The 202,078-nt window shown below is 38.7% G+C and overlaps 2 protein-coding genes and 1 long non-coding RNA gene across 9 annotated transcripts; 1 reads left to right on the forward strand and 2 right to left on the reverse strand.

Moving 5' to 3' along the window:
- Positions 1 to 24,640: 24,640 nt before the first annotated feature.
- On the reverse strand, positions 24,641 to 137,389 carry AUH (AU RNA binding methylglutaconyl-CoA hydratase). Its single transcript, XM_033008913.2, has 10 exons — positions 137,105 to 137,389; positions 128,642 to 128,709; positions 128,457 to 128,544; positions 104,333 to 104,419; positions 87,957 to 88,049; positions 86,954 to 87,010; positions 30,472 to 30,659; positions 28,753 to 28,803; positions 26,976 to 27,023; positions 24,641 to 26,141 (listed from the first exon to the last, which is right to left on the reverse strand). The coding sequence occupies exons 1-10, from the start codon at positions 137,310 to 137,312 to the stop codon at positions 26,064 to 26,066; spliced, it is 966 nt and encodes a 321-aa protein (XP_032864804.2). The 5' UTR covers positions 137,313 to 137,389; the 3' UTR covers positions 24,641 to 26,063.
- A 110-nt stretch (positions 137,390 to 137,499) lies between these two features.
- On the forward strand, positions 137,500 to 142,778 carry LOC116965496. Its single transcript, XR_004409398.2, has 3 exons — positions 137,500 to 137,837; positions 139,409 to 139,470; positions 142,253 to 142,778. It is a non-coding gene; the product is annotated as an uncharacterized LOC116965496 (long non-coding RNA).
- A 24,476-nt stretch (positions 142,779 to 167,254) lies between these two features.
- On the reverse strand, positions 167,255 to 182,227 carry NFIL3 (nuclear factor, interleukin 3 regulated). Of its 7 annotated transcripts, none has more exons than XM_042787950.1 (3): positions 182,020 to 182,227; positions 173,951 to 174,017; positions 167,255 to 171,268 (listed from the first exon to the last, which is right to left on the reverse strand). In XM_042787950.1, exon 3 carries the CDS (start codon positions 171,080 to 171,082, stop codon positions 169,706 to 169,708), a length of 1,377 nt encoding a protein of 458 aa, XP_042643884.1. In that variant the 5' UTR covers positions 171,083 to 171,268; positions 173,951 to 174,017; positions 182,020 to 182,227; the 3' UTR covers positions 167,255 to 169,705. The 7 variants fall into 7 exon arrangements, with proteins under 7 accessions (XP_042643884.1, XP_042643883.1, XP_032864824.1 ...); XM_042787949.1 differs by lacking the exon at positions 173,951 to 174,017 and adding an exon at positions 180,912 to 181,033; XM_033008933.2 differs by lacking the exons at positions 173,951 to 174,017; positions 182,020 to 182,227 and adding exons at positions 180,912 to 181,033; positions 181,168 to 181,997.
- Positions 182,228 to 202,078: the final 19,851 nt, after the last annotated feature.

A 202,078-nucleotide genomic window follows, 5' to 3' on the forward strand; every position in this document is an offset into this window, starting at 1 on the left:
GATATTCTCCTTCTGGTAAGACATTCTAAACTCCTGATACACTTCCAGTATGTGGTACATTGAGGTGACTGGCTTGTATTATTGACTTCTATGGATGATATATGTAATAGACTTCTGCAGCATAAGCATAACAATGGGCACAAGGATAATGCCCATTAGGGACAGAGGGCTGCTTAGAAACAGAAGGCTTCAAGGACTATCTCGGGCAGGGATTTAGCAAATTTAAGTCATCATATTTGAAGCACAAGGATGAATGTTTAAAAATTTGCTGTGTGATTTTGTTGTTAAGAGGCTCCCATTTCTCACTTCCCACATTTGAGGTCATGATTAATACAAAGATGTAAGAAACTCAAGTTATTTGCCCACTCACACAAGGGGCCATTTGGCACAATCAAACAATGGTGAGAATAACTACTATGCCCATGCAGATACTGCCCACAGGTGTATGCAAAGGGAAAACATCTCTTTAAGAGGATTAAATATGAAGAATTACTCTCAGTTGTAGCTTTTGTGTGTGTGAGTAGGAAATTTTCCTTATTTGTAAAGAGTTCCACAAGTTCAGAGATTTTTCTTACCTCCAGATGTCATGACAATTATTATCTGCTGAGTGAAGGAGCTGCCTCATTGTCAACAGTTGCTGGAGGAAACAGTTACATCTATGTAACTCCTACTCAGTATTTTTGTCTCTGGGTATGTTAATTGCACTTAAAGCCTAAACCAGTAGAGCTACTCTTCTGAACATGAATCCAGCAAGGAATCTAAGTGTATGCTTAATTTTACACATGCAAGTACATTCATTAAAATTGCTCATATTTTTGAAGCTAGACAGGGACTACAATTCCTTATATGAATCCAATTTCTTAATGATGAATTAAAGTCTTATTCTTGTGTGTAACATCCACTTGAGTACACTACCATAGACAGATAAAACCAGTACCTGAATGTTTCATGGCACTTCTGCAGACCCCAGCTACTGCTAATCTGCTAATTAGGCAGTAGATGAACACTGCCTTATCTTGCAACTGCAAACATCTGTTCTGTATTGGACAGGAAACACAGTGATTACCACAGTCATCAAAATGTTGCCACAGGAATGAACAAGGAAGAGGATGGACAGTGCTACATGCAAAAAACAGAATGCCACTGAAATAAAATGAAAACTGTGATGTTCTTTAATGGAAATAAAAATTGGGTTATAGAAAGGAAGAGGCCCTGGATCTGATTTGGTAAGACCCAGAGCTGTAGAGCAGAGTGGAGGGATTTCTGCATGTTCATGGAAGTAATCAGTATGAAACTGTTGTGGGGAACTTTCCATGCTGGGAGGGATTTGTAGCATGGCCAGATAGGATATACATCAGATCAGAAAACACAATGATACAGCAGAAAGCTGGAGAGAAATGAAGTGGCAAGCCTCAGAACAGCCACAGGCCAAGAAGAAGACCTGTGTGCCCATCTCTGCACCATGAACCACACTCCCCCTTTCTGGAAAAAACAACAGTAAGCTCCCTGCCACTGTTACATACCACCATCCATCGGACGTAAAGAAAAACACATCTGAAACATATAAACATAAACCAAAATGGCAATTCTAGCACTTAAACTGTACTGACACTTAATACCTGTAATTACATGCAAAACAATAAACTACAAGCAGCTGGATGTTCACAGTATATTTGATCACACAGAGTTATGTAGTGTCAAAAAAGATGAGGCCTTCTAGAGGACTTCTTTATAAGTGTGCCTGATGGAGGATGACTGCCACCTGTGTCTGGTAACTGTGTGAAGGATTTAGGCCCCAAATTTCTTCCAACAATGCACAGAGGTACTCTGGACTAAAAGCTCCACTCTTCCCTTGATGGTAGAAAGTAATGTGATAAAGCGGAAGCTATACTATGCTGAAACACACATTTGAAACCCGTATCCATCTATCATCTATCTATCTATCTATCTATCTATCTATCTATCTATCTATCTATCTATCTATCTATCTATCTATCTATCTATCTATCTATCTATCTATCTATCTATCTATCTATCTATCTATGTAACTATCTATCTATCTATAAAATCAACGTTATCATGTGGAGTTACCCACGGATCTGATCATGAAGGGGAAAGGATAGAGCTACATGGCCTTCCCCTTACACCTTCATATATCAGCATAAACTTTGCCACTGAAGAACCAGAGACTTAAGAAGAATCACCAGAATGCCTTCTTGAAGAACAGCATCTGTGAGAAGACATCTGCCTAATAGGCACATTTCTTTTTTGTTTTACAGGGAAAATATATTCTTAGCATTCACAGTAGTACTTTTCAAAGAAAGGTTATATAAAGCGATACAACACACACACACAGACACATGCAAAAAAGAAATGTGAATGACTCACTGCACTTATGCAAACTAAGTTGCGTAAGCCTGTTTTTCTCAGTTCTTAAAAAAAACCAAAACAGCACATACACAACCCTAAAAAATGAGCTGAAATTCTCAGTTATGAAAGTTAAAGTTGTTGAATAAAAGCAGAACTCCCTCAGCTTCTCAGGGTCCTTCACGCCCACATCTGGTGTAGTGTTTACCAATGGATAAAAATAGAAAGTTGAAACTTAATAGACCCTAACATTTATCACAGTATTTAAGAATCAAAACAGAAAACATCAGAGAAGTGGAATTTACTTGAGACAAAATAACCCTGAAAACAGAGAGATCAACAGCTACATTTTGAAGGGAATTTAGTTAATCCTCACTGAAATACTACCCTCTAGGTACTGAGCAAGGGCAGGCTAGAAAATAATCAACTGTACTTCAATTCAACAGGTAGGTAACTATAATAAGGCAACCTGAAAATAATTTAATCTTTTTTAAAAATCTTGCAAACTTTCCTCTAAGTGATGACATTCATGACATATTAATTGTTGGCAAATGACATCACAGGAGTTGGTTTCTTTAGACATGCCCAAAATCCATCTTTCTTGCTAAAGGGCAGGGGTATTTTCTTATCTGCCAGAGCCAGCAGTTGACAGCATGTATGCTAGAGGTGGGACACGAGCAGATGGGAAGCTCCATACGTCACTGTTTAAGGGGTCAAGAACCATTTTCTGTCCCAGGCACAAGGCATCACTGATCAGCCCACCAGCAGTATTTGTTTGACTTCAGTTTTGGAAAAGACTGTTTGGCACACCAATCTTGAAAGCTGCCAAGCCATGCCTTTGAACAGATAGGCCACAAAATTTAGATAAATTAAGCCCTGAATTAAGGAAGGCGTAACACAAAATGAACCTTCTAATGTATTCTCAGAAGTGTGATCCACAATAATTTAAGAGAGCGTTTGCAAATAATCCTTCTTTTAATTGCAGTAGTAACATTACTTTGGTGAATTATTCAAATCTACTGCTGATGAGATAATATCAGGCCAGAAAATTGTATGAGTCAGCTAACCTACTCTCGAAGGATCCTTTTTTTTCTCTCTTGTTCACAACACACGGGCACATACCACACATGCAGCATGCGATTGATTAGCAATTGGATCCTACGAGAGCCTGAATGTCAAGTCTGGGGGACTGCTGACAGGCTGAGGCACTGCTTGGTGGGAGTGAAGGTGGCAGACATGGGTGTATCCCTGCCCATGCCTACATCTCTGACACCAAGCATGGTGGTAACACCAGGACAGCCAGGAGGACCCTGGCCATGACGGGGTGGAGCAGAACGGCAAGAAAAGCTGCACTGGTAAACGACAGCAAAAAGGGGAACAGAGGAGGGAGGCTGGGGGATGGCTCAGAGAGAATCTGAGGCAGGGCAACAAGAAATTTGAAAGGTGAGGCTGTTTTACAGACAACACCAAGTAGGCACTGGAATAGTACATGCTAGAAAACCCTGAGCATATTTTGAGTTAGAGACTGCAACTCTACCTTGGGAATCTGGCACCTTCATTCCAGCTTTGTGACTGCAGAAGAAGCCCCTGATGGCATTCTAGCCCCACAATTAAGAGCTGCCTGTTTTGTTTTACTTGATACGTGGGATATGAGTCCTGGTCCTATGACCACTGCCTGTTACTTTTCAACATGACAGACACACAGAAAACAGAAGAGAGTATATTTAGAGGAAATAAAAGCCTGGGCTTTAAGGCCACAAGCCATAGCTCAATGGTTCTGTAAGATATCTTCAGAAAAATGCCATTTTCTGTGTTGCGGTAAATTAAAATTTTCTATTGGAATAAAATTGAGTTTTGAGCTACAGAGTGGGTCCTACAGATGATTAAAAAAAAAAAAATCTTGCTCTCTGTCACAAGAGCAATCGAAGTGGCACTTATTTTCACAGAGCTCATGGATAACCAGATTCAGTTCTAAACTTGCCAGTACACCAGCTTTGAAGTAACCCAACAATCTGCCTGCAGTCCTGCTTCAGACACAGAGATGGACAGCATTCAGGAACCAGTTCTGTTCTGGCAGACCGCCCAAGGCAGAATCAGCAGTCACACTGCCTTCAAGTTAATCTCAGTTAACACCAATGATGCCAAGAAGAGTTACATTCATGGACTCCAAGCAACAGTCTCCACTTTTCCTAAGATGGTATTAAATTGAAAAGTCCTTCAAAACTGAAAACTAGCCTAGGTTTAGTTTCAGAAAAGATCTCCAGGTATCACACACAGTCAACTGCTGCATGGCTCCCCCCTCCACTTCATCACACTTCATGTCAGTGCAGGAGAAAGGGCTGAGCTGGGACAAAGTACACCGTGCTGGAAAGCAGCAATGCCATGACAACACGTTTGCTAAAGATCTATCAGTAAAACACTGATGAAATAGAAATTTCAATAATAAAAACACTGCAAAATGTTCCATTCTGAGAAACCTGATGAAGGGCAGTTTGTGCTGCTGACTGCTTTAATGTGTTTTAGAAGCAAGTTGCTGCAGGTAGCAGAAACATCTAGCACATCAACACAGAGCTTTGTGTGGGTCATTTGTGCTGCACCGTGACACAAAGACCAGGTCCACAAACAATGTAATTTAGCTGACGATTGTCAGCTAAAACAAACAAAAAAATATTTGTGCATTAATTAAACTTCAGTGCATAATCACAGATAAATTCAGTTTGACCAGTATGAACAATACTATGGTTCAGAAAGTCACAGGAGGTGCTGAAAGAAAACATGTGACACAAATCTAAGATCTATCCTTTAATCTTAACTCTATCAACTCTGCCCCATTAGAAGTCATATACATTAACTTCAAGATGTGAAGATGCTTTTTTATTCTCAAGACTAAAATAAAGCAGAAGAAACTCCCAGTCTTGCCAAATTTTATGTGGGTAGTTAACTTTATTTACACAGTTAGTCAAGTCACATAAAGTCAAACCATGTATAAGTCTTGGCATCATGCAAACTTTTCCTTGTCAGCTTTTTCAGAGGAGGAATCGTTCTGAATGAGTAATACAAGCCAGTATATAGTGCATGTACAGTTAATACTATTTCAGTATATCTGGATTTCCATTTGACTTTTGTCATTCATTAGAGCCCCAAACAAACAAAGCAGTTTTTTTTTCTGCATTTTGTCCTTCAAACAACATGACAGAGGACAAAGACAAAACACTCTGTCAGATGGGGCAAAATTCACTTTAGCAAGAATTCAATTTACTGAAAGCTGTCAAAAATATGTAATTGGGTTTCACGGCCTCGTCGTGACCAATAACCAGGAGCTCTGAATTCCTCTGAAGATGGAGAAGATTACATGCTTGTACTTCAAAGTGCTTACACTGATAAATTAACTTGATTTTAGGAAGTACAGACTCTACTTTCAGAAAGTACCACCACCACACCCAGCTTCTGTTTTAAGGGACAGTCAAGAATCTATGAATTTAAGCTGAATTAGTTACACCAATGATTCAAGGCAAAGGTAGGGATTTTTCCTTTGTGTTCATTGATTCTCCACAACTTCCTGATCCTCCTTCCATCTGAGTGGGAGGATAAAGAACAAGAGTATCACTTTATTCGTAAAGAGACTATATGAGTGCAAAGGAGCAATGATGACTGAAAAAGGAAACAGAATGAGTCCAAAGTTTTGTGTTACATATTTACAGTGGACAAAAGCATACTTTCACTGAAAATGACAGTCCAGCTGCCATATTATGCACTAGAGTTTTGCTGAGGCCATAATTTATAGACTGACATTGCAGTTACAAGTGCTGAATGTTGACTGGTTGACCAAAGTCAGAAGACAGATACCATGGCCCCACAAAATGCCAGTCTGACTGAGTGAAGCTGGATAGCTGCAACTTGGTAACTCACACACACAAGGTTTCTGACCAAGAACCTGTGTGCTGACCATATGAAATACTCTGCTGCTCAAATCCAGTCAGATGAGGTAAATCAGTTTCTGACCAAAAAGCATTGCTGCTAGGCACCCTTCTCCTGCACACAAGCCTGAGAGGATAATGACGGGAATTAAACTGTTCTTTCAGCCCCAAAGGCAGGGCTGTGCCACACTGGCAGAGCTGCTCAGGAAAGCCCGAATGACTACTGTGCTGTCAGCCTTGACACTGATGGAAAATGCTCAGCGATTATACTAGACAAGTCACACCTGACGTCCAAATTCACTTCCTGGTCCTGAGAAGATAGCTGAAAAGCCACACACAGAGGCTGCTTTCTTTCCATAAAGATTGTTCAAAACATGCTTCATGTATCAGGTTATAATGAGCATACTGGTGACTAGTCACGTATGTGAATATAGTAATTAGATATTAATTTATAAATTAGTGTCTATATTTAATAGATACATATTAAAGATAAATAACTGTATGTAGTACTTTCATGTGCATTTCACAGAATTACACAACTTTCCTTCCTGGAATCATTGCTTCAGCCACACACACAGTTATTGCTCACCTGAAGAGTACTTGTGCCAGTTCTTCTAAATTTACTTGAAAAATATTAGAGCTAAATTTAAGACATACTGCATTTTTAATGTTAATTATGCCATTCCAGACATTAAAGCCACCAATATCTGCTAAAACTACTAAACACGGTGTCTCATGCAATATTTACTGTTTAAACAGACCCTTTACTTAATGGGGAAGAGGCATAAATGAGGGCAAGAGTTCTGCACAAGGTACTCTTCAAGCAATGCTATACCACCTGGAGCTGCTTCTGGTGGGGAGAGGTTGTGTGCTGACTAGAGCACCAATAGCAACAGAGAAGTAATCTGTAGTTTAATAAAACTTTTCCATGAAAAAGTGTTCCCTTTGCTTGGACTCCAAGAACCAGCATTCGTTAATTTTAGCATACAACATGAGCACAGATGGATCTGCTTTTTGCTGCGCTAGCCTAAACCACTAATAGAAATCTAGTAGCATACAGCTACAAACCAGCACATGAACAATTTGACCCATTTTGTAATCTTTGGATTCAACTTCAGCTGTGAGTTCATTATAATTCTAATATAAAATGACTCAAAGAACAAGAGAATGGCAACAGTCTGTGCAATTTTCTACTTTACATACTTATTAAGTAGACATAGGCATACGTGCATTGCCTCTGCAGATAACTGGTATATGCAATTATGTGACAATTTTTAGTATATACACCTCTTTTATTCTCATTTTCAAGGATGAAAACTCTGATAATATAATTAGTTGGTAGCAGAAGGTGTCGTCTATTTGACTACTGAAATAATTGACAAGTGCAGCCCTACAAGTCAGTTTAAAGAATACTGTAAGAAAAGCCTACTCAGAGAAGTAGTAATGATGGGATGTGCTGGCACATCGTATACGCTGTAAAAGCAAAACCTCTCTCAGCTGCTGCATCTCTAACTCCCTTCAGTCACTCACTAAGTCCAGCTGATTGTCAGCTGCAATTGTAAGCCAGTTCTTTACAAAAACTTCTCTATTAGTAGCTATGGGTAACCTGACCAACTTTGGAGCTCTGCCTTCTTTCCCACCTGCAGAGGTAAGCTTGTGTTGAGGGAGAGAAAGAAAGAAAAATGTGATATACTGGGCCTGAAAAACAAACAGGTCAGGCATGATATACCAAGTTACCATACTGATCTACCGCTGACAAATGAAAATATGTCCTGCATGGTCAAACAGCTGGAAACCCATGTCTTCTGAGTGGTCAGTCATCTACTGTCTTACAGGCAGCTGAGAGACAGAGGCTCCTGGAAGAGAACGCAGGAAGAAGGAGGGAGCATGGGGACTCACAAACTAGCAGTGGTTGCAGGAGATGGATCAGAGACATTGGAAGTATTGGAATGGTGTTAGCTGACTCACAATTTAAGTCTGTCAAAATCATAGAGAAATTTCAGTTGTGCATTTCTATAATATCATATCTGCTGATGCATTTCACAAGAAGCCTGTATTATGTGGAAACAGGTGAGTGAGCACAAACACAGACTATCATTTCTCAGCCCTGCCTTGCAAAAGTAGTATTTACTGCTTTTCCTAGAATTAGAAAGCCTCAAGATGACATACAGGAATTAAGTCCTGTCATCCTTTTGCAAGTGAAGAACTAGAATTCTTTGCATATGCAACACAACAGCCAACTCAGAAGCATCTTGTGTATCCTGATTGCTAGTGTCACTTGTCAGGCTCTAGGCCACATCTGTGCACCATAAAGACCCCTTTCTCAGCTGACACAGTTGAGCTGGAGGAGAAAGATGGCAGCAGAGCACACGTTTGCTCCCAAGCCCACTTACTACACCTGCCCAAGAAGGGATTTCCTGTCATGTGAGGGGAATTCCTACCACTAATACTGAAGTTTCCACTCCATCAAGCTAACACCCCAGTTCCGGATCAGCAGGCGAGAATTTAGGACAGTGGAACCATTAAGAAAGAGACTGTGGACAGTGTTGCCTCACCCATTGCCCAGGGCCTGCTTTGCCCTCTGAGAACACTTCCTCCTGGAGGTGCTCCACGAGAGGGAGAGAAGATGATGTGGTCCCTGGTACTGCCTGTAGGGAATTTTTTTTTTTTTTTTCTAGTTTCACCGGGTTAATTTAGAATTCTGGAGAGATAAATACAAAGCCCTAAAATGTACTTTGAAAAATACATTTCACATCAGATGCATATTTTAACTTAAAAGTCTTGAGGGCCTATTGCCACAATGTGCTACATCTCCCACCAGACATTACTGTTGTCCTCTAGTGGAGTTCCATGTACTTTGCAGGCAGTCTCTTGTACCTCATATTTCATCACTCACTAGGATACTGAGGAAAAAATTCCTATTCCATGAAAGAATTAGGCCTAAGTATGTATCAAAACCCATATTTCTCAAATCCTAAACTTAAGCAAATTCTGACTCTGAGAGACAAAAAAAGGACTATGCACCCACATTACAATCCTCAGAACAAAAATCACTCAGCCCTTGTCTGTCCATGAAGGCATCTGAACCCTTACAGCATTGTGTTGAATGTTGCAGTCCAGAATCACATAAAACTTTCTTGATCTACCTGGTCAGACACCTTGTCCAGGCCTAGGCCCCAGTCTTAATACAGAGAAGCCAGGTGCTTCTCCTATCTACCCTTGAAGGGGCTAAGTCTACAACATATACATCAGTGTACATCTATGCTGCTCAAAAAATAATAGCCACCACTTTCTTATTCAGCATAGCTGGATATGGGTTTTACTGTGGATATGGGACAATCAAAAGTCACCGTCCCTTTTCCTGAAGAGATGCAACTCTTCATTTCACAGGAAAGCATCCTGGATGCCTCAACCTAGAGGGGTGAATCCTCAAAACCACTGGAATTCCACTTCTGACCAACAAATTACTGATGTGGACATAAGGCATGCATGAATGCACATAGAAAAGAGTGAGCCTCCATGGGCAGGAAATTGGGGCACCCACCTGAGGGTGGGGAGACCTCTGTTTTGTTACCAGATGAAGTACAGAAGTGATCATATGAGTGTGAACAAGAACCCGCGTCTTTTCCTTACCAGTCATGAAAAACAAAACAAAGCAAAACAAAACTTTACAGAGTGAAAAAAATCTCTAACACAGAAGGGCGTAGACAGTAGCCCAGCAATTGTACTATTACCTCACAGCAAGAAACAAATGTGGATTTGAATGGAGGAGATAGATAACTGAATTAATTTGTCTCAGAAGTCAGAAATCCACTCGCTGTCTAGAGAATGTCAAAGTTCAACACCAGTGTCTGAATTCCACTTGGAGACTCAAGCATCTCCTGTCTACCAAAGCCACCTTCTAGATGCGACCTGTCCTCTGACCAGGCCTATAACAGTTCACACAGATGCTTCCCTTTCAAAAGAGTTGCTTTCCTCTCAAGTTAAGTGGTCCACGTCAGCCCAGTAAGCTCATTATAATCAACCATGATGGTATTTTCTGCTTAGCTTTTGATGTTCTTGTCTGTTGAAACTCCTCTGACCTTAGGGCTGTATCCCACAAATCCTGCTTTAATCCGCCCCTACATTTTTCCATAATGAGGCTCATATACCCCTATACACCGTATACAAACACACACAGAGACAATATTTTAAATAATTAGTAATTTTCGCTTAAGGGTAAAAATGTTCTGTAATAGTATTTCTTTTTGTTATGAAATAATGTAAACGAACTTCGTGTGGTAATATTTTGTAATACAGCTGTGTTAAGCAATTAAGGCTGTAGGGTTCAGATGGCTTACATGCATCTGGAGATACTGACACATGCTAGAGACTCGGAGCTGTTGAAAAGCACCTACTTGTCCCTATGCATGTATAAACACATGTTCATAAATAAACAAAATGACATACTTATCATCTCCCTACATCTTTTTTGAACAAAATACCAGGCACAGTAAGGTCTGTGTAGTTTAATTTCTGCTCATTTGCTATTATCTTCAAATGATTATCCCTTTGTAAACCTTAAAAAAAAAGAAAATCTGTGTTTCTTTTTAGGGATGCAGATCTCATCTTCTGCCTCCTCTTCTGGTAAGACATGTAAGCCTTGTTGACTTCAGCTAGAGTATGTTTGGATCAGTGCAACTCAATATCCTCAACTTTGATTTTGATTCTTTTCATCAGCTTTCAGTTCAGTTTTGATGGGGAAAACATAGAAACTTGCCAAATGTTAGTGTTTGCAAAGCAAGTCCTACTGCCAAGAACGTAAGAATTTATTTGTTTAGTGACTTTTTGCCTTATTCTCCTTTAAGGTCATCATTGGGTTAAGGTGATGTGAATGACATAACATTCTCATGAAAAACAGTTTCTCACTTCATCTTCCTCTTTCTTTAATTCCAACAAAGACAGTGGCTGACTTTGCATAATCAAAAGTTTATCTCAAAATCACTATGGACCGTGGTTGTGCCTAGAGAAGTTAACCATCAGTGGAGTTAAGTATCAGACTGCTGGCTGCCTCAGCACAAGCACCAAAATAAATCACATGCCTGTTCTGGCAGGAGCAGGCATTTTTTCACACTTTCCATCGTCCTGCAGATTTTTTTATCTCAGGATTGTGGGATAGCAAAACTGTGAAGGAAAGGTAAGCCTTTAATAGTCACCAAAATGTTTGTGTGAGATGGAAAGTAATTTGTTACTGAAAGAAAAAGACAACAGAAAGATCAATGTCTGGGGAATAAGGAAGATGACAGGAAGGTTCAGGACCGGTCTTACTTAGAAGATAATACTGGGATAATGGGACCTGCAGTCAAAAAAGTCAAGCCTACGCAAGGCTAAAAGGTAGAAGAGGAAAAAGGCTTTTTTGAAATAAAAAACTTTAAATTGTTTCCATGTGGTTTCCTTTTTTCCCTCCAACTCACCGTATGTTCCACCCAGTCCTGGGGTGCTGTATAGGGCCAGACCTAGGACAGGCCACAGTGTGGTTCCACTACATGAACACATACACAGATGTGGCTGGCACTGATCACATCTGAAACATGGAATGACAAACTGACAGCAAAGTATCCAAATGTATACCACACCAGATATGACCATTCCTTGAAATGGGCTGTAATCTGAAGCACTTCATGACCGTGGCACACTTTACACACACAATGTGCATAAAATCTACCTGTCCTTGCAGCAAGAAACATCAGGCTCCTGTAGGAAGGATCTCATACTACGTTGTACGCTCAGTGCTGGACATCATGAGATGGATCTGACAGCTAAAGCTGCAGGTCTAGGCACAGAGTTCAGGGTCTTTGGCACACAGGAGGTAAGTGTACTCTTCAGTACACTACACCAGATGAATCCACATTTCCTCTCCCACCTTTCCTTTGCATGACAGCTTGCATGATCTTGAGCTCATCTCCTGGTGTACTTCAGTCAATTTGGTTTCAAGCCTGACTGATTCTACCTCACAGTGCAACGGCTGCCAACATTACTGACAATGTATTTATAGAGAGACAGTTTTCAAACTGAGTTCTGTAAGTGAAGTTCAGGGGGTTTGAAGGAAGGACTGCTCTGGAGCATATGCTGAACTCTCCGATAAGAAGTGCCACGCTGCTTGCTGTAAGCATGTAACTTACGTGTGAATTGAAAGACCAAACTGTGGAGTCTAAGTTACTTCTAGAGTCAATGGAAAGGGGTTGATGCTGCCAGCAGGCATGATTTAGCACACTTAAATCTATCTAGGCATCTCCAGAGAGGAACTGAGTATTCACTTCACTTAGTAAAATAAAGCCTTGATTTGGGGAATTATTGATCTTTCCAATCTCCAACAACAATGAGGATTCTTAATACTGATTTGATGCTAAGCTGTACCTCAGATACACAAATACTGCCAGACAAAATATTTTGCACTGACATCATTAAAATGAAATCCCTGCCTTAGAGATCTGTTTCTGGTTCAGCTTTCTGCATCCATCATTCCAGAATAAGTACATGCTATATGCTATATACAAATACATAAATACCACCTTCTTTTACCTGTACTCTTACATATAGTCCTTATGCCAACAGTTATACCAAAATGAGCCAATACTGAAAATACTTCTGAAAAAACTGGACTGTCAGTCTGCTGTTACATCAATCACCTCTAGGTGCACAGGAAACACAAAAGACTTCTTCCTTTCTCATTCAGTAACTCTGTCAAACCACTTTTGATCCAAGAAATGATTTTAAAGCAAACATAAGAACCCTATTTGACTAAGACGCATTACCAGTGCTTTTTTTTTCCACATGAATAACTATCACTCTCATTTTCGTTTTCATAATTACAGAAAATGGGTTGGTTTTTAATGTCTGTTCCAGCAGAGCTGAAGATGTTGATTTCAGACTCATTCAGACTTTAAAGTCTAATTCATGCAGTTGATCCACAACATTAACCGGAGTGCAGGTCTCATCAATTTGATAAAGTGTCTTTGTAACAACAGATGGTAATTTGTTGATACTTAAAGCTTTAAATGGACTCTGTTACAAAACCACTAAAAATGCTTTCTTAAAAAAAAAAAAAAAAAGAAAAAAAAAACCAAAAAATACCAAACCCCACACAAGTGTTCTGATACTTTAACCCAGAGAAATTGCTGACAGATTTGTTTTCAGCCCAGCAGAGTAAAGAGCTGACAACATATTTTTGCTGGATATGGTAACTTGGGTTTATTTTTAGGACTTCTTTTTTTTTTTTTTTTTTAAAGTACACCAAAATAGCAGTGGGCTTAAAAATCACCATCTGCTTCTAGCAATGAAATAATTCTCTGAAGAACAGATAATAGGCATAAAAATCTCACCCCCAACTCTTACATTCTCCACAGCAAGACTGAAAGTCACAAATATATATTTCTTGTAAGCACTCTTTATTTCATAAAACAATACTGCAGGGTCATAACACCCCTGTGTGTTTAATAAACCTATTTATCAGTAATTAATCCACCAGTGTAAACTGTTTACAATTCAGTTGAGAATGACTGACTGGCAAGTGCTATTGCTATTATGACTTAGAATAGCCTAAAGCTGCTGATATTTAGGACACAATACAGATTCTCCCCCTTTCTTACTTTAACTTGGATTTAGTTAAGGTGGGAAAGAATTCTGATATGTAGGGAATTATTTATTTTATTTAAAATTCCCATTACAACTATTTTGCAATTAGATTTGCAAATCAGAAATAGTGTGGCCAGCAGGACTCTGATCATCCCCCTGGACTTGGCACTGGTGGGGCTGCACCTCGAATACTGTGTTGTTTTGGGCCCCTCACTACAAGAAAGATATCAAGGTGCTGAAGCACGTCCCGTGAAGAGCAATGAAGCTGGTGAAGGGTCTAGAGATCAAGTCTTATGAGAACCGGTTGAGGGAATTGGGGTTGTTTAGTCTGGAGAAAAGGAGGCTGAGGGGAGATCTTATCGCTCTCTCCAACTACCTGACAGGAGGTTGCAGCAAAGCGGGTGTCAATCTCTTCTCCCAAGTAACACATGACAGGACAGGAGGAAAAGGCCTCAAGCTGTGTCAGGGGAGGTTTAGATCAGATATTAGGAAAAATTTCTTCACCAAAAGGGTTCTCAAGCATTGGAACAGGCTGCCTAGGGAAGTGGTTGAGTCATCATCCCTGAAGGTATTTAAAAGATGTGTAGATGTGGCGTTAGGGACGTGGTTTAGTGGTGGACTTGGCAGTGCTAGGTTAATGGCTGGACTTTATGATCTTAAAGGTCTTTTCCAACCTAAACAACTCTATGATTCTATGAAATGCATGTAAAGAAATCTGAGCTGGTTCGCATCCAGCTAGTTTGGATTCTGATAACAATGAATCACTATGTCAGTTCAGGGTGGGCCAGGACCTAGATGCTTGCTTGACTGCTGAAGTCTATCACTATAGTTTCTCAATCCTCAGCAGAGTTTATGCCTCCAACAGCTAGAACAACTGACTGCACAACAAGATAAAACCTGGCCCCACAGATATCCCCTATGCTCTACCCATGCATGAATAGCCTTAGGAAACAAAGTGATATTATTACTATTTATTACTTCTATCTTCTGAACCCTTGCACAGCGTAAATTGTGCTTGAAAGAGGTAGAGGAGGATGATCCATTAGTTTTCTGGAAGTTGCCTGATAGAAGACAAAGGCTCAAGCTCCCATCCCCTTCCTACCTCCCTCCTAGAGAAAAACTTGTGTAACTTGGTCACCACACTTTCTCTTCATGGGCTCCAGCCAAAACCAGCACATACCCGTAAGATGGCCCACACACCCTCTCCTAGCAGGGGATGTCGTAGGCGGTAGGAGCAGGGATTGCATGGAAGGATGGGCAGAAGGTGACAAAAGCCAAAGTGGGGAACAAAACAGGTTTCACTAGTATGAGTGCTGGTGGACTGTGTTTGCTGGTTCTGTGACTTCAGCAAAGATGACACATTTTGAATTGCAGCAATTTCAGTTTAAAACATTTCGTGGTTTTGAACCATAGGACAGAACTTATCTTTTTAGTACAGTTTTCAAGAAAGGTACTATGTTGGGTTTTTTTCCCCATGATACTCCATGGAAAAACAATGTCTTTTTCAGATATGAAGATTGAATCTTCTAAAGATAGAAAATAAGAGAAACCACACCAAGATGCTTTAAACAACATGTGAGATGACTGAAATGACCAGTTTTACAAAATTAAGAAGCTTTGGAAGTAGTAGTATTTAACAAGTACCATTCCTAACAAACTTGTCATCACGGTATTTGTGAAAATTAATTGTGTAACATTTAAAAGACCTGCTAGTGACCACTGCAGCAACAATATTTAGGCTGACTATAACATTTTGGCAAAAGAGAGAAGAGGCATGGAAAAACACAGGCTTGTTGGTCTATCCTATTCTGGCAAGGATAGGACTTCTTCATAGTAATGTGCAAGAATCATCTACCTCTAGTAAACAATTATGAAGTAATTTATTCATGAGGGAAATTTGTTCTTAGTTTTTTCTGACTCAGTAGTCAATAACTACCTAAAGGAAGGAAGGGGAAAGAAAAAAAAGTAATTAAGGGAAGTGGTGGGCTTGACAATTCTAGTGTTCTCTGGACCTTTTCAAAGGGAACCCTCTTCACTGACGAACAGTTGCAGAAAAAAAGAAAAAACAGACTATGAATAGCCAAGATTCCTAGTGATCTCACAGGGAATTACACATTTATTTGGAAAGTATTAAAGGAATAAGGTTACAGACTTAAGACCCAATCCAAATTCCATTATGTAAATGGAAAAAGAAAATTTTGTTGTCTTAAAAGGAAATTGAATTTAGCTTTTAGTTCCCAGTTAATGAGATACAAGTAAATGTAGAGAACTGCAGGCGAAGTGATCAAGGAGGGATGCCATTTTGGGTTGGGTGGGTTTTTTTCATATTAAATACTTATCTGGGCTGTGATTTACTCAGATTTGTCATCATAAGACTCTCCCATCCTACTGACTACATCTATCTAAAGAGGCATGCAGATCCAATGAAAAGGCAAGCTGCAACTGACTTAATATCATCCTTAATGAATGAATGGAAATGGGCTATATCACAGATTCTAAATGCGTAATTAATGTCTAAGGATGAGCAAAGAAAGCTATGCAACCTTCATGTGATCTGGTTGTTATTCCAGGCAAAATATTCCTTTCTTCACAATAATATATGGTTATTGCTGTTACTAAGGATATTACTCGGTTTGAAACAAACATTTCATAGATGTCTCTTTCTTTTACAGTCTGGATGCCTCTGTGATTTGTTTGATCCCCCTTAAGTTGCTTTTGTTAGTGCATGCAATCACCTAAGCAGGCCCCAAATCTGCAAAACGATCTCAGAAACAGGCCCTCCCACCACTGCTAAGCAATACTTAGGTCAACTATGCTCGTACTTTGCACACGTCCTAGCACCTGAACTCAACCCTAGGATAAAGGATTAAACTTTTGTGCTGCAAGGTCCTGCTCTCAGCTTTTGCTGTACCCAGAATGAGTTCAAGGCACTCACCAACTGAGTTTGCACAGCAGGACCTTCCTAGCAGCATATCACAGACGTGAGATTTTTGTTTTTTCTATCAAGCTACAGGTACACATAGGGGACTACAAAAAATGTGAACTTGAAGAAAGGAACAGATCTATTTTGATCTGATAATTTTATTTAAAATTAATAAATTCAGGCCATGTATAAACTATCCAGTCATATCCTGTAATGGTTTAAACAGTGAAACCACAAGGGAAAATAAACTAACATCTCTTCCCTTTTTATCTTAAAAGTGTCTGAAATGAATTGGTTGCTAAAGAAACCTGATATAATTGTGACAGAGTGTTTTGAAACCCTTAGCGGAGTTCATCTGAAACCTCAGCATAACAAGTGGCCTCTTATCTGCGTACTATTCCAGGAAGAAATGCATGGCATTTCGTCATCGCAGCTGAAAGACTAGCTGGCTCTGCACGTAGGCTAAGTGAGAATAAGAGCCCTCAGCTATAATGAGGGCATGCTGGTAGCTAATGCTTAGTCAGAGGCCATTTCCTTTAGTCTTTGCTACTGCTTGTAAGAGTGGGAATGCAGGAAAAGGCAAAATTAAAGAGAACATATTGAAGGTCAATGTTTACCTTCTCTAGTTGTTCTTAATGAAGATTATTTCTGAAGAAATGGCACACATGGTGACATCCTAAACCATGTATTAAAAGAACTTTATAGCTTTATTTAATGTGACTGTTTGTGAGCAGGATTACTTACAGGAGAAAGAATCATAAAAAGCAGACGTCATTTTTTTTAGTCTGACATTTAAAGGCAAATTAAGTGAGTGGAAGTTTAATATAGTTATTTCCTTGTGAAAACTGATCTTAAATCTCCAAACAGGCAAACCAACTTTCTTCTTAACAAAGCTGTTGATACACAGGTAACTGGTAGCAACTGATACTACTTCAAAACCAAGGATGAATCTTCATATGTGAAGGAATGTGGTGAGGCACATTTCTTTTTATAGGCTTTTCCTCTTTTCTACATCCTTAAGATGACAACATCTGTGATGCACTGTCATCATACCTGTTAACATAAGAATCTGCAAAATTTGAACACAGAATGTTCAATCAACAGAATAAAAAAATCTTAAATGTGAATGTGTAGCAATGTTCAGACTGTAAGTTTGTAAGCCACTTCATTCAGGACCACATTTTGCTTTTCTACTCTGCAGAAAAATTGGCAATTATTGGGAATTTACTCTGCCATAACCACTCTGATTTAAGCACACAACTCTATGGACTATAACACTGAACATGCTGGACTGAGTCATTTTACACACACGCAGTTGCTGGTCTAAATAAGGGCTAGATTTGACTTGTTCTGTTTAACTCACTGGCTGAACACTGAAAATAGTTGGCACAGATTTTTCTCAGGAAATTCAAACTTACACAAGCAGAGGAAAAACATTGCGAATGAGATGCTGCTGTGTGCAAAAATTCATCTTGGGTAAAACTTTAAACCCTAAAAATAAATCTTGTTTTCAGTTCTCACAAATAGGCTTTTCTATTCAACTCTGAAGGTTTAAAGCAGTTGTTAATCATGTACTGTACACAGTACTAAGCAGGAAAGTGTTCAGTTATTTCTGAAACACGTTATTTTGAGGCTATATTTGAATCTTCCATATTTATGTGATGAGAGTTATGTCACAAAGTTAATCATTCCCAGGATGCTAGCATTCAGGGTAATGAAAAACTTCTTGTGCAAGCAGTCATTAATCAGTGAGTATAACATTGCATAATGCTTTCTGAAGCATGTGTTATGTGATCAGAGTACAAGGCTGCATAATACAGCAAAGTGTTTATGCCATATGCTGACCTTTTCTAAAGCAGAAATGGAGCCATGTGATGCGCTGCTCCTGCCAGCAGTTGCTTATTGCCAATAATTAAGTTTGATGATATGAAGAAACACAAACTTGTATTGCTTTAGAGTTCTAAAAGGAAGAAGCTTTGAAGTTTCTGGCACTGCAAAGCGCAAAGATGGCCAAGTTGGCTTGCATACACTACCGTTGTCCATTATAGGTACCGCCCATCAAAACTGGAATCAAGTGCCCTGCTCAAGTGCTTACTGGTATTTGTGTAAAGGAAAACATGTGCATCGTTACAAGAGTGTTGTATTATCCAGAAGAACATAAAGGTCACAAGAACAAAGCAGCCAAAAGCATGCTTGGTACCTCAAATCTCAGAACATCACAATAACATTTGATGTTCTTGTGCAATAGTGCTAGTAAGCGGCTATTACTTAATCTCCTACCAGTATTACACAAAAGTATACTTGCGAAATGCTTTAGATAAATATGCTGTAATTATATGAAATATAAAAACATGTATAGGACAAAATGTTTTTGTAACTCTAGACACACATACCTGTGGAGAGGTGGTTTTAATGAACTATTTTAACAATGGAAACAATGCTTTAAAAGCTTCTATGAACAACCTTAAAACTATGTGCTGGAAGCAGAGTGGACATATGGACATACATTTTGTATATTATGAATATACACACTGTGATCAAAAGTTCACCCTGTACACAGCTACTCTGTGCTTCTCTGTTGGCAGAATCAGGCTACAGAGCTGGAATAACCAGCTTCATAAAACTGCTTTAGCACAGCCAACTCTTCTGGTAGCATAGCTACGCCACTGCTGCTCCTACACCATCTCCTCCCTGGCTTGCTAGGGTTTCATTCTACCTCACTGATGACAGCCTGACTACTCTGGGGGAGCTGGTACAGAAAGGTGTAGCGAGGCTCCATAGGTATTACCACTTGTTAACAGCAATTCAGTTCTATCATGGGATCTATGGTATGTCACCAGTAGCTAAAATGATTTCTGATATCCCTCGTTTACTTTAAGGAAGTATTTTCAAGCTTAACTAATAATCCTTAAGGGTAAAGCAGACTCCAAGTGCAATTACAAATGCACACAATTAAGACTACATCTAAGCAGAGACTTACATGCCCATGTCCAAAATTTAGATACTCAAAATTCCTGCTGAGATTTTGCTTCAGGAAGTCACAGGCCTGATGATATCAGGCAATGGCAATTAGACAGAGCTGCATCTAAGGCCTTTCAGGATTTATGAATTAAACCTTCCACACCTAAGGAGTCTGACTCAATAGTCATCTTCACACTTGGCAGACAGGACTCCACACAGTACAAAGCAATGCTGGGGAAAGTGAGCAGGACTCTCATTCTTGTTACAGCACCTATTAAAAAAACAGTGTGATACTTGGTCCATGAGAGACTGCAAGACAGACCTTCCCTCTCTAAACTAACAGGTGAATGGTCATTATCTCTACATCTCAATAAATCAACTTGTAGAATAAGTAATTAAAGTAGAAAAGTTTCATCAGGAGTGACTGAGAGTATCCAGTGACCATGTCACTCCTGCAGGAGGGTTCAGTTCAGGTCAATTAAGTGAAAGGAGAGAGCAGAAACTCAGTTGCTCTGGTGTTTCACGAGTCCTTCAGCTACTGAGGAATTAGACAGATCAAGGGACTGCAGCATATCCTCTTCACTTTTTCAGAAAAGGACTGATTTCAGCTAAGATTTGGAATAAAGGGTAAGAATCCAAAATGAAGAAAGGAATTTTGTTCCACACAAAGTGGAAAAAAAACATGACCATGTCTTCATTTACGAACTGGTAACTTAGGCAGAACCCTTCTCATTATGCCATTTTTGTGGCTCCTATCTCCTTTCATATGTTAGATAGTCTAGGAATCATGTTTGGATGTTATGATGTCTACTAGTTATTAGGGTATAGAACTCAGGTGCTGTAACCAACAAACACAGAAAAATCCACTTTGTGGAGCTGCTCATAAAGGTACTAGAAATGACTGTGCTGAAGTGGACTGCGACTTAAACATGCAGCCTGAACACACCCTACAAACCATCCCTCCTATCCACCCTTCCTAGACCCACTGCTTCTTAGAAGTGTGCTCCCTGGCTTCCTCCTCCTTTCACTACCACTTGGAAGAGGAGGCTGGCCAAAAGATGACAACTACAGGACAACATGAATCACAGATTGAATCCTGAGTGGTCACTAGTTCGGGACACTTACATATATTTACAAAAATAGTTCAGCTACAGACAAGCTTTGAAAGCAACAGCCCAGCAGTACAGCCTTATTACACAAAAGATGCAGACAAACTCTTTCCACAAAAGCATACAGACGTATTATTAACATTTATATGTAATGAAAACACAACCTTCACAACTCTATCCTCACGATTAAAATTTTAAACTTTGTCTTTCTGAGCTGCAAGAGAGAGACATTTTTAAGAGTTTGTACAACTGGCATCAGATTTTTTAACATGCTAGAAAGAATTGAGCCAAAGATGATATCACAAAGTCCCTTATGCTTAAGGGAAAATGTTAAATCAATTAGCAGTTGCTAGAATAAAGAAGCAACAATTTGATGTAGAAGTTGCTTAAAAAAAATAACAAACTTTTCATGTTCATCTGAAAGTGGTTATATTATGCAACAAGAAAACTGAAACATACTCTCATCTCTTTAATGTTACAAAAGCTTTATTAGCATATGCTTCAGAAATTATAATCAAAGAGTAGTAGTCACTAGCCAGAACTTTGAAGAGTTCATAAACATACGTGTACAGACTGTGCCTTAGAGGGTTAATGTACTATTTTGAATTCAAGTATTGCAGTAGGACTTAGCTTTGACACAGAATGTTCACACCTTCTGTAATAAATTCTTCTAACATACTTCATATTTCTTCCCATGTGAATGAGTGTCCTTGAAAGAATTATCTACTAGATAAAATTTAAAGATGAAATCTAAGTCTAGACTTATTTAAGGGGGGTGGAGACTGATCTTATAATCTGCAACAGTTGTTGATTAATGAGCTGCTCATGATTGCTGTAGGCCTGTCCAAACTGCAGAAACAAACAATACTATAGGACTGGGAGGAATGTGTTATCTGGATGCCACACCTTTCTTGAAACTTAGAACTCACTCCGACTTCTGCTACGTTTATTCTAGCCTCGAACTACTAGATGTGCAAAATTGAATTGTACAGTAACATATGTGTGTCCCCTCGCTACCCGTCTGCTGTTTCTGTGACAGAATTTCTGTGCTACAGAACCTCCACACTGTAGGTATGGCCACTTGTAGCAGTCATGGTGCATGCTATGTGGGGGTCAAGGTAGTGCTCTTGTACAAACAAATTCCAAACTTTCTGGAGTAGAACAGTACTATCACATCCCGAGGGGGTTTGGTCTTGTCTGACAGTCAGAAGAATTTTGTTTATATGTACACATATGCATATGCACATACACATACATATGCATGCATATGACATGTCACTATACACACATATATAACGCATAATGAATACATTGCATAAAACCAGTACATTCCCATAACTAAGGAAACTTCTATTCAACTCTGTTCCAAGGTTTAAACTGAACATGATTTAAATCTATAATAAAAAAGGTATGTTACCAAATCTTTGGTAATAACATGCTCATTTCTGATTATATCTTTCAAAAAACTTTTAGGAAAATTTTAAAAACTTTCCTGACTTTGCTTATAAAATACCAATGTTCTTAAAGTGAAAACAATCCATACAAATTCTTAAAAGTGTTGCCTGAATGCTGGTGTCTGAGCTCCAGACTCAGAGAAAACAAAAGCCAGAAGAAAAAAAAAGGCACAAACAGAAAAACTAGTCTTCGTAATCCCTCAAAATACACAAGAGAAATTTCATTACCTTTGGCTGAACACATCTCTCCTTTTGGTTTATCTGTTTGCAATTATTCTCCTTTTTCTCACTTTTGGAGATAGTTGTCTTTCTAAAAGTGTGCAGAAAAAGAACATCTTAAAATAACCACATCATCATGACCATTCTCACAACTTGACTGTATCAGCCTCATTAGACAATGAAGCCCTATGGCTATTCAGCAGTGTCATTAGGTGGAAGAACAAGGCAAAAATTCCACAAATGAGACAGGAAAGCACATCTTGTTCAATGCACACCACACAAAATACCAATGTTTTCCAATTACAATTTTTTAAAATTGTAAATAAATCCTCTCTCTAATCGCATTAGACACCTTTCCAGGGACTTCCTTGCATGGAAAAGCAATGAAAGAAAAACTAAGGTGGTGATCAATTAAGATGTTTCAATTACTGTTTTCACTTTGCATCTATGAGTTGGTTTTGGTATGTGAAGTGACACTAGTACCAAACGCCTTACTCTACTTGCTAAGCCTCCAGTTTCCAAGCAGCAGATTCCAAGTAGCATGATATTCTGTCCTCTCCTGTGTTGGAGAAACCTGTTATTTTTTGTTCTGTTCCACAAATCTGATTATGGTTAAATGCCTCAAAAGGCAATAACTGAGAAAAACACGAAACAGCTGCAAATGACACATCCTGATGTTTACTGTTCTGAATGCAGCTAGTTAAAAGCAGTTCTAGAAAAGCATTAATATGAACCTCAGTGTAGGACTATGAGTAATTGCACGTAGACTGATAGAATTTCAACAACAATTTGGCAGAAATGGCTCTGCAAATCTCATAGAAATACTCCACAGAACAACATCCTCCAAGTGCTCTTAACTGTATCATTACACAACCTTAGACTAAATAAAACACCGTATTTCTTCATAGCAGGTGAGATACTCAAAAGCACTGAGCTGACTTAAGCCATTCAGACAATTCTGAAAATGTTATCCAGAAATGTAGTAAAACCAGTAAAAATGTGATTTACTTCAGTAATATTGAAAACACAAATGTTTTCACAGATTAAAGGCTAAACTGATATGTGTTATATAAGGTCACACATTAATTCAGAGCAGGAAACTGAGAATTTCTAGGCAATTTAGTAAGTTGAACTTACACTTACACTATTGAGAGGTACTCAGCTGAAGGCAAGAGACCTACCTGTATTATAACCTCTCAATATCCAACCCAGTGGAGAAGTGTACAAGAACTCACTATTCACTTCAGCTCAGCAAGAGCAGAAGAAAAAGCTGCTTATGCCTAGGGACCATGGAGATACCCTTTCAGGAAACCTGCGGGGACCAGGGCTCACTCATCCATGAGATACTGTGGAAAAAGCATGGCTTTACCAGGAACTGAAATAACTGAGCCTAAGCACGTGAAGGAGGATTTGCCAGACCATAACTTTTGTAAGGAAAACTCAGCCTTTGTCAAAGCATTTCTGTTACAAATCACCCTCTTGTGGAAGCAGAACTCTAATATTTCTATTAATAACAAGCACTGCAGCCGTTACAACATGTCACTTAATAACAGAGACAGTAAGTGATTAACACATCTTTTGCTAAAATATCGTTCCTTTAGAACTATTTCAACATCAGTATCTTTAAAATGTAAAAGTATCTTTAAAAATGTCCTACTGGTACTCACTTTGTAATAATATTCAAACTGTTGACTTCAAAGAAGGGACTCAAATTGCTACGATATGACAATATCTTCTCCTGAGGAAAGGAATGGAGAGACCACTGTGACAGCAAAATTATGTTCTGAGATCAAAACTACTAGTTAAAGGCACGAATCTACACAGTCTTATGCCACGGTATTTAAAGTCATTAGATTTTTTTAAATAGACATTCACAGAAGCTACTTAATCAGTGCTTGTTAGAAAAACAGAGGCAGCTCAATAACCAGACTGTATATCAAAGTTATGAAACAGAAACCCATCAGCATAGACTAATATTTTTTTCTCCTATTAACATAATTATTTCCTACTCAGTAAAAATAAAAATCACATGTTAGCATTTCAAAAACTTGAGAAAATGACCCTCTAGGCTTTATATGACTATCAAAACAAGCACCGGTACTTTATTTGCAAATTATCATGCATGAAATGATCGACTCAGCAAGTTTACCAGTCAACAAAGTGTGTGTTCTACCAGTTATAATCAATTTACATGTAATGATATGTCTAAATATGAATTTAAATGAGTTCTTGTCATTTCATGTTGATCAGCTGCTTCATCATCACAGATATGGATAGTGACCATAGTTAATGTTGCAGAAACAGCAGAGCATGCACAAGTTTCGTGAGCCAGTGGTAACCAAACGTGAAGAAATTTGTTTTCATATAAAAAGACAGCCTTTGACTGCTAAGCCATGTTTATTTTCCAGTCAGGTTAACAAAATTACTTTCTAAGAGGCTACTTCCAGGCATTTGCTGTATATGTCATGTCCACAGCAACTATGCAGTATGAATCACAACAGTTCTCTCACCTTGTAACCTACTGGATTTTTCCTTCAATGTACGAAAAGAACCCTGAGGCTGCCACAGAATAAAGAACATTTCAGTATCACCTCTGTTGTATATAAATATACATTATTAGGACCTGCAAAAGGACTATTCTGGAGATTAAGAGAATTCTAATTTCTTTAACAGCACATTAGTCACATTGCTGCGCAACAATCTTTAATACAATCAGCAAAAATTTAAAATAACTGGGGCATGTGAAATAAAGTTCCTTCACAGCAGACAATGCTGATCATATGACATGTTAGAATAATGCAAGACAAAGCCAGGTTTAACATACAAAAATGCATAATTATAGACTGGCCTCAAAAATGTCTTCATTTAATACATTTAAATGAATATAATGGCAAAGATTTCATCAAAAGGACGCCATTATGTGCTAAAGTTAATTTCATTTCACTCAGAATAGTGTCAGATAAATAAACTTTAACATTTTCCAAACAATAATCCTTTTTATTTCCCTTAGCTTTATTAATAATGCACATATTCAGGTAGAATACGCAAATATAATTTTTACTGGGATACAGAATCATTTCAATGCATATTTGGTACAATTTCTTATTTTTGGTGTTCAGTAGTTGCTTTTGTTTTGATAAAATGATACAGCAGATTTATACTTAACATTACATATAGGTTTTGTCTATATAAAGAATTTACAGAGCTTCTTCAGTTGTGGAATGGTATGTTTCATACATATGAAATTTTAAAAATGCTGCATGAACCTGTGACCTTGCCAATACACAGATCAGCCTTCAGAAACTGTAATGAGCATGAGCTGAAACACATTTCTATCTGGGCCCAGTACAAGTAGGGACACATTCAAAATGTTGTAACATCAGTATGATTTGCTTTTACTTTGGTGGTTGTGATATTCCTGGTGCGGATGCAAAGTGCACCTTAATGGTCCTCATAGCAGTACTTTTATCCCACTGTATTTTAAAGGCATCAGCTTCTTTCATTCTCCCTTGTAGCGAGGAGGTCTCTTCTCCTTAAATGCAAGAAGACCTTCAATTCTATCCTTTGTTGGAATAGTCTGCAATGAGCAGAGTAACAACTGATTATTTACACCAAAAACAATACCAAGAAAAATATTGTCATACAAATCCTAGTTCTTCAATTCATCCAACATGCAACTTATAATACAACAGAAAAATAAAAACTAAAATGTCCAGGCAGATACAGGAAAGTACCAGACATTTCAAAGACATGATATAGGGCTGATAAACAATTTTGGAGAAGAAGATCTTTTCTCCAAACAGATGACTGTGGGAAGCTCTTCAGGATTTGTTTTTGTGGTTTTGGTGGTTTTGTTTCAGGTTGTTTTTTTGGAGGGAGGGGGTAGGTATTAATCAGACCACCATATGTTTTAGCTAAGTGTCTAATGCTGATCCTTCGATTTCCATGATCAAAAACCTGTCTCAAAGTCCAAGAACACATAAACTCAAATACATCATTTCTGTGTTTTGATGCCAAAGATGTTTGTCTCGATTTTCTGTTGGTTAGCATATATGCCATTAGTGGTACACATTACTGAAGTGCCCTTTGTGTTGTTTCATGTTAAAACAAAACAAAGCAAAACCAAGGCACTAGATGCATGGCAGTGTATGACCAGCTAGGTATACAGCTGGTTGCGCTTCACTACCTTTACCCTAACTGTCTTGGCAGGGAGATGCTTTTGTCCTAAACTACACCTCATTCCTTAAAGTCCTTACAAAAATAGAGTAAGTAGAAGGAAGGTCCAAATACAATGCCAAAATATTTGTAGAAGAAATTACAGAGCAATTTCTACTTGAATTTCTGCATGTTTCATAACAGGCACTGACAAAGACCGTTTTCTGTGTTTTTTCATGTAATTGTAGTTACATACCTGAGCGTAACAAGCTTCTTCAATTGCTAAACCTGTTACTAAGTCGACCTGAGGAAAAGAATACAATGGCTTTTTAAAAGCATACTTTTATATATTCATTATATATTACTTCCTGACAGCTAACTTAAATACTGTGTTTCTGCGTGCCACATACTGAAACACTTTGGCAAAGTTCTTCTACACTACTTTAACACAGAAATGCTACACTGCCGTGTCGTTTTAGCTATATAATCAGCTGTCAAAACAATGTAAGTTCTTCACTACAAATCATCTGGACTAAAAACCATTAGCTACTTGCACATTTGTAATAATTTCATTTACTACAAGGGGAAAAGATTTAATGTACTGCATGATTATTTAAAAATTGTTCTGAAACAAGTTATCTTCAAAATGTTATATAAGAACATGATGCCACAAAATAAACGTAAGTTCAAGCTTAAAGGGATTTAAAATTAAAAAGAGGCCAATGGCAATCCTGCATCATCACCTAGTTTTAATAACATCCTTTTCTTTGTGAGCTGGTCTGAGCAGCTGAAAAGGCTAAATTTTCTCCTTACTGCTTCTCTGCCTGTCTTAAGCATCAGCTGCTGCAGAACTTACCAGCTCTCCACATGGCCACTGAAAGCACCGGGGCTATGCAGCACAAGCAATTTGCCAAGGGGATATAAGCTATAGGATAGATTACCAAAGGAAGCCATGAAATCTCTATTATGGAAGGTTTGTAACAGCTTGAATAAACATTTGGCTTGATTGGTTTTGACAGAGTAGGTCTTGTCTTGGGGCCTCAAGACTGAACTAGATGATCATTCAGAATCCTTCTAACTTTATTGTCCCTAATTCTATAAATATAATGATTTTGACCTTTCAGTCCACTATACCTGGTAGCCAGGTAATTTCGCTTGTAGCATTTTGAACCTTGGGTACCACTGAAATAAATCTTGAATTCCATCATTACTTGCTGTGGAAACGTATCTCTTTGCACAACAACACAACAGCATCTGAGTTTGGTTCTCGGGTCAAAACTTACTGGCAGGACCCTTTGCTGAACTTAATCATATTACTGGTTTCTTTTGAGACTTCAAGGAAAAAAGGACCATTCTTAAATTTGTCTTCTTGCATTCAGATGCTGCATGCAGTGTGATGCCCCTTCTCTTCTCCCAGGTTGAGCTATAAGGTGTCCTGGTGCAGGGCTTATGCATGTACTTAACTTTAAACATGAATAGTCCTGCTGAGCTCAGCAAGATGATTCACAAGCCTAAAGTAAAACACATGTCCAGATGTGTTCAGGGCTGGATTTTAATGAGCTTTAAGAGCTAGGTCAATAGTGTTCAAGGAGTGGCAATCAGAATCAAATATGGAATCAGACTCCAGATATAATTTTAACACTAACCTCTATTAAACTAATAAAAATAAATAACACGCCTTTCCGCCTTTAATGTTATTAGTTGCTGAACACTGAGAGCATTGACAGACTTGATGGAATAAGACTTTGAGAGCTTTTTTCCAATCAGCATTTGAAATTAATAATTAGCAGAGTACATTACTCCTAGACAGACATGAAGTTACTAAGCCTCATTACAGAATCAGCATCAACTCTAGTTTCAAGAGTATAAGACATAAAGAAAATTGTATTTAATCTTTTAAAAAGTTTTGACCAAATAGATTTTGAAAGCCTATACACCGAGAAACTAGAAACAGTTCTAGAACAAAAATCACCATGTTAGACCTGTTGCCAGCCTGACTTCTGCTTACTCTTATGGAAAGTACAGATCCATACCTCCATTCCCTGATTGATGGCCAGTTTTGCAACTCTCATTGCTACTGGTCCCTAAAATGAAAGAAAAAACTTGTTTACACATCATCAAAATCAACAAGGTTGTGCCGTGAAGAGCCTGCACATTGATGTTCTTACATTGGGACATTCTAGACCTGTGACTTTTATTAAATTTGTAGTAAACAGGTTAAACACCCTAAATTACATCACTATAGTAGTAGACATTTGCTTCCAAACAGATAGATTCGATATTGAGAAAAAGTTAAAGTATATTGTTTTCAAAAGAACCTAATTAAAACAATGTGTTTGGTTTATGTTTCAAAGGTGCTGAACATGTCCACTTTTGTCAAGCTTGCTCAATTCCCTTCAAAAGAAGGCTCAGAATGGCTACCTTAAAAGAAGTCATTACAGGCCTTTCCCAAGGTCAGACTTATGTTCCTATTATCACACAATGGAGACACATGAAAGATGGGATAATGAAATAAAATTAATTGATGCAGCTTCAAACCTAAAATACACTACTGCAAAGCCTGCACTGGTCAAGTGACAACACTCTTTTGTGAGCAACTGAGGTCCCCAGTGAGGTCCACCCTCCTCCAGCAATGTGTGACAAAGCAGCTAGACATCTTTGGGAATTGTCTCAGTTCTGTGCCTATCCATCAACATTGGCTTCTGAATGTTCAGACATTGCTTCAGAAAAGTGGCCTGCTGCTTTGAGAAAAGCCAAATGTTTCTGAGCTGGTTCCAATGCAAAGTTTTAACTATAAATCAACCTCCCAGAATCACTGTACATTAAATTTTTTGCTGTATTTTTCATGTCTTTCTGTGAGGGTGTTCAAGACACAAATAACCAATGCTAAACAATATATCTAATCTGTAACATTTTCCACTTTCAATGAAAAATATTAGCTGTTACACTTGTGATCCAATAAAGTGGATTAGTATTTTCTTCTTCTGCCTCCTATGAATTTGCTACTAGGGACCCTTCACTTGAAAAGCAGGTTTATCAAAATCTCCAAACTCACATTCCTACTCTGAACAAGCAGCTTGCAGTCTACGACAACAGGAACAGGTAGCAATCAGTTAACACAAAGCCTCCTGTAAGGATCATACTTAAACTTCTTACTAAAATTTTCAAGTTCTAAAGCACAGGAATTCAGCAAATCTCATTTCAAGTCTTTTGTGAAAGACAGAGATAGAACATCACTTAAGAATGAATGATAATAAGAGCATGATTCCTTCACCAAGCTGATACACAAAGGACAGAAAGTAAACTTTCCACTAGTAAATGGGTTTTGCTTTAATACTGAAATTACATTCAGCTTTATGTTTTCAAAACAGGAGTTACACTGAGATATGTCCACTTCATATGGAATTTTTCAACTCTTTCCTGAAGTGTTCAACAGCAAAAGAATAACCTATTAACTGTGTTACTAAAAATCCCCCATACCCTACTTTTTTGTTTAAAACTTGAAAGCCAAAATATGTGATACACAGAACATTTCGTGATGATATAAGGACTGACAGAGGGTTTTTTGCTTCATTATAAAATAATTACCAAATACCACCACTCAATACACGAGAGAGAAAACTTCTGATTGCTCTCTACATAACCAGAATAGCTTTTTAATACATAACTTCATGACATTTTTTCTTAATACAGCTAGTTCTTCTTTAGTTTTAATGTTTGGTAAAAATTAAAATCAAAATAATTTGCCTCACCTGAGGTAAAAATTCTCTTGCCAGAGCTAATGCTCTTCTGTATGCAGCATCCCCTGCTTCATTCTGTTCTACCACATGGCTAATCAACCCTATTGATTTTGCTTCCTCACCATCTACAATACGTGCAGAGAATATTAGTTCTTTTGCCAAAGACACTCCAATTGTGCGAGGTAACCTCTGTGTCCCCCCTAAAATTTGGAAAAAGAGAAAAAGCCAGTGTTAGTTTCCCATGCATTTATACCACAAATGTAGATGTCTTGTTCAGTTCATTTTTAATTCCATATACAATTATATGACACACATACAAAAAATAAACTATCATACAAAGGCATTCTTAAATGCCTTCTTCTGTTTTGAAACTACATCTAAAATGAAATTAATTGTCCTGTTTCTTAGAAAGACATGTAAATAATTGAAAAGAGGCTAATATTAATAGGGATTCTACTCAATTACAGACAAGTTACCTTATTCTTATCAGCCAAAAGCTGAAGGAAAACTGCTTGCCGGTAATTACCATATCCAAAAACACAGCTTCTTTTTAACAATCTGTATATTTTTATGATATTAATCACCACAATATGAACACTATTGAAGAACTATACTCAAAAAGAATACATAATCTAACAAGACTGTAGTCCATGCTAAAACTTGTATATGTTAGGGACAGTATTTATATCTAAACTAAACTAAAACATCTAGACAAGGTCTTTAAAAAGCCATGGTTTTATGTCTTCTTAGTTCCATATTAATGCTGAAATCTTAAAGCTTGATTACAAAAATTAGGGAATTACAATAGCAGGTATGGATCAGCAGAGAAAGGCACCTAATTTTAGTTAGCTTTTCTTACTGTTAAAAGCTTCGTTGGCAAATCAGCATTTTCAGAAGGTCAGTAAGCAGTAATTACTTTAAACAGAAATGTGAAGATTGCTTAGTTGGACTAACAATTAACTTTCCAGAACTGGCAAATAACAAGAATATGAGAGTAATCATTATCAAAACTGAAGTAGTAGACTCAAATCACAGAAGTGGATGTTTGTTTGAATTAAAATGGTGGAAATGGCCTTTATCCAGGAGAAAGGATTTTGAAAATATACAAGGTCTACCACTTTGACATGGATCTGAAACAAATACTCGATTTATATAGACAGTCTGTAAGTAAAAATTTCTTTCCAAATAGCTAATACATTAAAATATAGGTACAAGAGGAATATTAATAGGAGGTGTCCAAAGGGAGGTGGTACAACACTGGATAAATGTCTGTTCAACTAATATAAAATATATTAATTTCTACTAGATAGTGGTGGACTAAGCCACTATTTTATTGAAGCCATTCAGTTATGTTTCCTGAAAATACTTTAAATACATCTCTGAGACAAATTGACTGGAAACAAATAAAAAGTTTTTGTGATTCAATGATTCCATTTTCAACTACTGCTTTTTATGAATCACAAGCTTCAGTACTACTGTATTTCCTTCCATAAAAACAGACCTGCCTTTGAACACACTGCATCATACAAAAATGCAGAAGGTGTGGGGGATTTCTACCTTACGCCATTCTAGAATATTACAAAATCATGATGTATAGCAAAAACTGCGATATACCTTCTGGGCTGAAACGGAAGAACTAAAAAAACACTTGCACTCGTAACAGCTAAATAAAATTTGTAGAACAACAATAGTAAACACAAATAATGTGATATTCTCTGTGGTTTTAGCACTCTGAGAGGATTTTAGCAAGACAGTCCTAATGGTCAAGGTAACAGGCAACAGCATGAGGAACTTCTGTTCAATAAATTCTAATTCTGCTCGTTTTACAGCTAAGCCAGTGATAGTGGTAGGGGGAAAATTTTGCTAACAGCATAATTCAAAGAAAGCCACTACTTTAGAGCATTTTTATGAAAGGGATGGGTGTGTGGGGGAAACTAAACCAAAACCCTTTGTAAAATATTACAAACCCTGAAGCCTAAGCCTTCCTATTAGCCTTGGCTGTCTCACTGGTGAGATTCACAGAGAATGACTAAAACTGTAGCTGTCAACTTTTATATCAGAACTACATGCCATAAAAATGTGAGCTGTGTTTTCAAGAAACTTGCTGCTTCTGATACTGAGCTGTACCACCATCGCCACATACATTTACTGGCTTTTTTGTTTTAAATATTGAACATGTCTTTTAATTTCTTACCCAAAGAAGCTATCTCACCCTAATCAACATCTATCCTTATACACAATTCAAGTGTACATCAGAACACAGCAAATGTCTACTCTGATTCTCTTTAAGAATAATTTAGTCATAAATTACCGCTTTCACCATAGTACTGGAATCTAGAAAAGCATCAGGTTTGGCTTCTGATTAAAGAAAACTACTTGTCCAAATCATTAGACCTGAAACCATATGAGGCTGATCTCCTGACTCCACATCTTCTGCTTCTTTCTTGCTTGCTATGCCTAGTATTTTTTCTACTTAATTATCTCCCCTTCTTTTACTGTTTTATGTCTTCTATTACTGCTTTTACCAGGAAATGTTGAAAACAAAATTTAATTGAGCAACAATATTTCATAACTTTGACCAAACAATGGATATGTTTAAGCATGAAATAGTGTTTATAGATGAAAAAAAGTGTTCTTGCCAGAGTCTTACACAATAAGGATTAAAGAGCAAAAAAAAGCAGACTATAGTCTATGTTGTTTGGCTGCCTCCTGCACTGCAAAGCCATTAAGCAGAGGAGCATATTCTTTGATTAATATTCACAGAACAGAAGCCAACAGTTCAGTACATCAATCACATATATTCAGTAGTAGGAATAAGATATATGCACACACAAAAGCAGTAAGACCCAATTAATCAAATGCACACAACGCACCAAAATATGTCTAACACACCAAAGTTACATCCATTTATGAAGAAAAGACAGAGCGTACGCTGCAGATAGATGTTCTGTTTTGGTAATACACAAAGAACATATAATGCCTGCCAACTACAATCAGAGCTAAAGGAAGTAACACCCAGTCTTCAAAGACATTACTTAACCAAGGCATTTCATCTAAATGTAGAGCAGAATTTGATGGAAGAATAGTTGTTTCATCTTCACAAATTTAATGACATGTTATTTCAAGGACTAGTGATCTGGTATTACTCACTGTGTTGATAAAAGTATTTGACATGCAGTTGCAATGTAAATGCCTCCTTATCCAAGATGGTATATATTCAATGATGTAATAATTGTAAACAGCAGCTTTAGATGACACTCTAGTTCATGTGAAAAGACACACTAAATACAAGACTGCTAAGTTCTGGTACAAAAATTGTTAAAACTGTGGGTTTTTTCTTTAACAAATAGTTGATTCTGTATGAATATTTATTTACTGTCAGTAATTCATCAATTACAAAATATGTACACAACTGGTTTGGATTAAGGGAATTACGTGATAAATTCCCAAGAGTATATCCAACAAGATGAAGCAACTAGCTTACTGGAAATAGATTCATCATTCTGGCAGAGAATATCTACAGTCAGTAGTTTCTCACAGCTGAAGGCTCTGTCAAAACATATTGGAAAAAATCCTGTTCTGACAAAAAATCCAAACCTTAATTCAGTAATAATCCTGTTTATTAAGCCAAGTAAAAATAAGTCTTTCTATCCTAGCCTTTCTATCATGAGCTTGTTTGATTCATGTGATATTAACTGACAGGTTTCTAGATTTCTTTTTTTAAAGACTACTGTGCATTTCTAATGTTTTACTAATAATAAATGGTGAAAACAAAGTTGGCCACAAACTTTCTAATTATCCAAGTCAGTCAAGAAATGGCTCAAACATATCGTGATTCCTTTGCAGAAAGCTGTAAGGAGCATATTTTTCTCCTTTCCACTGAAACTTATGGAGATATGGAAAGCAGAAACCTGCTGTTCATAACACCAAATCCTTAACAATATGAGCCCATAAATAAACTAACATGGATAAAATTATTATTCTAATGCAATGGTTTTCAGTCATGTAAGTCGTATTTTGAAAGTCTGTGTAACAAATATATTCTCCACTTTTAAAGTACCTGCCATCCATTGCTAAGCTAAGTAATTTTCAAAATATTAAACATCCAAAAAGCCTAAACAGTCTATAAACACAATATTTAACACCAAGTTTCATGAGGCTGGGGCCTGAGGCTGACTCAGAGGTTGCCCCAGGGTCTGTGATGACTTAGAAGAGGAGTTGTCTGAGTGATATTTCATAGCAGGTTGCCAGAAGGGCTCGTGGAAGTCTGGCTTGTCAGTCAAGATGAAGAAAGCCCTGCAGGAACGTCAGACACAACCTTACCTGAGGTTGAAGAGGTAGGATGACCTGTCAGCCTGGCAGTGGCAAACCCCAGCTTCAAAACTGCCAACTTAATTTGCAAATCAGTCTTTAATTTTCACAATCTGTTTTATTCATCTGCGTCTGTGGATTGGTTTATTTAAAAAACCTATCTGAGAAATGCCTAGAATATACCAAACCATCATGCGTGGGTGGCTTGAAGGTGGCAGCTTGAATTAGAAGAATGTAGTATTTGGCTTGAAGATGTACGAACACTTACGATGCATGAGAGAAAGTGTAAATACACTTTCAGAATTCACTAGCAGTTAAATAATCACAGCTTTTGTACAGAAAGATTAAATTGTTGGGTAATTTAGAAAAACTGATTTATTTTCAAAATAAGTAATCATCTTGTAGATTGAGAAAGACAGAAGATGGTTTCCCAGCAGACGACTGCATACATCAAATGAATCGAACCAAAAAATGCATCTGGAACCTGATCTTTATAAAATGGACTCCACTTCAAAAGGGACTCTGCATCTGGTGTAAGGAGCTTACTCTACGTTTCCCTCAAAAGCACAGTATAACCAACTGCACAGACACCACAGTTAGACTAAACACCACTGCTTGACAAGCACAGATCTGCTTTACCCGTGGACTCCCAGGACTCACTGTATTAGCAATGCACACTCTGAAAATCTACCTTTTTTAAAAAAAAAAACCCTGAAATTATTTGAGGAAGAAAAGAGAAACACCTAAGGCCATTAATCTACTTGTTAACTCTTCCTTAAATGAAAATGAATGCAACAAGCATGAGCACACACAGACATTCAGTAAGGCCACGTGCCTTCCTATTACTCCAGATAGGAACTTGGTCTTATTGTCGTTTGGGAATGCAATGACGGAAAGTGAACTTAAACAAAATTCAAAAGTACATACACATTAAAACATAACTCATCTTGCTGCAGATGGAAATTAATGGCCCAAGAGAAGGCACTTTCCAGTTTCAAAATTACACCCACACATTTATGAAGTCATTACTCAGCTGTAACAACAGGTAGGAGGTTTAGAACACTGCTGCTCTGCATGATCATACTTTACAAATCATGTGGGCTTTATGAGTAATATTAGGTAAAAACTTTTATTTAACTTGTATTTTAAGTAAATAATTTTATAGTCCATGTTCTTACAGTTTTGGATTGACTATGACAGCTAAAATTTTATTCATGTGAAAATCAGGAGAAAAAAACCCCAGATGAGATAAAAACTATCATCATTACTTAGATCAAGTGAAATACAGAAAAATTAATTACCACAGTAGTATCCTATTTTTATTTACATTTTTAATGAGTTCACCGTCCCAAACTGGGACAATTACTTTAGTTTTTAATGGATAGAATTGAAATAAAGAAACAACGAGCAAAGCAAAAATCATACTATTAAATCTGAAGTCTTCACTGCTTATGAGCAAGTGACTTGAATGTTTTCCTCATTGCAGTGCTCTCCTTACAGAAATCTAACATTTCATTCTTCCACACAGCACAGAAATCTATCACTCTGCTAAACTCCCAGTAATTTTAAAGATTTTTAAGAATTATTCATCCCTGAAATTATCTGACTTGAACAGCACTAAGGAAAGGAGAATCAGTGGCTAACAGAATGGGAACGCAAGGGAAACAGTAAAGCCAGTGAGACTGTAGGAAGACACAACCCCACCTGGTTCGGCTGTCAAATCCCAAGAAGGCAGAGCACACTCTCTACTGATAAGTATATGTAAAATGAACTCGCACATATGAAGCATATTTTTCATCTGAAGTACAATGTCCTCCCAGATGAGACAGCCATAGACTACAGCGACACTGCACCTGGCCTAGTACCTAGCCTATAACATAATGTCAGCAACATTTTACAGTGCTTTCAAAACACAGACTCTACGAAAAAACTGCCCAAATCGTTCTAAGTTGGCATGCACTAATCTAACAATCTGTTATGCAAAAATCAAACTCTTCAGTAAATCAGAACTTCTTTTTGAGACATCAAGTCTGATATTCAGAAATAATACGAACTTTTTCAGCTTGATCTGTTAGGTTCTGTAGTGGTATCTAGGAGCATCAGAATGGCATTCTATTCTTTTTACTTCCCCGACTGATCCTTCTATTTGTTATATTACAGTAGTAGCTGATATGTGAAGAAATAATCACTGCTGTTATTAAGAATTCTGTAAGTCACATGAATAATTGAAATGTTTTTATTTGTGCATATTAATTTGTATTCTGAATGTTACATTATTTGCTATTCCTTGTAAGTGTATTACCCATCTGCAAGAATAATTAAAACCTATATTAGAAATTAATAATTAAAATAAATTCATCACAAGTGTAAATATAAACATGCATTCAGTCTATGTTATAAGATATTCTCCATGTGCTAACTTTGATCACTTGGATATATGAATGCCTAGCCTGAAACAATGACTCATTTTTTTTCAGAGACACAAGCAGCTTTAGTAACTCCAGTGTGTGGTTTTCATGCTCAATACCTCCAGACCGGCTTTCAAAACTCTAAAATCAGGGAACTGACACCTGAGAAATTGCCCAGGTTAGAAGCCTATGACATGGACTGAGAGAGAAGCTACTTTTACAAAGCCAGGATCATCCCTTACAGACTCTACAGAAAATTTCTTTATTCACTATACAAATATGATTCAATCACTACTCAGCTATATTGAGAGCTGCAGGTACCCTCCCAACTATACAAAGGACTAAGTATTCAAAGACTGAAAGTTTACAAATTCAACACAAACAAAAGCAGTTGGAAGAAGATTCAAATTGCTTATTTGTTCATGTCCTTATCACACCTCTCTACTACCTTCAACTGACCCTTGGTTCCACACACTACTGTTCAGAATCAACTGAGAGAGGGTAGGTAGAAGTAGCATATTGTTTTGAGTTACACTACTATTAAAAGTCCAGACAACAGATGGTACATTTAAAATTTCTTCCCTTGCTGATAAATACTATGTAGTTTAATTCATACTGTTAACATTCTGAAAATCAGAGTTTTTAAAAACACTACAGTCCAAATTAATGAAAAATTCTGACTTTAATATGCATATAACTTTGTGTAAAAATATATAACAACTTTAAATGCAGATGGGATAGATCTTCTATTAGGGCAGTTGCTGTGTAACAGTGGACCTACCCCAATAGATGCAAACCAGCATTTTAACACTTTATTGTTTGGGATTACTCAGATGTTTTTCCTTAACAGAAAAGTATAGCTTCACCTGCTAGTCAATTTGTAATTCCTCAGAAAAATCCCAAAGCCAATAACTAACAGGAAATAAACAAAGAAAGAGATTAAATAAGTGATTATTCTCAGGGTGTAGCTGTCAGACTGTTACAACACCAAGGAAAGGAATCACATATAAGAAAATACCTTTTATATTCCTCACACCTGTTGCTGTGACATAACAATACAAAAGTCATTGTTTATAGCATGCAATGCACAACAGCTGTATTAAATGGCAAGTCTGTCCTTATAGATGGAGAAGCTACTGCTAATTAGATTCTTCTGTCATCTAATCATGCACAGATGAGTTGTCTTTCATCGAACTATACAGATTTAAGGATCAAAGAAATTAGATAATAATTTTATTTTCCTTACATCCTACACCCAAATTCCAGGAAGAAACACTTTTGAGGCTATATATGCAGGAGGTAGTGAAGAAATGTATCTATATCAGCAGCAAGAGCTAGGATAGTTGACGGAAACACTGCAGTTACTAAAAAAAAAAAAAAAAAAAAGTATCTTTTAATTAACATAAGTCATTAAGAACAGTTTATAACAAATACTAAGGATCAACAAGACAGTGTGATCCACTCACTTCTCACTAGCTAGCCTCTTCCCGCTCTTCAAGCAGGACCATTCTGATATGAGCAGACCTAGCTGCTCAACCCTTTGTGCTTCTAGGTGCAGCCACTGCCTGGTTGCTGCTCCTCATTCTGATCTCTCAAGGCACTCCTACATGTAGATCCTTTGAGCCTTCTCTGGGAGCAATCCACCTGCTTGATTAAAGAGTAATTGCTAGAGCTCTCCCAAATCCACAGCATTTCAGGAACATTTTATCAGAGCCTGGAGACTTCATACGCTCTCTTTCTGCATAAGTCCTTCACAGAATACATGGTGTATGGGAAGAAACTAAAAAAAAAAAAAATTCTTTAATAAAGGACACTTTACCCTTTAAATCTGAAGAGAATCATGGAATCTTTAGAAAAGGAGTAGACATGTTGAAGGAAATCTCTTGTAGACTCCATTTGCCTGCAAGGCTAGGAATTTGATGAGCAAGCATAAACCCACATCACCTTCTTGGCCTCAGCCTCTTTTCTTTCTTTCTCAGAAAAAATGGTATTTTTAAAGAGAATCTCCATCTCTCTTTCATTTTAAGCTGAAATGCGTTTCACCCTAACAACTGGCAGCCCTCTTCCCCGCCCAGCCTCGGTTGTAACATTTATTCTTCTTGCAAGTGGACCACAGAAACAGCTCAGAAATTGAAAGCCTTTATCACACACCTCTGTTGCTAACCCTAACCAAACAGGGTTGTATCCTACCATGCATGTATAATTTAAGACCACACAGCAAGCTGTAGGTATTCTGTGGAGATATCTAATGAAATACCAAAACCAGGATAAGCTTGCAATGTATCAGCATGGCCCTTATGCTTTTTGTATTGTAAAACCTAAATATTACTTGAGACAGTCTACATTACTGTCTCAGTCACTCTCATTTGGTTGCTCATTCGTGCATCTCTATTTCCTTGGGGTCTTTTAAGAGCCTAAAACATAGTTTCTGGTGAAACAAAATATTCTATTTAACCCAAAACAAAACATTTTGGTTTTGCCACTTGATTTGCTTGGTAATTTAGTTCAGCCACTAAACTGAACATTCCATTTTTTTTTATAGTCCCACCTACACCTAAAAATGTCTTATTAAAGAAGACAATTTATCCTTCTTCTCCAGTCTGCTGCTTGTACTCAAACCATGCACTACTTCATACCAGTGAGAATTTGTGGCAAAGGAACCCCCGGTTGGTTGAACTGATAAAAATAAAATACAATCAATAAAAATTAGACCATTAATGTGATGGTGATCTTACATGCTACTCGCACTGTACATGTGGAGTACCCTAGAGCGGCAGCAATGTTAAATGTTTTGCACTGATCATCTCCCAGCCCCAGCAATATGTACATCCTCTCCTTACTGGTTCATAATGGGACAGAGGTCTGGTTGCACACCTCTGTGTTCAAGCTGGCAGGTTCAAATCTCACTGACAACCCCCCCCCACACACACACCTATTACACTAAACACAGTCATGATTCCCTGCAATCTTCTGTTAGATCGTTTTAGCTCCCTAAATATGAAATTTCATACAAACATACTGGATGGGAAAGAGACAACTACTCCCCTCGCAAAAGAATAAAGAAACATTCTCTGCAAGTATGAACTACATCTAGCTGATGTTCAAGGCACATATAAAAGAAGACAGGGTGTAGGGAGAAAGAACTCTTTTAAGGAAAGAACACTGAGAAATTCAGTGTAGGGAGTAAGCCTGCAGTTGCAGGGAGATGGAACAGATGACTGTAATTGGAAGCAGAATTTCCAGTGACCCTGTGTAAAGTTCCTGAATTTCTTCTTTTTGTGGCAAGATCATGACAGTATTTCCTAGAAATGGGGTAAATGAAGGCTTCCTTTAGCTTTTTTATTTTCTGGAAACACCTAGGAAAAATCTTGGGACCATCCAAATTCTGTCAGGCCAATAAATATGTTTTATCCTTCTCCATAATCAAGAAAGCCAAGAAGCTTATTAAGAGGACTTCATAGTCCCACACTAAAAGGAGACTTTCGTTTGATTTGTAATGAACTAACAAACAGCCATTCCTTCTGGAAGGTATTAATGATATTGGCATATTGAGCTAAAAGGTCAAAAACTAAATTCCTTCATCCTCTTTCAGTTTGGGTAATTTAAATTTCAGCATAGTCATCCATGTTTATTGATGCCCAGATGCAAAATAATGTTAAAAATGCACCAGGGTAGGCCTCAGAGAGACTGAGTTCTGTATTTTTTTGCTTAAAACACTCATGTCTGTGTCAAGTACATTGCACCCTGTGTTACTGTTTTCTTTACAGCTTCTCTCAAAACTTCTACAGTAAGAATTAACTGTCAAGACGAAACTCAGATTAATTTAGTTATCTGATTAACACCGGTTTCTCAGATCTCAAATTCATATTCAAATAAAAAGATCATTGAGTTGTTAGTATAAAGCTATGAAAGATTAATAGCTTTCAGGGAAATTTTTCCTATAAGCTTGTTTTCAGTTGTGTCCAAGAATCAGGGGAAAAAAGGTCCTTGGTCATAAATTGAAAATACATGATGAAAAATGAAGGTAAAGATGGAAGGACAGGAATCTACTATTTCTGAAATTCAGATATTTGTAATAGTTGGCTCAAATAAGTCTCCAGAGCCAGAGAGGTACTGTGAAATAATTAAGGAAACAGTACTTCATAAATCATTTTGTCCAATTTGTTTTGTGGTGAACTAACTTGTGCAGCTGTTCTTTTAAGGTAGACAACACAATTGCCATTTCATTTGTTGAATTTTCTGGAAATTGAAGAAAAATACAAGACATACAGAGAATTCATTAAGAGTTTGGAAGCTATTTTTCTTTCTTACATAATACAGGCATCAATGAATATGAAATGGAAATAATTAGACTCTGCACTATTATTCAGTAATGATGGGTCTCAAAATAGGTAAACTATTCAATTAAAAACTGAGTTACACTATTCATACCCATATGAAGGATATATTTTTCATTTGCTTCAAATCTGATGTTGACCATCGGTAGAATGGATTTAGTTTTTTGTATACCTTGGCCTGATACACAAATCCTACTTACTTCAAGGTCTTCAATCCTGTGGCAGCTGAAAATGAAGCCACAGTAAATTAGAAATCTGTGCTTCAATTTCAGACAAGTGTTTGATGTTTCATGCATCCTTTACGCTATCCTTATTGAGAGTTCGGGAGTTGCATTAGTTGTGTTTTCCAAGAAACCCACTGGTGTTCTATACTGCCATGATGGCAACCATAAAATACAACTCAAAGATTGTCTTTTATATAATACAGTATAAGTGACCCATGGCTGTATTTTACATGAGTATCCTAAATGCAATTACTGAATCCGTGGAATAAATAAGTTTGATTATCTTTCTGTCATAATCAATTGGGTTTGCTTATTCTTTTTAGTAGAAACAAGACTAATATTTTTGATCTTCTGTGCCTCAAAATCCTTGAGTAATTAAATTTAATCTTGTAGTAGAAACAAAAGCTAAGTCTAATATTTTTGATCTTCTATGCTTCAAAAGTCTTAAGCAATAATACTTCTTAAACACAGAAAGTGTCCACTTGTAATATTCATAACTTAGTATTTTGGGGTGGAGGTAGGGTGTGGTGTTGCTAGTTCAGTTTATTTATTGACACGAAAAAGGCAAAAACTTGCATCCACTAACAAAAGCATTCCTTCTACCTGTTTCTTCCCCCTCAGTAACAGGTAATACTCTTACAGCTTCTCATATGCAAAGACAAAGATTCCTTCTGATCAAACATGAGCATTTTCAAATTCAAACCAACTGCTCCAGCAGTACAAAATATTTTTTTATAGTATTTTAGTATTTTCAGTTAGTTCTAACATATTACATTCATATCTGAGAACGAGGGAAGTAAGATACATCGGAAACTGTTTTGCAACTTCTGTAGGCACTACTAGTCCAAGTCTGGTAACCACTGTGTAACAGGCTAAATTGGCTTTTCTAGTAGCAGAGGGGTGGAACCCAAGATGATGCATTATGGCAGATGTGGAAATTTCTGTTTACAAGCCTGATTACACCTGTTACAATTTACAAACTACACAGGAAAAACTGCTCAGTGTATCACGACCAGATTGTGATTTTATTTAGAAAAGGAAAAAAGGGAAGGGTAGATATTAATATTTTTGTTAACCACTTAACATTTTCTCTAAAAATGGACAATCATGAGATGGAGGAAGCCGTTGTTTGCTGGGTTTCTACCTTGGTGATAAAACAAAGCTATTTCTACTCAATCACTTCACATGATTTTTGGAAAAAACCAAACTTATTAACATCACCACAGCATGGGTGTCTCATAGATACTACTGAAATTTATTTCCGTAACACTCCTGTAAGATTATCACCTTCATGTACTTCTATATGGAAGAATGAATAATCATGTCCACAGAACAAGGCTGAAAAATGTACATGAAATAGGGAATGATGTTCATGTTACACAACGGGGAAACAAAATATACAAAACGTTGAGTACTAGCTAATTAAAGATCATCTATTCTATGCAGGAGGGTATCCATGAAAAAGTGTGATGATGCAATTTATCATGTTTCATAATGCATATGCACAGAAAATACAATTTTAGTTATAGGGCATTACAGTGACAGTCAAATTTGTTACAGTTTTTCTGATAACTGGAAAATGTGAATTCATCAGTAAGTGAAGCATTCCGTATAAACACACTTGTTTTCATTGAGTGGAACACAGGTGGGTTTCCTCTTAAAGCAGCTTTGTTTCCTGTTGGCTAACATGCATAACTCATTTAAGTCCACTAGGTTCTTCTGTCTGAGGAAGCTTAGCCATGAGGAGTGTCCAGTCCCATAGACTGCAGGATTGGCGCGTTTATAGCTCTGTGGTAGACTGACCAAGTAAAATACGTTAGGTCTAAAACTTAAGAAGCACTGGGCTACCTGACCAGCTGGCTAAAGTATACCAAGCTCTGGACAAAGTGGATGCCCAAGGCCCTAAGCCAGAGGGAAAAGCTAGCCAATAAGCCTGTTAGCTCTTCAAGGTTCTCCCAACAGAGGCCTCACAATCCCTGGCTGCTAGATCAGAAGCTCCAAGGCCTCACGTAAGATGATTATTAGGCTTTAGATGTGAAGTGGGAAACCTATGTATGATGTAGGCAGGTTGGGTAAATAGCTGGCCACGAGTCTGGAAACCCACAGACTTCATACAATTGATTTAATTTTCCTTCATTTGCTTCTTACTCATTACTGCCTCAGCTTTATATGTCAAAAAACTTCCTATTCTTTTTAGCCATACCAGCTACCACTAAATTATCTGGTTTTTCAGCTGCCTTTATCATTTGCCACAAAAGAAAACTGGTTCAGTATATTATATGGCTTTGTTTGCCTCCTGAAATTCTTGTCCATTTTGTCTCTCCAATCTGATCTCATGATGAGATTAAGCTTCCCTTGTAGGTTCAGCAGTTAAAAGTTGAACGTTAATAACTTTCCTGAGTTCTAGCGATTTATAAGAAATGGACTCAGGCAGCATTTCACACCATACTACTCAAACTCTAGCAGTCAATATAAAAACTGTGTATGGGGATCAGGTAACACTAAGAGAGTCTGCAAAAGAGTGGATGTTAATTATCTCATGGCAGGAGGAGAAATAGCTAAATGCTACTTGGTTCAATTTTCTAGTACCCCCTGCAGGTTAATACAAAGGACTAGCATTTGGCTTCAAAGTGAATGGCATATATATCCTGCCTAATTAGAATGAAAATAAGACCAAAGGTCTTTTATGTTGTTATTAATATTTAATAAAATATTTCTAAGCTTCTGTGTGAAGAGAATACCAAAGGGACTTCTGACTGTATTTCACCTATCTCTTTAATTTCAGGAAATTATAGTATCTTGTTCACATTACCATAGTACCTACTATTATTATTGAAAGACTACTTAGTAGTCTTCCTTGGTTTCACGCTTCCTCACATCCATATCAGGTTATCCTGACACTCACACTCCTCTGGTCAAGAAGATAAAATGGACTGTTCACCTCATTTAGCTCCTTAAAGTACAAAGTAATCTTTTAAATGTAAATTAGGGATTCAAAAACAAATACGGAATTTTGTGAATTCTCTGAATTATGGTATTATATTTTTCATTTACTACTGCATCATCTAACAATCGTGTACTTTACACTACTGAGTAATCAATTTTCATTTCACACCCATATTAATTTACAGTTGGGTAAGCAGATTATTACAGGCCTACTTTTTCTTAAATAAAATGCTAAAAAAGTTAAAATACACCTAAAAATTAATCCTTAAAGAGTCTTAGCAATATGATGCATATATATTTTTTTATTTACAACCAGTGCTGGTAGTAAAACTTTTATTAATATCACACAAAATTTCCCAATATAAAGTGTTAGTTTTAATTGGGTATACTCGCTCAAGTTTTTTAATTGCTCTTCTCTTTTTAAGTATTAACCAGCAAGCAGTTCATATTGCTAGGCTGTTCACGTGGTGTTTTTTTAATTCAGCCAAAACACTTCAGCTGTACCTAAGAATGAAACTTGTGGAAAAATGTGTTCTGCTCATATTGGAGAAAAAAAAAAAAAAAGACCTTATTTTGAGCCTCTCTAATATCTCTGCTTTGGAACAAAGTTAAATTTGGCTTGACAATGGTAGCAATGTCTACAGAACATGTCATCTGCAATCCACACAACATATTTGGACAAGCTTCAGTCTTCAAAAAAAATCTCATTATAAACAGCACCAGTATACATGCCCATGAAATGAAAGAATATACATAATAATACATAAAGAGCTGGCTTAGAACTTTGCAAGCTATACTGTGCAGTTTTGGGCAAGATTGCATGTAAGAGTAGCTAATATTTGAGTGCTTTGCTTTTCAGTCATGTTCTTCCAAAACACATTTGACATATGTCTGTATGTCCTAGGTCTTGTCCCTGTTTCTTTTTTTTTGAGGATCCATATAAGGTATACTTTTTGAGGAACCATATAAGGTATATTAACTTCAGCTGCAAGATACTGGATCTCCCTGCTGCTAAAAGATAACAATACAATTTTCCTACAGTAGCATCAAATACCATGTAGAACACAGCGCATGCTGCAGTTGGGACTTCTGTCAACAGAAGAGTAATGCAACTTGCAGGATGCCTGTACAGGAGCATTCTGAAATATCAGACTGACTTATATTAAAGAAAGTTAAATTTCAAAATTAATTAAAATAAATCAAGTTAAGTCCATTTTAACTTAGAACTATCTGTGCGCACATAGGAATTAATACAGTTTAAATAATACTTTAAACAAATACATTTTAAAATTACGCCCTCTTCCACCATAGATAAGCCTTTAAAGAACACTGGCTCCATTTCCAAGTCTGTAAGGGACTGTGTTTTAGCAGGCACAGTCATTTCTGATATGTCCCCACTCAAACATCATTTTTTTATGTTCCATCTGTCCATTTGGACACTCAAACTCTGCCCTGCCCTTTTTCCCATTTACTTGTCCACTGGTAAGCCCCAGTCACCTCCCCAGCATTATGGCTCTTCAGCAGGCTTTTCTCACCTCCTCCTTAGCTGCTGGTTCCATAACACCTTGTCCTTTCAGTACCATGATCACCTACTAATATTTTCCACCTAAAAAACTGACGCAACTCCCCCCAGGTTCCCATTTATTCTCTGGTTATGCCTCCTTCTGAAGTCCAGTTTCCTACTAAACAAGTTCTGAGCTGTATATTCCTTCCTCAAGCTCCCTATGAGCTGTGACTCTACACAAGGTACTAGGTGCTCCACTGTGGTGTCGCTGACACCGCAGCAGGGCCACCAAGAGTGCAGAAAAAAGCCTAAGATTTCTGCCCCAGAGACTGATTTCAGCCTCTCAATACAAGGAAAATACTATTCAGGCCTGAACAGAAACAAACAAATGTCATTAAGAAGCTCCAGGAAAATCTATTAACAGCATGTGGAAGACTCAACAACTTTTTTGCCTCAGTCTTCACTGGCAAACTCTTCCCACACCTCTCAAGTGGATGGGCCACAGGACAGGGACTGGGGGAGCAAAGTCCCTCCCATTGTAAGAGAAGATCAGGTTTGTGACCAGTGAGGAACCTGAACATGCGTAAGTCTATGGGACCTGACAAGATGCATCCCAGAGTCCTGAGGGAATTGGCTGATGTAGCTGCCAAGCCACTCTCTGGGATATCTGAAAAGTCATGGCAGTCAGGTGAAGTCTCTGGTGACTGGAAAAAGGGAAACATTGCACCCATTTTTAAAAAGGGTAGAAAGGAGGACCCTGTGAACTACTGACCTGTCAGCCTCACCTCTGTGCCTTGGAAGATCATGGTACAGATCCTCCTAGAAGCTACGCTAAGGCACATGGAGGACAGGGAGGTGATGCAACACCAGCCAGCGTGGCTCCTGCCTGACCAACCTAGTGGCCCTCCACGATGGAGTGACTACACCACTGGACAGGGAAAAGCTACAGTTGTCATCTATCTGCACTTCTGCAAGGCCTTTGACGTGGTCCCCCACAACATCTTTCTCTCTAAATTGGAGAGATATGGATTTGATGGATGGACTGCTTAGTGAATGAGGAACTGGTTGGATGGTCAAATCCAGAGGGTAGTGATCTATGGCTCAAGATCCAGATGGAGATTGGTGACAAGTGGTGTCCCTCAGGTGTCCATATTGAGACCAGTACTGTCTAATATTTTCATCAGTGACATAACGGGATCAAGTGCACCCTCAGCAAGTTTGTGGATGACACCAAGCTGTGTGGTGCAGGTGACACACCTGAGGCACGGGATACCATCCAGAGGGGTCTGGACAAGCTTGAGAAGTGGGCCCATGCAAACTTCATGAGGTTCAACAGGGCCAAGTACAAGATCCTGCACATGGGTCAGGACAAACACTAGTATCAATACAGGCTGTGGCCTGAAGGGATTGAGAGCAGCTCTGCAGAGAAGGGCTTGGGGTACTGGTGGATGAAGATCTGGACATGAGCCAACAATGTGTGCTCACAGCCCAGAAACCCAACGGTATCCTGGGCTGCATCAAGAGAAGTGTGGCCAGCAGGTCGAGGGAGGTGATTCTGTTGCTCTACTCCACTTTGGTGAAACCCCACCTGGAGTACTTTGTCCAGCTCTGGGGTCCCCAGTACAGGTAAAACATGGACCTGCTGGAGCGGGTCCACAGAAAGGCCACAAAAATGATCAGAGGAATGGAACACCTCTCCTGTGAGGACAGGCTGAGAGTTGCCATTCAGCCTGGAGAAGAGAAGGCTCCACGGAGACCTTACTGCAGCCTTTCAGTACTTAAAAGGAACTTATACGAAAGATGGGGACAAACTTTTTAGTGGACCATGCTGCAATTAGACAACGGGTAATGTTTTCAAACTAAAAGAGTGTAGCTTTAGAAAGGGAGAAATTTTTTATGATGAGTGTGGTGAGATATTGGAACAGGGTGTCCAGAGCGGTTGTAGATGACCTATCATTGGAAGTATTCAAGAACATGTTGGATGAAGCTCTGAGCAACCTGATCTATTTGAAGATGTCCCTGCACATAGCAGGGGGTTGGACTGGATGACCTTTAAAGGTCTCTTCTAACCCAAAATATTCTATGGTTCTCCGATTTGAAGGGTAACGCTCAGTCAAATTTTTGATACCAAAAGGTATCTCCTTAACCATAGGGTCCTCTGTAAAACTCTGCAACCTTTCCAGATCAAATAGTTGCTGGAGGTTTGGGGTTTTTTTTCTGTTTTTGTCGTGGCTTGAGACTGGTCAGCAGCCAACCACCCTCCCTTCTCTTCCAGCAATAAGAAGGGACAGAGAGCCAGGCTTGCGGTCCAAGATAGGACTGAGATGGGGAAAAAAAAATCACCCTTTATGGGCACGAGCAAAAGGCAGACTCGTTAGGGGAAGAAAAAAAGAACATACATTTATTACAGACACTAACAACAGCACTTAACAGAGTAGGACAGTGAGAAGCATTGCCACATCTTGAGAACACCTTCCCCCCACCCCTCCCTTCTTCCCGGGCTCAGCTCTGCTCCCGATATCTCTACCTCCTCCCCACAGTGGCGCAGGGGCAGGGAATGGGGGGGGTGCAGTCAGTGCTGCCGCTTCTTTCATCTTCAGTGGGGGGAACTTCTAGAACTTGTTCCCCCTGCTCCATTGTGGTCCCCCTCTCACAGGAGACAGTCCTCCACAAACTTTTTCCAACTTGATTCCCTCCCACGGCTGCAGCCCTTCCCGAGCTGCTCCGGCGTGGGACACCCCCGCATGCTGCAATCCTCCCAGCGCTGAATTACAGCAGCGGGGCTGCCTTTTCCCACAAGACCCCAGCCTTCTTCGGGCACAGCACCTTGATCACCCAGGCAAAAAACACAGGCCCTAAATCAATGTCTGCTCCACCGTAGATCTCCATGGGTGGCAGGGGGGGGCCGCCCTGCCGTCTCACCACAGGATACAGGGGGGTCTCTGCTCCAGCACACCTCCCCCCTCCTTTCTTCCTCCGTTCCTCCACTGACCTTGGTGTTCACGCAGCTGCAGCAACTCTTCCTCACAAGTCCAACTGCTCCTCACCACATCCCTCCTTAAATATGTTATCACAGAGGCGCAGCTGATGGGCTCAGTTTCCAAACAGAGGTGGAGCTGACTTGGAGCTGGGGGAGCTTCAAGAAGCTTCTCACAGGGGGCCGCCCTTACAGCCCTCTCCCCTGTCACCAAAAAAAACCCCACCACTCACTCAACCCAGGACAGTTTTTTTTTTCTTTTGGTTTGTTTTTTTTTTTTTTTGTTTGTTTGTGGGGTTTTTTTGTTTGTTTTGACTTTTTTTTTTTTTTTTTTTTTTTTTTTTTAAATTCCCACTAAAATTATCCTGAGAAAGTCACTTAGCATTAAAAATTTCTGCTCAAATGACTGGAACTTGTCTGTCTATAAACCCATCCTGAGACCCATGACTAAGGAATTCTTAAGCAATATACATCTTCTTGGGAACCTTCAAAGAAACGAGCTTTCTGAAGCAGGTACTGGCAATATACACTGAACAGACATGGTCATATATATATGTACATATGAAGATGTGTATGTATAGACACTCACAGCACTAGTTCTCTGTATTTACTTAACAGAAATACTAATCATCACAAGTCTTCCTGTAATGTTATTTACATCTTTCCAGGCATCAACATGTAACAGCCTGCACAACATACGCTACTTAGGAATACCACTTCATGTGTTTAAAAGTGTTAAAGTGATTGAAGACAAGATGACTAATTCAGTACAGTGCTGTTCTTTAAAAATATTCAATAGATGTTATAAACACAACACACAGGTATAACTTTCAGACGAACAGAAGTAGTAGAAACAGACAAAGATCTAAGAGCACATCTTTCATTAAGAATAAAAAGCAGCTACCTAGCAGTTTGGTAGGCAACATGAAATCTACCTCACTGCAGAGGACCTGCTGCAAGGATTCTTTTCCCATGAGACTACACTGAAGCCCTTAAGCCATTTTTAAGCACAACACTGACTGAAGCCCTGGATAAATTTAGCCCTGGCAGATTTTAAATTCTGAAATCTGTAAAAATCCTGGTCAGATCAATCATACATGTACAGTTTTGCACATGTGCAGCAAAGCCAGTGCCTCAGAATCAGTGCACTCTCATAGTAGAGTTAGTTTGGTGTTGTGGTTTGAGCCTGGGTGGCAGCCAACCACCATGTAGCCACTCACTCCCCCTCCTCTTCTGTGAATGAGAAGAGACAGATGAATCAGGTTTGGGATTCGAGATAGGACCAAGAGGGGCAGATCACTCTTTATGGTCATGAGCAAAAGGCAGACTCATTAGGGGAAAAAACAAAAAGAACATACATTTATTACAGACACTAACAACAATACTTAACAGAGTAGGACAGTGAGAAGCATTGCCACATCTTGAGAACACCTTCCCCCCACCCTTCCCTTCTTCCCGGGCTCAGCTCTGCTCCCGATATCTCTACCTCCTCCCCCAGTGGCACAGGGGCAGGGAATGGGGGGTGCAGTCAGTGCTGCCGCTTCTTCCATCTTCAGTGGGAGGAGCTTCTGGAACTTGTTCCCCCTCCTCCATCATGGTCCCCCTCTCACAGGAGACAGTCCTCCACAGGCTTTCTCTGACATGAGTCCCTCCCACAGGTTGCAGCATTTCCTTACACTCCTCCGTCGTAGGTCACCAACTTTCTCCGACTGGATTCCCTCCCACGGCTACAGCCCTTCCCGAGCTGCTACAGCGTGGGACACCCCCACATGCTGCAATCCTCCCAGCACTGAAATACAACAGTGAGGTCTACCTTTTCCCACAAGACCCCGGCCTTCTTCAGGCACAGCACCTCGATAAAGCAGGTGGAAACAACAGGCCATAAATCAATGTTTGCTCCACCGTGGACATCCATGGGTGGCAGAGGCGGCTTCCCTGCCGTCTCACCACAGGATACAGGGGGGTCTCTGCTTCGGCACACCTCCCCCCTCCTTTCTTCCTCCGTTCCTCCACTGACCTTGGTGTTCACGCAGCTGCAGCAACTCCTCCTCACAAGTCCCACTGCTCGTCACCACGTCCCTTCTTAAATACGTTACTGCAGAGGCGCAGCTGATGGGCTCAGTTTTGGTGCAGAGGTGGAGCTGACTTGGAGCCCAGGGAGCTTCAAAAAGCTTCTCACAGTGGGCCACCTCTACAGCCCCCTCACCTGCTACAAAAAAAACCCACCACTCACTCAAACCGAGGACATTTGGTCATGCCCAATGAATCCAGCACAGCTGCTGCTGCACTGAATATTCATGTACAGTTTAGCCACATGTACTCAGCAGCCACTTTTCTATTACTTGAACAACCTGAATTATCAAGCCTCTGAAAACTATTCAGATGACAGAAAAAGAAAGGAAAAGCCATGCTCCATATGCTTTTGTGTAAGGTCAGGCTCTGCATCCTGCAATACATAACATTCTCTACAGAAAATACCTGTTAATCCTATTTGTACTATAATGAAAGCCACTCCAGAGCTTCAAGCAATGCCAAAACACTCACATCATTGTTTGTGCTGAAGTGAAGCTCACTCATGCTGAATGTCACTATACCTGTTAGTGAAAGAGGTATTCTGAACAGTCCACTGTCTCGCTTGGACTCTATTTTTTTGCCTCAAATCAGGTTACACATGCTAACCTGTAAGGCCACAGAGACACAAAGAAATCTTACATAAACAAAATCAAAAGAGGATGTCTAAAAGTTAAGATCTTTATACTTACACCATTGATTACTGCACTGTGTGAACTACAATGCAAGTTTACCTTGAACACCACATTCTCTGCTGGAGTTTATTTTTACTTAACTAAAATCTATTTGAAATGTTAGAACATAAATCCCAAACTGCATAAAAGAAATACAATGTTTACATTAAATGGTGTGTGAAATATGATCATATAGTTTTCCTTCTAACTCAGAATAGCTCCATGTTTTTATTCCTAAATAGATAGCAATCACATTACTTTTGTAAACAATAACTAGTAAAACAATGCCCTCATCTCTTGTATCTTGCATCTCAAGACAGTTAACAAAAAAGAGACTTTATTTCAATGAAACCACAACAATGAAATCTAGATGAAATGAACTGAGAGCTTATTAGCTATTAACTCAGCGTGCTCTGCTGAAACTTAGTGCTGCTTCTCAGTATTTTATTCAGGTTCTTTGGTCATTGCTATTGCTTTTTTTATTATTATTAGGTCACCATTTTTTCTGTGGTTTGTTTTTTTTTTTTTTTTTTACCTTCTTATTTGCTGCGCATTATGATGTGGCAGGACATTGTTTTGAACAAGCCCTGCCTGAGGACTGTTTTTTAGGCTTACTACCCGAATTCTTAAAACACTCTATCAGATTACTGCTTTCTTCTGGAACTTTTAAATTAAACCGCTAAGTTCTATATGTATTGATCACAGATTTATAGTAAGATTATTTCATATTTATTTTTAGTTTTAAAAAATGCTTGGGCAGAAACCCTAACCTACAAATGCTTAGTTCATAATGGAAGGTATATTAAATATTTAAAAGAATGGCATTGATTCCCAGTAGATGGGCTTACACTGATTAAAAGCCACTACAGTGATGTTATCAGCCTTATTATCTGGAATAAATTTTGTCATAATTTCCATTACAATCTGGTACTTTCAAGGGTACAGGAACTAATCAGTAAATATTTACTTATACTATATTTTCATGTAAAACATTAAAACTAATTTCTATTCTACTGCAGAATTTTATAGTTAATACAGCTAATTTTCTCAATACACATTGGAGCAAAAGATATTCAAGCTTATGTCTCAGAAATTAATTCTGACAAGTAATCAGTCCATAACATGCATGATCACTTTTAAGATTTTTTGGGGAAAAACTTAACTGAGTCCTCTTCTGCTTTAGGAAAAGAAATTGCAGGATGGGAAAATTCTGGAAGATAGAACATGATACAGAAGGTTCTGAATGACATTAATTTGTAGTTGAAGGCAAGCAAATGCAAATCTTCCCAAGGAATCTCATGTATTACTCCGAATATTTTAAAGTACCCAGAGAGAGGCAAAGTCCACCCAAACTGCTCCTTCTGGTTTCGTTTCCATATATAGTGGTCCTCTATCATACTGTTACCCACACTATTGCTTCTTGCAATATTCTGCCTTCTTTTTCATAGAGGAGAAACTGAACTACACCACACTCTTTTCACCACACACAAGCTGCAAGCAGAAACAATGTCATGGCCTATTCTGTGAAACACCTCAACTCAAATATAATTATTCCATTATATCATTTTAATGCCTTCAGATAGAGAAAGTTAAAACAGAGTAAATAATAGCCATTTCTTTAATTCATTAAAAGTGAAACAAGATTACTTCACTTGCAGTGTACTTTTCAAAATGTCTTTTGAAACACAAGCACAACCTAAACATTAGAAAAATATACTTTGTTCTCTAACTACATGGGGTTGTATTTCCAAACTTAGAAAACCACAGCAGTGACAAATATATGATATATACACACATTATGCATATACACATATTTAAGTAACCTGAACACAGTATTATGATAGGTTTGTACAGAGCTCTTTCCGGCTTTCTGAAGCTCTTTGTGCCAAGAGGAAATTATAATTTTTGTTATTATCCATACACAAACAATGGCTTATATTTAAAGCAAATTAGTGAACATTACACAGAGAAATGTAACATCATGGCTGTACTTGCTAAGGGCTATTATCCCTTGAATCTGCAAAGTACCTCAGTGTATGACATGAGAAGTAAGAGATGTATGGATCTACATCTCAAGGAAATAAGTGGTACCTTATATTCAAAGCAATTATTTGCCTTAGCGATTTGCTGAATTGAAGCTTTACATTACAAAAATAAAGACCAAGTTTTCATCATGTCCTCTCCTTACAACACTGCAGGTCTTACTGAAAGAATACTGACAGTCTACTTCAAAATGTGAACTTCATAGATCACAGATAACACAGAAGTCCTCAAATGGAAAACAAAGACATTACAACTAAAAAACTGAAAATATGTCCACAAATCCTGACTGTAATCGGCAATCCCTTCTCCTGAGTGGAGTACTCCCTTAGAGAGTTTCCTCAAAAACCTTAACGTAGAAAGGTTCACACTTTGACGTATATAGATTTATGTCCATCTAAGTGTTTCGCTTTCATTTCTGAAGCTGAGATGTAACAATATGCTCCAAAACTTTGAACTCTCATTCAAGACAAAAATAGGTAACGTCATACTTAAATGTATCAAGCCACTAGTACAATCTTGTCATATATTTATGTTAAAAACATGTATCTACTGGTTATGATGACCTTTCATGCTTAAATTCTGTATGTGTCATAGAATTTGCCAGCACTGGGGGCTTTCCAGTTATTTTATTATTAAAGTGAATGGAAACAGAAACTTAAAAGGGCAAGCTCAAGATAACTTTGGGCATAGTGATACATGTTAACAGGAGATACTAAATATCTTCCAGAACAAGTTATAGAAAGTGCATTTTCCTATTCAGTACAATCTGCAGTAGCAGAGTTTGATGATAAAATGTCATCCATCTGCATGCTTCTAAACGCTCCAATACCCTCCTGCATGTCAAACACCTTCTCCTCAAACTTTTAGCTTCTGTTGACACTTCATTAGAGAACATTTTGAAAATTCCTGTTTTGAAATATAGGCATTTTGAAACACAGAGTCTCTGGAACCCTTTTCACAATTCTCTCTTGGTCTGGATATGAAGTTTACCTTGTGTCTTCTAAGTCTAGTTCCATACACTTGAGTAACACAAAAGCTCCCAATGACAATTCAGTGAGCACCCTGGAGCCTTCCTAGACTCCTATCAAGTCATACATTGATGACTGGGCTAAACTAAGGACTTTAAGGCCTCCAAAATCCATTCCTCTGCAAAGCCTTGGCATATGATTTTTAGGTTTGTCATGGCTGAGGTGCCAGATTCATACAAGCTCCCTGCTGCAGAGCTAAGAAAACTTACAGGCTCTGCTATGAAATTAAGAAGCATGTAGACTCTAGAGGGGGAAGTCTTAGTCAAGCAGCTGGAGCACCAAAACAAATAATGATGGGTATTAGCGCTCACCGGGGGGGGGAAAACAAAACAAAACAACCCCCCCCAACCCATCTCTGGACCAGCATCACAATATGCTAAATTTCAATCCAATTCTGCTTAGGAATTCATTACTTTTACTCACAGCAGCCTTGTATGTTATTGCTCCTCTCGGAGCTGGGCACTGGTGGCAGAGGAGGGAGTCCCTCAGAGGCACAGCATCAGTCAGGATGCTCAGGCCACACAACTGCTGAGAGCCTGTTTGAGCCGTGTGTAGGTCAGGAGACTTGAGGACCCTGAACTGAGAATTGTGCTGAGAAGTCTAAAAGCTTGATGCAGTACCAGTTTTCAATTCCCTGGTAAACCTGCTACAGTTTTTCCACTCCCACAGATAACTTCTGAAATCCTAATTTTAATTATGAAACATCATGACTCTCCTCACAATCATCCAACTTTGAAATTCTTTCACTGAAGAAATAATCTTCTGTGATACTTAAGAAATCAGTTTTCCTCCTAGCTGGTTATACAGAACTTTCTACTTTTGACAGTGCTATCTCACAGTATATTGAATTAGGTAATTTTAATTAAAATATGTCAAACTCATTTATGAACTTCTGATAATTTATGTAACTGCAATGGCTTCTTTTAAATACCAACAGTATCAATTTCATCAGAGATACTGCACATAGCTCCAAGATTTATAACAGACATACTGCATATATTCATGTACTACATATGTAAAAGTAGTTTATAGAGAAAATCAACAACTGAGAGGATGTTTTAGATAGCTGTATATTATTTGCATCCTCTACCTGTCCAAGATTTTTCTCCTGGTCATTACAATCCTTGCTGCAATATATTTTATATCTCTGAATGTGACTCCTAAAATTATTCTTATAACTCACAGATGAAACTGTATTAAAAGTTGACAGGTTTTCAAAAGTGCCAGGACTGCCAATGCTGAAACACCAATTAGCATTTCGTAGAGGCAGATGTCAGTATTCTATCATTCATTTACCTCCTAATTCACAAGTCACTGACAGGGCAACTGAATAGTAAAATTTTGGCCACCCATCTCTGTTACTTAATCTCTAAAGTTAACTTGCCAAAAAGAGATTCTTGCAAGTGCTTCAAAAAAAAATCTAGTAAAAGAGGCTTCTGACTGGCATACGAGTAATTATATTTTAGGTTCAACCAGAAGCCACAGAATGATAACACCATACTGAGGTTGTTCTTTTTTTCTTAGTACATGTCAAATGCAGTTTTGCTATAATAATTATGTGACTATGTTTTGTTCCTTTACTGCCTAAAGATCATCAGGAAGGGATTTCAATAATTAGTCTAACACACATATGCTTTAACTGGATTACAGAAAGAATGTATATTTTAAAAGCCTCAAAACATAATGCAGTTGCTTTTAACACTAAATATAATATTTATCAATTTGGGCTGATTATAAGGGTAAGGATAGCAATTAAAACATGAATTACCTGAACTGCAGTTATAACACAAAATTTGTTTCACTTATTCCTACAGACTTCTCAACATGTAGCACCATCCAACAAGTTACTAAAACCGTCCCACTCTGAACCACAACTGAGTCATCATACGTCTTAAGTTCCATCCCTGAACATCAAAGCTAAAATTTCACTTTGTTCAACATGAAGTCATCAGTGTTTAAAACTCATTTTACTTCATCACATAAAGCCTGAAACTGTCATCGAACATCCTACATGTCTGTAAACTATTATATAAAGTCATTTGAAAGCTAATATCTGTGCCTTCTAAACTGCTTTACACCAAGAGAGCATTTTGCCTTTACAGGCAAGTCATCATCTCATAAGACAATATTAGGAAAAGAGTTCTTTTTAGGAAGGGTATGATTAAATGGCTTTGGATGCAGTTAAACTTCTCATTTAAAAACCACTAGAGTTGCCTAATTTAAGACACTGGCAAAAAAAGCTCCGTATTTTTCATATACCATACAAAATGGAAAGTACATGATAAGTGCTGCAAACACAATAACATTATGAGAGAATTTTGATCAGCCCATTAAACTGGTTAGTGAGGCCTGAACTGTATTAAACACATACCCATTACATCTACAGACTGCTGTAATTAAGCTTTCTGCATTTTATTGACATAACTCTTCATGAACAGTGCAACATTTTATAAATTTCTTTCAGTGAAATAAAATTAAATATACATTTGCTAATAAAGCCACTCTAATGAGGATATTAACTGCAACCTTTATAATTCTCTGGATTGATGTTAAAAATAGATTTATGAATCACAGAATGACTGATTTTTTTTTTTCTAGTTAGCTATAAACCAGGTATTCAGAGCTGCCTATTTTTAATGGAATGTCTAAAATCCCCCGCCAAAAAAGAAAAGTGAATGAAAACTGCTTAAATATACACCTAAAACACTTGAACGCCACTCATACTGTTTGAACAATTGGACTTGCCTTAACAATTGCCTTTGTGCATTTTATGAACAGACTAAACAGAAATAACCACCTTAAAATCGGAAAAAAGTTAATCTCATTCCACTGTACACTGTTCTATAGGGTTTTGGACTGTACTCTAGCTGTAGTATTTTACAACATAACAGATAAAACGTATTTCTAGTATCACATTCCTACCTGAGACAGAGGGAGCTGCAGTTACAGAACATACTCAATTACTCATAAGCAGAGACTTCAGGTTATTGAACTATTTGCTTAAACCCAGGTATTTCTCCAACTGAAAGCAGATGAAATTCCAGGAGCAGTCATCGAAGAAAAACAATTGGGCATGCAGAAAGCCTCATGACAAATTCCCTCTGCAAATATCAAGGCAGTAAATACAACTTTTCAAAGGAAAATGAGAAAAAACCCCAGAATGTTAGAAAGTGTATGTAAGGTGGAAGTGGGGACAGGCCACTTAAAAGGAATACAGAACGTCACCCACACAAGCAAAAATGGAGGTAGGAGCTGGGGCTGGAGGGGAACAAGAAGACCTTCTGTAATTATGTTAGCACCAAAAAACAACCAAGGTAAGTGTGGATCCCTGGTGAATAAGTCATAAGACTGAGATATGACAAAGGACATAGATTAAAGTATTATTCAATGCCTTCTTTGACTTGCTCTTTAAATGTCAAGGTCTGCTTTCAGGCCCACCAGGGCTCCTGAGCCTCATGGTATTGTTTGCAGGACTGAAGTACTGCCCCCAGCAGAGGATGACTGGGTCAGGGACCAGATGAGCAAACTGGACATTGCCTCAAGGGACAAGATGGGATGCACCTCAGCGTGCTAAGGAAGCTGGCTAACATCACTGTGGTACAGGTCTCTTCTTTGGAAAGTCACAGCGATCAAGTAAAGTATCTGATGTGAAGACTAGAAGGCGGCAAATGCCATAGGGCAAACCCCTCTTCAAGAAAGAGGATCCAGGGAACTACAAGCCACCCAGCCTAACCTAACTCTATGGGAAGACTACAACGCAAATCTTCCTGGAAGTCATTTGTATTCACAGGAGAAGCAGTGCCTGACCAACCTGATGGTGAGATGACTCAACAGATGATGAGAGAGCAAAAACTGTAATTTACCACAAATTTAGGAAGTCTTTGACAGTGTCCTTGCTGTTGTCCTCAACTAGTTATAGAAGAGACAGTGACCAACTCATCTTGGAGATTGCACAGCAAAAGACTCAGAAGCAAAAGGCACAAGTTGCAGCAAGTGAAATGCTAATAAAATAAAAGGAAACTATCTTCAAAAGGAGGGTGGTCAAACAACTGAAGAAGTTGGTCAGAGAGGCTGAGGAATAACTAACCTTGAAGACACAAAACTTGGCAGAACAAGGACCTGAGCAACCTGATCCAACTCCAGCAGGGGATTTGAGCGTATGACCTCAAAAGCAACTGTCCTACCTAAATTGTTCTACCATTCTAGAATACACAAGGGAAGTTCATCTTGTATGACAGTAGCTTTAGTCAATCAGACAGGTCCAGCTGTTCCAGTAAAAGCCGCTATTGCTTCTCTTTAAACAGCACTGACGTTGCTTCTACAATTGATCCCTGGACTGAGATTCTGAGATTCCCTGAGTCTGCTTTAGTCAAAATCAGCCTGGATAGTTTAAACCGTAGGTCTTTGATAGCCCTTTATTCTGATTATAATAAAGAAGAGTTTGCACAAGCTGTCCTGCAAGCAGATCTAAATGAGTGATGACTTCTGGCAGGAGGGCAAGACAGGCAGCTGAGGGTAGGATAGTAAGCACTAACCTCTTCTCTCAGCACAGCTGCTTCTAATATGCTGACACTCATCCAAGTAACTATTTAAATTGTTTAACCAACCACATCAGGAAAAAGTGCATCATGGCTAGATCACCAGAAATTGTATTCAATGAAGCAACTGTTCTTTGTCAGGTAACACAGAGACTCAAATTAGCTAGTGTGATGAGGTAAGGAACAAGGACTGAGGGAGCAGAAAATCTAGAAAATGCATGAGTTTTGTCAGCATTTCCAGACACCCTCACTGCTCAGAGAATCCACAGTTGCAGACACTGGTAATGATGTAATGGTCATTTTTAAAAAAATGGTACTTAGATCATGCAAACATCCCTTAACTATCAGGTCACTGTTACATTAGAATCTACAGATTCCTCTGTGCAAAATCACAAGTACTGAACAAAGATTGGAACAAAGCAGGGGCTTAAGGGGATGAAAGATCAGACAAATTCATGGAAGGAAAATCCACTGAGGATAATTAAAAATATATAAACTACATTCAGCTCAGAAAATCCCTAATCAAAAACCCAGACACTGGAAAAGTAATAAGGTGAGGTATCATTTATACAAAATTGCCCTGTGGGAGACAAAACATGGGGATAGACAGACCTTTGGGGTAGGCAATACAAGCTCTTTGTAAAACCCCACCTGTATGATGGAGAATCACATGTGAAAAACTACAGCCACTACTTACCCTTGTACTTGAAAGTTTAAATTTGAGCTTACAGACTTAACCCAATTCTTAAACTTTGTGGTCCAATCAACTGTTGAGGATTTTTAGACTGTGTGAACATATGAGATAAAATAATTAACAAATTCACAAGTTTAGCCTATTTCAGATTCAGTAAGAATGCATTTTTTATTTTTGGTGTATAATTAAATTAAATTAATTAAATTAATAAATTAAATTAAATTGGTGTACAATTTTCTTCTTGTTTCAGTACTGAGAAAACAAGACCAGCCTATAAAATTGTGAACCTAAGACTGTGTCAGGAACAACAGAGTTCTAATAACACCTCCATCTGTGGCTTAAGGGAATCATTAAGGGATGAGAGAAAAACAAGGATGGCCTGAAATGGTTTGTACAATCATCTGAACCGGTAGAAACTATACATGAGAGATCCACTATTCAAGCTGCATTTACTCAATCAAGTGTACTCTTATTTCCTCCATGAGCTTCCTACAATTCCTCTGACAGTTCAAAACCTTGTTTATTTCCATAGTGTATCCCCGCTCAGCTTCATTTGCAGCATCAATCAACTATTCTTCAAATCAAATAATGTTTGTCATAAAGGTCAGAAGCAAAGTATGAGTATTGAAGACGTATTTTTTTTTCCACCTAGAATACAGTGGGAATGCCAACGGCAGTCTTTGTTAGTCCTCCTGAAAGATACAACGGGCTTGGATTAGAGTGTGTATCACTAGCCTTCACACCTTTGTTGGTCAGAGTATAAGGATGGAATTTCAGCAAAGACTTAATTCTCTAAATGTCAAAGACAGTGTCTCTACACTGTGTTTCTGATCGTCACCACTCTCCCTGCATCTTTTGCTGACTTCACTGTGCTTCTGTTGAGTAAAAATATCACTGTAATGCTTTAAGTTTTTTGTTTCATCCTATCCATGAAGTTTCATTCAGTACTGGAAGATTGGTCTTTGAACTACAGCAGTAATGCCAGCCTCCAGCATTCACTCCTCATGTTGTAAAATAAGCACCTTTGTGCCTTCTTCCCAGATACACCTCATGCTGGAAAGCAGTCTTGTGGAAACATTCACTATCCTCTTCAAATCCAGCCTTAAATTCTCCTTTAATCTGATGCATAATGAAAACTCAAGAGATTTTGTTACAGGTATACTAAAATCATTACCTATCACACCAAATAATGTGGTCTTGCGTTTCCTTATATTTTTAAACCGTATGTTGCATCTTTCCCACATCTGTACTTATATTGTAAGTATTTTCCATAAGGGACAATCACTTTGCTCCTATTTACACCTTGCCTTAAAAAACAGACTCCTTGTCCATAACCAGAGTTTTTACGTGCTACGACAGTACAAATGAATGATACCAAATATTTTTAAAAGGACCTTTTTGTTATCACAGATTCTAGCAAATCCTCTCAGTAACTTAGTTCTATTCTTAGTGGGTTAGCTTCACAGTTATCAGAAGAAAGCCTGGGGTGGGAGCTTTTTTTTTTTTTTTTTTTAAATCTCATTCAAATTGGAGTGAGTTAATGAACTTAAAACTGGCAAATTAACAGAATGCCTTCCATTACGTCATTGCAGACCAATTGTCCAGGTACAAATAAGCGTTTTTTTTCCAACATGTAACATAACAGCCTAATTCTACTGTACTAGCTTCATGTTATGAATAATATAATACCCAAACACTGATTCATATGACTATAAAACAAGAGACTGATGTGGACCACAGTTCAACCAGTTTTTATTCCACTGAGACAATGTGATTCAGATAATAGACATTTTCTAAACATCTGAGAAAATATTCCACATGTACTCCTCCATAAAAGAAGGATTCAAGTATGATACAAATCCTTAACTGGCCAGAAGGCTTGACATACAGAGGCATGCTATGGTCAAAGAAGAAGTGCTGTAACACAAAAGGTATTTAGTAGAAATCTAAATCGAATTCCTGAAATGACCACCTAATTTGTACACTTAAGTGGTGAAGTAGCTTCCTAAAAGATGTGCTATTTTGATAAATTATGCAGGTATGATACATTGTAATTTCACAGTTTATTTACGAATTCAGCTGTTTTCCAGCCACAGTGCACTTTACTTCTGTATTTCTGTTTAAATTCTGAATTTAATGGTGCAAAACAAAACCAGTTTGGCTATTTCTACCCTACTCCAGCTTTCGTAAAAAGATTCTAGTCATTCTAAGGAGTGTCAGATGTTAAATTAACATGTCATCTCATTACAACCTAAAAAATTGCTCATTGCTTTGTGTAACCCGCACAGTGGAATGGAAGACTGCTGGAAAGGCTGGATCCTGCATGGAGGCACCAAACTCAAAAGAAAGGTTCCTTTTACATTCACCTCTTCACATTTGTGTGCACATGGCTTCTGATAATATGGTCTGGCCTCTTCTGCAGAAAAAAAAGTCATGCTACAGCTGAGTAATACTTTGTATAAGTGAATGCAAAACCAAATGCAACATTTAAAATATTTTAATGTAAATGGGGTTTCTCTCTGATTTATACTAATTCTTTATTATTTATAGCTACAGTTAATCCTTCTCAATTTTCTAATGCTTGACAATTGCAAACAACCCAACACAATCCATGCCCACGATGGCTTTTTTCCTGATCTTTCCTACAGGTTTTTACTTATGGGTTAAACAGGCCTATATACAGAAAGTTAAATGTACCTGGAAGAATATCCCAGCACAGTAATTAATAACATCTTCATACTGCTTTAGCACATACAGTGCTGAGGACCATCTCACTATCATACAAGAAGTTCCTCTTGCTAACTAAAGTCTGTGTTTTCACTTCTCATTCTGACAGTCACTGTAAGACCTTTGCCTTTTTTTTTTTAATGTGAAGATAAAAGGAAACAGGGCTTGAAGTACGAGCTACTCATGCTACACAATCACACTGGCTGTGTTCCACTGATGACCACGACACTGAACAGCATTTCATTTTTCAGAAGCATTACAGTATTTTCAGCTCCTCCATCTCAATAAACAAGTTTTCACCTGTTAGATCTTCTGGAATGTGAGAAAACACTTTATATCGTTTCTCAGATGACTATAAATCCCTTTGAACTTCTTCACTGATGCTCTTCAAGAATTTGTATTTTATCTTTTCAATGTGATAACTGTTGTGAGCCAACTATGGTGTTATCTGTTGGGACCAGCCAACTGTATCTCCCTCATATCCTCAAACATTGAATAAAACTCAATCCTGAAGTTAGTGTGAAATAGTAACATCATCGGCTTAGAGTAGAGATCAACTGTATGAATATTTATTACAGCTCAGATGAAAATCAACAACCTGCATGCCACAGCAATAGGAAATACCACTAGCTAACATCCTACATGCAACGAGAGCAAGTATTTTTACTGTACTTGGTAGTCCTAAAAAAATGAAATATAAAAAAGATAAAGAAGGATGTTTAACAAACATCAGTAGTAGTTTTGCATCTATTTTTGTTTTGAAATTTTAACAGGTAAATGTTTAAAGAAATACAAATATCACTGAGCACTAGTCAAACCACAGGTACTTTGTTAATATTCCAGAATGTTTATCCAGAATTGAGAAAAATCATTATTTCAGTTTCTTCATTGTCAAACAGAAGCTGGTTGTAGCAGGTACAGGTCTTCGTTCACTAAATTCTACATTCTTTCTTAGCAAACAGATACTTCATGTAACTTACTGTTTTCCAAAACACTTAAGAAGAATTTTGGTGTCATCATTTTTTAGATTTTTCAAAACACAACTTCATAAACTGTTTCTAAAGTAAAAAATTCAAGTTGGAATTGTGTTAAATTCATCCAGAAAAACAGAATTTAAAAAATAAAATATAAAACCAAAATTGGTCTTAAAGCACCTAGCGAATTATCACTCACCTGAAAACGTGAGTGTATGCATGCATGCGTATGTATATAACACTCTGCACAAGCTTAAAATAAAATTTACTGTAAAGTGTTAATTATCACATTTACAATTAATAAAAAATGTTTTGGGTATAGTACCAATCCCTTCAACTTAATCTTTTTTTTCACACTTAGAATATTAGATGAGCTGTTGCAGAATACCAAGTCCAAGGGAGTAGCAAGACCTATGCAGAGGCCTTATAAATTTAAACTTTTACACATCAAAGTATCTAAGATTTTGCAACATACTGCAGTCATCTGTCCTTCAAAGTGAATATTATCTCTAACTAAATCTGCACAAAACATCTTTATACAGTTCAAGCAATTCCATTTCTCCTATCCTTTCACTATGCACTCACTGAACTACTGTTCATTGTTTCTACTTAAAGTAATTCAAAGCAGCAAGTACAGTAAGCAACAGTCTGTAGAGAGAGCCATGCATCTTAGAGCATGACTGTAAGTTAGGGAACAGCTGATGCTACAGTAGACATAAGTATCAAACCATTAAAACTATTTGATTCACCATAGTATTATGTGTTTTCCTTATTAAGTTATCTAGTAAGTTTAAATTTGGTTGAATTAATGAAAATATTCACAACTGTGGTATCAGCTTCTACAAATTTAACCTAGGTTACATACTTCACCAAAATCTCAGTTCCAGGTAAATGGCAGAGTCCTTAGTTGTATGAAATTCCAATCATTCATACTTGCCTACCATCACAGAGCAAGTTTAAGCAATCAAAATTTCAGTGATACAAAGGACAGATAAACAATATGGACTTTCTATTAGGGGTATTTATCCTTGATTACCTTATCTACAGAGTTCTGCTGACAAATTATAATGAAGCTTAAGATGGCTGCTTTCTAAGAAGACTGAAAGTAGAACACTAAAAGTGCACTTCTGTTATCTGTTTTTTAATATTGTAAAAGTGAACTTGAGCTAGAATAACTAAATAAGCACAGGGCTTCTAATAAGCTTCTGCATTTCCCTCAAAGTATAGGATTTTCAAACTGATGTACTACTTCATTGCTTACTTTCTGCTTCTCTACTGTTAAACTACAGGTATGATGGCAAAGCATTATGAAATAGCCTTCGCAACAACACTACATTAAGTTTACCGACTGTATCAAGCCAGATTTCACCTAGTTTCATATTCAACAACTGATTTCCCCAGAAAAGATACACAGGGGAGAATGTGATGCGTTATTGAATCAATCTGGATTTTCCTTAACCACAGGTTGTAGAAGATTGACTTACTGAAGTAGAGAGGTCTGTATCTTTTTCAAATTATTCTGAGTCTTCAATGCAATAAATCAGTCATTTTTAAAAAATAATAAAAAAATCTTCCTAACACCCTAAGAAAATTATTTTGTAGAAACGAGTACCTTGTTTAATTCTGACTTGTGTTTAAGAGTAGTAAATTTTAAGGTTTTGCTTTTTCACTTAGTTATTATATTAAATCAGCCACATACTTGATTGGGAGGCAAAGAAATGTGCAAACTAGCCCTTTTCACAGTTAAAAGAGCTTAATAAATCACAGTGAAAGATGATGATGAGATAACTGCCAGACTGACCATGAAAACAACTGACAAACAAGTGCTGAAAATATTTGACTCATCATAGGACATAATGAAAAGCAGAATACGGCATATTATTTTTACATTTTTGTGTACAGAAATAAAACTTAGCAGGCCAATATTCAAAAGACAGAATCACAAGCAACTTCTGACAAAGAATGTCAATGATTACTAAAACTGAAAATATCAGTCATATGGAGGTGTGTTCTATTTTGATGAAATGATATTCAAATGTAGTTAGTTCTTGGAAAACATTTTCCTCCTACACACATTCTTAAAGTTGACTTTTTTCATTATGGAAATGATTACTACTATTACACCGTTTCCATATTTCTACATTGCCATGTAATTTACTTTAATAAGACACTCAAAAATCAATGAGCTACACTGTGGATAGTTTATGTCCCAACATCCCACTTTTGCAGTAGCGCAGATTAGTCTGGAGTTATTTTATATTTGCAAAACAGGCAAAATATATCCCTACTCATACTATACCTCATGCATATCGGAAGACTGAAAATAAATCAATAACACCTTTTATGCAAAACAAGTTTTCAAATTCTTTACCAGTACAACTCACTTTTCATAAGCTATATTAAAAAAAAAAAAAAAACAAAACAAAACAACACCTATGTTGCTATACTTTGCTGAAGCTAACTTCTCATGGCTGAAATCTTTCAAAGATACTATGTTTGCCTACTTAAATCTCTAAATATCAGGGAAGTACTAGGAAATAAAATCAACATCATCTCAACTTTTCTCCAGGAATTACTTTACGTTTAGTGGGCATCACTATTTTGCAGATGAAAGGGACAGTAAAGACCATGTATACAGCAGATGAAACTGCCAGACCTCTCTTTCAAAAAAAGTAAAAAGTCATGTTTGATCATGTAGAGTCAGACAACCAAACTGTACACTTGGTCTGTACTCAATGATTCTATTATCTACCTACTAAAAATATATCATTAGTGTCAAATGTTACCATCTATTGAGCTGTGCGCGAAAGATTCCCTGTAAAATATTATCTACATTTACCCTTTCAGAAACCTGTAATCCGATAAAGATGCTACAGGAATACTAGAAATTCTTATTATAATAACAAGCATTCATTTATCTCTGTGAGAAAAACCCACACAACCAAACAGTGAAATGATGGCTCTATGATTTTTCAAATGCCCTTCCCCTAAACTAAGTGCTTATCAATGTGTTTATGTAAATCCCTAAGAGTAACACTGTCCCTGACAGAATTAGACTGTGTGCATCTAAATAAGAGGACAGAGTTCCTTTAAGCAAAGAAAATTTGACACTTGCATTATTATTTTTTTTTCATATTTGTTTACTTAGGCATTCTGGATGGACTAAGGCACTGTCCAGCCAATACAGAACCTTACCTCTATGAATGGCTGCTTCAGAGAATGATGAAAACTCTGAAACAGTTAAACTATACCCTCTACAAAAGTAAAGAAATAAAACCAAAAAAGCCTCCAAATTTTTTACCGAATCTCTAAACAAAGCAATTATCTCAATAATATTTTTCAAATATAATCCTGTAGTCAAGATCATTCCATATATTCTTTGCATCTATAGAGACACTAGCCCTATGCATAAGCCTGCTGAAAGCAAGGTTCCTACTCAGTGTTCAGTCCTATTTATGAACAAAACCTAGAATAAACAACCCAACGTGAGCCAGCAAACTTGGAACAAACATCCCAATGCAACCCAGTCACTGACGTCAGACATGCTAGAATATACTAATGCTCAGCTCAGGAAAACATTTCCTCAGTCACACACAAAATCTGTGACTCTAGAAATACGCCACCAATCTCAGAATGCTTCTTAGCATTACTTAAGTCTTTCTACAGTTTGGTGATACACTTTGAAATTAACCACTGGAACAATTTGATCCTTAAATGTATATCCTCACGCATCCCCAAATCAGAACTGGGTATCGTACTAGGGCATCTCCCTATTCCTTTTGCATCTTCTGTCCTGCCACCCTCTGGGACAAGAATCCATGTAGCTTGTGAAACTCTTGCTTGATAACTGTGACTGTTCACAATAATCCCATTTTCAATAAGAAACAGCCACTTTTAAAATAACCTCAGAAACAAATTTTGCTTTTAGAACACAGAAAAAATCCGCAACTGAGCAGGCAAAGTAATCTCAACTTTAGCCATGGCAGTGCTATAATTTTACTAATATTCTACACTTATTCATAAGGATGAAGCCACTTTACTTTCTGTTAGTCAAGGTGGCTTCCTGATGTGACAGCCTGAGGCTAACTCCCTTTGGCACCAACTCAGTAACTGCACACTTAGCTGACATACCTTACTCTTGTTTAAGCAGCAGTACAGCTAATTCTGAACAAAGCCTATTACCTTCAGTAAAAGAATCTGAAAGTGAGTTTACTATCCACACCACAAAAAGTAAGAAGAAGGAATGTAAAAACCATAGAACACCCCTCTTTCAAAGACTAAACCACCTTTCTTTAAAAGGCTGAACTACAACTCATACGTGCAATGAAACTTGTGAAGTAGAGGTTTTGTCAGAGGTAATAATCTGAAGTCCTATAACATCAAGAAACAAGAGAACAAAAAAGATAACAAATTAGAAAAATACTATGAGACTATCATAATATTTTGTTCTACAAGCAGTGTTTTCAGGGAAGTCAACGATTTTTCCATTTAACCATCATACCTCACCAGCTGTCATTTTGTTGGTCTGCTTTGCAAGTACTACTTCCTTTTTCTATACAGGGGGGCAGGGGGGAAGGTAAAAAAACCAAACCTGATTTAGACTCATACACATTTAACATGTTTCTTCATGTTGTGCTAGTACTTGTGCTTTTAACATGCAAGCTTACTTTACTGTGATTCTGAGAAGTTAAAAAAAAAAAAGAAGAAGATGGTTTTCACTGTCTTTTGATACTTCATCCAACTGCCAAAATCATAGCTACTGAAAGAAGTTAGAAGGGACCTCTGGAGACCATCTTGTCAAACATCCCTGCTCAAGAAGGGTCACCTAGAAAAGGTTGTCCAGAACCATGTCCAGATCAAGGAATTCTGAAGACAAGATTTTTCTTATGCAGTAGCTGGCTCCTGGATGACAGGATGAGCAAATGAACATCTATACAAACCTCCTAAGATGCATGTCACCTGACAAACCTGAAACAGATAAAAGTCTAACAATTCTTTTATTTTGACCATCAATCAGAAAGAGAAACGTCTCTTCAACTGCAAAACATAGCTTTCACTAATTTTTCTTTCTCCCTGTTTTTAAACAAATACACATTTTCTTAAAGGTAGAATTTTTTTTTGGGGGGGGGGGGGGGGGCAGAAAACAGGGGGTTTAAAAGGAAACAATAGAGAATTTTTGTGACTATCATTTGTTCCATTATCTATAATCATCTCTTCTCTGGGTGCAGAAAAGCATATAAAGCATTGTCTTTACAGACACTGAGGCATACCAAACTAAATTTAGGTTTCCAGTAATTAAGGTATTGTAAAGATAAACTTATATTAAAGGCCAAAGTAAAGAGTAGAGTCATCTCACCAGGAACAAAAGAAAACAGTCTTTCCTAGAGACATTACATATGTATTGCAGGGAATTAAAGAGAACCAAAAAATCTGTAGTTACAGTATGTTACAGTCCATACTCTAATTTAGGACATATCTTTTCTAGAGTATGGAAAGAATTTACTTGGGTTTTAATTCATTTTTAAAATAGAGAATTGTGTTGAGCTCAGAACAGACAACGTATCAGCCTTTTTTCCACTATTTGAACCTTCAACACTTCCAAGACTACAGCAGTAGTTCTTAATTCACATGGGCTTATTTTTTTCCATATGAACAATGAGGAAGAACAACAGTGGCTTCCTATGCTGCATGTACTATTATTTTTGTACTCCCAGTGTTACTTTCTTCCTCTCTATTTCTCACTTCAAGATTGAAGAAAGTAAAGTTTTTTTATGGTCAATGCTATGCTCTAGGTGACCACCTATTCTGTTGCAGAGATGATATCCAGAAAGATAGCTGGAACTTCTAAGTGTTGAACATGAAGACTTTTGATCACCTCTGGTAGTTATAAAGCTGGCTAGGCATAACATTCTTATGAACAACTAAAATAGCAATATTCAGTCACTCTATTTCTGCCTCTAATAACAAGTCTTGAAGAAATCTTTCACTACTATGGGTCCAATCCCATAGGAATTGGTAGCCCAATATATATCTAGGTTAAAACTCTATGACTTCCCTCAGTTGAAAGAAATTTAACATACAAGCTATATATGGCCTTGCTCATTGTCAAACTCATGTCTATTAGTACATTAATCTAGTGTCAAACTTCAGGAATTTCAATAAAAGATCAATAGCTATCAGCTACTATTTCAGGCAGAATTATTATAGCAAAGAGCATTTGGTCTTCAAATTATCATATTTCTCTTCCATACTGACAACAGTCAATTCTATATCAACTTTTTTCTTCTGATTTTTTTTTTTTTGGGGGGTATAAAATTAAGACTGACCTGGGAGGCAAAGTTTATACTCAAAAAAATAGTAAGAAAAATATGAACATTTATTCTGATTTTATGACTTATGAAAGAGTTGTTCTGATCTTTTCTGTGAGCTTTTATATATCAAAATTCAATGGAAATTACTGGCTAAGCCCATCAACTTACACTTACTAAATTTTATTTCTGAAGCATGTTTTTTCTCTCAAGATATTTTTGGCCATGTTTATCTGACAGACGTAAAAACAGCAATTTGCACTATGCTCTTATGGTCCATACTTTACAGAAAATTGCCCTTGAAACTTTCTGTGCTTGAAGCCTCAAACACTGACATTACGCACAGGAGTCAAGTTACTACACCTAGGTATCAAAAGCATTTTGGACATCACAGCGTATCTACAACTCCTGCACTGAGAGCAAGAACACAGAAGTAACCAGAGCTCCCGGGCACAGGACACGGCGTTTAGGGAACTGAAGCCCGCATGTCACCTTCTGATTGCAGAACAGCCTTCTAGGAACTCTCTGAAGAGAAAGGTTGGCTCCTGCTTCAAGATATGACAACTCAGAAACACTTGTGCTACTGTGTGCCTGTTTGGACGACTAAGATGAATACCTAGTGCCTGAATGCCTGAATTCAGATTTGTCCTATCAGTTCACAGGGTACACAGAGAGAGGCTGGAATTTAAGCTTGCCTGTGTTTGAATCCAGGTGAGGTAGCATTCTAAGACTCTTTCAGAAACAGGGTGGTAGAAAATGTACAAACAATATCAGTGTGCTAATTAAAGTAGATACCCTTCACTGATCATTCCTAAGAAGACAACAACTCTTCCCGAGTTTATTGCTACACTGAGGCTTCCGCTACAAGAAAAATGGTGGATGAGTCTGTACTGTAAGATGAATTTACCACGACAATTTGTCTGACTCAGCTAATATCCACCTAGCACCTCTCCATCCATATAGGCTAGAAGTGACCTGAGAGATGTTTTAATTGTTCCTCTGTTTAGCAGACATATGCACTCACTGAAATTTTAGCTGTATTTGTGATTAAGAACCCGAGATGATTTTGGAGGTGAGACAAAATGTTCAAAGTTATGAACGTTTTCAGGATTTTTAATTGGTTATCATTCAACTTTCTACATGACCTACTTTTACTTCAGCTCTGCTGGGAGAAGTATCACCCGCTGACCCTTTACAAGAAAACTGAATGCCGAGAGAGGTATTTTCCAAAGAACTTTCCCCAGTAAAAATGGGAAAGAAGTGACTTAATGACAGAAGAGGGAAACTGCACTTAGCTTATGCTCTCGGTGAGTGCAAACCTTTGGCAAAAGTGTCATAGAAATTCATTGGAAACAGTCAATAAAGCAGATGTTAAACTCAGCAAAATGAAAAGAACTGCAACAGTAATGACAAAAAACAGTGAACCCTTAAACACCGAAATTTTCAATAAAAACATGATGGTCAAACTGCTCTATTTTAGATGATTAAACTGCTCTATTTTAAGCTTCCTACAATATAGATGAACTAGTGATTCACGCTGCAGGATCTTCCAAGCATGTCAGTTTCAATGTCCCAAAACAACAATGAGTTTAGAAAGGCAGCAAACATTAACACATTTCTTTATTTCATGCTGAAACATAAAAATGGGACCAAAAAAAACCTCCCCAAAACAACCATCTTAATCATGATCACACTATGTACTAATAATAGAATAGCATAAGAGAACTATAAAATATTAATGGGATTTCCTTATAAGTAATTTAGAAATGAATGCAACTAAGACTTCAATAGTACATTTTAAAGAAAAACACTCATGTGTCTGCAACACTTGAAGATGTATCCAAATAATTTTCATTTGGTTTGCCTGGCATGAAAAAGCAAGCAAGTATGTTCTATGTAATTTAGTTGATCAAAATGTTGTTCTACATTGTTCATCCTCGGTTTTGGTTTTCTGTTTTATCACATACTAGAAAATGACTCACCAGGAATTTACTTTGTTTTTATTCTCTTTTTTATTACAAAGACTTTGGGGGACAGTCAGCAGATGTAGTGAACAGAGAACAGCTTAATTTACTGTGTCACTTGAAAGAATTCAAAAACAAAGGAGACATCAAAAGATGCAATGGGCCAAGTCATCAAAATTTGCTAGCATTCCATACGCTGAAAGACTGGATATTATACAAAGCAGACAGACCTTTTCATGTTCGATACAGGGGAAACATACAGCAGGCAGGCTGGTAAGGTAAATATCACTAAACAGAGGAGTATGCAGTAGCTACCACCCTTTATACAAGTCTCCATTAAAAAATACTGGTTTTAGCAAGACTCAGTGATAAAGCTGCTATTGTCTGTCCTATTTTGTCTTTTTTTGATTAAAAAAATGCATTTTCCTATTATATTTTAAACCAAAAAACAACAAGCCTTAGAATTTAATTTCATAAATTATCTTCTAGCACTAAAGAGGTGCAGGATGATACCTCTATGAACAGCACAATTTCACACCAAAATAGTGTTTGGTTCCCCTAAAGAGTTCAGATACATTGTATAAAGCTGGAATATTTAAAAACAATATTCAGTTTCAACCTACAAGTTACCTCTAAAAAGATTTATAGTGTTTTTCCTCCCTCAAATACTGGAAAACCTCTCAGCAAGACTCCCAAAAATCAGATTAGAAATAAATGTAGCCATCCACTTACAATGACTTTCAGAACCATTAAGAAGAAGGGACATGATTTCAATTACCATTGCTCAGACATGGAAGTCCAAGCCACAAGTTGTCTTCTGAAACTAAAGCGTCAAGAAAAACACTACTAATCATGCAACCTGGGACCAAAAACAGTGCCAATTCTTTCCATGATTGCAATGGCAGTGATAGCAGATCAGCACTGAGCTCTGCTGAAGGCTCCATCATAATTAATATCTCTAATATCACATAAAGTACCCTAACTCAGAAGCTCCTAAAGTGTATTGACTTAGACCACAAAAAAAACCCAACACCACTAAAAACAAAACAAAACACCTTTCTCATTATTAAGCTTTAATCTGTGCCCAAAGACCAGTTTTGTAGAAGTCCAGAAAAGCCTTTTCCCATATACACCCAAGAGTAGAGTTTACTACATGCAGTGATGGTGCCTGATATTTTAATCAGACCGAGACTACTGCTATAGGCAAAATTTCATTTTAATTTAATTTAATTTAATAACAGGATGCTGTGCAGTTTGTACCACAGGGAATAGTGAATGAGGAAAAGAACCACCATTCAGATGTAGAGGAAGGTAAAAGGCTCAGAGCTAGGATGCAGAACAGGGTAGGGATCACTTTAAAGCTAGGTTTGCTGCTTCTCTACAGCTGAAACAGAAACACTGAAAATAGCCACAGCATCGTTAGGAACAGACAGCTGTAACACTGTACCGTAAGGACTGTTTTCTGACCCCTGAACCCTTCCCCAATGGCAGCAGCAAGCTTGACTCTCCAGGGCTCTGGCACATGCAAAGTAGGAAAGGACTATCGGCTATTTTGCTATCCAGAGCAAGCTACTGCCTGAGCAACTGCCTGCCATGCCTGTAGCAAAAGCCAATCTTAACAAAAACATTTGTAGGGGGGTGTGTGTGTGCATGCATGTGAGCATAAACCTGGAACACCAGTAAATCTGAGTTACTGGTTTTCCTTTTACTTAACAAGTACAACAGTAATACCATAATGTGCTTTTTCAAACATTTTTGTATCATCTACACATGCTGGATTCCTATACTATTTCAAAGGGTAACCGGAATGTTTCTCAAATATATTACAGTATCAAGTACTGTAAAACCATCACTTCAGTTATCTGTCTCCAATATTTACTAATTACAAGAATTTTCCTTCCGATTAAGTTTTTGTTTTCATTAACAGTCAGACTCTTCTACATGATCAAAACCAAAAAAAATGTTACATTGAACAGAAATCCTGTAACTAATCACCTGGTAGGGTGACCATGACTATTTCCAGACACTTCCTCTGCCTCTGCAAGCCAATGACAGATTGCAGTTATTAACAGGTCAGTGAATAAATTAATTCCAGGACACTGGAAATTATGTTCATGAAATGAAAAGTGGCCTTGCTGACATTGCATCACTATTTCTAGACAGTGTGCTTGAACACCAAATAAATCTCACAACTTGGATGAGTGCCAAAAACTAGTGACCTAGTTTCATTAGGGTGGGAAAAGACTGGCAATTGGTCCTATGGGAGCAGATTACCAAAATAACTTCACACAAAAACATTCCATAGAGAATTTTCTTTAAATCAGACATTTTCCAATCTAACAGGCCACTGAAAACCCTCTCCCCCCAAAATATGCTACAGATCCATTAAAGTTTAAAGCTAAAATGCACTTACATTATTAACACTGACATTCTATGGAATACTCTGATTAAACAGAATAAATATTATCTTCTTTCCATCTCATTATCTGTTTCCATCTCATTCATAATAATTTAATACTGTTTTAAAACAAAACAGCTTTTGCATTTTCTGTGAAAAATGTAACACTTCAGGCTTAAACAATGAGTTTTTACTAATAAAAGTAAGTCTATTTTTAAATATTCAGCACGCAGTAATCTGCTCAGTAATCTTCCTTGATTAAAAATTCCTTGGCTTCTCTTCAAAAAGCACACTGAGTATGTATGAGCTCAACAGCTGTTGACATAATTTTTAGGAACCTACCAAGCATTGTTGCGTCTATACTACCCCCCACTTACACACTCCAGCTGGTACTCCAGAGCCCCACTCCCAATTCTTCACCGCCAGTAACATCTATATTGAGATGGAGGCATATCGAGGAGGGGAATCTTAATAACAATACACAGTAGAAGGTATCTCGACTTCTTTTCATCTTCCTAAAGGCTGTTGTTTCCTGTAAATCTCTTCCATTCACTAACCAAGCAAAGTGCAGAATGTGAACTGAAATACTGTAAGAAAACAATTCTTCCACTGCTAAAAATCCCACATTATTTTATAAACCAGACCTGAGCATGACCTAAGTAATGCAATGCATTAACTTCACCCAGCAACCCCTGCTTACACAAGTCCTTACTAACACATGCCAATGACTAAACTGCAACTCTGTGTCCTATGCGCAATAAGGGTCACTTGCGCAATGATTAACACAAAAGGGCTACAATTTAAAAGACAGAAACATACTGCTCATTTAGTTTCCTTAAAATATTTTATTTTCTTTTTTCCTCTATATTCCCTCTGGATTCATTACTACTGAAACAAATTCTAAAGGATGATCATAGGTTTTGTAGTCTTTACTGTGGCAAACACTGAGGTCAGTGGAAATTTTAACCAAATAATGACATAAAGAATTGTAGCTAAGTTTTGGAACGACATAGCCATCATTTAAATTTCAAAAATGCTGTGGGAATATCTGGGAAAAAACAAACAGAACAAAAAACTAGATACATGGATATGTTTCTAAAACCCGTATTGATTACTTTCTTGTTAATAAACCACTCTTCAAGAGAATTAATAGGGAACTTTTAGCATCTTATTTCTTTCTCCTCATTTACTAAAAACTTCTTAAGTCCTCAGGTTTGTACCCTTAACCTGTCTTGTTTCTGTCAGTAACTCTTGATCAGCACACACATCCTTTCTCCTGTCTCTTGCAGCTTCTGTCTCTGCTTCTTTGCACTATCTCTTTGTAGAGATCTAAGGTTTCTTGCAGAGTCCATCCCAAATATACAGACAGACTGTGGCAGTATCATAGCTATGTTCTGTCAAACTGCAGACTTAAGAAAAATAAAGGGCAGGGGTGTGGAGAGGAGATATGCCACACAAGCTGAGTCACTTAAAACCACTTAAAGAGTGGCTTATGAGCTGTTTGATTCCTATGTATTAATGTTGCTTTTCTCACCTGTGAGAATCATGCAATGCTTCTACACATACTTTTTATCTCAGCTTCTGGAACTAAAAAACACATTTGGTCATCACTCCTGCAGAGCTACTGAAAACTACCAAGTGATACATAATATGATCAGCTACATACATTCGCATCCAATGTCTCATCTTCATCATCTTGCATTAAATTGTCTTCATCACTATGCAGATTAACAAGCTTCTTGACACAAGGAACTCCCTAAGGAGTTCTTTCTCCTTACCACTTGTGTTACTATAGAGATAGGAAGAGTAGACAAAAAGTTGTATTAGTTTGCCAAATAGAGAGCGTAAGTGAAGCTACAGGAAAAAAGGACCCTATTGAGACAATACCTGATCTCTGGCAATAAACTGAAGTAGCAGTGAGTCTCCTCAATAGAGGAACTTGGAAAGGTAAGACAATAAGGTGGAGAACCTTAAAATTCAGAGATGCTGACTACAGAAGCAGCTGAGCCTAGAACTGTGAAATTCAGGATTGTTTTAGCTCCTAGTCCATCAGAAGACGTAAGACAAATCAGTAAATCCTGCGTTTAATTAGTCCAATACTTATTTCCAAAATGTAATTTTTTTAAAATTAAAAAAACAAAACAAACAAAACAAAAAAACAACAACAACAACAAAACAACATCAAAACAGAACCCAACGTTTGGTAAGCCTATTTTTAAAATAAAATTTTATGCAACTGTGTTTTCTATATCCAGAAAATTCTTACTTCCCTCATGTCCCACCTTTCCTCAGAAACATGTTATTTTTACTTAGTCTTGCTTTTGTTTTTGAATAATCTTAAAAATGAGAAACACAAAAACTTTACACTAATATATCCAATTGGAATGAAGTGTGCAGTTACCAATGGCACAGAAACGGTCAGGTAAAAAGATACAAATGATAGTACAACCCACACTCTCTGAAACAGCACATGAACAGGGCTTATATCTACATGATTTAAGGAGGACGAAAGAAACTAAATCATTTGCTACATTTTTTTTTTCATTTCTCTGGCAGTCCTTCAAAAATGAGCAATCCATCAATCTCACAAAACAATTTTCAAACTGATGAAAGCAAATGTACTTAAACACCTATGAGAATAACAAATGATAACATTGCTCAGGTTGCAAGAATGAATTTTAATAAAAACAGTTTTCCAAAATTCAATCTTGATATAAAGAACAATGTTTTTATACCCCCAAGACATGAAAAATACCTAAAGAACATTCAATCATTGTTTGTTACAAAGGTTTGACTTCTCTATAGGTACATAATACTAATCTCAGACCTTCCATGGTTTGCTTTCCAAGACAAAGAAAATTCCCCTTCTCTCCTCTTACACTTCCTCTAACGCTCAACTTAGCTTCTGGGGTTTTCTTTTGTCCTTGTTTTATTTCCTCCTTCCTACTTCCCCTGCAGCATCCAAGGACTAACTTTAACTAAACACAGTATGTTGAGGATGCAGTGCTGCTCCTTATGATACTGAAATTTCTCAAACATCTGATTGTTAATTCTGATTTGTAAACAAGACATGTCCAAATTTATGTCAGGAAGAAATGTTCTGCAATCTCTGCTAGCAGAAACAACTAGAATGTCAGAAGTGGTCAATTTCTTGCACTGAGCTTGACATTTCAAATAACATTCTATACAGCTGCAGTCACTTGGAACACTGATGATAGCCTTGATACCTGCTTTTCCTATAGGAAGTACTAGTTGTGTTTTTAATATGGTTTTGAAAGTTTTCTATGGCTAGAATGCAAAGGGAAAAGTACAGATTGTTCTGTGGATCACTGTGCCAAGGCAAGTACTGTATGCTTCATGTAGATACAGGGCATAATTTTGATGACATGGAGTTCTCCTATCTTCTCCTCTCCTTTACGTTGCCACTACTTGCAAAGTATTCTGTTTATATAGAGAGACTGTAAACAAAATTTGCAAAACATTAGTTTTATGTATGGAGCTTTTGCAGTGTTAGTATTTCATGACATTTTGAAGTTTTACCTCAACATCATCACCATTACAACTGATTATAAAGCCAGGGAGAAAATGAGTCATTTGATGAAAATCAGCTTATTTTTATTTAAGAAAAGGAACCACATTTCTCCTTAACTTACAGAAGCAGAACCAATTTACCTCCCTCTAGTAACATTCTATATATTGTGTTTAATTACTTTGAGAAAAGAGTGGATGTTCAAACATCTGTTTTCTACACTAATAGCAATTTTTTACTTCAGGACATTTATTTAACATGATGCATAAAATAAACATTACAAAATATTAAAATGCAAATAAAGCTATCTAGACTTGATTGAAGAAAAAACAGATAGATATTCGTAGGGTAACTAATTTAGAGGTTTTACTGTATCAAATTATAATAGGATTGTAAATGTTCAGCAGTCACTGCTAGACTTCAGTAAAGAAAAAAAATTAAGTTTTTCTTAATTGTAAGGGAAGAAGAAGAGAGTGCATCTTATTGTTTGTTCCACATGTATCTTGTTTGTTCGTTGATGAAATGCTGAAGATGTTGACTCAGAAGCATTTTTAAAAATGTCTTCTTCCACTATTTTATTTGGGAACTTTACAGTATTAAAAACCTGACACAAGACTGGGATAAGGAAACAGCAGAAGGACAAGAAGTCACAAGAGAGTCTATGGACTAACTGGGGTGGGGAAAAAAAAAAAAAAAAAAGAGAGAGGAAAGAGAAACAAATTCAAAGCTAAACTGGTTTATTTTGTTTTGTTGGGGTTTTTTTTTGGTTTTTTTTTTTTTTGGTTGTTTTTTTTTGTTTTGTTTTGTTTGGTTGGTTTGTTTTGTTTTGTTTTTTTCCCAATCAGTCAGTCAGTTGTCACACAGGAGTAAGAGTTGAGCTATAAAAATGTCACAGGACTCAAACGGTGTTCTTATGTACTGAGAAAAAATTGTATGCTTAAGAACTAGGGAGACTTTGTGGAAAAACTAAAGGAGAAGACAAGAGTAGGCTAGTGAGGGCATGAATAAAGATGGAATGGAGAGGTATAGGATCACTCAGGTAAGATGTACGAAGTTATACAAAATAAAGATTATTTTTCTTTCTAAATATCTGTAATTATGTACTGTATCAAGTAGCACCTACATGAAAAAAAATTATACTAAACGTGCAGAAGCCTTTAAGTTTTACCTCAGACACTACCACAAATGGTGACACTTCAATTTTTTCAGCATTTGTCAAATGCAATTTTTCCTATTACTGTTAAAACTAAAGTATAGCATATTCTTCAGATTTCTAAAAATATATTGTAAGGTGCGTCAGATTTCAACTTGAAATGTCTGACATTTTATTTAACCTTTACATTTGGCTGAATTGTACAACTACTGCTGTTAGCAAGAGCATATTCTGTATGAGTTTTTCACATCTGGAAATTCCCTGGACATCTTTCTCATCCAAAATAGAATGTTTTTTTTTTCAGCTTTGAAATAAAACCTGTAGCAGAGACCTTCATGTAGTTTTTAAAAGAGAACGATTAATACTTTAAGAGATAAGGAAAATACATGATTACCTAAATCCAGGTTTTATTCTTACACTCATTTTCTTCCTATGCAAGGAAAACAGATTTTTCAGTATGTTCCCCTGTCACCTTTTATATCCTTATAATATACAAGTACCATAACTTCCCCAAACACATTTTAAAGTTTTGAAACACAGTCAAAACAATACTGTTACCAAAGTGGAAAGAGAAGAACAGAAAAATGCTGCCATTAAATCTCACCCTCAGTATATATTTTAAAGACAAAAAACAGTCCAGCCTGCTATGTAACAAAGTTTCAGTTTCACCTGTGGAAAAAGGGTTCAAAGTAACTTTAAGGTTCAGAAAGAGAAATACACTTTATTTACAAAGACTTTTTTAAAGATTTAACAGAATGGTTTTTGGTGTTTTTTTTTTGTTTGTTTGTTTTTTTTTTTTTTTTTTTTTTTTTTTGTTTAGTTTGGGGTTTTTTTAATGCTTTCTTGGTAAAATACACTTTTAAATTGAATGATGTCAAGGAATGTATGATCCTAGAGATTATGTGCTGGGTTTTTATTTTACCTTTAAACAGTGGAAGACAGCTCTGTAATGAAGTAGTGGGAGTTTTAGGAGGCACAGGGAAAACAAAGGCAAAATTCATTTTGATGACTTGAATTAAGCCTTGCTAATTAAAATGTCTTCATAAACAAAATGGAAAAAAAAAGGAGTGACAGCTGTTAAGTGTGCAGGCCAGTAGCTACAGTTTTAATATAGCTGGGCCAAATTATCTGCTGACACAAGTGTATTAATTTCAATAAAGTTCTATTATTTTCTTTTGTCTTTTTTGTAGAAACATAATTGTTGATGTATATCAATACCTCAGCTTTAAACATTAAACTTCCATGGAAAAAAATTTCATACAGAAAACCCAAGTTATCTTTTATATATACGCCGTCTTCTATTAACAAAGTAAGAAAGTTTATGTATGTTGTTTACAAGCATTTTTATCTTCTCATAACAGATCTATTACTGAGTGGTATACAAGTAAGATGCTAACAAATAAAACCCGATCTGCCACCAAGTCATCATCTATCAATTGCAGGCCCAGTATGACATCTGTTGTGAAAATCTAGAGATAAACAACAGAAACAAGACATAGAGGGAGATAGCTTTAAAAAGTTATAAAGCAGAAAAACAAAGGACTTCAGATCCAAATGCTTCGAAAGACAATTTTTGGCTAAGGAGAAACTTGTCACTGTGAAACACTTCCTTTGCAAGTTGAGAGACACCAGAAACTACATTCAATTAATGAAAGAGGTTTGCTTTCTTTTTATTTCAGTTTGGGAAATAACAACAAAAAGAAGGGACATGATTTTTGTGTAAAAAGACTTTTCCTACATTATTCTGAGTTCTGTACAGCATTACACAGAAAGTAAGTTGTTTAAACAGCTTCTTTGACTAACAGATCCAAAAAATCAACTAATTTTAGCAACAAACAGCTTTGAGAAAAACCACTCCGGCTGGTAACAGGCATCTCCTTAAGCTGCAAAGCTAATACAATCTGGTTTCCCATTAAATCCTATCTTCTACAAACTCACTGCTGTCCAGTGGGAGTAGTATTCTGACTGAAAGATTTTTCACAGCTAGGACATCCACAACATCTCCCTCCTGTGCCCATTCTTTCATGCCCAAGAATAGGTTGGTTCATGCTGAAACTTTTCATGTGAGGACAGTAAAATTTTCCCTTCTTCTGGTCACCTACTTTTAATAACACTCTAGGGACGGCCTTTTTTTGCAACCACTGCCCTGCAGTCAAATTACACCAAACTGGCCAGCAGACTCAAAGTTGACTGGGAAGAAAAGTGAGGAAGAGAGGGGATGAACAGACAAATAGACAATCTGAAATACAAAGCAGCAGAGAGGAACAGTCCAGGAAGTTCTTTGAGTTTGTGGAAGATAACTTCCTGACAGCTGGTGAGTGAGCCAACTAGGGAAGGCGCCCCATTGGACCTGTTGTTTGAGAACAGAGGATTTGGGGGTGATGTGATCGTTGGTGGATCTCTTGGGCACGGAGATCATGAAATGATCATTTTTGACTCTCAGAAAAGTAAGGAGGCGGGTGAGCAGAACTGCCACCTTGGACTTCCGGAGGGCAGACATCAGCCTGTTTAGAAGACTGGTTTACAGAGTCCTTTGAGAGGCAGACCTGAAGTGTAAAGGAGTCCAGGAAAGCTGGACATTCTTCAGGAAGGAAATCTTAAAGGTACAGGAGCAGGCCACCCCTATGTGCTGGAAGACAAGCTGGAGGGGAAGACGACTGGCCTGGCTGAACAGAGAGCTTTGGCTGAAACTCAGGAAAAAAACGAGAGTTTATGACCTTTGTGAGGTGGGGCAGGCAACTTAAGAGGACTACAAGGATGCTGAGGGGTTATGCAGGAAGAAAATGAGAAGGGCCAAAGCCCAACTAGAACTTAATCTGGCTACTGTTGTAAAAGACAACAAAAAAATGTTTCTATAAATACATGGGCAATGAAAGGAGGGTCAAGGAGAATCTCCATCTTTTATTGGATACAGGGGGGAAACAGAGTGACAAAGAATGAAGAAAAGGGTGAGGTACTTAATGCCTTCTTTGCCTCAGTCTTTAATAGTAAAACTGGTTGTTCTCCAGGTACCAAGCCCCTCTGATCTCGAAGACAGGGACAGGGAGCAGAATGAAGCCCCCATAATCATAGAGGAAATGGTTAGTGACCTGCTACTCCACTTAGACACACAAAAGTCTACGGGGCCAGATGGGATCCACCCAAGGGTACTGAGGGAGGTGGCAGAAGTGCTCACCAAGCCACTTTCCATCATTTATCAGCAGTCCTGGCTAACTCAGGGGGTCCCAGTTGACTGTAGGTTAGCAAATGTGACACCCATCTACAAGGGCCAGAAGGAGAATCCAGGTAACTACAGGCCTGTCAGTCTGACCTCAGTGCCAGGGAAGGTTACAGAGCAGATCATCTTAAGTGCCATCACACGGCATGTACAAGACAACCAGCTGACCAGGCCCAGTCAGCATGGGTTTATGAAAGGCAGGTCCTGCTTGACTAACCTGATCTCCCTCTATGACAAGATGACTTGCTTAGTGCATGAGGGAAAGGCTGTGCATGTTGTCTACCCAGACTTTAGTAAAGTTTTTGACACCATTTCCTACAGCATTCTCCTGGAGAAACTGGCTGCTCATGGCTTGGACAGTTATATGCTGTGCTGGGTAGAAAAGTGGCTAGATGGCTAGGCCCAAAGTGCTGTGGTGAATGGAATTAAATCCAGCTGGCAGCCAGTCACAAGTGGTGTTCCCCAGGGCTCAGTACTGAGTCCAGTTCTGTTTAATAACTTTATCAATGATCTAGAAAAGACGATCGAGTGCACCCTCAGTAAGTTTGCAGACAACACCAAGTTGGGTGGTAGTGTTGATCTGCTTGAGGGTAGGAAGGCTCTACAGAGGGATCTGGACAGGCTGGATCAATGGGCTGAGGCCAACTGTATGAGGTTCAACAAGGCTCAGTGCCAGGTGCTGCACTTGGGTCACAACAACCCCATTCAACGCTACAGGCTTGGGGAAGAGTGGCTGGAAAGCTGCGCAGCAGAAAACAACCTGTGAGTGCTGGCTGAATATGAGCCAGCAGTACGCCCAGACGGCCAGAAAGGCCAATAGCATCCTGGCTTTTATCAGAAATAGTGTGGCTAGCAGGACTAGGGAAGTGATCATTGCCCTGTGAGTGCTTGTGGCACTGGTGAGGCTGCACCTCGAATACTGTGTTCCGCTTTGGGGCCCTCACTACAAGAAAGACATTGAGGTGCTGGAGCGGGTCCAAAGAAGGGCAATGAAGGTGGTGAAGAGTCTAGAGCAAAAGTCTTACATGGAGTGGCTGAGGGAATAAGAGTTGTTTAGCCCAGAGTGAAGGAGGCTCAGGGGAGACCTTATTGCTCTCTACAACTACCTGAAAGGAGGTTGTAGCGAGGTGGGTGCTGGTCTCTTTTCCCAAGTAACAAGTGATAGGACAAAAGGAAATGTTCTCAAGTTGTGCCAGGGGAGGTTTAGATTGGCTATTAGGAAAAATTTCTTCACCGAAAGGCTTGTCAGGCACTGAACAAGCTGCCCAGGGAAGTGGTTGCATCACCATCCCTGGAGCTATTTAAGACATGTAGATTTGGTGTTTAGGATTTAGTGCTGGATTTGGAAGTGCTAGGTTAACGGTTGGACTTGATGATCTTAAAGACATTTTCTCATGTGAACAATTCTATGATTCTATGATATATGCCTATTGTGGTGGCATAAAACCACTTGTGCAATGAACAGTGATTTGTAGACTTTCATTAGAAAAGAAAAAACATCAATATTCATTCTGAGGTAACTTCCCAAGCTCCAAGTTACCAAGCTATTTTCTCTCTGTTACATACTTCCTCTAGTTCACTGAATACTGACTTCCTTACTAGATAGTGGGATGTACTGAAAAGGAGAAACTGAAGTATTTTCTACTTTCCCTAGCTCACAGTCAGACAGCTAACACCTGTTTCAAAGTGGAGAGAAATGAATTTAAATTTCCAAAGGCAGAAGAATCAACCCTTCTCCCTCACACCCTGAGAAACTGGTCTGTGCACAAAGCTATTGTATAAAAGGAGGCACTGCTGTCACCTGACTTGGTCTTGTTCTGCTGTCTGCCATGGATGAATTTTCTGAGGAGACTCAACCTGCTATCACAGATAAGGCACACTCTACAAATGCCTACTTGGTTGAGACCTTCAGCAGACTTAGAAGGAACAATGCATTTTGGTATATTAACTGGGATTCAACTAACTGCTGCACAACCTTAACCTTTAGAAGGTTGCGGTACTTCTGTGCATGCTCAGTAGCAGAATTTCTCACACCTTGGAAATTTATGTTAAAAGTGACTGGTCACTAGATAGCAGCTGACTGGTTATTTCGATGACTGCCTTTCAGAATAGGATGCAATAAAACATAACGTACAACAAGGTCCAAAATGTCATAGCTGATCTGTCCTGAATCTGTATTTTAATACTACTAAATTCTAGTAATATTCTTTTAACATAATTTGTTGAGTTTAATTTCCTGGAGTTTTAAAAAAAGCAAATAGAAAAGAAAAAAGTTTTTCATACACCTCAAACACCCACATTAATTATCACCCAAGTTAAAATCTTTGCATCTATCACATACTTGTGGCAGCTGATGGAGCAGAATGAAAACAGTAGTAGCCTAACATGCTGTAGGGACCTACTTTGAAGGAGCAACACATTTTGTCAACATGTTTCAGACATACTAGATGGCAGCAGAAACCTATTGAGGCCTCTTAATGGCTACAGTTCTCATTTCAGCTCTACTGCCCACTCCTGCTTTGGCTCAGAGTAGTTTGAAGCAAGCACTGCAAGAAAAATATTCCATTAACCCATGAAGCCTATGGTTTGCCTGGGTGTATCTGGCTTCTCTACTTAAATGATATATGTAAAAACCCTTCACTCATTCTTCACTTTCTGATGACACAAAGTATGATCAGTTACTATTTGGATGACAGGAGCTAAGAAGATCTGAAACATTGTCATTGCTCAACAGAATTAGTGCAAGTATAGGCTGATCAGGAAAAACCTGTGATAAGCTTGAACATGCTCAGCAAGAATAGACCTTAGAAAGGCTGAAAGGAATAAGAATAGGGAAAAGACTCATCACTAAAATACCCCAAAATGTTTTAAGTTTAAAAGGCATTGTAACATGGTGAAATCTGTCATATTTTCAAAATGTTGAAGACATATGCCTAAATCATTATTTTAGGATGAGGAAAAGAAAAAAAGATTTTTTTTCAAATGTCAGTCTTTGAAAAGCAATAAAATATTCTGAATGAAACACGTAACAAGTCAGTCACCTAGCATTTTAAGGCAAAAGCATTAGAAGTTTGAAACATCTATAATTAATTGAAGACAAAACATGAAACAATGTAAAGAAGTTGAATACTGAGAATATATGGCGAACTTGACCTAAATTTCTTGACCTGGAGCATATGTCTCCAAAACTGTCCTGCAGAATTCCTTAGGGGAGGGTGGAGTGGGAAGACAAAGGGAAAAAAAATGCCAACAAAGATAAACAACAACATTTTCTGTTTTTTTTTTTTATTCACCAGGACTTATTGTGAAGGCACATTATTTCATCAAACCACCACCAGAAAAAAATATATCCTTAAAATCATCTACATTATTATCTTTATTCACTGCTAAAAAAAGAGAGTGGTCATCATAACTCAGTTTGTCTTATGTAAAATGTAGCTCTGACCACCGAGAAAATGAGATGGGGAGAAAGTATTGACTGAAATCACAACTCAACAATAACCGTAATAATAGAGAATTTGAAATTGTACAATAATTGTCTAGTGATAGGATGGGATAGTTTCTTACACAAAGTTCATACCAGTGCTCTCACCATGGTAGTTTCTACTGTTATCTACATGAGATACAATGGTGTGATTAAAACTGGATACAGTGCTTTCAAAATAGGTTCCAACCGTTAGAAAGAAAATAGGGGCAAAAAAAGGGTATAAAGTTCCCCAGAACTTCTAGAAATTAAGGGCAAAGCTAGGTGAGGGTCATGGGGCTGCACTTGTTTTCAAAGTTATTGCCCTTTCCACAGAATGGCAGATATCTTAATTCAAGTGACAATGATTTATCCATAAAATAAAAGGTTTCATAAAACAAAGACCTCCTCAAACATTATTCATTATGTAACTTTCATTCAACCTAGAATCCAGCAAAAGCCAGTCAAGTAGCTTTCCAAACAGAAAAGAGGCTTTTGAACCCCAAAGTCTCAAAAAATGTTGGCAAGACAAAATATCTACTCACAGCTACACTTTCAGTTTTTAAACTCTTTGCAACCAGTTCACAAGCAGCATGAAAACAGAATTTAAATCCTAAAGTACCAGACATTATATAACACTGCATCATTATTTAAACTACCATTTTTGTACACTCACAGTTAACCTATCTTTTTTCCTAGTCTCGTCCTTAGCAAAAGTATTCAGCCTTTATATCAAGACATCAAATGTCATTTGTAGAATTACTCAATACTGACTTAGTTAATTAAGACTTTCCTTAAAAACATAATATACAGGTGTCACTCTCTAAAGATCAGAAATACACTTTTTTATTAATTTTTGGTAAGATAAGCAGTAAGTTGTAAAACATGCCATGATCCTCAATAGAAATACAAAAATAAGCAGAGATTCATAAACAACAATCAAAAATCAAATATGAAGAGCATGTTTTATTTAGTTATCCATAGAAACAAAATCAAAGCATTCATACCTGCCCCTGGAATGATTGCCAACTTTGTTTCAACTAGGCCCATTTTAGCAGAGGAGGCTAAAAAACAGAATGTAAATGAGTTCTTACTGTAATCTATAGGAAAAAAAATTTGCAAAATATGTAATAATGACCTATGGGATTGTTAATTTATTACATTTCCTCCATAAAGAGCAACAAATCACTTAAAAAGCACTTGTTTATGAAAAACTTTAAGTAGATTGAACTGATCTGCCTCTAGTAAAAGATCCAACTACTCCCATCAAGGCAAGTTCTGTACCTTATTAATTTTCACATAGCAAGTAAGCAATCACAATGAGTAACAGAGACTTATTTGCAAAATGTAAAATTCTAAAAGAAAAAAACTGTTATTATTTATCATCTTAAAATAGGGTAGAATTCTGTATCTGATTATTATGAATTCTTTAGATGACAATATATTCTCTAAGGGCCAAACAGCTTTATATATCCTAAGTTACTGGCAACTGTTCAGGACCAAGTTTCCATTTACTTTCCAACAAATGGCTTTACAGTTCTGACAGCTGGATAGGTCAAGGTTCCTCTTTTCAAGTGCTGTTGTCACTTATTTTATAACAACTTAATTGCTTGTGTATTAATACTCTAACAACTTTTGCTTTTCCCCTGCAGCCTGTTTAGATAAAATCAATCTCCATCTAGAACACTTCAAATACAGAAGAGAATACTTTGATTACTAAATAAAGTATCAAAACAACTATATAGCCCTTCTGCCAATATTGATAAAATGAAGGTCATACAAATAAAATGAAGTATGGAGCAAAACCAATCCAGCTATCATTGGTAAATTGTTTGAAACTAAACATTAGCAAGTACTTAAACAGGTTTCTATTAAATCCCTTTAAAATAATTGGTTATAAACAACGTCAAACACAGAATAAGTTTTATAAAATTGTTGCCCAAACAAAGATTAGTCAAGCCATCTACAACACTAATAATCCTATGTTCTATAAACAGGATTCAGACCTACCTGCCACTCTTATATCACAAGCTAATGCAAGTTCTAGGCCACCGCCTAATGCAGTTCCATCTATTGCAGCAATAGTAGGTACAGGCAAATTAGCTGAAAAAAGAAAGCATCAATTAACAACAGTCTTATAAAGAATATATCTGGAACAGCATTTCATTACATTTTGTTCAAAGTAAAGACAAGCTCTTAGAAAACTTTCATAAAACAAAGAGGGACTAAAAATTGATGGCTCAGGAACACTTTGGCAAAAAAACTGACCCTCCATCTTATCAATCTGTGGCTGAATACGCTTGCAAGTCTTTTCCTCTAGCTTCTGTTCACTTTTGACAAAAATCTGAGTAATAAACTCCAAAAACATACACAGCAGAGCTAAGCAAACAATAGAACAGGAATACTTTTAAAAAGCATATATACAAACAGTCCCAGTTGAAATACAGATGCTGGATCATAAATCTGTGATGCTAGCATAGCTGGAAGCTCTCTGTGTCTTCGTATTTCCAGACACGTTCAACTTGAAAGTACTACTCTTCACCTCCAACAAGGTTAAGTTCTTTTCTTCCCTCCTCACAACAAACTCGAAGAAGTTTGATGAAAATGTATTTTTTTACTTGAGAAATAAACTTGTACATTACAACTTTAATAATACTTAACATTTATCACAAGCTATCAATAATTTTAAACTATACTCAGTATTTCAGTGGTACATTTTTGCTACTAAAGTTTCAAAGATAGTCAAAAGCAATTCATTAGCTGAACACTTGGGTGTACAGCTTGTTGAAATGTTAAACCAACTCTTGACAGAAATAGCTTTTTCTGCAGATGTTAAAAAAATATTTTCTTTGTTTTAATGTTTCAGCTACTTGAATTCAATGACCAATTCATTCAGTCTTAGTTGGAAACTGAAAAAGAAAAAAACCTGTTGCCAAAATATAAACGAAAATGAGGTGTGAGAGAATGTTCTCTCCTTTTAAATTCTACAAGGGTAATGTAACCAAAAATAATTGAATGTACTAATTACAAATAATACTTCCTTTATTTAGTAAATTAGTTAGTTCTTAACTTATAAGTTGGACAATTCAGCTTACCTTTCTCCTTTTTCACAGATACAAATCAGATACTATGTGTTTGTTTTGTTTTGTTTTGTTTTGTTTTGTTTTGTTTTAATTAAGTTTAAATGCTGGTGTTTATAAGCATGAATAAATATGAATACAAACAGGTAGTCTCTCACTGGGTAACAAAACAAAATATCAAATTAAATGGAAGGCTATTTTTAGCTGCAAATCAATGTCCTTCTATGATTAACAACTAAGGAAACACAATTATCTTTAGGAAGAAACCAAAAATTTACCAATGTTTTTCAAGATTATAACAGATGCTTTAAATCAAAGTCCCTTGGTTGCTGGTTTAGATCATGATAAAAAGTGATTATCTGAATCAATTCCAATGTCAAAAGAGACTACTGGTTATTGTCTGCAACATCAAGCATTTGCCATCACTTAAAAGAGCCCAGGGTATTCATTATACTCGCCATCTACCACAGAAAGCACAGGAGACAAAGGAACAGGAGTAAAATCTGCTCTTGCTCGATTTACTTTTTCTTAGTTATACGGGAAGGCAAGAAGAGAAGGCAACACTCACTTCCACCAGGGCCAGGTTACTGACTGAATTTGTAACTCCATTTGCCAAACAATCTTGCAATCCAAGTTCAAGGCTGATACAGCTGGTATTTCTCTTAAAGGAATCTGCCTTTGCCACAGGTAAATGAAAAATCATTTGCCTGCGCACGCAGGCAGAGTCATTATTAACCGCAGTTTCCAGCAGCTACTGCCTGCATGTATGTTCCATTTCTCAGAGACGAGCAAACTGTACCTGGAGCACTACTTACAGAACTTCTGCAATATGTCAAGGCAGACCATAGTAAGTAACTTTCCCCATAGTAAGTAACATACTTTTCCCATAGTAAGTAACTTCCAGATTTAGCTGTGGTACAACTCAAGTGGGCTATTACACATGGAAATTAAACTTATAGAAGAAGTATTCTAAAACAGCTTGGTTTCAAGAATTACGGTAGGCTTTCTTATCAAGAAATACTAAAAATTGTCATTCAAAGGGAGGAAAAGCAGTGTAATGCTGTATACTGGAATCATCACTTCCCAAGGATATCAATTTTAAAGGATCACCTGCTGTGGAAGTTGACAATGAATGAAAGGCAAAATACAAATTCTTTACAATAGCTCTGTGCATACCTATCAAAAGAACTGAAGGAATTCATTCTTTTAACATGTTCTTGTGAAGCATCAGAAAAATCAATACAGAAATAAATCAGCAATTGCTCTGGATTGTAAACTGAGTTTCTAAGTTATTAGAACTTATTACCAAGGGTAAAGCTTCTTGGAATATTCATATTTTGTAGCACAAGATGCACTTGTTCATGTGTATCTGCATAATTTTAATACACAACTGTCAAAACTGTTCAGCTCATAACAAAACAAGATGATGTTTGACAAATCATGCCCTGTAGACTTAACTGAGTTATATGCATTCAAATTTTAAGAATAAATTTTGTAAATAGAGAGGTCAGCCTCCACTATGATTCTACATGGCAAGGCTCATTTGCTATGAGTAGACAGAAAAAAACCTATATAAAAAGCTTTGCCAAGAAGCCCAGTGGTTTTATTCTTTAACATTCCACATTTTTGTCACGCTGTAGGTAACAGATAGAACTTTCAGGCAATTGTACAACCAATCATTAGTGCTAGATTCTAGATCTGATACAAGTTTATCAATGTGCAATCATGAGCTGAAGTCCACAAAAGAAATTAGAAATATCTATAACAAATATAATTAAACTAAATTAGAGTGTAAAACACACAAAAGCAGACCATGTATTTACACTTATCTGTGTTGTTAGAAGAAGTTAAAGACTAAGTAATAAGCAGCATTAAACTGTACTCGGAGAATTGTACTGAACTACTATAGTACATCAAAGTGTGCAATAAGGACACTAATTAATAAGCCATTTCATACAATGAATTCATAAAGGATTGCTTCACACATCTAATGTAGTGTAAAACATGCTGCCCATCCTGTAGACACACCTCCATTCTGCATATAAAACAAGCGTCCCAAGCAAAAAATCAATACTCATGTCCTAACAAAACATCAGTGGTTAATGATATTACAGAAAATGAAGGTTCTATGTATAGCAGAGAAAAAGAAGAGCCCATTTCAGTATATGTTAGTCTTAAGTCACCAACAGAGGCAGATATAAGACAAAAACACATTTCTGTATTTGAGAGCACAGTAGAAATAGAGTTTGGACTAGCTGAAGAATAGACAAACATGAACAAGTAGATCAAAATAATTTTTATATGTTAAATTATTTGAGGAATAATATGTTATAACAGAAGGCAATACAACCTGTAAAAAGGATGCTTATTGGCCATTCAAGACATGATACAGGTGGAGTGACCAACAGGTAAACTGAAGAACTAAGAAACCAATGTCATGCAAAAAACTTCAGTAAGAAAAACTAAACATAAGAACGATACAGCTAAAAGTCCAATAAACCCATTAAAAACTCAAACAAATCTTAGAAAATATGATATAGAGCAATATAAGAAATAGGTTTGTTTCCTACTCTGTAGTAACTGTAGATCTTCTGCTCAACTTCAGGAATGCATTCCTGGTAAATATATATGTTACATGTAGTTTTAGATTAGGCTAACCAGCAGCACCCTGTAGTCCTGGAACGCCTACTACATTACTGAAAGATATAAAGGGTAGAGTAAGCTAAACTCTCCCAGAATTTTGTCACCAGTACAGAATGTCACAGGAGGAGAACTCTGCATTTAAGAACAAACCCACATGCAATGTGTGGGAAGCAATCTCAAGGAATCACAACTGTTTTGAAGCAGGTAATTGTTATTTCATCTTTAAGTGACTTTCCACATGATGTCCATTGCTGGTGACTAACAAGGGATTTCCCTTCTGCTTAAAGATGATTATATGATAAATGAAAGACCAACAAACGAATACAAACAATGGGTCTGGAGGATTCAACCAAGAAATAGTTTCTCAGATGTGTGTCACAAAGCCCACATGGCTGATTCATATATTGCAGACACTGACATTCCCCAAATAGAAAGTAGAATTAGCTTGGATTCTATTGACCTGAATCATATGTGACTATTCAGTCCTCTAATGAATTTAAAATGTTCTCATAAATTACAGATATGTAAGATAATATCTGAGAGGAAACTGAACTAGGCTTGATACTTTCTCAGTAACTATCAAATCAGACATTTTCTATTCCTGCACAACTTCACTTTCTCACTATTTGACCGACAATGAAATGGTCTGATCAACCAGCAAAAAATCTGCTTTCTGCAGGTATTCAGGAGGAAGGAAGGAAGATATATGAAGAATTAATAAATAAATACACTAACAACAAAATAGTAACAATTTATATATGAAAGTAGTCCTGCCTTTAAGTAACACAGACACATTACATACAGTAGATTTTACACAACAGGCAATAAACATATTCTTTAGACAGTGTCCAAGGGCTCAAAGGAAGATCTGTAAGAATTACTAGTCCCTTACTGAGAGTTCCTGAAATGGGTAAAGGAATAATAAAATGATTGCCCAGAACTCCAGACTTTTTGATTTGTGTTCCTGGTCAACCTACATCAACCTGTCCAGATTAACTTAAAACACATGAAACCCAGAAAAAAAGAGTTACTGATGTAGACTGTATCAAATCCAAAAAGACTGATCTCCTAAGAGTGACTTCCTTGTTTGCTAAGTCAATTTATAGTTGGAGTATTTTCTGTTAGCAACTGTACCACATACTCATACAAAAAGAAGAAAAATTCTCAAGCTAGGCAGAAAATTTTGAGATTGAGGCTCTTCACATGCCAGTAAGCTTTCTATGAGAATCATACATTTATAGCTTGACAGCAGTTCCAAACAATCAACATGAAGAACAGCTGTAGTACTCCTTCCTGTATCTCGGATATAGAAGTCATCATTAAAGAACTGGAAGTCCAGCAGACTTAGAATCCAGTTTCTCTTAAAGTAAAAGGTCTGCACTATTATTGCAGCAACAGCTGCAGTTCATGATTCCCATGTCAGAAAAGAAGACTCCATGGAAGCCCGTTCAGTACCTAACAATGCATGAATTTTATATGGTCCCCCCTTAGATATAATTAACTTCTATTTCCGAAGTACTCTTTTTCAGATTAGAACAAGTATGTTCAATTCAACTAACCACAGCAGTCAGAATTTGGTATTTATGAACATTCAAATGAAGCCCCACTTTAAAGCATGCCTCTTTGGACATTTGATATGAAATACTAAAATGAGACAGTCACTTTAACTCCCCTCATTATTCCTCTGTTGTCCTCCTATACCTGGACAACGTTAAAAAAAGTCCTTATTGTTCACCTCTCTTCTTACTTCAGTGACCTTTGGCAATCAATCCCTGGAAAGAACAGTTACTCAAATGGAAATCAAAAGCTAGTCACTACCTCTAGCACCTACTGAACCAGATTCATAAACCTGACTTGTCTTTATCAACAGACAGCCAATGGCTTAAGAAGAATTCTTGTTTCTCCGTACTGACTGAAAAGAAAGTAGTGAGAGTACTCCCCTCAGAAATTGTGAATCTCCAGCTAAGACAAAAGTAGCGAGAGAATTCAAATTTATATGACAGCATAACTGAGTTCCCACAGAATGGAGAAGCATATCGTTCAAGCTATTCCGCATGTGCATTTCCGATTATGTGACAAATAAGGTTGATTAGTACACACTTACTAGGACAAGCAATTTCAGAGGGCATTTCTAGCAGCTAATTTTTCCTTTTGAATAATGGATTTGATAAAGCATAAAGCAAGGAGGATAAATTGTCTAAAAATATCCTGCATACCGTGAGTATTACATGGATTACTGGAGGAAAGTATGCTAGAAATTGAGGGATATATATAAAGTTCCACAATTCATTATCTAACTCAAGCAGATTAAGGAAGTGTGGCAAATACCCATCTACATATGCCTGCAGAACACACAAAACCTTTAAATCACAGAATGGTCGAGGTTGGAAGAGACCCCTGGAGGTCACCTTGCCCAAGCCCTCTGCAAGTCAGTGTCACCTGGAGCAGGCTGCTCATGCTATTGTCCAGATGGCTTTTGAATATCTTGAAGGATAGAGACTCCACAAATTTCTTGGGTAACCTGTGCTAGTGCTCAGTCTCCCTCACAGTGTTTCCTGATGGTCAGGAGGAACCTCCCACGTTCCAGTTTGTGCCCACTGCCTCCGGGCCTGTCACCGTACACTACTGGAGATAGCCTAGCTTCATTTTCTTAACACCCTCACCTTTGGGTATTTGTATATATTGATAAGATCACCTCCTGACCCTTCTCTTCACCGGGATGAACAGTCCTAGCTTGCTCAACTATTCCTTATGGAAGATATGTTCCAGCCCATTCATCATCTTCATGACCCTTCACTGGACTCTCTCCAGTAGCTCCATCTCTCTCTTGTGCTGGGGAGCTCAGAACTGAGCACAGTACTCCAGCAGTGGCCTCACTAGGACCACCTCCTCCTACCTACTGGCAATACTCCTCTGAATGCAATCCAGGATACCAGTAGCCTTCCTCTACCACAAGGGCACAGTGCTGACTCAGGTTCAATTTGGTTGTCCACCAGGACCCACAGGGCCTTTTCTGTGAAGCTGCTTTGCAGACCATTAGCACCCAGCCTGTACTGGTGCATGTCCTTGTTTCTCCCCAGGTGCAGGACTTTGCCCTTTTCTTTGTTGAAATTAATGAGGTTCCTGCCATCCTATTCCTCCAGCTTGCTGAGGTCCTTCTGAATGATGGCACAACTTTCTGGTGCATCAGCCACTCCTGTTTTTATATTATCAGCAAACTTGCTGAGGGAACACGCTGTTCCATCATCCACATTAGTAAAGATGTTGAACAGGACTGAACCCAGTATTGGCCCCTGGGGTACACATGGCTGGCTAGGGGCCTCCAAGTAGACTTGATGCTGATGATGACCAGCCTCTGGACCCATCTGTTCAGCCAATTTTCAATCCACTTCACTATCTGCTCACCCAGTTCATATTCATCAGTTAATTATGAGAATCTTATACAAGACGGAATATTATACAGTGTCAAAAGCCTTACTGAAGTCAAGGCAAACAATATCCACTGCTCTTTCCTCACCTACCAAAGCAGTCATTTCATCATAGTTTTTAAGGCTGGTCAAGCATGATTTCCCTTTTGTGAATCCATGCTGACTACACCTGATGACTTTCTTGTCCTTCATGTGCCCAGAAGTAGTTTCCAGGATTAGTTGTTCCAGCACCTTCCCAAGGATCAATTTTAATTTACAGATAAGAAAGCTCCCTCTTGGTTTCTTAGTAAATTTATTTGAAAGTAGTAACAATAATGGATCCTTCAAATTCATAAAAAGAATTGTCACATGCTCCAAAAAAGTCTAAACACGTATTTGTAGATTCTGTAATTGATGGGTCAGCCATCAGGAAAGCAAGAAAAAAGAAATGAAAGTCATATCACAGAGTGAAAATGTCAAAGAAATATAAATTCTGGGGTGGTTATTACAAAACAATGCATTTATTTACATCATATTTGTCTTCAGGGAATATTTCAACTAACAGTAGCTTATAAACTGTAAGTCTATGGACTGATTCCTATACCAACAGTATGGAAAGAAAGGTTCGAGATCTGTTACCTTACAGTTTCTTCACTAACCCAAAATCTGCAAATTTTCTGGTTACAAGTTAGGAAAGAGTTTTCAAAAGGCCACAGATGTAAATAGGAAGTTTCAATCAGCATTAGTAATTATTTAAAACTACATGCTAGTTTGCTATAGTAACTGGGAGTGGATTTTTAATTTGGTTTTAAAATAATTGAGTATATACCTAAATATGCATATTCTGTAACTCAGAATAAACTTCTCTTCCACCTGTTCACTATCCAGATTTTTGATCTCTCTTGGAATAGTTGCTTTTGGGCATAAAATTAAGATTTTTCCCTTCAAAAAAGAAAAGTTTATAAGCTATGCAACTTGAGTGGCAAGTAGAGGCTGTCCCTGGGCAATTATGATAACTGAAAAATTATTTATACTAGGAACATTTTAATCATATAATTACACTTTCACATCAATTAATTTATGTCACAGGAAATCAGAAAAATAATTGCAACACAATACTATATCTTGATTTTATCTTTTGGGATCTTTTCCTGAAGAACAATAATAACGTTAAGATGGCATATGAGCTTTGCACTTCGAGACCAATGTCAGCTGTGTTTCAGGCACTTATCTTGCCTTGTAAAATCTGTTATCAAGTCAGTGATTACAACAGTTTGCCTGTATTTTCAGTGGCAAGCACTGCCATCAAAACAGGCTTTTCTACAGGGAAAAAAACTAACAGAAACCAAATACTTCAACAAGCACTTTCATCCATTCTGTAGCACTATGAAAACCAATCAATGTATGTAGCAATACATGAAAGTAGCTAAGAGAGACTGTCAAATCTTCCTGTATGAACCTGAAGGCAAAGAAGATTGGTCAAACCATTTCTGTGCAAGGCAAGTAATTAAGTGCTACAAAGCTTTACCTGTCATAATTGCAAGAAGAATGAAAAAGTGGTTCCTCAAAGTAACTTCTGTATTTACATATATTTTAAATATATCTCCATCTGCAAAAATATGGCCACACTTAAATCTGAGTGGTCTACACTTGCATTTGGATACACACAATTCTTTTCCATACATTTGCTAGTTACAAATGTGAAAGGCTTTTAGCTACCCTCTAATTCCTGTGCTTCAGATAAGAAGCTTAATAGACTGCTACTCTTGATAGATTTGAACATTATTATCTTTGTTTTAATACCTTCAAAGTTCAGTGAGACAATTGGTAGCAAGAAAGAGCTGCATGAAAAAAAAATTTTTAGTACTTGTAAAGAAATTTTGCTTTTTAATGAAAATGGTTACTGCACATTGCTTACAGTTGATTATTAAGCAAAGTATATTAGGAAAGTTTATCTTCCCTCTATTAAGACAGTAGCTAAGGGGTTTTCTTAAGGTATCTCCCTCAATCCCATTAATTTCCTGTTTTTTTCCAGTGATCACACGTTCTCATAAATGGCCTAGAAAAAATATTTTATAATTGACAAAAAAATACTTAATGTAGGAATACTGTGTTCTTAATTTTTAAAATTTTCTATTTGGTACTTTATGATTGACTGGTAATAGGGACAGTGTGTTTTATATTCTTGACAATAGGAGCAAAAACTGGGAAACTAATGGGAATGAAAGAGGTGCTTTAATCAAACACTTTACCTACAGTCTTCTGTATCCAACTCTCCCATGACTCTCTTTTTGTACTGTATAAATTAGTACAGGTATTTCATTGATCTTCAGGGATACACTTCAGTTTAATAAACAGATTCCCCAGTTTCTTCATATTTACTAATGTTTCTTCTTGTAGTCTTCCTCTGCCCTCAGTAAAACAATAATGAAGTAAACCCTAGATGACAGAATCTACTTTCTGTGCAAATGAAGAAAAGCTTCCGTTAGGAGAAAAAATGAAAATTATTTCTTATATTCCTTATGCTTACTAAATACATTTAAGAACTTATTACTCACACAAATAGCATAGCACATAATCAAGCACTGAATTTAAAAAAACAAAGGGGTAAATTATTTCAATTAAATTTTTTACATTCTACTTTTCTGTAAGTTTCATTTCTTAGAAAGCACACAAAATAAAATTCAAACAACAGCACAACTGTAATCTCTAATAGTTAAGAGAGTCCAATGGGACATTTTTTTTATTGTCTACTTGTTTGATTTACAGTATGAAGATAACACTAGTAGCAGCAGCATTCCTGTTTGACACAATACGAAGAAAATTCCACAGAATCTGACCATTTTAGTTAAACATTTCTAGAATTTTTCTCCTCTATCTATTTTCAGAAATATTCCATATACCTACAGTCTCTGGTCTAGTACTAAAATACCTTTTTTTCTAAATCAGCTTAATATATTAAGTAATAGTTTCAGTCAGCTCATTCACTGAACACTATGGAGGAAACACTCCCTCAGCATAAATTTATTTCTTTTATAAACTAGCTCAGTAATATCATCAAAGCAGCAAATGCCTAGGTAAAAGCCATGTTCAGTACAAGACTTGAAAATACTATTCTGAAGTCAAAGCCTAATGCTGGGTCCAAGCAGCGAGCTTATGATTTCTTCGACAGAAGAGCAACATAATACTTTCAGTACCATGCCAGGAGTCGCTGCCCTTTGAATACCAATTGATTCTAGGAACAGAGCCTGATACTGAGACAGGCAAAGCAACAGAACTAACGAACTATTCCTTCTCATTCAGGGATTGAAACATGCAATTTCAAACCTGAACAAGGTGAGGAAAGGGTAGAGTTTCTCAACACATCAAACATACACAATGTGGCTCCCTAGAGAGGGAAGAGAAGCCTTGGACAGCAAGTCATCCTGGAGATCTGTTTTAACAGTCAATGTGCAGTATGGCCATGTTGACCTCAATAACCTATTTGAGCAAGTACCACCCCTCATTTGGTGCGGTTACTTTTTGCAGGAGGAAAATGAAGAGTCATGTCCAGAGGACAGTCTTTCTTCCTCAGAGAACAGCATTTGGAATTACTACCAGTAGGAAAACTAAACTACAGCTGAGGCTGTGTTTATTTTGTCAAGGCTGTACAGCAGTGCTAGGGCTCAAAGCAACAAATCAGCAATGCAAAGCCACCTCCCTCCTTAATCTTCAGATCTATAAGGAAAGAAAATCAGCTCATCCTAATATTCAGGTCCTCTGTTTCTGCATCTTTTTTTATAACAGTTTTTAGAAGTTATTATTATGGGGGAAAAAATGTATTAGCAATTGTGGAAGCAATGCTGTCATGTAAATAGCTAATAAACATCTTGGTAGAGAAATGTAATGTTGCATTCATTGCCTCTATAATGGTACAGAGTTTAGCATTGTGTTTTTTTAATTAAAAACTATCCAATGAAATTTGACAAAGCCCATAATTTCAGCTCCGCAAGGACAGTACTGTCTATTTAGGAAACAGACAATACATAGTCAAAGGGTACCTTAAATTAAATCAATGTTAAAAGAAGCAGTAAATCCACTACTGGAAAACAACCAAGAGCTCACCAACACATTCAGAAATCTAGCAGTCTTGCACTGTATTAGCTATGCTCTACACTGAACCGAACAGGCAACAACATAACACAGCATGAGAAATACTCTGCCAAAAGTCTCCCTTTCACAGTGTCAGCAATGTATGGAGACCGTGATGACCAAGGATGACTGCTAAGCATAGCATTGCTAGCTATAAATTTGTCCTTTTTCAAATCTGATAGCTACCTACAACACTTAATTCAACTTCCCAGTGAATCCTTTTTCAAGTTACAGCCTGTATCTGCTCATGCCTAAGAGAGAAACCCACAGTTCTCACCAGATTTCCAAAGTAGAATACTCTATTCTTGCTGCCCAGATTCACCTCCAGCAAACACTGATGGATTCGGCCAATGTTACATAAGCAGTCACTTCTCAGAGTAGCAATTGAGCCTGGAGTGTTCATTACTAAACTAAGATTTTTCATGTTAACCAAAGCTCCACAGAAACCCAGAAACTCATATAGTAAAATAAGGCACTGCACTGACCTCACCAGTGATCATTCTTGCCTACTTTTGAGACTTTACAATGGGAAGTTGGGGTTGCAGTTAGCAGACCAGAAATCAAGTGAAACTTACACAGTTAAAATTCCACTGTTGGGATCTGTGACATCACATTTTGACAGCTTGTATCCAAAAAAACCTGCAGCATATAATGTAGCACAATCCAAGAATTTCCAAGGATGCATGATCTCCCATAGTCAAAAAAATAAATTTTTGGAGATGATAAGCTAAGCACTCTTTTAGGCAAATTTAAAGTTTGGTGATGAATTTGCCAGAATGACAGAAAATTGCTAAGGATGAAAAAAAAAAGAAATCTCTAAATACAGAGCTGTATCTGCACTGAATAAAATAAAAAGCACACAATAAAAAAACGCAAATGCAAGTAACTGACTGCAAGGTGCTTTCATTCAGTATGAGCTCATTCAATTTGGATTATATCAAAATCAATCACATCTGCAAAAATTATGTCTAAACAAAGTTACTAAATATCACTACTTAAAGTTATATCACAACTCATGCATCAAAACTATCTCTTAAAGCACTATAATGTTTGTTAGAATGGTACACACCCAGCAAAAAAACAAGTAAAATTGCTATTTTATTAAAAATTTTGACCTTTGCTTTCTTCAGATCTAGGTTCCATCATGCCTTGAGTAAGGTGTTTGACCCTCAAATGCAACATAAAAATGAATCCTGACCACACTTTAGCTTTGATTTTAAAAAGTAACTAAGAAGGTCAGTTTCCCATTTTTCTTCCCCATTTGTGGGATTTAGATACTTACACCTATGTTCTTTGGCAAAGCTTTGCTAACCAATGCTGTTTCTTGCTTAGAATTTGGGACCAAATGCTGCCCTGACTAATTACAAGTAGACTAATTACAAGTATTTCCTGAGTTCTAATCCCTTCTGCAGCTTCACCTTTTCTTTCTGTTAAACAAGATGTTTTTCTGGATGAGAGTGGTTATTGCATTTAGCTCCATACATAGCTTCAGCTTGTTTTGCAACTGAAATCCCAAGAGATAATATATATATATAATGGTAATATCACAGCCCAGACCCCACAAAGAGTGTAACAAACAGCATGAACTTAGTGGGAGTCAAACAAAAAAATATATGCTGAAGATGTGATCCATGATGGCTTTTTTTTTTTCCCCCAAAGCATCAAAAACATCATTTCTGGGAGTCAGTAACATTTAATTTCATTTAGTCAGGCCTGTTTTGTTGTGCAAGGTTTCAAGAGATCTATTAAAGCTCTTTTCTCCTCGTTTTTTGAGGATAAAGCCAGCCTTCCATCAATAATGGAGACCCTCAAGGCAGAGTATAGTAACAGACAAGTAGTCTTATAATTCCTACTATTTAAAAAAACCCCAACCAAACAACCAAAACAAACAAACAAAAAAAAAAAAACAAAAAACAAACAAACAAACAAAAAAAAACCAAAACCACACCACAACAACAAACAAACAAACAAACAAATAAAACCAAACACATTTCTGGTATAATTTTAGCAAAAGCAACCACTACTAAAAATAGAGACTGTTTTGATTTTTCTCCCTCAACTTAAAGCTCTAAGCACTGCAACCAACAGCTCAGTACAATTTTTTCAGCTTCTTTTTTTAAGCGCTTATTTTTGTACCAAGTGATATTTACTGCAGTCTTAATACTTCACCCAAATTTAGCAAGAAGTTATAAATTAATTCCATAAAAACAAGTGCAGTATGCTTTTAATTTCCAGAAAATTCTCTTCTGTAGCTGTATTCCAAAATGATATTACAGCTTTTTATAAAACCACTAGCGTAAGGATTTTAAATATAATGAAATTGACAGTAACTAAAGAAAGCCAAAGCATGTCAATTCTAAAAAGCTAGGCTTACCCAGTTGTTCAAGATGTAATTAACCTTTTGTGTGTTTTGTTTACAAAGATTACTTAATGGTCGTCTTTCTGAAAATATTGTTAAAAAGAAGCATCTCCTTACTAGGTCACACATCTGAACACAAATGCAATTATCAAAACATGACCTATTTCTGAAAAGCAAAAAGTAGAACACATTTTAAACAAGATTAAAGCATTAAACTTGGATAGAAAAAGAACAAAGTGGGAGATTGTAAGTATTGTTCCCTGTCTATACACCATTCTGCAGTGGCAAATAATAATTTGGAAATTGCTTCTCCTCTTTAACCATCTCACAACATTCTGATTGTTACTAGGCAAGAAAAATATCATTATTATTTTCAATATACAGATTCATTGCAGTAATCAGATGCAAATACAATGTACCACTAGTTCTACAAAAATATTCTGTAATGACAGATAACTTCTTCAGAAGAAAAAAAGAAGAACTGAGAACCTCTAACTTTCTACAAAATTAATGTTCACTTCTATTCATAAGGGCATTGCTCAACATGACATTTTGTATACTTATCTAATCTAATCTTCTTTCTAAAATCCACTTTTTAATATTCTTTACCAGTTCCTGATGTAGGGAACCACATGTTAAGTTGCTCTGCAATCACCTTTCATAAAAATGTTAGATCCGTCCTATAAATATATCTACTGCTGGTACAGTGTGTTCAAAACCAACAATTCCTCAAATTTGTATATATTGGGAATACACAGTGGGATTGAAAAATAAAAGCTACTTATATAGTATGCATGTCCAAACATACATGGTATGAAAATTGACCAATAACATTAGAAGTGGTATCTCAATATTATTCTCTAATCCTGTAAAAAAGCCTTTAAATAAAAAATAAATTGGAAGAGGGCCAAATATCATGTCACCATTAAAGAACCTTCTAGTGACTGTGTAGTTTTAGAGTTTTAAAGCAGAAATGGCAAAATAGGGGGAGGGAGGAAGTACGGAGTGAGGAAAAGAGGGAGGGAGAAGGGGAAGAAAGAGGGAAAGAAGGGGTAGGGGGAGACACACTCACTTCACGAAAGCAAAAGTTTTGTTACAGTATCAGGCAAGGGCTATGTTTGAATTCTTTATCTTTTCCAACCTGCAGCATATCTAATTGCTGTTATTACCTCCCCCCATGAACCTTCCTATCTAGGTACTTCAGTGACCTAGATTCTGGAATGTTAATTCCACTTACTCACAATTTCATGCTTCTTTCTTAAGAAAGAGACTAGAGATCAATGGATGAAAGCACTCATACTGGTTTCCTAAACTTCAAATAACTGTTAGTATAATGATCCACTGTAAACCTTTTAGATAACACTGAAAATTTGCTTACACATTCAGTAGTTAAACACTCTCACAGGAAACTTAATGAAGCTGAAGACAATCAAACATTTGTCTTAAAGTCTTGTCTGAAGCAAAACAAAGCATCAAATCACCATGTATATCTTCCTGTCATACAGTGCAGAATGCTGAATCCAAATACTTCTTTAGACTTCAGGAATTTTGTCACTTAAAATTAAAAATAATTGAAATTTAAAAAACTATTTCCTGATCGTAGGAATATCTTAAAGGCAGTTGCCTCTATTTAAACAATATAGCAGCTCAGAAAGTATTTTTAGTAACTTCTCCCAAGAAAGGCTGAAAAATTATTATTTGGAGCTAAGGAAGACTCCCAAAAATCTTACAAAGTAACTAAATGGAACAACCAGCATGAAATACAGTATCAGCTGCAGGAAATAATGATCTATTCACTTCTAGATATTTTACTGATTTTATATATTTAAAGAGCATTGAGGATATGCTTCACTTCAAAGACAAGACATTAATTCAATGACAGAATTACCTCCATGAAGTACCTAATCAATGACTCATTCTTCAGTAGTCTGTCATTTACCGGCAAAAACATACTGGTTTCCATTCATAACATTCTGCCAAACCAAGGTCTGACCCTATGTTATTAGGGAAATGCATCTAAAAAACATTCTCAGAAATTATTGATTCCTCAGAGTTTTGTGCCAAAATTTCAAGTGACAAAGTATGTTACATATATAAATCAAATGTATAAAATTAACTTCTTCAAACTTGGTACACTTGACTTCTTTTTTTTGACAAAGCATATTGTCAATGCCCTGTCAAAAAACAATTATATTAAAATTTATAAGCAGAGATATAGAATCACAATGATTTGATGGTGAATTCATAATGTAAAATTTACAGAGAAATTACTTTTGTTAAAAACTCATTGAAGTCCATTAAAATCGTGAACTATTAACAGGTTTTACTATACCAGAACAAGTGCATATTAAACAAAAATTTATAAGGCCTTAGTAGCTAACTTTCTATTAACAGATTATGTTTAACATGTTTTGAAAATTTATTAAATACTATATTAATTATACCAACCACAAGAATGCAATAGTAAAAATTAAATTCTAAGTACTTGGGTGTCACTGAACAATCCATCCTTTATGAAAACAGCAGGGCAAATCACGTCAATTTCAGTTAAGATTTAGCTTTTTCTAGCATTCTAAAAGAAAGTCCAACTCAATTAGGCACATTTTAAAAGAATTCATACACCGTGATCCATATTTATCAATATAAATAGTGGTGGATATCCTACTACCTGTCAAGAATTAACCATGCACTTTTATGTCATTCCTTTGATCTAACGCTTCTTGGGTTGCAGTTAAAATAACATTGTTCAAGGGAGAGGTTACATACCCATTTCATTAATAGTTGCTCTTGCTTTTGAGACGAAAGAACTAACTTCACTTGAGTGCATTTTTGCTCTTTCTTTAAGATCAGCACCTGGAAGTGACATTTCACATAAATGTTAGAAAGCTGTATACAGTACTGTAAATACGTTTTCAACAGTAAAATATTCCAACAAAATTAAAGGTCTACTTTGAGACAAGGACAGTTCAAATTAAATTTCCACAAATTTCAAGGAAAACATGGACTATTTATCAAGGAAAAGCAAACAACAAAAAAAAAAACACCAAACAAAAAAATCAAATTACCCATCACCAGATTTTTACTAAGTATATTCTTCCCAGTGACATTTCTTCTTTTCATATTAAAAGTTTATGAACAATAGCATTTATGTTAATACTCTATCTGACATTTATTTTCCCAACTGTGTCACAAAGTCTGATAAATATGTGTTTTTCATATTGTGCTCGTTGTTTTCTTATTTGTAGATCACAAAATACCTATGGTGCATGTTTTTACATTAACAGACTATATTTATCTAAATAAAAAAGTTCTACAGTGGACCTAGTACCATTTTTCAACTCACTTTACTGAAATGTATTTTTGAGTAAATTACATAGTTTTTTCTGTTCTTCCAAAAAATGCTAAAACCTGAAATTTTTAATGTTTCTTCATGAATATATGAAAATAATTGTTTTAAAAGCACACTGTAACTAGATGGTTACAAAAATATTTTTTAAAATTCACTGATATTCAAAACCAACATTTTTTCTCATGAATGTGCAAAGAGAAACAGACAGTAATCATAAAAATAACGGAGTAAGACAGAAATTCCATCTTTCTTATGAAGGAAGAATACATGAAAGACAAAAGCTGCATATACACATTTATTTTCCAAAGAGATGCAACATTGCCACTGCAAGTTAGCGCATATTTTTTCCATTTGGTAAAAAAGAGACTCTTAAGTTTGTCTCTTGGCATATGTCTGAAAAGGCTAAACAAGGCATATAACCAACGCAAAAAGGAGTTTTATGTTTCTCTACCCTGAGAATCAAAACACTATTAATTCAGGAAAATGCATCTGACTCAGATTAAGTTAAGATTGTAACTCAGAATTTTAAATAAAGGAGTCCTAGGCTGCCCCTTTTACGTTTCTGTACTTAACTCATGCTAGACCCTCCTGACCCTCTTCATCAAACAGTTTTAGATATGGTTCTGTTCACAGTATTATTTGAAATTCACAACTCTTGTCTAGCTCTGCAAATCACTATCTCAAATTAACATTTTCTGATAGACATACAGCTGCTGTTTTAAGGTAACATGCCAAATAAAGCAGTTCTACATCTATCCTCTACTTCCATCATAGCAAAGCTCCTTTATTTCCCTAAGACTTTTGTTCTCCTTCTATTCATGTCAATATAAAAACAATGAAGCATTTGTCCTGGTCGCATTTGCATGTTTTCCACTAAATAATGTCAAGTTTAGTTTACACTGTCAGACACCTTGCCAAAAGCTTCCAAACAACCTTCTAGGATATGCCCCAACTGAAGACAGTAGGACAGACCAGTTGAGCAGGCACTATAAAACAGGAATTACTGTGGTTAAGTCTGCACTGTAGCAAAATTGCAATTGCTAACTTAGTAATTCACAATCATTGCATACAGAAATTTTGCCAGGAACCTCGAAAGCAAACAAAATTTACATCCATATATCTGGAGAGAAACTCTAAATCACATAAAACTTCAAGCAACTTTCACAAATGTATTTATGTATATGGTTCTGTAGCTAAAAAGAGCTTTATAAAACTTCATGAGAAATTTGCTTTAAAACTTATAAAAGAAAAAATATCACTTCTCTGATATCAGTTAATGTCTGGGTCTAGCTTCTACAACTCTGTCCAAATCATTGCCTATATAAGAAAAACAAGAAACTGTGTGCGTTATGAACAAGAAAACTGTATAGCTGTGCAATCTTACTCAAAACTTCCACAAACTGAAATCCTGCTCACTGGGCATACCCTTAAAAAGTATATAAAGAAAACTTCAAAAGAGAGGCACTGAACCTACAAAACACCTCTAGTATTACTGCTAAGAAAATCTACTGTTAAGATAAGACTACAGCAAATTTTAGGTTTTGATTTATTCAGACTCATTTAAAATACTGACTCAACCGAAAAAAAACCAACCCTTCAAAAACAAAAAATACACAAACTGCAGATTTCTTCCTTCATTTAGAATATGCATTTCCTTCAATATATTTACAAAAATCTATTGGATTTTCAACAAAAACTTTTGTAAGAGTGGATTAAAAGGTAGCTGCCAATTTAAAATTAATTATTTTTAGTACTCTAAAGAAATTTCTAGTACAATAGCTGAACTTAGTGCTTTAAATCAACTTCCGTAATCTTACACTTCCCTTTTAAAGAATTTTTCCCTTATAATTGTCAAGGAAATGGAAAAAGTTCTCTTCCTAACCCTCTCCTGTTTTAGCCCTCCAAAGCATAGTAATAGTAACTGAAGCTTTTCAGAAAGAAGACTTTTAGACAGAAACCATTCGCTGCACTCCAACAGAACATGCGCCTTGGTGTCCTCTGGCTCACAGAAGATGTGACTGCCACCAACTTAATACTTTTGTTCCTGTTCGAATATTTAACCACTGATCAAATAATTCTTGAAAAATTCCTTGACCTATATAGGAACTATTTATACGTTTCTTCAAAATCTGTTCTCAAGTCAGAAGAAGTAAAGGTTAACTTTCTGAAGATAGCCATGAAGGAGAGTGCAGGTTCAACCAGAGACTTGGGCTCACTCAGCTACTGAAATCAAACATCCCTCCTCTCATGCCAACCTTAAAGTAGCTGAAAATAGTATTTGCTCAACTGCTGAGAGCAGGAACGTATCTAAGCTTTTCAATCCACAAAAACTCACTCAGAAGAAACCTCTGCAATTTCTCCACGGGTCACAGCTGAAATGTGCAGACATGTTTGGCCTATCTACTTCCCCACATCCACTCCCAACAGACTCCAGGGGCTGTACTGTGGGTCCGTGACTGAACACAGGGCTCTCTAAGACCTTCTACCCAGAGATGTAAAAAAGGGGGAACCTGAGCCACCACTGAGCTGAGGCAAACTAACTGTTGCAGATTTGATTGTACACTGTAATCATGTCCCCACATGCATCCAGTTTGCACTGAAGCATGAATCATTGTTTTTTCCATATTACACCTTCTGGCATCTTGATGCTTTGTCCCACTAATTGATTCCCACCACACGGAAATGTAGCAAAAGCTAGTCAAAACTAGTTGTGATTCTAGGGGTCATGCTCCCCAATTCTCAGCTCTCGCTCCCAGTACTTTACAAACTCCCTTTTAAAGACTATGGAGTGCCATGTTCAAATTACTAGTTGTAGTACAGGACAAAAGAGAACGGCAACAGTGAAAGAATACATTGACAGTGCAATCAGTCACTTCCTCTAACAGCTACATTAGGATTAAGACAGGTACCCTCCACTTGTGTATAAACTCTTCTTGAAACAACTGAATTCACAGAAGCATCACTTCCAAATTTACTAAGCAAACTGGCAGGAAAGAACTTCCCTGCAGTATTCCAATGAACAATCCTTTTTGCAAAATACCAGCACAAACAGCAGGTTTTTGGAGGTCCGCTGAGTAACAAGCACATAAACTGGTATTCTCAGATCAACCCTTGAAACTACTGTGAGGAAGATGCATGCTGTTTTAAATACTAGCTGCACTTCTACCAAGGTTTGTCAATCCAAAAGAAAATCTCTGATTTTGAGCCATCATTTTCGCATTTTCTCCCTCCAAGAACTGGAAGAACATAGAAAGGTTAGTTATTTTTAACCTTACTTCTCGCAAGTATAAAAATCCTGATGTAATCAATTATCTCTCTTTGCAAGTATTTAAACATTTGGCTACTGAATGGTTGGCTGTTGTACACTGTCAGTCTAGAGAGTTTTTGCAGCATGTGCCTGACTAGCATTTCATAATGATGCCAGAGAAAATGTTTATTTGAGAAAACCAAGTGCAGTCCATCAAGACAGGCATATCGCTATTATTTGCCAGAACTTTTCCACCTACATGTCTATATTACAAGAATGGCTATTTAACTGAGAGAACACACCAAAAGAAACCAAGTTTTACAGAGATTACTCTAACCCCAAACCTCTTGCCTTATTTGGATATTTTCACACACTTTCTACACAGAATTTATATACTGTTGCACTGTTGAAAAGCTAAGTGTTGTGTTTGAAAAAAATCTGTTCCAACATCTTTGTATAAGCCTCACTTTCCAAATACCATAAATGCCTAGAAATTTTCTTGTACAGTACTGTTCTATACTATGCTTTAACACATACTTCCAAAACACACCACAAAAACTGTAAGCTAAAAAGGCATAAAATTTAATGGTTTATACGTCATACTTAAAATTTTAACTTTACTCAATAAACATTTTTATTTAAAAGTAAATCTTTTAGAAATCTGGCACACCAAAATTAAAACAATAAAGTTATTCTAACAAGTGTCAAAAGGTGCTCGAAGTGCCTTTTCTCTGAGAAAAGGAAAGGAAGTGACACATGCACAGGAATTTGAGGTAGAATAAAGTATTAAATTCTTACCCTAGCAAAGTTATTTTGAGCTTGCCCTTTGATCTTGCTAAACACAGATTGACCAATTGTGTCAGCACACCAAAATTTCAGTAAAGAAGTGACATCTGAGAGTATCAGAAGATAACCTTTTGAATACTCTGTCCAATTCCTTTGCATCTTGTTGGTAAGAACTAGGAACACTGAAAACTGCAAAACACAGAGGCACCACCTATAATACGTTTAATCCAACAAAACAGGTTAAGGAATTTATGAAGGAAACTTCCAGTGCTTTCAAGTATGTGTACAAAACATATACTACCTCACCAATTAAAAGGTTAAGAACTGCTATGTACCACAGCTCATTCCCACACAGAGTAATTAGGCAGACTGAATTAATATCACTCCTCCTCCACACAGAAAGAATAGACACTTATGACAGTGAACTAAAATACTGAGGCAAATGGCCAGCCCTGACATACATTATACATTAACTTGTAACTACTACCAAAAAAAACCCCCAACACATTAGTGTACATGTAAATCTCTTTCCTCAAAGGTAAAGGTGTGCATCACCTAGAGACGCAACTTCAAGTAATCCAAGTTCTGCTCAAATCTTTGGCAGGACCCCAATCAACTTTTAGGAGGTTAGGAATGCCCCAAAAGGGAGCTGTATATACGTATTTGAGGAGAATACTATAGCCAACTTAAGTTCAAGCTCAGAAAGATTCACCAACAATTCTGCCTCCAAATTTCCAGTAATTTCAGAAATAAAGCTTTTACATTCTGAAATCTATTCAGGACAATTTAATACCCTATTCTGAACAGAAACTATAATAGCTTATAAAACAAATATATTTATTTAGAGATATTGTGAAGCCTAAGGCAAGCAAAACTTTGTTTAACTAGAGCTAGTGTTTGTTAAATACATACCCCACAGTAATATTATTCTGCCAACAGATATATACTTCAAGTTACTATCCTTAAAAATTCTATAAAAAGAACATAAAAGCGTAATATAAACCTGATGGAAATTATGTCAGCATGTAGATTAATGATTTTTATTCTGCTTTCAACTATTTTTTTTGTGTAAAACTATATATTTAAAACACTACAAAACAAAGTCAACCACTACTGAAACCTCTTGTCTATGTGACAGAAAAAACATTTTATGCTTTGCAGGTAAAATACTCATGCACTCTGGTAAGAATGCCACCGCATCTCCTAGCCCAGCCAGACCCTGTATACTCAGACCATCAACCTGTACCCACTATAGCTACTACTGACTGTATTCTTGAATAAAAATTAATCCAGTCTGATCAACTAAGAACAGACAGACACTTCATAAATATTAACTCTTTTGGATCATCTTCCACAAAGTAACAAAAAAAGATTATTACCTATTTGTTAGAATAACAGAAAAGTCTAGACTGGAACAAATCTCTAGAGATCACTTGATCCAACTTTCTGTCAAATGCACAGCCCTTTATTAGGTTATCCAGGGTCATTTGAAGTCTTTAATACTGCTGGCAAGAAAGATTCAATCACTTCTCTGGGAAAACCATTCATATATTTAATTCTTAATTAATCTTCTCATAATGAAGAATTTATTTATCTGCATTAAATTATTCTAAAGCAACTTGTGCCTGCTGCCTCTTCTGTCACTGTATACATGAGTACTTTTCTCTGTATCCATCAGGCACAGGAAGATGAGTTATCTCTGCCCCACGAGCAACTGCCAACCCTCTAATCATCTTCTGCTGACCTACTAAATGCTGAGTAGAATAAATACATGCCTCTATCAGCTGATGGTTCTCTTCCTGATGCAAGCCAAGACACTTTGCTTTATTTACTTCCATGGTACACCGCTAGCTCACATTAAGCTTGCTGTCCCACAGAACCCCCAGGTCCTTTGCAGCAGAGCTGTACCCCAGCCAGTCAGTCCCCAGCCTGTTCTGACACTTAAGATTATTCCATTCCAGGGGCAGGCCTTGCTGTTTATCTTTGTTAAACCTCATGCAATTCTTGTTGGCCAAATTTTCCACACTGTCAAGGTCTCTCTGAATGGTGGCTCCTCCTTCCAACATACCCAACTCTCCTTCTACTTTTAAGTCATCTGGAAACTCAGTGAAGGTTCAATCCTATCATTAGAATATTTACAAAGATACTGAATAGTACTACCACACCCAGGATCAACCATCAAGGAACCAGCCTGTGACCAACTGACAGTCTGACTTTAAACCATTAATATAACATCATTCTTTTGTTTTGACAGGCGAGCCAGTTTTCACAGTCTGTATGCCCATGTTGTATCTTACCCACTTGTCTACAGGGATGATAGGGGAGAACATGTCAAATGCCTTGTTAAAGTCAAGGTATATATCAACCATACTATTCTATCATCCAATGAGCAACTGATTTCATCACAGACGGCAATCAGGCTGGTCACGCACAATTTACCATTGGTAAATTCAAGTTGGGTTTTCCCAGCCACTTTCTTGTCTTTCATGTGCCTGGAAACAACTTCTACAAAGACTTATTCCATAATTTCCCTGGAGACTGAAGTAGGACTGACTGGTCTGCAGTTTCCCAAATTTTACAGATGGGTGTAATATTTGCCCTTTTCCAGTCGCTTAGGTCTTCAGTGACCTTTCAAATATGATAGATGGTGGCTCTCCAGCACACCAACTCAGATGCATCCCATCAGATCCTGTTCACATGCGTGTGCCCAACGGGTACAGATGGACCTTAAGTCAGTCCTCCGCTGTTGTTGGTGGTTTGCTGTTCAGTTTGTTGTTGCTTCTTGGCACAGACACTTGGGAGCTGACCTTTCCCATGCAGATCAGGGCAAAGAGAAAATGGAGTACTTCTGCCTTTTCTGTGTCATTCATATCCAAGCTGTCAGTCCCATGCAGAAGCGGACCTACATTTTCCTTGAACTTCTGCTTGGTACTAACATACCTACAGGAGTTATTATCTTGTTATTCTTGACAACTTTTGCTAGTCTGAGCTCTAGCTGACCTTCTTCCATCCTAAACATATCTCTACATATCTGAGCAATATTTCTGTATTACTCTTTGGGAATCTGTCCCATTTTTCACAGGTAAGGTGAATAAACAACTCCTTCAAAAATATATAATGGATATTCAAGAGATTAAAAGACAGGAAGAAAGCTTTCATTTTTTTTCTTTAAGAATAAAAAGGAATATTCAAATCTAAATGTTTTAAAGATAAGAGTACACAAAATAAACTTATCATATACCAAATATACTCCAGTATATTCCTAAATATCTTAAATATTTTATATTCATATTGACTCTATCAATACTTACAACTCAGTTACTAATTCAGAACACTAAGAAATGAAACATTTCATCAAGAATCATGGTTTCTAATTGTGAGGTATGAGAGGTCTGAAAGTTAAGGATAAAGAGAAAGGGAAAAAAACATTACTGAAATACCTACTAAACAAAGAACTGCTAGCAATTTGCTTCTGAGGATCAGCTTCTTTTATGAGTACTACTGAAAGAAAAATCTTACTTACAAAGCAGTACAACTTACTCTCTGACTTTTCTGTTCTCTGAGATTTCCTACTTTAAACTTTAAAACAAACATGTGCATGTAACAGGTAAAATTTAAATTGAAAAATCATTTCCTCAAAGATTATTCTCTAACAGAACAATGTATTGTTGGCAAAACATGGGTTTGCACAACACTTTTTTTTTTTTGCTTTCTTATTCCTTATGGATAGATAAAAATCTAACATTCACATTAATTTTGTCTGTGCTGTAGAGTAACATTACATTTAGTCTCGGTGTCCACACAGTTCTATCCAAACTCTCATTTCTTCCCAGAATTATATTTTCCCTTGGTATTTATTTTTTAATTCAAAATTAAACAAATATGGTCACCACTTTTATGTGGCAAGTATGACTCAATCTCTACATTTTAGTACATTTCATACTGGGATTTAAAAAAAATAAATAAATGTAAACACCCCCACACTTCAGCAATTTAAATAAATTAGGTAGGAAACAAAAACCACAATGGTAAATAAGTCAGTAACATATTACAAAATATTAAGCAAATGCTGAAAATCTTCTCATATAAAAGGGAATGGAGAACTCCAAAAGCTGTATGTAAGTATTCAGAACTCAATTTTTCAGATGTATTAAATTCTTAGAAAGCACACTATGATGATCCAGATTGATTTGAAATTAATATAAGTAAGGATATATATGCTCATGATGATTAGGAAGAAATTTTAATATGTAATCTATAAGGAACCAAAAAAGTAAAACCAGTATATGACCATGGGACTCAGATTTAAGAGTGAATTAATACACTTAAAAGCTGGCTCTGAAGCACCAAAGAACTATAAACAGTCACTGGCTAAAAACACAGACCTTGGCCCTATGCCTATCTAATCAGGTTGTCACTCAGTCTTTGGTACTGTTAGACAAACATATTAAGGAAGTTATGATACATTTTTCATAATTGCCTGTTAAACATTCAAATAAACTAGTTCACAACATATGGTTATCACAAGGTTTTTCACAGAGTAGACTTTGAAATTCACCCTTCATAACTTAAGAGTAACCACCTACTTTCTCCAGTAATCATTTGCTTTACTAACAGCAACCATGAATCCTATTGCACACCAGCACACATTTCTGCACACACCACGTGAACTCAGTACAAAGAAAAATCCGTTTCCATGTAATTTTGATAAAAAGAAAGGTGTATCCTGAATTTCAAAGCGAGAAGGATGCTTGCTGCAGTCATTTTATCCGAGGGAAAAATACTTTGACATGAAGAATACTGTGTATATTCCCTACCTAAGGAAGTAATTTAAATGAATAGACTTATTTTTTATGCAAGACTTCATATTTCTGAAGTTCTCTAAATGCGGATATATGATTTTTAAGTCAAAACTGATACTGATATTCTTCCATGTAAGATTTGCTGTCATAATTTATTAGCACGGTATGAATATCTGCACTTTTTGCACGTATCCCCTCTTTGTCACTGTAAAGTTCCTGATAATCATAAAACAGTGAAGGACAAACAAAATGTCTGCAATTCCTGTATATATGAGCCTTTGGCAGGATGCCAGTCCTGAGCACACCCTCTGGTAAGATGGCAGTCTTGTAGCTCCACTGCTGTATGTTATCTCGTATCTTGCAATAATTTACACCCAGATCAGCATACTTAATGTACTAGCTGCTAAATCAGTTCCCACAAATGGGATATTTCAAAAAGTACCACCTTTGTTTTGGGGTTTTTTTTTTGTTCTTTTGGGTTTGTTTTTTTTTTTCTTACCTTTTTGTTTTGGAGTTTTTTTTTAAGTTTTAAGCTTTTGAATACCAAGCCTTTCTTAAAGGCCAAGGTGCTAATTCAAACACGTTTCCTCCTCAAATCCAGGAATCTTGAATATAAATGACCCTAACTTTATATACAAAAGTTCTACAATCCTTTTCCAATGCCTGTGCAAATTCACAGCAAATATAGATTAAATTCAGCTGGCTCTTTTTCCATCCAGTCTAAACTTAGAAGCACCCAGCAATATTCCTCCTGTTAACCTTTTCTGCCACAAAAAAAAAGGGCGCTTAAAACTCACATGCCTTTCCCGAATTAATCTTCACTTGCAGAAGGGGAGGAAAAAAGAAAATCATTGTAACGCTCCCTCACATCTTAAAAATAAAGCCATTATTTTCCCAAACACCAACCAGTTTGTGATACTACCATCATCCAAAAACTGCCTCAGTCAATCCCTTGTCTCCAGCATCCACTTATGGAGCCAAAACATTCTGGAACTATCACAAAAGGGCGTCCTGAAGTCTCCTCCAGGGCACATGAAAAGAGACCAGTACTGGTGGAAAGGTACAAGAACAGGACAGTTACCTGTTTCCAAACAGAAGTTAAGAAGATACTAACACCGATTCTGTGCTATGCCTCACTTCTAGTGACCTGTCAGGCTAACAAATCAGGACTAAGAGAAGACAGACATGGAGGCTGCATCATCCTTGACTCTCAGACAGAGAATTGGTGGAGAAGATCCAGGAGAAGACGACAGTGGTGGCAGCAGTGAAGTTCACCTATTAAGTGGCTAGAAACCAGAAATACAGACCTCTAGGGCAATCAAATCATGACAAACCTGTTTCTTCCAATCTTCAAATTATCCCGCATACAAGAGCCCAGCTACTCAAACACAGCAAGACCATCAGTTTACACCCCACATCATGGTAATTATAAATATCATCATTTAATATAAAGCAATGTATGCTACAGTTATTGTGGAATACCAAGATTTTTTTTCAACAACAACAACAAAAAGCAAAGCTACTCCCTATACCACTTGTATTTCTATGTTATTTCCACAATAAGCATTACATCTTATTGTACTTCTTTAATCCAGTCATTCTGTTAGTCTGAACACCCAACTTCCCCAAACCACTTTTCATTTTCAAATTCAACCTTCAATAAGAGAACTTCTGTATCATGCCTGTAACATGATGTACATTTACTTTCTGGTAATGAAACATAACTGAATTCTTATACAGAATAACATAGTTCAAATCAGACAACCACAAAAGCTGCACTTTTTTACTCTACTATTTAGCTCCAAACAAATGGTGGAATCATTAACTGTGATTTCTATTCATTCTACACCTTCCAGAAGAAAATCCTTTGACGAGATCAGCAACAGATTTCTTGGTTTTTAAACAAAGAAGTAATTTACTCAATAGAATAAGAATGTATGGATATTTTAAACACTACTACTGAAAAAAATAGCATTAGTATAACCTTGCATCTGACTTATATCTATTGCAATAGCTTTGCAGCAAGTCTGCTAATATCTAATCCCTATAGTGACAAGCGACACAGTTTTCTACCTTCTTATCTATAAGCAGGCATTCCTAAAACTTGCTAGTGGTGAGATTCTTCATCTTTCTTCTTTAACTTTAAATGAATAGTAATATTCAGACCAAACATTCTCAGTAAATAGTACTAAGCCTTTCAACTCAACAACATGAACACACCCAAAATTTTGAGTAACCTGCTGTTTATTCCACTTTGGTTTCTAGTAAATTAAGTAATCAGAAAAAAATAGGTATCTTTCATTACACTATTACAGATGACTGACTCAAATCTTTTGCATATACCATATATCTGACCACTGCACATATGGGTTTTTTTAAAATGTTGAAAGGAAGTGATACTGCTGGGTTTATCTATTTTGATTAGTAATAATTACAAAGATAGTTAACTAACAGCACACCCAGTTTTATGAGCCGTAAATAGAAAAGGAGGAAGTGTGTTATGTGGTAAAAAAGAGAAAGTCAGAATCTCTTCTAAAGAAATTCTGAAGTTAGTATTCAGGCATAAATCCTATTAAAGAAAGGAGGAGTTCTTCCTGAGAAAAACCACAATTTGAACTGTTATATCACCTAAACACAGATAAAGGCATGGGTGAAAGCCTTTTTCTTCTTTTCAATTACCCTCCAACCCATCCCTTGACTTGAAAGGCATCACCCAGTATCTCCTTAGCCTTAGCCCCCATCCCGTGATCAGTGTTAGTCATAGCGCTGGAAACTTCTGGCAGATCAAGATTCAGTGACACTGGATTCTGTGCAGCTATGCAGCAAGTGATACCTTCTGTGGAACATGTAAAGAAGCAGGTAAATAATACATGTAGTATATGAAAATAAACACACCTTGTGAAGAATATCTGTAACAATAATCATGACTTGTTGCCTTCCAATTACAAGATGATCATACTCTGCATACAGCAGACTGAAAATAAACTTGAGGAAAGACTTGAAGTAATGGCTTTAGAAAGATTAGATAGGTGACTGCTGAGCTTGACTGGGAACCTTTTCAAGCTATAGCAGGTGAGAAAAACAAGGACTTATGTGGGAAAACTCAAATAGGAGAAGAAAAGCCTTCAAGGTTAAAGATACGGAGCTCAGCTTTGGCCACTTTAAGTCTATTCAGAAAGCTTAAATCTTTAACTTCCCTCCCCCCCAAAAAAAAAAAAGCATTAAAATGGCTGGCATTCATGCACAAACATCTCTGGCTCATATTAATTCTGGGCCAGCACTCAAGGCCAAAGTCTTGCCATTCCATGCAGTACTGTGTGAAAGTAAGGACTTGTAAGCATTTGAGCCATGAGCAGGAACATCTCTTAATTATGCTTTGTTCACACAAAAGTCAGACAGGAAAACAGCAGCTGCAGTTCTATTTCTCATAAGCACCAAGTCAAGCAGCTCACAAGCAGTACTTCCCCTTATTCCCAGTGCCCCAAAGGCTTCAAACTGACTCAGAAAAGTAATTGAAAATGCTTACAAATAGCAGAATTTCCCATCCATTGAATATTTTTTCAGCACCTATGTTGCAAACTCAATTCTATTTTCTAAGCACTTGTTATTTTAAAATACTTCAGAGGTATTTGATCTCTTCTATTTTTAAAAGGCCATCCAACAGACTTGTCAGCAAATTACTTCAGAGAAAGAAAGTAAAGAAAAGGAGATCCAACACTGCAATATTACCTGCCATCTGGAGGAGCTTAACAAATTACACAGATTGGTGGTATTTGAGCCCAGAGCTCAATCACTTAAAAACCATGTCCATCCACATGCAGTCAGCAAGTTCCAGCTGGTGACAGAAACTCCACAAATAAATATTAAAATGTCAACAAGAGACTATTTTAGACCTAAATTTCTTATATCCTACAAAACCCTGCTGTTTCACTACTAACACAGACTACTAACATGAAGTTGAGGGGCGTTGTAGATAACTACATAACTTCACCTTTTTATCATTAAATAGCTTTTGGGGGCCTAAAACAGGCAGGATCTGACTAAGAGTCACATAATTTCTTTTACAATTTTTTTGGTGTAAGACAAGAAAAAAATAGCCTGATCTGCATAAACAGAAGCACATCTCAATTTCTATTTATTAAAACATACATATGGGATCAGCACTTAAATAGGGAAAAAGTAAAAATTTTACAAGAAGAAAATGATCTGAAGAGAAACTTCAGAATTTCTTCATTTTCATATTACCTATATTACTTTTACGAAAGAAAACATTTTGAAAGGTACAAAACAAATGTCCACCGACAGTATATAGAAAAACTAAACTACATACAAGATTCATACCATCTGTACTATGGACAGGTCTTGACCTTTTCCTACAACACTGCATGTACATATCATAACTGTGAATATATAAGCAACTCTATGCTACAATTACATGGAATCAGTTATTTTGTTCTCCTCTAGCTTTCCGGAGCTGCACATTCAATCTAGATACTGCAAAGAAGTATCTTTTACTGCAGTAAGCCTACAACAAAGGCATCCTTAAAGGAAACCAGTGTAAGCAGCAGGCAAAGACAAAAGAAAAGTAAAAAAATTTAATTATTGGAAGTTTTTCTTCATATTAGCACACATATACATAGTTGCATTGTGTGTTACTCTACATCATTTATAGAACATAGAAGAAACTAACTGTTGTTAATTGTCTTAATATGAAAATGCCATAGATTCAGATATGTCTAAATACCTCTGGTATACGGTCGTTTTAATCTTTTCAAAAGCAAGTGGAAAATAATTCTTTACCATGCAATAACTATTTTTGCCATGTGTTACGCACATGTATTCTATTTACAGCACACATTACCACCAAGTACTTGAGATCAGATTATTTTTGCCAGCAGGTTTTCTCAGCTAAGGATATAAATGGCAAAGCAGGCTCAGTACCCTCACCAATAAAGAAACCAGGTGCCATAGGCACTTAGTACACAAGGGTATAGGGTATGGTAGCTCTAAGTGCATCAGAATGCACTGTAACAACCTACCTCAGAAAACTGAAGAAAACCAGCAACCTTTCTTCACAAATCAAGATGTCAAATACCCATCTCATGTCTGTTGGTATTTCAAATGGAGGTGACTACTCAATTTGACTTAATACTTATGGAACAGATCTGGACCTTAGACACTGCAGCGGAAAGTCAAATGTTCAGATGTACATAATAGAAACTGAAAATAAGTTCCTCATCTAAACACAAATGCATTTACCAGTGGTGTCTGGGTAGCAGAAGTCTAGCCAAAAGTTATCCGTATCAATTTACTATTCATAGGGCTATTCAATAATCTGTATCTTTCTGTTAAAGTGATCTTCATCTGATTTCAGCAACTTTAAAACCAGTTTTTAACCATTTTAGTTTTCACAATGCAAGATGTTCTGCATCCATCTGATATCTTTTCCATTTTCATTTAGTCTATTCTGGTAAAATCCACTCCAAAAAAGACTTTGCTATTTGAAAATTCATTATAGAACTTTAAGTAAGGCCTGCACATACATTTCACTATTCCAGGTACTCCAGTGAGGTGCCTTTCACTGCTTCATAATCATCTTTACAAGATGTCAACTTCATTTAAATTCTGGAACACATCTGAAGATGCTTCTCCACAGCTACTGCTTGTGCCAAGGTGTCACACCAAGTCACTACGAATTTCTACTGAGGACACTTCTGGATGATTTCTGTTACCATCCAAAACATCTAGCACTCTGTCAGTTTCAAACATCTCAGAAAACCGCAACTGTTCAAGATTCTATTTAATTTGCTTGTTTGCAAGCTATATAGTTATATTTATTCTCATTAATGAAATGACATTCAGTTATCTGTTCATGTGTGTTGGTTTGTAGTTCCATGTTATTGTATTAGGGTCCAGCCTTAGGTAAGTCTCATGCTAGTAAAGCACTAGCTTTATCATTCCTATTAAGACACTGTCCACAAAAATGTTGATTCTGCTTGGCAAGAATCACCACATAACTAGAGGACCAATTCAGACAGATTTGGTTTTTTAGGTGTATCTTAAGTAATAGGAGGGATCTCAAGTCCAAGATGGCTTCAGTTCTAATGGGGAAGGAGAAAGAAGAATGTTTATATTACTGAGGTAAATTAACCTTTCATATTTCCACTTTTGAATGAGATGTCACAAGCCACATAAGAGAAGGAATGGTCAGATGTTATGTTTCATCAGCTTGAAAAGGCAAATCTGAAAATTACATCAATCAAGGAGAGAAACTGCTAAAAAGATGGCTCTCTAGCTGGCTTTCACAATTTATCTTTCACTAACAGCCTGATCTTAAATTTGTTATTCATCAGCTTTCTGCTAACAAATCACACTGAGCTATGGTCTACAGCTCATTTAAGACCAAAAAAGGAAAAAAAATTTCAGGGAAATATCCACAACTAGCATCTCAGCTGAATACAAACAATTATCAGAAACTTTTTTTTTTTACGTTTTATGCTGTGGCAATACTAGATATGAATAAAGATGTCTCTACTGCTGCAAAAGCCTATGAAAAACTTCAATACAGGAGAAAAATACACTGTGGTTTAAAGTACTTTCAATTCAAATAAACTTCAATCAGTGGAAGAATGCAGTCTTTCTTAGACAGAAATATAATGTTTTTATAGATTGCTTCAGGCACTAAAGGAGTAACTAAACTAAAGTTGTCATTAGAAAACTTAAAAATTAGAGGAGAGGGACAAACAGTACCACATAGGCAAGTGTTTAGAGCACACAATGTAAGAAGAGAGAGACATCTAAGCAGCTGTCCTGCACAAGCTTGATGAAAAGCATCTTGCATCTCAAATAGGGGATGGACGAAAGAATTTAATCTCTTCTGTTGAAGTTAATCTACTTTAGCTTCTGTACAATACTAATTACACAGTACTGGTCCCTACTCACTCAACTCGAGAGAAACCTTTCATTTAGCCCATTTTTTACACAAGTTCCTCTGAGACATCATATGATCAGTCCATCCTCAATTTCATAGTTCCTTAAGAATAAAGGTCTTGCTTCAGTCTTATTTTGGAAAATCCACAAAAACTGGCTATGGTGTGTTAACTTCAGCTGGCACCCAGGTGCCCACTGAGCCACTCTCTCACTTCCCCTCCTCAGTAGGATGGGGGAGAAAATACAATTAAAAGCTCGTGGGTCAAGGTAAGAACAGGGAGATCACTCACTAGTTACCATCATGGGTAAAACAGACTCAACTTCGGAAAGATAAATTTGATTTACTGCCAATTAAAAAGAGTTGGATAGTGAGAAACAAAAACAAAACTAAAAACACCTTCCCCCCCTTCCTTCTTTCATGGCTCAACTTCACTACTAATTCTTCTACCTCTTTCCCCACTGCTGAGCATCACAGAGGGGATGGGAAATGGGGGCTGCACTAAGATCGTAAGACTTTACCTCTGCCATTTCTTTCTGCTTACACTTCTCTCCTGCACCAGCATAGGGTTCCTCCCACAGGATACATTCCTTCACAAACTACTCTAAGTCCCTCTCATGGGCTGCAGTTCTGCCAGCATGGATCCCTTCCATGGGGTGCTGTCATTTGGGAACAGACAGCTGCAGCGTGGGTCCCTCATGGGCTCACCTGCCAGAAAATCTGCTCCTCCGTAGGCTACTCTCCACAGACCACAACTCTTACCAAGAACTTGGTCCTCAGAGGGCTCCTCATGTGCTGCAGCTTCCTTCAGGGAAGTCCAGATGCTCCAGTGTGGGGTCCTCCACAGTCTGCAGGTGGCTATTTGCTCCAGAGCGGTCCTCTATGAGCTGCAGGGGGACAGCCTGATTCTCCTCAGACTGCAACAGAATCTCTGCTCTGGAGCTTGGAGCACCTTCTTCCCCTCCTTCTTACTGACCCTGGTGTTTGCAGGGTTTTTTCTCTCACAGTTTTTCTCACTCTTCTCTCTCACAGCTGCTGCATGTGGTTTTTTACCATTTCTTAAATATGCTATCACAGAGGTGTCACCAGCGTGGCGGACAGGCTCAGCTTTAGGCAGCCATGGGACTGTTTATGAGCTGGCTGGAGCTCTCTGTGTCCAATACAGGGACAGCTCCTGATCTCTTCTCAGAGAGGCTACTCCCTGATACCAAAACCTTGTAATGTAAATGCAATACACTGGTTTAAAAATTCTACTCCCAAATACAGAAAAACTTTAAGAAAGCTGAACAAATTAAAAAAACCTTTCCCTACAATTTCCTCAAGTTAGGCATTTCAATCATCAATAAGAAGGCCAACAAGTGATTCTTAGCTGAAAGCTTCATAGTTGATTAGAGCTGAAATAAAACTGTACTGTTCTTGACAGTTCCACCCAACTTCCTACCCCATTCCTCCCCCACTGCCTCCTCAACAGGAATGGATTCACTCTTCAAGAGATAATGAAAACAAATGTGGTTATATTCTCTCATTCTTATTGAAAAACTTCCTGGAAACATCCCAGTCATCTTTTTTCTGCAGCTAAAAGGTGTATGCATAGTTATGTATTTTTGCATCATAAACTAAGCATGCAGCTATATACTGTGCCACCATGCGCAGTACTAACTACACGTAATTTTTACCTGTTAATTTCCCAGTACTTTGTTCTACAATTAGCCACAAGGTTAAAGTACACATGGGCAGAATAACACGCATCAAACAACATCATGAATTCATCTGAACTACATTCCAATACTAGAATCATGTAAGTGATCAATTAAGAACACAGCAGCCCTTCTCACAGCTGGGAACAAACTTTTGTTTAAGACGAAATCTTCTAGCTCTTGAAAAAAAAAGTCATTCCAATTACTTCTGAAATTCTGTATGTCACGTCAAGGTAGAAGGTAGAGGAGTAGTTGCGAGTTATCTGACTGAGGTACCTTCAAAACAAAGATACTTAAACCAGATTTTCTTATTGGGATTTTCTTCTGAATAGATTAGGACATCAAACAACAATCCTAACTGAACTCTTTATTGGCTCAGTTGTTCAACATGTGCAGCTATTAGTTCTTTCTGAAAAACAACATCAGAAACAAAATTAAGATGTAAAATAATCGATGTCAGACAAATGCAAGATGTAGACCCCAACTCATCAGATTACTGTGCACACACTCACAAGACATAGCTGTCACATGGCTGACCAACCTGCCAGACTGCACGTAATTCATTGCTCTAGGGTAAAGCCAACTGTCATTGAGTCTAGTAGTGCACAAGCAGCTAGAATGTTTGAATCTGAACCTTCATGAAAGTCTGGAATGAAAAAAAGAGGAAAGAACCTAGCTACAGTCTACCTCTGTAAGTATTCTGGGGGGGAATGAAATGTACAACAGCAACAAAAATATTCAGAAGACACTAAGATATTTTCATGGGTAAACTGTATCCTCAGAAGGGAACAGTGGAGTAACACATGAACTCTCTTCTCAGACCCTGTGCAGGAGCTGGAATCTGGAGGACCAAAATATGCTCTGGGACAATATACCCTCTCTCCTCACTTGCTTAACAGAGACTGGAAGGAAAAAAAGGACACTACACCCACAGTAATACTTCCCTACTACCCTTGCCAGTTCTACAAAAGTAAGAGTAGTTCCAAGTATTTGAGGGCTATTATTGAACTCCTCTTCTCCTCCACATCAAATCCTCATAAACAAAGAGGTCTTAAAGGATCTGCTCTACCAGGCTTGTCTACTTCTTAAAACTCTGCCAGAAAAACTACACCAGCTGGAAATGGCAGCTGGGAACCACACACCATAGAGCCAATTCAGCTGTGCTGGAAACAAAATTCTGGTGTAGACAAGTTATGCCAACAGGAAAAGCATTTGTGTTGGCTTTACTCACACCACAGACCCAAATGATGAATTTTTGCTGGCAGAAATATTAATTCTGCTTTCCCAAGAGGGGGCTTTATTGGCCAAGCAGCAGTGACTGTTAGGTCAAAGTGCTCTGAAAACCTCCAATACCCAAATTTTTCAAATAGTCTTGAAAGCTGGTTAAAATAAAAATGTTAACTATCCATATTCTAATATGTCTCAAAAATTTCTGAAATAAGGTCTCCAAAGAACAACATTTTTTCAAATCTGTCAACTAACAATTGCTCCACAGCTTTCTTCGTGCGTACAAATATACAAAGCAATTAACTCATCAGTCTCACAACCTCTATTTCAATTAGTGTAGTTCACTTTGGAGAAGCAATACTGAAGAGCCTGTTCATAACAATTATACTTTAAACACGGTCACCAAAAAAAAAACCAAATTTCAGGTTAGAGGTTCTTGCCCCTGAAAGCTCTCCTTCTAACTCTTCCATGCAAAAAGAAATTTGTAAGTGGTCTGGTCCTCTAGGGAATCACAGCATTTCATTCTCCTCCCCTATGAGATGGCAGAATTTTTGTGTGTATCAACAGAGGGTGAATGGATGCAGGGAAACTGACCACAACTCACATATGGACTTTTAGGAAAGAAACAATCTGATTGGACTGAAACAGTAAGGGTTAAGCAACTGTCCTGGTTGGCTAGGCACCAGCGGAAGAAAAATAAAACAGTAGCTACTCTAAACTGTAGAACAGTAGTATAGGGTTTTATTTATTAGTATGAGCTGCAAATTGAACCAATGGACTATGGGCCAGTAAGTTACTGCCTGGGACAAACATATGGGGAATAAATTTTTTTAAAACACATGGAAGTGCCTTCTTGACAGGACATGAAAAGAGGACTGGAGAACATGACAGTCCTAAGGGAAACAACAGTACAAGCAACAGCAGGTGGAAATGGGAAAGGAAAAGAATATAAAAGGAGTCTGTTTCTTTAATTACTGTAACCATCAACAAATAAAACTGTTTACAAAGAAAAGTGTATTACCTGATCTCAAATATCCAAAACTGGTAATTGCAAAATATAATGTAATCCCCATTTCATGTCACCAAACACACAGACAAGAGTCAGAAAGGGGAAAAAAAAAGGAAAGAGGACTTGGAATCACACAGCATGCCTCAGCTTGCCAAAACAACTTTTCCAAATACAACATTCCATAATAACTGAAAGTTTTATAAATATTATTTTGCCTTTTATTCAAAGCCTTATGAAGCGGAACAGCAAAAGCTTTAAGGTGTAATATTAGGTTGTTCAACTCTTTGGACAACAAACATTATTGAAAACTGTCTGAAAACCAAAAAACTAGCTCTTAGACAATGTGGTTTATTTGTACCTTCTTTCAGACATCATGTAGTTAAGGTCAGTAGAAGCTCTAAGATTGTCTCCAGAATACACTGCCACTTCAAAATAAGGTTTTGCACCAACTTGATGACAGTCCTTCCTCTCTTCCACCCAACAAGTACTATGCACACACCTGCACTTCCAGAGATTTTTTGAAGATGAAAAATCCTGAAAATCTGCTCACAAAACTACCTGAGCAATATCACTAGCATACATATGTTAAAATTACATTAATAATGAAAAACAAAGCTATTAAAACTGCCTGTGTAAATGTAATTCACCCCTTTGTGTGAACACAGCACAGCTCTTAATTACTTGATCACAGACCTTTTACCCATGGGACACCTGCCTTATCCCATGCACAGACCCTCCCTTCCTCAAGGATGGAACACTGCCAGGAAATAAAAAGACTGATGAAAAGACTCACCTGCCTTGGCTGCAGAACTGGGCAGGCGCACAGCATAGGCTTACATAGGCCAGGACTGATCATACATGTTCACTCCAGAAAGGTCAATATTTTATTTAATCAGGTTTAGACAGAGAAAGAAATGGGCCAAGAAGTGACTCAGAGCCAGAGCACTTCTGATGGAAGCACAAGAAGACCTCATACACATAATGCATCCTTAATTCCAGCCAAGCTCTTCTTTGACTTCTAGGTGTCCCTTCTGATCAGCACTAGAGCATTAATGAGGAACTTTCTGAACCCATGGATGTATGGAGCATAGGAAAGAAAATACAAAGAAAAAAGTGGTAAAAGATTCAAAGCAAATCTTTATGCAGAAATGAAAGGATAAGATTGCTAACAGATCTCTGTAGCCTTCTATAATTTTTCCCTCCCCCCCCCATTTCACCATGTGAAAATTCCGTAATTTGGAATCATACTCAAATCCACATCAGTCACCAACAGAGTTTAAATCTTTTAATCACCCACACTGTCATGGTGAAAAACAGTTAAGATGTCATGTTTATGGACTAGCCCTTAGAAGGAAACAAGACACTTGGCTTGTGGCTTTCACAGATTTTTGTTGATAGCTGAGGAATGGCAAGATTTAAGGATCCTGGATTTAATTCAACACATAAAAGGGAATTACATTCTAGGACAAAGTTTCTCAATCTGCGGTCTGTAAAACGTCAGATGGTGGTCCAAAAAAAACATTAAAAAATATATTTTTAAAAACATACATTCCCACACATGCAAGCAAGAAAACACAATTGAGGAAATACAAAAAATAAAACAAACATTAAAAGTTTAGCCTAGCTGAATTGCACTATAATGCATAAGAAAATGTGACATTTCACAGGATGATCCTTGCATTTTTTTAAGGAAATTAAGTGTTCTTGAAAAAACATATTGCCCTTTAACATTTCAGTTTGAAACTGCTTTCTTCTGTTCTACTGAATTTCATTAGTTCCCTCCAGAAAACGTCTTGGTACATCCAGTATGTTCCTTCAGCATACTTCCCTAACCCGCTACCTGTTTTCTCCATGACCCACTATGCTTTCTCTAGTTTCATTCTCCTTACAGACACTGCTTAAAGTCACCTACAGAAGCAACCCAGCCAGCCACTGAGCTCTTTCTGCCTACTTTCATTGACAAGCTCTGCCTCAAGTCTTCCAATTCACCCTGAATTTCAGTTACCACTTTCGGAACATCCTTTATTTCACTGGTTCAGCTGCAGGAGCTTCCTTTCTTAAGACCCTCCTCTTATCGGTCACTTTTTTTTAAATTATAGACACATGGTCTACACTATGTCTCTACTCCCTGATGTAAGTCATGGATATAGGTATCCAGCCCAAGTCTTCCACACTCCTCTTTTCAGGTCTAATTTCTCTTCCTGATGTCCACACATAAACATCCTCACATCTTGTCTACAGTCAGCTCTTTATACATATTCTACATTGTTATTTTTTCAGCCAAACAGGCAACAATGCCTATGTTAAATCTTAATACCGAAAGAGCTCTGCAAAGTCAGCCAAGAAAGCATACTGAATAAGTATCTGGAGCTCATAAATAAAATATTAATAGCATACCTGAGATCCTCTCCCTCAAAAATCAGTATTTCTGCTCTCATATTTCCAGTATGACAGCACCATAAAATGAATGAATGATAAATAAAAAATAAAATAAAAAAAAAAAAAAAACAGTTGATAACAAATCTCAACTAATGGCCATCTTTTTATAGGACACACATAACACCTAACTTGAAACCCCATTTGCATTTGTTGCTCTGATGTTGTGTACTTCATCAGTTTAAAAACCACAGCTGTTAAAACTTTTTCCTAAAGATTACTAGTTACTGATCTTTAAAACTTCTTGTTTTAAAGCAAGATATAACCTTTAAATTAAATATGTTGATTAATATATGCATATTTAACCTATTTATATGTATTATTAAATGCTGACTTTATTACTCCCTTTTTTCAAGACAATTCTTTTCAGAAGTCTTGTAAGTGACAAACTATCTGGATGAAAACAGATTTGAAAAGCAACAAAAAATGATTTTAAACTCAACTAAAAGTACTTATCTATGCTATATATGTAAAAACTGGAAAAACTATTTTGCATTTAAACCTTAATTAATTATGTTAATAATTAGTTACTTCTTAATTATTGACATAATTATCAACATTATTAACAGTAATTACTTATTAATTACTATTAATAAATAATTATGTTTGGCTAGCAAGCTTAATGACTGCATAAATTATCAGAAAAGAAAGATTTTAGAACTGTTCTCCTCTTTCCTGACAGTACTATTCATATGTTAGAAAGAAGAAACGACTGACCTCTGTTTGCAATTTCAAATGGATTTAAATTAAATTTGAACAAAGTAAGAACTGGATAGGCCATCTGAAAATGAGATGACTATTCACTTGATAGCCACAAAAGACATGGTTGCTTCAATCAATTTTGACATGTTGATAAATTCTGTTTCCCAGTGTTTGATAGTTGAGAGCTTTTATTTTCTTGAGCATTTTGGCAAGACACATGTACTGCCTAATATGTGGACTGCGGTGTGTGTTTTTGTTTTGTTTTGGGTTTTTTTTTTTAATTTGAGAATATATTAAGCCTGCAGCAGTCACGTTTATAATGAATTTTAATTATGTTTCTTTAATTGAAGTTATTTTTAATGTGTTTAAAATACAGTTTTGATACAGCTTTTTACACAGCCTCTTTACAAGGCCTCTAGCATTACTTGGTCCTCATTCTGAAGTACATGCAAGACTTTCTAGGAGTTCAATTAAATAGTTTTCCACCACCATTAATAATCTATTACATACTTTGAAACACTTTATGACACAGAAAGTATAAAACCAATATTCAGATCTTGTTAGCAATTGAGAAAAATCATGCAAAAACATTTTGTTTGCTACTGAGATGAATATATACAGAAGACACATTTCCTTAAAATCTGGGCTTTTTTTGTGCAATATGAGATACAGATTTCCAGCTTCTCAGGAAAATTAAGTTTGCATACCAGCACAGAATATTCCTGGGACTTCACTCCGGAATATAACAGTTCGTACTTTCTTATCAGATTTCAAAGCATCCACAGCTTTTGACATCTACAGAGAAAAGGAGGAAGGGGAATAACCAAACACTTTTTAAAGAGCTTAATTCCAATACTTCACCTTTATACTAAAAATTATTCTTTTCACTTACCATTTTTAGAAGGTTTTTGTTAAGTGCATTCTTGGCGTAAGATCTGTTTAATCCAAGCACCACAATTCCTGGAGGGGAAGAAAAGTTGTATCATTGTTATAGTGTAGTAAAATAAATATTATTTATGTAAATTATTATTTTGAAATTATAGAAAAAGCATTGAGGATTGAAAAAAAAAATGCTAGTGTAATCACTTAACTACAGAGTTTTTGTAAGACAATAAAGACATATGTTTTCCAATGCTAAACATGTCATGTTCAACAGAAATTACATTTTAAGAACAAAAATATGGCCTTAAGACCTTCACATGGAAATTATGCTTACAAAAGTTTAATGTAGAATTACACAACTGCATACACAAATTTCATGTGTGTGTGTGAAGTGCTGACATGCAATCAGGGAAAATACTTAATTGTAAAGCATATCATTCCATATTTAGACAGCCTGCCTTCAGAGACATGTTAAATCCAGAAGTGCTACCACAGCTAAGACTAGCAACTCTGATACACATAAAATGAAGTCACAAACATGGAAAGAATGCTACCAATGGGAAACCTGAATTTTTGTTTAAAAAGAAAAAAAACATATAAAAATTATACCCCAAGCCACAAAAACTGTGCTCAGTGCTTGATACACAGCTCCAACCGCACATTCCCTGCTCCCTTAGTCCAGTCAGACATCAGTTGTGTCACTGACTGATTACACATGCGTTGGTTTGAATGTTGCTGCAGAAACACCATTTGTTTGTCCTTATTTTGCTCCCCTCAGCTTAACAGGCATGATTATCAAACAGAAAAATTCTAAAAAGTTTATCTTGGTAATGTCTAAGTTTACCAAGCCTATAGCAATCTTTTAGACAATTACTTTCTGAACGCACTACAATTCCCTGAATTCTAAACACCAGCCAACAGTCTTATTAAATGGATATTAAATTGATCCAGCCATGGTAAGGTCTTACTGGTAAGGACTTTTTTTACATGGAGAATACAGGAGTAAGGGGAGAAAGACAAAGGACTAGGGCATGGACCAGGAATAAAAGACAAAATGGGAGTTCTCGATCTCAAACAAAAATGCCCACAGTATTGCCATCAATCTACAAGATGAAAAAATAAATGCAAAATAACTCAGTATTTGCCCAGTTATTTACTACTTCACCACTCATCTTTACACAGATAATCTGTATGCAACCTGGCTCTTGTAGCCTCCACAGACAGCCTGTCCTGTCATCTCAGCACACACTAATTCTTTTATTTCAGGGAAACCTGTCCTCCCACAGGACTGACCCATCAGTGCTTGACCCCACTCCCTTTCCTCTTCTCATGCGTGTACATGCACGTACACTCACACAAAATGAGATTAAAGAGAGCTCCTGCTCCTTGTGCAGCTACCAGTTTGAAACAGAAGTGCTCCATTCACCAGCTATCACTCTCAAGACTCCAATAAAAATGGTTAAACCCAAGTAATAGAGCACACATGACTCTTGCTCCCTCCCAGGGAACAATCAATTGCTATGTATAGATACCTCCTAAAAGGGGAGAGGAGCCTGGCTAACCCAAATGATCTTCACTCCCTTGCCCTTGTTCTGTAAGCCTGAATTCCTACCTGTTCATCTGCATGGCTGGAGGGATTCATGTAGGACCTCCTGCAAGGGTCCTTATTCAGCACTTACACAGCAATATGTTTATTTTTTGTTAAGCAATGGGGAGTAGTGCTGTAGCACTTTTCTTCTACTGTCACAACTTATTCTTCAGGAGGATTACTCTAAATTCAAATACTCCACATGCTCACCACACGTTAAAGCAACAATGAGACACTTGACCTGGCTTTGATTTCAAACTGTAAGGCACACTACAAATATGACATCTGAATAAACTCGAGATGCTTCTCCAAAATGTTCTTCAGTTAAGAGAATAAAGTCCTTCTCAGAAACATGCTATTTTCCAACAGCAATGACACTTTTTAATTATACTTGTATTTTATTTCTTCCCTTCAAAGCCCAATGACTGCAGTGCAGCTCCACCACCAATATTGGTGTATTCAGAAGGAATTTACAATTAACATTAAAGCACATTTAATATTTTTTCCTATGATGAGATGATCATACAAGTTGATTCTTCCTAGCAGTGCCATATCAACTCATAAATCTATCACTTCTGCCTCCCTCTCCAGAAAAATAAGAGGTAAATACATATGACAACCACAAAGCTGTTCTATTTCTTAAACAGGAAAAAAAGCTGAAGAACTGCAACAGGGAAAGCATAAAAGAATTACAACACATAAACTATATATTGCAGTGATGTATGTAAAAGACATTCTTTGAATTCTCATTTGAGTTAGTTTTGTTCTAATATGCCATTTCTATAGTACATGGGCATCCTTAAATTATTGGGGGTTTTAATACTGCAGTTTTCCCAATGTATTAATTAGTGACAAAACTACATAAAGTACCTGCTCAAAGTTGAAAAACAGAAATTGAAAAGTAGACTTCTTGACTTCCAGCTGAGAATTTAATCCCTCTCCCTTCCTCACTCCAACCCAAGATTCTCCTGGCAAAAAATGTTTAAGGCAAGCCTTCTCTATTTTGCGCATTCAACAAATCTTAAACCCCTAGTCACATGGGTATATCAATTTTAGATGGGATAAATTTCCCTAACCAGGGCAAAAAGGAATAATCAGGCTCTATATAAAACTGCAGAGTTCCACCAACTCAATTAAAAAGAGACAAAAAAAAAAAAAAAAGGCAAAATGTTCAGACAATACTGCTATACAAGTAATCATTCTGACAAATATTGTTACTTACACAGAAAACTTATTTTTATGCATTTTAAAATACCTGTTACATCATCTGAAGCATTTAATCACGGTTCATGCTTCCTAAAGCACTCACATACAGCTATCCTTTCAAAAATTTTTAATTATTTGAAAAATCTATGTGTGAGTGGTGGGGTTTTTTGGTGGTAGGGGAGGGGGCTATACACATGGCCCCCTGTGAGAAGCTTCTTGAAGCTCCCTGGGCTCCAAGTCAGCTCCACTGCTGTTTGGAAACTGAGCCCGTCAGCTGCGCCTCTGCGATAACGTATTTAAGAAGGGACGTGGTAACGTGCAGTGGGACTTGTAAGGAGGAGTTGCTGCAGCTGCGTGAACACCAAGGTCAGTGGAGGAATGGAGGAAGAAAGGAGGGGGGAGGTGTGCCGGAGAAGAGACCCCCCTGTATCCTGTGGTGAGACGGCAGGGCGGCCCCCCCTGCCACCCATGAAGATCTACAGTGGAGCAGACATTGATTTATGGCCTGTGGCTTCTGCCTAGTTGATCAAGGTGCTGTGCCTGAAGAAGGCCGGGGTCTTGTGGGAAAAGGGACACCCCACTGGTGTAGTTCAGCGCTGGGAGGATTGCAGCATGCGGGGGTGTCCCATGCCGGAGCAGCTCGGGAAGGGCTGCAGCCGTGGGAGGGAATCCAGTCGGAGAAAGTTGGTGACCTACGACGGGAGTGTAAGGAAATGCTGCAACCTGTGGGAGGGACTCATGTCAGAGAAAGCCTGTGGAGGACTGTCTCCTGTGAGAGGGGGACCACGATGGAGGAGGGGGAACAAGTTCCAGAAACTCCCCCCACTGAAGATGGAAGAAGTGGCAGCACTGACTGCAACCCCCATTCCCTGCCCCTGCGCCACTGGGGGAGGAGGTAGAGATATCAGGAGCAAAGCTGAGCCTGGGAAGAAGGGAAGGGTGGGGGGAAGGTGTTCTCAAGATGTGGCAATGCTCCTCACTGTCCTACTCTGTTAAGTGCTGTTGTTAGTGTCTGTAATAAATGTATGTTCTTTTTTTTTCTTCACCTAATAAGTCTGCTTTTTGTCCGTGACCATAATGGGTGATTTGCCCCTCCCGGTCCTATCTCAAATCCCAAGCCTGGCTTATTTGTCCCTTATCAGCGCTGGGGTAGAAGGGATATGTTAGCGTCTGCATGGTGCTCAGTTGCCCTCTGAGCTCAAACCATGACAGTCATCATTACATTCATCAACAAATATCAGAAATAATAATGAAATTCCAGTATCTGTATGGTGTCAAAGAAGTGTCAGATATACTAAAAAGGAGTAAGCATTCACACAATGCTAAACTCCGTATTAATTTCATAGTTTTTCCTGGAATTCATCCATATTATTTCAGGACACTCTTCAGCAAATAATGTGGATCTATTAAAAATTGCACCCACATATTAAAAACTAACTCACCCTGTTACCTAGGCTCTCCAAGGGACTAGGATGACTCCCAATGCTGTCTAATACAAGCAGTAATATCCCTGTGTATTACTTGCCTAGTCAACCATCAGAGGAAAAGTATATGCAAACGTACAATATGTTGTCTGCTTACAAGTTACCTTTATCAAAAGAGAAAGCTGCCTGTGATATTATTCTTAAAGTTTAAGGGAAAACTATACAAAAGTCATATACAATAAAAACAAAAAATGTCTTTCAGTAGCATAAATATACATACATATATGACAGATAAGTTCAAAATACCTGCGAATTCTCAAAAGCATCCTCATTTCAGTGTACACTAAATTTGAGATTTGCATATAAGTAGTTCATATTGAAAGGTTCTTGCATTTTAAGAGTGATAGCAAAAATAAGTGATGCTATAATTATTTAAAACTGCTGAGAGAGAAGATCATATTTCTTTCTATACTGTACAAAACAGGGTGCACCAATTTAAGTGAAGTGATTAGATTGTGGTTTAACTACAGTTTTTATCAGCACGCAGGAAATCTTACTTTAAATAATTATTTTTATCTGGTTCATCTTGTACTTTTTAGTTTTCAAAAAATACTCATCCTCAATGTTTGGTAGAAACACATTTAAATAGTTACCTACAAATAATTCCTGTCTTTACACTCATACCAGTAATTCTGTTTGAGCTAGAAAGATTCATTGTATCTGCAGAAAAAGTACTTATGGAAATACATTTATTTGTATTAAGTATACACACACAAATGATCTATCCAGAGGTACTTTTTCATAACTAAGGAAAAAAAAATATCTGAATTATGCACTGAAAAATGGAGGAAAGATCAAAGACAGCTAAGGTTTTTTTAAGCTTGTCTCACTTAACTGCTCAGATAAACCAAGGTAGACAAGTTGACTTAGATGTCTATTTCTAGAATGGTTTCTTAAGCAAAACAAGAATCTATGGTGAGTGTATCATGCACAATTCTGGTGATTTCCACTGATTGGCTTATCAATAAGTATTTAAGTGCCAGATCATACAGATGAGTCCCAAGCAGTATTTTTAAAAAATACCAAAACACTCTTCAAAGTCACGTACCTGCACCTTTTTTACCTCTCAACACCACGAAAATCTTTCCCACACTTTTTAAATTAGTTGAGCTCATCTTCTCAACCCTGCTTTATTTAAAAAGAGCAAAAGAAGGGAAAACTTTCCGACTTACCAGCTAGTTATCAGTTTCCAACCTCCAAACAACTTAAACGGAGGCCGTATTTGTTCTGCCAATTCCATGTATGTTAAATTTCTAACCGATGAGGACAAAAGGCTGTCTTACATATTCTATATGAACTAAAACCAGGTGGAAAATAGAAGCACAAATAGTCATTCTAGTGTAAAATCTAAATTTTACAAATATTTATATCACATTCCAGCAAGTGACACTTTAACAGTTGAGTCAAGACTGCAGCGATACTTCTCCTAATTCCATCTATAACTTAAAGAGCAAAAGCTCACATTCACCTGTACTCACAGAAAACTGATGCTAAAACCTTCACAAGTTGTAACATGTTCAGAATTCACAGGTATTTTACAATTAAATTCTACTTCAGTTCAAATTTAGAAGCTTGAAAGTCTTGAGTTAAAATTTCAGTATCCAGCCTTTTCAAATGTAGTCTCATTTCAGTTTATGTTTGACAACTTCCCAAAAACTGTGGTATACATATCACATGAAAGTGTTATGAAGCAGGACAGTTTGCTACTTTGCCTGCAGGCAAAGATTTGTCTAGAGCTATAAGGTATGTGCACCCATGTGAGACAGTTACTGTCAGTTTTCCTGCCTCCTCAGCACCCGCAGCTCTAGAAGCCCGTGGACAACAACAGATCCTTCTCCAAGTAGCACAGAAAGACCAGGTGTGGACAAGAGCATAACCACAGCACAAGTGAGTATTTGTGAGCTGTAAAAAGTTGTCAGAGGGACAGAGTCTGTCCCTGTGTATAGTCATGAAGTATGTAATAGAAGAATATGATGAGGCAACAGCACCAGGGTCCCACTTGGCAAGGTCTAGAACATGAGCTAGTGGAAAAAGGAAAGGTAGGCTAGAGAAGCCCGAGAAAGAACACAGGGTCTTATATGGAGTTAGCATCCTAATGCATCCGGAGTAGTATGTGCTGTAAGCAGATAGAGATAGATGACACACAAGGCGAGGAAGAAGGTGTGCAGTAGCAGAACAGGGAGGAAGCAAGAGACATGTTTCTTTCACAGAAATGTGGTCTGCTCTTCGTGCTTCTGAAGGAAGCATATGAAGCTTATGTCTCCTTCTGGCTTACTTCAAGACGTTTGCTCTTATCCTTATCAGTTTCTATGTCCTTCTGAAAGACAGAGCCAAAGAAAACTCCTTCTCCTGAAAAGAATTAATGAATTAAAAATACATTGATTGAAACCTTCCTTATGATAGCCACAGTTGATTTAACACTCCAAATGCTATCTCCATGATTTGGGGCATTTTTAATGCCACAGTTAAAGATGTATATCCTGAGAAGGAAAGAAAAACCAACACCAAGATTTTTTCCACACAAAAAAAATAAAAACAGGTGAGCTACTGACATGCAAAATTTTAGCTATCTCCGCACCTTTCCTTCAAAAACCTCCTTCAATTCTTGGCATTATCAAACTTACAGTACGTGCATCAAAACCACTCAGCAATGAACTTAGCATAGATACACAGCACAAAACACCTTTGTAACATTACAAAAGCAATGATTCCTAGCTGATTCAACAGCTGGAACACAGTATCTAATTCTACTGTTTGTTGTATAATAGCAGAAATAAAAATCATGATCTTGAGTAGTATTCAAGTATTTTCTACCATTTGTTGGTAAAGCACAGAACAAACAAGCAAAGACACTCCCCAACATTTTGCAAACTCTTCTTTGCTCCTGCCTTGCCTCTCCCTCAATTTAAAATAACCTTAAAAAAATAAAATAGATGTTTAAAATGAATTCCAACTTCCACAGCTGGTTGAGAAAACAGGACTAAAGAGATACATCTTAATGGAACTGGAAAGAGTTGGGACAGAACAATCACCATGACAGAAGTGGATTTCAGGATCATATTACATCACCAACTTCACTGACTTGTGACAGTGACAGAAAAACCTGTCCTTGGAGGAAAGCAGAACCTCAGTTTTCCTTTGAAAAAGAATCATTTTCTAAGCCTCAGGCTAAAATTCAAAGTTTTAAAGTTACCTCTCTGTATATGTATACAAATCTATATATAGGCATACTCAACTCACAGTCATTTGCCCGAATCTGCAGCAAGTCTGAAATAACTGAGTTAACATGCTGAAACACGTAAACTGAACTGTGCATCTCAACATATGGTTATTCCAAGATATACTATCCACTCAAAGAGATTCATGTGTTGCAGGTGAATAGAGCTCCTCACTACAGACCTCTTTGTAAAAGTAGGTACAACATCGTGGATCTAAAAATAAATTCTCAGGAACTGAGACTGTTTCTCCACCATTCCCAGCCCTGCTGCACGCAAATGGTGACAAACACCAAAGGAGGCGAAACACCTCTGAAGGAAGAACACCACCAAAGTCTGGTGAGCACCAAACCAGAAAAGGAAGTACAAAGCGTCCATGTTGCGATGCACTGGCTCCAGATCACTCTGGTGCACGGATTTTCTTTCTTTGTTTAACCAGGTGGGTTAAGACAAGACTGGGTATAGTTGAGCAGAACGAGGTCAGCAGCAGCTGGTAGAGCTAAAAGCAAGGAGGAGGGCGAGATGGTTACTAGGAAAGCAGGATGAGATGAGCGAGAGTGCTGAAGCCACGCTTTCCAAAACAGAAAACGTCGATGCAACTCCTGCATCCTTGTCTGCCCCTGCACACAAGCATGTAACAAGTGCCAAACTTCATTTTCCCCCGTTGAAGTGGCCACCAGATGCCAGCTCAGAAGGCTGCACCCCACACACACTGTGCGTTCTTTCTGAAAGGAGCCCGAGCCGACCCAGCCCAGCAGTTGCCGTGCCAGCAGGTCGTAGCACCCTGCGACGAAGCCTCCGGCCGGGGGGGGAGGCGGAGCCGCCGCTCGCTTCCCGCCCCTCGCCGCCGGGCAGCCCCCACCCGGGCCCTCCCTCCCCCGCCGTGGCGGCCGCCACAGGGCGCGCAAAGGTCACCCGGGCCCGGGCGCTGCCGCAGCCGGGGCACCGCGCCGCCCGGCCGCTGCCTTCCCCCCCGTTACCTTTGTGCTCGTCATCCAGGTACCGGACCCGCAGCTCCTCCTCTTCCTTCGCCTCGGAACCGTAGCTCCTCCCGGCCGAGGGGAGAGCGGCGGCGGCGACTCTCCGCACCGGCGCCCGGCGGCCGGGCCGGCCGAGGGCGGAGGTGGCGGCGGCGGCTGCGGCTGCCAGCCTGACTCGGCCTCGCAGGAGGCCCAGCGCCGCCGCCATGCTGCTGCCTGCGCCGCCTCCACCTCGCGCGACCGCCGGCCCCGGCACCGCCGCCCACGTGACCTGCTGCGGCGCGCACGGGGCGCCGCCGGCCCCCTCCTCCCTCCCGGCCGCCGCCACCGCCGCCGAGGCGCGAGGGAGCTGCGCGCGGCTCGCGCGCCCAACGGCCGCCCGGGAGCCTTTGGGGCGTCGCCCGCCGCGGGCCGCGTCGTTAGCTGGGAAAGGTCTGAGGTTTCTCGCGCACGGCTTGCAACACGCTGGTGCCCGGGGAAGTTTCTCATCGGTACAAAGTGGTGTTTAGGCTTCCTGGGAATTCTCGGTGGCGGCGGAAGTGAGGCCGGCGCAGTTGTTTGTGCTGAGCTCACCTGGATCGTGGCTGCAAGGCGACACGCTCGGGCGTTGTGGCCCTGCATGAAGGGCTGCCGGAGAGAACGCACGTGAACCGTTCAGCTCTCGCTGCTCTTCGGGTGTTGCAGCCCTGCCCATTCCCTGACCGACGCAACTACGGTGTATAACATAAACCAGGTAGCGTCCGGTTCTGCCCGTGGAGATCAAACACAGCTCACACTGGTTTCTCTTCTCTACACCCACTCTCCTCTCTTTCGAGCACTCAGATTTACTGTTGCTTTGCACAAGTAAGAACCAAACTAATATGACTTGGTATTCAGAGCTGGATTTAGTTGTGTGAGCAGCACCACCATGGTGTCAGCTTGTCCTCCCTGCACACTGGCAGGTGTACTGGCACAAAGCATGTCAAAGTATGTCAGTGGTAAGGGTGGAGGGGGGGAGATAGTTACCATCTTTAGCTGCAAATTCACATTAAAAGACCTGTTTCAAAAGGCCAGTAGAATTTCACCCATCCATGTGTCAATACCATAGCCTTTAGTTGAGCCAGAGTATGTGTGTATATATGTTAGATATAAATAAAGAAGTTCATGTGACTCCTTACACAGGACTTGGGGAAATACTGCTATAGCTGCAGTTAATCCAGGACAGTAAGGTGGCTTCTAAAGCTGTGAAGTTCGTTTCCTAAAAAGTTTATTTACTTCAGAGAATTAGGCTTTGAGAATTGAAAACATGTCTTTCAGCTCACCCCCTGTAGTTTTCAAAACTCGGTGTTACTTAATCAGAGGCATAAAGTTCTACTGCTTCTGAGCAGAGGCTCAGATGGAGCCATTTTGGTTGTCATTTGGGAAAACTAGCTACTGCATTCTTCATGTGGTTGCTCAGCAGCTCCTCCACGGCTTTCCTTCTGGAGAAATTAAAGTCTAAAAATAATGACCTATTTGTTCTTGAAGAGCACCATGAAGGGCAAATGTACGGGGGGGGGAGGAACAGGCAGACTATCGCCTTGCATTTATTATGTTTTACTATTTAAACAGCACTATAGCTTGTGATTAACAGCCTGTTCAGTAGTGGCCACAGTATGCTAAAGACCTTTCCAGTAGAAAGGAATAAAGAATACCCACCCTGGAAATTTTATTCACAGTTGAAGAACATTTTAGCTTATGAGAATAAGTTTTGAAAGATCATACCCAATTACGTCAACAGAAACAGAGAGCACTATTCTGAAAGACACAGGATAAGGTAAAAAGGCATTAGAAGCAGATACAGATTCACTACAGTACCATAATGTTGCCTTTAAGCTGAAGGCAGACGTGTTGTCATTTGCAGTGGTTCCCAGACTCAAGGACTAGCGAACACTTTACTGAGCAGAGGTCTGCATATGGAATCAAGCCCAGTAGCCTAGTGTCTGTTGTACAAACACCCATGGTCATGATGGAAGCTGAAAGAATTTTGGAAGTACAGTTTTCTTTTACACCATCACTGTTTGATTTTTCTTTCTTAGCATAAGAAGTGAAAACAAAATTTAATTTCTCTTCACTTTTACTTCCGTTTCCCACATCTACATTGCTAAGGCATGTTTACACCTAGATAAAAAGTTTTATTTCCAGTGACCTCTTTAGTAAATTTTGAAAACAGAATGTTAGTGAAGAGTGGTAATATAGCTATCATTGTAACATAACAAAGCTCTTGAAGATTTTTTTCAGTCTACAGAGTAAAATTTTTTAAATTAAATTTTACATTTTTGACAGACATAAAGGTGCCTGCTGTAGTGGGTCATCATGTATTTTGAACTGTGTCTCTCTCAAAGAATGTGAGTATTATGCTTAAAACTGTATGATGCTCATAAGTGTGTTTTATTTTGGTAATTTAATACTACGGTGCATTTTATAATGCTGTATATTCAGCTCCTCCCATGGCATTCAAGCATGAATTGGGACTATTGGATGAAAGCAAAGTTTTCCATATTCTCTTGTTCCCTCTTTATTTCAGTGTGGTTTAGTTGTAACAACACAGCTTTAAAGCCAACATAGTACATGGAAAGCAGATTTAGTTACAGAGTGAAAGTATACTGACATGCTGATTATTATTTAAAAATGTATCCTAATAAGAAAAAAAAAAAATTAAGCAACTGACACAAAACTGTTAAGTAACTACCTAAATAACATATGACACTGCTTGGTAACCTGATTGCTGCTGCACACAGAAATCTAAATATTGATACTTGGTGATGGGTAAAATAAATTGATTTAGCACAACTGTATAAATCTTGACTCAACCTCCTCTATGTCCAGAGAAGCATTGTTAGCATGAATGAAAATAGAGCCAGAGTAGAGGGAGCAATTCTCAGCAATTCTCTGCACTCAGCTGTTGCTTTTAATATGGTCACTCAATCGTAATCTAATCCAAGGGAAAAAACTTGAAGGTCCTTCACTCTAATTAATTTTACATTTCAAATTACCCCGGAAAGTCCATTCACATCAGGTTGCAGGTTCTCACAGTGTACAGGGTGGAGACTGAAAAGGAAAATGTGCAGCCTCTTTTTTAACTTTGCTCACAGCTTTTGTTTGAAAATACAGTCTGAGGGGAGGAGGATTTGGGGCTTGGGATAAGGGGAGTCTTTTTTCTTTTTCTGGGTTTTTGAGGCAGAATGTTTCAACTTAGGCAACACAGTGTGTAGGTGCTGAAATCTGGGAAACTGCCTACATGGTTAGTGGAGAGAGGTTTATTCAGAACATTATTCAACATGCTTCAGTGCAGGGCACCTGCCATGATTCACTTTCTAGAGGAACAATGTCACTCTTCAATATAATGGAGGAGTGTGGCCTCTAAACTCAAGATCTAAATTAGGTACCTAAAATCGAGGATGTGAAAGTACTTGTCAATGTTCATTTAGGAATCTAGAATTATTAAAATTAGCAATAAAAAATTTGAAGTGAGCCAGAAAAATAATTGCATGTGTATTTATACTAATATGTGAATTTACAGGTAACAGTGAAAAGGTGTAGACAGTATGTCCAGTGAAGTGGGAATAAGGATGGGAAGGAATCTCACCTAGTTCTAAGTTGCTTTGATTTTCTTATGTTGTGCGTGTAGAGGAGGTGTAACAAATAGTTTCATTTTCCCGGGATGAGCACATCAGTGGCAGTGTATAACTAAAGTGAAAAGGGAACATGTTTTAGGGCGAAAATGGAGCACCCAATTTTGGCTTTTGAAGCTAAATCACTTGTCTTTCTTGTAAGTTGGAAATTAATTGTCTCTGTAAAGTGACTGTTGGTATTTGAGAGTGAGATCCATTAGCTACCTGTTCTCTAAGCTGGTTTATAAAGGTTGTTTCAATTCCATGCCACATGCCAGGAGCTTTTAACTCTTCTAATTTTCACATATCTGCTTTTTATTAATGGCAGAATTTTACTGGTTATTATGTTAAAGATTTAGCACACTTGTATTTCCAATCTTAATTTTTAACTTTTTGTAAAGCCTTTTTGCTCTTTTTTTACACTGATACTGCTGAAGAAAAGTCCCTTGTTATATATTATTAATAACATTGTAGCACACACAGCATGTTCCCTTTCTGGCACTATGCCTGTTCAATATGTTTTGCAGGCTGCTGTTTCCTTAGATTGTCTATTTTCTTTCTGCTCAGTGCAGCTTTGAGATTATAATGCTAAGATACATAATGTTTCTACATCTTACTTTTTCTCTTCAGAAATTATTCTTACTAAACTCAGTCTTCTTGAGTGTGGTTACAAGTTTGCTTACGTGGCACTTGCTACCTCATTCTAACACGTGTTGTTGAAAAATGTACCTGTGTGTCACTCGTGCCTCAGAGCACAGGACAGATTTTGTCTTTGCATTCATGTTAACTCCATTTATTTGTGCATATACTTTTACATCTTGAAAATGACGACAACTGCATTGGATTGATTCAGTGGACATGTGCCTGGCATATGTGAGCCAATTACTCAAGGGACTTCTTAAAATCCTACCTCGCAAACATGGAAGGTGGAAACAACCAAGTTGTCTGTCCATCCTCTGCCAATCACAAACAACGCAGAATGCTGAAACAATTACAGGAACATAAACATGCTGAGCAAGTTCCCTTGCATGGGTAAATTGACAGTAGTTGCCACAGAATTACAACCACATAATACCGCAAGATCAGAGCCTAAGGAGGTCCTAAGGTATTTATAACAGGAATTGGGCAGGTATTTAGTAAAGAAAATATATAGAATGTTTTCTTTTGGGGCAGGGCATGCAGTTTATCCCAAAAAGGCATGAAATAAAGGTATTTATTTCTGTGGGGCTAGATGTAAGCAAAGTTGACCAACAGTGGAGATTCCTAAAAATTGAGGTATTTGTATGTAATTACAACTCCAAGTCTTTGAATACTGGTATGTCGTTTTTGCCAAAGTTTTTTAAAAACTTTCTTGTGTTTTTAAAGTAACTCAGCAGAACAGATATTCACTAATATTCAGATAATAACTCTGCATTCAGACAAACTGCAACATCATTGAATACTTTTCTTACAGTGAATGTAGCCTGTTCATCTATTTATAAATATTGTTAAGATAATTTATTTTTTTCATGTTCAGACTTCTGGACAAGTCATTGGATGAAGCAATACTCCCCTTCCATCTCTATCCTTTTGAAGAGTGCCAGAGCCAACATTATTGTTAACCATATCTTAGAAGATCTTTGCTTTGTCAACTGAGAAGGCAAGTTCTCATGTAGTATATGGGGGCCAGTGAAAGCTACACAAGAAACACAGAAAGCAGGTAGAACATTACTGATGTAATTGGCACTTAAGAAAGTTGATATGAAATTCTAGTAGAAAATGGATTTCCCAGTATTATCAGGGTGCCTCTATGTGTGGTAAAAAGCTGTTTGGACTGTTGCTAAGGAGGTAAAAATCCTGTCAAATCTATGCTATTGAGAAGAATGAAATAGAACGAGGTATTAGCCCAAAGAAGTAAGTATTTTGGGCCAAAAAATTACTAACTTAATAAAAACAATATCTGGATGCACAGAGTGGGTTTTCCATCCAAACAAGCATTTGGTGAAATAAAGGGGCAATTCATCTGAATAACATTTTGTTTAGAAGTCTTTGAATTAAAGTAAGACAGGACATTTCAGTAGAACTCTCAGTGAAACAAATTAAAAATTACTGTCATCATTACAATCAGATGATGGAAAACACTTTAATGCTTCTGTCCTGGTATAATGTGATTTCTAGTGGAAAGAACTTACCAAGAAACCCTGCACTGTTTAAAGGCAATACATTTGACACGAAATCCAGGTCCCTACCAGGAGCTAAAAGAAACCTGGTCTTTTATGCTCAAGTTATAAAATGTTATAGAAAAATCAACAGCACTTCACAGACTGTTTTGTCAGATGTAATTCTTTATTACTGTTGATGAACAAGCCAGGAGTTAAGATGTGTATTACATTTCTGAAAGGCATAATTACATTTCCCTTCTGTTCAGCTAATTTCTTTTTTTTTTTTTTTTTTAGGTCGTTTATGTCTAAACACAGTAACTGAGCTTACAGTGGATGTACTGTAGATAATATGCAAAGTTTAAGAAAGTGTTTACCTTTTTACTAAAAGCTGCAGCATTTTGGAAGAGAATCAATTGCATAGTTACTGCTTGAAAAATATGACACATTATGCACAAATCACTCTGAACATAAATTCAAAGCTGTTGTGATGTAAAACATATTTATGCTTATTGCTTTTCCTTTTTAGTCTTTTATGATTGTCATGCATAGATCTACTGAATATATTTAATTCTTTCTAAGAAATGCCTTACATTCTTTTTCATGCCATATGGGGAAAACACTGGGTGCTTTTTTGATCTTCTATTCAGTTTCATTAGACTAGGTTATCTTTTACATTCTAACCTTAACTGTATTTTCCTGCCTTCATTACTCTACATATGATGCAATTAAGACAGTCGGATAAACTGAATAAACATTTTCAGTGGAAGCTTATTCTGTCATATGTAAGAACTCTTCTAATGTCAAAGAATCTGAATAACCTTATGACGCAAATTTCCAGGACAGAGCAAAAGGTTAAGTAATCACAGTGTTTATATCTCACATGGATACAAGGCTTGATTAATTAGGATCTACACAAGGTAAGGACTCCAGGTTTTGTCAAAATGATTTCATCATAACTTTTTTCTACTCAGCCCACTGTAAGTCATGTGCCTATGTAAGAAAGCAAGATCCCTAAGAAGAATGAACCTAGCAATTGGTATGTGAAAATAAAAGAAAAATATGTACTAAGTGGAAAGTGTTTTATGTGCATAGGCACAGACAGAATGCAGAGTTATTCACCAATGCCAGTAAACAGCCATTTCCAATGTAGCAATTTTCAGATTTCTGGTTTCTTAACATTCTCTAAATATATGTTTTTGCAGATCCTCAAAATTAGGATCTCATCTAGGAATCAGGTTTTGCAATTTGTGAAATTAAGCATCAATTAAAGAAAAATTACTACCAAACTTAACCTGTCTTCAGAGTCATAGTTAATATTTTCTTCCTAGATAGTATCTTTTTGTGTATGTCACTTTATGTCTGGAAGGTGAAACTACATTCCAGTTCCCTTATGCCCTGTGAAGTATGTTTTATCTGCTAAGCATAACACACCCTGTCTTCTCAGCCCTGGCAGTATCTGGTAAAAAAAAAGGTTTATGTGTATAGGCACCTCAGTAAAGTGGAAGACTTTAAAAAATCATAAACCGGGTTTCCAAGACTGAGCCAGAATGTTAGGCTAATATTGTCCACAATCTTCTACTTCAGAAATAACCCATAACTTTCATCAGTTTTGTGGCATTTGTGCTGTTTCGACAGTATACCTGAAAAAATGAGTATAATTTCCTTTTTCATTTAAGTCTTTCAAACATGCCATTTTCCTGTGGTATATGCAGTCTAACTGTTGTGGTTTGAGCCTGGTTGGCAGCCAACTGCCCCACAGCTGCTCACCCACCCTCCCCTCCAACTTGGGAATGGGGGAGGGAATTGGAGGCGCGAAGGGAGAGTCACAGGTTGCGATAGAAACGGTTTAATAATGGTAATAAAATGAAAACAATGACAGTAATAGAAAATAAAAACAGGCAATGCACAGTGCAGTTGCTCACCACCCGCTGACCAATACCTAGCCCTTTCATGGCTAGCGATCCCAAAATACCAAGATCCCGCAATCACAATCCCAGAAGTGAGAGAGAGCCCCCCTTCCCGACCTCCCCTCCTCTATGTAGTGAGCATGTCGTGCCATGATATGGAATATTTCACTGGCCAGTTTGGGTCTGGTGCTGTGGCCGTTCTCCCTCCCTGCTCCCTGTGCCCTCGCGCACGGGCAGGACATGGCGAGTCGGAGAGTCCTTGAAGTCTCAGCAGCAGCTGAAAACATCAGTTGGCTATCAGCATTCTTCCCATACCAAACCCAAAGCTGTACCTAAAACACAGCACTATTTTAGTTACCAAAAAGGAACATTAACTCTATTCCAGCCCAAACCAGGACACTAACAATAGATGAAAAAGTAAAAATATGAACAAGAACGGGATGTTTCCATGTTCTGAATCAGTATTTTAAAACTGCTTAGTGAAAGAAATTCCCAAGGTGTTCATAAGAGTTAGTAAACTGAACACTGGAATACGTATTTAATACAGTTAGGTATATTGGGACAATTCTTGGTGTTATTCTTAATCCATGTATTTATCAGACTAATTATGACCTCAGGATTGGTATTTCTTGCAACAGAGACACGGAGTATCCTTGGCATCTTTCTCCTCCCTCATCCTGCACCTTTTGCCAGTGAATTTTTGGATTCGTGCATCTTGGGCAGAGCAGGACTAAAATTGACGATCCTTCCAGCAGCCATTGCACAGAAACATGGAATACCATAGCTTCCTTAACCAAAGAATGAAAAACTGGTAATTTTCTTAGTAGTTTTGATATCACCACAGCATCTGGTTCCTCAGTGACTATATTCAGTCTTGTCAGTATAGCTTCAGTTGAGCTGTGCAGTATAGGATGAGGTGGGAAGAAGATGGAACTTCTGAGAAGTCACTGCTTACGAGGATCTGCTTTGACCCCAGAATGAAGTTTTTAGTAAAATTTCTAATACAACCAGTAGCCCTTTAGCCTGGAGTAAGAATTTGACCCAACAGAAATCCCCATCCATGTGTATGTCTGTGTTACATCAAGACACTTCATAGTAACAGAATTCAGCTAATGGGAATGTCATATACAGAAAACAAGATTTTTTTTTTCATTACATAATTTACGTTGTGCTGGACTGCAAGTACTTTTTAAAAGAAGTGTTTTTATCACTCTTAATATTTTAAACCTATGGCATTTCTTAGTATAAACTTACTAAAACAAATTAATGTACAGCCATATTTCCTGATGGTTGCCTGTGTTCCAGTTTTTCAGAGTTCAACCTGCAATGTTGTAAGCATGATTTTTCAGAGGTGATGAGAGCCTCCTACGTCTACTGACCTTGGCTGCAGAGAAGCTCAACATGATCTGGCAATGTGCATTTGCAGCCCAGAAAGCCAACAGTGTCCTGGGCTTTATCAGGAGAAGCGTGACCACCAGGTCAAGGGAGATGATTCTCTGCTCCGCTTTCATGAGACTCCACCTGCAGTGCTGTTTCCAGCTCTGGGGCCCCCAACATAAGGAGGACGTGGACCTGTTGGAGCAGGTCCAGAGGAGGCCACAAAGATGATCAGGGGGCTGGAGGAGCTCTCCTATGAAGACAGGCTGAGAGAGTTGGGGTTGTTCAGCCCAGAGAAAAGAAGTGTCCAGGGAGACCTTATAGCAGCCTTCCAGTACATAAAGTTACAAGAAAGCTGGAGAGGAACTTCTTACAAGGGCATGTAGTGATAGGACAAAGGGTAATTATTTAACACTGAAAGAATGTGGATTTAGATTAGATGTAAGAAAAAAGTTCTTCATTATGAGGGTGGGGAGACACTGGAACCAGTTGCTCAGAGAATTTGAAGATGTCCCCTCCCTGGAAGTGTTTGACGGTTGGACGGAGCTTTGAGCAGCCTAATCTAGTGGAAGGTGTCCCTGGCCGTGGCAGGGGGGTTGGGACTAGATGATCATTAAGGTCCTTTCCAACCCAAACCAGTCTATGATTCTATAATTCTATGATTCTGTTTGCAACTGCAGGTAGTGATGAAAACCCACTAGGTCTTACATTAGATTCACAAGATTCTTGTGAATCTAATATAAGACTAATGAGTATGTCTGAAAATTTTGGCAATGTCTGAGTGCCACAGATGTTACATCAAATGCTGTGAACATCTGAAATAAATAACCACAATGTATGGACCACCACTCAGAACTGTAATGTTAAAAAGTTGAAGTGTATTCAGCATTTTAATTCCATTCTCCACCCTTTTAACAGAACACCATTGTGCTCTAATAAAATCTTGCTTGCTCATAGTCTTGTTTTCCTCTTACTCAATCCTGTGTTGAATTCATCATAATCCTATGTTTAAAGCATCAGTCTGTTGCCATGGAAATGACTGATGTCACAAATTCAGTTAGAACTTCATGACAGGACAAAATTTAAAAAGAAAATTAGGCTAGAGAAGAAGAAAACCATTGTTCAAATAGCAAAGCTTAGGTAACAAGCTACAAGGAAAAAGTATACAGGGATATACAAAGAGTAAGGTGATTTATTATTTAAGTCTGTTGGAGGAAAAACCTCCTTTAAAATTTTCTCATTCAAATATAGTGATGTTTTTAGAGTCATATGTAAAAAATATATACAAGTGTATCATAAAACCAAGCTTTCTAAACTTTTACACCTTGAACTATGACATATACCAAGACAGAGGTACACAAAATAGACACAGTAGTAAACAAGAAGTGAATATAGGTGTGTTTTCTTAATTAGAATAGGAAAATAAGTTTTAATTAATAGACTGTACATATAATCTATATTAATGGAAAAAATAGTTTAAGTACCATTTAAAGATTTATTCAAATTAATTTTGGCATGTTCACAAAGTGACGTTTCTCTGAGATCAGATTTTGCTTCTTTTCAGTCATTTTCGCTGTATCTGAAACTTCCATTTCATGGGCTGGCCGAAAACTTACTGGCTGTATTATGTGCTGTCAGGCTTGTCAGATACAGTATGTCTTGTATTAAAAAAAACGCACTTACAAGATGCTCAGTGGCACCAAGTAAGCTACTTTTCCATTTCCAGTATAGAATGTAACCAGCTGTTGCACAGTTATTAATAGAAAACTAACAACAAAGATAATAAACAGATTAATTATAATAATTTGAAGACAGAAATTTTTGGAAAAGAAGATGTGAAGAGGTGCTGCAACCTTCCAGATGCATTTGTAAAAGTCCCAGTAAGTGGCAAAGCAATTTCTTTCATAATTGCAGGACTAAGGAGTCTTATGAATAGGATAAAATTTTAATAATATATCATTTTCCTCAGTGTTTCCCTATTCACTTAGATTGTTTGCTGCTTATGTTGCTTTTTGGCTATCCCACTCTTAAGTGTCCACCTTTTCTCATGGACATGTATGTTCCAAAAGCCTATAGAATTCAGCAGAGCAACTAGGTGTCCTAAAAGTTGAGTGTGTCAGTGCTCTGTATCATGATACCCAACTCACTTTTTGAAGAATTAAGCAGTGCAGTTCACCTTTTATGCCTGAGAAAACTGACAAATACACCGTTTCTACAGAGTAGCAGAGGCCACGATGCTTACGTTAAAGATACATCATACAGGTGGATCTTGTGAAAGAGGCAGGTGAAGCATATGGAAGACCCTTTATATTCTTTCCACTTTACAATAGAGGGACAAACATGCCCAGATCTTGCCTAAACTTGGAGCCAGGAAGTGGCTGGAATGTGCAACTGGACCTGAATAGGTGGACCTATGACCACATCGGACCTGAGAGATGTAAGAAAAAGGAATAAATACTCTCTTGTTCTCTGGTCTATCTTCTGGGTTAGATTATTGTACAAGATAAATTTATAAACCACTTGTTGTTATTCATTTTGTGCAGTATTTGAATACTTATCCTGTGTTAGCAACAGCTGCACATCTAAGATCCCAATCCAAAATCCATTGGAATCAATGAGGAAGTCACGATGACTTCAAAAAAGAAGTGAACTGAGGAAAAAAGGAAAAGCTTGTTCTGTTTAAAAAAAAAAAAAAAAAAAAGTCTTGGCAATGTTATATTGGGCACTCTGAGGTTGCTTATAGCTACCGTATTCCGTCTTCATAATAAAAAAGAGTTTATGCTACCTAAGTTTAACTTACTAGTATCTAATTGGAAGTCAGGCTTAAACTTCTTTCAGTCAGCACTTCATTAAATTTACAAACACTCCCACACACACTTGTGTGTGAGATGCAGAATAGATTAGAGATATTTAACTACTCGGAGGCTGGCTTTGGCACAGAGCTATTCATCCAGACCCACTATTTTTTTCTGTACATGAAGGGCAAAAGCAGAAAACTATTTTGTACTATAGTCAGATGCTTCTTATGTTTGTTACCTGCCCACACCATAAAATGGTCTACAATTGTAATAAATGTAGCCATTCAGACTAAGATTTGCCATGATGAATGCCAGCCTCAGGCTTTCAACTGGAATGGCCCGGCCATTTTTAAGGTTGGCCTTGAAGGAAATTTTCTTGAAAGATACGGCAGCTAACCTTATGTGTCATCTCTATGTCTTCTTACAGAAAATGACGCTTTGTCAGTGACATCACTGGAATGCCAAGGATGTGCCTTTTGCTAACTTTTCACCTTTTGTCAAAAGTCATGCAACGTGGGTAAGTTGCACTATTTCCATCTTGGAGCGCCTACAGTTTAGAAATGAGCCGTATGAAAAAACAGGTATGTTCTGGATAAAAGTGGTTCCATACAGTAATATTGAAACAGTGTCATAGCAGGAGTTAGATCCATACAAATATCTGTTCATTGTTTTTCTGCTCTGTTTGAAACCACATTTAAAGTTACATTTTGTATATAGTGACTATAACAACCTAAACAAAGCAGTGTTTATCTATTGCTGCTTTTTTTTCCCCTCGGTGTAGCAATGAACTGCTTGCTCTAAAGTAATAAGTTATTCATATAACTGTGCAAGATTCTCAAAAATAATATGAATAACATGGTTTGATCTATTAGTATCAGTTCAGGTTGTGTCCTCACATGGAAAGTTTGCAAGAACTTAAAGATAAACATGAAAAAATCTTCTGCTTTAAGGTGGCACAGCTATCCATATGATAGACATCAAGGATGGAGGGAAGAGAATTAGGAAACTCAGACTCATGATTTGTCTTGTTAAACCCACCTCATAAAAGTTTTCAAGCAGTAAGGTACAAAATCAATTAATTCCTTGCAATGTTGATCTTGTCAGTCATAAATGACTTGTGAAATTTCTCAGGGAATTTGTAGGTGACCTTGTTGTTAGCCCGCCTCTCTAATAAAACCTTGTGTACAGGAGTCATAGGCAAGAGGACTTCCATAAAGTCAAGTGGAAAAAAGTTAATACTGTTTGATCTCAATAACTCTAACTGCAAGACAATTTTTACAAAAGAGTGGATACTTTTTCATCCCCTCCCAGTAAAATTCCAAAAGAAATTATAAGACCTGCAATTTTCCCTTCTAGTAAGTGCTGAAGATACAGGACAGGACTTTTTGTAAAATTAAGCTTTCACCTCTGACCTACATACTTGTTTTTCTTTTCTTAATGACAAATTACACAAGCAAAATGACATGCATTTGGTAATGCTTTTTTCCCTTAAATGGTTTCCTAGCATGCTCAGATTCAATTCTTGTCTTATGCCTTAGCATTGCTGGGTATATTTTTTGTTATGCTATAATACTACTGTATTATTTTATTTTATTCACTTAGGCATTTGCAGAGATTTCCAAAGAAAGTAACTCTTTTTACAAGACTTGGCAGACAAACAACAAAACAATTTTGGCAGAAAAAAAAAAAGCTATCTTTTAACTAAACAAAGAATATCTATTCAGTTTTTACATACATTGGAAACTTTTACTGCAGGACACTGTAAATTTATTAATTTGGGGGTTTAAATTAAAGCACACAAATTGAAATTGGATTATTGTTGGACAACTCATACAAGATAATATTTTTATTCATTCAGCTCTATGACAAAGTAGTAGAAGACCTCCACTGTGTATTCAGATTAGATTAACTTTAAAAGTATTGAATATGTTTCAAGATAAATACAGCAAAATCCTGGTACCACTGAACTCAATGGTTATATTCCTTTTAACTATCATTGGAACAGGATTTCACTTTATTTTATCCTGAAAAAAAATGTTTCCTTAGTTTTTTGTGTATCATTTTAATCAGAATTCTGAATATTTCTTCCACCTCCTCTGCTTTTCTGATAAATTAGATGTCTTTGCTCATAAACCATGTTACTAGAAAGACACAATGCAATTCCAGTCCCCTGCATTTGAAAGTGACTATGGATTTTAGCTATTTTAATGTGAGTACGCAAAAAGATCTTGTTTTCAGAAAACTTCAGTTCCTCAATCTGAGAAAGCCATGCTCCTTAAAAGGTAAGGTAACTGAAAAGGAGTGACAGATGTAAAGGTGGGAAGGAAAGTAAAGATACTGAATCTAGGCAGATCTGTGTTTCTGGTGGTACATGGTACAGTTAGAAAGAGAAAGCTTGTATTTAGACTGTATCATGAAAAACGATTCGTATTTATGACAACAAGTAAGGGAATTACTACAGTATAAAATGAAAATCCAATAATTGGCAATTTTTAGGTTAGCATGGAAAAATAGTGAAGAATATATTCTTTTCCATTGATGGTAGATGTGACTTCACTGGATTTTTCCAACTGTAGTGTCTGTGATCCATTGTCTGAAATCAAAGCAAGGAAAAGGCTCAGAAAAAAATAAAGTCTAGTCAAAGGAATTACAAATTCCTTTTCTTAAGAATTACATTCTCCAAAATTAATTCATACATCTTTATTACTACAGCCAGACTAATAATGTCAAGACCATCTTTGTTGGACTGTACAGCATTTTGACAATATAAATATGAAATATTAGTTTCCTATTTATTTGCATTTTTGAACTAAATCAAGTTCCTAGTTATATCTGTATGCAAATTCTGATCCAATGAGCTAAAGCTTTTTCAAGAGAGAATTGGGTCTTCTTACCAATATAATTCTTATTTCTATGCAACAAAATAATAGTAGTAATAATGTGACATTTCAAAAAGGAATTGATGAGGTGATAAAGTGTTTAATTAGGTAGGAATCAGATACAGGTCAAGATATGATGGCAACTCTGAAAGATAATGAAAATAATTTATAAGTGAAATAATCCCTTCAAAAAGTGTGATTATAATAAATATGTATTTCTTGAATAGAACTATAAATCAAAAAGCACTTAGGGAACAGAGATAGCTAAACCACTACCTGACATTTTCATGTGTTATTAGGTAACAGTTACGTTTCCAATAGTGGCTGAAGTCAGATCTAGAGCAAATCATAATGGCTATATATGCATTTTCACATGTTATATTTAACATGTTATCCAATTATATTAAACTTGACTCTGTAAGCTTTTCTTTGTAACAATAGTGCTAAACTTCAGTAAATAAAAGTTTTGATGAAATGGAGATGGGGAGAAGAGTAAAACACTAATACCTAATGGAAGCCAGACTGGAAATAATACAGCCATTTTGCTCCCTCTTAGTAAGGATTAGGAGTATGATTCCTTATTCTACATACCAGTGACTCCTGCAGCATCTCCACTACTATATCTTTTAGTCATGTGATTTAGTTCTAGATAGGCCTGTGAGGAGCAGGGAGTTGGACTCAATGATCCTTATGGGTCTCCTCCAACTTGAGATATTGCATGAATCTATGATATTCCTGGCAGTGCTAAATCCACAGACACCTGAGCCTATGTTCCTAAGTAGGGACACACATGGTTTGTATAGCTACAGATAAACACATGAATTCCTTGACAATTATCTAAACATCGATTCTTTGATTGTACTCATAAGACAGCAATCTGATAAGCACTATTCCAGAGTATATTGCAAATATTAATTTTTATACATAATGATTTCTGAGGCAGAGAAAGTTTGTTAAGGAGTTAAGCAACTAGCGCCAAGACATATTACAGAACTGTACAAAGGTGAGGCTAAAGGAGCTTCAGGGAATAGACCTATTTATCCCCTTGTTTGAGCAAGAATATCACAAATCCTTACTTTGGGATGGTAAGAATCCAAAGTTGAAATTCTTTTGTCTCTGCCAGTTTGAAAGCATCCAGCTCACTGAAGTATTCTTACTCTGTCCTGTACACATTGTCTTGGCCACATGTTTGCAATAATTTTGTTGGAAAATGCTAATCCAAAAATATTGAACCTTTAAATTTTTCCTGCATTATCTATCATTAGTTCCTCCTTTCTGTCCTGTAGCAGACAGGTTCCAGTCCAGCAGACAAAATACCTTCCTGTACGTAGCTCATTTTCTGCCTCAGACTTTCATATGTGCCTACATAACTGAACCTAGCAAACATATACCTTCTGTATGTTTTGCTTATGCTTGGTGCCAGTGAAACCCATTGTTAAGCAAAATGCTCCCTTTCTACATTCCCTATCTCCTATTTTGTGTCCTTACTATCGCTTCTTTGCCAGTTACCCTAAACCTTCTACTTCTTTGATTTGTCTTCCTGATTTCTGTATTATTTTCAGTCTGTTGATTTCATTTTACATTGCTCATCTCTTTTTAAAAGTGATCAGCTCTCATGCCATGGTCATCCTGATCCACTTTGCACACTCAATGTTCTCAAACTCATTGGTTAGAATCCAACTTTAAAGGCTCTTTCACTATTTGCATACTTTGCTGTCTGCATCAAAAGATTATTAGTAACTCATTCCAAGAGCTTGCTGAGCAGATCTGCATACTGTCCTGTACCTTCCCAAAGTCGCACCAAATTTCCACAGAATTTAGTTGAAGTTACCTCTCTTAGCCAGAGAACATCTTCCTCCTCTGAAAACCCAAATGAAGACGATCATGCATTCCTTGATCTAACATGTACTACCACCTGCCATACAGTTTATTTGGAGGGTTAGAAGTAGAAATATTCTTCCCATGTTTGGAACCATTTTTGCTTGTTCCGTACTATCAGCCCTTGAAGCCGGATGGTAAGGGAACATAAGAGCTTTTGCCACGCCTAAAAGGCATAGAGGTTGTTTGGGCTTGCTTCCTTCCTGTGACATTTTGTATACAAAAGGGAGAGTCCAGCGCAAACAAAACCCTTAGATCTTCAGTGCATATCATAGCCTTGGTAACAGCAGCATGAGACACAATATTTGGTGCCTTGTACATTTGTAGGTCTGATCCACATGCTTTAATAATGGCATAGGAAACTAGACCAGTTGGTTTTCCTAACAGCTGGAATATGCCTTACTTTGTAATTTGCACAATGAAAATAATGAGATGATAGACCCTATGATTATTTTCTTAACTATACATCATATTTTATTCAGTAAGGCATGACTTTAACCTGGGGTCTGAAAGACTAATCAGTGAGCAAAACCCTGTAATTAAAATGTACTCTTATTTATAATGTACTCTTAATGTTCCCTAAATCTTTAGCTCATGATTGAAATGCTTTTTTGATAATAATATATGCTATTTTTTCTAGTTTTCTTTTTCTCTAGAAACATCTGTGAAACAGAAGGGATGAGACTTTCTCTTAAAAATTGTGGGAACACATAAAATATACAGTACACTTCCTGTTATAGAAGGCTATTTATTAGTCTAAATACTTGTGCAATATTTGGCAAATGATCAAAACTAGTTTCTCCTGATGTGTTTACAATGTTCTAAATTAAAAGTAAAGCCCATTTTCAAATGACATTTGTCATACGAACTGAAATGTTTCTCTCATGCTGTATGTGGTTATACTTTCTGCTTGACAGGATAAGCTCCAAATGTTGAGTACAAAGTTTGCAACAAAGTTCTTGTGAGAATTAGACTTGCCATCTAGCAATTCTTCTTATAAGAAGAACCAAAGGAGTCTCCCCCAGTGTACGATTTTTTTTCTATGACTGTATGTTTACTTGACTTTCTGCCTGGTGGTGTACTTAATCAGCTACACTGAGAGAAATTCTTTTGATTTAATTGCATATTCTGTTGCTCTTTACCCCATTTTAATGTTCTTTCCCATAACCTTTGAGTGGTAAAATGGTCACAGACAGGAACAGAAGAGCTCCCATTTCTCTAGTGAATGCTTCAGAAATGTACTAAGGCATAAATTTAGCAGAAGTTTTGAACAGACGCTGTCTTCTGCCTCAAACTGTGAAAAAATAGCTTGGAGTGCTACAAAAACGCACTTTCAGTGCTACAAAAATTACTCAGCACCATATGCAAAACATTTTCTTTTCAACTCAGGTTCAAAACCTGTTATACAAATCCATTTATTAATTACCATTATTGTTTCCTAAGGATTTTTGACAGTTTTGGAAGAAAGCTGGGTCAGTTCATAATAGCAGCTTTTAAGTCTATTTCACCATTACATATATATTCAAAACCCATGAAACACTTAACATGTTGCACAGGAAAAATGTGCCTGGGTCATGTTTCATGTTATAAATAGACAGATAGGCAAACACATATACTGTATCATTTCCAAGAAAAACACTTCATATTCCAGTAACCTGTCCCTCTTTTCATATCTCAGATTTAGTAATCTTTATACTGAGTTGCAGACTGCCCTTGGACTTTTAGTCATCCTTAAATTTAAATAAAAGTTATTAGCATCTGCAGTTTTATTTCTTTTTTCCTTTACCTAAGTGCTTTAGTAACCATGAATGGTCCTGATTGAAATTCCGATGAGAATCTGCTGCAGTTCAGGAAAACCACCATTTGCCATATGCAGGCAACTGCCCTGTGGATATTTTAGGACTGTAGCTGAATCAGGGATACTTGGGAAGAGAGTGAGTAAAAACAAGTATGTGTATTGCAGTCTTCAAAAAGAAAAAAAATGTCTTGTGTCCCAACCCTTGAGTACCTCTCTAAGGAGCACATTTTGCTTCCTGTTCTAAAGGATTCAAGTGGCAACAAAAAGGGTTTTTTCTGATGAAGTAACTACAACATAATTAAACACAGTTTTTGGAGGCAAGCATTTTCAGAGATGGTGCAGAAAATAATTAACAAAGCTGAGACAGACAACACAAGAAAATAATACTGAAAGCTAGTTATTACACCACATTCTGTAAAGAAAGAGAAAGACTTGTATAATAAATAACAATTACGGCCCAAGCTATCAAACCAGTTAAATGACAAAGAATACACTGTTGTTGCTTTACCTTTTTATGTTCTTCCCTTTGCCAGCACCTCTATTACATTGTACAAAAAGATTCTACTATAATAAAATCAGTTCCTTGTTGAAGGCTGGATCCTGTTTCCTTCATCTGATATAAATATTGACTAATACAAGATTGCTAGAAAATTTATGCCAAATTTAAGCCACAGTAAAGGAGCAGAATTGAGATTATCTCACTACACAGGAGTCAGGAAAAAATTTAGATGGAAACCATTTTGTGTGTACAAGAACAAAACACAATCAAATTGAGGACAAGTTTCTTTAGGCTCAATTCTAAATGTTTTTATTTTTAAAATTTAATTAGGATTACTCATTTATGCTTAAATACCCATAAATACTTTTTGAGGAGATACAGATAAACACAATAAAGATGCAGGTAATTGAAGAAAGAAACTTTTCACACTGAGCAAGGATGCTGAAGTCAAGAGAACTGGCTTTGGCTAATTTGAGATTTTAGTCAAGGGATGCTCATGGAACTGAACTAATGACCCTGTGATTTCCTTATTTTAGGAGACAGCTTCATCTACTTATGGAAAATTTGAGCATCTGGAATCTGTACTAACTGCAATGGATGGGAAAATGAAACAGCTTCAACTAGATTGCTACTGATACTGAGGAAAGCTTTCTGGGATCTGCCCATGGGAATCGACAGGAGGGAAAAAACATCTTGATCAACAATTGGGGGACATGCAGTAATGACTCCTGACCAGCAGCAGTGTATTTCAGGCCATTGCTACCCTGATGCACTCCAGTGCTCTGCAGGAAAAAAGTCCGCTTCCAGCCACTTTATAAAGACATAGTATAGAGAGAGGAGACTGGCATGGAGTCTCTGGAGTCTCTCTGTAATCTCTTGAGGCCACACATGAACAGAAAGAGAGTATCTTCTTTAAGGAGCATTATCGCATGAGTTTTATGTGAGCAGGATTATCAGAAGAAAAATAAACATTAACAAATACTGCAGACTCACATGAAAGCAAGCTAGTGAGTGAAAGCATCAGATTAGCAAGTGTCACATGGACGGATTGTAACAGACAGTGATAAAATGACTCCAGGAGGCTCTCAGGCTTTTCTTACTACTCAAATTCATTATATCACATCCTACTTAAAGTAATCTTCTGAGAACCAGATGACTTTTTGTACTATCTGACAGGCTACTTAAATGTTTATCACATCAAGTATGATCATAGTACATGAAAGTGAGTTTGTAGCATTTAAGGTAGAAAAGTCAGTTTCCATCTCAACCATAATCCTGCACTTGTTAAGAAGAGGAGAGACTTCTGACATAAAGGAGTAGTTTAGCTAAACCAGAACTGGGCCACCCACTGGGGTTTGCACCAGCCCTCCAGATTCAATTACCCAAATAAAACAAATGCATGAAAACTACAGAAAAAGTCTCAGTGTTACTAATAGTACAGGTGGCGTTGCTATCCTCGCCCTTTTGTGCTTTATTGATGGGAGGGATGGGATGTTGACACAGATGGGTTATTCTCTGTCCCAGGTACTATTTTGTTCCCCGCAAAGGCAAGTGCTGCCCAGCTCCAGGCCTGCAACTCTGCAGCTGGTCCCAGGGCAGATGCTTCCAGCCAGCAGCTCTTCAGGGTCACCCCGTGCTCCGTCTCTCATCTCCCCAGCCCTGTCCTCCTCCTCACTGCACCCTCTGCCCCTCCTACCAGCCTGCATTGCTGGGGTGCAGCCTTGCTATGGTGGCACCCAAATTCCTCCTCCCACTTGTAGTCAGAGCTTGGTGCTGCTGTCTGCCTCACCCTAGGGTCATATCCTGTCAAGGCAGGAGCCCCACAGTTTAAGAAGGGTGCTAAGGTACTTGAACGAGTCAGGAGGAGGACAACAAAGCTGGTGAAAGGTCTGGAAGACATGTCCTATGAGGGACAGTCGAGGAGATGGGGCACTGTTTTCAAAAAGTCCCCAAGTGATGGGTTCTGAAGACACCAAGGGGTGGACTGAGACATTTCCAGGCAACGGACTGTGGTGTCACCTAGCAATGAATTGTGACCAAGCATCCCTCACCACTTATGACCGGGCACGGAGTCTCACCCAGGCAGGTTGTGCCCTCATTCTGGCTGAGCAAGGTTGTGAGGCTGGAGCACTGAGAGAGGCCTTTGGTGCTGGTGTCGTGCTCAGAGAGTTGTCCCTTGCAGCTCTCTGTGTCCGACACCAGAGCCGGTGAAGGATTTTCCCCGGCCCTACCAGCTTCAGGCAGCCGGGGCACCCAGGACACGCGCGCGCAGCAGCAGAGGTGAGCTGGGCAGGGACACCTCACCCTGGGGAGCCGGGAGGGTTTCCTTCCTGAGGGACCTGGGCATCTCTTCCAGCCTTCCCCTGGCCAGACCCTCACCGTGGCCTCCTTTCCTTTTCTAGTGTGACACCCGCTGCTGCAGCGCCAGTGAGAGGGAGCAGCTCAACATCCCCAGCTCCCCCCAGCCCACCGCAGAGGGTGGTAAGCATGGTCAGAGAGCTGGAGGACCACTGTCCCATCTGCCTGGACAGTTGGGAGGAGGCCAGCTACGTGATGCCATGCCTCCACCAGTTCTGCTACCCATGCATCCTGCAGTGGGCTGACAGCAAGCCTGAGTGCCCCCTCTGCAAGAGGAGGATCACCTCCATCCTGCACTCGGTGCGGGCAGACGATGACTACAAAGAACATGTCATCGTCCGCCAGGCTGGAGAGGCACACAGATACCCACCTGCCCACAACCACCATGACCCTGGACCACCCCAACAGAGGGATGAAGAGGGGGTGCCCAGAGCTGCTGTGGGTGGCCTCCAGACAGAGGAATGGGCAAACCTGTTCCAGGAACACCCCACCCTCCTTCAGACCCTGCTGTCCTGGCTCCATCCAAGGCTCAGGCAGATGTTCAGAAACAACCAGATGGAGGCAGCAAGGGTAGAGGACACCATCATGGCCATCCTGACAAACCATGGGATGGATGAAGAGCTGCTGGTCCAAATGCTGAGGGACTCACTTCAAAACCACATGGCAACGTTTGTGCAAGACCTCATTCATGTTGCTGTGAGAAGGTGCAGCAGGGAAGCACGTCGTCTTCTGACCCACCACGAGGGTCTCCCAGACCTGGCACCACCACCTCTGGCAGCCCTGCAAGATCCAGAGTGGATGAGCTCCCCAGTACCTCCTTCACAGCTGTTGCCAGGGGCCCCAACAGCCAGCCCTCCAGTCCTCTTGCTATCACCACCAGAGCAAGAAGAGGCCCAGGAGGAGCCAGGGGAGGCTGTGCCTGGGCCCTCCACTTCCAGCCAGGGCAGCAAACACTCCCCTGGGGTGCCTCAGCGACCCCCAAAGAGGAGGACCAGTGGCTCTGAGGCTTCTCCAGCCAACAAGAGGTCAGTAACATGTCGCTGATGCTGGAGGGTGACTCGGGGGAAGGCTGAGCCAGGACTGGGCCATCTGCTGGGGCATGCGCCAGCCCTCGAGGGCTCCCAGTCCCCCAAATGCAAGCAATCACCCCTCCTATTTTCCAAAAGGGCCAGAAGGAGGATGTAGGGATCCTCAAGCCGCCCGATATATCTCCTGGATCCCTGGGAAGGTGCTCAAACAAAACGCACACAGGACGACCATTTCCAGGCACTTGAAGGACGAGAGAGGGATCAGGAGTAGTCAGCGTGGACTCACTGAGGTAAGTCACACTTGAGAAACCTGGTAGCTTTCCACCATGAAATGCCTGCCTAGGTAGGCGAGGAAGAAGTAGTGGATATAGTCTACCTCGACTTCAGTGTTAGGCTTTTGGTAGGAGCCTCCCTGAAGGTGCTCGTAGAGAAGCTGTTGAAGTATGGGCTGGACGAGCACCGAGGGAGGTGGCTTGAAAACCGGGTGCATGGCAGAACTCAGAGAGTGGTGATCCACGGCACAACGCCTGGCTGGAGGCGGCTAACTGGTGGCCACCAGTACGTGCTGGGGGTGGGCTGTCTTGCAAGCAGCTCTGTGGAAAGGGACTTGGAGGGCCTGGTGGACAGCAAGTTGAACACGGGCTGGCCCTGTGCCCCGGCGGCAAAGGTGGCCAGCGGTGTCCAGGGCTGCCGTGGGAGGGGTGTTGCCAGCAGGTCGAGGGAGGTGGTGGTCCTTCCCCTCTGCTCGGCACTGGGAAGGCCACCGCTGGAGTACTGTGCCCACTGAGTTCTGGGCTCCCCACTCCGGGAGAGAGATGGCGAGCTAGCGGAGAGAGTGCAGCCAAAGGCTGCGTTGAGATGATGAAGGGCCTGGAGCCTCTCCCATAGGAGGGAGGAGAGGTGGACAGAGCTCGGACTGTTTAGGCTGGAGGAGAGAAGGCTCCGGGTGGGTCTCCTCAGGGTGTACAGATGTCTGGAGTGAGGGTGCGAAGGCGACGCAGCCAGGTTGTCCCCAGTGGCGCCTGGTGACAGGACCGCGGGCAAAAGGCCCAAAGTGAAATGTGGGAGGCAGGTTCCTCCTCAACATCAGGACAGACTTGTTGACTCTGGCCTTGACCGAGCACTGGCACCGGTCGTCCAGAGAGCTGCAGGAGTCTCCATTCTTGGAGATCTTCGGAGCTGTCTGGACGTGGTCCTGGGCAATGTGCTCTGCGTGAGCCCACCTGAGGATGAACAGCGTGACCTCCAGAGCTCCCCGCCAACCTCAGCCGCTTTTTCACCTGGGGGGCTTTCCCTCCAGCAGTGAGGGGTGCGTTCTTGTCCCCTGACAGCTCTCACAGGAGCCGAGTCGGGGTGCCCTGTTGACACTGAGGAGGTCACCAGAGCTCCCCCTCTGCATTGCAGGGCTGCCCAGTGCTGGGCCTCGGTGCTGCGGACACCAGGCTCTCATCGCAGGACCTGACGAGCTTCAGCTTGAAAGAGCCCCAAACCTCGCTGCTTTTCAGCAGCCACAGCCCCTGTGCCTGGGCCCCTGTGGGCGCACAGGCGAGGCGTGCGGGCTCCAGCAGGCCCTTCGGCTTGCTCCACCGGCTTTGGCGTGGGGGAGAGCAGCAGGTCTGGGCGCTGTGCAGAGGCAGCCCCTTCCAGTGCCCTCCCTCCTCTGCCCGGCTGCGCGGCGCTGCGGGGCCCGTCGGTGCCTGTACCTGGCCAGTGGGCACGACACGGTGCCAGGGACGCCGGCAGCGGTGAAGGCTCCCGGCAAGTTCCTCCGTCTTCCCTGACCGCCTCCTGCAGGTACCCTGCGCTAACCTGATGGTGTTTGGGGAAGAGCGCGGGGGGCTTGAGGGTCTCGGGCGTGCCAGCTCTTCCCCCAGGGCCCCCCGAGAGTTCGCCAGAGCCCGCCTCGGGCGTCTCGCCCCAGCCAGCTCGAGCGCTGGGGAGGTTGCGGAGGAGATCGGGGCTTCCCCTCCCGCTCTCCCTCCCTCCCTCCCTCCCTGCAGCCCACGTCCGCGGGGGCGCAGAGGCAAGGGCACATCTCGTCCCCACGTCTCTCTGCCCTGCCCCAGCTCCTGCCGAGCCCCAGCTGGAGCCTCTCCCCGCCAGAGCCACCCGCGCTCCGCCTGCCCAGGGCCCTTTGCCCAAGCCTGCCTTCCCCCCGTGCCTGGGCAGGAGGTTTCCCCGGCACCTCTCCGTCCGGCGCGGGCAGCCTGCCTGGGGGAGCCCACGCGGGAAGGCAGGGGTGCAGGGCAGCCCCTGGGGCTGGCTGGCCGGCTGGCCCACGGGGCTGCGGCTGCTGCTTTCCAGCTGGCAAGGAGAGCCCTCGGGAGGCCCTTGCCTCCCTCTCCCACAGCCTTCTGGGGCTTGCTTGGCTTTTGCCCTCCTAGCACCAGACAAGCTCCAGCACTTTGCACGTCTCTCTCGGCAGGACAGGCCGTCGGGCGCCGAGGAAGCCATGGCGGGGAGCGGCTCTGCTGCAAGGGACGGCAGCACCAGCCAGCCGCCCCAGACAGGGCCGGCGGAGGCAGCAGCAGGCTCCCGGTGCCCCACCTGCCTGGGAGAAGTCAAAAAAGAAGAGGCCCGGGAGGAGCCAGGGGATGCCATGCCCAGGCCCTCCACTTGCAGCCAGGGCAGCGAACGCTTCCCTGGGGGGTATATCTCTGCAACTGCTTCTGGGGTAGCTGCTTCCATTGGGGGTCTCCAGGATCAGCCCGTGCCCGATCTTTTATCCTTTTTTCCTCCTCACATCGATCTCTGCCTCCATGTCCCAGGGCTCTTCCCTCCTACCAACCTGCACTGCTAGTTGCAGACTCACTATATCAGTGTCCAAATTGTTCCTCCTTTATGGGGTCATGGCTTGCTGCTGCTTTCTGCCTCACCCTAGGGCCATACAGTGCGAAAACTGAAGCTCCAGGAAGTTCAGCAAGGGGAATCACAAAGTTCTGCACCTCGGGAGTTGCCAGGCACCAGCACATGTGGCAGGTTGCCCAGCTGAGAATCAGACAGGGAAAGGTGACCGTGCTGCTGCCCTTGAGCACAGGCTTCCTGGTCCTGTCTTGGTGCTGGCATTTCTTCTTCTCTGCTTGGAAAGCACCCATCTTAGGCAGCTGCTCGGAGATGGACTCTGGGTTTGTCTAGTTTGGACTGGAGAAGTCTGAGGGGCCACCCCATTGCTCTCTGTAGTTTCCTGAACAGGGGAAGTAGTGCAGGAGCTGCTGAGGTCTTCTCCCTCGGATCCAGCAACAGGACATGTGGGGATGGGTCAAGGCTGCATATAGGGAGGGTCAGACTTGACATTTTGAAGCCTTTGTTTACCAAGCGGTCAAACAGCGGGCTCCCTGTAGAGGTGGTTCATGCCCCATGTCTGTCAGTGCCTTAGAAAGAGACATTTGGACAATGACCTTCATAACAGGCTTTAACTTTTTGACAGTCCTGGAGTGGTCAGGCAGTTGGACTAGACGATTCTTGTAGCTTCGTTCAAACTGGAACTATTCCATTCTACTCCTTTCAATACCATCAAATCAGCATTATTTACCTTTCTCCAATTTTTTTATTCTTGACCGTCATAATCATTATCTGATGAAAGAAGCTAAAAATCTTTTTTTAAAGCAATCTCAAAATTCTTATAGAAAATGAGAAAATATAAATAATTACTTCAATCCGCATGCAATATTTATAGGCCATGTATGTTCTTTACTTTTATTGTCTCTTGTCCGGTATAGTTTTGCTTACATAAGTATTTTTGACATTTGCTTTTTCACATTTTTAACTACCAGGCTTTTAAAAAACGTACATTGCCAAGACATTTTGAGAATGGGTTACTAAATAGTTTGTGCACATATATTGGCTATTGATGTGTATAGGCTTACAGTTTAACGTGTGCTTTTAAGTCATAGATCAGACCCTGAGAGTTTATTATTTTACTTTTTTTTCTCCTCTAAACTCCCTTGCAATGGGTTTGTGTGTAGCAGGGTTTTGGTAGTGTGTCAGGGGCTACAGGGGTGGCTCCTGTGAGAAGTTTCCAGAAGCTTCCTCACTCCAAGTTGGACCCACCTCTAGCCAAGGCCAAACCAATTAGTGACAGTAGCTGTGCCTTCTGTGATAACATATTTAAGAAGGGGAGCCTGACAGAAGGAGGAGGAGTTGTGAGGGAAATACCTGTGGGAACATCAGGATCGGTTGAAGAAAGGAGGGGGCAGTGCATTGGAGCAAGGATTCTCCTGCAGCCCATAGAGGTCCACAGTGGAGCAGACACCTACCCGCAGCCTGTGGAGGACCCCACACTAGAGCGGGTGGCTGCACCCAAAGAAGGTCGGCACTCTGCGGGAAGCCTGTGCTGGAACAGTTCGTTTCTGGGAAGATTGCAGCTTGCAGCAGGGACCGACGCTGGATCAGTTTGTGAAGAGCTGCAGCCCTGTGGGAAGGACTCAGGTCAGAGAAGTTCATGAAGGACTGTCTCCTGTGTTAGGGATCCCAAGCTGGAGGAGTGTGAAGAGTCCTCCCCCTGAGGAGGAAGGAGCAGCAGAAACAACTGTTGATGAACTGACCACAACCCTCTATCGCCCACCCCCCTGCACCACTGGTGGGGAGGAGATAGAGAAATCAGGATCAGAGCTGAGCTCGGGAAGAAGGCAGGGTGGGAGGAAGGAGTTTTTAAGATGTGGTTGTACGTCTTATTGTCTTACTCTGATTGGTAAATTAGTGGTGGTGGTGGTCAAATTAAATTGATGTTACTACTTCTTCAATTGAGTCTGTCTTTTGCCCATTACCATAATGGGTGAGCCATCCCTCCCTGTCCTTGTCTTGATCCCTGAGCCTTTTGTTTAATTTTCTCCTCCCCATCCTACCATGGGGGAGGAGTAAGCAAGCAGATGTGTGGTGCTCAGTTGCCCTCTGGCCTTAAACCACGACACCCATCTTGTATTTCTAAATCACTAATGGGAAGAAGGCCCAGAGAATGGAACACTGTGTTCTGCTACAATGGCCCTCATTGCATTTTATCATAATTTCAGCTGGTTTATATGATACAATATTATGATTTGGTATTTTCTGATTGTTATACAGAACATTAATATCCTGGCTTTCAGGGCTGCCTAACACAAATCCCATGGAAATCAATGCAATATGTCCTCAGTATATGTATATACAAAACTTAAGACAATTTTTAGAGATCCAGATTGTTAGAAAGAAACATATTTAGTAACATGCCCCAGAAACGTAGACCGAATGGATGTCGACTCTGGCACATACAGAGAGCAGGGTGGGCTGATCTTTTTACATATGTGAGTTATTAACTAAGATGCCCATTCAGACATTCGCACATCCAAGAATCTAAATAGCATGGAAGAGTGTAACAATGGCCTGACATTTTAAATTGTGCATCCAGTTGTAGGGGCGACAAGGAACGGTGGAGATAAAATTCACCATGTTATCTGAATGTCAGTAGTATTAGATGGCCATTTAGCTTCCCCAGAACCTGTGGACTGATGCAGATTTTCTCAGATCGGGTATCTCTTGATGCAGTACAAGCAGAACAGATGCTTCTGTGCAGGAGATTAAAACCCACATAAAATTATGGCAGAGTTGCAGACCCTGCATTTGGTCCTCCTGAGCAGTTCTGTTTGTAATCCCATGGACCTCCAGAGGAGGAATTACCATAATTCTGGTCACGGCTGTTGGGATTGGCACACAGGTAATAGCTGGCCAAATCACAAAAAGCACAGAAGCATTCCTGCTATTTTTTGGAGTCTTAAAACCAAATGTCTTCTGATGCTTTTTCTTTCAAGCAAATAAATACTACGCCTCTACTCTGAGCTTCTGCTCATAATTCAGTGAGTCCTTTTAGACCTGTCATTGAATAAATAATAGTTGAATATCTGGCTGTGCTCTCTTTTGTACATGAGCAAGTTCCCTATAATGCCAGTGATAGAAATATATCATTTTTTCACAAGGAAGCTAGCCTTAGAGATAGGACAATCAGTAGGAGTCCATGCCATGAGTGAACTGTAAAGATTATGTCTTGGTGATGTTATTTATCTTGAGTAAGTCCCTTATTGCACACATAAAAACTCTGTTTCATTAAAGGAAAATATAATCTAAGACTGAGTTAAAAGCCTTAGGATTTGGCTTAGTATTTTCAATTTTTAATTTGGCACTGTAATGGAACAGTATGTGCTACTCATTCTTATGCAATAAATACCAAAAATTGTTTTGTTGTATACCTGTAGTTACCAAGCTCATATTGTGCAATAAACTGTAAAAGTATTTTTAAAACAATATGGGGTTAATAAAGGCCATATTAATTCGTCTTTGGGTGAAGACACCATATATTAATTATAGTCTCTGTGAGTTTTCTACTAAATTCATTGTACATTGCGTATTTTCAACAGCATATTTATGTACTAGCAAGTAGGAAAGGTTTTTAGAAGTTGGTATTTTAATAAAACTTCATAAATATTTATGGTGCAATTTTACATTTCTGTTAAGTTCTACAGAAATAAATGTTTTTAGTGTCATGAACTGCTCACATGGACATGAAAGCCGTAATGAAAACATCCAAAATAGTAAGAGAAGATTAACCGGGAGTTGCCAGTTACCTGTCTCTTTTTAGTGAAACAGGGGATATTTGGCTCTACAGAATGTTAACAACATTTAAATATATCCCATGCAATATCTAAGTTTTGCTGAAGGCAGAAAGTTGAGGGAGCTCAGAAAATCATAATGTATGGGCTCAGTATATGTATGGGCATATCCACATTCAATCTTTGTACCTACCAAAATATAGGTGTTGATAGAACATGTGGATATATTGCTGTGTTTATATATAATTAAGTTAGACAGATTTAACATAGGATCTGTCATACTTCACAGTCATACTTCAGTCATACTTCAGTGTGTTGATTAGCCACCAGTTGATGTCACTAGGAAAAAACGTACCTTGCTAATCAACAGTTACTTGCCGTGACCTTTTCTTAAAACTTTCCCTGAAGCCCTTCATAGTAAAAATTATCACAGGCAAGGCTTGGGACTAGCCAAACTAATCGAGCATGGTAATTCCTGTGTTCCCATGAAAAATTACGATTTATATAGGTAAGTCTCTGGAGTTCCCTGTTTCTGTATGTGGTCTTCCTTAACATTCTCATTTGAAGGCACATTCTATACTCATTTTTTAGTTATTTTCTAGTCATCCATGTTCCTTCACATGAGAAAGACTCTACTTGCAGCACATTTCATGTTGTTTTGTCAGTTAATCGCTGAGCTTACAAGAAGTGATACCAGTTTATATCCACTTAGGTAAAGCCCATTTTGTGTTCAGACCAACCAGTGCACAAATTGTTGTGGAGAGACTAGTAGACCAGCCAAGGACATTCTCTTCATGGAGGCCGATTCTGTTTGCTGCAGTACAGGGGAAGGCAGGCTGGAGGACACAGATATGTGACTCCCAGCTCCTCTGGTCATACCCAAGCGTCACGGCACAGCAGCTTAAAGCTGCAGCAGGGGAGCAGAGTCCCACCGTGTTCTCTCCCTCTCCCCAGTCAGCGTGACTCCCCATCTTTCCCAGTATCATGTCCTGAAGGAAAGCAGACTAAATTTGGGTGAGGGTCCTTGGGTGAGGACACCATCTAGCCCAAGCTCACTGCAGTTGAGAGTTTCATCTGGCCAGTTTGCAACTGTAGCCAAGAACACAGGGCTTTGTAGGTATCACCCACGCTCCTGCATTTACAACATCTGTGGAAGATACTCCAAGTATTAGCTGCAGAAATAGTAACTTCAGCACAGGGACACTTGTGCAGCTAACACTTCTGTGTTGGGACTAGGACGATGAACATAATAGGAAATCATGTTGTAATTAGATCCAGTTTTGAACAAAAGACAAATTATTTATTTCTTTCTTCAAATGAAGCATAACACTAAGGTATAAAGGGAGTATAAATAACATCTGATTGTGCTCCTAAGCTCCATGCTATAACTTTCTTGCAATGACATCCTTCAACAAATTAACTACATCATTACTGTTAAGTATTAATTGCACAAAACAGATACACAAAATATATAATGAGCTAGAAAGAGGACAACATTCTTCCATTATGACAAACAACTGTAACAAGAAATGGAAAAAAACCCAATAGATCTAGGCTTACACAGATGGCAACACTGAGAGTTTTAAGTCCTCTCCTTGAACACATTACATGTGATAAATAATATGCAAAATACTTAAAGAATTTTATTGTTGCTTACAGAAGATACTTAGCAAGCAAAGAGACAGTAGCAATCACTGCCTCATGTCTCATATCCCCATCATTCAATGCAAATGTTTACATTTCATGCAATAATCCTGAGCTTATTTTCAGTAACATTGAAATGTCATCTATATTAATTACCAAATACATACAGAGCCCAGCTATGGGGTCTATTGTATTATTAAGGCATGAAAAAAGAATAACAGTTTATTAACTCTGAATGCCACAAATACAGCACAGCAGTTAGAAGGCTCAAAAAAGCTCAGAAAGTACCAGTGATTTCTGTGCCAAGGTCCTCCCAGAACATGACTGTGAATCATCAGCTCCTGAAAAGGTACAGAATCAAATCCTGGCCTTGCTGAAATCAGGGAGTTTTGCCATTGCCTTGACTGCTGGATCAAGCTTCAGAGCTATTGGGAGTGACTCAGACTCCTCTTCATATCCCCAAAAAATTGACAAACTTCCTCTCACTCAAGTCAAGTATGAATTTAAAAAACAATACCTATGTATTGTTTTCTTAATTAGTATTTTAAGTCTATGGAAAGGTTCCATTCATTATATAGTATGGCAAGTAATAAAAAGCTTTTTAAGAAGAAGCTTATTTGTTAGTCTGATTTATTAGTACGTTAAAAGAAGGGGGAAGTATCATGAAAAGAACCTCTGCCAAGTCTATGCTCTATTCATAAATTATTATTAATTTTAAATGAAAGACTTTGGTTAGCCAAACCAAGGATATGTGATGCAATTCTAGTCTCCGTGGTTCAACGGCTCTTCTCAAAGACAAAGAGCACCACAGCCCTGACCGGTCATCAAGTGAAGAACTTACAATCTGCATAAATTCCAAGGGGCTAGTAGTATCTGGACTGTGCAGTTCTTCACATAGGCTCTATTCTACATTTACAGAAGTTCTTGCAAATTGCCCTGTAGTGAGCCAGGGTATTCCAGTTCCGTTAACTAAGCCGTTGAAACCAAGGCCAAATTGGTGGCAAGACTGACTTCATACTTAAAATTGCATTATGTCCCATACTGGGAACTAAAATAGCAGATGATCTCCTCTAACTCTGCTACTACTATTGCCTGCCCCTTAGGTAGATATTTGCCTAGCTGAGCTCAGAGTTTACAGATCCAGTAGCCTTATCCTTCATCTATAGGTGGCCCACGGTCTGCCGTTAAAAGAACCATGGTATGCAAGAGGGACAGACTTTTAGGCAGCCTTGGTGCACTCTCCTTTCCCTGCCTGCACCCCTTGCATGCACAAGCCACCCCTTGACAAAGATGGTGCTGTGCAATTCTGTCACTGCAAGGCTCTGAAAACTTTGCAGATGCACAAATCCAACTTAACTAATTACATCTAAAACACCAAGTTATAATATTGAAAAATTGGTTTGTCACAATAAACCATTCAGGACACTCATTACTGTCTCATTTGAAACAGGAGAAAAAAAGTTGTCAATATTAATTACTGGGTTAGAATTTGCATGGTTTTTGGTTAACTTCTACTAATAAATAAGTTAAAGAAGGCTAAGGCTATAAATTGGTACTGTTTCTTTTATAAATATTCACTTTATTTCTATTCTCTTCTAAAAAAATGTGTTAAGGAAAAAGGTGGCCAGAAGGATTAAACATGTTGTAAATTGTAATTTGGTTGTTAGGCTGTAAAAACCAAACACGTAAGTGAAGTTGAGCACAGTGTAAGAAAAAGCCAGTTTTTAATTAACAACTTATTTACAAGTTCATAAAATCAACTGAACTGGAGTAGATGTTCTGTGTTTGTCACCAATGTTTTATTGTAGCTGGTAACTTGCACGCTTTATAGTAGAACAAAAAGAAAATAAAGTTCACTATATACAGCCTTTGTACAGGCTACTTGACTATACACAAGGCATAGTGATCATAACACAACCTAGTCTTCATAATAATTTGTGCACAAAAAGACACCCATCAGACATTATGTGAACATTACAGTGAAATGACATCACAAGTCCAGTGAAAATTCAGCATAATACAAAACATATTGATCTACTGCAAATGACATCCTTTAAAACAATTAGCCTTTATTCAGTAGTAACTTAACCAGAGTCTGACGCAGAGATTTGTTGTGTAGTTATAAGTCTTTTAAGTGAAGCAACCTCTGCAGATAAGTTTGCTATGCCCTGCTTCAAATACAGGTTCTCTGACTCAGAGACATTGTAGAGATTGTCTTTTATTTCAGCAACTCCAGTTTTGCAACCACTCTGAATTTTTACATTGAGTTCCTTCTGATGCCAGAGTTCTGGTTTAAGTGACCAGTCTTGGATGTTAGTCACTTGAACCGAGAAAGGAGTGTGAGAAGAATGCACCAAGTTTTGTGCACCATGTTTTTCAAGCTCAAAATGTCTTTTTGAGGACATGTCAATGGGTGATGACAATTTCTGTGTTGCATCATAGTCATTATCCATTGCTTCCACTTTAACTTGCATGGCTTTGGCTTTAATTCGAAGCTTGTGAGGCAAAGCTGAAGAATTCACTTCTGGAACTTTAACTGTTGCATGAACATTTTTATGTTCAACTGGGGAATGGATTGGACCCTTAGGAACCTGCTGTTCATCTTCTCCATCAGATGACTTTCCAACTACACCATCATCGGTTTCTGATGTTCTGGGAGAATTACTGGAGGACCTATTAACTTGCAAGAGAGGAGGAGAATGTGAGTACACATTAAAGGTAGTTCCCATGTAGTTTGGATATATGGATGTTTTATATGAACCTCTGTCATCTCTTGGCTCTCTCTCTAATTCCATGGGCTCCTGTTTTATAATCTGGAATTTATTTTCAGGACTTCTGCAGTTGCTTTGTATACGACTTGGTTGAGTATGCTCTACAGATGATATTTCAGACACATCGGACATTGAACTTTGAGGAGAATGTTTAATGACAGAAATGCAACTGCTACCAACTATAGATGGTTCATGTTCATCTACAAATGAGTTAATATTTGATTTGGAACTCTGATAGTCTTGGAAATAAACAGTTGTTGAGCTACTGAGTTTCTGTATCTCTTGAGCATAGGCTGCAGAACTAATTAAACCAAACTTTAGCTTCAATGAAAGCAGCTCTGCCTTCAAAGTGGCATTCTCCTCTCCCAGTGCAATTAGTTTGTTCTCTAAGACAAGGTCATTTAGTCGTCGTTTTTCACGAGATCTTTTGGCAGCTTCATTATTTTTCCGCCTTTTCTCCCAATACATAGCATCTTTCTTTTCATCTGGAATGAATTCTCGCTTTCTCCGGCAAGCTGAAGATTTGCTTTTTCCACTACTTGCTTCAGTAAGTAGTATATCTTCACTTGTAGACAATTCTTCAGACACTTCTGCTAAAGTAGACTTAAGTACCATGATTTTGTCCACATTGCTACTTGTGTCAACAGGTCCGTGTTCCTTTTTAAGGGTCTGCATTTTTCTCAGCTGCATCAGAAACACTTTGTAGATCTACAATGAGCAACAGAGCAAGCTATTTCCCCAGTACTACTCACTCCACAACTTGTTAAATACAGTAACTTTAAATCCACACACATTCTTCCTTTTCTTTCATATTCTCAGACAGAAGTGTCTAGAATCAATTTTCTTGGCAGAGGCGATGGGAATTTTCTTAAAAACCTGGAATAAATAGAGAATTTGATTACCACTTAGGAATTGCTGGTTCAGGACATGCAAAAGTAGCTTTTGATAAAAAGTTTAGTCTAGCATTTGTTTCATTAAACCTGCTGTAATATGAAGACAGCTCAACACTGAAACAACAGATATTATAAGCTTTATGATACCTAGGTAGCAGATTTGCTTCCAAAACAAATACAATATGATCCAAGTTAAAAAAAAAAATATTTGAGTTTTGATCCTACAGTAATGTTGTTCACAGAACTTTCCATGATATCACTGACCAACCTAAACCTCCAACACTCAACACTGCAGGACACCAGGCATGTTGATGAGCAGCACTGGAAAGTATCTTGTTCTTCCACATTAAAGGATCTCTTCTGAAAACAGCTGTGGTGTATGACTTAGAAATGATGTATATTTGGGTCCTTCGTGGATTAAAAATAACACAAGCTGATTTAGAGAAGTTGGAATGCTTTCTATTGTCTTAAAATAACACCACTATCTAGTAAAGCTACTAAAGATTTAATTATTGTTTTTGCATCCTACATAAAAATATATACATACATATATGTACACACAGAAATGTTTATGCACACACACACTTGGAATTTTAAAATGCCTTTTTGATCAATCATATCCATTCAAACTAATAAACACATACACATAATTTGGGCAAATACCTATTAAAAATTTATTGACAAGAAAAAATATTACATAATTTTTTCCTCGTCTTTCAAAGAAAACTTTAAAATCAGTATTGAAAAATATATTAGAGAAATAACATTTAATTAACAATTTGCATTTCAAAAATAGTCTTATTGACATAAAGTTTAATACCATTGAGGCATGTGCCCCTTTAAAAAAGTGTTTGCATTAAACTGGAAGTTTAGATCTAAAAGCCTTACCTCTAGCTTCAGACATTTTAATCATTAAATTTGAACTTTGCTTTTAAATTGGCCTTTGTTTTATTTAATCCCTCTTAATGTAAAAATACTTTATTCTCATAAAATCATTTGGTCTTGATCTGACATACATCTTCTCAATATCTCATTTTCCACAGTCAGACATGTTCCTGGTAAAATAAATGTAATGTGTCAAGTGCTTTTATAGAACTGACTATTGAGTCACAAATTATTCCTGCCTGTATAACACACACACACACACACAAAAAAATTCTGCTACTTCAGATTAAAATCACTATTTATTGGGAATGTTTTTACAATGACTAATGAAACTCATTTTAACATTATCAGTTGGGAGAGTTATAAAATAATTAATGAATTGTATTCTGCCAATTTCTCTTGTCTTTTCCAGAAGGCAAAGAGGAGTGAGTGATGTAATAACAATTAAGCAGGGTCATAAAGACTCAGGTTTCAAGCTGGGTTCTGTTCCATCAAGCCATGCCAACTCTTCTGTCATGAAAAATTAACACATTTAATAGAACAGCTAAGTAGAATTTCCTAAAATCCATGGTTAATTACTGACATGTAACTATTTGTCTTCGATAATACAGGCTTAATGGAAAATAGAGTTAGAAGCCAGCCACACCAAACACAGCATCTAACATTTTAGTGCAAAAGCAGCACCACAAATTGCCATGTTTGTAAAGGAGAACTGTATCTCTAACACACAAGCAATTACATAGTTAGATCCTGATCCAAAATTCAAACTGGAATCAAAGGGAATTCTCTGTCAAGTTAAATAGGAGCTGGATCAGGTTTAAAAACAAAAATAAGCCCCACAACAAAGCAACACCTGTTTGTCCAAACATTCAGTATAATTTCATTTGCTGAAGAAGCTGTATAGCCATTCTGTCCATTTCACTGCTACATGTAATCAGTGGTTTAATTAATATGCATGCCATTTAAAATGTAGTGCAACCCAATACTTTAAAACAAAAAATCATTGTTAAACACAAAAAAATTTAAAATAAATAAATAATCAAACAAAAAAAAAACACAAGACAAGGCCACCTGAATGTCTGTGGCATTTGTAGAATATTCAGTCTCTGTAACATGACTTCACATTAAAAGAAGAAAAATACTGGGATTTCATTTCATTATCCCGTAGCACTGGTAGTGCACAGCTATTGATCCATAATTGTCTTGATATACTACAATCACTGGGTACATCTGTATCATTAACAACTTCTACATTTCTGACAAAATGCACACACCTTCTACGGCACACATCAGAAAGCAGTGTAACATGTACTGAATACGTATGAAATCATCACTTTTATCTGTAACAGCATGCATCTCAGCCAACTCTCACAGAAGTCAAAAAAGGGTTCAGAGCAACTTTTGCGAAATTTCAGGGCCTTACCAATACAAAGGTCTTGCTGAATTTAACAATACTAGAGAGCTACACCCAAACTCAAATAAAAATATTTATTCTCTTAGAAAGGGTATACTAAAATGCATACATCATTATTTTCTATATATTTATCTGCCACATACCCAGGAACATCTACACTTACTTGAAACAGTAGCAACAGCAATGAAGTACTTACAAACACAGGATTTGTGCATATTTTAGAAGAATTAAACTATACCTACACAAGTTTACTCTGACATTTTTTTCCTCTTATACTCCAATCTTCCATTTCCACACGATATCAAAGCAATATATTTAGTCTCAAACCAGACTGTTTCAGGATAAGAACTATGACTTTTTGTGTACCTGTATGGGCTCCAGTTCAAAGTGATCTTTGGCATTTGGTACTTCGGTATTTGTCCAACACTATGATCTAGGAAAAATACTATTAATTATAATAGTAATAATAGCAATACTATTAATAAGCAAAAAGTGATTGGTTTGGGGTTTTTTTCCTAAGTGAATGTAGACTAATGGCATAGTTCATCAGTATGACCGTCTATGTATCAGTAAAAAATCAACTGCATGCCCAAGCATCATTTCCTGCAGCCTAACACTGGCACTGAGCTACATTTAACAACTCAACAACCTGCAGAGTTCATGTCCCTTATGCCATGGGACTTCTGTAGTTTGGGCCATTCCAGTGTACAATCTGCTCACTGAGGCACTGGCAACTCCTGTTTTGGCCAGTCTCCCTCCTGTACACATTGTTCCTGGCACAAATAGAGTGTAAGTAGCATGCAAGTCTACAGAAGATATTAAGTGTGAACCAAAATGACGATGTTTTGGGATCCAGTATTCAACTCTATTCTCTGCCAGAGTCCATCAGCAAAGCTGTCAAGACAGATGTGTAACCCCTGACACAGTCTTACTGGTTTACTACTTATGTAGTTAGTTCTAATATTGTTACTTTAGTGAACTAACAAAACAACAATAAATGTTTAGTTCTTTCCACATCTTCCTTCAGCACTTTCATCACCGTAACCAGAGTTGCTGCTTTACAAACAGGAGTCAAAGCACTTGTTTATTAATACTTCTCCATGTGGATCAGCACAATGCTGAGTCTGTAAACAAATTAAATTCCATCTGATGATAATGGCAAAATGCCTTCAATGAAACCAGATATTTCACTTCACTTGCATTTTACAATTCCACTGGAAAACATCAGTATTTACACATAAATTAATGAACTGTAATGATTCCTTTGACTATATTTCAAATTCCAGTTTTTTCCCTTATGATTAATTTTTCAATTGCTTTATCACTCCCTCATAAAGTGTTATAAACCCAACATTTAATACTGTCTTACATTAGTCACCGTTAAAGATTTTTTTTTTTTGGTTGGTTGATGTTAATGGCATTGAGTGCCAATTCAACAATGTAATAACACTCAACCCTATTAACTTAATTACAGACCTAGTCTTGCTCCCACAGCAATTTTGCCATTGGCTTCAACAGAAGCAGGATACAATCCCAGATCCAAGTATTAATGAGACTGTTGTATAGAACTCATGCTATTGAAGCAAGAAATTATGTATGCAGAAATCATGAAAAGTTAATTTATCCATGGACTTCAAAACATACTTAAGTAATCTGTGTCAAAATGGTACATTTACGGATCTGATCCTGGGGATTTGTGCATTCACACTGTAATAACTGAAATGTTTCAAAAGGTTGAAGGACAGGGCCACAATCTTTCGTCTCTCTTCTGTGTAATTTAATTACATATGTCATATCTGAATTCACGTGGGCCTCATCATGTACATATGCTTCCCCACAGAGTAACTGCATATTATTTGTATTTAGCAAAATAATTCATGCTATCTCCAAGTATAACTTTTCAAACATATCCTAGAATGAGATAAATAATTGTTTAGCTCTATTGCTCTAATATTTTTATAGTAATTCTATGAAACTAAGTGAAATCCCATTTCTAGCAGTTGGATGCTCAGACACAATTCACTTTGTACCACTATGCATACAAAAAATTTCTCTCTCAGTCCTTTAAAAAGGGAAGAAAATAATGACTAGGTACAACTTCCTGTTTTAATAAAGAAACACCTCTATCACCATCAACACTATATGGCAAACTGCAGAAAAACAATAAAAGCTCATAACATATTTCTGTGCATATTTTTATTTGTTGTCCATATTTTACATAGGTGTTATTAACAATATTACTGCTACCATTCTGTCACAGGTTATCTATTTTTAAAATCTGTCTACATACCAGAAGAGCTGGCGTAGAACCTGCTCAGATACCAAAATGACCAGTTGGAATTTCAAACTTTGCAAAACTTCAGAAAACAGTTTGCACTTTATCTTCAAAGTGTTTTAAAAACAGTTGCTACCCACCTCAAGACTTTTATGAGGTACAGAAAAATATCATCCTCATTACACATGCAGGACATGAGGCTGAGTTTAAGCTTAAACATAGACTGCTTAAACACTGAAGAAATACTTTGGAGCCACTCTACCTCTACTGCTTTTCACAGACAAAAATTATGCCATGGAATTCTGCATCTTTTAAGTCTATCATAATTCATAAATCCTCTCCAACAGAGGATGTGGCCGCATTCCAACCTCCACCAAAATCCTTCAAGATACTTTTTCTTGCCTTTTATCTAGCACTGTTAGTAAAACTATGTTCCTGTTTCAGAAAAGCTTTAATGCTGGCTCCACTGGAAGAGTGATATTATCCCTAGGATAAATTTGCAGGCAAGAGAGTCTAGGCAATGTAGAGCAAATGAAGTTCAAACTTTCAGAAGAAAACCTAGGTAACTGCATTTTATGCTATGTTGGACAGGTTATCCACAGTCAAAAAGGGGAAAGGTATTTACAATACAAGTGTTACCACCGATTACTGACATTATATAGTTGCACCCATAGGGACCATGAATCCATTACAACAGCATGGAGTAGTGCAGAACTATTGATCCTGTACACAGTTCCCTTTTCTTTCAACTTCAGGGGCATCTTGAGTGCTTACGGTTTCAGGATCAACGTGTAATTAGGTCAGTGGAACACTGATGTTGATAGCTTTGTACAAGATGACCCATTTTTGCTACAATGTTGATCATCTTAGTGAAAGAAAAAAAAATGGAAGATGCCCACACAATATAGTTCATTGGGAACATTAAAAAAAATCATTTATTAGGGCACTTTTCAATCAAATATAAAAAAATTAATAAGATTGTCATGGAATTTAGAACACTACTACAGCTTCATATTACCCACCTCCAAGCTGTACCCAGAAAGTTGATGTCATATGTAATTTTTACAAAAGGCTTTCATTGTTAGGAAAATTACTTAAGTTACTGTTTATCTTAATAACTACAAATTAACTCATTAAAGTACAGCCTGTTTCCCAAAGGTAAATTACACAAATTATGCAAATAAAATTATTATTTGGAGAGCACAAAATACTATGTTGAAGGTGACTGTTGCTCAAAAAAGGTCAGTCAAGGTTAATAGGTTCAAATTTGACCTATATTTTCTTCCATTTACTTAGGAAGACGGTATGATTCTATCAGATCTGTTCAGATTTTTCCCAAACAAGCTGTTTACTGCTCTGATTTAAGAAGGGGGGAGAACAAAATCTAAAGAATGTTACTCAAAGTGCCAGGAAAAGCTTTAAAACTGAGAAGCAAAGGAAATGCATATATAACTTGTGTAAATTTTTAATTACATATATATAATACACATAGTATGTGTATATAAATCATGCAACTTTAAATATCACATCAATATCCAGTATTTTTAATAAAACCCCAATAGAAACAATGGTTACTGAAGTTACAGTACTACGACAGTATGCTGCTCCTCATTTCAGTAGCTACTTGACAGAAGGAAAAACCAGACTGCAAAAAGCTGTAACGCTACAACTTAATAGTAATAGTGTTCTGGAAATACAATCTCAGCTTTCCCTTAGTTAAGAACCATTTAAAAAAAAAAGCCAAAGTCAAATATTAATTATTCTGACAACAAATTACTATCTATTATTGAACTGTGTTCTTAAAATGCCAAGCAGGCACCAGACCCTCAGCTGACCTAAATTTATACAGCACTATTTAAAGGCAGCAGAATTATGTCAATTAATCCCAGCTGATGCTCTAAACATGCATCTTGTTATATAACAACTGAAGTACAAATATGTAAAACACACACAGCCTGTAAAATGTTGGCATCTAACACTTACTGCAAACAGCACTGAGAAACAGAAATCCCTGGAGTTCCTGATTCTATGAGATGGTCCAGGCAGGAAAACCACTGCCCATGCTGAGCAACATCTTCTTTCTTGGGTTGTGTTCCACTCATATGGGGAGGTCTCACAGGACTGGCACCTATACTGTTAACTGCTGTACAGTCACCTCTGTGGCAAAAACTGGTAAATTACTGAAATACTTCAAGATGGGTTGAAAATTACACCAGGACGGAGCAACCTAAGGTAAAGGAAAAACCTCTATCCTAAATAAGGCATTTTTTCAGATAGATTTGTGTAATATCTGTCACCAGGTTCAGTCTCATATTATGTTAACTTGGACATGGATCGATCCAACACATGAATTAGGAAAAAAAAAAAACAGGATACCTAAGGTAGTCTTAATAATAATTAATTTCAGATATACCTTTTAATAGAAGTTTTTAAGAATGATTTAGGGTCAAATCAAAGTATGCCCTTGCTTATACAATGTTATTTTTGACAGTCATGCTTAGCATCAGTATTAGACAGTTACATATACTTTGTTTTTAAAATTATTTTCAAACACTGTAAAATACTGTAACCTGGAAATCAACTGTCAAATTCTTTTAGAACAGACTGCAGGAATTGGCTATCTATTTGCATTTTTTTTCTATTACATATCCTAAGCACATTTATATCTCATAACTGGCTGTAATGATCATGGCAAGGTCACCTAGAAGAGTCAATTAAGCTGATGAGTCAGATACATTGCTTAACAGTGTGTAATAAGACTCACACAGAGGATTTTATTGTTCATATTATTGCATCATAGTGATGTTATAACAGCAGCACGATTACTGTCTGGAAAAAACTATTGCATAAGGATAGTTTGCATAACTATTTGTTAAAATAAGTCAATTTAAAATGAGCTAAAGGTTTATTTTATTTATGAGCTTTATTTCAAGATAAAGGATTGAAAAAAGCAGCATGGTACTGGTATCTTCTACAGACTTTATTTAGATTATTGCAATAGAAAGAATATCTGTGTGTTCTACAAATTTCAGCCAAAGCATGGCAAATTCTGTTCCTTCTTAGGATGAGATAAGCTGCTAGGAGGTCAGGAAAGTTCATATTGCTCATGGGAAGACTAAGCTTTTTGACACCTTTCAGATCAGTTCCTTTCTAAAAAAACAAAACAACAACAACAACAAAAAAAAAATCCCCAACCAAATAAAAAAACAACCAAACAAAAAACCCCAAACAAACCAAACCAAAAAAAAAAAAAAAAAAACACCCAAAACCCACAGCAGAAACTTAAGGCTTTGAAGTCAAATTCAAGAAGCTGGGTATTTCAAAAGCTAGTTAAGAGTCCTTTGGAGAATGAGTTAAAAATATAAATAAAAATGGAAAGTAGAGGCAGATCATTCTAAAGAGTGTTAGTACTTCAACAGTAAAAGACATCTGGAACATGAGAACTTTTATAGCAATAACTGTGTCAATGATATTAAGGATCTTTATTCAGTAATCCTTGAACTTGTTGGTTTAAATCAGGCCTTTGGGCCAAAACCTGAACCCTTATTCATTCAAGTTTCCCATCAAAGTCAACATTTTGATTGAATAAAGCCCGTAAAAGTGATGCACATAGCAATATTTTAAACAAGGTTCTGGACTGAATTAATTACTGAAGAGGGCAAAGATGACTCAAAGTAGGTTACATACACAGGAGCAAACACAATGAAACTGAGTGCAATCATTCAAGTTACAAGGACAAGAAAAGAAAAAAAAAAAAGGTTGTTTTTAACGACAGTAACTCCAATACAGCTTCACGATCAAAGCTGTACCTGACCCCAAAAAGCAAGTAGCAGAACAATTATTTATGCAAGAATGCCATGTTTTTTAAATATTTTGCTGCTACTACCTACAGCAGGTATAACAAACATAAAGACAGTGGCTGGGGTACTCAGTTTGGAGTTTAGATGTTTTGGTGACAGGCACCGTGATGTTGGTTTTGTCTACTTAGAGGACTGTTTTAGCCGTACACACACACACACACACACACACACACACACAAAATCGCCGCATCTTGAAAGCCAAGTTATCACCACCAACTTTCATGCTATGTTCCCGTCGCCGACAGAGCACAAGCTGACCCCGGAGTACAGGACGTCCAGCCACGGCTTTTGCCACTGCAACACCGAAGTGACTTGGCAAAATAACAGAATTGGGCAATGGCCTTTTTTTTTTTTTTTCTTGTTGTTGTTGTCGCCGATGTTGTTGTTATTGCTCGTTATGTAAGGCGAAAGACGAAAATACGCGGGTCGCGAGAGCGGCGGGCGTGCTAGGCTATCTCATGCCTACCTGCAAGCCGTACCCCTGCCGGGGGAGGGGGGCTTTGTCTGGCGGTCGGCAGGCGACAGTGGGACAAGGGGGGTGGGGACGCCCCGCACCGCGCCCGCCACAAAGGCGGCCCGACCCGGCCCGGCGGATCCCCCTACGTGACCGGCGGCGCATGGCGCCCGGCCCGCTCCCCCCTCAGCACGGCCCCGCGCTATCAGCCCGCCGCGCCCCCCCCCCCTTCCCCGCTCCAACCCGCCCGCCGCCGCCGCCCCAGCCCAGAACAAAGGGCTGAGGGGGAGCGCCAGCGCCCCCAGCCCTCGCGCGGCCGCCGCCGCCGCGCCCCAACGGCCACCAACGGCTCCCAACGGCCGCCGGGGGAGACGGCGACCCCCTCGCGCATTATAAGCCTGAGGGCGCGGGGGAAAAAGATGGACGCGGGTTCGGGCTCCGCGTACCGGCTCCGCTCCCCGCCCGCGCCTGTCACACTGACCTACTTGCGGTGCCGGCTGCTGCCCCCGGGACATGGCTCCGCTGCCCCCGGGGCCGATGGCACCTGGCCCCCCGCCCGCCGCGGCCGTCAAGGCACGGGCGGGACGACTCTCGGCTCTTCCTCTCTCCTCCGGCGCGGCTGACATCTCCTAAATGCCTTCCTCCCTTAAATTAGATGTTCTTTCCTTTTTTTTTTTTTTTTTTTTTTTTTCTAATCCCCCTTCCTTTTTTAAAGAAACGGCAAGTGAAAGCCCGTACCGGAGAGATGGCTCAGCGTCTGGGCGAAATGCCTTCCTAAAAATACAGCCTTATCAAAACGTCTCTGAAGGCGTGGAGTTTAAAATCCGAGCAAATGGCCTCGAACGTCTACACGCACAGCTCTGGAGAAAAGACCAGAAATAGCACATGAAGCCACAATTGCTAAAATGCGATGGGGCTAAATATAGACCAACACAAATCTCGTTTTAAGGCTGCCGGCACGCAGCCGGCGAGCGCGCCTTGCCTCCCCACTTACCCAGTTGTCTACTTCCCTTACTAAACGCACTTCAGCAAAATCTGTTACAGCTACGGGTTTTGGGAGGGCTTTTTTCAGGTCGAGATTGCCCTAGCTTCTTTGTAGCGAGATTATAAAATGGCATAATTAGCTCCCTCTTCCCAGCCCGGCTGCCAGCAAATTCTGTGGTTACATAATGCAAAATTTCCAGGAACTATTATGCGATCGGTCCCGCAGCCCCTGAAAAACAGCGACAAAAGTGACGAAGCGGGCTGAGGCGAGCGCAGCCCCGCGCGGCGCGGGGACATGGGCCGGGCCGCTGCCATTAATCCCGCTTGCCCGCGGGCAACGTCCCCCCCGCGCCGCCCGGAAAGCGGGGTGGGGGTGCGTGGGGGTGGATCTGGCCGGCAGGCTCTGGCGGCGCGCAACGCCCGGTGGTTTCGGTGTCGAGGCACGGCCGGCTGCCGGGACGCGGCTCTCCGCCCCTCGCGGCCGCAGCGGCCGGCTCCCCGCCGGCACATTATGCAACGCGGGACAGCAGCTCTGTCGGCGATGCCCCGGGCTGGCTGCGGGGAGAAGCGGAGGGCGGGGGCGGGGGGGGGGGGGAAGCGCGGTACGCCGAGAACGAGCACCCCCCCCCGGCGAGGGAAAAAGCCTTCGGCGGGCAGCCCTCCGGCTGCCGCCACCCCTCCGCCGAGCCGCCCGCCGGCGCGCTGAGCCGGCCCGCCTGGCGGACCCCTCCCCGCCCGGCAGCAGCCGGAGCCGGCTGGGATCGCGTTATGTAACCGCCGCCCCCAGCCGCGGCGAGGCGGGCGCCGCAGCCCGGGCAGGCGCCCCAACTTTATATCCGCGCGTCGCTCCGCGCCTTCCTACCTGCAGCGCGTCGCGGGGCGCCCAGCATCCCCCGCCCCGCGCCGGGCCGCGGGCGAGGCGAGGCGAGGCAGGCGGTGGTGCGATGCCGTGCCGTGCCGTGCCGGCAGCAGCGGAGCGGCCGGGCGGGAGCGTGCGGCGACGGCGGCGGCGCGGAGGGATGTGTGTTAGTAGGTCAGGGCTGCGCGGCGCGGGGCTCATAGCCCGCATGCCAGCCGCGCCGCGCCGTGACGGGCGGCGACACCGCCCCAATCGGCGCCGGGCGCTGCCGGAGTGCAGCCAATGGGAACGGCCGGGGGCGGGGAGGGGCGGGGCGCGGGGCGGTGTGTGGTACAGTAGGTCTGTGTGCTGGCGATTGCATAACTGCCGGCGGGGCGGGGGGCGGCGCGGCGGGGGGGTGGGGGTGGGGTGGGATGGGAGCGGCGCGGGGGGCGCCGGCACTTACGTAACCGCGGCGGCGCCCCGCGGCAGCGCGTGGGGGGGCGCTCGCCCCGCGCAACCTCCGCAGGGGTGCAGAGCCTCGGCACCGCGCTCCCCCCACCCGCACCGGCAGCGGCAGCGGCACCGGCAGCGGGGCCCTCGCAGCTTTGCCGCCGCCGCCGCGGTGCGTTGGCGTCATCGGACCGTGGCTGTATGGCGTGCGCAAACCAAACCCTCGGCCCCGGCTGGAGCGTTCTCGCCTCGGAGCGATTGCCCGAGGGCCGGGAGCCGCGCTCCCGCGGCACGTACCTGCCACCCAGCCACGCACACGGGTGACCCGCCGTTGGATCGCGCTTTGGCTCGGGCTCGCGGGAGGCAGTGATAATAATCGTAGAAGGGAGGACACAAATAAAAAAGGGGGGGGGGAGGCAGCCCGCTGACGGCGGCCGGGCACTTCGCGCCGCGGGCGGGGAGGCTCGTCCTGCGCGGCGCGGGCGTCGCTTGCCCTGGCTGGTCGTCAAGGGCGAGGGGTTCGAGCTGTGCTACTGCCGCCGACCGCGGCTCTGCCCGCGTTCCCGGGGCGGCAGCGCTGAAACGCTGCGGGGCAGCGGGGGCTCGGGTCGGGGGAGCTCGCCCACGCCGGCCCTCGCCCCCGCGGGGCCATCGCCTCCGGCGCGGAGGCCGCTGCCCGCAGTCCCACCTCTCCGCACCTTCCAGCCCTGCTTCTCAACGCAGAGAATCACAAAGCGGAGATTCAGCAAGAGAGCCTGGTGCTGCTCTGACCCTTGTTTAACCTCCAATATAGAAGATGACACACGGCCAGCAAGAAATCCAATTCCCATCTGAGTGTGTTTGCGTGTACGCATTTTGGATTAAGTGTGCGATATGTACATTCCTCGTTTTCTTCCTCGTAGAAGGTTTGTGACTCCCTGTATTTTTTCCCTCACAAGTAGAATTTATGGAGACAACAGAAAATTTTCTTTATTAAATCCTAGTTCCAGAGCGTAAATGATTCCCGATTTAATTCTGTTAAACACTCTTACCAAAATAGCACAGTCCGCACTAACGTAGCCCGGGTATATTACTCTGTCATCTTGTATTTATATGTCAACAGAGACAGCCCTCTTGAGCAGAGTAGAACTAACAGGAAGCAAATTCAGGCACCAGAAGAGTTCACTAAATAACATTTGGTTTGTCTCAGCCCTTGATCCTTTATCACATGTACCATACCATCCCTCCAGTAAATCCAAGTGCCTCTAATTCATTTGTATATATCTCCCCGGATTGTTTATTATGCAAGTCTAATAACCTTTACTCACATTGATTTTCCCCTCTTCCCTCCCTATTTCTAGTATCTGGGATACGGAGCCTTGTTAATGGTAACAGACTACTGAGCCCACCGTGACTAGGAAGGGGACTCAAAAGCAACCTGAGTCCAAGTGATAGATCGTTGCCTCTATCTGGGAGCTGCATCGTGAATGATTTGGGTTTTTTTGCCATACTTCTGCTCGCCAGTGGATGCACATACATACAAAGACAGTCAGCACTCTACTGGAAATGTCAGGCATGAGCTCTTGGTATGAGCTTCAAGACCTGCTTGCTTGTAAATATCAGGGGTCTACTTAAGATCTTAGGCACACCGGAGAACCTCTGTGAGAAAACTTGTGCAGCACACATTATGTCCCCTACTATGCTGTTGTGATTTAAACTCAGCCAGCAACCAAACACCGGGCAACCGCTTGCTCCGCCACCCTCCACTGGGGAATGGGAGAGAGAGTTGAGGGGTAAGGAGGCTCATAAGTTGAGATAAAAACAATTCAATAATTGAAATAAAACTAGCAACGATAACAGTAATAATAGAAAATACAGATGAGTAATGCACAGTGTGATTGCTCACCACCCGCTGACCGATGCCCAGCCTGTTCCTGGCTAGTGATCCCAGAGATAAGAGAAGCCTGAAACTACAGTCCCTGAAGCAAGAGAGAGCTTCCTGACCAACCCTCATCTATATATTGAGCCTGATATTAGATGATATGGAATATTCCACTGGTCAGTTAGGATCCAGTGCTCTGGCTCTGCTCCCCCACAAGATTCTTGTGTGTGTACCCACGCACAGGTAGGACATGGGGAGTTGTAAAGTCCTTGATTTCTTAGCAACAACTGAACACATCAGTACATTACGAACGTTCTTCTCATATCAAATCCCATACTGAATCCAAAACACAGCACTATTCTAGCTACAAAGAAGAGGGGAAAAAAATAGGCTCTGTCCCAGCTGAAATCAGGACATATGCATATCATACCAATGCACAAAGAATCCCCAGGATTGTCAAAAACTAAAGTAAATCCCCAAACTTCTGCCAGTTTTTGAAATGAAAAGGTACATGCCATTTTCACCATGGAAAATATCTGTGATGAATCCTGGGCATATACTTTTAACAACTTTAAATCCCATATCTGTAAAAAATAAATGCAATAACTCAAAACTGCCTTCATAACTTAGATTCTTGAAATATAGAAAGAAGTCTCCAAGGCAATAATATCCTTCCGACGTGGGTGGACAGTCCTGGAAATAATATTCCAGATGGAGTTTGGTCGTCTATTTGCTTATATGTTTGTCACTAATTATAATCAGCCATAAAAATCAGACCTGATCTTTCTCCCAGATTCATAACAAAGATAATTTCTGTATTTCACATTACTTCTACTCTGTGGAGGTCAGGAGATTGGAAACCTTCTACAGCAAAATCTGTTCTTACTCTCCAAATCTTCCCATGGGTGCTTGGCAAATCCAAGGATAAGGCGAGATAGGGAGCTGAATGTGATGTGGCTGAAAGAACATATTCACCATTTTCCCCCCTCGCTTGAGGTAGAGAAAAAAATAGCATGGATGAAAGCCATATCAAGCATTCTGCACAAAGGGAGTCTAGGAAAACTCTAAAAAGAAAATCTTTCTATGATTATCCACCTCTGCTGATTTCCCTACTGGAGGGATGAAGTAGGTCATGAAGATCTTTAGCTAAATTCTCAGCTGACTCTAGCATTGTAGGTTTTATACTTGCTTTTGGATGGCACAACATTAACTTCAACTCCTTTAGATTCATTGGTGTTTATTACTACATGACTTAAACTTTCTTAACGCAACCTCTGGTTTTGGCTTAATGAGTATTGCTGAGCCTATACTGAGTCACAGTACTACATGGAGCATCTAGAAAAAGGAGCATCTGAGAAGTGATTAACAAAAATATAACAGAAAGTAATGTCTGTCGTGTCTACATTGATTGACTCCTTTGCGTTCTCTTGTGTTCATGCCTCTTGAGCTTTCTGTAATATAAGCTTTGAATATGACCCAGCCTGAAATTCAGAATCAGTTGAAGTCGACAGTAAAAGTCCAAGTGCCTCCAAGGAAAGGCTTTGATACCTCACCTTTGCTATAGTCTATATCAAGTGCAACATAATAATTGAAATAGCATCTAGTTTGAAGCAAAATAAGAATAAAATACTTTTTAAGATTATGAACTATTAAACATATTTTAATTATTTTTATGTATGTTAAACACACACACACACACACACACCCACACACCCACACTGAATTAACTAAAGAGATGGTGACTTCTGCTATAATCCTTGGTTTCCTTGCATTATATCCTTTATATCTGTAAGAAGTTTATTACATAGCAAGGCAATCACAGAAAACTATATTCACCAATCTTTTTATATATTTAATGTGATCAGTGCTCAAAAATATTTAATACTAACCAAGTTCTCCAGGGCTTCCTGCTCAAGATGAGTAGTAGTGAAAGTTTCATAAAATAGATGATATTGTGATTTTATAAAGATCAAAGCCAGAAATAAAATACATTAAAGAAAAAGGCAAGTCATTGGACTACAGTTCAAAGTATTAATCAAAATATTTCCATGCGCCTGGGAACATTTGTGGAAACTGTACTGGAAAAATATTTATGCTGTAATGTACTCTTGCTAAAAGCAAACCCAAGAGAAATAGATGCTCACATTGTAACTTAGGCAGACATAAGTGAGGCAATGTTTACTGAAGCTGTTAAATGTGAAGAAACACCAAAAATTGCACAATAAGTGCATGGACTAAATAAAGAAAATTTACATGATACTTTTGCACTGCAACAGCCGATTTAAGATTGATGGGTCATTCATAGCCTTCACATGACAGGAAAGTACAGAAACAAACTCGATCACTATGAACAGCTTTCATATTCTCAGGCAGAGCTACAATGTAAAACACAAAAGAAGGTTATGATGTTCAAATATTTTAGATGAATCTAAAAGCAAACAAAAAATGTCCTGTTTCTTAGGACACGGATAGCAATTCTGCCCGCAGAGCCACTAGCACATTACTGTAGTTATATTCAGAGACAGTCTAGAGAACAGCAATATCTTCAGGACTGAAGGAAGTATCTGATTTCATCTGAATATTTTAAACACAGAGAGAAGTATTTTCAGAAAGGTTCTTTTAATTAATGAACACATATGCCGCTAATGCATATAACACTGCCATTACTGAAACTCTGAGGTAGTGCTGCCAATACTGTGGAAAGTAGAAACATGTATAGCCATTCATTTTAAAGATTAGACTGAAAAAAATCACTGGAAAGCCCTCAAAAATGTGAAAATGTGCCATTTTATGAAGTGTGTAGTATGTATATAGAAAGTGGGAAATGCTATGAATATCCCTGAAAAAAAAAAAAAAAATAAGGATGAGTTCTAGCTTCCCTCTACATATGACTGAGCAGCAGACATGATGCGTAGGAAATCTGGAGCACACCACATGAAAGTACTGGGGAAGGAAAGCAGCAAGAACCCTGCAGTGACTGAGAAGGCAAGGCACACCTTACGTCCACGTACCTTTGAAAGGAAGGGGGAGATGACACACAGGTGGGGAGATCAGCATGAGTTTCTCATGGCCAACAGCACAGGAGGGAAACAAGTGACGTTGCAATGCCACCGGGAACAGCTGTTTTCAGCCTGTGGTGATACGAGCTCACTGGGCAGCACGCTAAGTTCCAGCTTCATGGCTCCTTGCTCAAAGGTTGCCAAGGACCAGGGAAGTTTGAAATGTATAGTTACTCAGAGCTGCCTCGCTGCTGACATTTGAATCATTCCAATTAAGTGAGGCAAGCCCGTAGTTTGCAGGATTTCTCATGAAAAGTGATGATTTCTTGAGAAGTAAGACCATTTCTAATAGAGAGGGCCCAAAAGTCCCTCACGTCCAGAAGTCCTCCTGGTCTACAGTGACCGAAGAAATTGCTGACAGGTTCTAGTGTAAAGCCTCATCAAATGAGGCTTTCTGACACAGAAGTTAAAAAAAAAAAACAAAAAAAACCCAACCCACCACACAAGAAAAAAAAAAAAAAAACAAAAAAACTCGTTTTACATTTTCCATTTAAGACAGTTTTCTGTTCACGTGGATATGAGCAATTTTATTTCCAAAACAAAATAAAATTGTCTTGCATAGAAGTTACCCAAATGACAGAGTTAACATAAAACTGATTCAGTTAGTAATCTAAGTGAGATTACTCAAAAATTATGATACAAGTCAAAAACTTCAGTGACTGGTCTCCATCAGAGCCAAGACAAGGGAAAGTCAATAATCTTAGGCAGAGTTTTTCAGATATGACCTAACAATATTTAGCACTACTTTTCCAGTTATCTACTTTTCTGCTTCATTTGTCATACTTCAAGGTGAGAGATGTGTAAAAAAACTGGTAGGGTGTTTTTTTGCAGTCATTTCTTATATACATTTGAGACTTGGTCTTGCCATTTAATCTTTGTTCACATTAGTCATCCCACTGACTTTGATGATTTACACTTGTGAGTAATCCTTACTTAAGTGACAGCACTAAATCTATAAGAAATGTACCTCACTTGATCTTCACCAAAATGTTTAGAAGTCTAGTGTGCTTGACCACTGAAGGCAGACAGACACTGAGGACAGACATTTTTCTGTGACGTTGTGCTTTGAGGAATGATGCTGAGAGCAAACATCGCATGATGGATTTTTACAGCCACCATAACAACTAAGAATAGTAAAATGCGTATTAAAATACCGAGCAGTTGGCTCTCCTATGACAGTAATTATCAGTGAGTCATTTGTTGAAGCCACTATGCTTTGCAAAATAGTTAGAAATGTGTTCTATTGAAGTGAAAATTGAGTAGTAAACTTAAAGACATCAGGAGCTATAAAAAGTTTGTCACACAGCAATGATTAGCAGAAAGACAAGAAGAAGCCTTTGTTCTGTGCAGGGGATGTCTGTGCTACTGTTTTATGGTTATTGTACGTTAAAGTTGTGCAAGCACTGGGCAGGCTAATTATAGCCTCATAAGAGAATGGAGTATAATTCTTAGTCTTAGACCCTTGCTCTCAAGGACTGTAGGGAGTCAGGAAACTACCCTGAGCAGGGATCACTGAAAAGCATGTTCCTGATTGTTCAACAGCCATTGTTGCATGGTTTTCATAATTTAAAATCAGGCAGATAGCTCAGTTCAAACTTTGGATCCTGAAATTATCTGCTCAGATACTTGATAACCTTGGAGGACTAGAAATAACATTGCCATCACTCCTTTTCACCCTTAACATGCTCAGATGACCAAAGTTTTTCCTTCTATGCACGCAGCAGAGAGGTGCCCTTCTTGCAGATGAGTCCAGCTGGGACCCAGAGATGTGGGAAACTGGGACCTCTTCTACTCAAGTCCAGAGCAGGACTTTGTCTGATAGACGTTTGGAAAAATCTCTACCAACCTCTGCTGGTCTAAACCCCTATTGTACCAGAGGCTTCCTAACTCTTGCACTGCAGAGTTCTAAAACTGGCATCCAAGTGGGTGGGTAGAAAGTGGCTTAAATATGCAGAAAAAAGAGATAAAAAATCACCAGAGCAGACACAAAGACCAAAAGTGAACTTGCCTTTTATAGCATAGACATGAGGACATTCACCATAGGAGAAGGGTATCTGTGTTTCACTACTTACTTCAAGGACAGTTTGGGCATTGAGTGTGCTGGACCCAACCCAGAACATCCTGTGTTACCTGGATAAATAGATAGTCATCATGGATTTGTGCAAACATGTTGTGTTCATTCTGTCCTGAACCACCCTGATTCCTTCATGAAGCACCACATGCAAAAAATTACTTATTAGCTAGCTCAGGAACAGTTCTCTAAAAATAAGTGTGATGGAGACTTACAGAATAATGTATACATAGTTTTCTTTATTGTGTTTCATGCAAAAAAGCAGATGGCAAATGCAAAAAAGATCTGAATGTAGTAAGAGCATGGGGTTGGAGATTATGTAGTCCAATGAAGCCAGTAAGGCTCAGCAGTGTGTAAACAAAGCTATTTCAGAGGTATGTTATCTGTTAATGCCTGTGCCTTTCCTTTAGATAGGAGATGGAAGTCTAGCATGTTAATCTATTTTGATTACCATACTCTTGCTCTTCATGCATAAACACCAATCCCTCAACAATATTCAGTACAAATCTCTTATGTTAGAGAAGTCAGACATGGATAAAATCTATTGTGAAATTAAACTGGAACTAGAGAAAAGGAAATCTTGATTAAGTGTTCCACATACCTGTGTGGATGCAACACTTAAAGTTACAAGTATCTTCTCTCAAGAAAAATTAATTAAGTTATGACTTCAGAGATGCTGCTAACACAAGACATAGCAATACAGGAAAACATTAAGCTTGACCCTAACCCTGCTTTTACATTGAGCTGTCTGAGAACACAGGGCAAAGATTTGAAATAACGCAGTAAGTCAAGCAAAGGTTTAAAAAGCCTACAGTGTTAGTGGCAAGCTAGCTTTACCTAGTATTGCTGGACATTCAGTACTGCAGTGAAATAGTTTTATGTTAGACCAACTAGAGAGATTATCTAAATGAACTCTAAAAGCTGAGCTGTGGCAGGTCAGGAAGGAATGGGGCGAAAAACTAAAGGGATGGAGGTTTTTTCTCTGCCATCCCATTATTATTGCCTGCACATAGCACACAGCCTTGCAAGACACCCAACCTCCCTTTGGAACTTGATGGAATCTGTCCCCTATGTCTGCTAGTGATGACACATCCTATAGGAAAATTCTCTCAAGATTTGTTAAGTTAGCTTCTGAGGTGCCTTGCTTCACCTTCAAGCAGAGAAGGAGACACCAGATAAGGAGAAGAACAGAGCTGAGGAGAGTTGGTGTTTGCCCAGGGGCAAAACCTGATGTAGCTGCATGGGTTTGTGTCTGAGGTGTGAAACACTAGCTGTGAACTTCTTACTGAGCAGTGAGAGACCCATGGTCCAGAATTAGGTCAAGGGGACCAGCCTTCCACTGATGGAGATGGGGAGTACAAAAAGATCCAGAAACTAAATATTCTCTGAAATGCCCCTAGAAAAAATCTGAGGAAAATAAGGGATCAATGAAGCAAGACTTCCTGAGGCTACTTAACAGTGAGTAAACACGGAAAGAGTAAGAGGTTTTTTCTTTTTCTAGGCCAAATACCAAATGCGCTCCATGCAATTGGTGAAAACAAGCCTAGGATTTTTCTCCACAGTCCCTGTAAGTTCTAAGGACAAGGCTGTGTTTTTAATTTTATTTTGTCTGTGTTTGTCTCAAAACATGTGTGAGAAGAAAAATATTTCCTTGGTACAAATAATCTTCTCAAACATGGGCCTTATTCCTTTTAAAATGAGCACATGTCTAGAAGACACAAGATGCACCATTTTGAGCTATATGAACTTAGGAAGGCAGTTTTGATACAAAAGTCAGTTAGGTGGTAGTTGATGCAGCGCTACTCATGCCTACTATACCTAAGCTAAACTCTGCTTGGACTAATTAGCTGTAAACAAATGTCATAAAGTCTCAGAAAAATAAGCATGGACAATTCCTTTCAGACTGACATATTATTCTCTAACAAGAAGCTGTTTTAGTTTTCTGTCAACAATTATCATGGGGATGGACTGGTGTTAGTTCCAGTGGCCAGTAACGGGGATGCAGTAAAATGCTCAAGAACACTTTTCTTCCAAATCACCAATTTGCCATTTTTGTTCACTGTTTCTCAGGTATTATTCTTAGAACAAAATTGGTTCCTTCACAGAATAAAGAGAAAACAATAAAACTTACTAAGAAGAAAGGTTAAAGAAGTGTTTAGCAAGACCATTTTCTCAGCTACAGTTTCTCAGCCTTCATTCCTACCCCAAGCCACCTATGACCTGCTTGCACAATTTGTGAAATAATTTCCTGTGGAAAACTTGGGATCAAGCACACAGCAGGTGATGGGGATCTGAGTAGTTTGAGACCTGACAGAAGCCTACTACTACTCAGCAGCCTTTGTGGAGGAGATCCTTCATGGTTCCTTCCATTACATGACAAGAGCAGATCTTTTAAAGGGTGAAGGAGACGGTAAGAGGCCTCAAAGTTGCAAATAAAGGTAGACTACCACTTCCAGAATGCCTCACCCAATATCTGTCTTATTCCCTTTATGTTCTTAAATAGTTCTTGAGGAAAGAAAAGAAAAAAAAAAAAAAAAAAAAAAAAAGAAAAAACAATTGGTAACAACAGGTTGTTTGAGTTGCCTTGAGAAAACACTTGGTATGTTTCTTGGGGCAACTGCAGACCAGTGCAGCATAGCAGGTGCATGGTGAGTCCTCTGCCATTGGGAAGAACTTAGCCTACTATCCACATGCAATGCAGTCACTGTAGTACATATAAGTAAACTGGGCTTGATACAACCCCACCATATAACAGAGAAGGAGCTCTGCTTCTCTGTCCTCCCCAGCAGAGACAGAAGTTAAATGGAGCCTGGAGGAAAAAAGGTGGAAACACTTCTTTGCATACACAGGCACTTCGATCAGTAGGAGTCTTCAGGTAAGTGAACCAATTTAGTGCTCCCTTCCTCAATGGGTATCAGATCCAGAACTGGAGCTCTCCCAAAATAGGGTCCACTGCTGGACTAACTAAGGCACAAAAGGAAATGGATATTTTGCTGTCCTTCTTGCAGGCTTACTCCTCCTCACTCCTCATTTACCACTCCCATTACAGAAATCCCAGGCAGCATTCTTTCTTGCCCTTCTCAGGGGAGGCAGCCCTGATGTTGTCTGTCTTTAAGGCTGATAACCAGTTTAGCTTTGTGATGGACAGCCTTCAAGCCCAGGTCCCCCAGTGCTGAGACACTTTGTTCAACAGGCTGCTCTAGTACTGGGAAGTCTGAAGGCCTGGCATTTTGTCTCCCCAGCAGCCTGCTGGGAAGACTGCTAAGGAGCTGGGTTGGCAAGCTGGTGTGAAACCGGGCAGGCTTTTGACTGAAACCTGCCTGGCAGGCAAATTTGGAAATGTGCTTGTGTTTTGTCAGGAGATTTGTTAAAACAGACACATTCCCACAGAATGTTCTGATTTTGATTAATCAGTGTTTCAGGGTGGATATCATCTTTCCCTGGAATATTTCTGACCATCTTCACTGATGATAAGCTGCATGTTTACAGCTCACCCGATCACAATGATCCTTCAGTGCTTCCCACTCAAAATGCTTATGCTGACAAGAGACAGAGTGCTACCCTGCAGGAATGCTAAGTTCCCCATGCCCATCATGAATAAGGGCAGGGTACAACATGGGCAAAGACTCCAGGCCCAGGCCATTTGACATTAGAGGATTACTTTGCAGGCAGACAGAGGGAAGAAACCCTTCCCATGCATTAAAGGACCTCACAGATATTCATAATTATGAGTTGCGTTGCTCAAGTTAGCGCATCTCACACAAACCTCCTCTCACTTTACAATTTAATATATTATGAATTACGGGCACTAGAACTGCTGAATCTGGAAAACAAGGAGATGGAAAACATTGTGGAGATTAAAGAAAAGAAACTCCTATCATTCTCTGTTTTGCTTTCTCTGCTCTTGCTTCTCATTACCAGCCCCACCCCCACTCCAATGTGTCTGATACATATTTTAAAAGCAAATGTTATATGTTTTCATCCTTGACTTTTTGAGTATAACAACAAGGTTCTGCTTGCTCTGACAAACTGAACATATTCTTAAACCCAGTATTTCAAAGCTGGATTTGACACACAGGAAACCCAGAAGAGAATAAGCCTGTCACACTTGTTTTTCTTTTTGGTTTAACTGATTCATTTATTTTCTTTTAAGATACTGTAGGGCATGTAATGATTCTCCTGCACTTTCTTGCATCTGTGACTCATGAGGTAGGCTGGGTCAAAGAGAGAGGCCAAGCCACAAAGTTCACATACAGATTCTTGTTTTTCCAAGGTCTGAGGAAGTTCAGATCTGAGGGTTTGGGTTTGGACCATCTCAGGAATGTACAAAGATTCAGTCCCTAGCTCAGTAACTTGACACGTTTCTTTCTCCTTTCCCTTCCATTCTTACCACTTTGGATTTTATTTCACTGGTTGTGTTAGCCATGGAAAATGAACAAAAAAGTCATCCTATTGCATTGTCTTTCTGCTGTGGGGGTGGAATGGAGAAGGAACAGAAATATTCTACTGGATGATAATAATATATCTCACACTTCCAGTCATCTATGTCTAGCTAGTTACTGATATTGCTATATTATCAATACTATTATCAATAGTATCTGAGTGCCTCACAGGTAATGTCAGTGGCAATGACCAAATCCCTAATGGATTGCAGGACCAAGGATTTTCAGGTTCTTCTTCTTCTTCAGGTCAGACGTTTCTTTTGCTGGGAAGTGAGGAAGCTATTAGACTTTGGCAATGAAAATATACATCTGAAAGAAAACATTTATGATGAAAAGGCTGTCTCAACATAGAGAGTTGTTCTTGCTTTTGAAGACTATCTGTCTCAAGGCTTTCCCAGTTTTTCTGCTGAGGTAACTTAACAGAGGACATTTTGTTCCTAGATCTCAAGTGCTTGTCTTGGACTTTGAGATCAATGTTGTCTAGAGATGCACAACCGTTACCAATGCATGGGCTGATTTTGATATTACTATGAGATACAGTGTAAGCACATAGCCCTACACCAGAATTGTTCCAATGCTTTCTGTCCAACAAGAGTGGGAGAAGCACCAAATATAATTTTTGCCTCTTGAATCACCTTTCATTTTTAAGTTCTACAGAGATCCATACCATCTCACAATATCCATGTATCATGGACTTACTACCCACCTAGATATCTTTGACTAATTTAAACATGGCTACATGTAGAGCATTAACCTGCTTACAGGAAATCAGCCTTTGGATAAAGACCAGCTGGTGTGAGCTGAGATCAGAAAAGAAGGCTACTCTGAAAAGGTTCATCTGAAAGGCACACAGGTCTCTTAATGAAAATAGCGAGAGACCCTTACATTTGCATACTATGCAAGGACCCCCAAATGCCCTCGTCCAAGTTCAGTGTGCTAAAGAAAGTCACCTATCTCTGCTTGTGAGGAACCTGTCCATCAGGAGATTCATACTGTGGTTATTTGTAGGATGGATGACTGTAATATAGAAGATAGTGTTTGAGCTCTAACAGTTACCATGGCTGCCTGTCCTTGCTCTGACTCAGGCCAGTGTAATCAAATTAATCTAGCATTCAAGTTCTCTCTGTGGTTTCCACTCAGCTTTTAATGACAATTTGAGCATTTGGTTAAATTGTGGATCAGGCTTCAACTTCATCAAAGACTGATTTTTGATGTTGGACTGATTTTACTTTGGTTGTCTCTGGTTTTTGTTGTTTTCTGCAACAAGAAATTAGAATCTTAACTCACCATAAAATGTGCAAGTGCTGCTAGCTCTTCACCCTTTTTATTTCATTTTCTGCATGTTGCTATGTAATAACCCTCTGCAATCCCTTTTCTCAAAAATCATGCATCTGCATGTATACTTTTGAAATATGCAATGAATTTCTTCAGGCACATTTGCTTTTCCACAATGTGGTAGAAAAAAAATGTTATGGCAATATAAAACTTGGCCCTAATACGTAAGAAGGGAAATATCAGTAACTGGAAAGTTTAAGATAGAAGACATGGAGCTGTGTGGAATCAACATCTTGAAACAGACCTTGGATGTTAAAATCAAGAGAAAGAACTAAAGACCATATTATGTTTGCCATTTAGCATTAATAGAGAAGTACCAACTAGATTTCATTGGCTGCATGTAGCATCAGTAAGGTGGCTAGGGAGATGAGGAACTATGAAGAGTATAAAAATGGTGTCTCTAGTAAATGCATGATGTAGATGTGCAGACTGTGATTCAAACAGAAACATAACCTCTTTGAAGTAAAAGATCACAATATGGACTATTACGGTCAGTATGTTCATGGCCCACATCAGCAAAATAATCTAATGGGAAAAGGGGGCAGGAACTCCTGCATACAGATGACATGGCCAAGAGGTAATCTTAAAAAAAAAAAAAAAAAAAAAAAAAAAGTAGAGAAAGTAGCAAATCGTCGGTAGTAAAACAAGGAAATGGGCATAGCAGGAGCATGAGTGAACAGAGGTTATGGAGGTAAGTAAAGGTGCCAGAAGGAAACTGGATGCATAGATTAACAGGGCTGGACTAAATGAGAATGACTAATGCCACTACTTTGGGAAAGTTACAGAAGACAGAGACCTTGACCATGAGAACCAGTCCAGTGTTTGGAGTACAGGAAGAGCCTGGAGTAAAAACATTAAAGACATGGCATAGGAAAACCATACACTGCCAACAGGTGGCCAAGCAAGCACTGAGAGTGTTTACTGTACAACCTGACCTCAGATGATTGGACACAAGAATCTAGTTTTCAGTTAAATTTTCTCAGTATGGAACTGGGATATTCTTTCCATGTTCACTTTTCACATCTGTGATTCATGACTCAAATTCACTCAGTTTATTCTAATCATAAATCTTGCCCATATCCTTCTATAATTCGAAGAGAATTAGCCATAGACATTCTGAAAAAAAAAAAAAAAGGCCTAGTAATAAACCATATCACTGGATGTAGAAATATCATTTGTTGTATTATTCTATTTCAATTTACAGATTAACAGCAAGATAAATGGGTTTTTTCCTCCCATTCTGTTCCATCTTCTTCCTTCTCTCTCTATTTACAACAAATAAAAATAAATCTATTTTAATCGATAAAAACCAAATGTTTGTCACACAACAGTTTTCTGCAACAAACTAAACAAACCATCAATGTCAACACTTGTGCCCTGACTGACTTTACCAAACAAGCCAATATTTAACTGACTGTTCATATGGAGTCTTTTTTATGAGCCTTATGATACACAGGGTGCAGCAGCAAGAAAGAGAGAGGGTCTTATGTTTCTTTTTGCAGAATTCAGTGGCTCAGGAGTACACATTAGAGAAAACTTCATTATTACAGCAGGTACAAATCTTTTGACAAGGTTATGCCCTGGTACCCCAGTGACTGACACGTCACCTGCTACCCAGGAATATGCTCTGCTATTCTTTGATGCACAACCACCCTCTGAGCGCAGCAGAATAGCTCTCATACTTGTCAGCACTTTTTATTTAATTCCTGGCCTCTACAGAGCAATGGCCACACATCCTCAGTGGAAGAAATTAGATCAGGCTCTTCTGTGTCATGGTGTATGTCAAGGTTTAACTCGAAGGACACCTCTTGGCTAAAGAGCAAAAATAAGCTTTTTGACATTTGTGTACCTCTCTGTAGGTCATGGTCAAATAAACACCATGAAACCTAACTTCATGAAGATGAGGTGGGGTTTTAGCTGACCTCTGTGTGGCTACCTGTGGCCATCGCATCTGTGTAACACTGACATTGCAGTACTGTGTACATATGCTCCTACGTACCTATACTCCTTAGACCAATACGGTACTGTGCCATACAACAGTGTGTAATGCTGTGCAATACATACAAAGTATATACTTCGACTGTTAACGGGGATTTATGCAGTGAACACCACAACAGCCCAGTGTGTTTTCCACTCCTCCGAACTGTACTAGAGGCAGCCTGCAGTGCTCTATGTTACAGTTAGAAATGGCCACGCTCTGCACATAGGGCTGGGCCTCACCCAGCTGAAAATGTTGTGTGTTCGGTGCTGGCTGTGGGCTCCATTTCTCATTGTGAAGCACCAAGCCTTTCATCACAGGCTCATTAGAGCAGATGCTCTGTAGGTTGGGCAGCCATAACCTAGTTCTTGATGACTGTTACCTCGCTGCTGGTTAACTTGTTGGGGTGTTCTGGCTCACTGCAGGCTGAACTTTGGAGCTGAGCCAATTTGGCGTTTGTACTTTCTTTTTAAGAAGCAAGTTTCCATCTTTCTGTTTCTGATACCCCTCACCACAAAGTCAGTGCCTACTCACCTTTTCAACATGTCTGAAGACGATCTGTCTATGGTTATTATCATGGCTCACCACAGGGCTTTCAGGGAACAGGACCATCAGAGACATGAAACTTGCCCAGTTATCATATAAATATATATATGCTGCTCCAGATTGGAGGGAATCACTAGTATCCAGCTTCCTATCAGGTTCACAGCATGTAATGGCTTGAAGCTGTGAGTCACTCCTTGACTTCAGGAGTGAAGCAGATCAGCCTCCAATTTACAGCTAGAAAAACCTCCGCAGCACCTGAGAACAGCAATGTGGGTTCCCTGGCAGCTTCTTTGACATATTTCTATGTCCTGTCCCTTTGTACAATATACATATAGCTCTGAATAACATGAACTTTATTTAAATATCTGATCATCACCCATGCATCGATGCCAGCAGTTTCTACTTCTTTTCACAAAGTGCTCAAACAAATCTAGGCAGTACCAGCTGTCTGTGTTTGTTGCTGAAGCTGCAGTAACATGTGCTATATATGATTGGACATTACTGGGCAAAAAGTCTTCAAGAAATGGGTTCCTCTTTGTCAAGGACTGGTGTATGTTTCCTACAATCATACAAGATTCACTTTCAAAGCATCTTGCTGCTGTTACTGAGCAGGTATCAGAGCTGCTACTGCACAAACAAAACTCAGCATTGTCCTGGGCACAATTTTATGAGGATACCTGTGCTGTTTGGCATGTGCAAGGAGAGCTAGACAGAAGATTTTTATCTTCTGAAGCCTGAGGTGCTTACAGAGCCTGAGAAGTGTGCAGGTCTGGGGTCAGGTGCCTTCCTGCCCAGTGCCATGCTGCAGTTGGGATGGGGCACATCAGGCGGCAGTGAGATGGGATGCTGCTGAGCAGCAGCCTTAGCATGGCATTGTTTTTCATAAGGCACATCCCAGGTGATATTAAGCACTGTGAGGAGATGCTCAGCTAGGAAAAGCCAGCATGTGGTCCTTACCACTGGGCTGGATCTACTGAATCCTGAAGGGTCACTTGTGCCATTGTCTCCATTTTGGTACTTCATCAGCTTGCTCAGCTTCTTCACTCATCCAGTCATCTTTCTTCCTGAACTTCAGCTAAGTATTTAAAGAATAAGGATCATTTTAATGGTTCTACATTGCACACTTTATTTTATATTGTAGTAGTTCTGGGTTTGATAGAAATTTAAATAAAGAGGCTGACTAGATTGGTGAAAAACTGAAGAGCAGTTCCATGATGAAGAGAAAAAGGGGGAAGAAGGTGGAGTCAGGAAACAGCTGGGATGGTGGAAAGAGATCTCTACATCTGGCTGCACAGGTGACACCCTGCCCAAACCAAGCCTTGCTTAGACCAGATAGATATACTTACATATATATATACTTATATATATATATACACAAACTCCACTGTTTCTACTCACCATTTGGCCTGCAGCAAACTTGCAAAATAGTTGATATCAATACAGAGGAGCTTCGAATGTACACAGCATCCTTAAGTTCAGTGTATTTTCTGTAAACCTATCTACCACGCCAGTGGGCAATATTCTAGAGCCGGTTTCAGTAGGAGGACGCTGAGGTAGTAGCATGCATGATTCAGGAACCCCCTGCAACCATAAACTGCCATTTTTATGCACCGCTGTGACAACTGCAGAGATGGAAAGCACTGAGATGACAAAGGTGAGGCGTGAAATCTAGAAAAGGATTGTAGAAAGTTTTTTTTCATGATAGCACCATATCACAGAGTACCAGACACAGAGTGTTCTTCCATCTCCACAAGGAGCATGGTAGTAATTTTGACCCTCATACCATGAGCTGCTTAATATTTCTAGATATCTGTGTTTCTTGAACATAGTCATATTGCTGATTGTTATTTCCTGTGAACCATGGGTTATTGGTATTAGTACTGCAGCTAGATTAGATACACAGACCTGTTTAAGCTGTTTAAGATAGTGGCAGCAAAGCAAGTAACTCCTACTCTCCTTCTTAGGCCAAACAGAAGCTTCAAGTAGTCTTGCAAGTTCTCTAGTTTTAAAGACACATATGAAGTGCAGCCCTCAGAAATGTCTTCAAAATAGAGGTAAATTTAAAGAAATAAATTGGATTTTCCTTTACCATTTTCTGTCTTCATAAAAACGAAGTTGCCATAATATGAACAGCAGGGGGAAAATAAGCAGTGAAAGAAAATCTCCATTAAAGCACTAATCGTGAAGCTGACAAATGTATTTTCATAGTATTATTTGAGTTCCAAAGATAGCTCTGAAAAAGGAGGTCAGCCTGGAATTGGGTCATTAAAAAAATGTTGGTTAAAGACAGGAAAGGTCATGACTGTTTGCACAGTGCTCTACTTTCTCCATTTAAAAAAAAATACAGTTAAGGAGAGATGATGATTCAGTGCTGGAGGAAAAAAAGCAATGTGTGTGATTGGTGAGCACGCTCGCCTCATCTATGAAATCATCTACATGCGTGGCTAGATGAACATCTGCTGCATAAAGTCAGCATTGGTTTCAGTATGCCACAAAACAATTTGGCTTTTACTTATTTTCTGAGGAACGGTACAGGAAGAATGTATGCTATACCCGAGTAGCTAATAATGTAGCATTTAATAATGACACCAGTGAGCAAGCAATGCTAATAAAATTCAGTATCTTTGTCTCAAATGTGTTGTTAATCCAACGTGATTCAGAAATGGATGAACGGGGGTGGGAAAGTAATCAAGCATACTTGTTTACGTTATTTCCTCTATTCTTTATCAAGAAAACTAAATGCCAGCATGTGATCCATTCTGACTCCAGCACACAGTGCATTTGCAACGACTGTTTTAATGGACTGCTTGAACTGATGGCAGAATGAGAAAGATCATCCAATAAATTCAGCATATACATACAATATAAATCTGGCCTGTATTTATCAGTGATTAAGTATGACAAGGAATAGTAGCTTATCCAGGAAATTCCATATGCTACGTGGGCCAGATCCTCAACTGGTATAAACCAGTTTAGCACCAGTGAAGTACTAGCAGTACAGTAGGGACGATTGTTGCTGCCAAGTTTGATGCTGTACCATGTGTGATATTCTATGCCAATTATTTAACAAGCCTATTAGGTATTTGCATCTAATTTGCATATAACCAACTTCCTTTTTGAAAGCCTGAACTGTTGCTGTGGGGGAAAACAGCCCTGCTGAACAAACCCCTCAGCTTATCTACTGAGCAGTCACCAGTAGATGTTTTCATAGCCACTCCTGTTTCTGTAGTCCCTTCCCTGTGACTAACAGACCTATACTGCATCTTCTGGTAAACAAAAATGAAGGCAAGGAATTTGTGTCTATGGACTGCAACTAAAAGTCCTTGTGTGTTCCATCTTGCTCCCCAGCCCCAAAATCCTGTACCTTGTAGCAGCCACAAAACATCAATCACATGTAATCAGGTTTAACTCTACAGATTCAGGTGAAATTTAGGCTGGTAAACTACAGCCAAAAGATTATAATCAGCAATGCTCCCAGGCATTTACTCTTCTAATAGAGCACTATTAACCTTCATGAGAGAGATATCAAGGTTTCTTGGGAAGGTTCCTCCATGGAAGTGATGGCTGAGATTTGGGAGCCACCACTACACAGGCACATACTATTTCAGTCACTACCCCACCCATTTCCTAAACAGTCATCTCTTATCAACTTGGACATCAATAGCAGTAGATTCTGTGCAAATTCACCTCTGTAGTGCAATATTTACATCACAGGAGTATATGTTAGGATGCTGACATTTACACATCTTTTACTTTGACGTGGCTTTGGAATGACAACCTAGGAAGGCATTGCACAGTTCTGTATTCTGCCACTGGAGGAAGTGGTGAAAAAAGTCATGCCGTTATGTGCTGGAGAGCAGCCCTCTGAGTGCAACACCCTTTGGGAGTGCAAATGTTGCATTTCGAGATTTCCTGGGTTCTTTGCTTGCTTCAGGAGTAGATTATAATTTAGCAGTCAGAAGTGTTTTCGCATTTGGACTGACTGCAGGAAACTAAATTCAGGAGAATTCTTTTCAGTCTCATAGATCATATCACTTGAGATAAAAGATCATGCACATAAAAATTAAGACTTCTAAACTGCTATCCATCATCTAACCAGCTCAAGGATAGAGGCCTATCCTGCCTCACGAGCTTGGCTCCTTACTCTGAGAGGCAGCATGAAAAAGTATGGGAGATTGAAGCCTTCAGTGCTTGAGAAATAACTCTCTAACTCCCTCTGCAATCTGACTGTAAAAGAGATGAACAGTTGCTGGTTTCCTGATTTGGAGCAGGATCTGCTGATCAGCAAGATCTTGAAGTGCCCAGGAACACAATAGGTTGTCTTTAAAAGCTGTAGTT

This window comes from Tyto alba, unplaced genomic scaffold, assembly GCF_018691265.1.
Source record: "Tyto alba isolate M040663 unplaced genomic scaffold, T.alba_DEE_v4.0 Super-Scaffold_13, whole genome shotgun sequence".
NCBI lineage: Eukaryota > Metazoa > Chordata > Aves > Strigiformes > Tytonidae > Tyto > Tyto alba.

What these genes read in the sequence shown, in the direction of transcription:
- AUH (XM_033008913.2), bottom strand. Translation starts at nt 137,312, where the DNA reads ATGGCGGCGGCGCTGGGCCTCCTGCGAGGCCGAGTCAGGCTGGCAGCC. An exon ending in AGCAACTATTAATGAAATGG is followed by an intron (nt 88,050 to 104,332) that starts GTATGTAACCTC and finishes TTCTTTTTTCAG; the next exon opens with CTAATTTGCCTGTACCTACT. An exon ending in AAGAAGCTTGTTACGCTCAG is followed by an intron (nt 26,142 to 26,975) that starts GTATGTAACTAC and finishes TGCTCATTGCAG; the next exon opens with ACTATTCCAACAAAGGATAG.
- NFIL3 (XM_042787947.1), bottom strand. Translation starts at nt 171,082, where the DNA reads ATGCAGCTGAGAAAAATGCAGACCCTTAAAAAGGAACACGGACCTGTT.